The sequence below is a fragment of the Sarcophilus harrisii genome, chromosome 2, assembly GCF_902635505.1.
Source record: "Sarcophilus harrisii chromosome 2, mSarHar1.11, whole genome shotgun sequence".
Taxonomy (NCBI): Eukaryota; Metazoa; Chordata; class Mammalia; order Dasyuromorphia; family Dasyuridae; genus Sarcophilus; species Sarcophilus harrisii.
The window spans coordinates 434,001,730-434,290,087 of record NC_045427.1 but is presented as its reverse complement, the minus strand read 5'-3'; the positions used below and the strand labels follow the sequence as shown (position 1 = coordinate 434,290,087).

The window sequence follows — 288,358 nt, the reverse complement described above, 5'->3', positions numbered from 1 at the left end:
TAGTACACTATTTCAAAGTCTGATTCTTTTTGTACAGCAAAATAACGGTTTGGACATGTATACTTATTTTATATTTAATTTATACTTTAACATATTTAACATGTATTGGTCATCCTGCCATCTAGAGGAGGGGGTGAGGGGAAGGAGGGGAAAAATTGGAACAAAAGGTTTGGCAGTTGTCAATGCTGTAAAATTACCCATGCATATAACTTGTAAATAAAAGCTATTAAAAATTTTTAAGAAATAAATTAAATTAATTAATTAATTAACTTAAAAACTGTTAGGGAACTTAAAATGTTTTGTCAAACAGTAGTTTAATAAAGTTAGTAAACATCATAAAAAAATTAGATTGGGGCAGCTAGGTTGGCACAGAGGATAGAGCACCAACCCTGAAGTCAAGAGGACCTAAGTTCAAATCTGGCCTCAGACATTTAACACTTCCTCACTGTGTGACCCTGGGCAAGTCATTTAACCCCAATTGTCTCAACAAAATAAAATAAAAATAAATTTTAAAAAATAGAATTGAGCAAATAGAAACTAATGACTTTATGAGAAATCAAGAAACAATAAAACAAAACCAAAATGATGAAAGAATAGAAGACAATGTGAAATAGCTTACTGGAAAAACAAGTGACTTAGGAAATAGATTCAGGAGAGCTAAAAAAAATTATTCAACTACCTGAAAGCCTTGATTTTAAAAAGAAACAAAAACCCTGGACATCATCTTTCAAAAAATTATCATAGAAAACTGTTCTGACATTTTAGAACCAGAGATTAAAAGAGAAATTAAGAGAATCTACCAATCACCTCCTAAAAGAGATCTCGAAATGAAAACTCCCATGAATTACAGCCCAGTTCCAAAGCACCCTGGTCAAAGAGAAAATTCTTGCAAGAGTCAAAAAGAAACTATTCAAGTATCATGGAGCCAAAGTCAGGATAACATACTTGGAATATGATATTCCAGAGGGCAGAGGAGCTAGGATTACAACCAAGAATCACCTATCCAGCATAATTAAGTAATATTCAATGAATAGAGGGATTTTAAGCTTTCTTGATGAAAATGTCAGAACTAAATTGAAAATCTGATTTTCAAATATAATATTCAAAAGAAGAATAAAGAAGATAAACCAGGAAGGGAACTCATAAGGGATTCAATAAGGTTAAAGTACTCACATTCCTACATGGGAAGATGATACTTTTAACTCTTAAGAACTTTCTTATCATTAGGGCAGTTTGAAGGAGTATATATAGATAAATGATACAGATGTGAGTTGAATATGAAAGATTAATATCTAAAAAAAATTAAGGGGTGAGAGAGAAATGTACTGAGAGAAAGGGAAAGGGAGAGGCATGATGGGATAAATTATTTCACATAAAAGAGGCAAGAAAAACTTTTACAATGGAGGGAAGAGGCTGCAGGTGAAGGAGAATGAATGAACCTTATATCACAATATACATGTTTAACCTAAAATTTTAATTTAAAAAATAAAAATAAAAAAATTTTAAATTATGAGCAGCATGCTCTCAGAAAAACCTGGAAAGAGTTACATGAGCTGAGACAAAGTGAAATGTACTAAGTACAAAATACCAATATTGTAAGATGATCAACTATGAATGACTTATCTATTCTCAGCAACATAATGACCCAAGACAATTCGCAAGGAATTATGATGAAAAATACTATCCATCCCCAGAGAAAGAATTGATGGTGTCTGAATACATATTGAAGCATGCTTTTTAAACTTTCTTTAGTTTTCTTGAAGTTTCTTTTTTGGTCTATATTTTCTTTCATAACATGATTAACATGAAAATGTTTTTCATGATTACACATGTATAATCTATATAAAATTGTTTGCCTTCTAAATGAGAGAAGGTAGGGAAGGAGAAAGAGAAAGAATTTGAAGCTAAAAGGTTTAAAAACAAATATTAAAAATTGCTTTTACGTGTAACTAAAAAAATAAAATACTAAATCAATTAAAAATAAAAATCTCTTTGTGATACTGACCTTGTAATGGTATTCCTGGATCAAAAAGTATAGTTTTAGTCCCTTTGGGCATAGTTCAGAATTGCTCTCCAAAATAGTTGAATCAATTTACAACTTTACTAAGATTGCATTAACATCACAATTTTCCCATATCCACTTCAACCTATGTTTTTCTCCTTTTCTGGATGATTTATTTTTACTTTATAGACATTTTCTGACATTCCTTTTTTCTCTCCTTCTTCATAGAACTCTCCCTTGTCAGGCACAGGCTCTCTCTCTCTCTCTCTCTCTCTCTCTCTCTCTCTGTCACTTTCTCTCTCTCTCTGTCTCTCTATCTCTATCTCTCTGCCTCTCTGTTTCTTCTTCTCTCTTCCTTTCTCTCTCTGTCTCTGTTCTCCCTTTCTCTCTCCTTTTCTCTCTCTCCCTTTTTCTCTCTCTGTTTCTCTCTCTCTCTCTCTCTCTCTCACACACACACACACACACACACACACACATACACACACATACATATATACAGATTTAAGCAAAATGAGAGACAGAGACAGAGACAGAGACAGAGAGAAAGAGAGAGAGAGACAGACAGAGAGAGAGAGAGGAGGAAGAGGGAGAAGAGAGACTACATAATATAGGTGATATTCAGCATTTGTCTTCCCATTAATCTCCATATTTATCATCATCAGTTCTTCACATGTGATTGGCAGTATTCAAAACATTTTCCTCATAACATCCCCATGAAAAGGAGAATGCAAGTACTATAGCTCCCATTCTGCAGCTCTTTGGTGACTAAGGTGAGGCTGGATAACCACATGTTACGTCATTCCCAGCCTCAGATTATTTCTTTTACTCCAGCATGAGTCATCAGGACTGACAACTCTCCTCCCTATCCACCTTCCTCTCTTCCCAAATGCCTCTTTGCCATATTTAAAAGCAGACGTTTAATTTGTTGTTTTTGTTTTGTTTTGTTTGCTCTCTTCTGCAGACATTAGAGCTGGTAAAGACTTTCAAAACCATGTTGTTCAACTCTCTTATTTTACCGACAACAGAAGGGAGGCCCTAGAGAGGGGTGGTGATTTTCTCACAGTTAGGCTGATAGGGAGCATCAGAGGCAGCGTTTCAAACCAAGATCTAACCAACCAACTTGGAATTTTAAAGACGTGCAGAAGATGGAAGCAAAGACAAATAGCAGAAGCTAAATATAAGAGTTTAGCAAAGTTCAGTAAAAAGAGTATGAAAAATGCTAAAGTTCATATAGTGAATATGCTCTGAGTTTACTATCCCAAAGTCAAGCACCTACTTCATTTCCCCAGATTCTAGGGAATTAGGGATATCTCTTCTCTAAAGCCCGTGGATTAAACCCCAGTGATTGTGTCCTCCTCCCTTCACCTTTAGGTACCAAAAATTAGAGCCCCTGTTCTATTTAACCCATTAACATCAATTAGCTTTTACAAAGGGATACTTACTTTGAAGATACAGCAATAACAAGAGAACAAACTTTTCCTCCTACACCTGAAGAGCACACTCCCCTATCCTACTCTTTTCTCAGGGAAGAGAGAGTAGATGCACACTTAACAACTCTTAGATACACCAAGTTCATGTCCAATTGAAGCATCAGTCAGTGCCTGAATGAGTCTTTATTGTAGCTTGCTCCAAAAATTGTTCCTGACACTTCAGATCATTATATACGTTTAAAATACCTGGCATACACTGTCCTCCCAAACTCCCATAATACTGGATTCCTGGACTTCTGGAACTTTACTCTCTTGATCTTTTAAAACTCATAAAGTCAGAAACTACAGATTAAATTCTCATGTTAAATGAAATGTCAAAGTAGACAAAAGATCAAGGCTTGTTTTTGAAGTGTCATGTCATTCTCAGAGGAAAAGGACCCAAAGCTTCTCCCCTTATAGTATTGTTTCTCATTAGATACCATCAATAAAGAAGTCAAGCAAAAAAAAAAGATTCAGCAAAAAAAAAAATAAAAGAGAGAGAAACAAAACAGAATTAATAGCCAAAGCCATCTAAGGCCATTTAAAATTTAGTATATTTTCCCTCAATTACATTTTTAAAGATTTTTTAAAGTTTTGAATTCCAAATTCTATCACTCCATAAGCTTTACCTTCTCTGAGATAGTAAGCAAACAGATATAAATTATACATATGTAGTCATGTAAAATATCATCTAAGGCCTTTTGCAAACATCCATCTGGGTTGGTTCCATAGCTGTAGCTAGTCAAGAAACTGCTGTACTTTACATGGATGGAAAGCAGTTATAGAATGTCTGTTCATGCCTATTAGTCTCTCTAAGGCAGTCCCATTGATTTCATCCAAACCCTCTCAGAAGCAGGTTCCCAGCCTCTTCCTCATGGGGATTTTGTATTAGTCAAGGATACTGATGTGTTTTGTCCACTCACCAGCTATCCCTTACACTAGAATGACCAGACATTGGTAAGGAAAGTCAGGACTAAAGAAAGAGGTATATATAGTTATAGATAAAGATAAAAATAATATAGATATATAAATTATATATACACATATATTAAGTTATATTGGAAGAATAAGATGGATCTTTCTTAAGGGAGAGCAGAATGATAATAATTGACACCTGAGAGAAAGCAGAATTGCTCATTTTCTATTTTGTTCATTTTCCTCTTCAGTGCACTGAAAATGATAGGACAAAAATAATTGTCAGGAAGGTACAGAAGACAGGAAGAGATAAATATGAAGCAGCTAGTTATCCTCAATGAGTTCAAAGCACCTGGCCCAGATATACTACATTCTCATACTTACGTACATGTAAGGCTTGGAGAGACTTGCATGAATTGATGCTAAGTGAAGTGAGTAAAACCAAAAGAACACGTGTACATAGCAACAAGAAGATTATACAGCCATCAATTCTGATGGATGTAGTTCTTTTCAACAATGAGGTGATTCAGGTCAGTTCCAATATACTGGTGATAGAGAGAGCCATCTGCATCCAGAAAGAAGAATGTGGAGACTGAATGAATGTGGATACAACATATATTTTCCAAAAAGCAGATATGACAGCTGAGCCATTGAAAATAATATTTGAAAAATTATGGGAAGGTGGGGGGTGCTATCACAGGATTAAAGAAGAACAAATATCTAGATTTTTTTTAAACAAAAAGAATGGAATTGGTAAATTATAGTCCAATTTTACACCAGTGTACCTCAGCAGATCTGACTTAATTGCTCTTCCTTCCCACTTTCTCAGGGGCAAGAAAGTGTGCACCATTACTCTCAATTCAAAGAGTGACCTTCAAGAATGATTTTTGAAGTCAGTCCCAGTGGTAACAATAAAAACTCATACAGATATTGATGCTGCAGTTGGATATGAAATCAGTGGAACCACTGACTATGAAGGAACTATATAGGATTTAATTCTTGAGAAAATCCTAATTGAATCAAATTATTAAAGAGGTCATTGGCAAACATTTACATAGGGAAATGGCAGTTACAAAAAACCAGCAAGACATGTATGTGTGTGTGTGTGTGTGTGTGTGTGTGTTTCCAAACTCTTTGATTTTGTTTTTGTAGTTGGATTTTGAGTAAAAATGTATCACTCTGTTTTGTTATTAGGCTATCTGAGTGGATTGCTAAGACCAAAGAGGAGACTATTCTAATACAAAGTGCCAAGGAATCCCTTAAGAACTTGCTAAATGATGGAGTTTATTTTATAATCAGGTGGGAGTAAGGGGGAAGTAGGGATTTTCCTTCTGAAGTTTTTTCCAGATCTAGTAGCAATATTATCTGCTTTTGTTGATGGCCTGAGGGTTGGGGAAGGGGACAGAGCAATTTTTGATAGGGCTTGTCATTACTATTTGTGCTGGCTGAACAACCTCAAAATTTCTGAGACATGGTTGTCTATCAGAGAGTAGAGGGGATGTTAAGTAGCTCAAATCCTAGAAGTTTCTTCTAAGTCCAATAGTGATTATGAGAGCCATGACCTCAACCCCTCATCCCTAGACTGGAGAAGAGGGCAGGGGGATCTTTTGACATAATTGTTTGCCAGAGAGTAGAGGGAAGTCCAGCACTTGAAGTCCCAGGACCTTCTTCCAACTCCGTTGTCCTGTCAGGTCCTGAGGAGAAAAAAACTGAGGAAGGAGGTATCCTCTTCTGGGAGGAAGAGATTGATGTCCACATCTCTATGTATTCCTCTGAATTTCAGCAACTTTGGGTCATGAAAGGGGTGAGCATGTCTGACAAAGATGCCATGATAGAACCTTAATTGTGATAGATTTCTGGAGACACAGGATCTAGGGCGGTTTTTCTTCCAATGACATGGCAGACAACATTAAGTCCACCTCCAAAGTTGCAGCTAATCTCACCAGGCTATGAGACCCACAGATCACTGAGAGAGGCAGGGTCTTTGCTTAGCCACCTCACTAGGCTTGATTGCCAATGCCCAAAGGCCTGAGGAGAGGGATAAGGGGCAGAATGTGGGCAGGCTGGGCCCAAGAAGCCCAAGAAAGCCAAAAGGCCCATCCACCTTCAGAAATGCTATGATAACTTCTCTAATATAGCTTCTTTAAGAACAGGTCATGCCAGATTAATCTTATCTTTTCTTTTTAAAACATGATTACTAAACGAGTAGACAAGGAAAATATTAGAATATATTTTAACTAGATTTTATCAAAACAGTTGATAAAAATATCTTTTACTATTCTTGTAGAGAAAATGGAAATATATAGATTAAACCAGAAGTGTCAAACATGCCACGTGTCCCAGAATACTCTGAACCAGTTTAAAATATAATTGAGAAATATTTAATAAAATAAAGAAAAATACAATAAAATATAGATATATGACATTTTAAAATTAAGTTAATATATAGCTCAGGATAGGGATCAGTGACCCCATTTCTATTTGAATTTGATATGATTAGATGTAATTAAATGGAATCAAAATTGGTTGGATAATTGCATTCAAATGATAATTATTGATGGTTCAAAATAACCTGGGAGAAAGTGTACCATGGAGTAATCTAGGGATCTGTGCTTGATTCTATGCTGTTTAATATTTTTGTCAATGGCTTTGAGAAAGGTGAAAATAGTATCCTCAATACGCTTTGATCCAGTAGTGTTTCTACTGGGCCTGTATCCCAAAATGATGATTAAAAAGGGAAAAGGACCTATATGTGCAAAAATGTTTGTGGCAGCCCTTTTTGTAGCGGGAAGGAACTGGAAACTGAGTGGATGCCCATCAGTTGGAGAATGGCTAAATAAGTTATGGAATATGAACATTATAGAACATTATTATTCTATAAGAAAAGATCAGCAAGATGATATCATAAAGGCCTGGAGGGACTTGCACAAATTGATGCTAAGTGAAGTGAGTAAAATCAAAAGAACATGTGTACATAGCAACAACAAAATTATGCAGCGATCAATTCGATGGATGTAGCTCTGAGGTGGTTCAGGCCAGTTCCAATAGACTGGTGATAGAGAGAGCCATCTGCATCCAGAAAGAAGAATGTGGAGACTGAATGTGGACACAACATAGTATTTTCACCTTTATTGTTATTGTTTGTTTGTTTTTGTTTTCTTTCTCATTTTTTTTCCCTTTTTGATCTGATTTTTCTTATGCAGCATAATAATTGTGAAGAAATGTGTACAGAAAAATAGTATATGTTTAACCTAATTTGGATTACTTGCTGTCTAGAGGAGAGGTGGGAGAAAAGGAAGGAAAAAAATTTGGAACATGATGTTTAAAATAAAAAGTTATTATTTCTAAAAAAGGAAATTGTATGCTCATTAAGTGTGAAAATGACTCAGAACTGGAAAGGGTAGCTAACAAAGTTAGTATCCTAAATGATCTTGGCAGACTGGAGCAAAAATCTAATAATTTGATGAGATTAAATTAATTGAATAATTATAAAATCTACACTAGGGGGCACCATGGATAAACAGGCATTTGTTCTGAAAAGATTTTTTTCAGCAACATTCACGGGCAGGCAAAGGCAAAAATGAGATCCTGGCCCACACTACAAGAGGTATAGCTTTCCAGAGGAGGCAGGTGACATTCTCAATGTATTCTGCCCTCATCAGACCTCATCTAGAGTATTACGTTCAGTTCTGGGTGCCAGGATTTAAGAAGTACAATAATAAATAAGCCAGAGAGTGAAAAAAGGAGGGCAGCAAAGATGACAAAGGGCTGGATCCATATCACTTGAGGATTGATTGAATAAACTGGACAAGTTTAGCCAGCAGGAGGAAGAAGAAGAAAGAAAAAGAAAGAAGGAAGAGGAAGAGAAGAAGTAGAAGAAGGAGGAAGAGAAAGAGGAAGAGGGGGAGAAAGAGGAGAAAGCGGAGCAGGAGGAAGAAGAGGAGGGAGAGAAGGGGGAAAGGAGGAGGAAGAAGAAGAGAAGGAAGAGGAGAAGAAAGAGAGGAGAAGGAGGAGAGGAGGAGGGGAAGAGAACAAGGAGGAAGAGGAGAATGAGGAGGATGAGGAGAGAGAAAGAGGAGACTGGTAGGGCAAGGGAGAGTTATGATAGTTGTTATCAGGTACTCAAGTGGAAGACAAACTGCACTTGTTCCATTTAATTTCAAAGGGCATAATTAGAAGTAAAAGTCGCAAAGAGGCATGAATTCCTAACCATTAAAGCTATCCAAATGTGGAAGAGACTGCCTAGAGAGTTGGTGGGCTTCCCCTCCTAAGAGGTGTTAAGAAGAACCTGACTGACCACCCGTCACCTATGTTTGAGTGGATGGATGAGTTGGAGGTGCCTCCCAGCTGGACAATTTGATGATTCTTTAATTCTACTCCACATTCCACTCCAACACGTCAAAGTGACAGGTTGTTAAGTAAATTATTGTTTTATGAGTTGGAGTTATTGAGTGAAAATGGGGAAAAGAGGGAAGAAGGAGTTGAGACAGGTACACAAAAGAAGCATTCTCCAATGGGAGGCAGACATCTCAGTTTTCAACCCTGGCAATCCTAACAGCCCCTTTCTGTCTGTTGTGTTCTTATGCTGCTCTCTGCTGGCAAATAGCAAACTATTTCCATGGAAAGGCTCAAATAGGTTTTTTGGACAAAGGTCATCATAATAACTCTCATAGGATATGACAGCTGGCAGGGGGTTTAGGATGGTAGAATAAGACCTCAAAGTATATAATGGTAGAAACTAAAAAACACACAAAAAAACCCGTAAACTTCTAAATGTAGAATGTTAGAGCTGCAAGCTCTTTTAGGTATAAAATATCTAGCACTACAAAGACATTATTAGAACACAGAATGTTAGAGCTAGAAGGGATCTTGGAAATCATTTCCTCTAATCTTCCCATTTTCTGGATAGGAAAAGTTAAGACCCAGTAAGGAGAGGTGACTTACTTGAAGTTATACCTAAGATCTAGAGCTCTTTGACCTTAAGCTCAGATATAGAAAAGATAAATATTGAGGAGACTGTTGTAAGGATTAAATGAATAAAAACTGTTTTAAAAAATCAGTAAAATATAAAGTAGTAATACAAATCTAGGTTATTATTACCGGAAACAAAATGAAATAGAGGCTTTTTTCATTGTAGAACACATCTATACAGCACTTTACCTTCATAAAGTCGTTCCTTCCTATGAAGAGTCATCACAAGTGCCATTATCCATATCCTGCAGAAGAAAGTAAAGCTCTGCTAGAAGAAAGGGATATGCAGAGTACCTGATACATTGTAGGCATTTAACAAATGCTTATTGACTGACTAACTGCTCATTGTGGTGGCTGAAAGATAAAATGAGAAAGGGAACAAAGATTCGAGGTTCTGAGCACACTGATTTTTTTAAGCAATACTTGCCAGTTTCCTAACAGATTGGGACCAGGCCCCCCTCAATTTTGGCACTGAACCCTGAATACAGGAAGAGACATAATTTTGTTCATGAAAAGCAATCAAATAAGACCAATTAACTAAAAGAAAGTAATTAGGATGCAATATCAGGTTTTTAATTGGAGGAAAGATTAGAGATTTTCCAAGTTGGGAGGTGAGAGTGAACAGGTACAGTTACTGGAAATCAGAAAAAGAAAAAGTCTTACCCCCTCCCCCAAATTAATAGGTAAAATTAAAGGAATATGGAAACAGTAACTAATTAATCAACATGGAGCCAGTTTTCAGATATATAATTGGGAGAAAACTTGCATCAATTTTTGGGTCTAAGTTTTTGGTCAGCAAAACCTAGGTCCTTAGTTAAAGTTCTCTAAGCAGCAGGTCCAGCTTCTCAGCTGCATAGGAATGGGTTCAAGTGATGCAATAAAGTTTTCTCTTAATTCTTAACAATTGAATAAAGTTTTCTCACAAAACAGAAATTGGATTGACCCTGTAACTGAATTGAAAGAGAACTGAGCTATTTCCAGAATTGAATCATAAAATGTAGTCAGTGTGGTTCATTCTGTTCCCACAATTAACTATTCACTATTTTAATTCTCTCATCACAGTCACAACAACTCATAATTGCCCCATCAGGGTCTTGAATTAGATTTTCTGACTCTCAAGTATTTCCACTAAAGTGTTACCTCTTATTTTGAAACTATGACCCTTACATTTTTAAATACTTTCATCACATGATTCTCAAGCAAGTGCTCTCTCTCTTTCTTCAAATTTCTCATGGCATATTACCAAGATCCCACTTATAAATCCATCTAAGTGTCCCTTTTATTGTGAGTTTTTATGTGTCAATGTTTTTCCTCACATTGGATTGTAAGTTCCTTGAGGGCAGAGTGTCTAATGTATCTATCTTTGCATCTTACACCACTTACTTATAATAAATCAAGAACTAGACTTGAAATCCTTGTGTTACTTAGGGCAAATAATTTCCTTCTCTGAATCCTTTTCAACCATAAAAAGAGGATAGCTGTATGAAATAGTCTTTAAGATTCCTGAAAATAAAAGAATCAGATTACATGATCTCTAAGGTCTCTTTCTACTCAATCCTATGTCCCTTAGAAACTGAAATGATGAAGAGGAAAAGAAAACTGACTTTCTTGCCACTCTAGTCACCTAGCCTGATGACTCAGACAGAAAATCCAAGCAATCTCTGCCCTTTTGCACCATCTTCCTCCAAGTAGCATTTATATAGAACATTAAGTTTGCAAAATACTCTCATTATGGTTAGTAGCTTCTTGAAGCAAGATTCAAACTCTGGTCTTCATGTTTTGCACTACTTATAAGCTGCCATATGTTATAAAGAAGACAGGATATGTTTTGAATCCAACTGTGTCAAATTATAAGTGCCAAAAGGAGTAAAAGCCCTCTATATTTTCTTTCAGTGATGAACTCAGTTTCCTCTTCTGTAAAATGTGTATAATAATAGTAGTCCTATCTATTTCATAAGATCACTATAGGAATAAGTGATATAAAACACTATTAAATGAAAGCTGGAAAGCCTTAATTTAAGGCTGTTTGCTGAAATTCTTGTCCCATACTTCTTGATGGCTCTCCTTGGAAACAGATGATTTGGACAGGTGATGATGATGATGATGATAAAAACAATTCACATTACTATAGCCTTTTAAGATCTGTTTGCAATATCTCCATGAGGTAGGTAACATAAGTACTATTATACCCGTTTTATGGAACAAGAAACTAAGACTCAGAGTACAGAAATGATTTACTAGTGTCTTCAAGCTAAAAAGTGGCAGAGCTGGAATTCAAACCCAGGTCTTCCTGTCTCCAAGTCCAGTGATCTAATAGCCTCCCTAACTTGTGATACATATTTTTATGGATATGTATAAAAGTCAGTCCAGAGTCCCAGCCCTGACACATGGCTTTACCCAGTGCTTAGCACAGTGCCTGGCATATAAGGGTCACTCAATAAATGCTTGTTAACTTGATTTTACTATCTTGCATGTACCTGACTTGGGACATTTAGATGGTGAAGGCAATAGAACTCCAGGCCTATGGTAATAAAAACTCACCTTCCTGAGTTCAAATTTGGCTTTAGATATTTGCTAGCTATGTAACCCTGGACAAATTACTTAATTCCATTTGCCTCAGTTTTCTCATCTATAAAATGAGCTATAAAAGGAAATGGCAAGCCACTCCAGTATTTTTGCCAAGAAAACTCCAAATGACACTGATGCATTGTTGGTGGAGTTGTGAATGAATCCAATCATTCTGGAGAGCAATCTGGAATTATGCCCAAAAAGTTATCAAACTGTGCATACCCTTTGATTCAGCAGTGCTACTACTGGGCTTATACCCCAAAGAGATACTAAAGAAGGGAAAGGGTCCTGTATGTGCCAAAATGTTTGTGGCAGCCCTGTTTGTAGTGGCTAGAAACTGGAAACTGAATGGATGCCCATCAATTGGAGAATGGTTGGGTAAATTGTGGTATATGAATGTTATAGAATATTATTGTTCTGTAAGAAATGACCAGCAGGATGAATGCAGAGAGGTTTGGAGAGACTTACATGAATTGATGCTGAGTGAAATGAACAGAACCGGGAGATCATTATATACTTCAACAACGATACTATATGAGGATGTATTCTGATGGAAGTGGATTTCTTTGACAAAGAGATGATCTAACTCAGTTTCAATTGATCAGTGATGGACAGAAGCAGCTACACCCAAAGAAAGAACACTGGGGAATGAATGTAAACTGTGCATTTTTGTTTTTCTTCTCAGGTTATTTTTACCTTCTGAATCCAATTCTCCGTGTGCAACAAGAGAACTGTTCGGTTCTGCACACATATATTGTATCTAAGATCTACTGTAACCTATTTAACATGCATAGGACTGCTTGCCATCTGGGGAAGGGGGTGAAGGGAGGGAGGGGAAAAATCAGAACAGAAGTGAGTGCAAGGGATAATGTTGTAAAAAATTACCCAGGCATGGGTTCTGTCAATAAAAAGTTATAATTATAAAAAAAAAAAAGAAATTTGAAAAAAAAAAAAAAGAAAGAAAATCCCAAATAGGTCATGTAGAGTTGAATATGGATGTGTATATCTTTTTTTTATACATAGTTGTATGTGTCTTCCTTCTTATGAGTTCCTTGAGAACAGGATATGTTTCTGGGATTCTTTAAAATCCAAATCACTGAGCACACCATCTGGCATATAGGAGATGTTTAATAAATGCTTGATGACTTGACTTGTTACTCTGGACAGACAGCTCACAGGCTCATTCCCACTCCTTAGGGAATGAAGATGAAGGATTAAGGGATTTAGAGATAGTAAGGTTTTAAAAAGTTCGTGTCGTTTCCTTATTTTACAGATGAGGAAACCAAGGAAGGAGCTTCCCCAAAATCAATTGCACGAGAATAATAACTCATATATACACAGAGCACTTTAGAATTTGCAAAGAACTTCACATAATCGCTTTTTTCACAATAATGCTATCAGCTGGATACTAGTGCTGTTAACTTCTCCATTTTACAGATGAAGAAACTGAACCTCGGAGGCCGAACAGCAAATATGAGGGGAAAGACCCCAAATCCATTACAGCGTATTGGTAGTAAAGGAGAAGAGACTGAAGTCAATCCAAGCTCCTTGACTGCAGACAAGTTCTCTTTCTACCACGCACGCCATGTTACAATGTGGAGGGGATGCGACAGAGATTTGAAGGTCACAACGACCGGACTTGGGAAGTGCTAGGACATGAGACTGGACTCTAGGCTGGGAGTGGCGTTGGGGCAGCGTCGCGCAAAACTACCTCCCTCCCCCCACCTCACACTCCACCCCCACCCCTGGGCTTCGGCGTCCGATTCTTGGACCAGATCCGGTTGCTTAGCAACGCTCTCCTCCCACCCTTTCCCCATCTCCCGGTTGCGAGCTTGTTGCTAGGGGGCGGGGTGACGCATGCGCGGCACGCAGCGGGAGGCCCAACGCGTCACATCCTGTTTCTTTAGGGGAACGTGGCCTTCCCCTCCTCCCCCCTCCCCTCCCCTGCAGCGCCGGCGGCGGAGCTGGAGCCGCAGCAGCAGCAGCCCAGGATCCGCAGCCTCAACCATGGAGCCGGCCCTCAGCGAAGCCCTCAATGGCAGCGGCCCCGCCGAGCCCCCCGCGGCCCCCAGCCCGGCCAACGGCACGGCGCGGCCGCCCTCCACCCCCGAGGGCATCGCCCTGGCCTACGGCAGCCTCCTGCTCATGGCGCTGCTGCCCATCTTCTTCGGGGCCCTGCGCTCGGTGCGCTGCGCCCGCAGCAAGGTAAGTCCGGGCCCGCCCCTCCCCCTCCGGAGCGGCCTGCGCGGGCCCGGCGCGCCTCGCCCTCCTCGCGTCCTAGCCCCGGCTCCCGCCCCGGACCCCCTCCGCCCCGGGCGCGGGCTCAGCCCCGGCGCCCGAGCCACACCCCGTTAGCGCTGGGCCCCCCGCCCGCGCACAAACCCTGCCTCGGCCCGCCAAAGCGCGGGCACCGCCGCCCGTCCGCCCCTTCTGGGCGCGACACCGACTCGGGCGCCCCGCAAGGCTTTGCTTGGCCGAGGAACCCCCGGGCGTCTCCTTCTGGCCCCGGGCTCTCTGAAGCAGGGAGGGTCTCTCATCCGTCGTGGGTACCCCCGCTGACCTTGGCTTCAGGCCTAAGTTACCTCCTCCCCCCAAGATGGACCCTAGAAGAATCAGCATCAGTCCTCCACGGGACAGAAGCAGGCCCAATCCCAGCGAACATTCCCTTCCCTCTGATTTTGAGAGCCTCCATACGCTAGGCCACCCTTCACTTCCCCCTAATAGCGCGTTATCTTTTACATGCCTGAGGATCCAGGGCATCCTTGCCTACTGCCTGATCTGCCTCCAGCTAGCCAGAGCTAGCCTGGCTTGTGACTGTCACAGCTTCTAGCATCCCGTCCAACTCTCTGGCACCTCCTTTTAAAGGCTGCAACTCTGTTCCTTCTTTCCACCTTCTCCAGGCATTCCATAGAGGAGACGAATTTTCTGCCTTTTCTGCCCCGCCTTTCAAGCCTCTCTGATCCGTGTCCTTGTCCTGATATGCCAGAGTCTGTCTTCCCTCCCTCCCATTAAATTTAGCCTACTTTCTTTCAAACTGATTCTGAACTCTCTGTTCTCCCTTCTACCTTTTTTCTTCAATCCTACTAACCCTGACCTTCTTCTTCTCATTCCCTGTAACCAAAGCACACATTTACTTTGGCATATGTTTCACTCCCATCTTCCTGGTCAGTCGGGGAAGGCAGAACTTTTCCCCTGCACTAAGTTGGCCTTTCACAGAAAAAGCAAAGTGGACTGTTTTCTATCCTGCCTGCCACTCTTCCACATTCTGAAAAGATGGGTGCCTGGGTCCCCAGAGGAGCAGCCAGTTTCAGAAACAGCTAGCATTTCCCTTTCTCTTATTTCCACTTCCTAAGACCCCACTCTGGTGTGCTGCCTGACAGTGCTTTAGGAGTGTTTTCTGCCCCAAAAAGAATAACGTTTGTTGCTGTATAAGTGAAGGGAAAGTAGTAGTGATTATGGAAGGGTCGTGTTAGCTTAAGAGGAAAAATTAAAAGAGGCATGGAGGTGACCTAGTTTTCTGTACTTCTCCAATATCTTTCATAATAATGACAATAGCTGCTAACATTCCTTTAGAATTTTATAATTTACAAAGCTCTTTTCCAACAGCCCAATGAGGCAGAGAGTCCAAGTATCATTATCACCTATTTTGCACATGAGGAAACAACATGATATGATTTTATCATAGTATAGTTATTAAGTGGATTTGAGCTCTAGTCTTGATACAGTATATTCTCAGCTATGGCATTCTGCAGGTTTCAGGCATCATTATGTGAGCCTTTAAGGTCTCCTATGTAGTTAAAGCATAGAACCACACACAAAAAAAAAAAGTACAGGAGGAAGTGTCATGGATATTGGGTTAACTGATCACTTTTTAATTGAAGTAATTTAATTGAAACTATACCCAAGGGACCTTTGAATATAGAATGTTAATGTTAGATTAAACCTTAAGAGATCTGCTTCAGCCTGCTTATTATACAGCTAGGGAAATAGAAGCCCAGAGTGACTTTCCTGAGGTCATATAGACAATCAGCAGAAGAAGCTAGACTCCTGATTGCCCATCTCGATTGCCCTGGCTCTATTCACTACACCAGACGTTCTAGCAGAGCCCAGATCCTCGGGGCTTTACAATGTGTTGCCAACTCCTGTTGCTTTTGTCTAAGTCTAATAACTGTATTTTGAGGTTGCATTTGAAAGCTAAATTTATTCTTGTTTGTGTCAAGGTTTCACTAATTATGTTTGCATTTCAGATGCCAACGTGTATGCATAAGTGTGCCTATTTAAGATCTCCAACTCGAATTGGTCCAGAAATCTAACTTATTTTCTGTGGCTTAAAGAAACTTCCAGATAATATCTAATATCTGAATTGCCATCCAGATTTTAAAATAGTTAGTGTGACATTATAAAACCTGACATAGGGAAACTGGAAATTTATAATGATTTTCTTTACAGAGAACAAAACACCCACAGGTTATCTCCATGCAGCACCAAGTTAAGAAGAGATTATATCATTTTAAAAAGTTATAGTATATAAGATCTTAGGAAACCTTTAAGTCCACCTTTAAGTCTACAACCTTCTCAATTAACAGAGGAATAAACTGAGGCTCTAAAAAATGAGGTGACACTGTATCAGGATTTTGTTCTAGGTTTTCTGTTTCCAGGATCAGCATACTTGCCATTATGTCATACTGTCTTTTTCAAATTACCTATGCCAGTTAATATTTGTTGAACTCCTTTTCTATAGCCAGATACTAGACTGTTCATACTATAAGCCCTATAATTTAATGAGCTTAAGGAAGTCACTTGTAATAACTCCATCCTCCAAGTAGAGAGAGCAACAGAGAGTATAAAGGTCTTGGCCCAAATTACATAATAAAACAACACCAAGGATAGACACTGGGCTTCCCAGTCTTTGCTACATGGATGAGGGAGAAAAGGAAACTCTTGTGATGCCCAAGTTTCTCTCTCCTCTGGAAGGGAATGGCATACTTAAAGCAATGAGTTCTGAGTTCTTGGGCTGGTTTTTACCCATCTTCAAACTTTTAAGCAATTTCAGATCATGAAACTGAAGTACCTGAGGGGAAAAGATGTATTCAGGGGGCGTACCCTTGCCCCTATTTTAAGCCCTATATCCTACTAGTCACAAAAAAGCAATTAAAGGCAGACTGGAAAATGTTCTTCCCAAGGAGACAAAAGACATGAGTTTTAATCCTAGCTTTACCAAAACTCATGATGCTTATTTTCTATGAGCATTACAAGTTACCTCTCTCCGTACTCTGGTTTCTCCATCTCTAAATTCAGGGAGAAGGTAGAGGCAAAGCAATGAACTAGATAATCTCAAAACTTCCTTCAGGTTCAGAATCTACTAATCCAGTGCCTTTCTACTGTAGTAGCCTCAACTATAGTATCCTTGGATCCAGAAAGCTTCTAAGGCCTGCTGTCTCCTTAGAATGCAAGGATTTAGAGCAGCCATATTTCTTTCCCTCCTTCAGAGCTGATCTGATGTATATGTCCTTCTTTTTCTGAGAGTGGAACGTCTTCTAGTAGCTAGAATGGATCTGATGGCCTAATTTGATTGCTTTATTAATGTGTCCCAAAGGTACTTGTTCACCAAAAAAAGGAAACTGTGAGTGAATTCCTGGCTTCATCTGTCAGCCAGTGGAGCAGATGAAAGCCTTTCCTGAGGCACAGGACATGTGGTTTGCTTGGACAACGATAAGGCAAGATGGGACAATTAGAAAGACACTGGACTTTGGCTCAGAAGTTCTGGGTGTGAATTCTGAACCAGCCCTTAAACTGCCTGTGTGATGTAACTTCTTTTTTAGCAGGCTTCAGCTTCTTCCTCATATGTGCAACAGTACAGATGTGCTATTCTGTTTACATGACATTTGACATTTTCTCTCTTATCTAGTTCTTTTGCATAGTCTGGCCCCTACAACTTGGGATGCTTTTTCTTCACATCTATCTTTTAGGATTACTAGTTCCCTTCAAGACTTAGTGCTAGAGTAGAAGTCTTGTACTAGAGGCCTTTCTTTGATTTCTCAGTATCTCCCTGAATCCCTGAAGCTAGTTTGTGTCTGTTTTATTTATCTTTTATATTTACTTATCTGTATACATATTCTCCTCTCCTATAATATATAGCTCCCTGGGCTAGAGATTTTGATTTTTGTCTTTGTATTCCCAGGTCCTATTAGATAATAGGTATTTAATAAATATTTATAAGGTTGGATCTGAGGCCCCTTCCAGTTCTAAATCTCAAGATCCTCTGAAGACTAATATCTCATTTCCATTCCATCTCAGAGCTAGAAGGAACTTTAGAAGTTATCCCATCCAATCCTGCCTGGAATATCAATCTTCTCTTTAGCATCCCCCCAGGCGATCATCCAGTAACAGACCCCCTCGTTTCTGCAAAATCTATTGTAGAATAGTTCTGATTGTTAAGACATTCTTCCTTATATTAAACTGAAGGATCCCAATTTTTCAGTCCCACCACGATTGGGCTCAGTTCTGGCCTCTGGAACCATATGAAATAAGCTCCTCCTCCTTTGGATTGCTCTTCAGATGCTTATACACATAGATTGTGTCTCCCCTAACTCTTCTTCAGGAAAACTATCTCTAGTTCCTCCGGTGGGTCCTTCGTTAGCCTCTCAATTTCCCTATTAGACTAGGGTGTCCGGGGGCAGTTAGGTGGTGCAGTGGATAGAGCACCAGCCCTGAAGTCAGGAGGATCTGAGTTCCAATCTGGTCTCAGACACTTAACACTTCCTATCTGTGTGACTCTGGGAAAGTCATTTAACCCCAATTGCCTCAGCAAAAAAAAAAAAAAAAAAAAGAATGAGGTGTCCATAGCTAATCATAATATTACAGGTATGACTTACACAGGACAGAGGATGTTAATACAGTGTGAGATGATTAGCCTTTTTAGTGACTTCTTCACATTTCTGGTTAATACTGAGTTGGTAATTCACTTAAAAAAAACACCTTCCCAGGACTTTTTTTTTCCCACATAAATTTCTGACCCAAGTTCCCTATGTTATACTTGGTATTGATGAGAAGAAACATCATATAGTGGAAAAGGAGCTAGGCCTGGTTTAAAATTATAGCTTTATCACTTGCAGCTCTGTGACTATATTGACTATGGGCAAATTATAGAAACATAGATTTAGAATTGGAAGGGATTTTTAAAGCTTATCTAGTCCGTCCCCCATTTTACAGAGAAGAAAAATGTTAAATATTTGGAAGTCATTGTAAGTAACAGAGTTAGGGTTTGAATCCAGACTTTCTGATTTACAATACAGCCCTTCTTTCTGCTATATACCAAGCTGCCCTTAACCGCTACAAGATTTAGTTTCTTTCTCTGCAAAATGGAAATAATAATCATTGTAATCTCTACCTCATAGGGTCATAGGAAATCACTTTGTAAGTCTTAATAAAGCTGTTTCTAGTTTCATATTCCTATTTATGATTATAAGGGACTTCTCATTAAAAGCAGCTTAAGGAAACATATGACTTCATGACAAGTCAGTAGTCTTCTTCTAATTGCAGAATGCTTCAGATATGCCAGAGACCATTACCAGTCGTGATGCTGCTCGATTTCCCATCATCGCTAGCTGCACACTCTTGGGCCTCTACCTCTTCTTTAAAGTGAGTTTTTTGCCTCTGATTTGGATATAATTATTTCTCCCTTCCTTGGTCCTAACTTAATACCCTCCCAGGAGTTTTGAGTTCAGATTTCCTTGGAACTAGCCCTTTTGTGGTGTGGTTTCCCCTTGGGAAATATGGAAGAAAAAGAACTACCAGTCACAAGGACTTAATAAGATAAAACCAGCCAAGGGCCATACAAAGGGTTACATGTGGATTTTGCCACAAGCTAAAACACTTACAGTTGGGAAAATATGAAAGGGGCCAGACATGTAAGTGTAAATGGAGGGCTAGAATGACTATATACATCAATACACACATATACATACTCCTATCTAAATGTGTGCATGTGTGAGAGAGGGAGATAAATTATGCCTTGGAAATTTCAATTCATCAGACATTCACTAATCCCTTTGTATAGGGTCTTATGTTTGGCACTGAGGCACATGAGAAACAAAGAATAGAACTTTCATGTAGCTTTCAGCCTTGAAGGGAGAGGTGGCAAAAGATAGAAGACATGACTGAAATAATGAAGAGAAGCTTATAAGAGGAACAAATAAAGTGTTCTGCAAAGGTGGAGGCAGAAGCGAGTCATTTTAACTGGAAAGCAAGAATGGAGGAGGTGACATTTGAACTGGGTTTTCAGGGGGATGGTTAAGATTTTATCAAGTAGAGATCTAGGGAGAGAGAAAGTGGGCATTCTGAGTACAAGCAGAGTCTGGAAGGAGGGAACATATAAGGCTATAGCTGTTCTTTGTAGCAGGAATGGTAGGAGTTGGGGAGCAAAACAGTGTGCAGAGATAACATATTGGAGTTAAGCAGACAAAGAAGGTCAGCCACGTTCTCAGAATGTGAGGTCAGAAATCCAGACTAGAGAGTCTGGGCAAGAGTCTGTTAGGAAGCTTCAGATCAGAAGTTCTTAGACTTTGGTTCTCTCTATAGATCTTAAATAGATTTTAGACAGTTGTGAATTTCAATGGGAGGAAAATTACATATTTATATCAGTTTAATCAGTTTCCTTAGTAACCTTATGTATTTCTGCATTTTAAAATCTTATAAGAAGGGGTTCATAAGCCCCACCAGATTGTAGTGGTCTTTGCCTCCTTTCCTTCCCCAAAAAAAAGTTAACCTCTGTTTTAGCAGAAAGAAGCTGAAAGCAACAGTATTCAGACAAAGGAGAAATAGGACAAAGAAAAGAATTGGGTACAGAGATTAGAAAATCTTCCTGGTTAAATTCATTTCCATAAACATTTATTAAATTCCTACTCTGTACAAGGGAGAGCTGGGAAACCTGGCTTTAATTCTAGATAGCAGCCTACAATAAGTGATGCCAGTAATATAGTTGATGTTAACACAAAATTCTTTATGTAAATCCTGAAAGGAATAGAAAGAATGCTGCAATTTTCATCTTTAGTTTTACAGAGGAGGTAAAGTAATTTACTCAAGATTATACAGCTAGGAAGTGGCAAAGCCAAGACTAAAAAAAACCTAGAGCTATTAACTCTTAATTTTTAGTACTTTTATTAGTACCCCAAGCTGCCTTCTCTGTATAATTAAAAGAAGACCCTTGGGAGTCTGTCGGGTCCATAGGGAAACAATGACTAGTTACAAGGCAACCATTAAGTCATATTGGGAGGCAGCACAAAGTAGGGGAAAGACCACTGATATTGGAGTCAGGTGACCTGGGTCAGAGTCGGTGCTCTGACATTAGCTGTGTAACCCTGAGTGGCTCATTCTCTCTCTCTGGTATGCAATTTCCCCACCTATGAAATGGAGGAAATAATATTTACTCTACCTACCTCATAACATAAAGCATTTGTTAAGCCTGAAAGCACATAGAATGGGAGCTATTACTATCTCATCCTTCAGACACTCCTGGGAGATAGGGAAAGCCAGTATTACCTTAAACGGAGAAAGGTTGAGAAGTTATTATATTGTAACCCTCCTTCCTTTCTCTGAGTATTGCCAATGTGAGTTCCCCCAAAGAGGAGAATGATGAGTCATTTGTGAATGGGAAACTAAACTGTAAGGTCATGCTTATTGAATTGGAGTTCCTGAAGGTCTCCAGGTGGACTCCATTGGTCCCACCCATTTATATTTCACCCTTCACTTAAGTGTACAGCTCTTAAAGGAATAAGGGGAAAATCCAAAACACAAGTAACTATGATACAAGGGAAAAGTTAAATGAAAAAAAAGAAGTCCAGGCAAATTACTCTGAGAAGAAATTTAAGGAGGAAATATTGCTACTGAGGAGGGGTAAGCTAAGAGATGCTGTTGGGAAAGACTTAATGAAGGAAGTAGCACCTATGTTGGGCTGTTAGGCCTTGAAGGAAGTGAGATACTTCAGCAAATGGAGATAGGGCTGTGGTTGGAGGATTGGGGATTGAGAAAAAAGGCTTAGTAGGTTTGAAGTACAGTAATGAGCTAAAGGATAGAAACAAAAGAGAAAAGGACAAGAACAGAGGACAGCAAATTGTCTAGTTTGGCTGGAACATAGCATGTTTGAAGGGGAAAAATAAAAGATAAAGGCAAAAAGGAGAGATTGAAGTTAGATTGTAGAGAACCTAATATGCCAGGACCCAGGTTGTCTTTTTAGTTATTGCCTATTTGGGCACATGTTCTGCCCCTCTGCTAAACTGTAACCTCCACAGAAGCAGTGCTGGTTCAGTTTTATTCTTTTGTACTTCCTACCCTTCAAGTTCAGTGCTTTGCATATATTAGGTGCTTAATAAGTGTGTATTGATGACGATCACAGTAACAAAGAAAAATAATACTGACATATTGTATAAATTCTGATCTGTGCTCTACAGAGGGGTGGTAGACCAGATATGTAGAATAAGGCAAATATTGGCAGACATAGTCAAGATATTGCTTTGTTTTACTTAATTATATTTCCTTTTTACAGGATGAGGGAAGAGTCATTGGAGGTGATGGTGATGTTTAAAAAAAAAAAGCACCAATAAGACATCTTTTTAAAGGGTATTGAATAAAGGTAGAAGTAGAGATCTTTAGCAACAAAGCCTGTCTTCCTACTGTGAATAAAATAGGGTGTATCCCACAGTTGATCCTGGATTGGGGCTTTTGGAGAGCCATGTTTTAGCCTCTCTCTTTCTCCAATTGAAGAAGCCACAGGGAGCCAGAACACACCTGAGATTGCCTAGAGCCCTTGGCCCATACCTATATCTCTTGCCACAGAACAGTAATGCCAGATCTGAAATGAAAGATGGGTGGTAAACATAGGGAACAAATCTTAATTTTAATGGTGGCCACAGGAAGAACATACTTTCAACCACCTGTGTGTGTGTATTTGCTTCTGTTTCTGTCTTAGATCTTCTCTCAAGAGTACATCAACCTCTTGCTCTCCATGTATTTCTTCGTGCTGGGGATCTTGGCTCTGTCTCACACAATCAGGTAATGGGGACCGGTCCTCTTCCACCCACGGGTAGCAGTTTTCTCCCAGGGGAGGATGAGGGATCCCACAAGTGCCTTCTCATTGTCTCTATCATCCACAGCAGCAGCTCATATTTGTACTAGTTACATTTCACAAAGCACTTCTATTATAGAAGTCTCATATGAAAGACAGTGAAAGCATCCCCCCTTTACAGATGAGGAAACTGAGACTCAGTAAAATAGAGTGACTGTGCAGGGCACCCAGCTGGTGTCACACCAAGGTATTTCCTGGAATGAAGTCTAGCACTCCCTGTGCTGCCTCTTAGGAGCAAATGTATATGGAGCACCTACTCTGTACAGAGCCCTGGGCTTTGTTCTGAAGATGATAGAGCCTTCACAGAAGGCAGAGACCTGGATAATCACCCAATCATAAAATGTAGAGCTAAAAGGGGCTTCAAAGAGCACCGAGCCCAGCTTTTCTCCAGGTGTGCTCAGGAGACCCCTGATCTTGAGAACTTGTCAGGGGATCTATGATGTCAAAACTATTTTCATAGTTATACTAACACATTTCATTTTTTAGAGTCTTGAGACCCTGTGGGCAGTCTGTAAAGAACAGTCAGTCTGAGCTAGAGCAAAATCTCTTTTACACATAGATACAGGGATTGGAGTGGTGGGTCTGTGCTCCTCCCATGTGCCACACACCAAGGTTAATAGTCTTGAACCCAGGAGACAGACTGAGGAAGAATGAATCTATGGTAGAATCATTGGATTGGACAGGGATTCTGTAAATTCTATGAGAGAAGAGACCATGAGGGAAAAAGTCTTGGAATTCATTTAATGAAATTAAAAACAAAATTTAGTACAGGAAATATTGATAGATACAACCCACATAAACAAAAGCACTTTTCAGGATCCTCAATAATTTTATAAACGAGTCCTGAGGCCAAAAAGTTTGAAAACAGTTGTTTTAATCTGATCTAATCTAACTTTACAGAAAAGGATAATTGAGGTCCACCTAACCATTGAGGCCTATCTGCCAAGAGTTAAAAGTAAAGCAAGGATCAAAATCCATACTTCCTGATTCCTAGCTCAGTCCTTTTTACTCTTTGTTCCCTTGTAACACTCTCCTCAAAGTGCTCTATGAATAGCAACAACCCTTTAAACTATCTATAGTGTGCCTGTGACAGTTTGCACTCATTTTACCAAAACTTCATCTCTGTTACAACTCAGGAAGCTAGGCAGCCTCAAGCAAAAGCAGCCTGAAGATCCTATCATACTTTTGGTTTCTGCACGTCATATTGGTGTCTGGACCCTTCCCACCCATTAGGGGTTTCCTCCCAGCATTTCCTTCCTTACCAAAAAAGCACCAGATCTTAATTTTAAACTATTTGGGCTCATTTACTCTGCTTCCACATTTAACCTTCCATGTGGTTCAGGGAAGAAGGGGAGCCCTGGAATTAACAGCAATGGAAAGGACACTGGATTGTGAAATTCTGAGGCACTGGGTTTAAATCCTGGGTCTGTGATACAGGACAAGGTGCTTCTCCTTTCTGAGCCTCGGGTTCCTCTGCTATAAAAGAGACGGTTGAATTTAAGGAGTTCTAAGTGCCATACTAGTTCTCAGTTCTCCAATAATCACTGACCCAGATTTGAATTCTGGTTTTGCTAGCTATCAACTGGGGGGAAAGGCCTAGAAGCCAGTCAAGCCCAGCTGCCCTCAGTTTTCTGGAAAACCTTGTGTTCCATCTTTCTGGACCCAAGTTCCCTTACCTGTAAAACAAGTGTAAAATTTCTGCCCTGCCCTCCCATTTATGTTGTGAGGCCCAAGTGACATCATGGGACAGAAAACATAAAGGACCACAAGAACATAAGTTACTCTTATTTTTGGGGGGAAATTTTACCTACAGTTGCATCAGTATAGAGAAACTTCCTCCCCCAGTAATTCAGAGAGTTGATTCACTGCTGACTCCAAATCTTGGAGTCACATGAAGCCACTTGCCTTTAGTTACCTAGCCAGTATGTGTCAAAAGTAGAGCACAAAAGCTAGGCTTTCCTAACTGCAAGATTGACCCCATCTCCCCTGCTGCAACCTTTTGATATTTCAAAGCTCTCCTCAGAAGTGCTCAAGTATTAGGAGCCCTGTGTCAGGAAATACTGCCCATGGCATACCTTGAGGTACCCATTTCAACTCAGAATTTCTGTTCCCTCTTCTCTCCGAAGCTTTGCCTTACAGATTTGTAATGAAAAAAAATAGATGGTGAACTTTCAGATATTGTAGAATGTGAGTTGTGCTGCTACTATTAGTAATAACGAAAAATCAAACATAGCCCTTCCCAAACAGGCATTCGGCTTTATCAGAGAGCAGAGCCAGTATCCTACTTGGGAGGAATTGTGGAGCCTTCCAAGGGATTTGTTTTGAAGGAGTGTCCCGTCCACTCCATCTGTTTTTGGACACTCAGAAGTTTCAGTGATGCTAAAAGCAATAGACTTTTATTGCAGGTTCATTTTATTCATGAAAAGGAAGGATAAGGCTTCACTTGAGATAGCCTAAGCCATGGAAGAGAAGAGAGGTCCAAGACAAAGGATCCATCTAGATCTATTCATCAGAAACAGATAATACCAGGTGAGAGCCATTAGTGGGAAAAACGCATTGCCATAAGGACAAAATATCTTTGCCATGAGCACCTAAGGGACTACTAGATCTTGGATAAGTTAATCTTCAGCTTATAGCAGGAAAAAGGAGGGACCTAATGATCCCACCACACCTGGTACCCCAGCCCTAGGTTCTCTTCTCTTCTCTCAGTTCACAACAGGACAACAGATTTGAGCCCAGATTTTATAGAAGGAGTAGAGACTCTCACATATATCTGATTACTTCCCTATCTCTGATGTCACAGTCACAAGAAGCCAATTTGTGAGCTTGTATTGAGGAAGTATATGAAGTTTTTGGCATGTAAAGTTCCAGGAGTCGAAGATTGCAGAAACAGAAAAGGAATGCCAGGTCGGAGCTTAGAACAGAGATAGCTTATTGATAAGCTCAGCCTGAACTAGACAGATTTTTCTGACTGCTGGCCCTCAGCTGACTCAATCGTGTCATAGGCTGCTATGCACAATTGGACACTGAGGCCTTGATGACCAAGTGGACTTGCCATAGAGACTAGCTATTCTTTAGCGTCTTTTGCTAGTAAAGTATTTGTTCTTTGCCATGGGGAATTGTGACACAATATGAGAGCCCTTTGTAGACTCCAGCTGGCATATATGATTACAACTGTCAATTTCCTATAATTCTGGAACACATAGTGAAAACTGATGGTAGCCTGCCACACATCTGAGAATCATGGTTGTAAAAGTCTGGAAGCAAATCCCACAATAAGGGTGAATTCCCACTTTTGAAACACTGAGTCCTGCCCTCTTGGATTTAGGATTTATGGCCGCCTTTTCTTAATTGGTTCCAGGCACAAGAAGAAGGTAGGGAAATTTTTTTTGAAGTATTAGCAAACCTGGTCATGTTTGGAGGGAAAGGTTCTCTAGAACACCTACCCCAATACTGTTGGAAAGACATAACTTATTATAACAAATTCCTAGAAATAAACTCCCTAACTCTGACGCACACCAAGGCCTTATTTGTCATTAGCATGTTTCCGAGAGACCTTTTGTCATCCTTGACTCGGGGCCATGTGTTGCATTTGCCTATTTGCTGAACATTAGGTCTACAAATTCTTTAATCCAATATTGATTCCTGACAAAAACAGTACAGAATTGCCTGTCCATGTACTATATCTTTTCACTATCCAACGGATATCATAGACCTATGATTGGCTAAGTAGGAAAACTATTCTTTTCAAGGGAGGGAATATAATGAGCTTTTTCATTTTCAGAAGAGTCCTACCATCATCCTCATAAGGCCATTCCTCTCTAAACCTCATTGTTCCTATCTAAAGCATCTAGGATTAATTCATTATTCAGAGGTGACCTTCAAAACCATCATTTTGGCTTTCATGAGCATCAATAAGCAGGCAACTGATGGTTTCCCCTACTGGATTTTCCCACGTCAGCAATCCCTGCCACTACTTTGGTCCCCTGTTTCCTTAAGCCTCTGTTTGGGTATGTAAGGATAAATCTGCTAAGAGTTATGTGGAAGTTAGCATATAGTACTAGGATCATAAGCTACTTTAATACCTAGAAAATTGATGGTCATGTGCCTAAAAGGAAGATACTTGTAGATGCAGAAAAGAATCCTCAGAAAACAAAATCATTCTATGGGTTCTAGACTGTGAGATACCTAACAATCTCCTCCTTTTCCTGTTTTTAATTTGCAGTACTTTGTCATTGCTTTAGTTCACCATCCCTTTGCTCAAATTAGATGAAGAATTCTGAGACTGTCAACCCTTAAGCATTTGAACTTGAGCTTTTTCCTTAAATCTCCAGCCTAATAGACACTCTGTTGTATGAATTGTGTGTTTTAATATCAACCTGCACAGCACTCCTGCTCTGCCTGATGTGTCATGCAGCTAATCCTGCACACTGGCATTGGAGCTTAAGCTCTCAAAGGCTCTCCCAAGCTACAAAGTTGTCAGCCTCCAGCTGGTACTTAGGGTAAACAGTGCCTGAGCACCTGCTTAATTGCATTCAAAACTAACACTCCTCAGAACCCCAAGCAGGGAGAGAGAGATGGAATGACAGGCAGAATCCCAAGTGGTTTTGAGAGGCTAGAGCACTGGATTGAATCTAATAGGGATAATAAGGAGATAAATCAAGGTCTTCTGGCCCTAGATGTGGGAGACATAGAAAAAAAGGATGTTCAGAGAAGAATCTAAGGATTTTAGTGGCCTGCAAGCTCAATATGAAGCAGCAGTGTGATATGTCAAGTATAAAAAGCTATTGCAATGTTGGGCTGCAATAAGAGAAAAAAGTGTCCAAAAATAGGGAGTGCCAGACCCATTGACCTCACCCTTCATCAAACCTCATCTGGAGTATTAGGTTCAGTTCTGAGTGCCAGACTTTAGGAAGAACATTAATAAATAACCCAGAGAATTTTTTAAAAAGGGCATCCAGGGGGGCAAAGAGCCCTGAGTCCATGTCATGTGGATCAGCTGAAGGAAGTAGGCTTAAACATGCCTGAAGAAAAGAAAACTCAGAGGGAGCATGAAGGCTACTTAAGCCTTTGAAGGTCGGTCATATAGAGGAAGAATTACATTTGTTCTGTTTGACTGCAGAGGGCAAAACCAGGAGCACTGGGAAGAAATGGCAAAGAGGTGATTTCATAGCAAATGTCCAAAAACACTTTCTAACAATTAGAGCCATCCAAAAGTGGAATAACTTGGCCTCCAGAGCAGTGGTTCTCAAAATAAGGTTTAGGGAGTCTTTCTCAGGCTCCCTTTCAGAGGTAGCAGAGGGGTGGTGAAGTCAAAACTTTTCATACTACTAAGACCTTAATTTCTAATGTTGTAAATATTGAGAGATTTAAGCCACAAATTCAAAAGTTGTTTTGGGACCCTTGATAATTTTTAAGAGTATAAAGGGGTCCTGAGACCAGAAAATTTGAGAGCAACTGCCCTAGAAGTATTAGGTTACCTTCCTTGGAGGTCATCTGACCAAGGCTAAAGGACCACTTAGGGAATTTTTCTTAGTTGGGACTCTGTTAGCATATGTCTTAGATCAGATGGCCACTGAGATCCTTCTAATTCCTTAATTTTGTGATTCTGTAACACTAACCAAAATTTATTAAGCACTTAACTGTACATTTGTCAAACATTAGACATGAAATAGCCAAATCATTAAAGGTTTTGGGTCTTCTGAGTCTTCCCAGCTTTTGTGTAATGGATATGTATGGTTAACCCTGGTTTCTGCTCTGGGTACCCTTAAAATTATTTGGACACTCTTCTCTGTCTCTTTAGCAAGCACATTTCAAAAAGATACTTCCATGTCCACACAAAAATCTCACAACAAAATATAAACACTTTTTGAAAGCAAAGCCTTTTGTTCCCAGTTTGAAAACATTTAAGTTATTACCACATCAGGTTTATACCTTTCTCAAGTGAGGCATTTCTAAGTGAACTTGCCTGAATGGGGAAAGTCAGCTAAAGTCTGAGAACTCTCATCCTCAGAGCACTCTGTGCCTCTGTGCTCCTGGCTGACAGCTAAGCATTGAGATTCCTTGTGTAGGAAAGATGTCAGCAGCCATCTAATCCAAATCATACACACAAGGTGCCTCCACTGGTCCATTTTCACATCTGTGTGAACATCTTTAAGAAGAAGGCCTTCTCTATTAGTACAAAGGGACTTATGTATCATCCTCCCCTGTCTCTCCAGAAGAACTTCATACAAACTTATGTGAGGCTCTGCATAACTGCACAGTCTCAAAAGGACTTCCAAACCATTCTTTCAAAAGCATAGCACTTTTGTGAAGAGGAATGAAGAACTACCTCCCTATATCAGAGTTCTCTCAGTTAGCTGCCCTGCGAGAACAGGTGCTTGCAGGTGGCAGCTCTGGGGTGATGCTGCTCTGTAGAGCAGATCAGAACCAAGGAGGGGTCTATTTCTCAGAATCAAGGAGTTAAAAGAGCGAGCTCAGGTTGGGCCAGGGAACCTCATACTGCTTCTAGCCCCCTCAGGACAAAATAAATAAAAGAAGAGCTGCCGGGAATTAAAAGAAATCATAACATCTAGTACTAGAACTTCCTCTCCACCAAACATTTAGACTTTAGTACAGATGACTAGTAAAAAAGGACTTAAAGGAGAGAAGCCCACACTAGAGCCAAAGCTGTGGAAGATCCAGCATACCCAGGGGTGGCAACATCTTCATGTCTCATTCCAGCCACCACCAGCTCTGGCTCTGGGAGAGAATTTCAGTCTTCATCATCACGATCCTGGGACAGGGGAATCAGGCCCTCGAGAGGTGGCCACCCATGCTTCCCACGTCTCTGTAACAAATGATGATGAAACATGTACATTTGCAAAATATCACCTTGTCCACCTAGACAGAGTTCTCACAAAAATGGAAAACTGGTCAAGATGCTCAAAGCACTGGATTTAATTTCAAGATAACCTAGGCCAGGGAATAATGGCAAAAACTATCCGGATCACAGCTGGACCATTGCCTCTGGAGGAGCAGATAAATGCACCCCAGCCCCAGGTGAGGGTGTATTTGAAGATCTTCAGTGAGATGGACAATCCTCCACCAAAAGAAAAAGTATGTTACCAGGGAAAAAAAAAAAAAAAAAAAAACTTGAAGCCCTAAGGGGAATTCATTGCCTAAGCCTCACATATGGATTACCAGTTTTCAGAGGATTAGAAATTGACAAAGTAATCTGCTAAATAGAAACTAATCTGTCCTTTGACTCAGATCCTGCATATGTACCAAGGTTTGGAATCTAGACTTGAGGTGCAGGCTTGACTCCACACCATTTCTTAGAAATCCCAGATGCCTCCCTGACCTTCTGTTTCTTTTGTAAAATGAATACAGTAATTATAGTACCTGCAATGAGAAAAACATTTTGAAAGATTATGGAAATATGTTGCTACTCCTGAAAAACCAGCCTCCTGGCAATGAATTACAAAAGCGCTTGTGTTTCCTTGGAAGCAGTAATCAGTAATGTCTTCCTCACATCTGGGAAACTTATACAGTAACAGTTCTGTGAGGGTCCCATTTATAAATAAGGACAATGAGATAAGGGGCAAGAACTGTGCACCTTTGAGTAGTACTCTGCAGTTTGCAAAATTTGTTGTGGATCTCATAGCAGATAAGCTCAACTGGTAATGTAATCTTCATTTTACAGGTGAAGAAACTCAGGTCTAGATAAGGGTGGTCATTCTAGCAAGGCCACATAACTAATAAATGGCAGGTTTGGAACCTAACCGTAAGCCCCTTGACTCCTGGAAGTTTTCTGCTGCTGCAGGGGAAGATTCCAAATTCTAGCACTGAACTCTAAGTGTGGGGGGCCTAGATGAGATGCAAACAGGTGTGACCAATGAAACTTTGCTCACCTTATCCGGGCAGCATGTTGTACTCACTCTCCATGTGCCCATGGACAAATCACGTTATACTAATGAGCCTCAGTTTCTTTGTCTATAAAATGAGTGGAACTGATTCAATTCTGTCTAAGAGCCTTCCTACTTTTAAATCCCATGAATTTGTAACTCCAAGACTGCTATGCTTTCTATTGGCCTAGAACTCAACCAGGGATTCACCAAATTGGGAAGATCCCCAGGATCTCCTGTACCCTAGGCCAGTGCTCTCTGGTTGTGCTTGTTTTGATGTGAGTTCTATTTTCTCTTCCAGCCCTATCATGAACAAGTTCTTCCCAGCAAATTTCCCCAACAAGCAGTATCAGCTACTCTTCACACAAGGCTCCGGGGAGAATAAGGAAGGTACATCCTTAAGACAATATCTCTGTGGGACTCTAAAGAGATTGCCTTTATTATTTCTTTTTCCCTTCTTTTTCTATCTCTGAGAATCTTCTGAAGCTTTTGGGCCACTGTGTTTTAAGCACTCTACCTCCTTTCAGCTCTGATTTCTGACTTGGGGTCAGACTGTGCCCTGAGAACTATCGTCTTGCTTGCCCAGCCTCTGAGGGGCCACGGTCTTGCCCTCTGGAATAGCTGACATTTACTAAACCCATTCCTGTTTATTAGAATTAGAATAATAAAGGTCAGAGTCCCTGCTCTTTGAGGGCAGACTCTGTTGGCTTAGCATATGGAAGGGACAAATGCTTCCTAATTCATTGCTGGATGAGTGGTTGATTCTAGGAAGGTCACTTTCCTTGGTTTCTTTCTATGGTTAATGACTGGACCACCTTGGCCTCAGTAGTGCTTGGTTCACACCCCTCTGATACATTCATTTTGGAATACGGATATGATAGCTATATCTTATCTATTTTTTATTCCCAAATAAGATTTGAGTTTCATGACAGTGCAACAATCATCCAATCTTATCTAGAACTTAACTCTCTAGTGTCTGGCACAGACCTCTAAATGCCTTGTAAATGCTTAATAAATTTTGGTTGAATTAAATTTTTCTTCCTATTTTTTTTATTCCTGGCCTTCTTATTCTCTTCCTCTGCCTTCACCTTAGAACTGTCAGAAATTTGCTTGATCCTGTAGATTATATCTCAGGAGAAAGAAGTTTTGTCCCCTACTTAATAAGAATGGCTAATCCTTAAAAGGACCCAATTTCTTAGCAAGCATTGCTTCTTCCTTAGTAAGATTGAGGCCCTGTAGACCTTATTATATCTCCTGTTTCCCATAAATGCCTGAAGTTCACAAACATAGACTCCAAGGAAAGGCTTGGACATGACAATCTTTTTCCTCCCTTCCCCCACCCTTGTTTCTGTAGAAATTGTCAATTATGAGTTTGACAGCAAGGATCTCGTGTGCCTGACCCTGAGCAGTATCATCGGTGTTTGGTATCTGCTAAGGAAGGTGAGGGGAGGCAGGGGATGGTCCTGGATTGTGGCAACATCCCCTTTGCCGGATGGATGGGAGGGGGGAAGGGGGAAGATGCCAGCTGTTCACCTCTTGGGTTGGGTGGGGATACATTTTTCTCCAACAGCACTGGATTGCCAACAACCTCTTTGGCCTGGCCTTCTCCCTCAACGGAGTGGAGCTCCTGCATCTCAATAATGTCAGCACAGGCTGCATCCTGCTCGGAGGCCTCTTTGTCTATGACATCTTCTGGGTGAGCTGCCCCCTTCCTGGGCTTCCTGGGATGAATGGGCTGCAGGAGGCAGGCTGAAGTCCCCTCCGCTCTTCCTACTTCTGGAAAGCTTGGTCCCTGTTCCACAGAAAACGATGTCAGAGAAAGTTCGTACTGGGAAGAACCTTAGGACCTTAGACATCATTTGTGTAAATAAAAGAAGAGCTTGTTCTAGGTGCCCTCTGAGGCCCCTTCCTCTTTAGATCTAGGTTCTCATTTAGCTTAACCTAACTTACAGAGGGAGAAACAGTGGATCAGAGAGGACAAGTGTGACCTTTCCAGGTTCACAGCTAATCATCGTCAGAGCCATGACTCAAAGTAAGGCCCTCTAACACCCAATCCAGAGCTCTGTTCCACCACTATAGGTTCTGAAAGTCAGGGTAATAATGCTAGTTAAGTGTCCTAAGCAAGGTCTGGTGGGGCAGAGGATGGAGACGAATTTCTGGGAAGTCCCAGCTCCTTTCTGATGCCAAAGTCCCTTAGTTAAATGGGGTTTATAGGAACTTTCCTCCTCGTTTCATTCTTCTGAGTCTCTCTTACTCCTAGGTTTTTGGCACCAATGTGATGGTAACTGTGGCCAAGTCCTTTGAGGCACCAATAAAACGTGAGTAAATCCCTGTCCAAAGAACTTCCCATATCCCCTGGACCTTGTTCTCTTTAGTGACAAGTAACATTCTCAGGACTAAATTAGGAACCCAGCCCAGCTCTGACACTAATAACACCTCACTAGGCTACAGTTGCTTATATTTTCCAAAGTACTTTTCTATGCATTATCTCATTTTATCCTTCTCTGTTAGGAAGACAGGATAAGGCTTATCCCCATTTTTGTTGATATGTAAATGGAGACCTATTTGAAAGTAGAACCTCCCTTATCCTGTACATGTGCAATTGATTTAAAATAAAAAAAACCAAATGGAGAGGGGGCAAATATAATATTATTAGGGGAGGAAATATAGACAATGGTATAGCAGTGGCACTGGTTGGAAATGGGCACAAGCTAGGGAAAGGCTGGAACTATTTAGGCCCAGAGCTCATGCTCTGAGAGCTGTCCAAGGTATAGGCCCTTAACAGCCAGTCTCAAGATCTAGTACTTCAGAGTGCCAATGTCCTTTCTTTAGACATGTCTAGGTAAAACTGTGCATGTCACGGATTTTAAGGATTTTAAGATTATAGGATCTTAGGTTATAGGGGTAGAAAGAAGCTTAGAGGTCATCTAGCCCACCTACCCCCATGACAACTGCTACTAAAAATATTAATAATTCAAATTTATGTGGCACTTTTTCAAGAAGTTTTTCACAGTATCCCTGTAAAATGAGTTATGCAGCTAGAATTATACTCATTTGAAGAAGGGATCTCAGAGTTCATCCAGTTCAATAAGATTTTTAATAAATTAATAAACTGAGGCTGAGAAATTAATATAATAGTAATGGTGATGATAACTAACATTTGTAGAGAGTTTTAAGATTTACAAAGCCCATATATGTTATTTCTTATAATTCCTGTAACAGTCCTCTGAAGTGTTGTTATTCTCCCCATTTTATATATGAGGAAATTGAGGCAAAAAGAAGATTAATTGATTTGCCTAGGGTCATGTAGCTAGTAAAAATATAAGGCTGGATGTGAACTTGGCCCTTCCCAACTTCGTTACATGCTACAGTGACACCTACCTACTCCAAGTCATGGTCCTCTGACTTCAATTCCAATGTTCTTTCCATGTCACCATGCTACCTCTAAAAGAAAGGAGAAAACTGGGGCTCAGACAAGCAAAATACTTTGACCAAGATGGCATAGCTGGGGTGTGAATTCAAAGTTCTTGATTCCTTGGTTAGGAACTCTTCCTTTTTCTCAAAGTTGTTTGAACTAATCAAACATGGGAACTCCATCATGATTGTATTTGACCTGCTCTTTCCTTGGGGGTGTACATAATTAATAGTTAAGGCCCTTCCCCCTCCTCCGTTTTTTCCTCCAGTGGTTTTCCCCCAAGACCTGCTGGAAAAGGGATTGGAGGCAGACAACTTTGCCATGCTGGGACTGGGAGACATCGTCATTCCAGGTAACACTTGTGCTTTGGGGGTGATTAACAGTCAGTAGTAAGAGAAGAGCCTGTCCTGAGAGAGAGGAAACAGAAACAATCTCTCCCACCAGCCCCACCTTTTTCCTATTCTATTGCTCCTGACAAAACACTTTTACCTCTAATATCTTCATATTTATGTGTATTTTGGGGAAGAGGTTAAGTGGTGCTTTTATCTACATTTGGCACATGAGAAAACTGAGACCCAAAGAAAGTAAACAATTTGGCTCGGTGGCTAATGTTGGAGTTGGGACTCAGGCCCCAAGACAAGCCATCCCGTCTCTAGGGTAAAAGTTTTCGGGGCTGGGACCCCCAAGCAGTCATGGTGGGAAGATGCCCTTAGAAAGTTCTTCCTCTGCATTAGACGAGTACCTGCCAGAACGGGGCTCCAGAAAGGCCAAGTCCGCTTCTCCAAGGGCCCACCGGACTGGAATCTGAGACCACTGCCCAGATGTGCTTGCAGCCAGCCCCGGGCCCCTGCGTGCCAGGCCCTGAGCAGGTGCTGACCCTGAGCTCCTGAGTGCTGCAGGGGGTGCCCCTGGCCGCCGGACAGGCTGCCCTGGGGGGCCGGGCCCAGGGGGGAGGAGGGAGCCTTGCCTGGGAAGAGAGGAGACCGCCTCTTTGTGGCTCTGCCGCGTCAGAGCCCCTTCCAGCCCAACGGCCTCAGGAAAGAAGAAGGCTGGTGGTTATCATCCAAAAGAGGAAACCCACATGGGGAAGCAGCTGCCCAGAGTCCACTAGTGAATGAGAAAGGGACCGGCTTATTCTCACAGCCAGTGCTTCTTGTCGGTGGCCACCAGGTGGCGCCGTCTCCACATGCAGTGTTTGAGAATTCTGGTCTCTGCACAGTCTAAGAAGCGCCCCATGTGCCTGGCAGGCCTCTTTGGATGGTTTGTTGAAGGGTGCCTAAGGAGGTGGTAGCCACGGTGCTCAGGGAGCTTAAGGTAGTGTGAGGGGTGGGCCCTGCCTCCCACGTGGTCCCCCCAGCCCCTCTGACTCTCCTTCTCTTTCCTTAGGCATCTTCATTGCCCTGCTTCTGCGTTTTGACATCAGGTGAGCCCAGAGATTCAGGCAGAGGAGAGAACCGAGGTTTTCTGAGCCAAAGCTAGCTCCAGGCCCTTTCCGCTCACTTCTAGCGTCAGAGCGCTCTTCTCACCCCCGTCCTGAGAGAAAGCGCCTGAGCTGTAGGCAGTGGGGACGCAGGCAGCCCTGAGCCAGCTTAGGCTTAGTCAGAAGAAACTGAGATACTCTGTGTTCCAGCTTCCTCTTCAGACAGAGGTAAAAGCTGAGGCAAGAAGAGGGGAAGTGGTTGTCACCTAGACCAGACTGACAACCCTGTTCTCCGGTCTCCCAGCCCAGTGGCTTTGTCCTCAGGATGGGAGACAAGGGTTAATTTGGGTGGCCAAAGACCTGGATCTAGAGAATCAGGAGAAGACTCCTGGAGGTCTTCCCCAACCTTGACCATCCAGGGCCACATTGTGGGCCAAGGCTAAATCTTGGTGTTGACAGGGAGATAGGAAAAAAGATTGGGTCATAAAAGGAGACATGAAACTCGGTGATAAATAAAGTCCTTTAACATCAAGTGACCATTTTAAAATCACTTTATACAGAGCATTATGTTCAGTGGTGAAGAAGTTTGAGTTTATATAAGACACAGGTCCAGCCTTTCTGGAGCCATAGCCATGGGAATTCAGTTCAGCAGACATTTAATAAGTATCTTTCATAAAGCCCCCTGCTCTTTAACTGGAATGTCTAAAATAATGGGTTTTGAAGCAGCCAACATAAGAGACTCAGAATTCCATTCATATCTGTGTTGGACAGTAACCACCTTGCCATTTATGGGCTAGAACTAAACTCGGCTCAATTCATTGCAACAAAAATTATCTATGCATCTGACACATACACATCACCTTGTTTGACCCTGAAGATACAAGAAGAAACAAAGAATATTCCCTGCCCTCATAGAACTCACAGTGTAGGAGGACAAAACTAAGACACAGCACAACATGGCAAATGTACAGGAGAGATTCTATCAGAGATATGAAAGACTGGAGGCAAAATTTACAATAACCAGAGGAGTAAAGTTCACCAAAGAAAGGGCAGCTTAACTGGACCTCAGAGAATGGGATTTCAGTAGCCAGAAATGGAACAAGGATGGTCCAGAAATAGGAAGAAGAGTAAAGACAGGCCAAGGAAAACATGGAATGACGGGGAAAGGGAAAGACAACACATCAATTTAATTGGAGGTCAACATGAAGGGGAGTAGTGGGAAATGAGACTTGAAAGAAGTTTGTATAGGGTATCAAATGCCAGCCTTCCAAGAGTTTGGCCTTTACCCAGTAGACACTAAAGAATTAGGGAAGGATTTGGGGGGAGGAAAGAGGGGAAGGGCATGCAGGAGGGAAGAAGTATTTTTAGAGCTGGACTCTTAAGAGAATGACACAGGCATAGTCAATAGGACAACTTGTCGGGAAACAATCAGAAGGTTATGATAATCCAAGGATTTAGTTAAGAAGGACCCTGCACAAAGGTGGAAGTCATCGAGATGAAGAAGAGTGGGGCAGGTGCTTAAAATTTCTTGGGGGCAGGGAGATAGCTTCCAAGGCAAAGAGCTCTGATTTTGTGCTTCCCAGCTTCTAAGACCTCTGAAAGTATGAGAACCAAAGAGTCATTGAAGGGAATAGAATCAGGAAGTCCTAATACATCTCTCCCCCTTCGCTCACCCTGCAGCCTGAAGAAGAACACGCACACCTACTTCTACACCAGCTTCGTGGCCTACATCTTTGGCCTGGGTCTTACTATCTTCATTATGCACGTCTTCAAACATGCCCAGGTAAGTTGGAGAGCTAAACGGTGAGAGTAGGCCAGGAGCCGAATCCTAACAGCCACCCACCCATCTCTTCTCCACCCTAACCCTCTCTGCTCCTGTTCTGCCCTCAGTCCCTTGCTGGGATGGCCCTGTAAGAGAAACAGTAGGACGTGACAAAAAGAGCACTGGACTTGGAGCATGAAGTCCTGGGGGGAGACCTTCCTCTCTCACGTATCTTGAATGGGTCACTTAACTTCTTGGCATCTCAGTTTCCTTATTTGTAAGATGGGGATAATGATACGCCATCTATCTCAAGGATTGTTAGGAAGAACATTCTTTGTAAACCTCAACGCTGCAAAGAAACATCAATGACTAATTTTTAAATCTGAAAGAGAATTGGGGGAGGAATAACAGGAGTTGCCAGCAGATGGCACTCCTCACTCTGGCAATCTCTTCCGTGGGTAAGCCCTGTTGCAGAGTCATGATCCTGTAGATTGGTACACGTCCCTTTTGAATAAAACATCTTCTCTGTGTCTATTTTGATCCTTCCTAACTTGGGGGAGAAAGGGAATGGGGGCAATGGAAAGGATGCTGGATTTAGAGTCAGAAGACCTGGGTTCAACTGTGACTCCACTACTTTTGACCTGTTAGACATTGATCAAGTCATTTCCTTTTTGGGAGCCTCAGTTTCTTACATCCAGTGAGAATATTGGACCGATTCTTTCTTATGTATCCTCTAATCCTTAAATACGTGACTATAAATGTTTTCATTTTACAGAGGAGGAAACTGAGGCTCAAGGGTATAGGAAAATTACTTCCCAGAAGTCACATAAGTCTGTCAGAGCCATTACTGTACCCAGGTCTCCCACCTCTAGAATTGGCACACAAACCACTCCCCTCAATAGTTATTTTCTAATTTTGGATAAATTTTGCAGTGCTATTTCTAGAGAGGATACAGAGAAAGATTTTCCCTTTGCAGGGAAGATTTATTATTTCCCATCACCAGCCCCTGGCATTGCTGTCTGGATGCATATCTCTAGGAAGTTGTCCAGGGTCCAAGCAAATAGAGCATAGATCTTTGAGCTGGAAAATACCTTCAAGGTACCCTGACCAGTGGTCATTCTACAGATGAGGAAACTGAGGCCCAGAGAGGGAAATGAACTTAATTCTCCAAATGTCTAGAGATTTCATTAATAGAGAAAAAAAGCATGGTTTTGTAGGTGTTCCCAAAGGGAGGGAAAGCTTTATAATGTTTTATAGTTTTCAAAGCACTTTCCCAAAAACATGTCTTCTAGGTAGGGATGCAGTATTATTCCCACTGAAGAGATGGGTAAACTAATTGACTGGCCCATGGTCAAGTAGTTAGCATCAGAGCCAGCCTAAGCTAGATTTCTAAACATGGCTCGTGGTCCCTCATTCATGCAAGGCTCTCCCCCAGTTCTTAGGGAAAACCCTCTATTTCCCAGCACAGCCTCCTGGAGCTGATAAAACTCTGTGCTTTCCCCCACCCCCGCAGCCGGCATTGCTCTATCTGGTCCCTGCCTGCATTGGTTTCCCCCTGCTGGTGGCGCTGGCAAAGGGAGAAGTCACGGAGATGTTCAGGTAAGGGGTGGGCCCAGCCTACCATTCCCACAGCACACAAGGCCCCGGGCATGTTCACAGGTGCAGCCAATGGGCCCCGGGGGGATGCAGAGGTTGTGGGCTGGGGGAGAGAACTATGGTGGAGTGTTTGTACACGTCTCCAAGGAAACCACTCCCTGGCATTTTTTGCCAGTACATGGGAACTTATCTGTGGGTTCTGGTGGTAGTTTTGCTCTGGACCCAGCCCTCCCATCCCCCAGCTGGTTGGAATGGCAGTTAGCTGAACTAGGGCACATCATGGAAGGGGGGCAGGGAAAGAGAGACACAATTCTGAGAATCAAGCAGGGGCATCCCTACAAGATTTGGGCCACCTTCTTCTCTAGGTAGCTACTGTGCTCTTGTAGTACATCCAGCACACAGCATCTCTGATACAGTGAGTCTTCTGACTCCCGCCCGTCTAAGACTAAAATACATAGAACTTCTGCCACCAGGACAGAGTGTGAGACTGGCTGGAAGTGTCTTGAGAGAGCTCTGTTCTAAGCCCTTCCAAGGGCTAGGTGGGCTAGAGAAAGACCTGAATTCAAATCTCACTTCTGATATTAGCTGTGTAAACTTGGGCCTCTAGCCTCATTTTTCTCATCTGTAAAAATAAGAGGTTTCAGCTACTTGGCCTCCTAGATCCCTTCAGACTTTAAATCTATGATCCTCTGACCCTCCTTCAATAAATGCTATTGACAGACCTGTTCCCCAGGGAAGCAGTAGCAGCAGCATTAGACTGGAAGTCAGGAGACCTGGGTGCTGCTGTGTGTCCTTTATCAAAGTCCTTTTCCTCTCTGGACTCCCATTTTCTCCTTTGTAAAATGATAGGGTTGACTTAGTGGTCTCTGAGGGCAGTTCTGGTTCTCATGTTCTTTATTTTGTGTCCTGATCCTTTGTCCTAGTCTATATTTTAGGATCTGTTCTAGGGCTACCATTCTCTGAACCATGTTCTGTACTTCCTCCCATATCCAATGCTCTGTTATTCTAGGTCTCTCTGAGTAGATGATCCCTATGGGGAAAAAAAATAACTAGAAAGCAGATTCAGATCCCATTTCTCCCCCCAGATTCCAGCTACGAGGCAAGGGTCTATACCTGGCAGCTGCACACCTACATAAGGAGTGGGAAGGCTAAATAAACTCTGGGAAGACTGTCCAGGCTGGTGCTGTTCCCAGGACCACAGGCTAGAGACACACTGTCCCAGGGTGGAACCACACCCATCCACCCATAGGCTCTGCATATCTTACAGGGCCACAAATGTCTTCCTCTAGGCTTGGCCTCTGGAATGAAGGAAGACTTAATTCTAGGAAAAACCTCCAGGAGAAAATTCCCGTCTTCCCCAGTTTCTTATTAAGTAGTAGGGCAGAAGTAGAGTAATTTAGAGGGTGGGATCTTCTCTTAGAAAAGACAGAAAATCAGGGATCTGTCAGATCTTTTTCTGTGATTGAGACTAGGTGTCCTGCCTAGGCTAGACTAGATTGTGGTTCTTAGATCTTCCTACTCCCAGCTTGGGTACCTTAGGTTGATCACCTTCCCTCTCGACTTCCCCAATGTTCTTCTCTGTAAAATGAAGGTACTGGGCCAGATGACGTCCCAGGTCCCTACTAGCTCCGATAAGCTATGCTATGTTCCAAGGTCTATAGCCTATTCCTCTCAGTTCCTGACTTTTTGTGGTTTTATACATCCTGACTTATGAACAACCCAAATTGGTAACAGTACATAAATTAATCTCCTGTGCCCTTCCCTTTATTGAGGGCCACATGTCCTACCCTCAGCATAGTCCTGCCTCTTGCTGGTGTGACTCCCTCAGTGTCTGCCCCAGAGAGCTGTTCCCTTCCCACCCCACCCCCTATCCTTCAGCCTTATAAAGAGATGGCAGGTGGGCAGCTCTGCACCCCCAGGGACCCTCAAAATAACTCATCATGGGCAGCTGCCACCCAGGGGGGTCAGACATGGCCCATCCCTCCCCCAGCACCACCACCCGCATCCCTCCAGGTTATTGGCCAGGCCTTCACCCTGTCCCTTCCCCACCTGCTCAGCCTTTGATGTTTCTCTGGGAACCCAGTGCTGCAGGCACCGATCGTCCCGGTCCTGGCCTTCCTGTGCACCTGGGCGCCCTGAGCCGTGCTGCTGACACACCCGTGACTCATCCCACCCCCGCGCCACCCTCCCTCCCTCCCCGGAAGCCAGCAGGGCTCACGGTCACAGCCCCGTGTCTCCTGGTGGGGTGAAGGGGAAAGGGCCAGACCCCGGGGCTGGGAGAAACAGGGCCATATTGATTCCCTCTTCTCGGGCCTCCCACATCCCATCCCTTGTATGACAAGCCCTGGCATCCTCCTGGGATTTGGTTCCATTCCAAGCCCCCACCCCCTCCTGATGGCAGGCAGGTGCTGGGAGTTGTGGAGGCCAGGGCCTCACTGAGGACAGACAGACAGCCCAAGTTCATAAGAGACAAGGTCAGTCAAAAAAGCAGCAGGCTGTAGTGGAGGGTGGCACCGGCTTTGGACCATGGTTTCATAGAGCATATTAATATCAGTAGCTTATGTTTCCATGGCATTGTAAGATTATGTAGTGCTTTTTATCACAACCCTCATTGGTAGAGAAAACATGGTCATTATTATTATTGATGATGGTCAACTCCCATTTTTGCAAAATTAAAATTAATGTAGAGCTGGAATTTTAGTCCAAGTCCCTCATTTTACAGAGGAGATGGGGAAGCTAAAAAGGTTCAATCTCTTAAATCAGCAGTGTTTTTAATATACTCCCATGCTATCATCAGCACTAACTCCTGGCTTCAAAGAACCTGGTATGGAGTCCTTGCTCTGCCCCTGCCCACCCCCTGTGAAACAAAAGCAGCTGGCAGTTCAACAAATAATGCTCTGGGCCTAGAGGAAGGAAGACCCAAGTTCAAATCCAGCCTCAGACACTTGGCAGCTTAATGTGGTCTCAGGCAAGTTACTTAACCTCTGCCTGCCCCAGTTTGCTTATCTCTGATATGGGGACAATAATAGCACCTACTTCCCAGGGTTTAGTAGGGATCAAATTCAATAGATAAAATATATCTTAGGTCCTTTGAAAACTTAAGGCTCTAAATAAAGAGTTGCCATTCTTGAGCTTGTCATCCATCATCACTTCCCCTCTCAGGACCTTGTCTTCCTTTCTATAAAAATGTAGATATAAGATCTCTGAGATCCTTTGCAATTCTTGATTCTCTGCTAAGACAGCTCATTTCTAGTGCTGTTTAGATCCTCGTGGGATAGGAGGGGGAGAGAAAGCCAGGGAGTAGGGAAAATGGAGACCATGGACAGCAGGTGCTTAAGTTAGAAGTCCCCCCACACACACACACCTCTTAGGATCTCACTCATAGGAATTACATAAGACTATTTTCCAGCAGGGCGTGCACATGTGCGTGCGCGCGTGCACACACACACACACACACGAATCTTGCTTAGTTCTTCCCCAGTCCCCAGGGGCCTGAGTAATGTAGTGGAAGATCAACAGATTTGAAGTTAAGACCATCTGAACTTCAGTTTCCTCATTTTGAAGCATAAAAGCTGTACTGAAAATTCTCTAAGGTCCCATCAGATTGAAATCTTTTAACCCTCTCCCACTGCCCAAAAATCTTCTTAGAGCCCATGACTGTGGTGGTCCCCATGCTTCTCGGCCCGTTGTCAGGCTGTTAATGACATGCAGCAGCTCCAGAGGCTGGCTTTCCACCTGCGGCTATGTCTTGAGGAAGCAGGCAGTACCTGCAGCCTTTTGAAAGGAAACTGAGTAGAAAAGCAAAATTATTCTGCCTTTCTCTCAAAATCCTTTCCTGTCACTCCTTGGTCTCTTCCTGCTTCTATTCTCTCCTTCCTCAACTCCTTACCCCCACCCCACCCCCCATCCCTTTTTTGAAAAGTCTCCCTTGGCTCTTCTCCTGAATTTTGGTCCCAGCTTTGCCACTGACTTGCTATATGACTTTGGGCAAATCCCTTCCTTTCTCCGGGCCTGTTTCCCCATCTATAAAACAAAGGGGTTGGACTTGAATGGTCACTAAGATCCTTTACAACTCTAAGATTCTGTGATTCCTCCTCTTTTCCCTCCCTTCTTCCTCTCTGTCTTTCCTGCAGCTATGAATCTTCTGCTGAAATCTTGCCACACACTCCGCGGCTTACCCACTTCCCCACTGTCTCGGGCTCACCCGCCAGCCTTGCGGATTCCATGCAACAGAAAGCGGCCTGCCCCCGCCGCCGCCGGCCACACAGCCCCAGCGCCCTGTAGCCCCCAGCGTCCTTTCTCCCCCCGTTTCCCCTCTGCTCTGTCAGGTAGGGCATCCCATTCTCTGCCTTCCTTTCCCCTTTCTCCCTCAAGTCGGCCGACGCCACCCCCAGCCCTACCCCCTTTGGCTCCTCATTCCTTTCTCTCTGGGGCACCAGTTAGTGGTGACTTGTCCAATTTCAACCTTAGAGACAGCCTTGATCCCAGGAGGAGCAGGTCTTTCCCTTCCTTTGCCTCGTCCATAACCCTAGATTCTAACCTGAGCCTCTCTTCATCTTTCTGGTGAGCCGGCCATCTTGAACTGGGCAAACCCCTCTCTAGGGACCTCTGAACAACTTGCAGACCTTAGTTCCTCCCATAGGGCAGGTGGGAAGGGGGCTGTAGTAGAGTCGTTCTCCACATTGGAGAGATGGCTGATCCAAAGTGAGGTAATCACACAGATCTGGGGAGCAAGAGGTAGGAGTCCCATACCCTGTGGGGGGGGGGGGGGGAGGAGGGTTGGTGTTTACCATTGTACCCCTGGGATGAAGGGAGAGAAATTTATGTCACCCCAGGCAGCATCAAGCCAAGGGTTAGGCACAACTGTGAGTCTGCTTGATCTGGAGTTGTCTGAGCTCTATTTGCTGCCAAAGAGAATTGAGGGGGTGAAGTTGTAGGGGACATGGCAGCGTGAAGAGCACTGCACTTGGAGTCAGAGACCTGAGCTCTCCTTGCTCTGCCACTTATTAGCAATATGACCTCAGGCAAGTTATTTAACCACTAGCCTCAGTTTGCCCCATCTATAAAATGAGGGGATAAGACTAGGTAAGCTTACCCCCTCTAAAATTCCTTCCAGCCCTAAATCGTGTGACTATGGAAACAAACATGGAGGAAGTGAGACTCAACTTTAGACTGGGCCGGGGTAGGGGGGAAGGGAAGGAGGGGAGTCCATGAACCTGGTCCTTTCTATGCTGTGTTTGAGACCAGAGCCAGGGATGTCTCCTGCTAAGCAGGAGAGGGGTCAGGGCTGCCAAGTGTGAAACCAGAAGAAAGGAGGCTCAGACCCAGCCCTGGTGAAAAAGCCTGTTCTTGGGGAGAGTGGGAAGACGGCGGTGGCCTTTTCTGATCCAACATTTCTCCCCTCCCCTCTCTCCGGCCTCCAGCTACGAGGAGACAAACGAGAAAGAGAAGGAGTCAGCCAGTGAGTGCAAAGAAGGAGCACCGCCATCATCATCATCATCATCCTCTGAGACGGAAAAGAAGGAGCAGTAAGGGTGGGCTTGGAGCCAGGTGGAGTGGGGGGGGGCTCCTGCCGCCAGGGCAAGAGCTAGGGGAGAGACAATGGCCCTGCAGAACCGGGCGGTGATGCTCCGGCTTAGGCTGCCCTGCTGGGGCCAGGCCTCTCCTCTCCCTTCTCCTTCCCAAGCCCAGTCCTGGATTTTTCTCTTTGTTTCTGGTTGTGTACTTCCTGCGTGCTCCCTCCCCAGCACTGGGCAAAGAAACCCCAACTACCTTTTGTGGGGAGGGTGACAGGGGTGGTGAGAGGGCCTGGTTTTTAAATTTTTTGTATTACCGTGAACTCCCCTCTCTCTCACATTAAAAGTCTGTGTCAAGTGAAAGTGAGGACAAGGGAGCAGTCTCTGTCTCCACTTCGCCCTAGGCATTGGGAAGAGACATCAGAGGTGGAAGCCTCTTGACCCCCCAACGCCTGGTTTCTCTTGAACCCCTGCTGGGTGCTGATTTATATTGCTCTTTTCTGGGAGCTTAGGAGGCAGCCCTACCTCTGGACAAGCTCAGACCCAGGAAATGGCCCCCATTTCTTTCCCTGGCCCAGAGCAGCCTTCCCTTCCTCCTTCGTGCACAAAATTCGAGGCAGAGAGTATCCAAAAGGTATACGAAAATGTGGTTTAGTCTGTAGAGGGATTCCAGGTAGCAGCAGAATTTCCTGCCAGCCTGCCTTCCCTTGAGATAGAGCCCAGCAAGCCTCCTCCAGCCTCTCTCTTTTCTTTTCCAACTATGTTGAGGTAAAGGTGGGAAGATGGGCTGGAGGGAACTAGGCCGAATTAGCTCAGAGTGTATATTTGGTGTACAACCTTCCTTCCATTACACATTAAGAAAGAAAAGGCGAGAGGACAGGCCTAATTTGCCTTGTGAAAGACCCACTTTTTAGCTCCAGGCCCTAGAACCTGGACTAGCTTCATTTGGAGATGGGAAGTTGTGTCTAGTCAGAAGGTGTATCTAGTCAGAGGGGCTTGGATACATGATCCATTATTCCCTAAACACCTTCCCTTTTTCATACCGTCCTCTTCTAACTCTGAATCCCAGGAGGGTTTGGAGGGGTTGGGGGCCATGATTGCCATCATAGGAAGAAGGGTATATATTTATCTGGGAAATTGCAGAGTTGAAGGTATCAGCTCAATACAAAAAGGAATTTGAGCTGTTTCAGGAAAAAAAAAAAAAAAGTGACTGCTGGCTGTCTTTGAAGGGAATGAGCAAGCTCCTAGGTAGTAGAGGTGTTCAGGTGGGACTCAAGTGACCACTTGGGAATACTGTGAAGGACTTTCCTGCTTAAATAGGGGTGGGATTAGAGATCTCTCCTACTAGTCTCTGATTTTGTGAATCTTCCAAACTAAGCAGGGCTCCTCTTTAGTCATAACGCCCCATTCACTTAGCCATGACTAAGAAGCCCAAGGTCTTGAGTTGATGAGTTTTGCTTTGAACTAAGGCCTCAAACTTTGACCTTGGACAGCTACCTTTTGAGAGGGAGCTCTTGGATAAATGAGAGGTTTTGGATGAAAATAGCTTATCCCCACTATTAGAAAAGTAATACCTCAGTCTGCCCTCCAGGTGACAAATCAGAATCTTTCACAATGAATACATTCTTTTATAGTACATGCTGCCCTCATTGGGACCCACAGCCACTCTGATTTTCTCAGATAGAAACCAGGGAACCCCAGCTGGACCCCAGACAAGGACTACCCTACCCCAACCAAGGCCATAAACACATATTGTCCTTGGAAGTCAGGGATCCCACTTGACATTAGCTCAGCTCTGCTCTGCCCTGCCCACCTTGCAGCTGGGTGCTGATTTGGAGATGACTCAGAAACAGTCAGTGTATCATAGGGTTTGCTTCCTGAACAGCAAGGAAGGAGGAGCTATCGCTGGGTGGGGATGGTCCTCAGGTCCCTCAGCCCCAGGCACCAACCACAGGGCCTGAGAAAGTGCCTGGCCCTGGAGAAGGTGTCCAAGGAGGCTAGTGAGAGCACACATCCAAGTGTTTGGAAGGTATCGAATTAAGGTTGGGCCTTTGGACTTCTGGATTTCAATAATAGGATTTAAAGCCTCAAGGATGGACCTCAGAGATGACCTAGTAATTAGGTTTCTAAGAGAAAGTTAGGAAATGTTCCAGAGAGAAAATAGGACTTTAGGATCACAATGAATAAGTGGAAAAATCTTCTGTTACCCAATTCTCTCCTGTACCACCCAACTCCCTTGAGCCAAATAGCCAGTCCCCTTTCTGTCACCATTTCTCTGCTGAGAGAATGAGAGGAATTCTTGCCACTGCCAAGGTCAGAGTATTTTCCTGTGCCTCTGAAAAGATCTCAAAGACCTTAAGCAGTGAGGAAGGAGTTGTCTCCCCCTTCCCATACAAAAGTAAAAGGACCTACTCTAGAGTCTCCAGAATTTCACTCCCATCTTTCCTTTCCCTAAAACCTCACAGTTTATAAAGGCAACAAATGAGGCTTTGAGATCTTCTCTTGCCTCTCTCCCTTACCCCTCACAATCCACCCCCACCCCTCACAAACTAAGTGTACGTATACACACACACACACACAGATTCAAAGCTGATCATCTGAAGTCCTTACTAGGTTCCCTTAGGTCAGCAACTCTCATCCCAGCACTCAAAAGAGAGGAAAGGTGGGAAAAGGAATTTAGCCAAAAAGCTGAGCCTGTGTCCCTAAGGACTTGGGAGAAGGAAATCCAACAGCTGCTGGTATACTGATGGTAAAGAGCAGTTCTTGGAGGATTGGCACTGAAAATGTGGATTCCATGGATGGGGGTGAGGAGCTCTCGATGTGGAACATGGGGGAGCCCATACTTACTTTATTTTTATTCTCCTTCCTGGCCTGACCTCTTCCCAATTGAGGTGACACTAGCTGATCCTTCAGGATCATCATACCTTAGGATTATAACCAACAGATCCAGAACAAGACCTCAAAGATAGCAAAAAGGAGACCCTGAGTTGTATCTGTGAAACCTGGATGAAATAATGATTGGGAGGGATCCTGTATGATAGTCTGTGAATTCTGGGGAAGTTGCCTCCAGAGGAGTACTAGGTCAAGTGACTGGTTTGTGAGTTGCAGATATGGGGGTACCCAGGAGGGACCCAGAGGCGTCACTTAGGAATCCTATAGTATTAAGCCAGCCCCTGGAGCAGGGCCTTTTTCTGTTTGTATGCCCAGTACCTAGTACATAGTAGGTGTTTTACATGCTGACTGTACTACATTTCCTCTGCCCACCAGCCCTCCTAACGTCTATGACCAGAACTTCACTGGGCTTTGGGAGCCTGGAATGGTGTAAGATCATTTGACTGAGTCAGAAACCTGGGGTCAGTCTGACAAGCGTTTTTTGAATGTCTGCCATGTGCCAAGCACTGTTTTAGACCCTAGCAGTACAAATACAACAACTAAACAGTCCTTGCCTTCTAGGAGCAGCTCTTCTCCTGGATTCATGACCTAGTTTGTGACAAAGTCACTTGCCCTCTCTGGGCCTCAGATTCTTTGTCCATAAAGTCGGAGGGTTGGACTAGTTGGTCTCTGAGGTCCCTGCCAACCCTGGCCCCTACCCACGACCATCCTGTTGGTTCGTGCCAAGTTGAAGGATCTGTTGGCTAGGAATGACAAACTGTGGAGTGAGAGGAACAACGTTAACACTGGGCTCCTCTCTCCAAGGCGGTAGATAAGAAAAGAAGCCAGACCCCCAACAAATCCCCAGCCTCCATTCCCCACCCCCACTCCATCAGCAGCCCCCCAAGATCCCTCAGTCTGCCAGAACAAACATTCAGCAGAGAGTGTTTGCTGCCTTGGCAGCTTGGCCTGGCTCTGGCTGTCCATCCACAAAAGCCGTATTGAAACAGCTCTGCCCCACGCCGGCTGCGGCTGCTCTAAGCGGCGCCTCGCATTCTGCCATCTAATGACCCCTTGCAGCCTCCCCCAGATGTTTTCTATGACTTCCAGCCCAGCTTCCAGCGGGCCTGTCCGCAGGAACAAGGGAGGCCACTTTAATTCTAATTAAATACCTCCAGCTAAGCAAACAGTGTGGAGCAGGGCAGGCCAGGCCCAGCCTGGAAGCCCAGCCCACAGAGTCTCTGAGTCTAGACTCCAGATGTGATTTCACCAGCCTCCAATGTCCCATGGAAAAATGACACTCAGGCCAGGAAGGGCCATAAACGCAGAGGAAGATGGGAAGGGAAGGGGGGAAGGCTGGAGAGAGGAGCCATGACCTAGAGCAGCAAGCTTCGGATGCTGAGTGGCCTTTTAAAGTTCTCTTTTAGAGCACCAGGCCTAGGGATGGGATACAGATTATAGGGGATCTAAGCAGCCCCATCTCTATTAGCTCCTCAGGTCCTAGGATACATTTGGGATAAAGGTTATTTTTAGGAATGTTCAGCCATAACTTCCCCTTATTACTCCACTCTATGGCAGTCTGAGTCAAGGAAAAAGGTCATGACACTGCCTTCTGATAGCCCTGTGTAAATGCCTTAACATCTCTGGGCCTCCTCATTTTCCTTTTCTCTGATATAGGAATAAGACTTGTCTAGTCTCCCTTATAAGGCTGTTGGGGAGAAAGATGCTTTGTAATCTATAAAGTCTAGAGAGAGCAATATGAACTTATTTTTATTTGAATCTGTTGGTTCCTCTCTCTTCTACATCCACCTACCTAGCCTTCCATTTCCTACCTCCTCCATCCAGTTCATGATGACTGCCCCTATAAAGGGCTTCTTACTGCCCTTATGTATCCTATGTATTTACCATACAGTAAAAGTTATGTCAGAAATCAGAGGGAGGAAACATCTTCCTTCTTGGGATAGAAATCTGGGGGATAGGAGGAGTGGGGAGGCTATGCCAGGTCAAGTGTAAATTGTGTTGGAGTCTGCCAAGCTGGAAAGGCTTCAAGTCTGAGACAGCTCTGGAGGGATTGGAGATTGTGCCCTGACCTCCCAGGACATCCTAGCCAAATGAAAAGGAAGCTCATTGCCAGAGGATTGCTCACTGTGATAGTGGTATTTATGAATCCAGTGACACAAAGAATCTGGGGAGGGACTAGGAACTGTGGCAGAGGAGGGAGCACTCACTTGGATGAAGTTCTGAGTCCTTAAAGGGTTAGCCATGCCCTCCAACAGAACTTGGATTCAGCCAAATCCCTGTAAGCTTGTTCATAGAATCCGGTCACACATTGCCCCCGCCACTACTCTCCCCTACACCTTTTCCTGCTGCCCAACTATCCCTCCACTCTGGGGGTCTTTAACCACTTTTGTGCCCTGAATGCCTTTGGTACAACTCACTCTATATTCTCTATATTCTCACTTTCCTACCTGCGTTAAATACATAGAAATCATTTTAAAATAATTGATAAAACATTTTCAAATATTAAATTTATGCTATAGTATATGTCCTATTAACAACTAGATCCCAGATTAAGAAGCCACAGATTGGGAATCAGATGATTAGAATCCAGTCGGACTTTGCTTTTGACCAATTGCATGATTTTGGGCAAGCCACTTCTGCCTTTGGGTTCAGATAGATGGCCTATCAGTGTTCTTTTGATGCTGCAGGGAGCTAGCCCAGGATGAGGAATATCTACTGAAACAGACTGGTACCTTTGCAATTTGCTTTCTTAAGAGGCTTAAAAGCCAGAATACCAGAGACCCAACCTTGAATCAGGGTCTTCCTGACTGCCAATTTTCTGCTACTACACCACAGATGCTTCCTCTGTTGATAATAAGTGCTAATAATGCTTGATATTTTATATTACACAATTATGATACATTTCATACAACCACCCTGAGGTAAATGCAATAGGCCTTAGCCAGTTTCAGAAGTAGGATTTAAATCTGAATCCCTACTCCCAAGGCCGATACTCTCCACTGCCCTGCTCTTGCCTCTCAATTATCTGAGGTCCTTTCTAGCTCTGACAATCTGTGTTCTGTGACTCGTCACTGAGGGTACAGCCTGGATTAATTTACACTTCCATGTTTTTCTGTAAGATGTACCCTACTTTTTTTTCCACTTCAAATCCTACCCTATCTTTCAGGGGTCATTTGAAGGCCTACCTCATACTAAATAGCTTCCCCTGACCCCAACTCACAATGCTTGCTCCTTTCACTTTGGTTCTACAGCTTCATGCCACACTAAAAGAGATCTCTTTACTGTGATGTGTTGGCATGGAAGCCTGGGAATGGCCCTTGCAAGAAAATAAGGTTGTGGGTCTGAGTTATCCATTCCAAGATGCCTTAGTGTCTCCTTCCCTTCCACAGCCAACTCCCTCAGCCCTCTGTTTTTCTCTATCACAGCCTTTTATCTGTCATTCTTTTCCTATGAATGAAGCTTGTCTCCTCCCAAGCCTGTGAGTTGGGGGGAGAATAATAGTTTGCTGATAAAGTGATTTAAGACTAGACAATCAGCATCTGGAGATTTCTATTTGTGTAGCACTCAACACAATGGAGGCCCTCAAGCAGGTTGGCTTTTCCCATTTATAGAAGCTCAGCCCCGGAGAAGTTGTGTTTTCAAGAAGAATATCGTTTAAAAAAATTGGTCACCGAGCATTCAGTCTAGATACAAAGTACCTTGAGAGATGAAAGGGGAGGATTGGCCTAAATGATCACTATGAGCTTTTCTAGCTTTGATATTCTGTATTCCAAGGTCCCTTCCAGCTTTAAAACATCTCCTGACATTCTGTGTGCAAGTAATGGGGTACTGGAAGGAGGTCTCGATTTGAATCCCAGCTCTGCCACTCACTAGTTTTGTGATCTTAGTTACCTGGAAGCTGTCTTGAGTCCCCCTTTCCTCATCTGGAAAATTAAGACGATTGAAAAAAGATGGTAAAACCCCAAAGCTCAGAAGAAGGGAGAGTTTGGGGGTTCCAAGGGCCCTGGCACCTCTGCCTCTCCGGCCCCCCATTCCCAATGCCTACCTCCCCCAGAGCCGGGGAGATACTGGGAGGGCGGAAGGTCATGGGGTTGAATTGTCCCCCACCCCTCGGCCCTCGTGGCCAAAACTTGCCCAGTTCCCGAGAGTGCATGGGGAAACCGGCTGTATCCTGCCCTAGGGGAGGGGAGGGGCAGGATGGAATAGGACAGGGCGAGGCTAGGTTCAGGAACCCATGGAGATGTCCTGCAAAAAAAAAAAAAAAAATAGCAGCTCCCTCTCGCCGGAGCCCTTGAATGTCTCTCTCCCCTCCCCCCTTCTTCCCCAGCTTCCTTTCCCCACCACAGCCGCACACCTGGCCTCCTTACAGGCGGCCCGGCAGCTCCCCGCGCGGCGCCCCCCTCCTCCCCCTTCCCGCCCCCGCCCCAGCCTGGCTCCAGTGAGTCTGGGCAGCTGCGGGGACCGCCTTCCTTCGCCCCGTGGGGTCCGCCAGATGGGAAAGCCGGCGGGCTGGGGAGGAAACTGCCCAGCGACTCGTGCAGGAAATCTCGGGGTGGCCCTCCCGGCAGCGAGGAATGCGGCTCCGCCAGCAGGAGGGGAGCAGGGCAGAGGCCGCTGGAAGGCTTTCCGGGGGGGGGGGGGCAGCGCGTCTCCACCCCTTCTCTTCTCCTACCCCCCATTCCTTAGAATATACCGGAGAATGTTAGAGCATGAAAAGAATGTGTAAAGGAGGAGGATGCAGGAGCTAGACAGGACTTTTGAACGTTGAATGACACTCTGGGATGTCTGGGGGTGAGCCCCATCTCTGGGGTCTGTCCTTTGCCCCTCACATTTGAGCTTGCAGGTATAACGATTTGCGTTTGTGTGCCCTGCATTGAAAGCCCCCTGAGGTCAGGAACTAGATTGTTTGGGTTTGGATTTGTTGTTTTTTCCCTTTCCTAACGCTAAGTGTGGGGCTTTGCACATGGTCTCACTTGATAAATATTTGCTCAACTGAACTAGAAGATCTCAGAACCCAGGATGGAAGAGCAGGAAGGGACCATCTACTTCAACCTTAGTGAGAAAAGGAAGCAGTGACTTTGCCCACAGCCAAAGAATAAATGAATGACAGCTGAGAAAAGGCACCAAGTCTCCTGCCAGGCCAGCTTTCTCTCCACTGTACCCTAGCAGCATCGAGCATTTGAACTTTCTTGGGCAAGTAGGAAGATCACCAGGTCCCTTCTAGCTCTTTAGACTTGAAATCTCCTTGGGCCTCTCCATTCTCAAATTTCCCCTGCCCGGGCACATTCCCTTTCAGTCCTTTGTGGTCCCCCACTCCTCTGCCCCCAAGCCCAAGAGTAATATCTTCACCTTATAATGATCCCTTCCAGGTCTCTTTTCAGGACAGTGTGGTACAGTGGATTCATCCCTACTTAGACAAGGAAGAAGCTGGTGACTGCTCACACAGGCCAAGTCAGTATTTTATATTGTCCATCAGGACTGGAACCCAGGCCTTTTACTCTCTCTCTCCCCCCCCCTCCCTTTTTTGAGAAATTAATGGCCCTTATTGTCAATTCCTCCCCTTCCTTCTACTTCTTCTATCCATTACATTGGATCCATTTTTCAACTTGCACTTGAGGATTTGTGAGGAAACTGGTGGTACCCTCAGGAGTTGAGGGCCTGCACAGAGAAAATTAGCACAGATGCACCTACTGAAATCTGGCTGGACCAGGAGTCCTTCACCCAGCCTTCATGTGGTTGGTTATTCACTCAGCAAACATTTGCTGAGCTTCCTGTGTGCCCATCCTGAACTAGATGCTAGAAGAAACAGATGCAGACAACACTTTATTCCTCCCCTCACAAAACTCACTAATTAGAGAAACTACATAATATGCAAATCATTACAATACAACAAAAACATGATAAAAAAAAAAAGATCTGGGTTTAAATCAGATTTATGCTACTTAATTACTACCAGAGTGATCTTAGGTCAATCACTTCTCTAATTTCTTCTTCCTTAAAATAAGAGGTTTACCTATTTTAAAGTATATCTTAATTATTCTAGGCCTAGATAATTTCCAAAGCTCCTTCCAGTCCCAAATCCTAAAAAATATCTATTCAGTTATTATTTTTTTTTAATGTGAATAGCTGTTTTGTTGAAGAATGACCTCTCCAGTCACTGAAGTGTTCCAGTAGAGGCTGCTTGGGCATTTCAGTTCAACAAACATTGAGTGCCTTTTCAATGCAGGACACTGATCCACCCTTTTGCAAGAAGTTTTTCCCAGTCTTCTTAAATTTAGCGTCTTCCTTCTTGAAATTAGGCCTAATTTGTCATGTACAGATCTTGTTAATCCATAGGTGTTTGTGTTATCTCCTAAATTACTGTGAGCTCCTAGAAAGCAAGGACTGGTTTTCTGCCTTTCATTATATCCCAAACCCAAGCACAGTGCCTGGCACATAATAAGTATTTAATAAGTGCTATTTGACTGAATGACTGACCGGATTTACAAAAACAGATTAAAATAGTTTCTTCCCTTAAGGAGCTTACTTCTTTTTAAAAAAGGTATTTTGTAGCTATCTTTTCTTTTTATATCTCCTTCAGTTCTGAAGATGTTCCTCTTTCCTCTACCCAGAGATTCATACTACTGCATCAAGAGAGTGACAATATGTGCAATATTCCAAATATCGGAATTTGTCCTACCTGCCTCTGCAAAGAAAATGGGACAGGAAGTTTTCTCATTTCTCTGGCCTAATTTCCCCAGCATCCAGTTCAGTTTTTTTTTTTTTTTTCTTGTTTGCTTTCCCCATTGTCATGAATAGTTTTCCTGACTCTGCTTCCTTTACTCTGCATCAGTACCTCTAAATCTTGTGCTTCTTGGAATTCTTCATTGTCCTTGCCTCTTACAGTCTAGTAATGTTCTATTCTATTCACATATCACAATGTTTATAGCCATCCCACAATTGGTGGGCCTCTGTTTTTGCTTAACACAGATCTGATCTGCATATGGATCTGATCCTTTGGAAAGCAGATTCTCACATGAAAGTTTTAGACTAAGATGGTGATGACTTCCAACTCTGACAGTCCATATTGTAAGGTTCCTTCTGGTTCTGACGTCCCCTGTTCTAAGACCCCTTCCATCTCGGATGTGCTGTGCTCTATGATGCTGCGATCTCTTGCCTTCAGGATCCTGAAGCTGGTACCAGGAATGGGGATTCATTGATCACCAAGGCTAGTGGACCAGAGAAGAAAGCCTAAATCTGAACATAGGAAACCTGAGTTCTATTTTCAGTTCTGCTCCTTGTCAGAGCCATAACTAGGGATTTTTTTCTGTTAAGATGTTGGGCAGCAGTACAAAAGGTAGTTTGACCATGGGATATAGTCCTAGCTATAGCAGGACAGTCTGGTCCACACTTCCAGTGGAGAGTAGGGAAAACAGTCTGCATACAGAAAGCCCCAGAAAATGCCTGCCACGGTAAAAGGTCTCAGGGATGTTGTCCTGGGGCAAAGCTAGTAGAAAGATGTTTTGGCCTAAGCACAAACTGAAAAGACCAGAAGGTATGAGAATGGAGAGGTCTCTAGACCACCATGAGTAGGAAGCATGCTTCTGCCACCTTGGACAAAGCCACAGTCCTAGTCCTAATAGCCTCATCTATGAGAGTCAAACTCTATACTCTCTAGGGCAGCCGTTCTTGATCTGACTTTCAGGACAGAAGATATTTAAAAACATTCCTCGGAACCACCTGAATGGGGAGACTGGAAAGGGCCTGATCAAGGAGGGCCCTAGAAAGGTGGGCAGCTGAAAGAATTGATTGTATCCTTGTCTCTACCCCTGCTACCCTGCGTGATCTTGAGTACATCCCTTTCATTATTTATAATCTGTCAAGTGCCAGGAAACAGTGAACTATTATTACTAAAAATCAACGGTCATGTTTTGAAATGCCTTTTACCTCCTAGGCACTCATTCTTTTTATAGGGTCCCATCAACTTGACCCTAGCATAGCCCTTGCAAGGATAACTCCAGTCCCCAGCCCAGTTCTCTAGAAGAATTGGGGGAAAGGCTAGGGACAGGGTGTCAGGGTCCCTAGGCCTGAGTCCTATCTTCCTCTCCCATAAGCACCTCAAGGAGTCCTCCTCGTTGGGCAGAAGCAAGGTTAGGAGACCCAGACCAAGTCAGAGCTGACAGCTAGCCTAAGGAAGAACAGGGAGCTGCCTTTAATCTCAGGAAGGGCTGAACGGCTCCAGCCAGTCTGGGCAGTGGCTGATGAAGCCCAGAGGAAGGGAAAAGGAAGTTAACTTGACAAAATGGTAGTAGGGAGGGTGAGGAATTGGGGGGTGAAGAGGGAAGGCTCCCTTCCTCATCCTCCCATTTCTATCCCTCTCAGTCTTCCAAGTCAGCCTAGGGGCCTAGTTTGGGGACTCAGCTTTATGGTTGGCCTGAAAACCAAGAGTACTGGAGGATATGTGGTAGTCCTGTGAGGTAGGGAGAGTAACATATTATTGTCCCCATTTTACATAAGAAAACCTTAAGGCCTAAGGAGAAGTGACTTGCTGGATATCTCGCATTAGGTTAGTGACCCAGTCTAGCCTAAAACTTCCAAGCCAACTTACAAATCAGGGTTATTTGCTCTACTCTGCACTGACTCACATTCCCTAGTGTTTATATATCCACGTTTCTTTTGAAAAAAAAAGAAGCTGGATAGCACAGTGGATAGAGCACTACTCCTAGAGGGGGGACCTGACTTCAAATCTGGCCTCAGACACTTAACACTTATTAGCTGTGTGACCCTGGGCAAGTTACTTAACCCCAATTGCCTCTCCCCCTCAAAATAAAGATGGATTGTTCTGAGGAGGGATCCCCACTTCCTTGGCAGTCACCAGCACAAAGGAGGAGGTCCCAAAAAGTGGTAGGACCATTGGTCTAGCAAAACTTGGGGTAGTCATGACTTTCAGCCTTGGTTTCACAGTGTTCCCCACTACCAGCAGCAGAAAATTGTTGAGGAAAGTACTTGGGAACTTTCGAGGTCTACAGCCAAAGGAAATGTTATGCTATTATTGTCCTTATTTAATGATGAGAACCCATTCAGATCGGGATGGGCTAATGAGATCAGGCTAAGTTCAAGACCCAGCTTTTCCTCAAGAGAGACTGTGTGTCCAGTGTGTTAGCAGGGAGGGTCCAGGAGGCTGTGGAGACCAAACCCCTGGCCAGGTCTGCCAAGGCCAGGGACAGAGCGGGTTCTGGGCCTATGAGAGCACGACTCCAATTCAGAGCCCAGGGAAGTCCTGCCTGTTGCAAAGTGGCCTTTGGGTGGGGGTTCAGGACCTCTGGGCTGGCATTCTCTTCCCTCTCTTCTCCCCCAGCCACCAATCTCATTTCTGCTCCATACCCTAGACTCTTCGAAGGCAGCTGGAAAAAGGTGAATTTAGGAGAACACTTGTCCCAACCCTGCCCTCCACAGCACTTTCTGAACAGAGACACATAGGTGTAGGTAGACTCCTTGGGTCTCTGAGCCAAGAAGGGCCCCCAGAGTTCACCAAACCCAGCCTTCTGCTGGGATGGAGGAAACATTACCTCCCAAGGCCTGCTCTGGGACACCTCGAGTTGGGAGAAAATTTTTCCTAATACAGAACTAGAATCTGCTTCCTTATAAATTTTCCCTCATTAATCCCAACTCTGCCTTCTGGGGACCAAGCAGAACAAACCTAATCCCTCTCCCTGTACAAGACCTTCAAATATTTGAAGGCAGGACATCCCTCAGAAATAAATGGCTCCAGTCTCGACTTCTCTGTCTGAAAGCCTTCAGTCCATTTGCTCTGGAAGCCTGTTCTCCAGGCTTCTCTCTTGTCTACTCTCCCCTACCTCATTCCCTCCTAGTTGAGGCCTTCCTAAAACATAGTGCCCGGAACTTGTGGGGGGAGAGATCATTCCCATCCTCATTTCAGACTCAAATGTGTATATTCTGAGACACACCGTGCTCCAGCTAGGTGGTGGAGGGAGATATGTCCACAGGCACATCTTTGTAAATACGCAGACATAGCCAGCACCAGCAGTCAGCAAGCCCAGCCTGCAGAAGCACAGGCACCCATGGTCCAGGACTTGCACACCTGATAGCTGACAAGGCTTTTGCAGATGCTCACGAAGTCAGAATCTGTCTCTGTCTCTGTCTCTCTTTCTCTATCTCTCTCTCTCTGTCTCTCTCACACGCGCGCACACATACACACACACATACACACACACACACACACACACACTTCACACTAATGAACTAACTGAGCTGAGCTGACACCGGGGAAGCTACCTTTATCAGGATTCCCCTCCCCCCTAATCCCTTGCTGGAAAAAAGGGAGCAGGGCCTCTTTAGCTCCATTCCCTCACAAAAGGGAGGAGGGGGGAAGGGGATGATGTCCCTCAGCTTTGTCATGCTAAGGGCTTCTGGAGAGAAAGACCCAAAAGCGACATCTGCATGAGAAGGAGTCTCAACATCTGAGCTTTATTCCCTTCCCACCCCCACCCCCATCCCCTTCCTTTCCTCTCTTCCCTGGGATTAACTGTTACTGGGGGATTCCCAGAGCCGCTCCTGAGGTACCCAGCTTCCCCTCCCCCTCACACACACTGGGGTGGACGGTTATGGTCATGGTTGTCAAAATCATAGAACATGGGATGCTGTAAGGCTAGAAGAGTGACTGGTCCAGAATAACATGGGAAATCAGTGACTCTTAGATCTCCCAAATCCTTTCCACTGCCCCTTGGCAGTTTCCCAGGTAATGGCAGAGCTGGAACCAAGACACAACTCTCTTGTCTCCCAGGCTCAGAAACCTTCACTACAACAGACAGCTGGAGTGTGGGGAGGGTTCAGGGCACCCTATCCCCATTACTGGAGAGATGACAACCAAAGCACATCATCTTCTGAGAGTGCACCAGGAGCATTTCAGTTTGGCAAATATCCATTAAGCATATCAACTATGTTGGAAGCTGTGCTGTGAACGACGAGAGAGACTTTAGATCTCAAATCCTCTTCTAAAAAATGTGACAGGGGTAGACACTAGGAACTGTTCCAGCTGCATCAGTCCTTGTGAATCTTGACACTCCATGTTCTAAGATTCTTTCCAACTCTTAATATTCTAGATTCCAAGATCTCAATCACATCCGCCATCCTGAGTTCTAAGGACTCCCAGGTAGGAGAAAGAAATTGGAAACTGAGGAAAAAAAAAAAAAGGAAAGGAAAAGAATCAGTTGTAGGAAATGAAGATGTTTAGCCTGGGGTAGAGAAGACTTCGAGGAGCACAAGGTAGCTGTCTGCAAGTCTTTAAAAAGCTGTTCTGTGGAAGAGGGATTGCATTTTTTCAGTTTAGCCCCAGAGGGCAGAGCTAGGATATGGCTGGAAAGGGATTGAGAAGTAGATTCCAGCTCAATTAACATAGCCTCCCTAAATGAGGGTTTTCCCCAGGTGGAATGGACTCCTGGGGAAGACGGGGCCTCCTATTGCTGGAAGGTTTCAGGCCTCTGGATAGCCATTTGCTTGGGATGCTGCAGTTGTGAGTAGATATAGATCTCAAAAGAGATGTTTATAAAGTGCTTAGCACTGTGCCTGGCACATAGTGGGTGTGAAATAAATGCTTATTCCCTCTGAGGTTTCTTCAATTCTCAAGTTTGTTGATTCAATGGCCTAACCCCCTGTGTTTGCCACTGTGGAGGACATCAAAGGAAGGGGTCAGCTCCCTGGCCAGGGGAACTCTTGAGAGACACAGAGAAACAAAAATCAAGATAGGCCGGAATGTGAGGTTCAGACAATGGAGTGGGGCTATAGGACGTCAGAACAGAAAAAAAACAGCCAGAGAAAGCTCCCTTAAAGAGGGAATACCTAAATGAGAGCTTGAAGGAACTTGAAATCTAAGGATGTGATGTAGGAGAGACAATTTGAGTCAAAAGCAACTCATGCTAGTAAAATTTAACAAGCTCTCAAAAAGAAGAGGATATAAGAAACTTTTAAATCTGACCTGCATTATTAACATTCTCTCAGTTTCTTAAATCGAACTAAAGAACAAAACAATAAATCAAGTTCTCATTTGTAATGTTTGCAGATTTCCAAGGTGTAAATAAACGCTCACATTGAAAATTTAACAATCATCTGAGAGCTAATTCCTGTCAACCCCAAGCATAAGGAGTAGAAAGAGGTTACAAGTGGATCAAGTGGTAGGCCCGGATTGGGGAAGATTTGAGTTCAAATGCAGTCTCAGACACTTAATAACTATGTGACTTGAAACTTCTGTCTGCCTTAGTTTCTTCACCTGTAAAATAGGGATAATAGCACCTTCCTCCCAGATCCCACCTCAGAACCAAATGAGATAATTGTAAAGTGCTCAGCACAGTGCCCGGCAAATACTGGCGCTTGAAGTAAGATTCTATAAGTCCTTGACAGAAATAAGCAATAAGAGCAGCAATTCCATGTTAGAAATCAAAGGCCAAAGGCGCAGCCTGGTTTCACAGATGAGGTCTTGCTGGGTTTGGATTTGTGGCTTCATCTCCGGGTCTCCTGTTTGTTTCTGTGTCTGTTCTTCTCTTTTTGTCTGTCCCTCAGGTGATTTTTTTCTCTCTCCATTTGTTTTTCTCTCCCTACCAGTCTTCAGTGTCTCTCTTTCTAGTTCTGTCACTCAGTGTCTCTATTTTCTTCTTCCCTACTTCCTCCCCTCCCCAGCCAGGCAGAGTCCTGATGAGCAGCAACTTTTGAGTTCTGTCTCCTAGAACTGGGGAGCAGAGCTTCTCAAAGGACCCACAGCCCTGGGCTGAACAAGGGAGATCATAGGCAAGTTAGGCCCCAAGATCCCTGTGTGGTCTGCCGGGCCCTGGGAACCCTCTCTAGTCCCAGCCTGGCCTCTTTGATATCGGGGAGAGCGGCTCCCAGCCACTCAAAGGGGCTACTCAGCCTGTGTCCCCCGCCCAGCTTAGCCCCAGCCACAGCACCATATGGCTGGGACAGTGTTACCGGTCTGGCCTCCCCTTTCCCAGAATTCACATGGTAATGAAGGCATTTGTCTTGGCCAGAGACACCAAAGCCTGGGCCAGTCCAAGCTTCAGAGAAGGAGCAGGGATCCTGCCATCCACCGCCCCCCCTTCCAGCCTTTGCCACACAATGGCCCCCAAAGTACAACCACCTGTTTGATTATCCCACGGGGAATAATGGAGAGCAGAGGGAATTCAATGCTCTCCCCAGCCTCAGCCCCTTTCTCCTGCTGGCCTCCTGGCTTTCGATGGCTTTGAAGCCCCCCAGGGAGAGAGATGGGGGGGGGAGGGGAGTATGGGACAGAGAGAGACTCTAGACCCTATGGCAGGATTAGATTTCTCCCTTCTTTGCCCACTGATCTGGCCCCTCCTCTGCTCCAGAAAACCCTGGACTTGCAGGCTTGGAGCTGCAGAACCTGGGTTCACGATCCTGGTTTAAGCCCCCACCAGGAGGGGGGCTCTGAGCCTTTTCTTTGCAGTATCCCATGTTCCCTCCTGATTCCCCCTCCAATCTCACCCCGCCACCATAAGGGCAAAGAAGCGCAAGCAGACCGGCACACAAGCCCTTGCCAGTGTAGAGTGAAAATGACTTTGGTCGGGGTCCGGAGACCTGGGAGCTGGGACTGGGCTCAGCAACATTGACTGCTATGTGAGCCTGGGCTGGCCCCCTTCCCATCTCTCTGGTCCTCCCTTGTGTAATGGGGACCCTTCCCAAGAAACCTCCTGGGAATTAAGGAGAGGATGGCCCCTGGGCTGGCAAATTGATCCCAGTGGGGGAGAGGGCCCCTTGGGGGATGACCTATGGCCTCAGGGTCATGAGCTTTGACCTTGGGCTAATGAGAGCTTCCAGAAGACTGGGACCAGGGAAAGCTAAGTGGGGCCTGAGCTGAGCTGGGACCTGGGTTGTGGCGTCCCCTTCCCCCTCCTTTCCTCTTAGCTTATCCTGCACTGAAAGACATTCCTATGTACAATCTCCCTGCCTAACCAACCTCAAAAGAGGGCCAGCCCCCGCCCATTGGACAGCAGATGGGGCCCACTTGCTGCTGCTTCCAGCTCGTGGGAACGGGAGAGGCACCCACTGTAGGCTGCCCAGGCTAGGGGGTTGGGGCTGGAGACTGAGAATAGCCACCAGGGCTGCTCACCCTGGGAACAGCCCCTGGGAATGGTGTGGACAGATGGGATGGGGCCAGCAGATGGGTGCAGGGGCCAGGCCCCAGGCAGGAATACAGCTCCAACCAGATGTTCATGTCCAGATGTTCATGAGAGGAGGGGGGATCTCTCTGGGAAAAGATCATTTCTCCCTCACCCCCGAGGCTGCCTGGGAGTGCCCAGTATCCCAGCCCCCTAGGAGTAGAGCACATCCCAGGGTCCTGAGAAGGGCGCAGCAGGTAAGAATACCTCCAAGCGCTCAAGTTTCCACAGTGGTCAGAGACTTGTTTCCCAGAGGAATCCAATGGCTCAGTAAAATGAATCTGAAGCAGTTGGGAGAGCACAGAGCTAAGAATCATAAAGAAGAGGACTGAAGTTGCCGAGTTGAAGGAGAATCTGGCTCTCCAGGAAACCTCAGGACTAGGGGGCTAAGTGGGAATCAAATTAATTACCTTTCCCTCCAGAGAAGTGGGGCCGGTAGAATTAGAAAAGGGGGAAAGGGAAAAGGATAAGGAGAGGGGGGAAATGGAGGGAAGATGGAGTAAAGGGGAATGAGATAAGAGCGAAGGGAGATGGGAAAGGTGAGAGAAAGAGGAAGGGCGATAATTATCTTATCCTCCAGAGAAGTGGGGCAGATAGAATTAGAAAGAAGGGAAAGAAAAAAAAGGGGTGGGGGTGGAAGGAAGGAAGAGTAAAAGGGTAAAAGGGAATAAGATAAGAGAGAAATGGAAAGAGAAGAGAGCTGGGAAAATCAAGAGAGAAGGAGTGATGGGAAAAGTGAGAGAAAGATGAAGTACTGGAGGAGGGGCCAAGGAGGGGCTGCAGGGAAAGGGTGGCTAGCTAAGCCAGGTAACCTCCAGGAAGTGGGTCAAACTCTCCCCTGGCATTCCCCCAGCCTGGCCCAAGGCTGGAAGTGGGTCTATCCCTGAGCACACCTGCCTGGCCCAGCTCCACCCCAAGCCCTGGGCCAGGGTAGGACTGGCAGGTGAAGGTAGGGCTGGCTGCTCTTCCGGGTGAGGAGGAATTGGGTAATGAAGAAGGCTCGGGCTCTCCAGCCCTAGCCAGAAGACTTCCCTGGAGGGAGCTTGCAGCCCAACATGCCCAGAGATGTGGCACCCACCCGCCCCCAGACCTCCTCCCTGCCCCCAGTTTTGCTTCTGGAGCAAAAGTAGAGCACTCGGTGACTTTCCTGTGCAAACCTTAGGGCATGTGTCTATCTGTCTGTGTGTGTTTGGGGCCAAGAAGGAAGAGAAGGCAGGATGCCGGGTGTGATCTAGGAGGGCAAGGGCAGGGGTGGGGGGGAGGGTGTGGGCTGGCTCCAGAGGGGGGCTAGCCCGGGGCAGGAGTAGGGGAGGTGCTGTGGGAGCTGCAGAACCATCCAGTTCCCCGGATTTCTGGAGCCCCCAGGGCAGGTGGAAGCCAGGTGTGGAGAGGCCTGTGAATCAGGCCAGTGGAGGAGGCTCTATCTCTGAGCTCTGGAGGGATAGGCCAGGGGCTGGGAGCCAGGTGGGAGGGAGAGGAGGGAGGAAAAGAGCTCTGGGAAGGAGAATTGTCTCAGAATGGCAGATCTAGGAGGGTTTAGTCCAACCTGCCACAGTACAGGAGGAGGAAAACCTTGCCCAGGGAAAAGAAGTGACCCCTGAGTGCCGGGGAGAGGCAGAACTGGCACCCACATCTCTTGGCTCCTAGCCCACAACCCTTTTCACCGCTGCCTCCCAGCTCTATCCTTCCCTATTCTAAGGCCCCTCCCCAGCCCTGAGCATGCGGTTCCGAGGCTCCTTCTCACACTAGCATCCTGTGCTCTGCTGCCCTATTTACTGGAAAATAGGGAACTGGAACTAGCGGGAGAAGCTGGAGTGGGGAGGGGGCTGCTGCCCATCTGGTCCCTGCCTCATCATCTGTAACAGCAGAGGCCGGGCCTGGTCGGCTGGGCCACTGGGGAGGGCCCGAGAAGAACAATGGGAGATCAGTGCAGGGGCTTGTGGGAGGGAGGGCCAGGCTGGAGCCCGGCTGTCTAGGACTCCCCAGTCCAACCTCCCCCTGGCTTTGTTCAGCTGCCGAGGCTATCAATACTTCCTGTGTCGGCCAACAATACCTCTGCACAGCTGGGGCCACTGCCTGCAGAGGGGTTACCAGGCCACACAGTCAGGGGAGGGGGGGGAGGGAAACAGGGAGCTTGCTTCTGGTCCCAGGCTCCTTGGCTCCCTTTCCCCACAGGCCAGAAGGAAGGTGAGCAGCTGGGCCGGGAAGCAAGGGGGCCTGGCCCTGGGCCTTAAAGTTGGGGGAGCAGAGGAGGACCTCAGGCCCCGGGTTCCCCTGGCCAGCCTTTGGGACCAACGGGGCAATGGGGAGGAGGAACACACAGGAGAGGTGAAGACGGGGCAGGGGCCGGAGTGGCCAGGCTAAGATTAAAACAGATGGGGGGGCTTTGTATGCACAGGCCCAATTCCCCATTGGGAATCCCCTAACCACTAACGCTTGGGATTCATATTGTATATGTGTAGCTGTGCAAAGTTCTGTAATATTAGAGTCTGCCTCAGAATAGCTGGTCTAAATGTTGTGTGATCTTGTGTAAGTCACTTAAACTTCATTGTCACTCAGTTTTTTCATAAAATGAGTTTGGGTGAGGTACCCTGAAGGTTCCTTCCTGCTAATCCTGAACACAGACTCCCAAAACCTACCCACGTACCCCACTTATACCATCAACACATATTCTATAAAATCCCACACACATCCAGGGCACCCACAAGTAAACACACTGGCAGTCTACAAACAGGACACAGTTAGAATAACAGGATTTATCTAGTACAAGTCATGGAAGTACCCAGCAGTATAGTCTGAGACTCAGCGATCCTAGGATAAAGGTGCTATTAACAAACAGGCACATAATAGCAAAAGGACAATCCAGTCAGCATCCAAACACATCCCAAAGTGTAATGACATCTGAACTTCAGTCAGAAAGTCTGTATTCATTGCTTGTTATGTGCCAGGCACTGCACTAAGGGCAGAGGATAAAAAGCAAGGCAAAAGACAGGAGCTCCCAGTCTAACGGAGGAGACAAGCAAAAAATGAACAAACATAAGCTCTCTCTCTCTGTCTCTCTCCTCTCTCTTTTTGTCTCTCTCTGTCTCTGTCTCTGCCTCTCTGTCTCTCCTGTCTCTCTCTCTGCCCCTCTGTTTCTGTCTTTCTCTGTCTCTATTTCTCTCTGTCTCTGCCTCTGTTTCTTCCTCTCTCTCTCTCTCTCTCCTCTCTCTTTTGTCTCTGTCTCTGCCTCTCTCTCTCTCCTGTCTCTCTCTCTATCCCTCCTTCTCTGTCTCTCTCTCTGCCCCTCTGTCTTTGTCTTTCTCTGTCTCTAGTTCTCTCTGTCTCTGCCTCGGTTTCTTTATCTCTCTCTCTCTCTCCCCCTCCCTTTCTCCCTCTCTCTATCTCTGTCTCTCTCTCCCTCCCTCCTTCTCTGTCTCTCTCTCTGCCCCTCTGTCTCTGCCTCTCTGTTTCTTTATCTCTCTCTCTCTCTCTTCACGTATCTATACATGTATGTGTGTATTTATCCATCCATATAAACATATATGATAAAGTGAACTTGTATGAATTAAAAGGTCTAGAAAAGTTCCTCAACAGAAGATAAGATTTATTTAATTTGATGTGAGCCATGCTTAAGCAACTAGGTGTAACAATGGATAGACCTCCAGGGGTGGAGCTCACAGACATTTACTAATAGCATGACTCTAGGCAAGTCACTTAATTTTTTTCTGCCTCATTTTTGTCAACTATAAAGTGAGATAATCATGACACCTGCCTCCCAAAGTTATTTTTTTCTTTTTTTCTTCTTTTCCTTCCTAGTTGTTATGAGATAGCTGTAAAGTGCTTAAGATAATGCCTTACACAAAGTAAATGTTTATTAACATTTTCACTCTTTTTGGTCTTGTTTGCTTGTGTTTTATTTTGCTTCTCATTTTTTGGTTTTTTACTGGTTTGATTTGATTTTTCTTGTGTGGCACGATAATTCTATAAATGTGTATGCATATATTGGATTTAACATATTTATACTAACATGTATTAGACTACTTGCCATCTAGAGGAGGGTGTGGGGGAAGAGGAGGAGAATTGGAACACAAGGTTTTGCAAGGACTAATGTTAAAGAATTGTCCACTCATATGTTTTGAAAAATAAAAAGTTTTAACCAAAAAAAATGCATTAAAAAAAAGGAAATGTTTAATAAATTCTTTTCTTCCTTCTTTCCTCACATTCTATGAACTAGGTATTAAAAGTATGAGCGAGCCCATTTACAAATGAGAAAACTAAGGCTCATAATCACACAACCACTAAGTGCTGAAGATGGGTAGAACTGGCCCTCTGTTTGCTTCCTCGTGCTGCTATCCCCAAACCCATTAACCTGCACCAGGCACCAGGCACTTTCCACCCAAGCATCGCAGGGTCCCCGGAGAACGGGAGACAATGAGTACCCCAGACTCCCACGCAGGGAGGGCGTGGGTCCCGGCGTTTCTGAGGGAGCTTCGGCCAGTCCCATCGGGGGCTCTGCAGAAACTCGGGCCCAGCCCGGCTGGTGAGTGTTAAGTGTGTGTGACTGCACAGATGAGGTTAAGTGTAGTTCTGCATGACTTGGGGGGAAGGGAGGGAAGGAGAGAGTGAACTATATTCCATATGTCTGTGAGAGCTCTGTGACTGTGTAACTATGTAAGGGGTGAGTGCAGATGGCTTCGGCTGTGGGCGCCGAGGAATAAGTGAAGTTCTAGGTGACTGCATATAATGCACAGACATACATCATTCCCAACCGACACACACAGAGCAGATGTGTGGGGCGTCCCAAAGGCTTGGGGGAAGTTGTAAGCCTTATGTTCTTGAGGTTTAAAACTTCACTAAAATGTTGGGGACCCCTGTATCCACAGCCAGGGTAAGGGTGCGAGCGAGGGTCAGCTGGAAGGGCAGGAAGGAGAGCCTGCACGTTTCGGGGAGGGGGATTCCTGCCCCTGTCTCCCCAGCGGCCGCTCAGCGAGCTCCCAGGGGCCTCTTCCCCAAAGTTCTGTTGGTCAGCAGCTGGCCCCAGGCCCCACGGCGCCTGCTGGGCGGGTGAGAGAAGATGTGCTGCCCTGAAAATGTTGGCACATCTGGGGAACAGCTGGATGGAGAGAGCCGCGTTACAGCAAGTCACGTGGGCACTGAATGGCCCCGTCAGAGGCTTAAAGACATAGTCTCTCTCTAGGGTTATCAAGACCCAGGGTTGATAGAAAAGTGCAGGGGAGGGAGTGGAGAGGGAGCCAGGATGGGCTGTCCTTCCCGTTTCCTACTGATTGCTGGGAGTTTGGGGACTTGAAGGAAGATGAAAGTTTCCAGAACTATAGACACAAATTCAATACTATGCACATCTGCCCAGAGGGACACATAGGGTCTTCCCTCTCCTGCCATGTAGCACACACACATCAACACACACTGGTATGTGAGCACACCCATCCACAACGAGCAATAGCTCATATTCCTATCATGCTTGAAGATTGACAAAGGCTTTCTTCGGGACAAACAACCCTGAGAGAGGGAGTACTGTCCCCATCTTGCAGAGGGTGATCTTGAGGCACAGAGATACCCTACAGATAATAAGGTGAGGAAACCATGATTCAAATCTGGGTCTATTCTGACTCCAAGTCCAGTACTATCTCTCTCTACACACACACACATACACACACACACACACACACACACACACACACACACACACACACTTTTCCCCATTGCCAGGTTTCAAATTCTGAAGGATTTGATATTTAAATCAGAAGACTTGGGTTTGAATTGTGCTCTCCCACTTCTCATCTATGTGTTGTGAAGCAGATCTTGTTCCCTACATTTGTAAAAGAGGGACACTGCATTCCCTTTTGTATCTCCCTTTAATCTGTAAAAATCTAACTTTGAGACACCTCGTCAGGTTCACCTATTTTACAGATGAGAAAACTGAGGCCCAGTTACTTGCCTAAGGTAACACAGTAGGACCGAGGCTCAACCTCAGATTTTCTGACTCTGAAATACAGTGCTCACATTCACTTTATATTCTCCCTGATAGGAACCAAAGCAATCGGGCTGGGATGGAACCATCTGGAGTTTGTGAGTTTGTGAGTGTGGGTGTTCCTTTATATTTCAACAGATCCATGATCTTACTCAATGGCACATCCACAAACTCTTACCCTATGCAATTCTAGAAGTTGGGTGGCTCAGTGTATAGAGCGCTGGGTCTGGATTCAAGAAGACCCGGGTTCACACACAGCCTCAGTGGGCTATTTGGCTATTTGGCAAGGGGCTGAACCTGTGTTTGCTGTAATCACCGGAGCAGGAAATGCCACACTTTGCCAAGAGAACCCCATGGACAGCGCTGGCTTGCTGTTGCCCACGGGGTCACAAAGAGCCAGACGCAGCAGAACGTGAGATTCTAGCTCGTGTGCCCCCTAAGGTTTTTGCTGGGGAATGTCTTTAACTTGCTGACTCAGATATCTGAGAACATCTCCCCAGCCTTGTCATCCTTTGAGTTACCCACATTTGCCACCTGGTGCCATCCTCAACATCTCCCTCCCACGCACCTTCCGTAGTTAATCAATGGCCAAGTTTTATTTTTTCTTCCTCTGTAACATTTCCCAAATATGTCCTCTTTTCTTCATTCCTACAGCTGCCACCTACGGCGCGGACCTAATCCTGTCCCACCTGGACTGATAAAGCGACCTTCTAACAGCCTCCCTGCTTCAAACCTCTCCCCACTGCAACCCCTCTCTGCTCAGCTGCTAAGGTCTGACGGCGTCATCTCCCCTTCGCTCAGCAAATTTCAGGGGCTCCCTAGTCCCTCTAGGATCAATGACAAAGTCAGGCCTGTGTTTTATTGGTACAGCTTTTCTCCTGTCACAGGTCACTTAGACACCTGTCTCAAGCAGGGGAAGTTGCGCCTCGTTCTCATCGTGGTTTCCTGCCTTGCCTTGGCAGGACAAGACCACATGACTGGGGGGGCTCAGGCTGGACGTTCCCCACCCTCAGTGTAGAAGATGTGACACTTGAGGGAAGGAAACAGGGATTCCCAGGGACACTGTGCCTTCCAGGGAGGGGGGCAGGGGCGCAGGGGCCCTAGGGGGCGATGGGAGAGCTCTAGGTTTCGGGCCTTGCCCAGTTCTCAGGGCAGTGCAGGGCTTCCTGCTACTCGTGCCACGACCAGCCGGCTTTCGCCAGTTTTCCCCCCGGTTTCTCCTGGGCACAGCTTCTTTTCTGATACCCTGCAGCCTGCTCATGCCGATCTACTCTTCTGGGTAACTCAAAACTGTTAATTCAGAAACTGGTGTTCCGTGACTGGCAGCTGACAGCATGGCCCAGAGGTGTTTAAAAGGTGGGTGCATTTGGGGAAGGACAAGTGGGACTCGTGTCCAGTGCCCTAGAGGAGAGGAGACTGCTCCGAGGATGGCTGTCCTGGAGGGAGAGAGAGAGCAGATCTCTGAGCCTCACAGCGGGAGTGACTGGGGAAAGCTCACTCTGCCTGGTGAGTGGGCCCTTCCTTAGCAAGGACTCCATTCCCGGGCTTGCCCCAGAATATCCCGCCAGCACTTGGGTGCGGGGCAGGTGTCCTGGATTCTGGTCTGCCGGCTCCTGGGTGCCATTCCACACTCCAGACCTTCAGCTGTTAGAATGGAAAAAATACCTTCCCAAAAGCAAGCCCCTGGCTGAAACCCGCTTTCCCAGGCTCTGCTCTTGGAGCCTGGCCATGATTGGAGATCAGGAGGGACCTCAGGATTCAGAAACATCATTATCAGAGCTGGAGACCGGTCAGACTTCCCAGTGCTCCTTCCCTCCCCCCACTCTCTTCTGTAACCCCAGATGCCCGAGCTTAGGTGTATGTCTAGAGTTTGGGAGTTGTAGTTGCCCATCTTTGTTCTTGAAGAGGACCAATGACATCAGAGGGCCATTTCATGACTTGCAAGGGAATTGGATTTGAGTGAAGGAGGGCTGTGCAAAGTCATCAGTCTCACTCTGTCCTCCAGAGTCATCAGGGTCCGGTGTCAAGACATAGACTAGAATGACTGGCGATGCCCCAGCATGCAAGTGAGGCCATCTTTTACTTTACTTTACTAAAAAGGCCAGGGTCTCCCATTGGGAGTGGAGGATGCTCAGAATTTCTGGTCACAAGAGTTTGGGGAGAGAGGCTGTAGGGCATCTGGTCTTTCCCAAAAGCCTTAGCCCTGGGAGCATGTCTCCATTTCCTGACATGTTTTGCAGAAAAGTTTGCACTGGGGTCAACTGGAGGCTGGAGAGAGTTGAAAACAGTGAATCATTTGCAACTGCAAGAAGAAAGACAAAAATGCCCCCAACCTACAAAAAGATAAACAGTGTCTCTTTATTTAAACTCCCTGTCGTGCCCTAAAAATGCAGGAGATAAAACCAGGGAATGTAAAAATATGACCAGAGAATGAGCCTGTATATTAACTGACAAAAAGATTCTGTGGTCTTGGTCTCTCCAAGACCATGTCAGTAGCTGGAGTGAGTGAGTGTGTGTGTGTGTGTGTGTGTGTGTGTGTGTGTGTTTTCAGAAAGGGAAATGCAAATCTGGGAAACTGATATGAGGATAAAGTACCGTTTGGAATCCTTCCATCCCACAGCATCCATGCAGGACCCTCCTGGATAAACAGGTGTGAGAATCTTCATCCTTTCCTTAAAAAAAGAAAAAAGGTCCAAAAAACAACTGATTAAGAATTTATAGGTATATTGGCCCTGGACACATTGTGGGCACTCACTTGTTAACCCAGACAGAGAAAACTCAGGCCCCGAGGCATGAAGGACCAAACCCTCAGCCAGGAGTCAGGTAATCCTGGGTGCCTGTCCTTGCTTGTCTCTCTACCTCTTTAATTCCTAATCATCCTTTAAAGTCTAATTAAAATACTGCCTCCCCCAAGAAGCCTTTGCCAATCCCCTCCAGTGGGTAACAGTCTTACCTGTGTACTTCACCTGCTTTACACGGACTTCTTAAATATCGACATATGTGCAATGTTGTCCAGCACTGCCCCCATCATGTAACACTTAATAATAACTTAATATATGTGTGTATATATAGTACATATGTAATACACATATAATAATAACTTAATGACACTTTAAAATAACTTAATAAATGTCAATGATTGACAACACTTTGTTTGCACTTTTCTAATACAATGGAATACTGAGTAAAATGTTGTCTGTATCTTACCTAAACTTAGTATCTGGTGCAGCACTCCTTCTTCAATAAGTAGTGGGAGTACAAAAACAAAAGAGACCTTGCCCTCAGTGCTTTTATTCTATTGGACTGAAACGCAGCAGACACAGCAGAATAAATGCAAAATACATGCGTGTAACTTGGGGATGGCAGACAGTGTCTTCGGGAAAAAGGGGAAGATGGAAAGTTGGAGTCTTACTGATTCCTACTAAATTCTTACAGGATTCCTGTAAGAGGTAACAATGGAATTAAGCTTTGAAGGAAGAGGGAGATTCTAAGAGTTGGAGGTGAGGAGGAATTACCAAGCATGAGGGACTGCCTGTGTAAATATAGATAAATATATAGATGAAGAAATGGAGTAAACATTTATTAAATGCTTGTTTGTGCCAGGCATGATGCTAAGTAGTTTACAAACATTATCTCATTTGATCTTTGAAATATCCCTGGAAGGCAGGTGCTAATTATGATGATGTTACTTGTTACAGTGGGAAAAACAGTGACTTGTCCAGGGAAAACAGTCACAAAGCTAGTATTCATCTAAGGCCAAATTTGAACTCAGCTCTTTCTGAGTTTAGGCCTAGTTGTCTGACTACTGTACCACTCCCCTGACTCACATGTGGATAAAGATAAATAGATGACAGATAATTTCTTAAGTGCTTATTATGTCCTAGTCATAGTGACAAGCACTAGGATTATAAATATAAATATAACCTTACCCTCAAGGAACTTCCATTCTAACGAGGAAAGACAACATTAAAAGAAACTGGAAAAGAGAAAGGTACCCACAATGTGGGCAGGGAGCCTGGTGAGAAGAAATCTGGTAAATGGAGGCATGAGGGAGCTGAAGCAAGGCAGAGCGAATTCCTGAACTGTATTTCTCCCATTTTGAGAGTAGCACTCCTGACCTTATCTATGGACCATTGCACACCATTCAGGATAAAAGATTCATAGATTTAGAGGTGGAAGGGACCTTTAAGGTCATCTAGTCTAACCCTCTGAGTTTTATAAAGGCAAGGGAAACAAGGCCCAGACCTATAAGTGATTTGTCCTAAGTCAAAGGGATTCTCTGTAGCAGAGCCCCATTTGAGCCCAGATCGTTTCAGTCCAATGCCTTTTCCATTATGTCACCCTGTTCATTTGGGTCATACCCATCTTTCAGTGATATTTTTCCTGAGTGAAGATCATTATTGGCAATGTTCAGTGGCCTATTATATACACATCTGCCTTTCCATTTTTGGTCCTCTCTAATGAGAACCTGCAAATCACTCAGTTAACACATATTCTGGTTTATTTGTTTTGATTTCAATACTGACATCTATGTGGTTCAGTTCTTCTAAAGATCAAACTATTAGCTACACGACAAACATTTTACATTTAGAGTATCTCCAGTTAAGTTCTTAACTATCTAAGTCCCTTTATTTTTTTTGCCACTCCACTATGGAATAAGACAGAGAGCCTTTAAAAAAAATGTTTTCCCTTGGATTACTCCAAAGAATTCATCTCTATATAAATGCCAAAGTGAAGCATTTTCCAAGAGCACAGTCTTATGTCATCCTCCTGTTCAATAAACTCTAAAGGCTCCCTATTACCTCTAAGATTAAATTTTTCTTTTAGTCATTTAAAGGCTCCAACTTAACTTTCCACCCTTATTATACATTACTCCCCTCTATTCTCCAAGTCTTAATACAGGTAGTCTCCCATCCTTAAAAGCATTTACTTTTCATTTCTCCTTGCCTCTTAGAAATGCTAATATCTTTTAAAACTCAATTCAGGCACCACTTTTCAAATGCTTTTTTTCTTTATCCCCAATATGTAGCTAAGAAGATCTATTTCAAATTCTTTTATTGACTGTGTGACCTTGAATAAATCATAAGCAATCAGTGCTCCAGAAAACTGACCACAGATTTCAAAGAAGTTACACACAGTGCTTTTGGAAGCCAGGAAGTCTCCCCATCAAGGAAATCGCTGGTCCAATTCCTATCCTCATACTTATAGCCCCAGATAGCACCTCCCCCTATGGAATGTCTCATCTAACTTTCTAGTATTATAGAACTGCCGAAGCTCCCCGGAAAAGGTAGCAATCGAGAGTCAGTCATCTATACTCCACAATGGGGCATCCAACACTAAACACAGTAGGCATTTAAAAAATATTTGTTGAATTGAAATTTCTCTGCCTTTAACCTGCTTCATTGACCTAAGTCGGGTCACCTGCAAAATTAAGAACCATAGTTTTAGTTGTCAATAGAAAATTTTTCTTTCCTTTACTTCATCTTTCTGATGCAAAACTGCTGTGGTTTAAAGAAAACTGAAAGCTTAGAGGTTATTTAAGTCCAAACCTTTCACTTTTACACATAAAACAACTGAGGCCCAAATTGATCTGCCCAAAATCACAACCAATAAGCTGCACAACTGAGATATTCTCAGGACATTTGAGCTTTGAAACCCTATGTGCTGACATCCCTTCTGGACCTTTTAATAAGAGATCACAGAAATTTTTATACAAAAAAAAAATAATAATTATAGCAGGTCTTTTGGTAGTGGCAGAGAATTGGAAAATAGGCCTTTGGTACGAAAAAATCCTCTTGGGCTGTATGTTGGAATTCACCTAGGCATGTTTGTGCCCCCAGTCCCAGGTCATTTTCAGTTTTTAGCTTTCTTTAAACCCTCCTCCATGCCTCCTCTTTGGAAATAATTGACAGCTTCTCCCCAACTTTGCTCATTGCAGGGAAGTTTGGGGCTCTGGGGGAACACCAGAAGCAGCGGCGGCAGGCAGCTGCAGGCAGGGCGGAGGCGAGGCAGCCGCGCTGAGGCCAGGGCTAAAACCCAGGCTCCACAAGCCAAAGCCGGAGGAGGGGGGACTGCAGGGCCACGGCAGTTTTGCAGGTGCGAGATGTAGCTAATCTCCACTTCGAAGTTTTAAGGTGATAAATGACTGACTGGCTCCGCGTTGAGCCCCTGCCTTTGCACTTTCGCAGGTGACTAACTGTGAGAGAGTGTGTGAGTGTTTGGGGAGGGGGGGAGGCGGGGGTAGAGGGAAAGGCGCGCGAGCCCCTGTTTGCGGTCTCCATGGCGACCGCCCGCGCGGCGCCAGCCTGACAGTCCGTCCGGGTTTTATGAATGGGTGACGTCACGGGACTGGCGTCTAACGGTCTGAGCCGCTTGTTTAGACACTGAAACAGGGCTGGGCCCGCCAAGGGGGTCGGTGAAAGCTGAAGGGGGGGTGGGAGAATACAACCCGGGTCTGCGAATGGGAAGTGGGGACCCCTCGATCGAGATTGGGGATAGGGGGTGCTTACTCCCCCCCCCCCCAGGAAACACTGCCAGGGAAGGAGCACGGGTTGGTGGGAGCTTGGGGGGGGGGAGGGGAGCGGTCCTACAAAGAACCAGCTGGAAAATGGGGGGCGAGGGACCAGGATCCTCGCGCTCCCAGATCTAGAATCTGCAGGGGGAAACCCAAAACCCGGAGGGAATCCCCGAGGCAGTAGCTGCACGCGGCTTCAGAGGGAGGAAAAGACTCACTCCCTTCTAACTCTACAATCTAGGTAGCTTCGGCTCCTCGCCTTGTCCGGGGTTGGGGGGCAGGTCCTCTTTAGCATCCCAGAAGAGCCCCGAATCCAGGGGGTGCAAAGGGATCCAAGAAGAAGAGGACTTTAACCTCCCAACACTACGCGCAGGCGGTCTGAGCTGTCACTAAACCATTTAAAGAGGCTGTCATATTCCTACAACCCCCTCCTTCACCCCACCCCCAGCTTCTCTAAACCCCCCAATTCCCGTCCCGCAGGGACCCTGGCTCCTTTAACTCCCCGTACGCTAAGCCGCACGTGGGGAACAGGGGGGCGGATCCCTAACAAGGCGGCAGGCCTACCCCCGGCCCATCATTGGCTGCTTTTGAACACCCTGGCTCCGCCTCTGCCTGGCTCCGGTCGGTATATAAATAAGAAATCGGGCTGTGGACTTTGCACAATTGCGTTTCCCTCTCCTGCTACGACTTTCGCCGGTGTCTCCGCTCTGCCGACTTCCTCGCTTTCCCCTCCACTCCCAGCCGCGCGGCTCCAGCGCTCACCGAATCCCGCTTTCTCCCTGAGTCACTGAATCATGAAGGTCGCGAGTGGAAACGCCGCCGCCGCCGGCCCCAGCTGCGCGCTCAAGGCCGGGAAGATGTCCGGAGGCGCCGGGGAAGTGGTTCGCTGTCTGTCGGAGCAGAGCGTCGCCATCTCCCGCTGCGGCGGGGCGGGCACCCGCCTTCCTGCCCTGTTGGACGAGCAGCAGGTGAACGTGCTGCTCTACGACATGAACGGCTGCTACTCGCGCCTCAAGGAGCTGGTCCCCACGCTCCCCCAGAACCGCAAGGTCAGCAAGGTGGAGATCCTGCAGCACGTCATCGACTACATCTGGGACTTGCAGCTGGAGTTGGACTCTCAGGCCGTGGGTAACCCCGGGGGCCGGGGCCTCCCTGCCCGGGCGCCCCTCAGCACGCTCAACGGCGAGATGAGTCTTGCGGCAGAGGTAAGCGCGCTTCCCGTTTCCCGAGCCGCCTCTTCTCAGAGGTGGCCATCTGCCCGGGGGTGGTTGGTCGGAAAGGCGGATTGCGAAGGTCTGCAGGGGGGGAGGACCGGTGGAGTAGCACCTCTCACTTCTGACAGAGTTGGCAGGGGCGGATCGTAAGCGCTTAGTCCTTTCCAGCCCTGAGAAGAACTGAAGCTTGTCGCGGTTCTTGGGGACCCACACGGTCAGCTCACCACTTCTCCTCCTCTCTTTCCCTTAGCCTGCTTGCGTTGGCGCAGATGATCGTATACTGTGTCGCTGAGACGTCCGGCTGACAACCACGGACCCTGGAAGCTGGGGCGAAGGAGAAAAAGCCCTCGTGGGTTTCCCAGATTTCCCCGTTCCCATTCCGTTCTCGTGAGGAAAGAGGCCGTCGGGAGCTTGCTGTCCTGCGTGGGAGGTGACCTCCCACGAACCCCGTGGGATGAGCTGGCCCATCCCAGCGCCCCGTTGGGGCTAGGGGGCATGGAGTCGCTGCAGCCCCAGGTGCCAGAGACCTCCGGGCCCCAATGAGACACTCGACTTCTCTTGCTCGGGGGAGACCTGTTTATTATTTTTTTTAAAGATACTCCTTGGAAAAAAATGTAATTTGTTTTTTGCTTCTCAGATTTCTGAGAAAATAATTGCCTGTATTGTATATTACAATGATTATTGAGAATATTGTTTTTTACAATAGTGTAAAGTGTGGGCGTTTTGTTATTAAACAAATAATTGATAAATTTGAGTCTCTTTGCCTGATTTGGGGATGGATAAAAATCAGTTTGGGGGTATAGTGGGGAAATGACAGCCTATAGCTTTTGATCTTTGACACTATATTGGTGAACAGATGAATGCTAGCCTTTGTCAGACTCAAATCTTCCTGCATCTTTAACAGTGTCCTCGGTCCCTTTCCTTCCCTCCCCTCCCCCAGCACCATATTTCAGCTCTGCCCTTTTACCCAAGCCAACTCATGACCCAGCTGTCCTGGAACAGTAGGCATTAGGCAGCCATTTATGTGCAGATCTGGGGGAGGCAGTTACATGCTCTGGAAAGAGCTCTAGGCTGAAGTAAGGAGACCTAGGCTGCTTCAGCTCACCAGCTGTGTGACCTTGGGCAAGTTAACTAGGCCTTCCTGAGCTTCCCCATTTGTAAAACGAGGGGGTTGGACTAGACAATCTGATCACAAAGTTCACAATCGACTGACACTTTATGATCTTTGCCACCAACTGGCTGAATGGCCTTAGGCATGTCCATTGCACTCCAAACCTATTTCTCTACTTATAAGTGGTTTGAACTAGATCTCTAAATTCCCTTCCAGCTCTGGCATTCTGAGATAGCTGCCTGCCACCAATTTGCTATGTGCCAAGTCTGTTTTATCAGCTAAAATGAAGGGCCAGCGATGGGACTCTAATAAAGCCCCTTTCCCTCTGTGACGACAAGACAAGGGAATAGTAGCTTGGAACAAAAACATACCTGGATACAGGGAAGGGGGCTGGAAAGGGTGGGTAAGCGTTCCCACCTGCAGCCCTGCCCTACCTTTCCCACACACACCTGCCCTAAACTTTGGCCTGCTGGGAAAGGGGGGGGATGGTGCTGCAAACTAGAGGTGGTTTTATCTGGCCTTGGTGGCCAGGCCTGTGGGGGCCACGGAGGCAGGGTGAGCTTGTTCACAGTTGGCACGTAGCCTAGCAGCTGACTCCTTCCTGCCCCTGCCTTGCCCTGGCAGCCACCCCACTGCCCACTGGTCTCAGCTGCACCAGCCACCACCTGCCTAAGAGTTAGGAGATGGGCCCTTTTCCCGGTCTCTAGGCCCCACCCCAGGGACCAGTGTTCCCAGGCAAAGGACATGGGGGTGGGTGCACAGAGGGCTCAAATGTGGAAGGAGGAGGATTTGGCTGGGACAGCCAAGAAATAAGGAGCGGAGGGGGGGTAGAAAATTAAAAGCTCAAAGACAAGTCCTAAAAACAGGGACTTGGTCTAGACCACAGGCTAAGGAAGTACCCCTATATATTTAGGAATGTGTTATTTTGGGATATGTGTTATACATGTGTGAATACATCCATTCGTATGCACACATGTAGGCCATATATCCATATGTGTGCAAGTTTGTTGTCAAAATACAGGAATGTGCATATCACCATGTGTCCACTAGACATGTGTATGGGTAGATGTGCACATATCTACATGTGATTTTAAAATTCGGTTTATGTGCACATACCTGGTTTCTCATGAATGGTTCACAGGCCATATTTTATAGTCTGTGAAGTATTTTCCTCACAACAACCCCATTAATCTATTATCCCCATTTTACCGAGGGGAGACAGAGACTTAGAGAAAGTGATTTGCTCTTAGTCTCATAGCAGGAAGTGACAAAGAAGTGATCGAACCTGGACTAGATCTCAGCTCAGAGCTCCTTCTACTCTATCATATGCCTCTAACCAATAGAAGGAAAAGCCAAAATGTTGGCATAGAGCTAGAAGGAAACCCAAGAGTCATCAAGCTCTAACCCACTCCTTTAACAGATAGGAAATCTGAGGCTTAGAGAGGGAAAATGACTTGTCCAGACTTAGACAGCTAGTAAGTGCTAGAGACAAGATTTAAACTTTCATTCCAACCCTCTTTCCCCTGTACTCTGTTGTTCTTTTCTTATAGGTATGTAGATATATAAATCTCTCTATGTGTATACATACACATACAGATGTATTATATATACATCTATATATAACATAATACATCTGTATGTGTATATATATATAAAATGTTATACACACACATATATAATACACGTATATGTGGTTATGTGGCTCCATAATGAGACAATGTAGCCATGTCTGTGTGTGTGTGTGTGTGTGTGTGTGTATACATATATGTGTATAGTTATTATGTATACCTGTATATATATATATATGGACGTGGCTACATTGTCTCATACGCCTTTATCCACGTATGTATATTCATATAGTGGTCATAGTGTCATAGGATCTTGGAATCTGAAGGGTTCTTAGATATTATCTACTCCCACCCCTTCATTTTATAAATAAGGGAACAGACCCAGAGAGGAGATTACACAGTTAATAAGAGCTGGGACCAGAACTCAGGACTTCTGCCTTGCATTTCTGGGTTAGCCTTCTTTCCACTACACTATTCTGCCGTTGAATATGCATATCCATATCTATGTATCTCTGAGAATGTCTACATATATTTTTATATTATACATATGTATATATACATGTGGTGTGGTCTTTTACAGGTCCCCCAGTTCTGCGCGGGAGGGGTGGGGATGGGGGTCCCTGGGCTGTGGCCCCTCCCTACAGAGCTCAGCCCGCCTAGCAGAGTTGCTCAGAAATCTCTCTGTTTCTCTCTTTTCCCTTTTGGCTGGGCCCCAGCCCATCTGGAGCCTGGCGCAGCCGGCCTGTTTGTGAATGTTTCAATCAGCTGGGTGCAGAAGAATGTGTAGTCATTTAACCTGAACATCCCCAGGTGTACAGAGGCGCCTCTCTGTCTGGGGCTGGGAGGCCTTCCCAGGCAGCCGGCAGCCTGCCTTTGGCACCAGTGTATTAGACAAACATGACTCCCTCCCACCCTCCCTCCCTTTTCCCCTCCCACCCTCCCGCCCTTCCACACTGCCTGCTGGAGCTAACCACCTCTTCCACAGCTGCATCTCCGGCCTGGGAACTGCAGCCCAAGAATTGCACAAGAGACTCAGAGAAAGAGAAGGGGGGTGGAGGGAGAGAGAGCTAGAGAGAAAGAGAGAGAGAGAAAGAAAGAGAGAGAGAGAGAGAGAGAGAGAGAGAGAGAGAGAGAGAGAGAGAGAGAGAGAGAGAGAGAAAGAGAGAGAGAGAGAAAGAGAGAGAGAGAGACAGACAGACAGACAGACAGAGAGCCAGAGACAAGAATCCGAGACAGAGAGACAAATAGAGAGAGAGAGAGAGCTTTTTTTTTTTTTTTTTTTTTGAAAGCACACAAAACCCTTCTCCTTTCAACCATGGCTTGGGAAATCGTTAGAAAGTTAACCCTTTCTGGGTTGGTTCTGTGGGAATAGGAGTAGGTCTTGGGAGAGGGGAAGCTCTGGGGGGTCCAGTCTCCTGAGTCCTTTCCCCAAAAAGCAGTATCTCTGGACCAAAAACAGAACTTCCCTTCTCCCTATTCAGGGAAAAAGGGCAAATAGAAACCTGCAGGCAGTATGTTGGGGAAGATAGATCATAGAGTTTGTTTATCTGGGCAAGGTTTCTTGGGACAATTCAGTGGGTCTCTGAATCCCTTGGGTGCTACTCTAGGATTCTGGACATAGAATGACTTACTAAACCTCCTGATCAAGATCATAAAATCCTGGACTCCAAATTTCCAGTGTAAGAAGAGACCTTGAAACTTTAAATACAGACTCTTAGAAATGTAAGGGCCCTTAGAAGGAATGTTAAGGCTCATCTAACATTAGATCATCTAGGACTCTCAATCCCTGAATTTGACAGATGGGCCAACAAAGGCCTAAGGAGGGAAAGTGAGATTTCACAGCCTAAGGTCTCACAGCAAATGAGAAACAGAATTTGGGATTTCATCCTAAGTCTATTGATTCCATTGGGATCCAGGGCCCTTTCCATTACTCCCCACTTTAGAGGAAGTTGATTGGGTCTGAGGCCTATTTTCTTATTTGTAAGGTATGAATACCAGGTAGTGATTTTAAAAATAGTTCTTTCCCCAAAGCAATTGCACCCAACAATGAAGTGAGTTGAACCTGGAGGCAAAAGAGATTCTCATTCTCCAGTGCTACCTCCCTCCCCCATACACATATTTCTGTGTCATTCTTTGCTCTTTTATACCCAGATAATAATGGCTATCAACAAGCCTGGGGGGGGGGGGAGATTCGAAGCATTCAAGGGATCTTAGATATCATTCAGTCTAGAGGTTCTTAATTTGAGGTCCATGAACTTGGATTTTTAAATTATAATTATATTTCAACACAATAATATAAATAAAGGTTCTTTTTGGTTCTTTTGGTATTCCTTTAAAAAACATTTTGAGAAGAGGGCCAGTAGTTTCATCAGACTGCCAAAGGGGCCCAAGACATAAAAGCAGCTTAAGAACCCCAGCTACTGTAGTCTAACTACCTCATTTTAGAGCTGAGGAAACTGAGGCCAGTTTGCCTCATGCTACACAGTCAAGTGTATAAAGTCAGGACTTCTAACTCAGTTTATTAACTGCAATTTCAGATTCTTCCCCTATTCTAGGGGGCCCTTCCCCAAGACCGTGGGGTATTCTGCCCACTGTTTCTTCGTAGGGGGAGCAGCAGAGTGCTGTACCCTCCCAACATACCCTACTTAATGGGTCCAGGATATGTGTTGGAAGGGGAGTTAGTAGCTCCTGTAATTGGGGTACGGGGTCTAGCCTGCGAAGAACCCAGGCTCCTCACCCTCCTCCCCCTACCTCGAGTTGGAAGGCGGGACTGGGGAGGGACGACCTACTCCTCCTTCCCCAGGAGGGAGCAGCCCCAGAGCCTCCCTCTTGCCCAACTCCCCAGCTGGGAAGCTCCAGTTCCAGGGGGTGGAGTAAGGGAGGGTGATACAAAGGAGTGACTCAGGACTCAAGGTCCCGTCCGGGAAAGGGACAGAACCCGCGGAGGAAAGAGGCCGGGAGGGGTGGGAGGGAGGGCATGGCGGGGCGGGGCGGGCTAGGGGAGGGGGTACTCTTATCTCTCTGGGAACCGGGCGTAGCATTTCCTGCGGGCCAAGTTGCAAAACTCGTCGCATGCTCAATGCTGGGGATTCCGGACTCCCGTGCTGGGGCCCGGGTTTGTGTAATCTGGGGATCCCTAGATCAAAAAAGGGGCAGCCCACGAGGGCTCTTCTGGGTTCCCTCCCACTCCTAGAGTTTCCCCGTACTACCTATAGATTCAGAGAATGTCTGAGGTGGCAGTGACCTCTGGATCGATCATCCGATGATCCAGCTTCTTTCTCTATTTACATAAGAGGAAACTGAGTCCCAGAGAAAGGAAATTCTTTGCCTAGAGTGGCACAACGAGTTAGCGACAGAACTGGGAGTAGAACCAAGGCTCTGGATTTCAGGCCACTTAACACGTGTATAGCCTGAGGGGACATCCCGATCTTAGTGCAGGGAGCCCGGGGGAAGAGGGGACCTTAAATCAATGAGGAAGGGGACTGTTAATTCAGGGAGAATGGATATAAAGTTCGAATCCTGGAGGCTGAAGAAAAGGAGGAATGATGTTCTAATTTCTGCTTAGTCGTCTACACTTAGAGCATAGATCTGGAACTACTTATTGTTTTTTTAAGTGGAAACTGGTCCATACATGCGACTGCTTCTGGATTGTGGCATGCCTTCGCCTCTAGGGTGCCAGAGACATTACAGTGATGTTCCTGACCTGGCGCCCCTCAGATAATTTCCTTCCAGAAGTCATCTCCTGAAAGCGCCTTCTCCAGGGAAAAAAAGAACCTGAATTGCTCAGACCCAGCCAGGCCAGGCAGCCGAATCTGGTGACTTGGTGTCCCCTGGTGGGCAGTGTCAGATCTGCAGCTTGGTATCTGGTCAGAATGGGATGCAAAGGAGATCGATTTAGGAGGGATCAAAAGGAAGGAGGCTAAAATCCCAATCTCAGGAAGGGAAGGGATCGTCAAACGATATTTCGTCCAATCTTCCTGAGGCAAGGATCCTTCCTGCTCTTGGATACCTCTAACGTAGACCTCAGTTTCTTCATCTGAAAAATGAGAGGATTGAACCGAATGGCTTTCAAGATCCCTTTCAATTTAAAAATGTGATCCCCCAATTAAAAAAAAAATCTTTCTACATTCCCTTCTCCTTTTCTCTGTTTTGTGATTTCAGACTTATATTTTTCCTTCTTTGGACTCACCATTCATATTGGTAAGATGAGAAAGTCGGATGAGATGATTATTGTCTGTTATGGCACATATTTCTCTGGAACACAGCTCCTTAACTTAGATTCCATGGGTCCCCTCAAAAAGTCTGTGAGCTTGGAAGGAAAAAAAATCACATCTTTATTTTCACTCATCTCTAACTGAAATTTAGCATTTCCTTAGATTATTTAAAAATCATTCGTCTGAATAGGTATTTGTAAGCTTTATCAGACTCAGAGGAATACATTCATAACACAAAAAGAGAAAACAACTTCCCTAGTAATTACACCATCTATAAAATACTTTTTTCTACAGCCGGGAACAGAGGTGATGCATTGACAGATGAGGAAACAGTCAGATGAAGTAAATTTCCCACTACTGCAAGTATTGGACTAAAAGTGAGGTCTTCTCAGTGGTTTGATGTTCCTTTTGCATAATCAACTGATCCTTAAAACTTCTAGTTCTACCATTCCCATGTTCTAAATAAAGCCCTTCCAGCTCTACCATTCAAGTTCTAAAATCCCTTTCAGTTCTACCATAACATGTTTGTTTTAAGGTCCCTTCCAAATTGTAATGTTCCGAGTTCTATCTATGGTCTCTTTTACCGCTAGTGTTCTATATTCAGAGGTCCCTTCTACCTCTAATATTGTTCAGAGAGATTCCTTCCAGCTCTCTGTATTTGTGTTTCCAATGCTTAGCACAGTGCTTGGCAAGACAAGAAATGACCACTTGACTAATTGCTTTTTGCTTCAGTGTCTCTTTAAGCACCATCATTATATTTCATTCCTTTTTCACCACCTTTAGTATTCACTAACATTATTGTCCTCCTCTGGAGTTGGTGCCTAGATCCGGAACAGTGTCTTGCAGAGCAAAAAGGAACAGGAAAGGAAGTTAAGAAATACATTTTAGATGAAAAACTAACAATAAACTTGAGGGCACAAGATTTTTTTCCCACTTAACAGTATTCTTTTTTCATTTACATGTAAAGATAGTTTTCAACATTCAGTTTTGTAATATTTTGAATTCCAAATTTCCCCACTCTCTTCCTTAATTCTCACCCCAAGACAGCAAACAATCTCGATATAGGTTATAAATGTACTATCATCCTAAAGGTACCTCTGTATTAGTCAAGTTGTGAAGGAAAAATCAGGGCAAAAGGGGAAAAACATGAGAAATAAAAGAACGTGAAAATAATATGCTTTCATTCTTATTCAGTCTCCATAGTTCTCTCTCTGGATGTGAATGGCATTTTCCATCCCAAGTCTATTGGGATTGTCTTGGATCACTGAATTGCTTAGAAGAGCTAAGTACATCATAGTTGATCATCACATAATCTTGCTTTTACTGTGTACAGTGCTCTTTTGGTTCTGGTCACTTTAGTCAGTATCAGTTCATGTAAGTCTTTCCAGGCTTTTCTGAAATCAACCTGCTCATCATTTCTTATGGAACAACAGTATTCCATCAGAATCACATAGCATAATTTGTTCAGCCTTTCTCTAATTGATGGTCATCCCTTCAATTTCCAATTCTTTGCTACCGGAAAAAAAGCTATAAATATTTTTGTTCATATAGCTCCTTAGCCAATCTGAGAGATATGAGGTATTATTTCAGAATTGTTTTAATAAACAATTCTCTAATCAATAGTGATTTAGAGGGTTTTTTAAAACATGGCTATAAATAGATTTAATTTCTTCATCTGAAAATACAATATCTATTTTTTAATGAGAAACAGAGACAAAATGAATGTTTCTCCCATACAGGAAAACAATCCTTTGCATAGGGATGTGCTATAAATCAAAGGAACTTGGACACGGCTACTGGGAAAACCCTGAAGAAACCTCAGCACTCCCATTGGGTGCTAGGGACAGTTAAGCAGAACCCAGCCTGCCTGCTTCTCCTAAAATATACTGGTGCCAAATTAACACATATACCCTCAGTCCTAAGAATCCCAGTTGTACACTGTTCCCTGGTTTTAGGTAAATGGGTCTCAAGAAAGGAAAACCCATAGGAATGAATTAAAGAAGAGGAAGCTGATCTATCTATCTATCTGCCTATATAGCAGAGTCATTCCCTGGCAATACTCTAGCATTTACTTGAGTTTCCTTTCATTCTCAGATTAATTTAATATCCCAGCTTCCAGTCCTTCCTCTTAAAGAAGCTAGGTAGTACAATGGACCTCTAGAGCACTGGGCAGTCAGGAAGACCTATATGTTAATATCCAGCTTCAGATATTTATTAGTTGCATGATACTGGGAAAGTCTCTTAATTTCTAGTGCCTCAGATTCTTCAGCTGTAAAAAGGAAGATAATAAAAGCACATACCTGGAAGGGATGTCATGGGTATCAAATAAGGTAATACTTGTAAAGCACTTAGCACAGTGCCTGCCACTTAGTACTTGCTTACCTTGTCCCCTGCTCTTTGTACCTACCTTTTCTGCCATGCAATAGCCTCCTTTCCATCTTTCAAATGCTGACTTCTAATCCATACCCACAAATCCTTGTGTTTCATAACCCCAATTATCCTTTGATCCCTAAAGACATTTTCCACTTTATTTATTTAAAATTTTTTTCTCAATAGTATTTTATTTTTCCAAATACATGTAAAGATAGCTTTCAACATTCATTTTTTTATTATAGCTTTTTATTTACAAGATATATGCATGAGTAATTTTTCAGCATTGACAATTGCAAAACCTTGTCAACATTCATTTTTGTAAGACTTTGTGTTCCAAATTTTTCTCCCTTCTTCCCTTATGTCCTCCCTCCCCAAAACAGCAAGACAAATATGTGCAATTCTTTAAAACATATTTCCATATTCGTCATATTGCATAAGAAGTATCATACTAAAAGGGGAAAAACCATGAGAAAGAAAAAATAAATAAAGATGAAAATACTATGCTTTGATACCTATTCAGTCTCCACAGTTCTCTCTCTAATTGTGGATGATACTTTCTATCACAAATCCATTGGGGCTGTCTTGAATCACAGCATTGTTGAGAAGAACCAAGTTGATCATCACATAATCTTGGGGTTACTATGTACAATGTTCTCCTGGTTTTGCTCACTTCACTCAGCATCAGTTCATGTAAGTCTCTTTAGGCCTTTCTGAAATTAGCCTGCTCATTATTTCTTATAGAACAATAATATTCCCTTAATCTTCATATATCATAACTAATTCATTCATTCCCCAAATGATGGGCATCCATTCAATTTCCAATTCCTTGCCATTATAAAAAGAACTGCTACAAACTGCTACAAACATTTTTGTACATGTGGGTCCCTTTCCCTCTTTTATGTTCTCCTTGGGATATAAATCTAGTAGAGACTCTGCTGGCTCAAAGAGTATACATAGTTTTTATAGCCCTTTGGGCATAATTCCATATTCTTCTCCACAATGATTGGATCACTTCACAATTCCACCAATAATGTATTAGTGTCTCCATTTTCCCACATCTCATTCAACATTCATCATTATCTTTTTCTGTCATCTTAGCCAAAATAAGACATTTAAGTGGTACCTCAGAGTTGTCTTAATTTGCATTTCTCTAATTAATAGTGATTTAGAACATTTTTTTCTTTTTTTTTTCTTCTTTTTTTTTTCTTTTTCTTTTGTTAATTTAATAGCCTTTTATTTACAGGATATATGCATGGGTAACTTTACAGCATTAACAATTGCCAAACCTCTTGTTCCAATTTTTCACCTCTTACCCCCCCCCCCCCCTCCCCTAGATGGCAGGATGACCAGTAGATGTAGAACATTTTTTTCATATGACTAGAAATGACTTTAATTTCTTCATTTCAAAACTGTTTGTTCATATCCTTTGACCATTTATCACTTAAGGAATGACTGGTATTCTATAAATTTGACTCCATTCTCTTTATATTTTAGAAATGAGGTCATTATCAGAAACATTGGCTATAACATTTTTCCCAGCTTTTTGCTTCCCTTCCATTCTTGTTTGAATTAATTTTGTTTGTGCAAAACCTTTTAAATTTAATGTAACAAAAATTTTGCATTTCAAGAACTTCTCTAATTGTTCTTTGGCCATAAAATCCTTCCTTCTCCACAGATCTGACAAATAGACTATCCATCCCTTACTCACCTAATTTGCTTATAGTATCACCCTTTATGTCTAAATCATGAATAGAATAGAAAGATAATTCCTGTTCTCAAGAAGCTAATTTCTTTTTTTAAAAACATATATAAAGCTTTTTATTTTCAAAACACATGCATAGATCCTTTTCAACATTCACCCTTGCAAGAATTTGTTCTGATTTTTTTTCTCTCTCTCCTCTCCCCAGACAGCAAGTAATCCAATATTTGTTAAACATGTGCAGTTCTTCCACAATTATTCCAGAATTATCATGCTGCACAAGAAAATCAGATCAAAGAGAAAAAAATGAGAAAGAAAACAAAATGCAAGCAAAAAACAACAACAACATCAAAAAGTGAAAAGACTATATTGTGATCCACACTCAGTCCCCATAGTCCTTTATTTGGGTGCAATTGGCTCTTTTCTTCACAAGACCATTAGAGCTGGCCTGAATCACCTCATTTTTTAAAAGAACTATGTCCATCATAACTTATCATTGTATAATCTTGTTGTTGTTGTGTACAGTATTCTCTTGATTCTACTCACAAGGAGCTAATTTCTTAAAAGAAAAAAAATCAGAAAAAAAATTTTTTTTGAAATGTAAATAGTATTTTCCCCCAGTTAACATGGAATTTATATAAGATTTTGATTTCCAATTTTTTCTCCCTCTCCTCCAAGACAGTAAGCAATCTAATATAGAATATACATGGACAATCATGTACAGCATGATACAAACATGTACAATCATGTAAATCATATTTCCACATTGGTCATGTTGTGAAAGAAGAAACAGAACAAAAAGAAAAACCATGAAAAAAACAAGTGAAAACATTATGCTTTGATCTGCATTTGGACTCCATCAGTTCCTCCTTTGGATGTTATTGCAGTTTCCATCATGAGTTGTTATGGGCCAGAATTCTGTACTTGAAACAAAGATTCTTACAAGGTGCTAACTAAGTGGAATTGATAATACAATGGTTATCTAGTTTAGCATGGTGATTAATAGTTCTCTAGTTCAGTATGATTGATTTAATCTTACCATAAATAATGGTTCCCTAGTGATATAATGATTGGTTTATACTCAGTGTACTGTAAATGATCTAATTATAATAGATCATATAAACTGGGGCAAACTCAGCCAGGGTCAGACTCGGAGAAGACAGAGGACTGGAGGTGGGAGCTCAAGCTCTGGGAGCCAAGAAGAGAGATTCACTTCATCTCACACCACAGTGATGGCTGGCCTGTCCTCCTGCATCATTTCCTCCACTGAGACCAAGCCAGCCAGGGCTCCAGGTGAGGAGACAATAAAGAATTTGGACTTTAACACCTGGCTATTCTCGTAGTGATTAATCTGCTGAAAGGAAAGCTAGTCCAGAGACCTCCAAAAAACCAACCAGAACTTTACATATTGGCGTCCAAACATGGGACTAAGGATTTAAGTCCAGACTGACACAATCTTGAGTTTAGTGGAAAAGTCTCTGATCCTGCATTCATTGAAAAAGTCTCCATGACCCATAAATTAGAGTAAGTACAAAAATAGACAAGAAGGAAACTTTGTTAAACACTAAACTAGTATTTCAGCTGAAATGGGACAAATGTTTAGAAAGGAGCCTTTTCCACCTCAAGGAAAATGTGAAGAAAGCATGGTTAGACTAATTTAAAAAAAAATGAAGGTTTGATTGTCACTTGGAAGCAGATCATTGAACTCTTCGAAATATTAAAATACACATCTCCTTGGTACTCTAAGGAAAAAGAATTAGATGGAAATTAGTAGAAGAACAAATAAGTGAATATTACAATGATAATGGTTAAGTCAATGCCTAAAGAAACATTCTATACATATAACTTAATACAATTGACTTTAAGGAATTCTATAAGTATTAGAATAAGGAAAAAGAAGAGAGGATCCTGACAAACGAGGTGAAAAGCATAAAGAATCAGACAAGAAAGGAGTTAAGTACAATTCTGATGAAATTAAGGAATGTGGTACTTCACAGCAGGAGCCATTAGGGCATTCCCCATCCCCTGACCTACCCCCCTCAATCAACTCTTCATGGGTAGAGGGAGAAGGAGGAGGGTGAGGGTCAGTGACACAATTAGCACCACCTATGAAGCAACCTATGACGAGATTACAAAAGGCACTAATTAAAGCTAAAAAAGAAGGACAGGATATATCTGATTTAATAGAAGCATATCCTGTTATTCAAGAGTTTGACTCTTCAGGTCAACAAAGGAGAAGATACACTCCTTTTGATCTGGAAATTATTAAAGATTTTAAAAAGGCCTGCACTCTTTATGGGACTACATCATCTTATGTTAAGATGATATTAGAGAATTTGGCTTATGAAATATTAACCCCTAGTTATTGGAAATCTATAGCAAGGACATGTTTAGAACCTGGACAAAACTTGTGGCTTTCAGAGTATCGTGAATTATATAGAATACAAGACCAATGAAATAGGCAAACTGGAGTTAATATGCAAATCACCTTTGACCAACTAGCAGGGAAAGATCAGTATGCAGATGCTATAATACAGATTAATAACCCTTTGATAGCATATGAGCAAATTGCTGCTGCTGTTACAAAAGCATGGGGCTCCCTTCCAGGAAAAGATGGAGGGGAAGCCTTCACAAAAATAGTGCAAGGTCCAAATGAACCCTTTGCTGATTTTGTGGGACGTCTTCAGACAGATGTCACAAGAACGATTGGTGAAAATGCAGCTACAGGAATGATAATAAAACAATCAGCTAGAGAAAATGCTAATGAAGTTTGTAGGAGAATTATTCTGGGACTACACAAAGATGCTCCTTTAGAGGAGATCATAAGATGCTGTGCCACAGTGGGCACAAATGCCTTTTATACCTAGGCTATGATGCAGGACATGGGAAGACAGGGTCCCTCATAGCAAGGGACTTCTAGAGAGACTCATCAATGCTTTCAGTGTGGTAAAGTAGGGTATCTGAAAGCTCAATGTTGGCATAGAGACAGAGTGAGAAGACAGGGTGAGAGAAGACCCAAAACTCCATGTACAAAATGCAACCGAGGCTTCCACTGGACCTCAGAATGTAGATTGACCTAGGGAAATGAGAGGCAGGGACCAGCTCCAAGACCTCAAACAAAAAAGAGGTGGGGCATGATGGCAACCGAGGTTACACCCAGAGAATCTTTAGAACTTCAATAGTAAGATGTGATCAATCAGCCAAAAAGCAATCTGATAGGAGAAAGGGATTACAATTGAGGAAAATACAGGCTTTTCAACCCGACAGAAAGGCAATGTCCAGTGCAAGCAGCTCCATTGTAACTGCCAAGTAATATGGAGAAATCTAGATAGTGAATAGAGGGACCAAACAGGTTAACTGCTTGGGGGAGAGGGTTTGCTTGTATCTCTACAGATGGAAAGGAATCAGATGGGTGCCAACGAGCACCTGAAGAGAGACAGAAAAAGAGAAAAAACCTTGAAACAAAGAAGACCTAAGAAACATCCGACACTGAAAGAGCATGGCTAATAAGATACTGTTACAGAACTTCAAAACCCGCAGGAATCATTAAATTCCCTGAGATGAAAATTTGTTAAGACTGTTGCAGAACTTCAAAACCAGCAGGAATCATTGGATTCCCTGAGAGATGATAAGACTGTTGTAGGACTTGAAAACCAGCAGGAATCATTGGGTACCCTGAGACATGATAAGACTATTGCAGGACTTCAAAATCTGTGTGAATCATTGGATTCCTTCACACATGATGAGACTATTGTAGGACTTCATATTTTTCAGGAATCATTGGATTCCCTGACGTATGAAGTAATGGACAATAGATTGGTTTTGGACTATTTCTAGGATTTATGGACATGTATAATTCCTCATGTTGATTCATGTTGTATGTTATATAATATCCTCTTTGTTGATGGATTTATGTATACCTGTTTCAAGTAAGACCCTTCAAAAACCGGCTAATCTAATTTGATTTCCCTTTGCCTTTGGCGTTTTCATCCCCCTTCCTGAGATGTCAGGGAGGGCATGATCACCTCCTTTTTTGGTGCTTTCACCCCTTTTTCTGAGACATCAGGGAAGGCTTGATCCCATCATTTTGGGGGTTCTTACCTCCCTGAGAAGTCAGGGAGGGTGTGACCACCTATGTTCTAAAACAAAGGAAAGTGGGAGATGTTATGGGCCAGAACTCTGAACTTGAAACAAGGATTCTTACAAGGTGCCAACTCAGGGGAATTGATAATACAATGGTTATCTAGTTTAGCGTGGTGATTAATAGTTCTCTAGTTCAGCATAATTGATTTAATCTTACCACAAATAATGGTTCCCTAGTGATATAATGATTGTGCAAGTGTGTATTCTCTATTATAATTAGATCATTTACAGTATATTGAGTATAAATCAAACTCAGCCAAGGTTAGACTCAGAGAAGACAGAGGACTGGAGGTGGGAGGTCAAGCTCTGGGAACCAAGAAGAGAGATTCACTACATCTCACACACAGTGGTGGCTGGTCTGTCCTCCTGCATTTCCTCCACTGAGACCAAGCTAGCCAGGGCTCCAGGCAAGGAGACAATAAAGAATTTGGACTTTCTACCTGCCACCTGGGGGAGGAGGTGGGGGGAAGGAGTGGAAAAATTGGAACAAAAGGTTTTGCAAATGTCAATGCTGAAAAATTACCCATGCATATATCTTGTAAATAAAAAGCTATAATAAAAAAATTATTAAAAAAAAAAGAATTTGGACTTTAACATCTGGGTATTCTCATGGTGATTAATATGCTGAAAGGAAGGCTGGTCCAGAGACCTCCAGAAAACCAATCAGAACATTACAATGAGTGCTTTGAAATTGTCTTGGATTATTGTATTACTGAGAAGAGCTAAATCAAAAATAGCTGATTATCACATAATGCTGGTTTTATTGTGTATAAGGTTCTCCTGATTCTGTTCACTTCACTCAGCATCAGTTCATTTAAGTCTTTCCAGGTTTTCTAAAATCTTCCTGTTCATTATTGCTAACATTCCATTAACATTTATATACCACAATTTGTTCAGTCATTCCCCCATTGATGAGCTTCTCCTCAATTTTAGCAATTCTTTGCTACCACAAAAGGAGCTACTTATAATATTTTTGTATATGTGGATTCTTTTCCCTTTTTTATGATATCTTTGGAATACTTAGCTAGTAATGGTATTGCTGGATCAAAGGTTATACACAGTTTGATGGCCTTTGGGCATAATAAGGAGCTAACTTTCTAAAGGAACAGATAACACATATGAAAAGTTTCAGCTACAAGTCAAATGAAAATATCCCAAGAGACCTTGGCTTCAATGGCAAAGTAGGTGATAATATAATCTTCTTTAGAACCATTTCCTTTAATAAAATATCTTTTTCTAATATTGAACCATTTGAAACTTTGAAACCATTTCAAAGTGCCAAGGACTTTATTGACAAGAACTTTCTTTTCCACTGAAAGTCAGTTTAGCAGAAATTGAACTCTCTATCCTGACATAAATTCAAAGTGACTGCATGATTTATATATAAAAGATAACATCCCAAACAAGATAAATGGGCAAGGAAGAAATTATCTTTCAGATATATGGGTAAGGGAATGGTTCACAACTAAACAAGAGAGAATCATCAAAAATAAAATGAACAATTTTCTATTTTATAAAATTGAAAAGTTTTTCACAAACATGTCTAATGTAAAGTTAGAGAGAAAAGATGTAACTGAGGAAAATCATTGTATTAAGTTTCTCTGATGAAAGTCTCATATTCAAGATATATAAGAAATTGATTCAAATTTATAACTTAAGAGCCATCCTCTACTAATAAATGATAAAATAATATAAACAGGCACTTTGCAAAAGAAGATAGCTAAGTTATCAAATAGCTATGTGAAATAATGTTTCATATTGCTACTAAGTACAGAAGTACATATCAGAGCAACTTTGAGCTTCTTCCTCTCATCCACCATACCAATAAAGACAAAAGAAGAAAATAACATTTGTTGAAGAGACTGTAAGAAAACAGGCATACTAGTATTTTGTTGGAAGAGCTTTGAATTGGTCTGATCATTCTGGGAAACAATTTGTAACTATGCCTCTCAAATTAAACTGCATCTACTTTGACCCAGTGATGCAATTTTTATTGTTGTCTGTCTTTTGAAGTTTTCTTGGCAAAGGTTTGCCTTTTCCTTCTCCAGATCAGTTGACAGATAAAGAAACTGAGACAAATTGGTGACGTGTCCAGGCCATACTGCTAGTAAGTGTATGAGACCAGATTTTTAAAAATATAATAGCTTTTTATTTTTTCAGATAAATGCAAAGATAGTTTTCAATATTCATGTTTGTAAACTTTGTATTCCAAATTTTTCTCCCTCTCTTCACTCCCTCTAGACAGCAAGCAATCTAATGTAGGTTAAACATGTGAAATTCTTTTAAACATATTTCCATATTCGTCATGCTGTGCAAAAAAAAAATCAGATCAAAATGAAAAAATATACAAGAAAGAAAAAAACAATTAAATAATAATAACAACAACAAAGTGAAAATACTGTGCTTTGATCCACATTCAGTCTTCATAGTTCTCTCTCTGGACGCAGATGGTTCTTTCCATCATAAATCAATTGGAATTGTCTTGAATCATCTTATTGTTGAAAAGAGTCAAATCTATCACAGTTGATCATCACATAATCTTGTTACTGTGTACAATGTTCTTGTGGTTCTGCTCACTTCACTTAGCATCAGTTCATGTAAATCTCCCCAAGCCTCTCTGAAATCATCCTGCTGGTCATTTCTTATAGAGCAATAATATTCCATTACATTCACATAGTATAACTTATTCAGCCATTCTCCAACTGGTGGGCATCCACTCCATTTCCAGTTCCTGATGAGGTCAGATTTGAACAGAGGAGGATTCCTGGTATCAGGCAGGCATTCTCTCCAGTACAGGAACTAGAGGCGAACATGAAAGCATTACTATACTTCTACCCCAAAGAGATAAAAAAATAAAAAAGAGGAAAAATCATCATATATACAATAATATTTATAACAGCTCTTTTCATAGTACCTCCAAAATGGAAACTAAGGGAATGCCCACCTATTAGAGAATAGCCAAACATATTTTGTAGTATTATGAATGTAATGGAATATTATTGTTCCATAAGAAATTATGAAATGGACAGTTTCGGAGGAAATTGAGATGACTTTCATTAAATAATGCTGTGACATCAGCAGGACAAAAACAATTTACTCAATAATAAAAATAACTTTGAAATTCCTAAAGACTGATTAATGTAATGGTAAACCACAAGTCTAGAGTAATAAATATGAATCACACCACCCGTCTTCTGCCAGATAAGTAATGAACTTAAATTCCAAAATGAAACATGCATTTTTGGATATGGCCAATATGAGAATTTGCTTTGTTGGACTTTGTGGGTTTATTATGTGAGGGTTTTTTGTTTTTGTGGGGTTTTTTTTAAGTTTATTCATTCAGTGTGGGAGGGGAAGCTGTGAGAGACAGAGATAAGTAGAAAAGGAGCTTTTCTGGATCTTCAGGAAGTATGGCTGCTAAGGAGATAGAGCTAATGTAGACTTAGAAGTAGTTGCCAGATCACATCCCACAAAGATGCTTCCTAAGATGACAACTGTGGAGACTGACTGGAAGCTGGAAATCCAAAGTCACTGACCAAGATAGAGCCCTTTCTCCTTAGAATCACAGCTTCTCTATGGACCCATCTTTATTGTGCCTTAGTCTTTGGGGGCCAAGCTGGTTTGTACTATGTTAGAATATGAAAAAGGCAGAGAAGAAGAAAATTTATATCATAGCCTCACTGGAATTCAGGCAAACAGATAAAACTATGACTTCTACAGCATAGTAATCATAACATTTCCATCATTCCCCCCATTCTCTTATCATTGGGACTTGTAGTATTATTGGTGTAGACCGATCTCTATCCATACAAACTGGCTGCAAATACCTGAAAACTTGCAAAATGTTTCCTCACGGATAGCATCCTTATTAGACAATAAGGAAGGTTGATGTAGGTAGGGGAAAGAGGGGGGTGTTGTTCTTTGTTTTTTAAATAGATGAGACCTAGTTTCATAGGAATAAGAAGTCCATGTTTGGAAACTCCGTCATATCATACAGACCAGTAAGGTATCCAAGCCTTCATCTTGTTGAGTGGTCTGAAGCACTGAAAAATTGTAACTTGCCCCTGACCACAGAGGAACTATCAGAGGCAACTCCATGTGTGTAGGGAAATGGACTAGTGCTGGAGGGAAGCAGTACAAATATTACTATTGCCAGTGAGAAGTGAGGGAACTAAAGCTCAGTGAGAGTAAATAACTTGACCAAGATCACAGATTTAGATATTTCAATACAGGTCTACTGACTTCAAAATAGATTTTTTAAAAATATATTTCACCAATGACCAACAGGATGATTTCAGAAAGGCCTGGAGAGACTTACACGAACTGATGCTGAGTGAAATGAGCAGGACCAGGAGATCATTATATACTTCAACAACAATACTAGATGATGACCAGTTCTGATGGATCAGGCCATCCTCAGCAACGAGATCAACCAAATAATTTCTAATGGAGCAGTAATGAACTGAACTAGCTATACCCAGAAAAAGAACTCTGGGAGATGACTAAAAACCATTACATTGAATTCCCAATCCCTATATTTATGCACATCTGCATTTTTGATTTCCTTCACAAGCTAATTGTACAATAATTCAGAGTCTGATTCTTTTTGTACAGCAAAATAATGTTTTGGTCATGTATACTTATTGTGTATCTAAGTTATATTTTAATATTTTTAACATCTACTGGTCATCCTGCCATTTAGGGGAGGGGGTGGGGGGGGGTAAGAGGTGAAAAATTGGAACAAGAGGTTTGGCAATTGTTAATGCTGTAAAGTTACCCATGTATATATCCTGTAAATAAAAGGCTATTAAATTTAAAAAAAAAATATATATATATATTTCACCATGCTGTTTCTGCATGTAACAACTAACACTTATTGCTGCCAAGTGAAAGGACCCAGAGATACAAGACCAAAAAAAAAAAAAAAAAAAAATGAATGAATTCTCTTTGTGAAGGCAAGGAAACAGATTAAACAATCCTTAGAGATTCCTTCTAGGTTTAATATTGGTGATGGAAAATATCTATGTTTTTTATTTTTGTGGCTATATCTCCCTCTTTATTGATATAATGAATGAATGGACAAAAGGGGAAGAGGTACAGGGGCAGCTGAAGAAAGAGTAAATCTAAGGCTGAAGGGAAAGAGAAAGACTCTAGAAAGGTCAATGGCTGGCAGAATTCCTAATGGGGGGAGGAGGGACCCAATCACTTCTACCTTATAGTTTAATTCCCCCCAGGACCTCATTCATTCATAAAATGACCATTTAAATACTTATTACATAGAGAGTCAATTTTGTGTTAGATCCTGAAGGAAACTTTATTTATTTATTTATTATTTTAAAAATAAGGTTTTTTTATTTTCAAAATATATGCAAAGATAGTTTTCAACATTTACCTTGCAAAATCCTCTCCTAGAGAGAAAGTAATCCAATATATGTTAAACACATGCAATTCTTCTATACATATTTCCACATTTATTATGCTGCACAAGAGAAATCAGATCAAAAAGGAAAAAAATGAAAAAAAAAAAAGCAAGCAAATAACAACAAAAAGGTGAAAATACTAGGTTGTAAACCATATTCAGTCCTCACAGTTCTTTCTCTGAAGGCAGATGGCTCTCTCTATTATTGAAAAGAGTCATTTCCATTAGAGCTGATCATCCCATAATCTTCTTGTTGATGAATATAATGTTCTCTTGGTTCTGCTCATTTCACTCGGTATCAGTTCAGTAAGTCTCCCCAGGCCTCTCTGAAATCATCCTGCTGATCCTTTATTACAGAACAATAGTATTCCATAGAATTCATATACCATAACTTATTCAGCCATTCCCCAACTGATGGGCATCCACTCAGTTTGAAGGAAACTTTCTGCACCAACTTCCTACTTTTCCTTGGAATCATCCTTGACTTTCCCTTCTTCCTTGCCACCCATATCCAATCAGTTAACAAGTTGTTAATTCTACTTCCAAAAAAGTTCTTGCATCTGTCCGTTCCCTCTAAGAAACAAGCTGCTTCCTTAGTTCGGGACCTCATTATCTCTTGCCTAGATAGGATAATGCCAGTATGGCAGTAGGCATAGTAGAAAGTGTATTGATCTTAGAAACATGAAAGAGATCTCTTGCAGGCTCACATTGCTAAGGGCAAAAAGAACCCATGTCTTTTTTGTTTTCTCATATATAAAATGGGAATGTGTAATAGCATCCTTGACACTGGTACCTATAGTATCCATGCCAATGAAATTCATTGAAAAAATGGTTCCAACTATTATTGTATCTCCCAGTTGGTTTGGAAGCCTGGTCATATTATTCTCTTGCTCAAAAATCTTTAGTGGTTCCTTATTGCCTCTAGGACAAAATATAGATTACTCTGAGATCACATCTCAGGCCTTCTACCTACTTTCCTAACTTTCTACGTACTTTATTTTTCCTGACTTAGTTCATATTCCCTTCATGAGTACTACATTCCGGCTAAGATGGAGTCCTCTTTGTTTCTCATTCTTGGCATTCCATCTCCAGCCTTCATGGCTTCCCACAACCTGTCTCTCTAATCAGCTCTCCATCACCAGCACAACCACCAGCACCACCAGCACCACCCAGGCCCCATCTGAAACCCTATCTCCCACCCGTGTGAAACCCTATCTCCCATCCATCTGAAACCTTATCTTCCTCCAAGGCTCCACTCAAGTGCATTCCTTGAGATTCATCCCCCGGTCAGTGCTCACCCTTTCAGTCCTTAAAAATTCCATTTCTTTATCGGTCTTTGGATATTATTGCCCACTAGCAGATAAGTTCTCCAGGGACCAGAGCTGTTTCATTTTGTATCCTGAAAGCCTAAAACAATGCTTTACACGCAATAAAGATTTGTTGAATTGAGGTATTGTACTGAGGACATACATATTGAAGTACTGAATTGTGGACATACAATAGTATGTCCTTCATTCTTGAACATGATTATAATATCAGGGAAGTGAAACCATGACCTGCAAGTTCATTGGATTTAAGTGAGAAAGGGCTATGCAAAGTTACCTGCCTCACTTTCCAATGGGCAGCTAGGTGGTGCAGTGGATAGAGCACCAGCCCTGAAGTCAGGAGGATCTGAGTTCAAATTTGGCCTCAGACACTTAATACTCCCAAACTGTGTGACCCTGGGCAAGTCACTTAAGCCCGATTGCCTCAGCAAAAAAAAAAAAAAAAAAAAAAAAAGGAAAGAAAGAGTGGAGATGACCTTGGATGCAATGGGAGACCCTGACCTTTTTATAAACTAAGGTATTCAACAGGTCTCAGTTTGAATGAGACTGTACCTATTCAGTAATTAAGGCTGGCAAAGAATCTCTTTTTTCTTCTAGTCCAAAAAGAAAAAAATCTAAATAAATAAATGGATCTGGGAGGGGAACACCCTCAGAGTTTCTAGTCAAAACAGAAACAATTGCTATTTACATTCAATGTGAGTCCCCTAGGACTCAAATAGTGACCAAATAGGACTTGGCCTAGAAATTGAGGTATTAGAGAGATACAAAGCAAACTGTTATTTGAGGTCTAAAGAAGAAGATTATTACTGGTGAGACTTGGGGAAATTATTGGATTAGGGAAAGCTTCCTGGAAAAGGTAGCATTTTGAGTTGGGCTTTAAAGGATGACATGGAGACAGGAAAGGAGAACATTCTAGCATAGGAAGTAGTAGAAAGTAGAATATGCTAAGGATAAGGAACAAAGAAGACTCCATCTTTTTTTTTTTTTTTTTTTTTTTTTTTTTAATTAAAGCTTTTTGTTTTCAAAACATATGCATGGATAATTTTTCAACATTGACCCTTGTAAAACAGGTTCCAAATTTTCCTCCCCTCCTCCCTACTCTCTCCTAGATGACAAGTAATCCAATATATGTTAAACATGTACAATTCTTCTATACATATTTCTACAATTAGATGACTCCCATCTTCACTGGAATATAGCTAGAATGTTGAAATAGCAGAAAGAAATCACAAAAGATAATAAAAGCTAGAGCAATAGAGTAGTGTTAGACTGTAGAAGACATTGAGTGCCAAGAAAATAAGTTTATACTTATATATGATAAAATCATGGAAAGATTTTGACTTGAATTATAGGATCAGACCTGAAACTAAGGAAAAATCTTGCAATGTGTGAAGGACAGATGGAAGATAGTAGAGAATGGAAGCAAGATCTTTATCTGAAGGATGATTTGTCAAGGACTAGGGCCAAAGTTCATCCACCGTCATGGGCTTACTCTCCCACTTTTTTTGGTCTCTGTTCTTTAGCTCAGCCTCCCTTTCACTTCCTTGTTATGACATCCTGTCTTTCCAGCCCACCCCTCATCTTCTTGTTCTTCCACGTAACTATATAAACCAAGGGCCAGAGAGCAGACTCCTATCTTCTCTCTGAAACCGTCGAAGGTAAGGAGAAGGGGAAGCTCTGGCTAAGCCTAGGGGTCAGCTCTGGCTAAGCCTAGGGGTCAGGGCTGGGCCTCTTGTCGGTTATGTCTGGGTATGTGTGTATCTATGTGTGGAGGACAAGGGTGGGCAGGAAGGGCAGAAATGCCATTCTCATCTAGACCAGCTGCAACCAATAACAGATGATGGGGAGAGAACTCCACTCAGTACAGCAGAAGAGGGAAGGTGTCTTGGGATCCTAATGGGTAGTTTGCATAGGGGGGACTGCTATAAAAGGTTAAGTCCTCTTTTGAACAGCTTGGCTTTTAGTTCAGTTTTCTTCTCCAAACCCTCTTTGTGCTGGGCTAGCAGAGATAAATTCTATAGCCAGACTCTGGGCTAAGTCTGCCTAGGGTATGACCCAGACACAGGCAGAGGGCCCTTTGAAGGACTTCAAAGCACTTTGATACCTTTACTCTCTAAGAATGTTGATGGAGGTGGGAGCAGAGCATTCAATGCACAAAGAACTGATACAGAGAGAAAAAGATTTCAACCAAATTCTCTAAGCGCTTATTAAGCACCTTCTGTGTGCAGGGCCCTTCACACTGGGATATAGGAAGGTGTTTCCTTGAACAATGCTACATAAATCCTGCCCTGGATCATAAAAGCACTCATTTCTGAACAATAACAAGGTCTTTAGGTTTTTACAAAGTACTTTTCTTACAGAGGAAATCTGTGAGGCAGGGAATCCATGGATTATTATGCTCATTTTACAGATGAGAAAAATCAAAACTCAGGAAAGGAAAATGATTTTCTTCACTAACAAGTCAACTTGAACTCAGTTCTTTGGGATTCAAAGCAAGGACTTTTATCTAGCTAGATCCCTCTCACAAGCCATGTACATAGATGAACATTGTGGGAGTTGGAGTTTAAAAAAGGAGAAATCAAGCAAAGGTATTGGAATCAACATTTAGGGAAAGAGGAATCATTTGTAGTCATGAGCAATCAGGAAAGACCTCCAGGAGTAGGTGGGAACTTTCCACTTTTCACCTTACTCAGTAGAACATATGTTCCTCAAGAGCTGGGACTGTCTCAGTTTTGTCTTATATCCAGATCCTAGCACAGTGGCTGACACATAGTAAATGCTCAGTAAATGCTTTTTGACCGAGTAATTGATATATTAAAGGAAGGGGAGAGTTTTCAACAGAGAAATATGATAGAACTGGGGTAAAAGTCTGGTGCGAGAAAGGAAGAGAGAGATGAGAACAAGGGACAAAGCAGTAGAATTTGAAGTCTATGAAAGAAATTTTGGGAAATATGGCTGAAAAGGGAAGACATAAAGGACTTTAAATAACAGGTTCTTTCCAACAGGGCAGTACAAAACAGAGTATATGTAGAACTCTGTGATCTGTCAGTCTGTGGGGTAGGGATGTCCCTGGACATTTCTTTCATTTTCCAACCTCCATCCTTTGTTCAGGCTATACCCCTCAGTTTAGAATATGCTCTTCCTTCTTCACCAAATCCCACCTGCTCTTCCAACTCACATCTTTTTTTCTTCCCCTGCCCACTATGGAGCAATGCTCTGCTCTCTTCCCCTGGTGAGATGACATGCTTCCTCTTTTCAATTACAACTTAACAAGGCTAGTCGTGCAACAGCCCGTTGTGTGTGCTCAACAGCTTTCCAACTTGGTGGGATCTGCCAAAGGTCTCACTCTACTAAGATAACTTTGAGAGCCCAGGGTCATTTTCACAAAATGAAAAAATATTTGTTAATTGACTGTCTGACTCCATTGGCTGATGTTCAATCTTTTCCACAATAAGGTCTGGAGAAGTCTGAAGATGCTGTGGCTTCTACTGGTGTTGTTGGGGGTACAAACGGAGGCAGTAACTCCTGGAATAAAAGTGAAGATCACCAAAAAGGGCTTGGACTATGGTTAGTACTCTACAATGGGTGAGGAAGCTATGGTGCTGGGCAGGTGAAGAAGAGGTGATGGTTCTAATGGTTTCTATTGCAGGGAAGCAGGTTGGAATGGAGTTTCTGAAGTCGACTATGCTGCACACGCCTATCCCAGACTACCAGAGCAGCTACTCAGTGCCCATAATGGGGTCTATGAAATATGAAGTGACAGGGTAAGAGGATGAAAATCAAGAGTCTTCCCACCAACTGTTCCCTGTAATCTCAACCTTTCCTGATCTCCCAGCCTCTCCTTCACTCCACTCAAATCCTTCCATGGATATCTGATTTTGTCCTTAGTTACCTTGCTTCCCCCTCCCTGACATTTCTCCTAAATACTCTAGGTTTTGATTAAAAACTCAAAAATATCACAGTTGGAAGGAACATTTAAACAGAGAAGTTCTTACTTAGGCAGTGTGGTATAATAGGAAGCTGCTGAAATTAGTTAGGAGACCAGCCTCCTCCATTTATTTGTGTGATTGTGGACAAGTCAAATAACCTCAGTTTCCTTATCTGTAAAACAGGCATAATAAGATAAGGCTATCTACCCACAAAGAGTTATTGGGAAGGGAATGTTTTACAAACCTTAAAGTACTATACACATGTGTATTCTTATCATCTAATTCCCTTCTCTCCTCCCCAATTTACTAGTGAGGAAACTGAGGTCATCAGAAAGCAAGCTTTCTACAATATCAAACAATAGGATTTTGAAATTCAAGCCCAGAGTACTCCTGTTTTAGTTGTCAAAATTAAATGAGGTAATATTTGTGAAGGGCTTAGTGCAGTGCCTGGCAGGCAGAAGGTACTATATTAATGCTTATTTCCCACTCCTCTTTCCCTGCCAAGATTCCTGGATTATCTGCTCGTACTGCCATTAACTAGCTTTATAACCCTTCCCTTCTCTAGGAAATAGGAATCTGACCTAGATAACAATGTCTAGAGTTTTATTTATGATATTTATTTATGATATTCTGTGTTTCCTATTCTAAGGATCTTCAATGTTCTTCATTCTATGATAACTCAAAATACTTAATGGCCTCAAATTCTCTCCCTAGGAGATGTCCCAGGAAAGGGTTTGTTAATGATTGAGGCTGAGGGATAGGGGAGACCCTCTGGGATGGGATGGGCCAAGAAAATGAACTTCAGCTGGTACTTTCCTACAGGATCCAGCTACAGAATATAAGTTTGGGGGGATCTTCGGTTGACTTTGTTCCGGACTCCAAGCTCAGTCTGTCCCTGGGACCTGCAGATGTTGAAATCCATGCTAACTGGTCTATGAGGGTATCATTCATGTAAGTACTTTGGAGGGATGTTGGCCGGCTGAGCTGAGCCACTCCAATCCCCCCTCCTACTTTTTCCCTTGATCCTTCCTTTTCCTGATGACAGACGTATGCCTAATTCCCCCATCCCAGGCTTCCAGTCCTCAAAGAGCACAGACTTTTAATGCTGTGGACTAGGAACCATCTTGTCCAATTTCTCCCCTCCTCCCCTACCTCCTATTGGATCAGATGAGATAACGGAAACTTAGAAAGAGGAACACGTTGCTAAGGTCACACAGTAAATAACGGCGGACCCAACATTTTAACAACGGTATTCTGGATTCAAGGCCCAGGCTTTTCCACTGGCATCTTCCTTTGCCCTGGGAATTGCTAAGCTTCCCAAAGCCCAGCCTTTTGAAGGTGTCCCTGCCTCTGAACTCTCTCCGTGGCCGCCCCAAAGGTGGGGGAAGCCTCAGTGGGCCGCTGCTGCTTCCTGGCGGCCACAAGCGGGATTACTCCCAGGCTTTTCTGCCTGCGCGCTGCCTCCCTCACCTCCCCGGTTCTGCCCCGCTCTGCAGACGTGACAAGGCAAAAATCAAGCTGAGCCTAAGGGGGATGATGCTGAACGTAGTAGTGGAGGTGAGCCGGAATGCCAGTAAACTGTCGGTGAGCCTGGGAAACTGCAGCTTCCACACTGAGCACGTGGACGTCACCCTCTCTGGGGGGATAAGGTAAGGACAAGGCTGGGGGGGCTGTCCCGGGGCAGGGAGAGGGTGTCGGGTTCACACGCTCGTCTCTTCCCTCCCATAGCTGGCTCTATAAAGGCTTCACTAGAACCGCGAGTGACTCCATTCGACAGAAATTGGACAGCACGGTGAGGTTCTACTGCAGCCCCACCACAAAAACCACCTCAAGCCCGTCCTCCTCCCCAAGACCATCCTTTCGAAGACCCGTTCCCCTCTCATCTCTAGACACCCCTCCCATTTTCTTTTTTCCTCATCTAAGTGCCCACCTTCTTTTTCCTTCCTTTTCAATCTTGTCCCCTTTCTAAGGCCCGCTCCTTCTCCCAAGCCTCACCCAATCCCCATGGGACTTGCCTAGTGTGACTGGGAAATGTCTCTGGAAAGGCCGTTAGTGCAAAAGCAAGCTATCTCAATTAATAATTGGCATCCCTAGTGAAATCACATAAACTTCTGGGCCTGTGGCTGCCTTTGTAAAATCAGCAATTTAATTCAACAAACATTCATTCAGCAAATGCTGCTGCTGATGATGATGATGAGGGGAAATAGAGATATGAAGACAAAAAGGCAACAGCTCTGACACCTACTTTTTTTCTTCTTTTTCTGAGGCATTTGGGGTTAAGTGACTCACTCAGAGTCACACAGCTAGGAAGTGTTAAATGATTTGATCATCGGATCAGATTTGAATTCAGGTCCTCCTGACTTCAGGGCTAGTGCTCTATCCGCTGAGCTACCTAACTGTCCCCAGACACCTACATTCTAAAAGAGGTAGGGAAACTAGGGAAGAAAGAGACCACCAGATCATATAAGTAATTATAGAGCATCTACAGAGACGGAGTGAGACAAAGAAAGAGGAGAGAAGTAAAGAGATACAGAGACATAGAGAAAGTGAGAGAGAGAGAGAGAGAGAGAGAGAGAGAGAGAGAGAAAGCAGATAGTCAGAGAGAGAAGTAGGGAGAGGGAGACAGAGGGAGAGGGAAGAGACTAAGACAGAGAGACAAAGTCACAGAGACAGAGAGAGAGAAGCAAAGAGAGACAGAGTGACAAAGATACACAGAGAGAAGGGAGAGACAAAGAGAGAGATGAGAGGAAGGAGACAGACAGAATGAGAGAGACAGATAAAGAAAGACACAGAGAGACAGACGGGAGAGAGACATACAGAGAAAGAGATGGAAGGAAGAAGATAGAGACAGAATGAGAGAGAAAAAGCAAGCAGACACAGAATCAAAGAGAAAAGGGAGGGAGGGAGGGAAGGAGAGAGAGAGAGACAGACAGACATGGAGAAAGAGACAGGGAGACAGAGGGAAAGACAAAGAGAGGCTCACAGGCAAAGAAACAGAGAGAAGGGAGAAAGACAGACGCAGAGAGAGGAAGAGAGATGAGGGGTAGAAAGGAGGAGGAGAGAGGCCCAGAGAAGACACGGAAAGGCAGAAAGAGATAGAGACAGAGAGAACACTTAAGGGGACTTTGTGAAGATCAAAAAAGGCAATATATAGAAAAGTGTTTTGTAAATTTTAAGACAACAAAGTAGGAATTACTGCTATTTTTTATTGCTCTCTGCCAACGTCGGATCACACCTTCCCTCATCTCCCACATCTTCCCTCTGTTTACCTACTCACTAGCCCACTCCTGTCCCTTCCCTGCCCTCCACACAGGGAAGGTGCTATATGGAAGAAGGACTGAATGTAAACACCCTGAGTTCAGAGTTCTGGGGATAGGATTCTAGTGAACAGAAGGAGCCAGATCAAGGGGTCAGCCAAGTGTCCAGGCAGGAACTGATGCCAAGGAGGGGTAGAGTCAGTGAAACTATCTATCTCACAGTCAAACTTCCTAAGATGTTCCCCTTTCTCCAACTCTCTGGACCTTTCTCCTTGTCTAGATGTGTAAAGAGATCGGGAAGTCAGTGGGATCTCTGGAAAGAATACTACAGAACATCCCAGGTCAGGAGGCACCAGGAACCTGCATCTGGGAGGGAGAGGGTTGGGGAGAAAGACATAAGCTGTTAGTGGAAATACTAAGATGGGCTGGAATCTAGGATCACAGGATGGTTCCTTCTTGCTCTGATTCCCAGAATACAGCCATATAAGCTCCTTCATATACTTGGATCATTCGATAGAGGCAACACCACTGATTACAGAACAAAGCATTGAAGTGGCCTTTAAGGTAACCTCTCTTCCTATAATCCTTGCTCTCTTTTCCTTCCTACATGCTTCCTATTCTTTTAACATTTCTCCCCATCCTTGTTCTGCCTTTCCTTGCTCTCTCAATCTTCATTCTATCATTAACATTCTCCTCTTCTTCCAACCCTCTGCCTCTTCTTCTTCCTCTTCTTCCCTTTCTGCAAAGCATCACACTTTCCTCCACATTCTCTCTGAGAGACCAAAGAAATTGTTCCCACTTTGCAGATGGCAAGAAGCCAAACAGAATCAAGTAACTTATCCAAGATTCCATAGCAAATCTGTAGCATATCTGGGTCTCCCAGGCCACTCCTTTTTCTTCTGAGCTTTCCTTTCCAAAAAAATGCCTTTTATTGTCCCATCAAAAAGCACATGAATGCTCACTTTAGTGGTTCTGAGCACCCTAAAACCCTAATTTTATAATAAATAATATAGAAATAAAAATTAAAAATGGATAAAATAAGGGGGCTGGATCAAAATCCCTTCCAGTTCTGATCTTCTGTGGTTTTTGCCCCAAGATCTCTTCCAGATCCAACATACTAAGCCCTTATGCACTGACCCACATGAGGAAAGACAGAGAGATTTCTGCATGGGCTGGTGATGGGGGTTGGAGTCAGTACCTGCTCAGGCCCCTTTTGACTCTCCTCCCCGTTATTTCTCCTGTCCCAGGGTGATTTCTACAACCCGGCCGGCCACCAGGAAGACCCGGACTCCCCTGCTCCCTTCTCGCTCCCGGAACAGAATGACAGAATGCTGCTCTTGGGTGTTTCGGAGTTCGTGCCCAACTCCGCCGCCCTAGTTTATTATAGGGCGGGTGCGCTGTCCTGGAACCTCACAGATGATAGCAAGGCAAGAGGGAGGGGCCCGGTGCTTGGGAGCGAGAGGAGGCGGGGCTAGAGAGGATTGAATGACAGCTAAAAATTCGGGGTGGAGCTAAGGACTGATGGGAGGAACATGAGTGACACACACGGTCTGGGGGTGGGACCAAAGCAGCATCTATCTGATACAGAGCCTAGGATTGGGAAGAAGGGCGGGAGAAGGAAATAAGGATGGGGCTAAGGCTGGAGGCAGCATCAGGCAGAAATAGGCGGAGCCAGAGTAACCCGAGTGACAGCTAGCTGAGGTTGGGACCAAGAGTGGAGGTGGGACTAGGCAGGCAGTTTATGAAAGGTCTTCTATAAACGTAGTGATAAGCGCTGGTGATGCTCCCAGACCGGTGAGGGAGATGACATGCAAACTCCTACGGACAAACAGGATAAACTGGGGGTGGTCTGAAGGAAGGCCCCAAGATTAGGGAGCATTTTGGAAAGGCTTCTTGCAGAAGGCGGGACTTTAGCAGAAGGGGGCTTGAAGGAGGGTAGGAGGGGTTGGGGGAACGCGAGTGACAGACAGCTGGGGCTGAGTATGGGATCTTCCTCCGTCATTCCAGATACCCGAGCACTTTCCCATCCGTCTCAACACCCAGAGCTTCGCACCCTTCGCGCCTGAGGTAAGCGCCATTTATGTTGTCTCTCAGGCTGGAAATAGAAACTGTTTACCCACATCTTTGTAGTCTTGCTTGGTCCAGAAATGTGACTGTACGGCGCACACACTAGGCACAGGGAATTCTCCCCCAACTGTTTCTTTTTGTTGTGACACAGACAGGAAACCGCTATTATTTATCCAGAGGAGCTAAGTCTATTGGATATGAAAGATATATCAACAAGCATTTATTAAACACCTATGTGCCTGGAGTACAGGGGGTGCCTAATGGGAGATTAAAAAAAAGGGAAGGTGGAAAGATAAAGGGGGAAAAGTTTTCTTACTCAAAAATATGCCAATAACAATATACAAATAAGAACTGATAAAAAGGATGGTTTAACATATCTCTATATATATATATTTGTGGGGAGAAAAAAGAAAGTTATATGATAACTTTATTATAGATTTAAAAGGAATAGAAAGTTGTACATCATTTTTTTTTTAATTCTATGTTATGGAAATACTTGTTTTATTAAGTTCAGAGTAAAATAAAAAAATTTTTCAAGAAAAAACTAGATAGATTATAGATAAGACTGGTTAAGACTGGATAAATTATAGATAATCACAGCAGAAAAGTGCTAAAATTAAGGAAGATAGGGAAAGGCTTCTTGAAGCAGGTGAGATTTTAATTGGAATTTGGAGGAAGCTGAGGAAGCCGAGGAGGCTGGGAGGTAGAAGAGGGAGTCCATTCCAGGCATGGGTGATGGGCAATAAAAATTACCAGAGTAGAGAGATGGAATGTCTTGTTTAAGGAACTGTAAGTAAGCCAGTATTACTGGATTAAAAAATATGTAAGGGAGAGTAAAGTATAAAAAGACTAGAAAGGTAGGAAGAGGGCTAAGTTGAAAAGGACTTTAAGAGCAGAAGTGGAAGAAACCTTAAAGACCATCTTCTTTAAAAAAAATTTTTTCAATAGTATTTTATTTTTCCAATTATATATAAAGATAGTTTTCAACATTCATTTTCTTTTCTTTTTTCTCCTTTCAGTTTATTTTTTTAGAATAGCTTTTTATTTTTCAAAATCCATGCAAAGATATACCTCAACATTCACCCCTGAAAAATCTTGTCATCATTAATTTTCATAAGATTTTGAGTTCCAAATTTTTGTTTTTCCTCTCCCCTTTACCTCTTCCCTCCCCAGGACAGCAAGCAATCTGATATAGGTTATACATATATAATCATTTAAAATATTTCCATATTAGTCATGTTGTGAAAGAAAAACCAGAACAAAAGGAGAAAACCATGAGAAAAAAAAAAGTGAAAATAGTATGCTTTGATCCTACATCAGTCTTCTTCATTCTCTCTGGGTGTGGATAGCATTTTCCATCCCAAATCTATTGGAATTGTCTTGGATCACTGCATTGCTGAGAAGAGCTAAATCCATCATGGTTGATCATCACACAGTTTTGTTATTACTGTGTACAATGTTTTCCTAGTTCTGCTCACTTTACTCAGTATCAGTTCATGGTAAGTCTTTGCAGGTTTTTCTGAAATCAGCCTACTCATCATTTCTTATAGCACAATATATTCCATTACATTCATATATCCCAGCTTATTCAGTCATTCCACAATTAATGGGCATCCACTGAATTTCCAAATTCTTGGCACTACAAAAATTGCTGCCACAAACACTTTTGCATATGTATCAACTCTTTTTAAAAGAGGAAGCTGAGGTCCTGCAATTCCCTGAAGTCACACACTGTCAGAACTAGGGCTTAAAGCCTGTTTTTCCTGTCTAGGTTCCTCTTTGATAATTTACATAGCTTCTCTTCATTTGACAAAGAAGGAAACAGGTTCAGAGATGGAAACTAACTTGCCAAAGATTCAAAAATCATGCTCCATAAGACTTGGTTGAGGGAACTGAAACTTAGACAAGAGAATTTTAGGGAACATGAAGCTGTCTTCAGGTATTTGAAGGACTCTTTTTTTTTTTTTTTTAATTTCAAAGGTGTTTAATTTAGAATCAATGTTTAGTTTAACAAAGTAATTTAGCTCAACACTTCTAAAGAATTAAGTCCATCCTTTCTCAGATATCCCATTGGCATATCAAGCTCAACATGTTCAAAAATAGAACTCATCATCTATCATTTTTGATTGAGGTTTGATTGGTAGTTTTCTTCTTTATTAATTTTTTTGCTGTTTTCTTTATATTTTATTTTTTCTTAATTACATGTAAAAATTTTAATATTTAAAAAAAATTAAGTTCCAAATTATTTCCCTTTTTCCCTCCCTCCCCTCTCCCCCTCTTGAGAAGGCAAGCAATTTTATACAGATTATACATATATAGTCAAGCAAAATGCATTTTTATATCAGCCATGTTGTGAAAGAAAACAGACAAAAAATAATCCCCCAAAAACATAAAGTTAAAAAAAAAAAAAAAGATGTGCTTCGATCTGCATTCAGATTTCATCAATATCAACAATGTTTTTAAATTAAACCCAAGGTAGGAATTTACCTGATAATGACCTCCCCCCCATTTATTTATTTGTTCATATCCTGAATGTCCAATTTTGGACAAACTACTTAATAGCTCAGTTCCCAAGTAACTTAAGACTGTAGTTTAGAAAGGGGTTGAAAGTAAAGAAAATATACATATAGCATTCGCCTCCCTGATAAAATCATAGATTCAGACCTATTCTTCCCAAAACTTGCGTAATAATAAGATGCAATGTGATACAGTTTTCTGTTCTCCACTTTTGACACTGCTTAAGGAGCTCTGGAAACTGCTTCCCAGAAGTCAATCTCGGGTTCCGACTATTAGTGTTTCATTCCTTTGGATCATAGCATCGCAGAACTTAGAGCTGGAAGGGACCTACCTGACGATCATCTAGTCTGCCCCTTTACTTTACAAATGAGAAAATTCAGGCCTAGAGAGAGAGTTATTTGCCCAAGCTCACTCAATCAGTAAGAAGCAGAGCTAAGATTGGAAATGAGTTTAGAGCTTTTTTAGCCATGATCAAGTAAGAGCAGCACACTGAGGACCATGCGTCCTGCTGTGAATTCCAGGGGGTTCATTCTCTCACCTTGAGCCAGGAGTGGGATGTTTGGGAACACCAAACACAAACTACCTGTGAGTGCTGTCCCTGTCCCACTCCCACCCCCTACCAATGGCTTCCAATGGCCCCTAGGACAGGGTAGAAGAGGAGGGCAAGCTCACCATGAGCTCCCTTCCTACACATCTCTCCAAATGTTAGAGCTTATTAACCTGCTTGTCTCCTCTTCCATCTCTGTACCCCACATCCAGCTCCAGAAGCGATTCCCAAACACACCAATGGCCCTGAAGATCTTTGCTAGACTTCCCCCCAGACTACACACTCAGGTGGGCTCTCTGCAGCTGCTGTTTCCTGGGGCAGTCCAGGCCTTCGTTCGCCCCAACGGATCCTCAGAAGTACCCGTCTTCCTGTTGCATGCTGTGAGTAGGCCCCAGCCTTTGGGGACATGGGCCTCCCTTGTACAGACTGACCCCATGTATTGGTTTCTCTGCTCCGCCTTAGCCTTGGGCAGGCTTTCCCTACTCTCTGACTAATGGTCCTTGCTCTTGGCTCATGGATTCCCAGGGCTGGGACTCCCTTATCCCTAGATAACTCCCAGACTCTGAACCAGTGTCCTATAGCTTCCTGGAGATCCAAGGGAAATGCCAGGCCTTAGGGAACTGTCCTGTGCCTTCGGTCATGGGCCCAGGTCAAAGACCCAGACTCTCTGCCTGTGACAAGGAGCAGGGCTGTAGAAGGCTCAACACACAGGAATCTCAGCAGGGGCTATCTAGTGTTTGAGCCTCCACTGTGTGCCCAATTCAGAGGTTTATTGACTTAACAAGTATGTATTGATTGATATTGGAATGAGAGTCTGAATATAGAAATTGAAAGGACCTTATACCTTAGAATATTAGAACTCGGGGAAACTTTGACTACAGAATGACAATAATAACAAGGCTCTTAGAATATAAGAGTGTGAGAACTAGAAGTTTCTGGAGAACATCTAGCCTAATCTTCTCATTTTACAGATGAAAAAACTGAGATCCAGAGTGGAAAGTAATGTGCAATTTTCCCAATTTCAATGAATTATAGATTAGAGGATGTCATAGAATCCTTGGAAGTCCTTTTCTCAAAATCCTTTATTTTACTAATAAGAAAAGTGAGACTCGAGGAGATTCAAGTGACTTGAGTATAGTCATACACAAGCAGTTAGTGTGTAGACAAGATCTGAAATCAGAACCAATGCTCTTTCCAGTGTGTCATACTGCCTCCCCTTTTCCCCACCATTTCTCTGTCCAGGGCATTTTCTCCAGCACAGATTAATTAGGACAACAAGATTCACATACAGGAAATGAAGCAAAATCAAGACAGGATGGAGAGGAGACATAGATTACAAGGTTCAGGATATGAAAGCTACAGGAATTCTGGGGAGAGCTTCCTTAGGACTTGAGTAGTGTTCTCTCCTGGATGAAGTGGAATGGGAGTCTGGGGGCTGAAGACTGGGTAGTCTGTGAAGAGAAGGGAGAGTAGGGGTCAGGAAATTTCATGTGGGAGGAGGAGAATGTTTGGAAGGGAACAAGGAGAAGAGGTCAGTGGAGGGACTGGTTTGGGCTCTTCTATGATGCCCCCTTTCGCTGTCCCAAGGTCAGTCTTCCATTCCTGGGTTGGGCTGAATTCCTAGAGTAGAATATTTTTTTTTGCTGAGGCAATTGGGGTTAAGCGACTTGCCCAGGGTCACATAGCCAGGAAGTGTTAAGTGTCTGAGACCAGATATAATAATAGCTTCACTGCCCCAGGGCCAGTCCTCCATTCCTGGATTGGGCTGAATTCCTAGAGTAGAAGTATAATAATAGTTTTTATTTTTCAAAATACATGCAAAGACAGTTCTAAATTTTCCAAAGTATTCCAAATTTTCCTCCCTCCTTCCCCGCCTCCACCTTTCCCCAGACTGCAAGTAATCCAATATAGGTTAAACATGTACAATATCTTTAAACATATTTTCATATTTATCATGGATAGCTATATTTCAAAACATCAATCCTATATATTTTATTTTAACCGTCTGGTTTCACCAGATTGTTAAAGGGTCCAATTACAGAAAAAAAGGTTAAGAAGCCCTGCCCAAGAGGAACACCACTTCCACTGAATTTACTTCTTTGTGGAACTCACTTGGCTGGTGTGGAAGGGGCAGGGGTTAGGGACACTTGGGGAGAGGCCAGGTTTTGAACTAGGATCTCCTTGGCAGGATACCAACGTCACGGCCCAGATCTTTGTTTCCGGAAAGAATATTTCAGTCAATCTGACACTGACTAAGTGAGTCCTTTCTACTTCCCCATGATTAGATGCTTCCCCTATTCCTGAAGGGGGTGGTTCCAGGTTTGGGTGGGGATGCAGGTGGCGGGGAAGGTAGATGGGGTATTCTTAGCTGCATCACAATGGGAGAGAAGAATAAGCCAGATTGGGGTAGGGAAGTGGAGGGTGCTGGCCCTATTTGTCTTGCCCCACCTCAAGATGGGACCCTAACACTCCTTTAAGATTGGGATATAAAACAGACTCTCACCCTTGCCCTCTTCCTACAGCTGCAACCTGACTCTGGCTCACTCAGAAGTGGGGGCCTTCTCGGTAAGTGCCTTATGTCTCTGAGTCAGGGAATCTGGAGGACCTATGGTTACCCCCCTTAATTCCTCAGGTCTAGCAGGCATGCAAACCCTGCCCCACATCCAGGTCTCTCTTGGCATTTTCTCCTTGGAGAAGGAGGAAAAGCTTATGTTTCTGAAGTTTCTCCTACAACTAGTCAAGGGAGGGATTTGGAGCAGTTTTAGGCCTGATGGGTTGGGGGCAGGATATAGCCCCCCTATACCCCTTCTCTACTTTCCCTACCTTCTCCTAGCTCATAGAAAGTCAGAGCTGGGAGGGCCCTCAGAATGTAGACTGTTTAACCTAAAAGGGACCACTGCCAAGCCCATCCCATTGCTCTTGCATTCTACCTCCATTTCTTGCACTTCATTTCACCCCATTCTTTGGTCCTTTCTCCTATGGCCTCTCATATCTTCCCATCTTCCCAGGTTAACAAACTGGAGACTTTGCTGAACACCTCCTTGAAGACAGTCATACTGCCTCAGATCAACAGTGAGTTCTCTCCTCTCCCCCCAATAACTTCCCTATTCCAGGAAAATGTTAATAAATAATAATAGAAATAATCTCAAACCTCATCTGGAATTTTGTCCCTGGAGAGAGCAAGGCGAGGGACTAGAATGAATCCTCACATCTGTTCTCACTCTCACAATCTTGGGAGGGGAGACCAATCAGAGTTTATCAATCCTGTTTTACAGATGAATGTGCCTTGCTCAGTGTCACTTGGTGACTTGGTCACTTGGAGAACATAACTGACTAGAGGTGTAGGTGTAGCTCTCCCATGACAGAGAATCTGGTCTCTGTATTCTCATGCCAGGGGAAGCTCCCTGAGAAGCCACTGAGGTTAGGGACTCCATGGATAGATGGCAGAATCCAGGTAGATCTTAATTGGGTTTAGTGTACGAAGCTCTGGGTTGAGGTTGGAGAACAGAAAAAACCTTATATTCTTCCCCCAGGAAAACTCAACGAAGGCTACCCTCTGCCCACTTTGTTCAAGATCAGCCTTAAAGATGTAGTCATCAACATCCAGGAGGTGGGTACAGTCTTAATCCCCTTCCCCGTTCCTGCATCACAGGAATGAGCAATATTCCCAGAGCATCTTCATCATTTCTTCCTCCTCCCCCCTTATGTTTTCAGCTGTATTCCTCCTGTTTTCCTCCTTCCCTTTGCCTCACCTTCCTTCCCTTTTCAGTCAGGGGTGGGGTGGGGGGGTGGGGGAGAGATAGGGAAGAGAGACGGAGTGGTTCACTGCACTCTATAGTATAGAACCAATGCCTTTACTTGCTGCCACTCATCTTTGCCCAGCCCCTTCTGCTTTGGCTTCAATTCTACCCCTTCATGCCTTGAGTGATTTGGGGTAAGTGTCTTTTCCTTTCTGAGCTTCCTTTCCCTCATCTGTAAAAGGAAAAGGTTGCATTCACATCCCAAGAACCCGCTGGAATCGGACACTTTGGGCCTTCTATTCTAAATTTCCCTTTAATCCTCTTTCAGGTCTCTCTCCATTCAAAGGCTCCTTCTACTTGTAACATTCTGTTTGATTCACATGTTCCCTTCTAGCTTTGACACGCCACCAGCTTGGAGTACGACGTTCTTTTCTTTCTCTCATGCTCTGGTTCTCTCAGAAAGAAACCTGTAGGAACATGAGGAGGTCTAGTCTTGTTATCAGGCTATAGGAGTCAAGTATGAGGGAGACTTTGATAAATAAGCAGCCCTGTGAGTGGGATAGACTGCCATGAGATGCAGTTAGTTCCTTGCCATGGGAAAATTTCCAGTGGATGCTGGGTGATCCCACTCCATTCCCCATCATTAGGAGGGGAGAGGGGGAAGAGAGGGAAGCAGAGTGTAGAGTGCTAGTCCTGGAGGAGAGGGTGGAGGCTACAATGTACTAGGGGCCTTTCTGGTTCTGGTATGAAGAGTCATGGAAAGCACTGATCCTTTGAAGGGCTACTGGGTAACCCTGTGACCACCCTGCTAAGAGCTAGAGCTGGGACAGTCCTCTTATTCAATCCCACTTGCCCAGCACCATACAGGTATCAATCCAGTCCCCTTATTGGATGACTGGTGTGGTTTGCCATTTCCTTCTGCAGCTTATTTTATAGATGAGGAAACTAAGGTAAAGTTAAATTGACTGGCCCAGGTCATCCGACTAGTAACTGAAGCCTAATTTGAATTCAGGTCCTGGGCAGCTAGGTGATGTAGGGGATAGAGTGCTGGGCCTGGAGTCAGGAGGACCTGAGTTCAAATCTAACATTGGACTCCAATTAGCTATATGACCCTGGGCAAGTCATTTAATCCTATTTGCCTCAGTTTCCCCATTTGTAAAGTGAGCTGGAGAAGGAAATGGCAAACCCCTCCAGTATCTTTGCCAAGAAAACCCCAAAATCGGGTCATGGAGAGTTGGATATGACTGATGCAAGTCATCAACAATTTCCTGACTCCAGTCTGGTGCTCCATCTACTGCATCACCCAGCTGCCCACTATCCCCCAGGGATTCACACTCAGGTCTTTTACCTCTAAATTTGGAGGCACTGAGAATTTAGGAGAGTGTGACTAGAGAACCTCTTCCCCATTTCATTGACTGAAGGAATTTTGTTTCTGCAGAGCTTTTTGGTCATTGCCACAGATGTCCTTTACGGAGCCTGACCTGGGCCTGCTGCCTGCTTCTGAAGACCCATCCCCAAGTGGTCCCTGCCTGTGCTGGGTCACTATCCCCCTTCAGCTGTGTCTGATCCCCTCCTTCTTTTGTAGGGTGTCTGATTCCTACAGAAGCCAGTCTTCTGGGCTGGAGGTAGGAGAGGCTGTGGGGGCCTCAGGCTCCGTTCCAGGAGTTCATGCCCTCAGTTATCCATCAGTTGCTGCTCTTGGGAATAAATATTTTGCCAAACTGCTGTTCTCCTTGAACTCTTCATTTAAACTTTTAAAAGGGCCACTATGCTACAAGGAGCCTTGTGGTTGGATGTCTGGAAGAAGATAATCTGGCTCTAGCCCTCTAAGCTTGAAGGGGACCCTAAGGTACATACCTGGGACAGTAGCTATCAGTCAATTATTCAGATACAATGGATATATTTTAAGCATCTATTGATTGTCTAGCCTATATTAAGTCATATCAAGGATAAGAAAAAGCACAAGAACCAGTTTAGAAGACACCTTGACCATGAAGCTTTCCTTGATTTTCCCAACCCAAAATGGTAGCCCTCCATAGCCCTTTGTCCTCCTATTAAGCAGGGTGGTCTTCTAAGGCTATTTCCATACTCTATTTCTCTCTGTTTTCTCTAGATTATCCACTAATGGTCTCATCTGCTCCAATTAGTACCTCTAGGAAGAATGATTCTTTATCTAAGAACTATTCCCCTGAGCTCTCGTCCCATATCTTCTTGGATGGCCTGCTAGTTGCATATACAGCAGATCCAGGCTGGAACTCATATCCCTACCCCCAAATCCACTCCTCCTTCTAACAGCTCTATTTCTTCTATCTTCTCAACCAACCATGTTATATCACATCTTCCTTTGACTGACAAATGCTTAGAAAAATGCCTCTCACTTGCAAATTACTCATGAAACTTCTCTTTCCAAAATTGTCAATAATTTTTAAAATCTATCCTTTTCTCAGTTAGTATTCTCACTATTCCACTTGACACTTTCACCTCTTCATAAGTTTTAATGATTCTCTTCTTATCTTTCTGACTGATGCTTTTCAGTTTCCTTTACTGGACTGTCATTCATGCCCCATGTCCCATCTCCTGGAATAGAATGATGGACCTAGAGTTAGGAAATTGTTATTAAGTCATTTTTCAGTCACATCTGACTCTCTGACCCATTTAGGGTTTTCTTGGCCAAGATAATGAAGCGACTTGCCATCTCCTTTCCCAACTCATATTACACATGAGGAACAGGATGAAGGAACACCCCTGTGTTCAGGCTCACACAGATAGTGTCTGGGGCTGCATTTGAACTCATGAAGATAAGTCTTCCTGATTCCAAGTTCAATACTTTATCCACTGTGTCCCCTAGCTGCTTAAAGTCAGGAAGTTGAAATCCTGCCTCAAACACTAGCAAAAGACCTTATTAAGTAAATGACTTCATCTCTGTCAAGTCAATTTTCTCATCTGTGAAATGAGGATAATAATAAAGTTATATGCCATTCTGGAAAGCAATTTGGAACTATGCCCAAAGGGCTATCAAACCGAGCATATCCTTTGACCCAACAATGGCACTAAAAAGGAAAAGGACCCAGATGTGCAAAAATGTTCATAGCAGCTCTTTTTGTAATAACAAAGAATTGGAAAATGAGTAGATGCTCATCAATTGGGGAATGGCTGAACAAGTTGTGGCACATGAAGGTAATGGAATATTATTGTTCTATAAAAAAATGATGAACAAGCTGATTTTAGAAAGGCCTGGGAAGATTTATATGAACTTGTGTTGAAGGAAACAAGCAGAACCAGGAATACATTATACACAATAACAGCAAAAGTATGAAATGACTAACTATGAAAGACTTCGTTCTTCTCAGTGGTTCAGTGATCCAAAGCAATCCCAATAGATTTGGACAGAAAATAACATCTGCATCCAGGAAAAGAACTATGGAGATTGAATGTAACTCAACACATGCTATTTTCACTTCTTTTTTCTGTTTGTGTGTGTGTATGTGTGTGTGTGTGTGTGTGTTTTGTCTCACATGGTTTTTCCTTTTTGTTCTGATTTTTCTCTCCCAACATAATTCATAAAGCAATGTGTATTTAAATAAATAAATAAATAATAGAGTTGTATGAGGATAAAATGAAACATTACTTGTAAAACCCTTTACAAACCTTAAAGTGACATACAAATACCAACTACTGCTGCTGCTACTATTATCGCCTTTGTGTAGGTACGCTCTGGAAATATTTCCTAGGTCCTTTTCTCTCATTACAATAGCTCTCTTGGTGATTTAATCAGCTTTCATGGGTTCAATTATCATCTCTATACAAATGATTCTCACATATTTAAAATATATCTTAGCTACATCTTCTTATAGGAAATTTTTCCTGATCTTCTTAGCTGTTAGTATTCTCCCTTCCTCCCCGCCCAAAATGAATTTACTTTCTCTATATTTTGCAAAACTATCTTGTATTGGGTTGTTTTCTTTATTTCTATATTTATTTATTTTAAAAATAAATTATGATATCTTTTTTCTAAGTAACACTTTAAAAAAAATAATCTGTACCTTCCACTAAACTCTTCTCCCATTGAGCAATTTTTAGAAAATAAGCTTCCAAACTGAAATGCATAGCTGTATAATCCAGCAAAACAAAATGTAATATTACCTATGTCCAAAGATGTATGATCTTTTCCTGTAATTAAGTTCATCATCTCTTTTGGCAGGAGTGAATGACATGTTTTATTTTTATGTTTTTGGACTCATGTTTTATCACTAACTTGATCAAAGTTTTTTTTAAAATAAAGCTTTTTATTTTCAAAACATGCATAGTTTTAAACATTCACCCTTGTAAAACCTTGTGTTCTAATTTTTTTCTCCCTCTCTCCCCTACCCCTTCCCATAGATGGCAAGTAATCTGTTTGTAAATATGTGCAATTATTCTATACATATTTTCTCAATAATCATGCTACACAAGAAAAATCAAATCAAAAAAAAATGAGAAAAAACAAAATGCAAAAGTGAAAATATTATGTTGTGATGCATACTTAGTTCCTGTTATGGGCCAGAACTTGAAATAAGGTGCTAAGTCACTGGAATTATAGTCACTCTGGGAGATTCACAAGTCAGAAGGACAAGCCCACTAGAGGAGGAGCCCACTCTCTCAGGGGCGGAGTCAGATTCATTCCATATTCCACCTTTGTGCTGGCTGGAGGCTTTGGATTCAGAGGGAGCTAAAGGCAGAAGCTAGAAGAGGCAGAGGACTGGCGGCAAGAGCTCTCGGAACCAAGTAGAGAGATAGAGCTCTAAGAAAGCTAACAGGGCTATTTTGAAGGAAACAATAAAGGATTGGACTTTACAATCTCCTGGACTTTACAAACTCCTGGCTGCATTTGGAGTGATTATTACACAGAACTGAAACGAAGGCTACCTCCAGAAACCCCCCTAAGGAACCTGCTCCCAGAGAACTTTATATTTTAGAGAAGAGAACATTACAAGTTCCCACAGTCCTCTCTTTGGGTGCAGAAAGCTCTTATAAGTCTATTGAAACTGTGATGGATCAGGCCATCCTCAGCAACAAGATCAACCAAATCATTTCTAATGGAGCAGTAATGAACTGAACTAACTATACCCAGAAAAAGAACTCTGGGAGATGACTAAAAACCATTACATTGAATTCCCAGTCCCTATATTTATGCACACCTGCATCTTTGATTTCCTTCACAAGCTAATTGTACAATAATTCAGAGTCTGATTCTTTTTGTACAGCAAAATAATGTTTTGGTCATGTATACTTATTGTGTATCTAAGTTATATTTTAATATATTTAACATCTACTGGTCATCCTGCCATCTAGGGGAGGGGGGGGGGGGTAAGAGGTGAAAAATTGGAACAAGAGGTTTGGCAATTGTTAATGCTGTAAAGTTACCCATGTATATATCCTGTAAATTAAAGGCTATTAAAAAAAATAATAATAAATAAATTCCACATAGAAAAAAAAAAAAAAAAAGTCTATTGAAACTGGCCTGAATCACCTTACTGTTGAAGAGAGCCACGTCCATCAGAATTGATCATTGTATAATCATGTTGTTGCTATGTACAATGTTCTCTTGGTTCATTTCACTTAGCATCAGTTCATATAAGTCTGTTCGGGTTTTTCTAAAATCATCCTGCTGGTCGTTTCTTACAGAACAATAATATTCTATAACATTCATATACCACAATATACCATTCTGCAATTGATGGGCATCCACTGAGTTTTCAGTTTCTGGCCACTACAAAAAGGGCTGCCACAAACATTTTTGCACATATGGGTCCTTTCCCGTTTTTTATGATCTCTATGGGGTATATCTCTAAATAGCTACATAAATAAAATAGAGAAAGAGGAGATCAATGAAGGGGGCATGCAACTAAAAAAAAAAACTAGAAAAAGAAGAAATTAAAAACCCCTAATTAAATACCAAATAAGAAATTCTGAAACTCAAAAGAGAGATTAACAAAATAGAAACTAAGAAAACTATTGAACTAATAAAAAAAACTCAGAGTTGGTTTTATGAAAAAACCAACAAAATAGATAAATCTTGGTTAATTTAATTAGAAGAAGGAAAGAAAAAAAAATCACCAGCATCAAATTTTGGTTACCATAAAAAAAATTACAATTTTTTTTAATATACAGGCCCTTTTCTTTCTTCTTTAATTTCTTTGGGATATACACCTGGTAATGGTATAGCTGAATCAAAGCGTATATGATATTTAATAGCTTTTGAGGCATGGTTCCGAAATGCTTTTGAGAATAGTTGGACCAGTTCACAATTCCACCATCAACCCATTAAGACACCTGTTTTCCCCCAATCTTTATTATCTTCTTTTTTTTGTCATCTTTGCTAGTTTGATAGGTATAAGGCAGAAGTTCAAAGTTTCTTTAATTTGCATTTCTCTTTAAATATTAATGATTTCTAGCATTTTTTCATATGATTGTTGATAACTTGGATTTCTTCCTTTGAATATTGTCTGTTCATATCTTTTGATCTTTTTTTTTATCTACTGCAGAAGGCTCTTACTCTCATACATTTGAATCAGTTCTGTATATATATATCTTAGAAATGTGACCTTTGTTAGAGAAACTTGTTGCTAAAGGTTTTTTCTTTACTTTTTTTCCTAAATGCTACTAAGTTATATTTGTTTGTGCAAAAACTTTTAAACTTTATACAGTGACAATTGTCCATTTTATCTCGTGTGATCCTCCCTATTACTTGTCTAGTCATGAAACTTTTTCTCATCCAGATATCAGAAAAGTAATTTTTTTCCTTGCTCCTCAAATTTGTTCATGCTGTGATCTTTCATTTCTAAGTTATGTATCCATTTTGAATTTATCTTGTCATATGGTATTAGGTATTTTTCAAACTTAATTTCTGCCAGATTGCTCTTCATTATTCCCAACAGTTTTTGTCAGTTAGAAGATTAGTACTTTTAGTTCTGTCAATTTTGTCTACCTTTGCAACATCTTTTTCATTTGTTATCTTATTTTTTACTCCAAGTACTGCTTCCTAGTTCAAGTCCTTATTATTTCTCACATAATAGCTTTCTCCCTGGTTGTCATGCTTTCAGATTCTCTGTTCTTTAGTTCATCTTTCACCACAACTGCCAAAAATCTTTCTAAGACACGACTCTGAACAATTTTTACATTTCTCCTGTATACTTTAGTTCTATTTTGTCTAACAGATATTTGCACATAATTCCTTGACTGTAAACTCTGTGAGAGCAAGGACTGGGTCTCACTGTTCTCTAGAAGAGACTTACCTTAATAGCAATAGTTAGAATTTAAATAGCATTTTAACACTTGCAAAATGCTTTAAATATTATCTCATTCAAACTTCAAAAATAACCCAGTTATATAAGTGCCATTATCATCCCCATTTTACAGATGAGGAAACTAAGCCTGAGAAGAGTTAAGTAATTTACCTAGAGTCAAACAGCTAGTAAATGTCTGAGACATAATTTAAACCTAAGTCTTGCCAATTCTAAATCTAGTATTCCAGTGTACCATAGCTGCTTCCTCTCATGTAAACACATGCTCAGCAACCTTAGGGAAGATAACATAATTTTGTAAAAAATCAAGTTCTAGGCATTGTATCATCTGTGGGAGACACAAAAACTGAAAAAAGAAAATCTACTGGGCACTTACATTCTGATAGTAAAATAAGTATTCTGTATACTTAAATGGAATCCCTTATAATTGTTGAGTACCTGAGCAACCAGTAGATATCAATCAATACTTCAAAGATCTTTGGTTTCATTGCAGTAAGTAACCCTGTCCAATCCTTACTACATAGTTTCAGTGAATTGTAGTCATTACCCAGTAACCAACAAAATGTTGAGCTTCTCTGAACTTAGTCTGGTCCTTGAGTGACAGACACATAGTCCATCCTGGCTTGTATTTAGTCTTTCCAGCTTGATAGGACCTGACCTGACTTTTCCTTGACTGATATGTTCTTTAGGAACCCAGAACCTTATGGTAAAATAGCAACTAAAATATCTATGTACTTTGATCCAAAGATCCCAATGCTAGGCGCATAAACTAAGGAGGTCAGAGGCAGAAAGGAAAGTCCTATATACAACAAAATATTCAACAAGAAGAAATAGCATCTATCAAGTGAATTGTTATTAAGTGCTTATTATGCACTCTACTACTAAGTGGAAGGAATATAAATATAAGCAAGAGGAAAAATAGTTCCTACCTTTCTAAAGAAGTTTACATTCTAATAAAGGAAAATACATAGAAAAGGAAGTTGAAAAGAGGAGTAGGCAGCAAGATAGAAATTACCTGAAGGAGCATGATAGATAAAATCCCCAGTTGGGAGTGGAACCAGAGAGAAATGAAAGATATGAATGACCTGGGCACTTTTCTCAAAATGGAGGTTTGGCAACTTTCACATGTTCTTCTCATATATTCCTTTTACGGAGGAATCTGGAAGTATTGGGTTGAAATAAACACTAGTTTAGCATTTTTGAGTTAGTGATCACAAGCTGAAATAAGCCCACGGTAAAGTAAGTTCTGTGACAGCAGTTTTCTTATTCTTCAGTTGCTATTGTTTCGTTTGACAATTTCCCTTTCTCAATAAAAGTTCACTCACACTCCTGCCTTTGTAGTTTTCTGGTATCCACTTTACTATGTAATAGAAGTAACATGTAATTACCAGAATACAAATGTTGCTTTTTGACGAATTAAAGTGTATGTCATTCCCTAGAATAAGGGAAACTACTTGGAATACATAAGTCTAAGCTTAACATTTTTAGTACTTTTCCATGCAGGTTGGTGCATATGTGAGAAAGTGTCATATTTATCCAGTGATCTTGTGATGAAGAGAGCCATATACAACCAGAGAGAGGAGTGTGGGAACTGAGTGTGGATCACAACATAACGTATTCACTCTTTTTGTTGTTTGCTTGCATTTTGTTTTCTTTCTCATTTTTTTCCTTTTTGATCTGATTTTTCTTGTGCAGCATGATAAATGTGGAAATATGTATAGAAGAATAGGAAAAAAATTTGGAACACAAGGTTTTACAAGAGTGAATTTCGAAAATAAAAAGCTTTAATAATTAAAAAAAACCAATCATATACCACAAGTTATTGTGTGAGATTCCCCATTTCCCAATTGATGGACATCTGATGCCAGTTCTAACAATAGCTAACTCTATGTGCTTGAGCAAACCATCTCCCCTCCCTGGGACTCTAGACTTCCACCAACTGAGCAATTTAAACTAAGGTCATTTTTACCGCTAGTCTTCAAGTTCTAAGACTGGTTACTTCACCTTTGACATTCTATGTCCTAAGGCCTCTTCTTATTCTAGCACCCTGTGATCTAAGATTCTTCCTGCTCTAATATTCTATATTCTAAGGTCTTTTTCTGCTCTGACATTGTATGTTCTAAGGCTCCTTCCTGCTCTGACATTCTGTATTCTAAGGCCCCTTCCAGTGCTAACATTCTATGTTCAAGGCCTCTTTTCTACTTTTCTACTCTGTTATGTGTTCTATGATCCTTTCCAGCTGTAAAATTCTGTAAAGTCTGTCAGTTTTATTCCAGATCCTCAATGGCCTTGGCTTATTCCCTCCCCACGACTGTGCGTGGTATATTGGGGATGGGGTGAGGAAGGCTTTCAGGCCTAGGAAGAGTGGGCAGGGAATGTGGCCTGACTGCTACATCCCTACAGATCTCTGTCCCTCCCTCGGCCCCTGCTCAGGTCCGTTCCCATGTGGGGGAGGGGTGGGAAGCTGCTGTCAGTGGCGTCCTGGGACTTGTCCCTGCCACAGAGAAGCGGGAGGATGGGGTGAGGATGGGAGGGGGGGGGAAGAGGAGGGAGGGAGAAGAGGCTGGGCTCTGGCTCTTGTTCCACCCACCCCTAGGAGCAGCTGTTCTCCACCTCTCTCTCTCCCTGGGAGAGTAAGCCGAGTCGTCCTGCCCTGATGGCACCAGCGGTGAGTTCAGAGTGGGGAGAAAGGGAAAGGAGGCAGAAAGGGGGACCAGCCATCTAATCCTAGGAGGGAGAGAGTCTTGGGGTGGTGGGAATTATGGGTTTCTTTTCTCCAACTTTCTCTGTTTCTAGATGTTAAGAACTGCTCCTCGCACCCAGACATGGGGGACCCTCTCCCAGTGCCTGGACATGAGTCTTTCTGTCCATAGATGTAGGCTCCTCTCCTACACCCCCAGAAGTCAACAATATGGCAGCTCCTCCCAAGCCCCAAGTACGGGGAGCCCTTTTATCCCCTTTTGGGATGAGGAGAATCTGAAGATGGTTTGGGTTTGGGCAAGCTTCCTTCAGGGTGCCAGGATGGCCTGTGCCGTGTGTGTGTGTGTGTGTGTGTGTGTGTGTGTGTGTGTTTTGAAAAACACTAATCCAATAAATGTGCCCTTCCCTTCCTAGGTGGTATTGAACACGTAAGCTGGCAATTACTAAGGGCCTGCAAGACCAGAGACAGAACAGATGCTGGGAGCTCAGGGGTGGGGTAGGGAGGAAGGGGGATCTTCCTGGACCTGGGAATTGAGCAGCCAGGCCTGGGCCAGCACCTCCCATCCCATCCCATTCTGGATGGGACATTGGAGATAGGAGGGCTTTTAGAGCCCATCCGGCTTAATTCTCTCTGAGAGGGGGAAAAGGCTTGCCCAGGATCACACAAGTGAGTGGGAGAGAGAGGGACAAAACCAGGTCACCGAACATTCTGTCCCATGTACTTTTCCATCACACGACTACTTCAAATACTCCCAGGAGTCAGAAAACTGAGCAAGAAAAAGAGTACATTTTAAGAAATAATCTGTGAATCACCTTGTATCAAATTTAAGAAAGCGAGGGAAAATTTGGTGGGGGCAGAGGGGACTCCGGGAGGGGATAAGGCAGCAGAGAAGAGGGGTCTGTCCCTTGAAGGTATGGTGGGAGCGTGGAGTCTGTGCTTCAGAATGGATTCTCATAAGCTCAGAGCCCTGCTGCTCCTTCCCCTAGGTCACGGATGGAAGAGCATTCCAGTTGTGGGGAGTGTACCTCTTCTCATGTGTGTATATGTGGGAGGAAGCCCTGGGCGTGTGTCCCCTCCCTAACTACCTATGCCCTTCTTCCTGCAGATGCTCGTTCTGCCCCGCTCTTCCTGGGTGCCCTTGGTGAGGAGAGGAGGCTTTGGGGTTCAAAGCATCCGGCAGGCCCATGGCTCAGGAGACACTGGTAAGGGCCACACCAGCCATCCCAGAGGTGGCTCCCCAAGGTTCCCAAGAGCTTACCTGGCATGGGGGAGGGGCAAGGAAGATGAAGAGAGATTTAAAGGAATAGATTGGGGGATAGAGTAGGAAGCATTAGGAGACAGAGTTTGGCAGCTAAGTTTGGAATGACGCAGTTGAAGTCAAATCAGTCAGGAGCCTTTCAGATCTCATTCCTTCCCTTTGTCTCTTCTCTCCATTCCTCTTTCCCCCTTCCCATGGGGCCCTAAGCCTGAAGAGTTCAGTTCCCAGGGCCACGAATGTAGGAGCAACAAGCCAAGTTCCTACAGGAAATGGACAGCACTGTGCTCCTGGCTCTGGGAACTGTCGATCTCGAGATCTTGCTCTTCTCTGTACCCAGACGCCATGCCCACCATCTTGGCCAGGTCCTTTGGCTTGTCACCCGCTTCCAGCACTTAGTACAGTGCCTGGTGCCTAGGAGACACTACACAGATGTTTGCTAACTTGATTTGTCCAGGAGAGGAGCACCCTAGGTTGGCCCGGGCCAGATTTGAGCTGAAGGAGGGGGCCTTTTGAACACATTAGAGTAAACCGAGAAGATGGAACCCAAGTTCTTTTTTCTGGGACTCAGTGGGAGGAGATGTCCTTCTGGTTATTATTCTTCACATTTGCAGAGGAACAAGAGGAGGGCCTTTGTGTGAAAGCAGGTTGAGTCTTCAGTTAGACAAAAATATGCCAGTTCTCAGAAGTATAAGATGGCTGAGACCACGGAGCGTTTCTCCCAAAGAAAGGATAGGATAGCAGAACCTTGTCCTGAAGAGTACAGATATTTCCTGAAGCCAGTACCCTAGACCATATGAAAGGCCCCTTTCAGAAAATGCTTAAGCATCCACAGGAAACCTTTCTGGGGGGAGGGTCTGACATGCTTATGGGGTATCTCTGAGATCACTCAATAGGTAGGGCCAATTCTCAGAATCATGACACAGTGAATCAAACAGGCATTTATTAAGCACTTATTATGTGCAGGGTACTGTAAAAAGCAAAACATTTCTCTTCTCAAGATACCTTCCTAATGGGGGAGAAAACATGTGCATGCATAGGTACTTACAAAACAGATGCATGGTAACCTTGTGGGAAGAGGCTCTAGAGCGCAGCTTCTCTCAGGGACCAGGAAAGGTCTCATGCAGAAAATGGTTATGGGGCTCAATGTTGAAGGAAACCACAGGGGTGGAGCTGAGGAGAGGCTTCCAGGCAGGGAAGACACCTAGGACAGAGGCTGAGAGCCAAGACACAGAGGGCTGTGGATGAGGAGCAGCAAAAAGGCTGATTCGATGTCTGAACAACATGGTATGTGAAGGGTAGTAACAGGAAATAAGGCTGGTAAGTTAGGGGAGGGCTAGTTGGAAGGGACTTAAAATGCCAAACAGAAAAGTCTAGAATCACAGAATTAAATTAGAAGGGATTCTAGAAATCTAGTCCAATTACTTCATTGTACAAATGGGGCCCAGGAAAGTGATTTCTCCAAGGTCACATTGCAAATTAGTAACAGAAACTGACCCCACAGCCCAGAGAACTTGACTTCTAGACACTCCTTCCATTGTACTAGACAATCTTTCAAGAAATATTTGCTGAACACTGAAGGCATCCTAGGTTCCTTGGAAAATAATGATAATTATAATACTACAAATAATTTTTAAAAGCTCTTTTCGACTGCTTTTCAGTTTGCAAAGTCCATTTGTCAGTTCAACCACAAGCACAACTAGTTTTGGGATAATGTTTTTACTAAACCTCAATAAACAGACAATTCTAAAATTCTATAGGCTAATTAATTCTGAATAATTGATATCCCCTGATAATGATGAGTAAGAGCTCTTTAATTATAGTAAGAGTAAATATGATCGAGAGGAAAGATCAGCCCAGTATGTTTTCTCATATGTAAAATGGATATAGTAATCTTTGCTCTACCTCCTGCTCAGTTATTGGGAGGAACTACAAACTGCAGAGTGATACAGAAATGGGAATTAGCAGTATTATTAGGTGTAGATAGAAGGGAAAGGATTGCACAGACCTGAAAATTGCAATGAAGGCTTTTGATATGGCGGAGTTGGGGCATAAGGTAGGAGTTATATGATTTATATAGAGACATAATGTTAGAGATAGGAAATCAGGAAAAGAAGAATCATAGGATTTATTGCCTGGAACACAGAACATATGCTTTATGTCAGAGCTAAAAAAAAAAAAAAGGTCCTTAGAACATAGAATGTTAGATCTGGATAGGACCTTAGAATGCAAAATGTCAAAGCTAAAAGGGACTTGAAAACATTCAACATTAGAACTGGGAAAAACTCTAGGCCATAGAATGTTAAAGCTGAAAGAAGCTTTAGAATTTAAAACAATTTTAGAGCTGAAAGGGACTTTAAAGACCACCAGATCGTTAAACCACAGAGAGAAAATGTTCTGATTTTATTGAAACCTAAGCAAGATATTTCAGAGTTTCAGTAGTAAATATGTACATCCTTTTCCTAACACATAATACTGCTGTGAGGAAGGCATTCTAGTGCTATAGAAATCCTGGTTACTATTAGCACAAAGTAATCATTTTACAGATGAGGAGACTAAGAGGGGTGGGTGGTCTGAGACAAAATGAAGAGGGAAGAGTGGGTTGGGAGGTAAGAGGGCAGAAAATGCAAGGGATTGGATGACCACAGGCCGCTTCCTGGAGAGATCAATGCTATGAATAGGTGGGGAGGAGGGCTCTAGTCCTCCTAGAAATGAGGCTCAGGAAGGGGATGGGGTTTCTGTAGAAGGGAATCTTGGGGCAGGTTCCTCCTTCCTTCCAGCTCAATCTCCTTTTGGTCCTAGCTTGCAGCCGGAAGATGCCTCCATATACAAAATACCATGCAGAGCGCAATTACCCCATGCCCGATGAGCCCTTCTGTAGTGAGCTGAGCCCCCAGCAGCGGGCGCTGAAGGAAAAGGAGAAAGGGTCCTGGAAGCAGCTTACAGAGGCTGAGAAAGTGGCCCGTAAGTTCTTGGCCGGCTGGGATCTGCCTGAGAGGGATGGGAAGGGAGTGAGAGTGGAACAAGACCCAGTGGGCTGGAGGTGAGGGGGTATGGAGCTAGTATGGTGCTGGGCATAGAAGTCTCCTGTTTTAGTCAAGCTTACCAATGGTTCGGGAGAGTGTGAATTAGCAGAGATTAGGAGGGAGTTACAAAGCAGCTCTTCTCTGAATTCACTTAGCTGGGGCTCAGAAGAGAAAACTCTGTCCCCCTATAGGGAGGAGAGGAGTAGGTTGGTACACAGTGGTAGTATACAGGAGTAGTATACAGGAGACAGAAGCCAAGAGTTATAGAAAGAACACTGAGTTAGCTAGAGGAATCCAACTGGAATTCTGCATCAGCCACATAATATCTGTGTAAACTTGGACAAGTGACTTTCCCTAGTGTGGTCCTTAGTTTCCTCCTGTAAAATAACAAGGTGGGATGGGGTGAGTGGATTAGATGATTTCTAAGGTCCTGTCCATTCTAAAGTCTATGATCCTGCCTGTTAAGAGAAATATTTCACAATAATAGCAGTTTTCATTTCTATGGCACTCTTATAAGGGTTTACAAAACGCCTTTCCTTACAAGAACACAGTGAGGAAGGTAACCCAAGTATTATTTGAGCCACATAACAGGGAGGAAAACTGAGGTCCAGAAGTGACTTACCTAAGATCACATAGCTAAAAGTGTTAGACTTGGGCCTTTAGATTCTGGGCCAGAGCTCTTTTCATTACCCTAATGCTGCCATTGTCCGTTATAGAATCACATAGAATTCATGGTCCAATGCGTAGGACCTGAGAAACCATTTAGTCTAACCCCCTCATTTTACAGATGAGGAAACTGAGGATCAGGAAGTGACTCCCAACAATAAATAGTACAGCTGATTCCAGATTCAGTAGTCTTTCTCCTAAATCTCTCAGTCTGGAATGGCTACCTGGACCCAGCCCTCTGTATCTGTAAGGATACATCCAAGGCATTCAAGAGGAGGCAGGAGAAGAGAGACTGAAATTAGGACATTTACACTGAAGGCTAAACGAGGGGGTAGAAACAATGACAGCTGAAGGAGCTGCAGGGAAGAATAGGTCCTCATGGGTCTGGGAAGGCTTCTCAGGGAAGGCAGGTAGTAAACCTTTAAAGATGAGGAAGATGTAAGGGTAAAGAGGGAAGAGATAGTACATCAAGTTTAAGAAAGCTGGTAGAGCAGAAGATAAGCAGAGCTATTACCTGCTTTAGGGGGTTTCCCCTGAATCACTTAGAGAAGAAGGGAATGGAAGGAGCCATAATGGAGGCTCTCTGACTTCTACTCCCTTAGCTGTAGATAAGAGGAGTGGTCCAGAACCCAGGGACATCCAGAATCCTTAGGATTCTGGATGTCCCTGGGTTCTGGACCACTCCTCTTATCTTTGGTCCCAGTTTATCGCATACAGTTCCATCAGACCTTTGCAGAGATGAATCGACCATCCAACGAATGGAAGACGGTGTTGGGGGGAGTCTTTTTTTTCTTTGGCTTCACTGGACTCCTGATATGGTGGCAGCGGCTATATGGTGAGTGACTGCTTAAAGGATAGGGACACAGCCTGCTTAGTGAGTTTTAATTTCCCCACCACCTACTCAAGCCCCACTATTTCTGGGACCTTCTTTTCAGTTGAACAAGTAAAGCATAGCTATGGGGAGATTTTAATCAGTGTTAGCTAAAACCACAGATTTAGATGGAGTTGAGAGAATGGTGTCTTTGAAAATAGGGACTTATTCTTAGACATCAGAAGTATTTTACAAGAGCCTCAACCCATTCCCTTCCCCATATCTGTAAAGCAGCTTAAAACCCAGAGTTTAGAGGTGGGTAGAGAAGTCATTGGTTCATAGTATTGATGGAAGAGTTCTTAGAATATAGGTCAAAGCTGGGGAGGTCTTTAGGAGGGAAAGGAACAAGCATTTATTACATGCCGACCAAGTCAGACAGACCTTATGTTAAGTGCTTAACAAATACTATTTCATGTGATCCTTACAACATCTCTTTGGGAATTGCTTTTATTGTCCGCATTTTCAAGTAGGAAGACTTTTTTTAATGTCCAAAAATGTCATGGATCCCTACATGACAGTAATCCCATTAATTTCATTGATTGAAAAAATACATGATAAAAAAGCACGACATAAAGATGAATAAAAATCAGTAGATGTTTAAATGAATATGTATTTTATTAAATATGTCAATTATAGACATTTGGAAAATAATTACATTTGGGTTATTAAGTCTACAGAAGGCATGTTCATTATGTATGTATTTGTAGACCCCTGCAATTACCACCCAATTACCACCAACGATGGGGAACCATTCACTACCTTCGAAAACAGAATATACACACAGAATGTTAAGAGTTACTAGGTCTCATAGTTAGTGGTAGAGTCAGGACCCAAGTTTCTTTATTCCCAGACCACTGCTCTTTTCTTCTCATGGTGATAGGAGGGAAAAGTAAATATTCTGGAAACACTTGTGGCTGGCCAAGGGGCCGAAAAGGAGGGGCAGGCAGAAGTAGAAAACCACACCCTTCCCTGTTCCCTGCCACCAATCCTTCCCCGCACCCCCCACCCCCACCCCCCACATACACATACCCCACTGCATCTTACTCCTAACCCCATTCCAAGCTGAGCCTGGAGTTTTCTTAGAGAGCTCCTACTTCATACCCCATCTCAGCCAGCACTCTTTATGGCCCTGGCCTTGGGAAGGCTGAGATAGAGGACCCATACTTGTATAAAGATACACTCCTCCCCTTTTCAGTGTTTCGAGAGAAGCCCATCACTTTATCAGAAGACTGGAAGTCGAAACAGTTGCAACGAGTATTGGACATGAAGGGAAATCCAATTCAAGGCTTGGCTTCCCGGTGGGACTATGCTCAGAAGGAGTGGAAGAAGTGACTCTCCATCTGAACTGTCTTGGCTCATGTTTCCAAGCCAATATAGACCTGTCCCCACCCAACTCTATTATTGGGCTAGCTCCTACTGGCTGCTTCTATTCTTTTCATCTCCTTTCCTTTTCCTTTTCCTCCATCTGCATCTCCCTTCCTGTACCCTTTTTCCCTCAATAAATATCAAACCTGGTACCTGGCCTTCTTAGAATATAATTTAGTTAATGGGAATGACACACATGCAAGGTTAACCAACAATTCAACTTATCTGCTCAGGGCCCTGTGAATGGGAGCTCAAACACTAGGCTCTTGGGTGGTCAGGGCACGTTTCCCAGAGCAAATAGGATTTGCAGTGGTTGACAGAGAGGGAGGCAAAGTTCCATGCAAAGAGAACTCTGGATTTATGTGGTAATATGAGTAGATAAAGAGGCAGGAAAGCCCAAGGTAAGTGCTGGGCACATTGAAAAAACAAAATTGCCTGGATCTGAGGTTCCTCGAATAAAAAAAGAATCATAGAGGTTTAGGGACTCAGTAATCTTGGACAAGTTACTTCCCCTCCCTTATAAAATGTACTGGACTGACTGCATATCTCAAGACTATCAGCTATTCAAAATGAGCCTTTAATGGAAAATGGGATCAGATGGCACGGACAAACTGGATAGATGAAATATATGAAATATGTATTTGCAGCTCATTCCAGCAAGGGGGTCTGATTGAGAAGGCTTGGGGCTTTTAAAGGCCAACAAACCCAAATCTTTCCCTTTTACCTGAAGAGGCCCAGAGGGCGTGAGGCGCTTAGCTAAGGGCACACGAATAGCTAGTAGCAGAACCAGGACTCGCTCCCAGGCACCCTGATTCTCAATTTCAGCACTCTTTTCACTGCACCACACCATTTCACATTTGTGCAAAGGCAATGGCTAAAGGAGGCAGGTGTCCAGTGGTCTGCATGTGACAGTTCCAACAGCATCCACAAGAGGGCAGCTGAATCCTATCCTTTACACAGAAGAGTGGGTAGAGGTTGAGGTGGAGATCAGGCCCAAAGGGAATGAGCCTCCTGCACATTCCAGGCAGGAGAGAATAATACCCCGAAAGGCCCATCCCTGAGTCCCTAGGAGAGAGTTTGGAGACAGGGAAGAAGGGGAAATGCTCGGTTCCCACTGCCCCTCTCCCCACTGCCCTCCACCCTGGACCTCCCTTTTGAACTGCCCCATCACACAAGAAGCACTCGCTACCAGCAAATCAAACACAGTTTATTAGTTGAACTGCACTTCCACCATCACACAGACTACTTCAAAGAGTCAGGATATGGGGGAGGGAAGACCCCTAGGCCTGGGCTGGGGAGTAATCAGTCTCCCCTATGCCTAGGGGCACTGAAGAGGGAGGATGGGGTTAAATGGGGGAAGGGGGAACCATCTCCCCATGCGTTCACCACACAGCAGCCCTGCAGAGCCTCACATAAATACAGACACGCTTAACAAAAATAGTATATCATCTTCACAAGGAATAAAAACTAATCTCAAATATATACAGCAAAGACAAGACTATGATACAGGGGCAAGGTGACGAGGGGGGGAGGGGGATGGGAGCAGTGAGGAATTGGCTGATCCATCAATTGGGATTAAGGAAAACATTTTTCATGGTAGGGTGGCGCCACTTACATGATAGACCAGACCTGTGAGAGAGGCCACAGGTTGGCAGGCTGTGGGAAGGGACAAACAGCCTGGCCTGGTTAAGCAGTAAGCACCCTAAATAGGAATTCTGAAAGCTCAGGGAGGGAGGTGGTTTGGGGGATGGCCTGAAAGGGAAGGTAGTGGTGGAGTCAAATCTTGCTCAGGACCAAACTCCCTTTCCTATCCCTTCCCTTTTCTATTCACCAAGCAAACAGGTCCTTAGGATCTTAGCGATCCGCTAGTCCACCCTCTTATCGGATAGAATACTGAGGCTCAGCGGATTGATTTGCTCAAGGTCATATAGCTCCGTAGCTAAGATCTGGACTGGCTCTTCTAAGTCCTAGGTCCAGTACTTACTCCACTAGAACATGCCATCTTAAATGAGAGGTACTCGAGAGTACCTGTAAGTACCCCCAGGGATTGCTAGGCATCTCTTCACCTTTGGGTCTGAGTTGCACCTGTTTATCTGGGCACTGTCGAAAAATGATTCAGGAGAGAGGCAGGTCCACATTCTCCTGGGATCGCCAACTACTAAATTGACTAAGGAAAACAGCTGTAAACAGCTCTCAGCTGCTCCTTTTCCTGGGTCTCTTCTTGTACCTCCTGTTTTCTCTTGATGGGCAGGAACTAAATATGAGGGAGGAGAGAGGAGCTTATTCTAGAACTCAGATATGGTGTTGAACTGACACCCATCATTACCTTCCCTCTGCAAGCCCACTAACTCCAGCAAAAAATATTGGTCCAACTGACCAGCCAAGACAGTCAAGGTCAGGGCAGGTCACTTTCCTGAGACACTTTGGGTCACCTGTATGACTGGAATCCTAGGCTACCTCTGAAGGTGGTGGGTGGGACAGAAGGAGCAGCATGCTTAGGAGAGGTGCCCGAGGCTGGCCAAACCTGGCGATCTGGAACCTGTGACAACTAACTACAGGGTTACACAAGTAAGCCACCCACCCTCTGCTTCAAGCAGGAAGTCCTTAGAGAAAATCTGTCTTTAGTAATGTAGAGGCCTGGATCTGAGAATACCTCTTCTTGACCCTTCACAACATTAAGTACTGCAAGGGGAATAAAATTACCCATTCTGGTAACACAAAAATAAAAATGAAATTGATTTATTCTTTTTTTTCCCTGGAAAAGTTCTATGGGTGTTTTTATAAAGGTTTTTTTTTTTTTTTTTTTTTGATCCTTCTTGGTTTGGTCAGGTTAGGGGAAAGGCCCAGCTCTAGGAAGTCTGAGAGAGGAGAGATGTCATGACTAGAAAGCCAGCACCCACAGTGTGGTAAAAAGGTTCAAAAAGTTGCATGTTGGTTTTTTTTTTCTTTTTGGAGGACTTAAGAGATTCAACAGAAACAGGGCCCAAGGGTCTCAGATTGAATACCACTGGGTACTTTGGAGGGGGGAAGGGAATGGGGACAGTAGGAAAAGTCCTGGTTTGGCCCCAGGTGATACAAGTCAGTTGCATGTAGTGAATTTCCTCTGTGTCAGGACAGGGTACAGGCCATGACGGTTGCAGTGGGTGGATCAGAGAGGTTCCAAGGTAGATTCAGTATATGGTCACTTCCGGCTGAACAGGGACCCCAGCAGGACTACACCAGCCACTGTCATGCCAGTCAGCAGCCATCTGTTGAAGCGTTCCTGGCCCTTCCGGCTCTCTGCTGCTGCATCATTCCCATAAAGCTCCACGAAGGTGTCCTGTAGGGGAGAAAGGACTTGTTGGGAGCAGTTGCAACTAGGAGTCAAAGAAAACTGACAGAAAAGAAGCCAAAGCACTCTCTGGGGGAAAAGGAGAAAGACCAAGGACTTTCTTGCTTACAGGAATAGAGAACTCACTGGACTAATCTTTAATGAGGTCCATTTTTATTTCCCAATCCAGCCCACAAAAACACCTCTCAATCACCAGTAGCAAAGTAAAGAAATGTAATCAAGTTGTTTTGTTCCTGCAATATCAGACTGAGGGCAGGATAAAAGCCCATTGGGCGGTTTTCTAAAGCTCAGAGAAGACATCAGTTTACTTACTAATCATGGGAGGCAGTATGGAATAATAAAAGAAACACTTGACTGGGTAAACTGGATTCTGCCATCTATTCAATATGACTCTGGGTAAGCCATTTAATAACTGCATTGGCATCCTCATTTCACTGAATGCTAGAACAAGAAGGTCCTTAGAATATGTAAGCACAAAAAACACGGAATATCAAGACTAGAGGGGAATTTTGGATTATTAAATAGAATGAGAGAGCAGAAGAGGAGCACAGAAGAGAAGAAATAGAGAAAGAAGAATATCAGAAAAGGAAGGGCTCACAGAATATTAGCTATGATGAGCTGGAATGAACATCATAGTTGAAAAGGATATTAGAACATAGAAAGTGTTTAAATTAGGAAAGACCTTTGGATATCATCTAGTTCAACCCTCTCATTTTAAAGAAAGGAAAATTGAAGTCCCAACTGGGAGAGATTTGTAATATTGAGATATTACAGCTGAGATTGAGATGAGAATCCCAGTCCACCAGTACTCATTTTATTTTTTTTCTAAGCAGGCTTTCTCTTTAAAAAATGGGGATAATAATCCTGTGTTCCATCTCCCCAGAAGGTAGTTGGGAGATAATGGATTGCACATCTACAAATGCAAGAAATCAAGGATGCATGGTATCTAGACTGTAGGTGGAGGAAAAAGAGAACAGAAGGGATATTCAGGCAGAAAAAAATAAGGCTAGAGATCCAGAGGGGAAGTAGGCACTATGTTCAGTCCCTCATTAAACTTTGGATAACTGACTGTATGCTCAAGAGAAGCCAATAATTTGATGGCTCTGCTGATGGATGGAGTCTCGAGGGAGGAATGTACGATGGAATAGGAAGGCATAAAATTTAGCTAGTTGTGGATGCACAACCATGACACTGTATTATTTGTTTTGCTCCAAGGAGAAAAGTAGATTCTCACTACCAGACCCTATACTAATCAATGACACTAGCAAGCTCTTAGGACTGCCTACCTGTTTAACTCCTCCTCTAGCAGAACTCCAAATAACCAGAACTTTAAGGATCTGGGCAGGAACTGCTCCTGTTCTTCCTCAATTCATTTCTTGTACTTACACTTTCTTGTACTTGCACTTTCTTAAACCTATCTCAACATGCACTTCCAGGAAGTCTTCTTAAGACTTCCCTCCCTAAAAATACCTTTACTGCCTCCCATCCCAGCACTTAATTTGTGCTAATCTATATTTATACCCATCTTTTTTAGAAATCTATTAAAGCAATAACCCACTGGATGTCAGGATTTTCTCAATGCAAACCCAGGGCAGATATCCAATGGCAGGGTCCATAACATGGCTTCCCTTTTATGCTTACAATATGTACTCATAAGATGATTGGATGTGAAGGGATGGAAAGGATCTTAGAAATCATTTGAAAAGGGAAGACAATGAGTCCTGGAAAATGGACATGATTTGCCCAAAGTCATACAGGTAGTAGAAAGCAGCAGAGGCAAAAACTGAAGCCAAGTCTTCTGCCTTCGAAACCAGTATGTGGATTCTTAGATCTGGGCATCACATGGAAGCTTGGATTAATAAACTTAAGTCCCTTCTAATTTTTAGATTTAGATTTCAAGCTCAGAGGACACAGAAAACTGATTACCCACATCCAAGAATCACTTTCTGCAGGATCACAGAATGTTAGACCTGGAAGTATTTTACAAAGAAGGAACAAAAAGGGGATAGATAGAAAGGGGGTAGAGATTGTTCAGAATCCCACAGTAATTCAGTGGTAAACCAAAAACAGAATTCCAAATCTCCTGTTCTCAGTCCCACTGACTCCAGCCAGACTTCAACTTTATCCACTGAGGCCAAGCATTTCTGGAGCCCCTCCTATATGGCCTGACCTTTATTTGGTGCTATGAGATATACAAAAATATCAAATACACATTTCCTAATCAAATAATTTATACAGTAATTGGATATAGATATAAAAGGATCACTAATAATAATAGGCAATCTATGCTAGTGTGCTGGCCCAGGCAATAGACTTGGAGTCAGAGGGCCTGGGCTCAAAGCTCAACTCTGCCTATCTGTTTGACCTCTTGGAGCATCAGGTTCCTCTTCTGTAAAATGAGAGTATTAAAATCCCTTCTAACTCTCAAAGCCATCCATCATGGTACAATGGAAAAAACACTGAGTTGAAATCCTTGCTCTGCCATTTAATGTTACCTGTGTGATCTTGGGCAAATGATTTCACTTCTGCAGGTGTCATCTATAAAATGAAAGGTTTGAATTAAATCCTTAGTTGCTCCTTTCCAGCTATAAGTCTACAATCCTTTGAATCCATGAGATCATTGTTAGCTGGCACAGTCAGGTAAGACTTCAGGGACAGTAGGATATGAGCTGAATTTTGAAGGAAAGGCATGATTTAGATAAAGGGATCTAGGGTGGGAATAAATCTCAGGTCAACAGACTTGAGGAACCAAATACAAAGGCATACCCACAATGGAATGTTATATATCTTTGTGAAATAGTGGGTTTTCCATTACTGGAGGTGAGCTAGATGCAAATGGACCATTTTTCCTATGAAAGACGTCCACAGTTTTTCCTGATCCACAGGGAATGAGAAATCCCAAGCAGAAGCCACATGATCTACTTAAGAGTCCCTAAGGGATTCAGGTATCAACTCCAACTCTTCCCAGCTAGAGGAAGGATAAAAAAAAAAATCAAATACAAGTGGGCAGGGAGGACCACTGGATCAAAATCTAGTGAAGCAGAGATGGGTACCCAATATTTCACTGAGGCTATTTCCTAACCAGAAGAAATGTCTAGGTTCCTGGCAGGGCCCTTTCCTAAGAACTGAGCTAGGAACTACAGGGAATTTTCAGTCTTTGCTGGAACCTAATGAGTAAACAGGCTCATGTCCCCACAGAAACACAAAGCACATACTGTCCAGGAACAGTCACTCAAAGAGGGCAGAGAACAGTAGCTTCGATACAACAACAAACAGCTCACATATTTTCCTCTCTCCCCTTCCCTGCCCTTCTTCCCACCCCACCCCCAACCCCCCCCCAGGCTGTGATGCATTCCTGTCCCAAAGAACATTCAGCTTCTGGAGAGGTAGATAATATGAATTCATTCCAGGTAAAATATGCCAGGTTCTCCCTGGAATTTGGATCTTGGGCATAGGTCCGTGCCCAGAAAGATGGGCTCTGTTTTTCTAATGCAGCTGAGAGGCAGTGGGGTGTGGGTATATTTAGCTGTTGGTTCACACAACACCCTTGGAAACAACCACAGCCATTTTTTCTGCTGGCCCAGATAAACAAACAGGGCTGCTAGTCTGGAAAAGCAGAGATAAGCCCTGACCTGCCCCCTTCTCCCTAGGCCTCTCTCCTCACCAATAGCTTAGGTGTTGTGTTAATATTACAACTAGGTTTATGTTTAAGATGGAGGATTCTGAAGTCACAGGGGCAATGAGAATTTTAAGATTTCTGGGAAGCTCCTAGTGAGGAGGCTTTTGGCTTAGGCCAGAACACTGCTAAGTTAATGGTAACAGTTGCTAAAGGGAAGTATTCAGGGATTTATTTCTATTAACACAATAATGGATGTTTTCCTTTGCCAAAAGCTCCCAGTTGGCCATCCCGGGAAAAAAAAAAAAAAAAAAAGGTTACAGTGTCATTAGAATGGTAGGGCTAGGAAAGACTTTAGAGCATGTAATGTTAAAACCCATGTTAAGAGTTTCAAGGGAACTTTGGACACACAATGTCTGAGCTATTAAACTCAGATCACCTAGTCCGACCCCTTCATTTGAAAGAGGAAGCTTTTTTCTTCCTTTTTTTTTCTTTTTTCCTTTTTTCTTTATCTAGACAGATCACCAGCTAGAAGCAGAGCTAAGCCTCAAATCCAGCTATTCAGGCTGCTTACCAGATATCTACCTAAACCAGGGTGGGGAACTTTTTTCCTACTATTTGGATATTTATAACATCATTTGTGGGCCAAGCCAAATTATTAATTTAAAGAACTCAAGCAAGAGGAGGTTGTCACCTGCAACAGGGCCAGACCAAATAATTTTGTAAGCCTAAAGAAGAACATTCCCCATCCCTCACTAAATCCTAGGCCGCTACAAGACCTATCTAACTTATGGATCCTCAATTTCTACCTTTATCCCTCTCACATATCTCTTTCTCCTCTCTATTTTGCCAAATCCACTTCCTCCTTGAAATACCATCCCTCCACCCCCCTCCCCCTTCAGGAAGTCTTTCTTGAAAATGTTAGCTCACAGTCATCCCTTCCTCAGTTCTTCCTACCTGTGCCATTCAATGGGTCCTTAGCAGAGATGTCTTGGAACTGTCAGTGATATAGCTTATAACTAAATTCTACTTTTCTGCAAGGTTTGTGTTTTGTTTCTTAGCATCATACAGCCAGTGTGATGTGTGAGTCTCTAATAACAGAGGCAGTATGCTGTTATATAATGAGAAATGAAATTGACTTGGAGACAGAGAACCCAGGTTCAAGTTCAGATTTTAACGTTTACCTCCAACAAGTCACTTCAATGCTGAGCCTAAATTTTCATCACTGCAAATGAGGATAATAAAACTTGCACTATCTATGCCTCACACATGGTTATTTTGGTAAAGCATTTTGTAAACCTTGAAGTTGTACAGAAACATTTTTCAAGGTCCAGATGAAGGCCCATTTCATCTATGAATCTTTCCCCAACTACCTAAGCCCAAGGTCGACACCTCTTTTGCCTCTTATAACCTTGCAGACACAAAAGCATAGGGAATAATCTTCTCTTCAAAGAGCTCACAATATAGCATGTGTTTTTTTATTCTCTTTCCCAAACAAACTGTAAACTCCTTAATGATAAAGGCTATGTCTCATAACTTGAATGTATCCATAAAGTTCTGAAGACAGAACACAGAAAAGGTATGAAACATACATTCAGTAAAATCTTTATGAATTGGGTAAGGATAAGGAAGATCAAGTGACAGATTCCAAGCCACAGTAAACAGAAATGTGGGGAAAAGAGTTCAATCATGTAACCCTATGAACCATATTATTCATGAAATCTGGGGGGCAAAAATACTGGAATAGTCTGCCATTTCCTTTTCCAATGGATTACTACAAATAAAAGTTAATTTTTTCCCCCAGAGACAATTGGGGTTAAGTGACTTGCCCAGGGTCACATAGCTAGGACTCATTAAGTTAAACAATTTGCCAAAGGTCAAAATGTAAAGTATGTAAGGCCAGGTTTGAATTGGGGTTTATTCCTGCCTCTATCCCAGTGCTCTATCTACTGTGTTACCTAGCTGTCTCTTGGCAGGAGGGGTAATAGTGATCAATAGCTGGATTTCAAAGTGATTATACAGCTGCTAAGCTCCTACTCTGCTGTCCTCTTCTCCCCACTTTATAGCGCATTTTTATGTAAGTTTACACAGTGTTACACATACATACAAAATGTGTGCGTGTTGTGTGTATATCTGCTGATCCTCATAACCTGTGATTCAGAAGTATAAAGATTAGCCCTATTTTAGAAATTAAGGCTTAGAGAGAACTCCATTCTAAGTCACCTAACTAGTGAGTGGCTAAGCCAAGAATCCAATTTAAATCTTGTCTACAATTCAAGGCATTTTGTAGTACCGTTGAATGAGACTTTCCTTACCTGGACCAAGAGCTGCTTTGTTAGTGGGGGTGATGTTTGGTGAAAGACAAATAATTTATCTGGTAAGTCTCATGATCTGTTCAATGTGATGTGTTCTAGTATACTCAAAGTCAAGTCAGGTTGGTGATGGCAGGAACAAAGCTGACTGATTAAACCCCAGCAGGTAAGAGGAAGAATGAATGACAGAGAAAAAATATACAAGACAGGAATGAAGAGGGAAAACAAAACACTTTCTCTATGTCACTCTCAGGGAACAAACTCCCTTACCAAACCTGCCCTTCCTCTTGGGTGGTTCCAGAGGGGGCTGGGTCCATTGCTTCCTTCCGTGAGGCTATTTTGGAAAGAGGTAGTCTGGAGAGAGGAAGAGTATGAGGTGGGGGGAGGCAGAAAGTTCCCACACACCCTTTTAATCTTAAGTCCAACATTAAGGCTGTGTCACTTACTGAGTCATTTCCCCTTTCTGTACTTCAGTTTCTCCTTTGAACAAAGGGATGATGAGGCCCTTTGGGTTTAAGAACAAGACTATGTTAGGAGAATCTTAGGAGACAACAGGAAGAGAGTGGAAATGGGAGAAATGAAATGTCTGTTTAACACTAATAGCAAATTAGGTGGTCAGGTATTTCACCAATTGACTCACTGATTCAAGAGCTATTAGAAGGAACCCAGGACATAATTTAGTTCAATATGATCATTTTGCAAATTGGAAAATTGAAGCTCAAAGAGAAGGGATCCACCTGAGGTCACATAGCTATTAAGAAGCAGAATTGCTACTCCAATCCTGGTTGGTCTAACTTTGGGTTAGATCATTTTTCATTATACACATATCTTTAAATTTCCTTGTTTCCTCTTTCTTTAAGTCAAATATACCAAGTTCCATATTTCAGTAGGACTGGAAGTTTTGGGGGGTTTTGGTGAGGGAGAGGATTAGAGAAAGAAGAGGTTTTTTTCCAGACTACTGTTATGGACTTGAGGATAAAAAAAATGGGACTTTTGGGAAAGAGTTCACAGAGGTTATGAAAACTGAAACAAAGTGTACCTGGGGAACCCACATATAAATGGATTTCTTGGTATTGGAAAGTAAGGAGACAGGTCTCTTCATGGCTATCTTTCCCCAATTCTGAGGTTGTCAGCTACCAGCCCTTCCCCCATCTCAACTCAATTAATTCTGAGAAGCCACCCACACTTGGCATTCTCATTTCTTGGAAAAGGAAATGGGGGCGGGGAAAGGGAAGAGAAGATAGAGAGCTATCAGGCACTACAGACAATTCCAAATCTGCAATATGTCCTCAAGGTTAGTTCGACAATCTTTGGGTCTGACTCCTACTCACTCCAGGCCCACATTTGCCACGAAACAACTCAGAAAGTGGAATGAATGAAGAATATCCTTGGCTGGGGAGCCACAGGGCAAGCAAGTTATGATGACACAGTGTAAGAAGGCATGAGGGATTGACCAAACAGTTGATAAAAATGTTTATTCTTCTGTAAAATGAGGCAGCTGGATCAGACAGTCTCTAAGGCCCCTTGAAGCTGAGGCATTTTATATTCTAAGAACAAAATGATTTGCATTAAACTAAGAATTACCTTTTTCCTTCCAGGGTCTGCTCTATGGAATAGACAGGGGCTCACTGCTATCAGAACTTAAGAGGCAGCGTATAGTAGGAAGAGCACCTGATCTAGAGGCAGAGGATTTGAATTAAAATCCTAGCTATGCTCTATATTATCTGACCTTGGACAAGTAATTGTTCCTCTTTGGGCTGTTTCCTCAACTGAAATGAGGGATTTTAACCAAATGATAAATCCCATGAACCATCAATTTACTACTTTAGTTTATCTTGCATTTTATTCTCCCAACATGAAAGGACTTTGTCTTAAGCATATTTCCAACAATAAATATCTTCAGTGGATTACTCTCTTTTTGAGGAAATGAAACAGGAAAGACATGTTCTTTGTCTCCTCCTCAGTCCTATATTCTGCCAACTATCTTGCTAACTTGTGAAAGGCAGGAAGCCCAAAGACACTGTAAATCCATGTTCTACCCTCTATACAAGATTTCTAGGGAAGGGAGACAAAATTCTCTCATCTCCCTTTCTAGACATCTTTCACTTCTGATTGTCTTCTTACCTCAGTCTACCCAGGCTGGTCCGTCTTGTATTGACCGGAGCATCCTCTGTGCCATTGTCTCCCCCAGAGTTAACTTTTGCTCAACTCTGTTCCAACTCTCCTTTCCTTATCCTATTTTCATCAGTGTTGATCTTGACTAAGAGTTTGTGATAAGGTAAAAAGAATCAAAGACTAGCTGGTATGACTTTGACCTAGTTCTCTTTAGATCTCAGTTTCCTCCTCCACAGAACAAGTGGATTATAGCAAAAAGCCCTCCAAGTATTTCCCACCCAGTTCTAAAATCTATAATCTCTGGTTCTGAGTTCCAGTTCTCAATGTGATTAATTCTTGCATAACTTTGGGCAAATTGCCTTCCTTCTCTGGATCTCAGTTTACTTCTTTGCAAAATGAAGGGGGTGGACCAAATGCTTTTTCAGCCCCAATATTCTAAGATTTGTTTAAAGTGTTTTACACTAAGGTGTATGAATGATAATAAATGGCCTAAACCTTCCCAAATGTAATTTCTGTAATCCCAAAAGATTCATTAACTAGTGGAATGTACAGGAGAATATATGTTTCTTGCTTTTTCTGATGCAATAATGCAAATTCTCCCCACCACCACCACCACAAAGGTTCACTATAATCATTTAATGTTAGAGTTGCAAGGAACCTGGAGAAAGAGCACAGAATAATGAGAAACTGGTTGGTCTGGTAGAAAGAGCCCTGGATCTGGGATGAGAAGGCTGAAATTTCAGTTGAAAATCCTAGCTCTGATACTATGTGTGCTGCTTTTGGACAAATCATTTGGTCTCCCTGGATCATTTCCTTGTTTATAAAATGCTGGTTTGGGACCAGATTACATGATTCTGGTTTCTAAAAGTTCCTTTTGACTCTATACTAATATCCTTTAAGATCCTCTAGTCTAACCTGTCCTTTCACAGATGAGTGAACTTGAGATTTAGAGTTGAAGTGACTAGTAAGTGGCAAAGTTGAGCTCAGAATGCAGGTCTCTGGACTCTAGAAACCACAAATATTATTTCCTGGAGGCTGAGTCGGGCCATGGGAAGTTGCTCTTCTCTACATAGACTGTACAAGAGGTTCCCCAGGGTGCTCTGGATGGGTGCCTGGCTTGCCTGTGTCACTGAGACCTTTATGCCCTAGTACTAGCTCAGACTAGCCCAGGCAAGTCCAGATATTTTCAGGCACCTTTTTCTGATAGGAAATGTTTGGAATTCCTGAGTTGATGGCAACAGCCCCAGATTTCCCCCCTCCCTCAACTCCCCCCAGATACCAGCAAATCCCTGTAACATCCCTTTCTTCCCCAACCCCCAGTACTTTTCTTGCCAAATTAGGGGGCCTTGAGAGAGGCTCAAAGTATTGCATTTCCTACATTCCAGCCTGCCAACCTTCTAAGAACCTCCAAAATCAAGATGTCTAAGATAGAAAGGAAAATCTCCTGCCTATCAGGAGCTTGTGAAATTAGTACCCTGAAGCCAACCAGAGAGAAGTTCACTGTTTACAGAAGAACATCAGCAAAAAACAACTTGTTGATGGCTTCTCAATGCTATCTCAGAAGCTCCCTCATCAAGCATACTCTCAGCCTCCTTTAGTCCCACTCTTCCCCATGGGCTATTACAGAAAGGAGAGATCAACTTAGTTTTAAAGATGAAAAAGCTGAGGCACGAAACCGTTGAGGAATAAGAAGTTATCAGGAAAGTTTCCTAACAGTGAAGAAAGATATTTGAATTAGGCATTGAAGAACAGGCTTAGTGGGAAAATACTAGGTCATAAGATCCGGATTATACTTTCATTTCCATCTTTGAATGAATTAACTGAATGACTCCAAACAAATCACTTCAGCTAGTTCAGCTCCAGATTACTCATCAGTAAAATAAAATATTAAATTGGGGTCTTTTTTTTGGTTTCTTGCCTTTGGTGTCTAGCACCCAAAAATCACACAATAAATGCTTATTGAATTAAATGGAAGATGGGGATCATAATGGTGAGGTGAAAAAAATACTTATATTTTTAGCTTTTAATACTTTTAGCTTCAATTCTGCCACAAGACTCTCTACTAACTAACTGAGCCTAAGAAAGTAATTTCTCTATGCATTTACATTTCCTCCTTGACAAAAATCAAACAAACAAATAAATAAATAAACAAATTTTTAGAAAATAGAGGCAGGACAGAGAAAGAACTCTGGGAGATGACTAAAAACCATTACATTGAATTCCCAATCCCTATATTTATGCCCACCTGCATTTTTGATTTCCTTCACAAGCTAATTGTACAATATTTCAAAGTCTAATTCTTTTTGTACAGCAAAATAACGTTTTGGTCATGTATACTTATTGTGTATCTAATTTATATTTTAATGTATTTAACATCTACTAGTCATCCTGCCATCTAGGGGAGGGGGGGGGTAAGAGGTGAAAAATTGGAACAAGAGGTTTAGCAATTGTTAATGCTGTAAAGTTACCCATGCATATAACCTGTAAATAAAAGGCTATTAAATTAAAAAAATAAAAAAAATAAAAAAAAAGAAAATAGAGGCAGGATTCATCTTTACAAGTTTTTCCACCCTCACAATCTATGACTGTATAACAGCAATGGAGGGTGGAAAGGAACCAATTATCTGTCAAATTTGTAATCAACCAGCCCCAGATACTTACTCCTTTTTAAGTTGTAAATAGAAATTATTAGCTTCGATGTATCCAAAGAAAATGATATACTTTGGGTCAGATTATAAAAGTGAAAAGTTGTTGACAATACAACAGCAACTTATCTCCGCTGTCTTGGGTAGCCAGGAATATAAGGCTACTCATAGGCCTAGTTTTGCTCAGATAGGTGGAGGAGTTCTGACTTGTTCCATTTCTCAGGTGGGTTGGTTTTGTCCCTCCGTAAACTGCTTGATACCTCCCAATGCCAGGGGCTTGCCACTTTTATGCAGATACCTATCAGCCTAGCTCACTGCTGCTCAGAACTACCAAACTCAAGAAACTGGCCAGATTCCAAAGCAATAGTTTCATAAAATTTTAGATCTATCATGTTTCCTTCACTTACCAGGGCTCTTCTTGCCTCTTGCATGGACTAATGCAATAACTTGCCAACTGACCTCCCTGAACCCAGTCCCTCTCTTCTCCAGTCTATTATCCACACTGCTGCCCAACTGACATTCTTAAAGCCCAATCCATCCATGGCCACTTCCTGTACATGCCATGCTCAACGGCAACAATACATCCTCTCCACTATATCTTATGGAATCCCTGCATCATTCAAGGCTCAGATTGGGTGCCATTTCCTATAGAAAGCCTATCCTGTGATTTCAGAAAGGCCTGGAGAGACTTACACGAACTGATGCTAAGTGAAATGAGCAGGACCAGGAGATCATTATATACTTCAACAACAATACTATATGATGACCAGTTCTGATGGACCTGGCCATCCTCAGCAACGAGATCAACCAAATCATTTCCAATGGAGCAGGATTGAACTGAACCAGCTACGCCCAGAGAAAGAACTCTGGGAGATGACTTAAAAACCATTACATTGAATTCCCAATCCCTATATTTATGCCCATCTGCATTTTTGATTTCCTTCACAGGCTAATTGTACAATATTTCAAAGTCTGATTCTTTTTGTACAGCAGAATAACGGTTTGGTCATGTATACTTATTGTGTATCTAATTTATATTTTAATGTATTTAACATCTACTGGTCATCCTGCCATATGGGGGAGGGGGTAGGGGGTAAGAGGTGAAAAACTGGAACAAGAGGTTTGGCAATTGTTAATGCTGTAAAGTTACCCATGCATATATCCTGTAAATAAAAGGCTATTAAATTAAAAAAAAAAAAGAAAAGAAAAGAAAAAAGAAAGCCTATCCTGAATACCTCCAGTAGTCAATCACGCTACCTCCTCTGGAAATATTATTTGATATTTAATCATTTATGCATGTTATTTCTCTCTTGATGATTCCATATAAGCTCCCTGAGAGATGCTGTTATTTCTCTTTGCCTGTGTGTCCCCAACACCTAGCACAATACATTTAGTTAATAAATGCTAATTGAATGTATTGTGCAGATATGTTATAATATTCTCTATTCTAAAGTCCTCTGGCTCTGACACTTTTTCTGGTCCAACATTCTATGAGGCTGAGAATACAGTTAATGCAATAGGTACATATGGAGGAGGCAAGTTTTTTTTAGCACAACATACTTTCACTCAGGTCCCACATTTCACTGTCTTTTTCCATGGTATTCTAAGATAAGTTATTTTTATTAATTTTCTCAGAAAGCAAACAATAGAACAGGGGTCCTCAAACTTTTTAAATAGGGGGCCAGTTCACTGTCCCTCAGACTGTTGGAGGGCCGGACTATAGTAAAAACAAAAACTTTGTTTTGTGGGCCTTTAAATAAACTTCCTAGCCCTGGGTGAGGGGGATAAATGTCCTCAGCTGCTGCATCTGGCTTGTGGCCATAGTTTGAGGACCCTTGCAACAGAAGGTAAGACTATTAGCTATTCCTTCTGGGACAGGAATTAACTTAGTTTATCCAGTCTATGGAATCACAGGAAGGATTATGCAAGTTGCACTGCATGGCTTTCAGACATTTCCTCAGCCTCAGCAAACGATAGTAAGCACAACAGCATAATTCCTGTTAGCTTTGTGGTAACAAAAAACTACTTCCCAGCTATGGTTCAAAGACATGAATAAGTAAAGAAAGGCTATGGCAGGCATGGAGAGAGCAAAGATTTATCTAAGACATGGCCAACCTCTGATAGCTCTCCACCACAGTGCTTTCAAAGTCCTATGTGGGTTTGCCCTAATAGCAAAAGGCAAAGGCCGGAAAGTATTTAGAAATAATCTACTAACTTTTTTGACTTTCTCTACACATGCATATTGTCCTTTAACCCAATTCCTGAGAAACAAAAGAACAACTCTCCTGGTAAGGCTATGTGGGCTAGGTGGCAAGGAGACTAAGGAACTGATAATGCTCTCCTCCAAGCTAGGCAAAGAGCCAGGGGTATCTCCAGAAAGAACAAAAGCCTGCTGAATTAGTACACCAGGACTGCTAAATCCTATGGGGCTCCTGTTGTGGGGGACGGGCATGCACAAACCTGCAGGTGAAGTCCTGGGAGGCCAGACAGCTGAGAGCACAAATGAAAACAGAGTTGGTCCCAAAGGAAACCATCTTCCATCCCATAAACACTAGATAGTTTAGGGGGATGGAGGAAGGGGGGGATAGGTTTGCTTCAGAAGGGGTATAAAGGAACAGAGACCAGTGCACAGAGTAGCCCTACATAAGGATTTCTTGTCTATTTGCCATTGAGCCTGTTAGTGTCCATGAACCCTCTTGGTTTATTCCAATTCACTTAAATGGCTCTAATACAGCTGAGAGATAAGGCCACTGTAGTAGTCATAGTTATATTGTGCAAATTACTAACGGGAAGCTGAGAAGCCTAAAAATATCCATTCAACAATAGCCCACACATTCTACAAGGTCTCTTGTCCATCTCTGTCCCCACAGCAGAGAAATCAGATTCTTGCCTATTCCTGATGTGATCTCACTACACGACCTTTTATTTGGTTACTTAGTCCAAAGGCAATAACTCCCATGGGTTTTAGCCCATGTTGCAGCAGGTGTGGATGGTTATTAGTTGGGGTGCTTATAACTGTCATGCCCACAATGGATGACCTCTAACTGCATGGTTGACTGCTTCTACAAAGATAAATATCAGGGATTTCAGTTTCTTTTCCTCAGTACCTCAGCCCCCAGGGAGATTTGGGATACTTAACAGTCCAAGGAGCTAAGTTAGTCTCCCAACTGGGAGTGAGAGGTAGAGTAAGTAACTGAAGAACCAACTATGGCAATTTCCTATTTCTCCCTTATTCTGAGGAACTCTTTTCAATTAAAGAAGCCCATTAACTGGGGAATGGCTAAAGAGGTTGGAGTACAAGGGGAAAAGAAGAAGGCATTTGTATAGCACCTATTAGTTGTCAGGCATTGTTCTAAGTTCTCTACAAATATCTTATTTGATACTCACAACAACTCTGGGAGGTAGGTGCTGTTTTAGTCTTTTTGCAACTGAGGTATCTGAAACAAACAGAGGTAAAGTGACTTGCTCCCGGTCACAGAGCTAGTAGAGGGCCTATACTGAACTCAGGTCCTCCTGAGTTCTTTCCACTTTATTATCAGCTAGTTTCAAGTAAAAGAATGTAAAAGAACATTATCCTAAGAAACAATAACTGTGATGAATATAGAAAGGGAAACCTAATGTGAACTGATGCAAAGTGAAATAAGCAGAACCAGAAAACCAATTTACATGATTTCAACAATGTAAAAGCAAAGACAAAAAAATGTCCAAAATGAGTCCTATGAAATTACTATAACCAAATTTGGCTTCAAAGAAGAGATTCAAGAAAGAACCTTTCTCTTTTCTTTTAAGAGATGAAGGATTATGGATGTGGAGCATGGTCATGGTTTTGTTTTGTTTTTACGAATTTCTTAGAAGGGAAGATTCCCCCCTCCCTTCTTTGCTTTGTTATAAAATTGGATTCTAGGGAGGGGAAATAGGAAATGTAACCTAAGTAATGTAAGTAATATAGAATAGTAATATATAATAATAAAGTAACAAAATATATCAACACAAATTAACAAATAAACTTATAAGGACTGGATATTTTAGCCAGCTACAGCTCTCCCAAGCTGGAATTAGTCAAGACCTTAGACCAGGGGTCCTCAAACTTTTTAAATAAGGGGCCAGTTCACTGTCCCTCAGACTGTTGGAGGGCCGGACTATAGTAAAAACAAAAACTTTGTTTTGCGGACCTTTAAATAAAGAAACTTCATAGCCCTGGGTGAGGGGGATAAACGTCCTCAGCTGCTGCATCTGGCCTGCAGGCCGTAGTTTGAGGACCCCTGCTTTAGACCCTTCAGACTCAAAGACGGGAAAGTAACCTGCCCATGATCCCAATGATCACAGTCAGATTCAGCAAAGCTAGTGTCAAAAACAGTGTTTTTTCTACTCTAAGGAATCCTTTAGATTGAGTTTCTCTGGATTCTAGGCACTTGTGGGCTTTCTGCCTTAACAGAATGGCACACTGACTTGGGACTTAAGAAGTCTGGATTCTTGAGCTAGGTCTGTCATTAACTCACTGTGTGACTCAGGATAATTCACTTCATCTCTCTAAATTTCATTTCTTCCATCTATAATTAAAGATAAAACATATTAAAAGATATAAATGCTTAAAAATTTTTGAAAGTACTATATATATAATATAAAGTACTATACTGTGCCAGTCAGATGGCACCATCAAAGTTATGTGGCCTTGGGTGCTTTAATAAACTGCTGTTTTTTTTTTTTTAAAAGGTACTTTATAATACTGGGAATCATATTTCTTGCCTTTCAATGGATGGAGAAAGGTTTAAGGCAAAAGTTTTGAAATAGAGAATAAAATTTTATTTTAAAAGTACTCTATGGATCATTATATACTTCAACAACAATACTAGATGATGACCAGTTCTGATGGATCAGGCCATCCTCAGCAACGAGATCAACCAAATCATTTCTAATGGAGCAGTAATGAACTGAACTAGCTATGCCCAGAAAAATAACTATGGGAGATGACTAAAAACCATTACATCAAATTCCCAATCCCTATATTTATGCACACATGCATTTCTGATTTCCTTCACAAGCTAATTGTACAATAATTCAGAGTCTGATTCTTTTTGTACAGCAAAATAATGTTTTGGTCATGTATACTTATTGTGTATCTAAGTTATATTTTAATATATTTAACATCTACTGGTCATCCTGCCATCTAGGGGAGGAGGTGGGGGGGGGTAAGAGGTGAAAAATTGGAACAAGAGGTTTGGCAATTGTTAATGCTGTAAAGTTACCCATGTATATATCCTGTAAATAAAAGGCTATTAAATTAAAAAAAAAAAAAAAAAAAAAGTACTCTATGGAGGCAGCTAGGTGGCACAGTGGATAGGGCACCATCCCTGAAGTCAGGAGGACCCGAGTTCAAATGTGACCTCAAGACACTTAAACCCAAATGCCTCAGTCAAAAAAAAAAAAAACAAACAAACAAACAAAAAAAAAACTATAAATGCATAGTATTACTGTTGCTTTCACAAATGAAGTTCGTCACATACCCTTTTCCAGGCTGTATGGTTTCTTTTAGATTTGATTTTATTCAAAGTCATTACTGTCTTTATTCCAACTTCCTTTTTGGCTCTAGCATTTTATAACCAGGACCATATATATTGATAGCAGAGGAAGAAAATCTTTGAACTATATAGAGATACCTCTTATGGCCTGCAGATGACACTATGAGAACTATGTGTTTAATTAAATGCCTATAGCACATGTATATTAGATAAATGTACAGATAACAGGATGAAGAAAAAAGGGTGTGTGGGTGTGGGAGGATGTTGGTGAAAATATACATGGGGGAAAAAGGAGGATAAAAGAAGGGATAGGTCAACTTCTTGAGGGGGAGGGAAAAAGAAAATAGCAGATAAAGGAGAGAGAAAGCTGCTCATCCTTTTTGTTTTCTTTACCAAGAATAATCTTTGAACTGGAGAGGTAAAAATAAAATCTTAACAGTACTGAAAACGAAAATAAATTGGAAGAACAAATTCTGTCCAAATTTTCAAAAATGGGGAAAGAATGGAATTACAAAACTACAGTCTATAGTAGTTGATCTTTTTCTTCTGGCTAAAATTATAGAGCATATTATTATTAAAGAGGTAGTTAGCAAATGTAGAGAAAAGGAAGTAATAAAAGAGTCAGAAAAGATTCATCAAGAATAAATTAGGCCAGACTAGCCTTATTTCTTTTTTGACCAATTAGGCTAATAAATCAAAGGAATAATGTAGAAAGCTTTATCTAGATTTTAGCAAAATTTGAAAAAAAAATTAGGTTACAGAGCAGTAATATTCTATTACTGAATAGGTATGAGTTGAATAGGTGAGTCATTAACTTTGTCACCAATGTTTTCTTGGGAGGGGGCTCTCAGTGGAAGGCTCCCATGGTAGTCTGGGCTGAGTGCTGTTGAGCATTTTTATGGATTACATGTCTTTCACATTTATAAATGACCCAAAACTGGAGATAGCACAATATTTTTCTTTTACAAAAATGGCCACAACTAGGAATGTCAGTAACTTGAGAAAATTTAAGTTAAGCAGAGTAGGTCAAAGAGAACAGGAGAATGAGGAAATAGTAGAACAAAAGGAAAAGGGTTTGGGATAAAGAAGACAAAGGGGAATCGGGCATTAAAATTATTATGAAGGGAGGAGAGTGACCTGAAGTCCACAGATAAAAGCAATAAGAATATGAATAGAATAGAAGATAGAGTACTCTTTAAAAGAGGTGATTACTGAATGATAGTGGCAAAGTTAAGGTGAAAGTAGCAGTGAGAGATGGGAAATATGTTAAATCCTCCTAGCTTTGGGCTTCAGAGGGGTAAGAAAGAAGAGAAGCCATCTTTGGAAATGGAGCCAAGAAATGTGGCATCTTCGGAAATGTGGCTCACTAGGTTTTAGTGAACACTCAAAGAGGAAGGGAATGTGAAAGGAAGTGAACTAGTATCCATTGATAATATAGGTTTCCCAAGGATAGAGTGGAAAGGGAAGACAAAGTGGGTCAAGGCTAAGTTTACTTTATATGTCTCTGTCAGCAATGTAAAGGAGGAGATTGTGCAGCAGCAGCTGGTGTTCATTTCTGATAATCCCTGGCATCCCTCATTCTAGGCCAGGTGGCATGTTGGGGGCAATCCTGGGGGATGGTAGCTTGGGGACCAGGTGAGAGAGTGAGACAGTAAGATGGGAGAGGGAATGCAGAGCAGAGGGAGGAAATACATTCAATAGATGTCAGCATGTGGGCAAAATCCTGGTTATACTGTTCTGGCTCTGTCCAAAAATTATCTTGCCAACCTAAAATTGGGCCAAATTGAGTAAGATGAAATTAATGGGGACAAATGCATTTGTATTCCAAAAATCAACTTTGCAAGAACAAGATAGTGAAATTGTGGCCAGATAAAGCATTCATTTTTAAAATATGAGGTTTTTATGATTTAATTTAGAATGAGTCAATCGTGCATCAAGAAGTAAAATATCTAGGCCTAGAAGGAGACTGTCTTGTATGTTGCTCGGGTCAGACCTCATCTAGAATATTCTATTCAGTGTACAGTACTGCATTTTAGGAAAGATGTTTAAATTCAGGAGCATTTAAAAGAAGAGCAATGGGGTGGTAAAGAATCTTCAAATTCTGTCTTATGAGAATGGTCAAAGGACTTGAAGGTATTTAAGCTAGAAGAGAAAATACTCCGGGTAATTGATCTGTATCTTCAAATCTCTGAAAGATTATATAAGAGATATTCAGCTAGTTTAGTTAGGCCCTGGAGTGCAGAACTAGAAACAATGGGTAAAAGCTACTGAAAGATTTTCAAGAGGAAAAATTTCCTTATGATTAGAGCTAACCAAAATGGAATGGGTTGTCTCAGAAGCAGTCTTCAAGCCCTTCAAGCAAAGGCTGAACTTGTCAGGAATATAAGACAGGTGATTCCTGTGTTGTAACAGGTTGCAGGCCCCTCTGGTCCCATCCAAGTCAGATTCTCAGGGGGGTTTGTAGGAAAGGTACCCCCAACAGGAAACTGTTTAGATTGCATTATTTAAGATATCTAAAATACATATATTATGAAAAGTAATCTGTGACAGTAAAGAATAATGATAAATGTTGAAGGGAATGCGGGAAGACTGGGATAATAATGCATTGTTGGTGGAGCTGTAAAATTATCCAACCATCCTGGAGAACAATCTGGAAGTATGCTCAAAGGGCTATAAAACTGTGCATACCCTTTGACCTAGCAGTGCCATTACTGGGTCTGTATCCCAAAGAAATCATAAAGGAGGGAAAAAAGACCCACATGTGCAAAATACTTGTAGCAGCTCTTTTTATGGTAGCAAAGAATTGAGGAATGGCTGAACATGTTGTGGTACATGAAAGTAATAGAATATTACTGCTCTATAAAAAATGATGAACAAGCTGATTATAGAAAGGTCTGGAAAGATTTACATGAACTGATGCTGAGTGAAACAAGCAGAACCAGGAATATACATTGTACAAATAACAGCAAGAATGTGCGATGATTTTGGTTCTTCTCAGTGAGCCAAAGGAATCCCAATAAACTTTGGATAAAAAATGCCATCTGCAACCAGAGAAAGGACTAAGGGGACTGAATATAAATTAACACATGCTATATTAACTTCTTTTTTCTGTTTTTTTTTATGTCTCCCATGATTTGCTCTGATTTTTCTCTTCCAACATAATTCATAAAACAATGTGTATCAAAAACAAAGTAAATAAATAAATGTATTTCACTTCATTCGATTTGGAAATAACCACTGCATCATGTTCTATATTCCATGATTCTGAACTCCAAGCTGTCACTGTTCAAATCCAATTCTGTCCCCCATTGCCCAATCTCTTATTCTCATTTCCTTTAATGAAACTTCTTCCATATTATCTCACTTTGAAGTTCTACTCATTCCACTGTGCACTCTGCTGTGCGTTAGCTATGCCTGCTCCATAGATTAAAAAACAACTTGCTTTCATCTTGAACTTTGTCCTTTCTCGATGTTTCTTCTATTCACTGAGACTTGGCTTCCTCCTGATGGATAGCATGGCTTTCTTGGCCATGGTTTCCAGCACTAATTGCTTTTATGCTTATGCCCACTTTTCCCTGGAGGAGTTAAAATACCTGGTTTTCATTGCTACTTCCAGGTTCTCCCACTAGCAATGAGTAACCACTCCTCCTTTGAGAGCCATTCAATTCTTATTTATGATCCAATCAAGATTAATCTTTAGGTCACTCCCCTTTCCTTCCTGGTTCATAATTTTTTTCTCCTTTCCAATTCCTCTCTTATACTACAAGTTTTTAATGATCCTCAAACACCTTAGCCTCTCACCTCCTCAACTTATTCATTTACCATGACCTACTCCTCCCATAACAGGGCAGCTAGGTAATACAGTAGAAAGAGTGCCAGTTCTAGAGTCAGGAAATTCACCTTCTTAAGTTCAAATCTAGCCTTACATACTTACTAGCTTTGTTACCCTGGACAAGTCACTCACCCTGTTTGCCTCAGTTTCCTTATCTATAAAACAAGTCTGAAAAGGAAATGGCAAACATTCCAGTATCTCTGCCAAAAGAAACCTCAAATAGGATCATGAAAAGTCAGACATGACAAAAAATGGCTGAACAACTCAGAACAACTCCTCCACACTATCTCAGTTATACATGAAAGAGCATACCTTTGACCTTGCCATCATCCACAAGTATTCCCTTTCCAAGTTCATGAACTCAGAAATGTTTTTCTGATCACAAATTTTTGCCATTCCACTTTCATCTTTGCCATGCAACCAACCCCTAATCCTATTATCAGTTCTTCCAATCTTTCCACCCTCAGTTCTTTTCCTGCACTGGCTACACTCTCCTCCTTTCCCCATTTTGATGCCTTGGTAAACTAGTTCAATTCCAATATGTTCTCTTCTCTCCAGTCCCTTGCTTCCTTATCCTATTGCCAATCTTGCTCTTCCAAATCTCAGCCTTAGATTACTCCCATCAACTGCTACCTTCACTCCTAACAACATACTGTTGAATGGAGCTAGAGAAAAATCATGAAAATTACTGGGTCCACCATGAAATTACATAATCACATAATCTCAACTGGATCCTCACTATGGCAAGGCAATCATTTTACATTTTCCTCATTGACTCACTATATCTCATTCATCATAGCAGCTTTCCAAGTCTTTCCATCCCTCCCTAATTAATTGTCTATGGCTCCTCTCCTCTCATTCAACTCAGAACCTTGCTTCATATTCCACTGAGAAAAAAAGTGCAGAGAGCTACCTCTTCTCGCTTCTCATAGTACTCAGATACTTCTGCCACTATGTCTTCCTTTACCCCTGTCTCATATGAAGGAGTGGCTTTTCTCATAGCCAAAGCTACCTATTCTATAGTTACCCCATTCCATATTGTTTTCTCTACTATCCCTTCATTTGTTCTCCCTCACCTACTCTTTCTCTCCCTATTTACTAGCTGCTTTCCAACTACCACCAAAATACCTATGTCTCTCTATCCTCAAAAAAACCCTCACTTGAAAGGGATTCATATGTGCAAAAATGTTTGTGGCAGCCCTTTTTGTAGTGGCTAGAAACTGGAAACTGAGTGGAGGCCCATGAATTGGAGAATGGCTGAATAAATTGTGCTATTTGAATGTTATGGAATGTTATTGTTCTGTAAGAAACGATCAGCAGGATGATTTCAGAAAGGCCTGGAGAGACTTATATGAACTGATGCTGAGTAAAAAGAGCAGAACCAGGAGATCATTGTACATGGCAACAAGAAGACTATACAATGATCAATTTTTTTTTTAAATTTAATAGCCTTTTATTTACAGGTTATATGCATGGGTAACTTTACAGCATTAACAATTGCCAAACCTCTTGTTCCAATTTTTCACCTCTTACCCCCCACCCCCCCCCCTAGATGGCAGGATGACCAGTAGATGTTAAATACATTAAAATATAAATTAGATACACAAAAAGTATACATGACCAAAACGTTATTTTGCTGTACAAAAAGAATCAGACTTTGAGATATTGTACAATTAGCTTGTGAAGGAAATCAAAAATGCAGGTGGGCATAGATATAGGGATTGGGAATTCAATGTAATGGTTTTTAGTCAACAATGATCAATTTTGATGGAAGTGTCTCTCTTTAACAACGAGATGACTCAGACCAGTTCTACTTTTTTAGTGATGAGGAGAGCCATCTACACCCAGAGAGAGAACTGTGGGAACTGAGTGTGGTTCACAACATAGCATTTTCACTCTTTTTGTTGTTTGCTTGCATTTTACTTTGCTGCTCTTTTTTTTCTTGTATGGCACAATAATTGTATAAATATATATGCATATATATATTGGATTTAACATATATTTCTACCATATTTAACATATATTGGACTAGCTGGCATCTAGGAGAGGGAAACGGAAACACAGGGTTTTGCAAGGACTAATACTAAATAACTGTCCACTGTTTTGAAAAATAAAAAAGCTTTAATTAAAAAAAAAAAAGATATGTATGCTCCCATACATATCTTAAACTCTTAAAACTAAATTCAACAGTGTTTCACCAAGTCCTCTCCTCTTCCCAACGTTCCTATTACAATAGAGAACAACACTACCCTTCCTGTCATCCAAGCTTCCAACCTAGTTGTTCTCATCACTCTCACCTTCCATATCCACTCTGTTGCCAAGATTGTTGTTTCTACCTTCAAAATCTGCCTCATATATTCTCCCTTTTCTTTTACAACACTAGCATCACTCTAGTGCAGGCCTTCATTACCTGACACCTGGATTACTGAAATATCCTATTCTTTCGTCTCTCTTCCTTAAGTTTCTCCCCATCCATCCTCCATTCAGCTAGCCACCTGACTTTTCTAAAGCACAGATCTGACTACATCATCCTTTACTGAATAAACTCTAGTAGTTCACTATTATCTCTAAGATCAAATATAAAATTTTATTTGGATTTTAAAGCCCTTCACAGCCTTAGCCCTTTCTACTTTTCCAGTCTTCTTATTGTACTCTCCTCCATATGTTCTTCTAAATAGTGACACTGGTCTCCTTGCTTTTCCTCACACATGACCCATCATCTTCCCACTTTGAGCAATATTAATGGTTATCTCCTGGAACTTTCTCCCTCCATCCACTTTCTATGGGAAGGCTCTCCTGATCTCCCTAAATTCTTGTGCCCTTCTTCTATGATTAGCTATTTGTGTGCTATATGTTTTGTTTGTACAGTCATTTGCATGTTGTCTTTCCCATCAGACTCCTTGAAAACAGGGATTTTTTTTTTTTAATCTTTCTTTGTATCCTCAGCACTTGGCACAGTTCCTGGCACACAAAAAAGTTCTTAATAAATGCTTCATGTGAATTACCATGATAACTTTATTGTTGGAGTTTTTACCTATTACCCAAGAAATTAAGTCTAAACTTCTTGGCCAATGCTCCAAGATCTCATAAATACTTGTTGACTTATCCCTCACCTCTCCCCTAAACATTTGCTCATGCTATCTTTTCCACCTATCCTGCCTTTTCTGTTCATTTTAGGATTGGATTTTAGAGCTAGATTGGGCCTTAGAGATCATCTAGTCCAGACACTCTATGAGAAAAAGAAACTGAAGTTTCAAGAAATGAAGTGAATTGATTGAGGGCACCTAGCTAGCAATCCTTGAAGGCTCAGATCAAATGCCACCTTTCCCATAAAGCCTTCCCTGATACCCCCCTAACTAGAGGTAATGCTTTATCTTCCAACTCTTCTAACACTGTTTAGACTTGTTTTGTATTATTTGTGTCCACGTTTTATTTTATTACTAACTCATGTAATTTTTATTTAATTATTTATTTTATTACTAACTCAAGAAAAAGATCTATATTTAATCGATCTTCGCATTTTCTTTACTACAAAAATGTGGCCCTAAGCATCTCAATTAATATTTGCTGAATTATCTCCTTGGAAAAATGTTGCTGAGCTCAGAAGGGTTAAATCTACCTCTTTCTTCAAACAAAACAAAACCTAGCAGCTGGAGCACAGGGGGAACTCTTGGCTCTGGCTAGATCTGGTCTGGATCAAGCTCAAAATCTAGGCAGCAGCTTCCCTGAAGAGCCTCTGGACAGGTGGGACCTACAGACTAATTAACCTTTGGTGAACCATAGCTGGCTCCTAGACACATGGAAAGGCTTTGTCCAAGGTTTAAGAAATGGGTTCCCCAATAGCTGTTGCCTTGTTCTTCGTAACAGAAATGAGGAGTAGCCTATAGCTCTGGCATAAAGCAGGAATAGTAGGATTAGCACCTGCTGGGAATGGGATTAGGATTCCTAGGACGAGCCCTTTTAATGCTCCCCAAATGCTGTCTTGCTACAGCTTTTCTCTGCCCAACAGATGGTGTCTGAGCTGCAGGGAAAAGAAAAGTGGATCTGCTTGGGAGGGTGGGGGCTCTACTAGTCTGGAAACTTGTGTGGAATTGGCAGACAGGAAAGAATCAGACTGAAGGAACCAGAAATCTTGTCTAAGTCCTTGTCTAAGTCTCTCTCTCTCATTCACTGAGGCTGGGTCCACTATTCCTCTCTTATTACAAAGTGTCCTAGACATCATATGCAGACTCACAGGAGTTTAAACAACAGTCCCCCTAGAGAGAAGATGGAGTCCTATTAGAAGGCACAGACTATCTCCTTATATAATGGGAAAAAAATGTGGAATGAGGGAAAAAAACACTGGCTCTAGAATCAAGAAACCTGGGCTCTGATTCCAATTCTGCCAATAATAAGAAATGATTTCTAGCATGTTACGGCCCTGTTCTGGGCCTCAGTTTTCTAATCTATAAAACGAGTTTGGACTACATGATTTCTAGGGTCTCTTCCAGCTCATGTTCTATGTTTTAAGGTTATTACTTCTGACCTTCAACAAATTGTCTAAGATCCCTCCAAGGCCTGACATTCTACATTCTAAAGTCCCTTCTAGCTCTTAACATTTTTATTCTATATTCTAATAGAATAGTTCTGGGATTCTAGTCTAATATCTCATGACATAGATGTTAGGGAAGGATATTATTGGCCAGGAATTCATATCTGCTTAATCTATAAGAAATTTTCCCTGAGCCTTTGCTCCTGCCAGTTTCTCCTGAACTCCCCATCTTCTCTCTCATCTTCTCTACCTCTTATTAATTCTTAAAAGTCTATTTTAAGCCCTATCCCCTGTAGGAAGCTTTGTCTGACCACAGTACTCCATTCAGATTTTTCCTCCCGATTTTCCGGAACTGGAATGTAAAATCCTCAAGGATTTGTAATTTTCACCAATTACATATTGTACTTCGAAATTTCACAGAGTACCTCATACGCAGCAAGTGCTCAAGAAGATTATTAATTGATCTCACCCCACAGACTCAAAGAAAATAAAAGCTTTATAGTTTTTGGAGCAGCACAAGAGGCAATCTAGTCCAATCCCCTGCTTCAAATAGGCAAAATGTTATAATCCCATTTTAAAGTGAGACACTGAAAACTAGGAAGGCTAATGGAGAATTGTTTTAATAGTTATCTGACATTGTCGATATTGCCTACAACGTATCTTACAATAGTAACACGGTGTGACTGGAAAAATAGAAGATAAGGCTTTTTTCTACTGTAGGACTCTTATAATGCCATAGTCCTCTTATAGAACCTTTCAAGCAGAGCTTGCCTTCTCAGGCTGAGTCTCCAAATTTAGAAATTAATATAATGGTTTAAAACAAAGAATATGGGCCAAAAAATCAGACCTGGGTTCAAATGCCTGTCCCAGGCAGTGGCAGGTCACTTACCTGTCACTAAGCCTTAGTTTTCTCATCAATAAAATGGGATGGAGATAAAAATATCTGTTTTCCTTACTTCAGAGAATTGTTCCAAAAATTGTAAAGTACTACAAAAAAGGAAAGTTACTAGAATGGGAGAATTGTGCCCAACAAATGTACCCCTAGGCTAGTCAGACTTTCCATTCTCCAATTTCTGAGGAAAGAGGGTAAGAGAAACTCCTCTCTGCTCCTGTTACTCAGCAGTACCATGATGTTGATTCAGCCCCATGATGTCACTTTTCACAAAATCATAAGTAGCAGCTGGGGGTGGGGGAAGAAAAGGAAGCTGTGCTCTAGCAGTTAAGCCTGGACATGTCTGTGGAAAGATACTAGGCAACTGTGGCTTCTGGATCATCTGGGTATCCCTCACTGGAATCCAGAGTCATACTCCTAACCATGGAGTCTAGTTTATGCCTTGGAGTTTAGAGTTGAGGAACATAAAGGTGGTAGGCTCTGAAAACTCAATCTAAGTTAGATGCTATAAAAATGACGTGGAGACACATGACTTTCAGAACTGATCATAGTCAATGTTATTCCAAGGTGCTCTAGCTCTAACCCGTTCTCCCTTTTTGCCTCCCCCCATTTTCTTTCTTTAAAGCAAGGATTTTCTGACAATGTCTCTGTGGATCTCAAGAAGCATATGAAGGGTATTTCCATTTAACAATTATGGTATAAGTGAAAAGGCACTGAACTTGGAATGACAAGACCTGGGTTTGAGTTCCAGTTCCATCACTAACTCTTCTGCAGTCACTGGTAAGTCACTTAACCTTTGCAAGCCTTAGTTTCCTATCTGTCACATTATAGGGAATAGTTTAGGTTGCTATATGGTTTTGTTCAACTCTAAAAGTCTATGATTTGTATCCTGGAATACATTCCTATACTCTCTTTATTATTTCTACCTCCAGCAATCAATCAAGTTTCTGATAGTGAAAAAGTACTTTTTTTAAAAAAGCAGTAATTATTACTATGATACTTAAGAACCACCTGGAAAGTAATTCTCCTTTCATTATAAAGATGAGGAAACTGGGGCTCTTAAGAGAGCTAAGAATGCTTTGTACAGGATTCCAAAGCTAATTTCTGAACTTTGAATGCAAGTCTGATTCCACGCCCAGGGCTTCTTCAACTACACCACACTGGTTAAATGGAAGTTGTCTTTCTCACTGTGATCACCTACTAGAGTTATTATTATATTTCTGTATATTATCCCCAGTGTCCACCACTTTGTGTAGCACAGGGTACATTTATATGCATTTAATAAATGTTTAGTTGACTTCAATAAATATTGGCCAGCTAACTGGCTGATGCAGGAAGAGGAGGGTCTTTCCCAGAAGAGGAACCTGTGGGAAATTCTGTTCTCTGGTGCTGTGCCCTGGAAGTCCCGGGGTTTCCCTCCTCATGGTTTGGGATACTAATATGGAATCCCACTCCAACCCCCACATGTATCTGAGACGTCCCCTCCAGGTGCTCCACCAACTTCCTCTGGTCTGGCTTCTTGCCTGTTCCTATCCAACTCTCTCAGTTTCATTGAGTGGCTGCCAGCCCCACTCTTGCCTGCACCTGCTGCTTACCAGTATTTGAAGATCCCTAATTGCTCCCAACACTTGACCTGGAATCCCCTGACATACACCAAAAAATTGTACTTTTGGACCATTCACTGGGATTTTGGGCTGATGTGGAGACAAATGATATTCTATCTCCCTCTGGGAAATATGGGAAGATCAAAATTTTTTTAGGGTGAATCAAGTGGTTTTTTCATTCAGAGTTAAAGCCAAGCAACTCTACAAAATGTAGTCTGGAGGCAGAATTGATAAGAGTCAACACTCCCACTTATCAAGCTGGTCTGTGCGGGAAAATCTAAAATCCGACATGCAACATCCAAAGAAACCTCATATCTCACAGTGCCCATAGCTGAGATACAGAAATAATAGTAACATATATTTATAAAATGCTTTAGACTTCCCAGTGCTTTCATATCTGCTCTCATTTCATCTTCCCTGTGAGTCCTGTGAGGTAGGTACAGCAGAGACTTAAATAGGAAAACAGGTGAAAAGGTACCACATGACCTGCCTCAGATAACTCTACTGGACAACAACATTAGTCTTACAACTCTTAGTCCAGTGCAATGAACTGGAAGACTCCTCTTTCCATAACTAAATGCCAATCACACAAAGCTGGCCTTATTCCTTAAACTAGAAATCTGCTATGGAAAAACTTCTCTTCCTCCCCAAAAAAAGACAAAACAAAAAACCTCCTTGAGGGCAGGGACTACTATTTTTCACTTTTTTAGCTCCAATAAATACCTAATACAATGCTCCACAAATAACAGGAACTTAAAAATCAGTTAATTCATTCATCTAACCCGAATTAAACATCTGCTGTATGTAGACTACTGTGTTAACAAGGAGGGACAACCAACAATATAAAAAGCTGCAGGGTTGAAAGAGAACTAAGACTGATAAAAGGTTATCACATGGCATTTGGAGATTCCACAACTAGAGAGAACAGTTTCTTTTGGGTGCTGAAAGCAAAAGACACACCATAGTAGCTTGAAGTAGGGAGCTAAGAGTTGAGAATATTTACCTTGCCAGTCTTATCTCACTCTACTCATCTTTCACAAAGCCTAGATTCCAACCAAACTAGGCTTGATATCCTCCCCTCCCCACAAACACATCAAGGCCTACCAGCTACAGTGCCTTTACTCATGCTTGCCTAGATCTGGAATATCATGCTCTTCTTTCAAAGTCTATCTCAAATTAAGCTTTCCCTAATTCCTAAAGTTTGTAATCACTTTCCTTATCAGAATTACTCTCTACTCCTCTTCTACACTTATATGTGTATTATATTTATCATGTCTAATTTCCCAGCTGAACTATAGACTCCTTGAAGACAAGCCCCTTTTCTTTCTTGGATCTCAGTGCCCAGCCAAGTGAATTTCACCCACCATCTGACATTTCTATACTGCTTTACAATTTTAAAATCATGTAAAGTATTTTATTAGTTGAAGAAACTGGACGTGTTTTGCCCAAAAAAAGAGAAGACTCCTTTTGGTTATGTGTGGGTTGGATTTGCTCACTTAGATCCCTTCAAATTATAAAATTCTCTTACTTCATTCTCAAAACTTAGAAATATTCTTATCTTTTTACAGATGAGGTGATGGGCTTAGAGAAAGAAAATGACTTGCTAATAAACTGACAGCTGGACTTTGAACTCCTATCTTTATTTAGTAATATCCTTTACACTATACCTTACTGAAAGGAAAGAATGGATGGAGGAAAACAGATTGGCATGAGAAGTAGGGTAATAACTGAGTCCTTTCTAAACTTTTATTTCCTCCAGAGACAAATACAGTGTCCTGCATATAAGTATGCATTTAATAAACATTTGTTGACTGCCAGGAATTAGCAAATACCATCTATTATGAACTTGAACAGCAGTAGTTCTTCCTCAGCAGAGTTCTGGAGAAAGATAACTTGAAAAGAGGGACTAATAGCAACCCATGAGGTACAGGCCCCCATTACACTAAAAAATGATCATTCATGTGATCATCTTTTTTAAGCTGGAAAGGGTCTTGGATGTCATCAAGTCCAATTCCCTCATTTTATAGGTAGGGAAATTAAGACTCCAAGAAGTTAAGTGACTTTCTTAGGGATAAAAATCCAGGTCTTCCTGACTCAAAGTCCAGTGCCTTTGCCATTGGGTCATTCAATAACCTCTCACAGCTTGCCAAAGTCAAGGCAAAGGCTGCTATCATCCTTAAGGTAGTAGAAGTCCTTTTGTTAAAATCTCAAGGGATAAGATTTGTCAGCTGTGTTAGCTTCTCCTTAGAGAGAACTGGAGGGGACCAACTGTAGTGGGAGGGAGGGATGTGTCTGTGATCTCTCCAGGGTGGGGCCAGGGATAAGAGGAAGGAAAAAGAATGGATCAGATCACACAAATTAGTTTCAAGAAGTACACTACTGTTAGGGTCTATCCTGTGCTCTGCAAGATGGCTAGCTGTCCACTGACTATGACCTCTTGGGCCCCAAGACCCTTTTTTTAGAATTTCAAGATGCAAAAAAGGAAAGATGCATACAGACTAAAATGAACCAAGCAGGCTGTTTCTAAGCACAGTAACTAGGTCAGTTGACTCCTGGAAAAGCCAGCTGGGGAGACTGGGAGGAGCATAACTTTGAGAGGCCCCCAGAGCCCTCTGCTTCCCTTCAAGCCCTGCCCCTCCTGAAACTTACACCTGTTCTTCAACACCCCCAGCTGTCAACGGTTGCCACCCTCTTGTCCCTACCCCATGGGCTTGCCTCACCATCAATGGGCTGGAACTGTTTTTGCTTGTATGATAAATTACAGTTATCTTTATGCGAGCCCTTCAAAATCTAAACTTCTTGTGGTTTCTTAACCCCTAGGGGTCTGGGCTAGCCAAAGAGAGAAGGTAATAGACAAAGACTTTAGGGTTCAATTTAACATCATGTACCTCCTATAGAACAGGTATCATACTCAGTGCTAAGAAAGTGGAGATGAAAATGAACCACAGTACTTGCCTTCAGGGAGTTTACAATCTAATAAGGTGGGAAATATAACATGCACGCGCGCGCACACACATACATACACACTACACACAAGTGTGATAAAAGGTAAGGTGGTATAGTAGAAAGAATGCTAGGTTTAAAATAAGGGTTCCTTGGCTTCAAATCCTAGCTCAGATACTACCAATGTAACATGACTTAGTTAACTTAATTTCTGTCATTACATTTCTTCATTTATAAAATGAAGGTAATGATTCTTGCACTACCTATCTTATGAGGCTATTTTTAAGAAAAATATTTTGTAAATAAAGTGCCACTGAAATTTGAGGTAGTATATTATCATGAGACAAAGAAGAGATTCATGCAAAATATCCCAGGAAAACCAGAGTAGAAATCACTTGCAGTTGGAGAGACTCATGGAGAAGGGGGTACCAATTACTAGTTTTGTTTTACCCAAGGCAGCAAGCAGTTTGGGGCACTTTAGGGATTGCCAAGGGCTCCATTACTAGCATCACCGCAGGTGGCAGGAAACCAGGTGATGTTTACCCTTCTTTGGCCAAGTCTGTCAAAGGGCTACAATCCAGCTTCTGAATCTGCACCTATGATTAAGGGCCTAGAAATAACAACTTAAGTGACCTACCTGAGCTGCAGGTGCCTCTGTTTGCTTCTCTGGACAAGCCAGAGCTGGACAGTAGTCTTTTCACTCTAAGCCTCAGGCTATAAGAGTCTCTCTTCCCCCTGAGCTGACTCCAATGCAAAAGTATGCCAGATCAATAACCAAATCTGCCCACCTCTTTCTCCACTGCTAAACCTATCTATAGATTTAAAGCCAAAATTTTCAACTTGGTATTTGGTTCCTTCCAAGATCTGACCTCTTCATTCCCCCTACAGGTATCATTCCCACCTGTGCTCACTATATTCTTCCCCTATGCCTGGAAGGCCATCTCTCTGGATCTATCTTTAAATCTTTGCTTTCAAATTAGAAGAACATAGGATAGTTTATCTCTCAGATCTGTGGAAATGGCAGGAATTTGTGGCCAAAGAAGAACTGGAATTCATTATTGAACACAAAGTAGATAATTCCAATTATATTAAGACAAAAAGTTTTTGTACAAACAAAACCAGTGCAGTCAAGATTAGGAAGGAAGAAAACAGGGAAAACATTTTTACATTCAAAGGTTCTACTAAAGGCCTCATTTCTAAAATACAGAGAACTGAAATAAATTTATAAGAATTCAAACCATTCTCCAATTGATAAATGGTCAAAGGTCAGCCAATTTTCAGATGAAGAAATTGAAACCATTTCTAGTCATATGAAAAGATGCTCTAAATCACTACTGGTCAAAGAAATGCAAATTAAGACATCTCTAATACTACTACACACCTCTCAGATTGGCTAAGATGATAGGAAAAGATGACAAAAGTTGGAGGGGATGTGGGAAAACTGGGACACTGATACATTGTTGGTGGAACTGTGAATGGATCCAACTCTTCTGGAGAGCAATATGAAACTATGCCCAGAGTTATTAAACTACCCATATCATTTGATCCAGCAGTGTTTCTAATGGGCTTATATCCCAAAAAGATCTTAAAGGAGAAAAAAGGACCTACATGTGCAAAAATGTTGGGACAGCCCTTTTTGTAGTGGTAAGAAACTGGGAACTGGGTGGATGCCCATCAGTTGGAGAATGGCTGAATAAATTATGGTATATGAAGGTTATGGAACATTACTGTTCTATAAGAAATGATCATCAGGATGATTTTAGAGAGGTCTGGAGAGACTTACATAATCTGATGCTAAGTGAAATGAGCAGAACCAGGAGATCATTGTACACGGCAACAAGATTATATAATGATCAATTCTGATGGACATGACTCATTTCAACAATGAAATGACTCGGGCCACTTCCAATAGACCTGTAATAGAAGAGAGCCATCTACATCCAGAGAGAGGACTATGAGAATTGAGGGTGGATAACAAAATAGCATTTTCATTCTTTTTTGTTGTTTGCTTGCATTTTGTTTTCTTTCTCATTTTTTTTCTTTTGATCTGATTTTTCTTGTGCAGCATGATAATTATATAAATATGTATACATATATTGGATTTAACTTTTTTTTGAACATGTTTAACATGTTGGATTACTTGCCATCTACAGGAGGGAGTGGGGAGAAGGGGGGAAAATTTGGAACACAAGGTTTTGCAAGAGTTATTGTTGGAAAATTATCCATGTATATGTTTTGAAAATAAAAAGCTTTAATAATAATAAAAAAAACTTTGCCTTCTTGCCTTTGTATCATGACTCACTTTTCCTACACTTGTATCATCCTTTTTTCTTTCTTTTAAATTCCTTTCTATCCTTTAAAAGCTAATTCACATCACACCTCCTCAAGGAGATTTCTTGGATACTTAATCCTCATTGTCTTCACCTCACATTTTATATATATATATATATATATATATATATATATATATATATATATACACACACACACACACACACACACACACACACACACACATATATATATATCAATGCATTAATCTCTATAAGGGCTGTAGTTTCTGTCTTATTTATATTCTGTATTATTGTGAATGCCTAGCATTTAACCAATACAAGTTTTTTTTTTGGGAAAGAAAAAAAATGAAAAATCAGGGCCTCAAGTTGATTCTCTTCCTTCTCTGACCACTTCAACCCAGCACATGGACCTTAGCCCTTCCTAAATTCCTTAAGTACTTGGAAGTCTTTATTACATTTATTACATTTGCCTTTTAATCATGTTATACATCAACATGAACAACATACAGTCTCTAAATTGATTATTAAGTATTTGGTACAATGAATCTTAAACTTCTTTTAGGGTCCACATGACACCTATTTTTTGTTCATTTTTCAGTTGTATCTGATTCTTCATGACCCCATTTGGGGTTTTCTTGGCAAAGACACTCGGGTGGTTTGCCATTTCCTTCTCAAGCTCATTTGAGAGATGAAGAAACAGAGACACTTACACAGCTAGTTAAGTATCCAAGGCCAGATATGAACTCAGGAAGATAAGTCTTCATGAACTCTAGGCTAAGCATTCTCTCCAATGTATTATCTAGCTGCCCCCCTACACCTACCTAGTACAATGTTATGGAAAGGCTTACTACATATGGAAAGGATTAACTAAATTGAACCTGTGTAGCCCAAACTGATAAAATCCATTTTACTTCTCCTTCTCAGTTCCTTTTCCTGGACCTTCATCCAGGTCACATTAAATAACCATGGCTATCCCATAGGGATACCCATGCTCTCTCACCAGCTCCCATGGATTTGATTCTATATGCTGATAATTGTCAAATCTACTTATTCAGCCTTAACCTCGCTTAATCTTCAGTCTCACATCTCTTAATTGCCTAGTAGACATTTGGAACTGGATGTTCAATAAACATCTTAAACTCAACATGCCCCAAGCTGAATTCATAATTTCCCCCTTCTTCCTAACTTTTCTATTACTTTGGGAGGCACCATTCTCCTCCTCTCCTAATCACTCAGGCTTGAAATCTAGTTGTCCTAGACTCTCACATCCCCTCCTCCTCACTATATTCAATCTGTTGATAAGGCCTATCAATTTTATCTTTATAAAACATCTTATACCCAACTCTTTCTTGCCTCCGACACTGCCACCATCATAGTGGCACAGCCACCACTTCATGCTTGGACAGCTGCAACAGCCTATTCATCTATGAAAACCATTCCAGAGTATCTTCTGCTAATTTGTTAAAGCGAGTTTTTTAAAGCACAGGTATGACCATATCACCCCCTACTCAACCAACTCCAGTGGCTCCCTATCATTCCATGATATCTCACACACACATAATACTCCCTCAACCTTTTGTAAAGTCCTCTATGAATCAGCGACACTAATCTTGTTCCTTGAACAAGACATTCCATCTCCCAACTTGCAGGCATTTTCATTGGCTGTCCCTCATTCTCATAATGCTCTCCTTTGTCATCTCCACCTCTTAGGTTCTTTCAAATTCCAACTAAAATCTCATCTTCTATAGGAACCCTTTCTAGATCCCTTTCAATTACAAAGTCTTTCCTCTATTGGTTAGTTCCAATTTATCTGATACATTTTGGTTTTTGTTGAGGCAAATGGGATTTAAGAGACTTGCCTGCTAGCAAGTATCAAGTGGTCTGTGGGAAGATTTGAACTCTGGGTCTTCCTGATTCCAGAGCCAGTACTCCTTATCTGATATACTGTTGCTTTCAATGGTTGTTTGCATGTAGTCTTTCCCATTAAGAGACAAGAACTTCCTGAAAGCAGAGGATAGTCTTTTTTATATCTATCTCCAGCACAATAACTGACATATTATGTTTGATTGACTATCTACTAAGTGTATTCCATACTTGAATTGAGCAGGTACCTGATACAACCTAAAATGATATCTTTATATTTTCTCTTGTAGATGTTGATATCTGATGATACCTGTAAACTATCTGGATGGCTCTTAAGTAATGGAGATAGGGAGTAAGGTAAGATAAAAGTCACAACAGCTCAGAAATGTGAAAAAGTTTTTAAGCACATGACTGCCTTTGCAGATTGACAATATCAGAGATATTAACCAAAGCTGAACAAATGTAGTGAAAGACACAAGGCATTGTGTAAAATAATACTGGTGACATTTCTACTCCTTAACTCACCCCAATCCATCCTCAGTTTGATAGCAAGTTTTCAGTTAACAAAAAGGGTAGACACTCTAGAACCAAAGACCTACTGGGGAGAAACTGAAATATCTGGGGACTCTCTGAATCTAAGTTTCAGTGGGACCAGTGAAGAGGTCAACATTAGGGAAGAGAAAAAAGAATCAGGTTCTTTGGAAGGGATACTTTATTTCTGAACAGCATGCCTGATCTACATTGAATAAAAACATATAGGGGGAGGTTGGGAAAGGGAGTTTCCCTTTCAAATAGATCAAAGAATCTGAGAACAATGTAAATTCTAATACAGTCCATAGCAGTATGATTTGCTATCATCCATTAGTTATCCAACAAAAGAACTACTTCACTCAGCTTTCTGACCCATTTTGGGGCTGGGGGGGGTTTGCTGGGGGTCAGCAGACTAAGGTTTTATCTCTTTCTTTGCCCTTTGGTCTTCTGAGTCAAAATTTTTATCTTTTAAATGTAATCCTTAGGTGATGCATTAACAGTTCTTTTGGGTGATTGATTAGTGGATGATTTAGGGAGATACCAATAGCACAAGTAACTCCCTTGGATTAGCACAGTACAAGCCGGAATCTTCTGAGTGACAGAACCAAAGAGAACCCAGCAATACTGAACCACATTGCAATGTGGTGAGGGGCCTCTGGCACAAAGGTTTCAGCTAGAACTTTTCTCAAAAGAACAGAAAGGACAGAGGAGAGTTTATTCTCTGGCTCATTAGTCATTCAACAAACATACATTGAGCAATAACTCTACAAGGCTTTCTGCTTGGTGTGATGGTGGATAGTGAATATAACACAGCCCCTGCCAATAGAATATAAAGGAAAAGAATCAAATAAGACCATGCACAGACTAGAAGGGAAAAGCAGAGGGGACAGAGAATCCTTGGGCTAGGAGGAAAGGATTGAGGGTGTGAAGGGGAAAAGTACTAAGTGTTCAAAAGAGAGAGTAACGTTCAAGTGACTACTTTTCAGTTTCCACTTTCTCATCAGAAGGAATTCTGCCATTTAGCTGGGACAGGAAAGTGGTTATGGAAGTCATTGCAATGGTATTTCCTGACAGGCTTCAGAAAAAAACCCTCCCATTTTGTAGTCAGCTAGCAAGGGCATTATGCAATGAGCCCACTTTCCTATCAGAATGACAGACAAAATCAAGATTTGATCCTGGCCTGATAATCCACAGCACTGGCAGTGGATAGAAGTTCTAAGTTCAAAGGAGCAAGATACACCTATAATCTGGAGACAAAGTCAAGAAAGTTGTCTTCTCTGAAAAAGAGATTTCAAGAATCACACCCATCAATTTTAATCCTGGAATACCCTTAAAAGTCTGATCCAATTCCCTCAGTTCTTTAGAATTTAATGATTTGACAAAATCACAAACAGTGAGCTGATTATATCAAGGACTAGAACCTGCTGGCTTCTGGTTCAGAGAATTCTTTTCCACTTATGTTGTCTCGATATATAATGAAAAAATTAGCTGTACTCTCCCTTGCACTGTAACTTGGGATCACTTTATTTAAGAGATTAATTTGTTTCTTCTGAGTTAAAAGAAAACATAATATAAATTGATTTTTTAAAATCATATAATGTTCTGTGTTAGTTAATGCTTAGTATGACCCAGTTTGCTGAGTTCCTACTATCAGCCCCATACAAACATCATAATGACAAATACCAGAGACTGAGTGACAGGCATGAAATCTAAAAAGATTAAGAAGAATGTGTTGCTATCTTCTCCAGCACTATCCTAGAGATCAATTCTTCTCAGTCAGTACTATTAGAAATAAAATGCTAAACAGTTCAACTGGTTAAGCCACACTAGTTTAATAGAAACGTGGAAAGAATATCCAATTTCAGGAAAGGCAGTAGACAGTCATAGCATTTTAGTAGAATGTGAATTGATCCAACCATTCTGAAAAGCAATTCTGAATTATACTATGAATATAGTATATTTTTAACTAATATTCATACACTTTGATCCTGAAACACCAATACTAGTCAAATACTAAAAAGTTAATTGTAAAAAACAAAGGTCCATATTTATAGCAAAATATTCATTGCAGTGTTTTTGGCAGTTAGCAAAGGAAACAAATCAGAAGCTAATCAGCTAGGTAATGGATAAAAAAGTATTTGTGGATACACATGCGTAATGGAATACTGATGCACAGAAAAAATGATGATTATGAGGTTTTCAGAGAAGCAAAGAAGTATATTGAGAATTGATACAAAGTAAGCAGCTAGGTGGCGCGGCTTGGAATCAGGAAGGCTCATCTTCCTGGGTTCAAATCAAGCCTCTGATACTTACTAGCTGTGTGACCCTGGGCAAGTCACTTCACCCTGTTTGCTTCAGTTCCTCATGAAACAAGCTGGAGAAGGAAATAGCAAACTACTCCAGTATCTTTGCTAGGAAAATCTCAGATGGGGTCATGAAGAGTTGGGCATGACTAAACAATAACAACAACAAATTAAGCAAAACCAGGAAAATAATTACACAATGACAACAATGGTAAATGGAAAGAACAAAACTAGTGCTTTGAAATCATAATGACCAAACCAGAGGCAAAAGAAGAGATATGAGAAGTCCTGCCCTTCCTTTCTTTGCAGAAAGGTATAATTATGAGGACTGAGTGCTGAGTATCAGATTTTGATGACATCAGTTTTGTTAAACTTCCCCAATTTTTTTTTCTTTAAAAAAATTTATTTTAAAAGTGTGGTGGTGGGGCGACAGGACACCAAGATTGAGAAATTGGTAATATAAAAACAAAAACTAACAAGAAAATTTTAAAAATCAAACAAAAAGAATATCCAACTTCCTATCATCAACTTTGTTAATCAAGGCTCCTTCTGATTAGTTATTTTGTTTCCTAAGTGAACTTTCCATAAGCAAGAGGAGTTTTTAAGCATGAGTTCTTTGGTCAACTGTACCCATCAGTAGAAATGAATATCTATTTTTTTAATTAAAAGTTTTTTGGTAAGCTAATGAACTAAACTTAAACAATTCTGATCAACAGGTAAAAATTAATTTCAGAATCTGAAAAGTTGAGTACCAGACCCTGGAACCTATGACAGGTCAAAATGATCTTTCTACTCTTACCCATTTACATTACAAAAAGGAGTTTCATACACCTGGTGGGACTGCTGTAAGATGGGCTTGCTTTCCTGCAAGCTAGGAGTAAGGGGAAGACAGGCTAGACTGGGGAGAAACTAAAGTCAGAAGTAGAAAAATTCCTTCGATAATCTAGCTGGGATCATATTTCTGAGTATTAGATTGTGAGCTCCTTGAAGGCAGGGACTGTTTTGGGCCTACTTTTAGGAGCTTAGCATAATGCTTAGTACACAGTGAGAGGTTAATAAATGTTTATTGATTAGTAATGGCGGTATTGATTTTCATGAGGTAGAACACTCAAGGACAAGAGTTTTGTTTCTGCAGAACAATAGTTCACTGGAAATCACCCCAAAATCTACCCAAGACACCACAATTGTTTGAAGAAACTCCCTATAGGGAGATACAACAGGCAATGAATACGACTGAAGGAGGATTCTTAAAACATACTGCTACTAGTACATATTTGGAGTAAGAGAAAGAGAGGGAAGAAGGCGGCAGAAAAAATTAGTCATCTAAATCAATCTGCTGACAGTCCCAATCTCAAGAAGGGATACTTACCAATTCCTTTGGAGAATCCCTGAAAAACTTTTTTTCAAAGATTCTCCAAAAGTATTTAGGACGTGCCCACCTGATAAATGAGTTACAATGGGGGCTTTATGAAGTTCAGAAAATCTCATGATGCTAACAGAGTTTTAAAGAAATCTCCTAAAAGTAAATGCCCAGCAGGCCTGGCAGTCAATGGGGAAGCACCAATAACACTTCCGCCTCCATCACAAAACCTGAATGAGATGTTCAAAATTTCCAGGTTTGGGGTTTCTGATGGGGTTTCCCTGAGAAAACCACAAAATTACCAACAGCTGCCAAGAAATGCAAAAGAGTTTGTGTGGTAGCACTAAAGGAGGGAAGTCTACAGGAACTGAGAGACCACAAAGCCAAAAAGCCCAAGGGTAAGGTTCTAATTTCTCCATCCAAAATAGCAAAAATCACTTGCATTTACATAGAACTTTATAATTTATAAACTCTTCACAACAGTCTCGTGAGAGATAACTTAATATAACTAAGTAGGTTTATCTCCATTTTACAGATAAGGAATCTATCTCAAACTTTCTTGCAGAAGGTCATAAACCTATTGTCTCAGTAATTGGGTCTAAGACCCAGGTATTCTGATTCCAAGTCTAGCAACTACACCCACCTTGGTTTCACAAAGGTCTGTTAAGCTGAAAAATGGCTCCAAGAATCTCTCCTTAGATCTTAAATTTCCCTAGATTGTTGTATTCTCAGTATAATCGTGGAATTTCCCCTCCCTCCAAGACTCAGATCTTCAACTAATCACTGGTACTGGGGCATATACAGCAATGACTCAAGTTGCTTCATGAGTAATCCCTTCAAGTGTGAAACTTCGTTTCTTTGGGGAAGCAGGGCAGCCAATTCTGTAGGAAGAAAGGATCTTACTCCATAATTAATGCAGAGGTATTACCCTTTAATCTACACCCATTTATTGGAGTCTTCTCTCTGCACTGGATGCTACATATTATCCCATTTTACAGGGAGAAGAAACCAACTAGAGTTTCAACATCTCACTTAAGTTACAAACCAAGCAGATAGAAAGGCTAAAAATAGAACCTGAGGAATCTATAACCCCAATTCTTGACCCATCCACCTCCTGACCCAGTCACAATTAAGTGGAAATAAACTGAACCTTCTTCCTCACCATCTCCTCATCCCCATGCCCACAACCTCCTACAGAGGCAGAACTCCCAGTTAATTTATGCCCATTATGAGGGGTTACAAGAAATTTTAGAAAAAAAGTCAGTTCAAATGAGAGCATAACCAATTCTGAAAACTAAACACTACCCCTTACCTTCCTGAGCTAGACAGAGTATTATTAGCGGCAAGGCTCTGGGCTCTTCCTGACTCATAATGCAAACATTATAGGTTCTAAAGCCAGAAGTGACCTTAAAGATCACCTCATCCAATTCTCTTGATTTTACATGAGGAAACTGAGGCAGAGAAATTCAGAGCACTATAATGGAAAAAACAATAGAGTCAGTCAGAAGATTTGGGTTTAAATTTTAGGTTCATCATTTACTTTCTGTGAGGGCTTGGGTAGGTCACAATCTTTTGGACTTCAGTCTTTTCATCTGACCTAGGAATTGATCTAAATGATCTCCAAGTCCAGCCCAGTTCAAATCCTACCTAAAAATGATTTGTTCAAGACATTATTAAAGGTAGTAGCTAGCTTAGCAGAAATCTCAACCATCATCTTAATTATAATTCTCAAATAAACTCTCAAACTTCAAGTGTTGTTGAATTCTGCAGTTTCCTAGAAAACCAGGATTGTGTGCCTATGGACAAGGAAGATCTTTTACAGAGGTATTTTACTTGGTTGCTTCACCCCTCTTCCCTCCCTAAGGCTCAACATCCTGATGTCAAGCCCAAGATTGGATGGATCAGTAAAACATACTACTCAGCAAAGGTACAATGTGTGATGAAAAGTGCACTGGGAGTTAAGAGACCCAGGTTTGTTTCCCCTATTCTGATACTTACTGTGTGACCTCAGGCAAATTTGCTTCCCATCTTAGAGCATCAATTTTTTTTAAAAATGAGACTGCACTATAAGATCTCTAGGGTCCTTACCAATTCTAAAGGCCTGGAGTATAAAGATTAGCACAGTGGCTTCTCAGTGAAGCAATTTTAGTACAAATCTTGGTAAGATTTTAGTTTACATCCTAGGCAAAGTGAAAGGAACATTAGCTTTGGAGTCAGAGGACCAGACTGTGGATCCTAACTCTGCTACTTATTACCTGTATGGCCTTGGGAAAGCCAATTTACCTCTTTAAGTCTTAGTTTCCTCCTCTGTGAAAAAAAAATTGTGTACTAGATGATTTCTCAAATTCCTTTTAGCACCCTAAATAATAGATCTCCAGAGCTGGAGCAAACTTATAGTCAACTTCAGCCTTCAAGATTGGTAGGAAAAATAGATTTATGTTACCTTGACTGATCTATGATAACCTAAGAGAGAATGATTATCTAGAAAGGTAAACGTATGAATATTCTTTGTCCAGGCCTGAAAATTGTGGATAACCTGAGTACTCAACTTATTTTCAGTTACCTTCTTACTACAAAAAATGAGAAATGATGCTAAAATAGTTTAACTCACCCATCCCCTTTCTCATGGAAATAACATCTGAGGTATCCTGCAAGGGTTCAATACAATATACTAGCTAATTATAATAAACAGTAGTTCCCATTTCAAGGGAAGAAACAATACAAACATTGCTTGATGTTTCCCCTATCCAGCTTTCTCAATGCCTCTGGGCCTAAGACAGCATATTAAAAGAACATAATGCCTGATACTTAGCACAGTATTGTGTCACATAGTATGTGCTTAATAATTGCATACTGACTGCCTGTTTAGCACAGTGCCTGGTATATAGTTGGAACTTACTCATTTCCTTCCCTTCTTTCCCCCCATATAGATTTTATTCTTGGTAACTTATATACCCTGAGAAGCCTAGGCAGGGCTCTATACAAGCAGAGATCCAGGTGATCTGTCCTTGGCTTCTGATTGGCTATAAATGGTAACACCCATGGGGCAATGTCACAATAGGACAAGGGTCGGAAGGAAATGGTGCACATTCCCCACCAGAAGTTGCCACAGAGGATATATCTGAGGCAAAGGAATCCTGTTCCTCCTGTAATCAGCTGAACAAATATTTGCCCCCAAAGACAAGCTAAGCAGGAGGGCAAGCTGCACAACCAACAGGAACTATTTAATCATTATCCCCAAAGGAGTTCATTTACAGAGTAGATTTCCAGGGCTGGGTCAGCCAGCCAGAGAGAAGGTTACAGAGTAGTTAGGCCCCAGTTCAATCCCTTCCCTTTAAGCTGGAAGTGGAAACAAGAATATAGAGAAAACAATAGATACCTATGTAAAGGCCAGGAGAGGTCTTGGACAAGCTGAACAGAGATGAGTGATCCCTTTAAAAACTTCAGAAGGCTCAAAGTATAGTTCTGAGACCGACACACCCTGGGCACAGCCTTGGAACAATCACATTCCTCACATTCCAGAGTCCATGGTACAGTAACTCCCTTTCACCTCAGCTCCTTCAATCAATCTTGTAGTCTTGAAAATTTACTGATTTCCTGAGGCTCCTGGGAAATCAGTAAGCTAATGGAATACTTGTGCCTGCTCCCAAGCAATGAGAGAGAAAGGAAGATGGGCTAGGATAGGCCTTTGGTCCCACCTGCCACCCTTCCACAACTTCACTACTCACTAAAATGTGTGATGTTTAAGTGACCTAACCTATCTGCACTTCTCCTTCCACATGTACAAAACTAAAGGATGGTATTATATGCTCCTTAAATAAAGCCCCTTCTAGGTCCAAATCATAGGATCCTATGTTAAATTTGGGTTTTATTATTCTTAGGCAATACAAGGCAAGTAGGAAATGAATAAGAGTTGCCCTTTCCAGACAGAAGCAGAATTAAGTGCTGCTTCTGGGAGATGAGATAGGGGAAAAGAGTATGGGAGTTCAGCTGCTGCTTACTAACTGGCCTCAGGCAATGCTCAGTTTCTACACAGCATGACACAGCAAGAGCTCAGCAAACCAACAGGATCATGTGAAAAGTTGCAAATAATGAAGAATTACAACCAGAATCCTGAAGAGCACAGCCTGCTTTATTCTAAAAATCCATACCCAACTTTAGGTCAATGAGTCTCTTACCTGGCCAGGCCCACTCTGCTCTAGTCCCATGTTTAAGGAACCTTCTTCTGCTCTGGTGTGATATAGGACAAAGAACAGGGGATTAGGGCCCCCAATAGTACTCCTATTAGAAGCCAAAGTTTTGGATTTATATCTTGGATCTGCCATGAATTAGGAATGTGACCCTAGTTAAGTGATTTGACTTCAATTTTCTCATCTGTGAGATGATAGGCATTGAAAGTTAGATTATATTGGAAGGATCTTACAGCTATAAATCCTATAATCAATCTATGAAAAGTAACAAGTTAAAAATTGAGTTTACTTGCAAAATGAACAGAACCTTGAGTTCTCAAAGAAAAAAAAATCACCCAAGTAACTTCCCTTGCCCTCCCTGACAGTTCCCAGCTCTTGGGAGAAAAAGAATGAAATCAACTTTGTGACAGTCACCTCAGGATGACCAGTGGATTGCAGAGGCTCTCAAAGTTTCAAAGCTTAGCCAGCCTATTCATGGGACCTGATTTCTGGACAACTACTCCTTAGGATAAGGACACTAAAAATACAAATGGTTGGTTGGTTGGTTATTCAAATGGTCCTTGATGTCCACAATGAATGCCCAACACAACAGTTTAACTTGTACTACAAGTCAGGGAAATGTGGGGAGATGTGTCCAGCCAGAGACTAGGGAGAAAAGAGAAGCAGAAAAGGGTCCCTGGTCCTTACCCAACCGCCATTTTCTTGGATCCATGGGTCTAGGTGCTCATCCAAGTAAGTGGCCATCCAGGAGGTGATGCGTGCTACCAAGACTTCCATCTCTTTATCCACGCTTTCCACACACAATGCCCCTCCGAAGGAGAAGAATGCCACAATTCGGCCCCAGTTCACCCCATCCCGGAAGAGTTCATTCACTACCTGCTCAAAACTCTGATAAGCCGTCCCTGGAGTGATGTGGAGCTGGGATGTCAGATCACTGAATGCCCGCCGGTACCGGAGTTCAAATTCATCTCCTGCCTCCCTCAAAGCTTGCTTCACAGCAGCTACAGGAATTGTCTCATGGGCATCCAGGCTGCTGCTGTGTCCTGTGGCCCCACTCACTGCACGGCTGTCAGCAGGGTGCCAAGAGGGGCTGCCATTCACAGTACTAGGTATCTCTGTCCCTTCTGAGGCCTCAGTCCTGTTCTCATCTTCAAACTGACTCCAATTGTATCCCTTCTGTGAAAGCTTGTAAGAAAGAAAGTCAACCACCAGCTCCCGGTTACTGTGAGACATTTTTACATCAGGAATGGGCTGATCCAGTTCATTGTCCAAAGCACCTGCTCTCTGAGTCTGGGATCTGCTTGACAGCTCTCTTCTGAAATCCTGGGCAAAAATGCTGGTTCTGAACAGAGAGAGAGAGAACTTAAGGAGGTGGGGGGAGAAATGCAAAGGCCCCCTCCCCCTCTAGTATCTTATTCACCATCCCAAGGTTCTAGGTTTTCTTACAGATCTCAGTAATTTTCCATCTATCTTTCAAGAGACCGGGTCTGAGTTAAGACACAAAATCCACATCTAAGAGCTGATCCTCAGACCGGGCTCTCTTGATTATCATCTCCTCTCGGAAATGCCCCTTCCAGACGCACCATCCCCCACCCCAGGAATAACCTGGCATTCAAATCAGCTGGGCGAGCCCGGGCCAGAGACGGTGTGTGACGCCGGCCCCCTCCCTCCCGGCTGCAGGTTCGGAGCCCCGGAGCCGGCGCGCTCTCTCCCCCTCCATCGCCCGCATTGAGGGCAGCGCCGAGCCCGCTCCCGGCCCCCGGGACGGAGCCCGGCCCCCTCGCGGATCATTCCCGCCCCTCCGCGCTCCGGCCTACCGGCGAAGCGGGCGGGGAGGCTCCTGCCGGGCCGCCTTGCCCGAGGGGCGTGTAGCTGGGGTTGGTGTTCGGTTTGTTGTTTTGTGCAGTTGTTGCTTTATGAGCGTGTGTGGTTTTAATTTAATCCAAAGGGACCGGCCCCGGGGGAGGCTCCTCAATGGAAGCCGGGTTTCCGAGGGTGGATTCTCGACGCCGGTGACTTAACCCTTTTTCCCTTCCCCGACGCCGGGGAAGCGCCGCCGGGCGGGTGACCAGCGCGCTTTCCCTTCCCCCGCACCCCGCAAATGTCCTCAAGATCTAGGGGCGTCCGGGATGGGCTCGGGGCCCCTTCCGCTCGCCCCCGGCGGCGTCCGGGCATCATGGCTGCCAGCACTTCAGGACAAAGGAGCCGGAGCGAGGGTCGAGGGGCTTCGGCTGTCTGGGGGCGCTTGGCCCCGGCCCGCGCGGGCCCCGCTTCCCCCCAGGTTTTCTTTCGCGGGGGTACCACCGGACTCCCAGGACTCCTTCCCCAGCCCTCGGCTCCACAGCGCCGCCCGCCGGGGAGGTGCGGCCCGGCCCAGCCCGAGCCACCCACGTTGCCGGGCAACCGCCTTCCTTCCCTCCCGGCGCCCCCCAGACCCCAGCACAGGCTGGAGGGAGGGGGAGAAAGGGGCGTCCCGCCCACCGATCTCCCGGTGGCTCCGCCCCCCGACGGCCAATCAGCGAGGTGGTCAAGGCAGGGGGCGGGACACGAAGGCCTCCTTGTCGCCCTCCGATTGGGCGCGGTGCCCGTCACGCACTCCCCCTCCCCCTGGGGCGGCGCGCTCACCTGCGAGCCCCACGAGTAGAGGGGGGGCGACATCCCCTCCCCCGCCTGCGTTGTCCCAACAGCCGAAAGGCTCCTGTCGCCGATCTCCCGGCAGCAAGCTGAGAGCAGGTGGCCTGCGCGCCTGCCTGTTGGCTGCCTACCTGCCTGGCCTTTTCTGCCGGAGTTTGATTCCAGACGGACCCGGCCTCAGTTTCCCTTGAAAGAGGCCGGGGGAACTTGCGAGCTCAGTCACTTCCGGTGCCTTGGCAGCGCGCGCGTGCCCGAGACGTACATGGGAGCGCGCGCTCCGAGGCACCCCGCCTGTAGAAAATAGAGCGCCTCTTGCGGGCCATATAGGGTAGTGGCCAAAAACCTCTTCTCGTTGGACTAACTCTCATTCATTAAATCTATTCATTCATGACTAGTAGTAGTCTGGAAGGTATCTTAAAGTTCGTAATTCGATACATCAACACGAAAATCTTTTTTTCTCTTGTTCTTTATTTCCATAAAGTTCAGTAAACATTTAGCCAGCATCTACTACGTGCCCCGTCCTTTGCTAAGTGCTGGGATTTTATTTGAATTCATGTTTTAACATTGGCGCTGGATAGCTTATTTATAACTTAATTTTTCTACTATTTCTTTTGCATGTGAGGCGAATGAAAAACTGGGCCCAGAATTGAGTAGGGAAAGATCACTCAGACCTACCTTGGGAAAATGCAGTATTCTCAGTGATGCTAAGATGCCCCAGCTGCAAAAGACCGCTTTCTTAGCAGCAGCATTCTTCCGTTTATAATGTGTGGCTTTGTATATTTCATGACCAGTATATTGCATGTGACCAGTCACAATGAGTGGGAGGACAAACAGACGTCTTTGAGTCACTTAATTTAGTCTCGATTCCACGAATGAAAAAGAATCATAGTCAATGAAGTGCTGATTGAAATCTACATAGAAGGGACTCACACATCAATGAAATCCACGGAAATATCATTTGCCTATATAGATGGTAGAAATACAGATAGAGGGACAGCTAGGCGGCGCAGTGGATAGAGCACCAGCCCCAAGTCAGGAGGACCCGAGTTCAAATTTGATCTCCGACATTTAGCACTTCCTAGCTGTGTGACCCTGGGCAAGTCACTTAACCCCAATGGAACTACAGATAGATATGATGAAATCTTAACTTCTGCATCTGTTCGTCTGTCTCTACCTCCCTAGAGGTACTTTTTCTATGTATACCTTCTCTGAAATAAATCCAATCAAAGGAACTATTTCCTAAGCAAGTCCATACAAAGGTATGTAGACTCTCACTTGAGATTATTTAATTTTCTTGCTCTGTCCAATTCTCCCTTTTTTTTTTCTTTTCTCTCTATAACCCCTCAGTTCACTCTGCTAGATTGCTTGTCTCCCTTAAGGAGGAGGAGGATGTCACTCCTTACCTCATGCCCAAATAAATGTCCTTGTGCAAGCGGCAGCCCCAACATTTTTAGTTTACTCCAACAGATAGACATATACATTCTTGTTGAGTCATTCAAGTTAGGTCCAACTCTTCATGACTCCATTTAGGGTTTTCTTGGCAGAGGTACTGGAGTGGTTTGCCATTTTCTTCTCCAGCTCCTTTTATCAATGAGGAACTGATACAAACAGAGTTAAGTGACCTGACTCCAGGCTTGGCACTTTGCTGACTGCACTACCTAGCTGCCCCACATTTACTTAGCTACTTTTAGCCTTAGTTTCCTCTGCTGTAAAATGAGGATATAAATCACTTTGCGAACCTTAAAGCACTATATAAACATCAGTCACTATTATTCCCCTAATTGAACTTTCTCTTATAAGAAAGACAGTTAAAGAAAACTGTTAAATAAAAGAAAAACAGTTAAATGAAATCAACCAACAAAATTACCACATCTGAAGGTATATTAAACATCATTCATATGCTCATACTTTTTTATGGAAAAGAGGGGAATATATTTCAAAATGCAGGAGCAAAATTGTTTTGACTTTGTCTACTTAAATTCAAATGTGAAGAAGGCCACTAATCCAACATCTATTCAGCCACTAAAGTGATGCTTTAAAAGCATAGATCTGGTTTTATTAGTCAATCTGCTCAATTAACTCCAGTAGCTCCCTGAGACTTTTAGGATCAAATGCAAAATGCTTTGTTTGGTGTTCAAAACCCTTTATATTCTAGTGGTTGTAACCCCTAACCCCCAGTTTTTCTGGTATTTTTATATTTTATATTCTTCCAGATATTCTTCAGTCCAATGAAACTGGCCTCTTGATTGATCCAAGAACAAAAACATTCATATCTGAGACTTTCTCTGACAGTCTCCCGAGCCTAGGCCCATAATAACCAACTAGTCCACATATTAACCTCCCTGCCTTCCTTTAAATCCCAACTAAAATCCCATCTTTTGCTGGAAAGTTTTCCCCACTCCTAATTCTAGTGTCTTCTCTCTATCAATTATTTCCTATTTATCCTGCATATTTTTGTTTGTATGCTCTTTCTCCCATTAGACTCTTAAGTTCCTTAAAAGCAGAAACTCTTTTGCCTCTTTTTAATATTTCCATAATTTTATGGAAATTCTGACACACAATAGGCACTTAATAAATGTTGGTTGAATGACAGATTTCTTTTTGTCTTTGATTATGCCCAATAGTAGCACCATAAAAAGACATAGTTCCTTTTCTCACATAATTTCAATTTTTTCCAGAACTTTTGGACCAATTTACAATTCTTCCTCTTCTCAATCAATTAAATCAGCAAGAATTTATTAAATAATTATTATTGACAGGATTAAAAGACAAAAATAAAATTGTCCCTGCTTTCAAAGAATTTACTTTCTTTTGATCATTATTGCATCTATCTTCTCATAATCCCAACAACACTATTTCTATTTATCTTCTTGATGACTTTGAGAGGTAGTAGAATCTCAGAATTATTTTAATTAATACTTATCATTAGTGATTTGGAATGCTTTTAATGGTTATCTATAGCTTCCACTTTCTTTCAAAAATCATATCTCTGAATGATTTGGAACTATGCTCAAAAAGTTATGAAACTGTGCATACCCTTTGATCCAGCAGTATTACTATTGGGCTTATATTCTAAAGAGATTTTAAAGAAGGGAAAGGGACCTGTATGTGCAAGAATGTTTGTGGTAGCCCTCTTTGTCCAAAAACTGGAAACTGAGTGGATGCCCATCAATTGGAGAATGGTTGGGTAAATTGTGGTATATGAATGTTATGGAATATTATTGTTCTGTAACAAATGACCAGCAGGATGATTTCAGAAAGGCTTAGAAAGACTTACATGAACTGATGCTGAATGAAATGAGCAGGACCAGGAGATCATTATACACTTCAACAAAAAAAATATATGATGATCAATTCTGATGGACATGTCCCTCTTCAACAATGAGATGAACCAAATCAGTTCCAATAGAGCAGTAATGAATAGAGCCAGCTAACCCAGGGAAAGAACTCTGGGAGATAACTATGAACCACTACATAGAATTCCCAATCCCTCTATTTTTGTCCGCCTGCATTTTTGATTTCCTTCACAGGCTAATTGTACACTATTTAAAAGTCTAATTCTTTTTGTACAGCAAAATAACTGTATGGACATGTATACATGTATTGTATTTAACTTATACTTTAACATATTTAGCATGTATTGGTCAACCTGCCATCTGGGGGAGGAGGGAAGGGGAAGGAGGGGAAAAGTTGGAACAAAAAGTTTTGCAATTGTCAATGCTGAAAAATTACCCATGCAAATATCTCGTAAATAAAAAGCAAAAAAAAAAAAAAATCCTTTGACCTATTTCCATAGGTCTCTATTGGGAAATGGTTCTTATTGTTTTATATTTCTTGGACAAATCTTGGATAACAGGTTTTTATCAGATGTTTAATGTAACATTTAACAGTTTTATTACAACCTTATTAGTTTGGTGCAAAAGTTTTTGGTTTTTTGTCATCTGAAATTGTCTTTTTTGTCTTCTGTGATCTCTATCCTTTGATTATAAACTTTCCCCCTAACCATAGTTTTAAAAAAGTATCACCTTTTGCTCTCCAGTTTTTTCATGATATAATTTTTTTATATTTAACATGATTATCCACTTGAAGTTTATTATGTAATACATTTGTCTATGGAACATATCCTATATAATGTAATCTAAACCAATTTTTTGCTAAAACTATTTTTCAAGGTTTTTTTTCTTTTTTTAAAGTAATTTTACTAATATATTTTACTTTTACATCACGTTAGTTTTTCCAAGTCTGTAATGTTCTCTTGGTTCGGTTTTCTTGGGATCTCTGGAAACAGCCTTCTTGGGGTGTCTGGAAGCAGCATCTTTCTTATAGTCCAGATTCTTTATTATCGCCTTCCTGGGGCTGGGCAGCTTTCTGGAGAGCCTTTCAGACTGGCCTTGGTCTCAGTGGAGAAATGCAGGAGGAGAGCCTGCCATCAGTGGCCTGACTGAAGATCGAATGAATGGTTCTGTCTTCTCTGCCCTCTGAAAGCTTCTCCTCTGTGGCTCTCAGTCCCTGCTTATATGCTCCACACTGAGTATAAACCAATCATTATATAACTAGGAAACCATTATTTGTTGTACAATTAAATCAATCATGCTGAACCATGCTAAATTAGATAACCATTGTCTTTATCAATTCCACTGACAACACCTTGTTTCAAGTTCAGAGTTCTGGCCCATAACACAATTCCCCTAATTCTCACCCAGAAAGCTATTATGGAATGATTTCTGGGAATTTTTTTTCAGCATTTTTTGCCAAATAGAGCATCTTTCCCTTGGTACTTTATATTTAGGATTTTATCAAACAGTGGGCTATTATATTCAATTGTTTCTGCATCTTGCTGGTCTAGTTTTTTTCTACTCTCTATCTGCCTCCATCACTTAGTAACTATTACTCCTTTGACCTCTCTATCCAAATTTGTCACACAATCCAAATCCTAGTGTCAGTTGTCACCTGGTTTCCCAGGTCATACTTCCTCCTTGCTCAAATCCTCGTCATTTCATCTCTTCCAATACCTTATTTCCCCTGTATCTGTTCTTCATTCTCTTCCTGCCCTTCAGTCCCAAGCCATCACTCCTGCTCTACTCTCATCTTTCCTCCAATCTGAATCTTGATCCTGTGGTTAACCAATTCAACATTATACTCCCATCTACTCTTGAATCCCTTGTCCCTTTGTACTATTGCTACTCATGCTATGTCAATCCCAGTTGTGTAAACTCCCACCATCTGCCTCAACAATCCCTTTCTTAAGTCCCTATTATGTACTAGATACTGTACTAAGTGATGGGAATCCAAATACAAAGAATATAAAAAAGTCATTTTCTCAATACCTAGGGAAATGTTCTTGACTCAGTTCCTATATAAAACTGGTCCTACCAAGTTCATTTCCAAAAGAGACTGACTGCTAGATGAGGGCTTGCCTTAGATATTGGTAGCCTGGATCTAGAAGGTCACTCTGTTCCTGGGGGCAGTGAAGCTATTCTAGCTACAAGTCTGGATTCTGAAATGTTGGAATACTGAGTTACCTTTCTGACTTTTTGAAACTCACATGGTAGGAGCCTTCATTCCCTTCATCTACAATAGAAAAGAACAAAAGTGGTAGCCAAGGACCAATGCCTATTTCTTAGCCTCAGATAGGTTAAGAATTAAGAGGCTTAACTATCAACAAAGCAGCTGAAAGGACTGAGACAAGATAAATAGTGGAAGCTTCCTCAAGTAATCTAAGAACTTTCCATTCACCCCAAGAAGCTGAAGCTGACCAGAATTAGTTATAGAATATACTGCTTCCCAGAGCTCCAACATCTTGAACTGTTTTAACACCTCTTCCAGACTCTCCCAGAATCAAGCTCTTTGGGTTCTCCATTTGGAGAGATTGTGTCAACTGAGCAAGATGTACTCAGTGCATGTATTACACCTCCATTACATCAGGGTGGGGTGGGGTGGAGGCCGAGAAAGGCTTGAGAAAAGTTTTGGACCAGCCACTGTGGAAATTGTGACAGAGAATCAGGGAGGGTTAGTGAGGGCCCAGTCGAGATTAAATAACATAAATTTATAATGGATTTAGTTAGCATGGTTGTGTGACTTCCTATGTCCCGATTTACCTATGCAGGTTTATTACATTGCTTTTCTTTACCCACTCTATAATCCAGCCAAACTTGCATTGGCTTCCTTCCCCCTAATTTTTTGTTGTTCAGTTGTTTCAGTCTTGTCCGACTTTCCATGATCCCATTTGGGGTTTTCTTGGCATACTGGATACAGGAAAGATTCACTATTTCCTTCTTCAGCTTATTTTATAGATGAGGAAACTGGGACAAACTGGTTAAGTGACTTGCCCAGGGCCTCACAGATAGTACGTGTCTGAGGCCTGATTTGAATTCAGGAAGATAAGTCTTTCTGATCTCAGGCACAGCATTCTATGTACTATGTCACTTAGTTGCCTTTTCCCTCAAATACCTTGTATTTATTTTGTATATATAAAGAGAGGTAGCATATTATAGAGGATAACTAGCGAGTACCTGGATTCAGATCCCATCCTTGCACATAATGGCTATATTTCTATAGATGAGGGTTTTTTTGACCTCATAGTCCCATAGGTAAATCTCCAAGACCAAAATCTCCATTGATAGAAAGATTTTTTCTTAGCTAGCTTTTAATATCAATAAAATCACTGGATCTGTCCTTTTCCTTGCTCCTATATTTTACACGCTTCTTTATGTTCATATTGTCTCTATAAGAGAATTGAGGGCAAACTATTTCATTTTTTTGTATTTGTATCTCAATTGCCTTGTACATATTAAGTTCTTAATATATTCTGGTTGATTTATTTACTTTGTATTTCTTTTTAACCAATGCTAAATACTTTTCATATTTTTTACTCTCTAATAGAGTTTAAGATCTAGTAATTGTTTTATTTCCTTTGTTCATACTTTTTCATGATATTCCTTGAGATTCCAGACTTTTTGTTCCTCTAAAGTAATTTTGTTATAATTTTATCTAATTCTACAAAGTAACCTGTGGCATTTATAGCACCCATATAGCTGGAATGCTTCTTAAATGCAAAAGACATTTAAATGTGTTAATAATGCAATGAAGAAGTATAAATTCTTAATTGCCCATCATGTGGTACTCTATTGGAGCCAAGATCTCACTGGTCTTCTCAGTTTTTTTCAGACTATATCTGCCTTCCTAAAAGGAATTCAGTATACTCACTGACTAGTAGAAAGCTCTCAGCCTGTAAATGCTGATACTTGTTATCCAGTCCACCCAGTTCTATTGCATTACACAATTTGGTTCAAGCCCTGGTGCCCTTATCTAAAATTAATAAAATAGTACTCAAGATACTAAAATATAAAATCCCTTGTCTGCACACATATCATGAATTCTCAGTTCAGTTGGTCTCCCTTCTTTGTTCACAATCTCTTGCATTCATACATTCAAAAACTTAGCAACTATAGTCCAAGTTTATTGTACAAAGGGCAACTGAAAAGAGGAAAATCCCACAACTTTTGTATGTACTCATTTGTTTTCAGTCAGCTTCTCATATACCTCCCAGTTCTTTAGATGTGGAAGGAGAATTCCAGAGCATATGCTTATTCCAAAGCTCACAGAAAGGAATAATGGGAAAGAGTATTTATAATGCATGCCAGAATTGTGAACTATGAACAAGGGAAAATGGAGGAGAAAGGGTGATGAAAACCAGTATCTCCCTTCCAGATCACCACCCAGCAGGATTCACAATGATTGGCAATCTTAGCAACTTGGGGTCTTCTTTCTCTTTGACACTCTAGTCTCTTGACTCTGCCTCTGCTCCCATAGTCTTAGTGTCTGACCTTCTTGCTCCCTAGCATGTTGCTTTTTAATACCAGTTCTTAGGAACAGCGGTGATGCAATTACAGCCTTGGCCATTTTCATCAGGCTCATGGAAAGTCCGCAGTCTGAAGCCAAAGTCAGTGACTTACTGGCCTCCATCACCTTCTCGAGAGCCCAGAATTCTTAATCCAATGGCACTTGAAGAAACAGAGAAAGCCAACTCTGCAGAGCTGCATTGGAGGAAGAATAAGAACTATCAGAAACTTCTCTGTCATTTTCTCTTTCTCTGTCTTTATTTCTCTTTTTCTGTCTCTTCTTCTCTATCTCCATCTCTGTATCTCTCTGTTTTGCTCTCTTTATAGCTCTCTTCCTCTCTCTTCCCTCCCTCCTGTGAACTTTCTCTCTCTCCCTCTCCCTTCTTCCTTCCCCTTCTGTCTCTTTCTCTGTCTCTTTTTCTCTCCCTCTCTTTCTCTGTCTCTCTTTCCATATGTCTGTCTATCTCTATTTTTGTTTCTGTTTCTCTCTGTGTCTATTTTTGCCTCTATTTCTCTGTGTGTGTCTCTGTCTCATTCATTTTTGTAAGATTGAGTTTCAAATTTTCTTTTTTCCCTCCTTCCTTTCCTCTTTCCCCTCTCTCCCATCTCCCCTACACAGCAAGCAATTTGATATATTATACATATGCAATCATTTTTAAACATATTTCCATTAGTCATGTTTAAAAGAAAAACCAGAACAAAAGGGAAAACCATAAGAAAGAAAAAGCAAACAAATTTTTTAAAAAAGGTGAAAACAATGTTTTTATACAGTCTCCATAGTTCTCTCTCTGAATGCGGATAGCATTTTCTTTTTTTTATTTTTCTTTTTATTATAGCTTTTTATTTACAAGTTATATGCATGGGTAATTTTACAGCATTGACAATTGCCAAACCTTTTGTTCCAATTTTTCCCCTCCTTCCCCCATCCCCCTCTCCCAATGGCAGGTTGACCAATACATGTTAAATATGCTAAATTATAAATTAAATACAATATATGTATACATGTCCTAACAGTTATTTCACTGTACAAAAAGAATCGGACTTTGAAATAGTGTACTATTAGCCTATGAAGGAAATCAAAAATGCAGGTGGACAAAAATAGAGGGATTGGGAATTCTATGTAATGGTTCATAGTCATCTCCCAGAGTTCTTTCTCTGGATGTAGCTGGTTCAGTTCATTACTGCTCTATTGGAACTGATTTGGTTCATCTCATTGCTGGAGATGGCCACGTCCATCAGAATTGATCATCATATAATATTGTTGTTGAAGTATATAATGATCTCCTGGTCCTGCTCATTTCACTCAGCATCAGTTCATTTAAGTCTCTCCAGGCCTTTCTGAAATCATCCTGCTGGATGCGGATAGCATTTTCTAAACCAAGTCTATTGGAATTGTCTTGAATGAATGTATTGCTGAGAAGAATCTATCATACTTGATCATCACATCATCTTGTTACCATATATGATACTCTCCTAATTCTGCTCACATGACTCAGCATCAGTTCCTATAAATCTTTTCAGACTTTTCTGAAATCAGCTTGCTCATTATTTCTTATACAACAACAATCCGTATTCTCAAAGAGCTCACAATCTAATGGGAGAGATAAAACTCAAACAACTCTTTGCACACAAACCATATACAGGAAAATTAGAAATAATTAACAGGAAAACCATTAGACTCAAGATTAGGAAAGTCTTTTAGTGCAAGATGCAATTTTACCTGGGTTTTCAGGGAAACCAAGGGATGGAGATGAGTTAGGGAGTGAACTTTCCAGGCATTCCAGTTCAATCCCAATTTATAACAAAATCCAGATTCTGATAGCTGTTTCCTATGGACTTGCTTTTTTTCAAGGAGTTCAGTGTCTGGATCACAGATTTCTTTTCCAACCCAATTTGTTCCTTCAATTTTGTTCTTCAACCTATAATATGATGTTACCTCAAACATTCTAACTTTCAAGTTCCTCAATATAATCAACCAATGACCTTCTCCTACATTTTAAGCTATTACAAAAATGTACAACAGATTCCCCCCTTAATTATAACACACTCCTCTATCCTTGGGAAGAGTGGGCTCAATTTACAATGGTTACCACTAAATATTCAAAGCTATCAAATTCCCTTCTGAGTGCTTCTTAATTGATACATGTCACTCCCTTGTAGAAGAAAGAACATGATGTCCTAGCTGCTGAGGCCAGTCCACTACTAGGATCCCTCAGCTAAACTCTCTTGTAGTTTTATTCCTTCCACAGTTAGGAAGCAGGAAATCTGGTGGCCCTATACCAAAAGGAAAGCAGTTACAAACAGGTGGCCCTATTCTCAAAATCTACTTGCCTGGAAGAACATGCTCATGGGACAGCAAGAAGGAAACCTCCCTACCAACCCTTCAGAGCTCAGAAAGTTGTCCATTTGTGGACCATGATAAGGAAAATTAACCCTTTGGTCCCTTTTTGCCTTTAGTATTCATAATCTGTTCTGGATCAACCACTAAGGAATTAATTTTTTTTTTCTTTACTACAAAACAAGCACACAGTATCCGAGGAAGTCAGATCTTGGTGACTCTAGATCAGTCATCCTATTATGCTTCCTAGTGGCCTCTAGAATACCTGCAAATTTTCCAAATATGTTTGGACCCTTCCTTTTTGTGTGTCATGCACTTCTAAGAGCAGTTTACCCATATGGCAGTGGAAAGAGGCTCCTTTTCATGATCTGAGAAAGGGCTCCCATTGGTCAGATCTCTGTAAGTCACTGACAAAAGAATTGCATGTTAAAACAATACTGAAGTTCTACTTTACCCCATCATTTGACAATAATGACAAAAAAGGAATGACAATTGTTGGTGGAGATGAGAAGACAGGCATACTAGTACATTCTTGATGAAGTTTTTAATTGGTCCAGACACTCTGGAAAGAAATTTAAAACTATACCCCAAGAGTCACTAAATCATGTATTTCTTTTGACCCAATGATTTGACTTCTAATTCATAACCTAAAAATAGCAAAATAGGAAAAGGATGTACAAAAATATTTAGTGCAATACTTTTCTTATAGCAAAGATTTGGGGAATGACTGAAGAAATTATGGTATGTGAATGTTCTGACTTATATGTATTAAGTATCCCATGATAATATAAGCTCCTTTCACACAGAAACTATTTTTGCTTTTTCTTGGTATCTTAGTAACCTAGAACATTATAAATGTTAAATGCTTGTTGATTGATTATTTACTATCCATTTACGTGATCAAGGTAGGTTGAAGATGAATACCATGGAAATTAAGGATAATTAATTGGGAAGGCAGGTACATCAGAATCTATATTAAGCCCTGAGTATTGTGCTATTGTTCAGTTGTTTCAGTCCTGTCCTGACTCTTTGTAACCCCATTTGGGGTTTTCTTGGCACTCACTTTCTAGAGTGGTTTGCCATTTCTTTTTCCAGATCCATTTTACAGATGATGAAACTGAGGCAAATAGTTAAGTGACTTGTCCAGAGCCACCCAGCTAGTATGTGCCTAAGGCCAAATTTGAAATTTCAGTATTCCTATCTCCAGGCCTGACACTCTAACTATTGTGCCACCTAGCTGCCAGCTACTAACTTAGTATTGTAGGGCTCTTTGAAACATAACTGCCAAGATTTATTTCACAGTGTCTGGGCTGTGGGTTCATGATTCTTATATATATGTATATATTTGCTTCTTAAAATTTAGTAGCTATTTGTGCCATAGCCTTCCTCTAGGGAATAAATAAGTTGATATTATTTGTTAATATATATGTATATATATAAAGTTGTACTTAGTTGTGTTAATAATAAGGTCTTTTCTTCATTGTGGGATGTTTGTATTCTGAATTAACAGTCATGTATAGAATCTTTTTTTCTTTGTTGAATATTCATTTATTTATTATAGCTTTTTATTGACAAAACATATACATGGGTCATTTTTCAGCATTGACCCTTGCAAAACCTTCTGTTCCAACTTTTCCCCTCCTTCACCCTACCCCCTCTCCTAGATGGCACGTAGTCCCATTCACGTATAGAATTTCAAGAGAAAGCTCCATAAAGCACCTTTGTTTGAGGGCTTTTGATCTTCACTTAAGAGAACAACCCAAGACTATTCTCTTGGCAATGGACAGGCAATTTAGAAGCAGCACTCCTAGGAAAGACTCTAGTACATTTTAATTGGCTTCTATCCTGCATAACTATGTAGATTTAATTACTTCTGGCTTTCTTATGAATTGTCCCTGAAATCAGCAGGCTGAGTCTCTACTTTTTCCTCTAATTATAAATTTAAAAGCTAAGTGTTCACCAGGGCCCACATAGCTCCATGGCACCTGGAAAGATACTCCATAGCATTCACTCGCCCTTTATTTTCCAGTTTTGTTGGAAAACATTTCAATCCTTTATTTCCATCCTTTTCAACAAATTATTTTGATCAAAGATCTCAAAGTATAAATCTGGAAATGGAGATGATACATTATATTACCCACCCCTTATCATCTGGAAACCATGAAAAACCTGTAGTAACTAATACATCTAGTATGGATCTTTTCCTACTCAAAAAGAAAGATGCGAAGACATCTTGGAAGCTGCCATACCATCAAATCAATCCAGATACAAATTTGGAAGAGCATCCCCCTCCTGTTTCCAGCATTTCTGAAACCAAGGTTAATTGGGCAGTATATCCTTTAATAAATCCTATTTGGACAAATACGTTTTGTGCATGCTTTTCTCCTTGATTTCCTAGTATGACTGCTGAATGACTACAATATTATCCATTTGAAGAGGCTTGCCATTAAATGCAAGAAGAGAAAACGATCATCCAAGATAGGGGAATGCAATAATAGAGCTACTGAACTAGTACTTTTCATCTTCTTGTCCTTCTTCTTTTCCTTCTCCTTCTTCTCCTCCTTCTCCTCTACTTTCTCCTCCTCCTCCTCCTTCTCCTTTTTTTCCATCTCCTCCTTCCTTTCCTCCTCCTCCTCCTCCTCCTCCTCCCTCCTCCTCCTCCTCCTCTTCCTCCTCCTCCTCCTCCTCCTCCTCTTCCTTCTTCTTCTCCTTCTTCTTTTCCTTCTCTTCCTCCTTCTTTTCCTTCTCTTCCTCTTTTTCCTCTTCCTCCTCCTCCTTCTTCTTTTCCTTCTCCTTCTTTTCTTCCTCCTTCTCTTTCTCCTTTTTTTCTCCTCTTCCTCCTCCTTCACCTCCTTTTTCTCCTCCTCCTTTTCCTTCTTCCTCTTCTTGTTCTTCTCTCCCTCTTTGTCTTTCTCCTCCTCCTTCTCCTCCTCCTCGTTCTCCTTCTCCCTTTCTCTCTCTCGCCTCTTCCTTTTCCTCCTCCTCCTCCTTCTCTTCCTTCACCTTCTCTTTTTCCTTCTCCTCTTCCTCCAACTCTTCCTTTTCCTTGTTCTCCTCCTTGTCCTTATTCTTGTCTTCCTACTCTTCCTCCTCCTCCTCCTCCTTCTTCTATCAGTTAAGTGACTTGTTCAGAATCACACAGCTAGTAACTGTGAAGCATCTGAGGATGGATTTGAATTCAGATCCTCCTGACTCCGAGGATAAACTGAACTTCTTAAGAAAGAAGAAATGATTTAGCATCTGAAAGATAACTACTTCCAGCATCTGAGTACAGTAATGTCTGATTGGAGTGAAATTCAAATAAGGTGAGGACACTGAGTGATGGTAGCCAGTAGTCTGCAAGGGGAAGCCTATGTCTTCTTCTGATGGTGTTGGTATTGGAAAAGTGGTCATATAGTGTCTTTTGGGAGGAGTCAGGTTATCCTGATTACAAGAAGGCAGGAATATAAAAAAACAGAGACTTAATGGGAAGAGAATTCCACATAGTACAGTATACCTAAGTAATTGTAGAACAGAATGGAATAAAAATTAGGGACAGGTAGAAAGGATCAAGAAGGCTAGGAATGAGGGAGAGTGACAGCTGAACAGAAATACAACAAGAATAGGATAGAAAAGAATTTTTACCTGGTTATCCTTCAATTATGTATCTCAGAGATTCAGAGGGAAGAAGGAATTTCCTCCTCTGTAAAATTAACTGGAGAAAGAAATAGCAAACCCCTTCAGTGTCTTTGCCAGGAAAACCCCAGATGGGATCACAGAGAGTCAGATATGATTGAAGAACAATAGCATGTATATCTTGGGCCCTAGATGGGATGTTATGATTTTCTTATCCTGGAAGGGAACTAGGATTCTTCTTCTTGCCCATTCAGAGGCTAGAGATTCCTAGTGCCAAGGAGCTTTAAAAAAAAATACTAAGTTTTTATTTTTCCAAATATATGCAAAGATAGTTGTCAACATTCATCTTTATAAACCATATGTTCCAAATTTTCCTCCCCCCTCTTCCCTTTCCCCCTCTCCTAGACACCAAGCAATCAAATATAGGTTAAATGTGAAATTTTTCTAAACATATTTCCATATTCATCATGCTGTGCAAGAAAAATCTGATCAAAGGGGAAAAAATGCCAAAAAGAACCCAATAACAACAAAGGTTAGTTCTCTCTATAGATGTGGATGACTCCTTCCATCCCAATTCTGTTGGAATTGTTTTGAATCACCTCATTGTTGAAAAGAGCCAACTCCCTGTCACAGTTAATCATCATATAATCTTGTTCTTGCTGTGTACAATGTCCTCCTGGTTCTGCTCACTTCATTTAAAATAAGTTTATTTAAGTCTTTTCAGGCTTTTCTGAAATCAGCCAATTTGTCATTTCATATAGAACAATTATGTTCTATTACCTTCACATACTATAACTTATTTAGCCATTCCCCAAATGATGGGCATTCACTCAATTTCCAATTCGCCAAGGGTTTTTTGTTGTTGTTGTTGTTTTTTGCTTATAGAAGACTACGGCATATTTTATGAGCACCGGCAGCTCAACTCCAATTCCAGCTAAGATGTTTATTTGATTGGAAGTAGGTTTGAGCTATTAACTCTCTGGGCTTCAGACTTCTCATCTGTATAAAAACCTGCAGTCTCATGATTTATTTTGGTAGCTGTGATATGCTGGTAAAATGTCTAATAACTGACTGGGTGGTTTGAAGGAAAGACATGGCCATACTTTAAATTTAATTTGTATTGTTAACATTTTCTCCATAGTCTTTGAGAGTCAAGGTTGAGCTGGCTCCAGCACATCCCTGGTAGAGAGGCTCTGATGCTGGACTTGGTGGTCTTGAGACTTGGTTAGTGAGGAGCTGCTCTGTGGGTGGATGATATTAGGCAGGGAGGAGTATCAGAGAGATTATAGGGAAGTAAGTTGGGGTGAATCATCATTCCCCTCCCCTAGTACTAGTTCCCAGGACTGGAAGATTTTATTTTGTTCTTCTAGATTGGCTGGAGGGCCATCTAGTGGAAGTTTATCCTGGGAAGCAGGGGATAGAGGATAGAGATGGAGATGAGGGGAGATAGCTATCAGCATAGCCCATTCCTACCTGGGTGCTTTACTGTACAAAGCTAATATAGGAGTTTATAATTTTTTATTTTTTTTGTAGTCATATTTTAGCTTTATTTATTTATTTATTTTTAGTAATTATAACTTTTTATTGACAGAACCCATGCCTGGGTAATTTTTACCACATTATCCCTTGCACTCACTTCTGTTCCAACTTTTCCCCTCCCTCCCTCCACCCCCTCCCCCAGATGGCAAGCAGTCCTATACATGTTAAATATGTCATTTTATCCTAGATACAATATATGTGTGCAGAACTGAACAGTTCTCTTGTTGCACAGAAAGAATTGGATTCAGAAGGTAAAAGTAACTGGGGAAGAAAAACAAAAATGCAAACAGTTTACATTCATTTTCTAGTGTTCTTTCTTTGGGTGTAGTTGTTTCTGTCCATCCTTGATCAATTGAAACCGAGTTAGATCTTCTCTTTGTCGAAGAAATCCACTTCCATCCGAATACATCCTCATACAGTATCGTTGTTGAGGTATATAATGATCTCCTGGTTCTGCTCATTTCACTTAGCATCAGTTCATGTAAGTCTCGCCAGTCCTCTATGTATTCGTCCTGCTGGTCATTTCTTACAGAACAATAATATTCCATAACATTCATATACCACAATTTACCCAACCATTTTCAAATTGATGGGCATCCATTCATTTTCCAGTTTCTAGCCGCTACAGACAGAGCTGCCACAAACATTTTGGCACATAAAAGTCCCTTTGCCTTCTTTAGTATCTCTTTGGGTATAATTTTTCTCAAATATAGATGTCAGTTTTAGATAATGACAACATCCATTAACCCTACTTTCTTTTTCTAATCTCTAACTTTTTTTCTTTCACATTTTGAACAAGTTACATTTATATAGCACTTTAAGGTTGTGAGCCATCAGTGTCTATAATATTATCCTGGTCTTATGGGTAGGCTAACTAATTTAAGCTCAATTTATAGGGTCACAGAATTTAAAGCTAGAAGGGACTTTTGAAATTATAACCTAACCTTTTCCAAAATTTTGCAGATGAGACATCTGAAGTTCAGAGAATTAGAAGTAACTTGCTGAAATTCCTTCTACGACACAAATATAGTACTGATACCTAACCCAGGAAAAGCCAAAGCAGAGAAAGAAAATTACAGACTAATCTCTCTAATGAATATTGAGACAAAAATTTTAAATAAAATATTAGCAAAGAGATTACAGCAACTTATCAGCAGGATAATACACTAAACCAAGAAGGATTTATACCAGGAATGCAGGGCTAGTTCAATATCAGGAAAACTATTATCATAATGGACCATATCAATAACAAAACTAACAGAAATTATATGATAATCTCAATAGATGCAGAAAAACTTTTGGCAAAATACAGCCCCCATTCCTACTAGAGAACATAGGGATAAGATGGAGTTTTCCTTATTATTTTAAGCAGTATTTATCTAAAACCAAGAGCAAGCAATATTTGTATGGAGAAAAGCTGGATGCATTCCCAATAAGATCAGGAGTGAAACAAGGATACCCATTATCACCACTATTACTCAATTGTACTAGAAATGTTGGGTTTTTATTTGGCAAATTTTGTCTTTTTATGTTGGCAAAATCTTGGAAAAGGTTAGGTTATAATTTCAAAAGTCCCTTCTAGCTTTAAATTTATTTCAGAAGTAACTTGCTGAGGTAGCAGAACCAGGGAATTCTGACTCCAAATTCAAGGTCCTTTCCCACTGCGGGCAAAGGCACGCATTAGAAACCCTGATTAAGTGTTCAGGGTTGGTGAGCCTTGTTGAAGTACGTGGACACGCAGTCCACAACACTCTCCCGGAGTTGGAACCATATTTAAAATGTAATTGAGAAATATTTAACAAAATATATAACAATACTTGATGTTACCTTTGGAAACTTAGTTGATTTGTGACCATGGGGATCTTTGTGAATGGATTAGGGAGGGGCCCGTTTCTGTTTGAGGTTGACATCCCTGTGAATGGGAAGATTAGGTAAATTCGGAATGATTGGTCGCAGGGTCCTGAATACCCTGTGGGTACCTTCCACAAAGACAGGAGCCTGCCCAAGTGGGGGAGGGCAGTTGACTCAGTTATGTGATCTGCAAAATGGGAATTTAAACATTTCAAGTGCCTGCCCGGTGGGATTAAGAGAACCACATTTATGAAACACTTTTTTTTTTTTAATTTAATAGCCTTTTATTTACAGGATATATGCATGGGTAACTTTACATTTACAAATAAAAGGCTATTAAATTTTTTTTTTAAAGTTCAAATCCTTTATCTCTTTATTTTTTTTTTATTTAATAGCAAAAGGCTATTAAATTAAAAAAAAGCATATATCCTGTAAATAAAAGGCTATTAAATTAAAAAAAAAACAAAAACAAAAAACAATTGCCAAATCTCTTGTTCCAATTTATAAAGCACTTCTGTAAAAATCACACCCCCACAGTAACGGGCTGGAATATTAAATAGGCTTCCAGCGTCGGGGCCGGGACCTTGGAGCCTCACTCCCACCCCGAGGAGTCTCCTATGGGCGGTTCCAGCCTCTCAGCAGCATCCCCCGCCCCCGGGGCACGCTCCTCCCAAGCGAGGAGGGAGGAAGGACTGGACACCATCCCCTCGGTCTATCCCAGGCAGGGAATAGTCTCCGGCTCCCGATGTGGAAGAATCCAATCAACGGCGTCAGGGGGAACATTGTGAGACCGGACCACATATCCGGAAAAGGGATGCTTTTATTCTCGACTACAAATGTGTCGTGGAGCTTCATTGAGATTAAAAAACAAACAAACAAACAAACAAACAAACAAACACCTGAAATAACTCGGGATTCCTCTAGTAAGAGCTGGCAAAGTTTTAAAATTTCATTCTTAAAAAAAGTCATTTGGGCTGATCTCGGCGCAGAGCCTTTTGGGTGATGTAGTTTCCTTTGGGCCTACTTCTCCATTGGTTGAAGGCGTCCGAGGACAACATTTCCCAGCAGGCTTCGGAAGCCCAAGATTCTCCGGCGAAGGATGAGGGCGTTTGTGTCTCTTTCCTTCCCGCGGGCTCTCGGCCGCGGCGGCTGCCGCGCTGACCAATCGGAAGGCGCAGAGCCCCGCGCTTCCCGTCTTCTGATTGGAAGATTCAGACTCAAAAGTCCTCTTTCAAATCTTTAACGGGTAGCGAGTTGAGTTGCCCCAGCTGGAGGCGTAGGCACCGGCGGTACAGCTTGGAGGTGAGTGAGTGCAGGCGTTGCCTGTCCGCGCGTTTCTTCCCCGGCGTCAGTCCCCTCGCCCCCTTCGGCACCTTGCGGCCTCCCGCGGGGTTCGGAGGGCAGTGCTTTGCCCCCCCTCTCTCGCTAGTCCCCGGCGCTTCTCCCTGGCCTCCCTCGTCGAGCTGGAGGTCTGGGTGGGCCTCGTTCCTTGGCGTCTCCTTTCTTATCCTCCGGCTCCTCCCTCGGGAGAAATGGGGATCGGGGCGTCGAGGGGCCCGGCCCCTGGCATAACAAGAACCGCTCCCGTTTCAGGGAGCGAGGGAGAGGATGGGCGTCACTCACATACTTGTAGCGGCGGAGTCAAATTCCGGGGAACGGACCCGCCCGAGACCGCTCAATTTCCTCAGCGCTAGAACTGGAATTCGGGTTTATGATGCCCAAAATTGGGGGGGGGAGGGGGGCTTAGCTTCCATTTTCTCACATTTACTGACGGTTTGCTAAACGCTTTCCCATCCCTTATCTTCTCCTTGGGTTGTTCATCATTGTTGCAGCTTTACACGTGGGAGAAACAAGTTCCGAGAGTGAAGTTTTGTTTTTTTTAGACAAGCCACTGTTAAGTTCCGTGAACATTAAGTATTTGCTGTGTCCCCAGCCTTTGGTAGTAGGGGTGACGACGAAAAAGCTCGTTTCAGCAGAAAGTGGATTTGAACTTGAAGGCGTTCGGTGTGACTCTCCGCTGCTGTTTATAACCTGAGCATGTTTCTCTGCCGTCTTAGCCCTAGTTTCTTTTTCTGTAAAACTAAAAGAAATGGGGCTGAATGCTCCAAAGGCTACTCTTTAAATCCATGATCAATCCCTACTTGCTTTCCATAGGATAGACTAACACATTTACATAGATAAGGGAGAGGAGTAAAAGTAGCTCCCTTGGGAACCAGACAATAGTTCCCTAGCTGAGATTCTAATCGATCTTGGGTGATCTTTTGACATTCATTCCTCTAGGAACTAGTTGTATTCTTACTTTAAACCTATAGAAACCAAGCTTGAAAGGAGTCCTTGTGATAAGAATCTTGTCAGTTTCTGCGGGAGTGACCTTGGGTTGCACGTTTAATCTTGGTGGGCCTCGGATGACTTCTCCAAAATCTCTAGATGCTCCCTCTTGGTCTTCCTTCTTGCCTTCACCACCATCATCTTCCTCATTCCTTTCAGCCCTTGGAGCTGACCATCCTGGTGTCTCTTGCAAAATGGTGGCCAACGATCAGAAACGACTGTATTAATTTGAAGGTGGTGCAATTTAAGACGGAGGCACATGTAACTTAGTAGAACGAAAGTCTATTGTGGAACATCAGAGTTTGTCAGTGAGGCAGACCAGATTCAGATTTGATGAGCAACCAATCAAAGAAACAGGTACACCTGTACAATTGAGAATGGAGGATGAAGATACAATCGATATATTGCAGTAAAGATTAGGAGACTTATCAAAAATAGAACCTTTGGCGCAGTGAATAGAGCGCCAGCCCCCGGAGTCAGAAAGACCTGATTTCAAATCTGGTCTCAGACACATAACACTTTCTAGCTTGTGACCCTGGGCAAGTCACTTAACTCCATGTGCCTCAGAGGAAAAAAAAATAGAACCTTCAACTCCAGAACTGTGCTCCACAGGAAAACAATTCATTTACAATTAGAAAACCAAGATTTGGTTCATTCATATCCTGCCTACGGCAGTATAGTTTTCTCATTTCTTTGATTCCCTCCCCCATTCCTTTATTGTACATAAAGCAACTTGTGTATAATGTGTAATTTTTAAAAAACTAAATGATATTTTGAGCAACTTCAAATGGAAATGGATAAGGGAAAAAAACGTTCTGTGAAAATTTTCCTTCTCTATTAGTAATGCTCATTCAGCTTTCATCTTTATATATTCTCATAAGTTACTTTACTCAATATTTAACAACAAAAAACCCACCAAAAATCTTTGCATATCTTGTTTGATTAGATAATTTGTGTTTTTCTTTTATCATTGTAAAACTAAGGAGAGTTTTATAACTTTTTTGTATGTCTAGGGCAATCTCTCAGTAGAGATAAATTATTGTAAAGAACTCAATCTTAGTTTTTCTTTCAAATCAAATATCTTGTTTAAATACACTTCTTGTTTATAATTTTTTTTTTTTTTTTTTTAAGAAGAGGTTTAGACTAGAATCCCACTGAAGTTTCTCCCAAGCTCTAAGTCTATGAACCTAATTGATTTAACCAGTCACAACTAGATCCTCCTCTTAGAACCCAGGTCTTCATGGTGTTCAGATCCATGTGATGAGTGGAAGGAGCATCAGATTTATGGTTGGGAGACATGTGTAAACTTTAAAACACCATAGAAATGAAAGTTACCAGTCAGTCAACAAGTTTTGATTAATCACTTGGTAAGTAATCCTAGAGATAAATTTAGTGCTTTTTTATATGGCATCACTTGTAATTTCATTGTCTTTATTTTGATGTTGCATCTTTCTTCCTTGGACATCTTTTTTTCCTGCCTCCCCAGCCCTTGGTTATCCTGAAGACAAGAAAAGATCTTGATTTCCTAATATTTTTCCTAGGATGCGTCATTTGTTTAGGTAGTATGTCCAAGTATCTATTCTGAAATGGACTTTCCTTCTACTGTACTGTTTCCATCGAATTTCTCTCATTCATCATTGTAGACTGGGAATGTGCTAGATACTTTGAAAATACAGAAGTATGAAATATAGCAGTTTGCTCCAAAGATGCTTCCTCCGTATTTAAGGATGTACAAAACATTTTGGAGACTAGTATAAAATAGTTTCTGATATATCTTTCAAGGATCTAGCTTTATATTTGTCAATTCAACCTTCATGAAATTGATTTCTCATCTCACCAAAAAGGGAGCTGTCTAGTAGAAATTCTTTGTTGTCTTATTTGGTAGAAGTAATTCCTTTTTAAAAATGTTCGTGTGTTGGCTAGAGTACAGGAAGACATGTTCAGCAACATTGAATTCCATCTAGCATCTCAGATATGGGAAGGTGTTAATTCATTAATATAAAAGAGTTTAACTCCATGAATGAAATAAGAATTTGTGATAATCCTAGTTAAAGAAGGTGACTTTTCACCAGGAAATATATATTATTTTGAAAAGGGGGTCCACAGAGTTTTACTCTGCAGTAAGAAATTAATAAATTCATGGAAACATGAAAAGATTTATATGAAATGATGCAGAATAAAATAGATCCAAATAAAAATATGTGCAATGAAACAAATTATACAATGTATAATACAATAAGTAATTTTGAACTTTGTAAATGAAAAGTTCATTAAAATGAAGTTGAACTCAAAATAATTGGAAAAACCAATTAAGGTTCCAGGGAAGAAATGATGAAACATACAGGACTTCATCTTCTTTCAACTAGAGATATCCCTCTTTTCTTTCCCCTTCTTCTATTCTCCTCTTTCTCTGAGAACTATAACCAAATCACCATTACCAATAACAAACCTGAAAAGAGTGAAGTGCATATTGGTATATTAATGGACTGTCCTTATGCTCCACTTTCTTTATGACTCCTTTTCTGGCTCTTCCATTGTCTTTCCATATTATTAGAATTAGCTTCTTAAAGACTGGGACTGGCTCTGTTATATTAGTATCCTTGTACTTGGCAGGTTATAAGAGCTTAATGATGGGTTTCATTCATTTGTCTTGGCAGTCTTGCCAGACTTGGGTACTGACCTTAAAGCTTTTCCTTCTGTTTCTTCCTTTGGCTTCTCTCATTTAGAAGTGTTTCTAATCAAGAGTATGGTACTCCATAATCATCTAACATCTGTACTCCATTAAGGTATTCAGAAAGGGAGGTAGTGCAAGTATTTTTTTTCTTCACTTTATATATAGATAGAGCTCATAAACTTGGGGAAATTAGGGAACTTGCTTAAGATCACATAGCTAGAAAATAACAATGATTTTTTTTCCCCCTGATATACCAGGCAGCTAAGTAAACTTCCATTCTTATCAGTTTGGAGTTTGCAGAAGTAGCTGGTCTAGGTGCAAAAATTATAACTGTTGCTATAATTATGATACTGGCAAAATTTTTTCACAAAATGAAGTATTCATTGGATTGTCACTATTTCTTTAATCCTCTCTAGGTTTTCTGTCCAACCATCTACTCTGGACTTTTGCCTCCTGTTTGTTATCTCTTCCTTCTCTTCCTACCTCTTTTACCCCATCTAGTTACCTTAAGACTAGAAGAATTTATACCCATGCCAAGCCTTACTTGTTTCTTCTAGGACTGCTCTTGGCAGAAGATTGCATTCCAGTCTTTCAGATAATTTGGGAGAGGTTACTTTGGGCTTTCACTCTCATCCTGTGGGCAAGTGGACCCGCAGATTGACAGGTAAGCTGGAGGTTAGGGTCTGTTCCTAGAATGAAACACACACACACAAAAGGGGGGAGGGGGGGAATAAAGGGGAAATAATTTAGGCTAATTTGATAATTTTGTTGATCATCTCAAAATTTGTTGCTAACTTTGATATGAAAAGAGGGAAGAAAATGGTTGATATGTTGCTAACTGTAAAGTGATTAAATAGATGGCTGAACCAATGGATTTGGGAGGTAGTTTCAGGAAGAATGCACTACTTATCAGGTGTCCCAGCTAAATCATATTATAATTAACTGGAAAATATTGGTAAACACTTTTTTTAAGGCAATGATAACCAATTTAAGCAAAATGAACAGATTTTTGAAGGAAAGTAATAGATGTAATCATGCAATTAGACTATTAGAATTGTCAGGGACCTCATAAAAGTCTATGAATAACATATGTATTCTGATCATTTTATTTAGTCCTGATTCCTTTATTATATAAATGAGGCAGTTTGAAATTCAGAGAAGGAAAGGGTTTGTGGCAGATCTGCCTGTCCTTGGCTTCCTGATCCTTTCAGTTATATATAATCTTTAGTTTTGTTGGGGTTTTGGGGTGGCATGCTTATTTAAAAACACAAACTAAATAGGTACTTATTAATGCAGTGTTAATTCATTTGAATTTGTCATTTTTGAGATTTCTTTTGGTATTTTTGTTTTGCCTCCTAAGTTTCTTGAAGAGTTAATTTTCATAGATTATTAGAACTGAGAGAGACCTTTTGAGCTCAAACAGGTTGTTCATTCAATATCTGATTCACTTTCAATTTGCTATTTTTCTTTATTTCTAGTGAGTACTGAAACCAGAAAGCTTGTTACTTTGATTACCAGTATCATCAGTTTCCATTTAGGGCCCAAGGAATGCCTAAAGGTGAACTGTTATTTAGAGAACCCTGAAGGTAATGGTCTCTTCCCTGAGGGAAATGAAAAGAGAAAACTTCTTTTTAAGGATAACATATGAAATAGTCTAGAAGGGGTGGGGTGAGGGAAATGCTGGAAATATTAGATTTGCTTCATGTTTCTTGACAGTGATGGATTAAAACAAATGTTCTTGTGTCCTGTGCTGACTTCTGAGTGTTTGGATGCTGGAGGATTGTCATTGGATTTAAAATTGACCCAATTTTGGAAGCTTCTTAGATCTGTTTCTGTAAACAGATCTAGTTTCAACATTGAAGAAGTTAGCAAACTTAAATGTGGAAACACAAAGTCCATTAAACTTCCTTCAGATTTAGTTTGTGACTTTGATTAACAGTCAAGACTGCATGCTGGATTATGTTGCCATTTACTGACTCCCGCTAATCCCTTATGTACAAGAAAAAAATATGTAGGTGTTTTCTCTGTGGGCATGATGAAAATAACTTGACTCCATTTAACTTGTGGTGCTGAAACTAGATCTCTCTTCTCTTGTGAAGGGAGGCAGGGGTATCTCTTGGGAAATGGCACTAATAAGACTGCTTGTGATAATTATTGGTACTTGGCTGCCCCCAAGCAGTGTTCTTCACTGCTATTCACAAAAGTCAAACCATTTCATGATTTACATGATTTATTCTCTCTATTTTAACTGGCAAAGTTAGTTGGGAATCTTAATCTTACAGAAGAATTTACTAGGTTACTTTATGATTTCAGTTTCAAAACATAGAAGAAAGTAATCTTTTGAAAGCAATTAAGTGTCTAAAGTTTTAATTTCATGTTCTGCCTACTACATCTTGTAATTTAATTTATAGTCTTTCCTCATGAGGCCGACATAACTTTACAAATCGAATAGAGTCTAGGCATCATTTAAGTCTGTTTTTCTTAGAATATTGCAGCTACTTGACCACTGTCTCAACACTGCTTAGAATGTACTCTCTTGCAACTAACTACCTTCCACAACCTGTACCATTTGATTTATGGAACTTGTCAAGGCTAGTCTATTTTTGGATGAAGAGTGAAGAGAGACAGGCTGGGAGTGGCTGATATCAGGAATACATGGAAATTGAGGGATTATGTTGCAACTTCTGCAATTCTTTCTTATAAATACTTATTTTTCTGGTTCTTCTTTTTCTATCAGTCCTCTGAAGCCCATGTAGAAGCTTAAAATTTCTTGGAAACCCACGAACTTTATAGCTCACTAGCACTTTCTTTTTTGCCAGTGACTTTAAATACTTATAGGTGCTCATACTCACAAAATTGCAATTTAGCCATAGGAATAGGCTTGCAAATATAGACAGCTCTAATCAGGGACCAGATTTTCAACAACTATTTGACCATGTTGTAGGCAAAGTATTATGCTAGGCATTCTGGATGTTCTATCCCAAGACACATAGAAGATAGATGCTTTTGTTACAAAACTTAAAAGTCTGACAGAGGGACGATTACTGAGTTTTTAACTATGTGTTGCCAGATCATAAGTACAATAGAAGTTCATAGAATGGAATGTGATTTCCAGACTGGTTGCTGATCATGGATTTAGAGTTCACTGAGGGCTTTAGTACATCTAGGTCACCTAGACCAATCCCCTCATTTCAGAGATGAGGAAATAAACCCAGAAGGTTTAGTCATTTGCCCAAGGTTACAGAGGTACTAAATCATGTAGTTGGGATTTGAACCCATATCATCTGACTCCAAACCCATGTCTTTTTGCACTCTGTCATCTTACCTATGAACTTATCCTAAGGTTGGGATAGTCAGACTAGGCTGGGATAGTCAGACAAGGCTGAGGGAGGAGCTATGGAACTTGGACTGGGCTTTGAAGAGTGATTGGTCCTTAGGAATATATTTGGGGAGAAATAACAGAAGTGAAGCCATAAGCAAAATATAAGCAGATGGGAATATGTCTTTGCATCCATGTTACAAGAAGTTTTGAGAACATGGATCTTTCAGGAAAGAAGGCTGCTTTTTGAGGAGGACTAAGGCTAAGTAAGGTGTGAAAGAACAACTTAATTTGTGAAGGATCTTGAAAGGTCTGAAGAGCCTCAACTTGATAAAATACAGAGCCTGTTATAGGTTCTTGGTAAGGACAGTGACAAACATGTATTTTCAAGTGAATAGGTGTTTATTGAATATCTCTATACCTTCTTGAGTATTGTGGACTTGATCATTTAGTTTTTCTTGACACTAGTTTCAGAGCATTTTGTCTTGTTTCTGGTATTCATTTACCTTGCTTCTCAGTGACAGAAGTATCATTATTATTTCAAGTTATTTCTAGAATGTCACCTGAAAGAGAAAATTTAGGTAATTGTAAAGTAATATAAAACCATTTATTTGGAGCCTCAACTTTAAATACATCTAATCTAATTACCTTATTGTCTAATCTAATTGTCTTATTTAACAGATGAGGAAACTAGGAGGGAAAATGGCCTTGCCCAATTAGTGGCAGATACCAGAATATGATTAACATCTTTTGCCTGCCAGTTTAGGACTCTTTGTATTATATTCTACTTTTTTTGAATTTTCATGATTTGCATTAACTTGAATCATAGCATTTGTATCTTCTTCCATGTCAAATCTTGTAAATTTTTTAAACATTTGTGATTTCACACCTCAGTGATACATGGCACTAAGTGAAAACAGATAGGTAGAGAAGCAGATATTTTTATAGGAAAGCCTGCAGGCTAGAATGGAAAGATTTTGGAGGTCAAGAAACTTTTAATTTCAGCTTTTCTACTTGGATAGGTTATTGGTTTCAGCTGCCTTCTGTATTAAATGGCAAGGTAGTGTCCGAGGTTTTTACTAGTTCTGAACATCTACAATTCCACGTGTGAAATTACTTCCTTGAAGTTATATTCAAACCTTGATTTATACCTTAGATATCCTCTTGTCCCTTCTACATAAGACCCAGAGAATCTTTCTTACCTGAAGTCACATAACTAGTTAGTGGCAGAACTGGGACCAATTTCCTCAATCCTAGTTTAGTGTTCTTGTCTCATTAGTTTTAATATAATTTACCAGTAAATGAAGGGTCAAGCACCAAAGCCCTTTTGTTTCAGTTCTTAATTGAAAAAGCCTTTTCAAAGTCCCTAAGTCTGCTCTTTTGCGTTAATAAAAATAGACAAATAAAATGAACATAATTGAATTTTTACTTGAAGATTTTCTTTCCATTTATTAATGTTAGACACTAGACAGTGAAGTTATAGGAGAGAGAAGTCCTCATTGCTTCTCCCCTGAATATTGTAAGTAATGTAGTTTACTGACTAAAGTACTCAAATTTTCTGTGTTTTTCCAATTCAAACCTTCCAAAGCAATCTTTTTTTTTTTTTTTTTTTTTAAATATAACTTTTTATTCACAGAGCCCATGCCTGGGTAATTTTTTTTACAACATTATCCCTTGCACTCACTTCTGTTACAACTTTTCCCCTCCCTCCCTCTACCCCCTCCCCAAGATGGCAAGCAGTCCTATACAAGTTAAATATGTCACCGTGTATCCTAGATACAATATATGTGTGTAGAACCGAACAGTTCTCTTGTTGCACAGGAAGAATTGGATTCAGAAGGTAAAAATAACTTGGGAAGGAAAACAAAAATGCAAGGAGTTTACATTCATTTCCCAGTGTTCTTTCTTTGGGTGTAGTTGTTTCTGCCCATCTTTGATCAGTTGAAACTGAGTTAGATCTCTGTCGAAGAAATCCACTTCCATCAGAATACATCCTCATACAGTATCGTTGTTGAAGTGTATAATGATCTCCTGGTTCTGCTCATTTCACTTAGCATCACTTCATGTAAGTCTCGCCAATCCTCTCTGTATTCTTCCTGCTGGTCATTTCAAAGCAATCTTAATACACAGTTCTGATCATGTAACTTCCATTTGCTTGATGAGTAAAATTTGAACAATGTAGCTTGGCATTCGAGGTCCTTTATAATCTATAGCATTCCTTTTCGGTCTTACATCTCCATCACTAGTCTACTTATTCCACATTACAGCCAATTGAAGTGCTCACCATTCTGCATCCTTTTTTTAGCCCTCTTCTAGCTCTGCTTTTGTTGACCATTCTGTATGACCATTAGAACCATAGCCTAGCTTTTCCTATTGAAATCCTTTTTTTTTTTTTTGGACCTTTTTTCTTGAATCTTCTTTGGAGTTTTACACTGGTCACTTAGCTAGAAGTGTGATTCCTGCCTTTTCATATTGCTATATGATCTTTTCTATGTTTTCATATTATTTGCATTCTAATTATATGTTCATGTTTTATCTGATACCCTCATGCCCCACATATTATAAATTCCTTTAGGGCAAAGATAGTGTCATTGTTTATCTTCTTAGTCTCAAGGCCTAGCACTTTGTCTTTGCTTCTGTCATTCTCTTCCTCTCAGCTCCCAGCCTCTCGAAAAATCTACTCATTTCTTAAAACTATTCAAATGTTATCACTTCCATGATGTTTTCTTTGATCTTTCTTTGGACTTTCCTAGGATTTGTACCTTTCATTTATATTCAGTTTTGAATTTTAATCTTTTCTATGTCAAACACTCTACTAGATTGTAAACTTGGTGGATACAGACAATTTTTAACTTATTATAACTTTTCTTGCTGAGCATAGCTTTTTGACAGTAATAGGTTCTTTGAGTAAAAATATTACTGTAATTAGGGAGATGTTTTCTCTTGCTTTCTTACAGGGTGACTGTCATAAATAGCTGTCTTCCAATGAGGGAGTTCCTAATTTTGCCACACTAAAGCTCTGGCGTTTTGTATCAGAATCAGCTAATTTTGAAATGTGATGCTAAATTTCTAATTTGGCAGGTTGGCTTGTTTGGGGGAATGTGATGACGCATGTGCCTTTTTTTTAAAGTGAGGAGTGTTGACAGAAACTCAATCCTGATTGAAGGGTAGAGGAAAGCATCCAATTCCCACCATGCCTGCAACTCTGTTAACAGTTGGTTTTGGCCTTGGCTTATTCCATTTCCCACTTAGCTTCTGTGGGCTTTTAAAAAAGTTTCTACCACCTGAATTTGTCCAAGGTACTTACTTCGGTAGAAGTATTGCTTTCATTTTTATACTTGAACAAGTCACTTGACCTCAGTTTCCTCATTTGTTAAATGAGGAGATTCTCTTGAGCCCTCCTAGCTCTACTGATCACATTTCTGATATCTCAACTAAGCCAAACAGTTGTTTTAATAAAAGACAGTCAGGTTAGACTTTTGTGGAAGCAAAGGAAGAAAATGGTCTGGTTCACTGCATATGATATAAGGGGGCACCCGTCAATGAGGAATAGCTGAGCAAACAGATATATGTAATGAAATATTTTTTAACATTAAGAAATATTAGGAATTCATATTCACAGAAATATGGGGAAACCAAAGTATGACATGTTCAGGATCTCCTGCGTACCCCATACTTTCTTTTTTAAAGAAAAGTTAAGTTGGCTTCAGGGCAACTTTTGTTACCATAAAAGACTGCTATAAATACTTTGGTCTGTATTAGAACTTTGGTTTTGTCTTTAACTTCCTTAGTTTAGTTACTTTTATTGCATAATTCCAAATGGTTATTCAGAATGATTCCATCAAGATGTTAATAATTTTAAGATTTCACTTAAATATAGGTTAAGCACTTCTCTTACAGACTCTTTTCTTCTTTTTTCCCCCAGAAGCAAGTATCTTTCTGGGAGTTCATGAGTTGACTATAAGCCTGATGGTTTTAGGAAAACCTTGTGTATAAAAATCTGAAAGAAATGCATTTGCTCCACAGGAGAGTGCTTTAAGCAGTAAGATGTTTAAAATAGAATTTAATTGATGTAAATAGTTTATGGACACATTTTCTTTAAACGCTCAGGCACTAAACTTAAATTACCTTACAACTATTAGGGCTGCATTATGAAGTAGTGTTGATTTGGCAGGAATCTAGAATCTGTTAGCCAACTGATAGTGTGTTTAGGGAGATTGAAAAATCTGTGATTTCTTTTTTAAAAATTCTTTAAAAATTTTTTTGAGATCCTTTTTATGAGATTTAAAAATCCATATCTGGTTTTGTAGCTCTCAAAAGGTGCCTTTTTTTTTTTTTAATCCAAACCAAATGATATTTGTATAAGATGTTTTGCAAGTCTTAAGATGCTGTATAAATTTCAGATATCACTGTTAAATATTCTTATCTTTGCATACCTCTTACTTTGTGTCAGTCACACTCTGTAGTTGAGTTGCTGTTTTCAAAATGCTAGGAGAGGTTGATGTATTACATTCTCTCCTCTTATCTCCTCCTTCCCTTTTCCCCTTTGGTGTCTTCCTTCACATACCAGTCTGGGAAGCATGCCCAATCACCTGGGGTAAGCATTGGATCTTGCTAATCTTAGATTTTTCCCATGCTCCTTAATGTCTGATTTACCCAAGTAGGGAAACCTTATAATATCATTGGGTATAGTCCTCCTCCAAGATTGTCCCAGGGGCATTTTAATCACCATCACTGAGGAATAGTTTGAGAGCCAGTCTTAGACTGGTGAATGACTTCCTTAGTAAAAGTGTGTTTCAAATGAAAATGGAGAGAGAAAAGAAGTCACTAAGTAGTTTAACTAAGAATAGAGACTTCAGTTTGTCTGGTCTCTAGCTAGAAAGATAAAAAAGAGAGAATAGGAGCTCTTTTTTATACTTTTTGGGCTTTTCTTTTGCTAACCCTTTTGGAACTTAGTCTGTAGAAAGACCTAAAAGTAGAGCAGAACAAGTATCACATGTAGACATGGGAGGACTGAGTCAAAATCCTAGTTTTGACATTAATTTTGTTACCTCAAATAAGCCTGTAACTTTTCTGAATCTCTGCCTTGTGCCCTCTTCCTCTACTTCTTTTTCTCAAGCTCTGCTTTTCTCCCCTTGCTCTCTATTATCTCTCACCCTGAGCTGTCTCTTTCCTATTTGCCTATTCTTCCCCTTCTTCTATCTTATTCTCATTTCATCTTGATTTTTCTTTTTCCTTTTTCTCTTCCTTTTGCTATCTAAGCCAATCAGACTCCTTACTTCCTCCTTCACTGGACCTACCTATTTGCAGCTCTTTAGGAGGCCTCTGGGGATAGGGCAAAGGGCCCTTGGGTTCAGATTCCACTATGACACTTAGTCTCTGTATGATTGGGGAGTGGGTCAAGTAACCTCTAGGGTCCCTTCTGGCTTTTCCTCAGTGATTCTGTGGCCTAATATCTTTTCTCTTTTATATAACGAATTTTTTTTTAATTAAAATTTTTTATTTTTCAAAATATATACATGGATAATTCTTCAACATTAACCCTTGCACAACCTTGTGTTCCAATTTTCCCTCCCTTCCCCCACCTCTTCCCTAGATGGCTAGTAGTCCAATATATATGGTAAACATGGTAAAAATATATATTAAATCCAATACACACACACACATACATACATATTAATTTATACAATTATCTTGCTGCACAAAAAAAATCAAGTCAAGCCAGAAAAGAATGAGAAAGAAAACAAAATGCAAACAGACAACAAAAAGAGTGGAAATGCTATGTTGTGATCCACTCTTAGTTCCCACATTCCTCTCTCTGGGTGCAAATGGCTTTCTTCATCACATGACATCACGCATGTCATCATATGATAAATCCCCATCTCTTCATCATTGGAACTGGCCTCAATTATCTCATTGTTGAAAAGAGCCATGCCCATCAGAATTGATTTTTGTATAGTCTAGTTGTTGCTGTGTATAATGTTCTCCTGGTTCTGCTCATTTCAGCATCAGTTCACGTCTCTCCAGGCCTCTCTGAAATCTTCCTGCTGATCATTTCTTATAGAACAATATTATTCCATAACATTCATATACCATGATTTATTTAGCCATTCCCCAACTGATGGCCATCCATTCAGATTCCAGTGTCACTAAATTCTTTAAAAAGTTATTCAGACTTGCTTTCTGAATTCTCCCAAGTAGTCTCATTTCCTTTGGGATTTGTGATATTACCTTCTCTTGGCCTGGCCTGTCTCCCTCTCTTCTCTTCTATTTTCTTTGCCAGATCACCATTCATCTCCAGCCTTTGGGACATTAGGGTCCTTCAGTGCATTCTGTTTTCAATGCCTTGCCAATCCCCATGGTAATGACTCCCCAAAACATCCCCCAGACTCTTTCCTACTAGCTCTGGCTTCCTGCTGGATATCACTTGGATGTTCCTTCAGGATTTCATCCTTTTAGGCAGCATGGCATTGTGGGAAGAAGCTATCTTTGTTGTCAGAGGTCATAGGCTTTGAGATTCTTTGGTCTTATACTTAGGGCTCCTTGTATGACATTGGACATTGGACATGTTGTAAAATGAGGACTTCTTGCCATCCCTTTCACCTCTAAGCTTGTGGACTTCTCTAAAACTACCCTTTGTTGAAATGTCATCTTTGTCACCCAAGTTCTTAATCTCAGGGTTATCTTGAGTCTTCCCTCGCAATTGGGTCGCTTCACCATCATCCTGTATCTTTCATTACTGTTCACTGTTCATGGTTTTCTTGCTTCAGTTTTCTTCCTACCTCCAAGCTGTCTTCCTCATAGCTGCTTAAATAATTTTCTTTAGGTCTGGGTCAAACCATACCACTAAGCTGCCACAAAGCTTTCAGTGAACTCCTCGTGATCCGTAGGAGAAAATATAACCTCCTCAGCCTGACCTGAGACACAGGAGAACTGCAGCCTCCTTATTAGCTTCATATTCTTCCTCTTGTGCATTCTACATTTTAGACACACTGGACCTGGAGCTGTTCTTTGTTTCCATGTCTTTATACAAACTGTTGAATACCTCAAATGTATTCCTCACATCTCTGCCCCAGAATCCTTCCTTCCTTCAGGATTTAGTTCATTTGCTGCAACTTTTGGGAAGTCTCCACTATCTTCTGTCTCCCACCTCTCTCTTGTCCTCCAACTCCCCAAGTTGGTTAGTGTTCTCGCCTGTTTTAGCTTATCTTAAATTTGCTTCTCTTGGTTAATTTTGTATCTTAGACTATTCTTTCTTTGAATTTAAGGCTTAAATTCTAATTAAATTTTTTTTTTATCAAAATGTCTTTCACATAGTATGTACTTAGTATATATTTATTATATTGAATTTGTTGACAGCAAGACTATAACATGTTACTGTGCTGAAATCCCCAAAAGGTCAGGAAATATCATCTTAGATCATTGTTTTCCCAACTAATTTGATTGAGTGTTTTGTGCTTTGGCAATTTTTTGACAAATCCCCAAAATGTTGGTCACAATATTGTGGAACATACCTATTGGACAGAGCTTTGGATTTGAAGGCACTGTAGAAAAAATCAATTCTATTTTATACCAAAAGGTTATTATCTAGATTAAGGATCTAAGTATATTTTAAAAATTTTAAATTGGAAAAAATATTGCTATTATCATCATAATTTTTTCATGCAGCCTTTTCCATTACATTTCATTGACATTTTGAGCACCATGCCTTAGACTATTCCACAGCCCCACTCACAACTTGTTTCTTCCTCAGTGATTGCACCAGCCAGAGAGACTTGTTCCTGAACAAAGAAGTGGCAGCAATGATGTCTCAGAGTAAAGCCTCTTATTCCTTTGATGCTCCAACAGCTTTCTTCAATTTCACATCTTTGAATAATGAAGATGTATATAATGTGGACTCCTGGTTTGGTAGGTCTCTGCTTTCTTTGACAGCTCTGAATACTGTCTGTGTGCCATTTGGCAACCCTTTCTGCTTATATATTAGGTCTTCATGCCAATTGTTAACCCCTTTGTTTATAAGGAGGGATTATTTATTGCCTGTGAAACTAAATTCCCAATTGGCATATAGTTAAGTGTCTCCTATGTGCCAGGCACCTTGCTAGGTGCTGAGGATTAGGAGACAGCTGTGCTCAAGGAGTTTAGAGTCTATTTCTAGTAGTAGCATGTATGTAAATAAATGGTATTTTTGGGTGAAGTAGGATGGGGTGAGAAAGCATTAGTACTGGAGGAGTCATGAAGAGGTATTTAAAGGAAATGAGAAATTTTGAGAAGTAGAGGTAGGGAGGCTGTGCATTCCAGGCATGGCAGTTAGCCTTTATAAGGCATGGAGATGGGAGATGGAGCATTGTGTGAGGAAAAGTAAGACGGCTGATTTGGCTAGACTGGAGTGCATGAAGAAGAAAGGTATGTGATAAAGCTAGATAGAGGCAGATTGGAATGAGGTTATGAAGAGCTTTAAAACCCAGTTAAAAAGTTTGTATTTGATCCTATCAGTAATTGAGAGCCAATGCAGTTTATTGAGCAGGGTAGTGATAATGTCAGACCTATGTATTTTAAGAATAGCATTGTAGCAACCACGTGGGAGACAGATTGGAGAGAAAAGAGTCTTGAGAACAGAACAGGATTCTCCTTATATTTATTTTTGACCCTATTGAAAATGCCAAATGTGAAATCAATTCTTATACTAAGTTGTTTATTATTATCTTTGAATAAAGATCTCTTTTTATTGGTACTTTGCTTTGTGTTTGTGTTTAATCAGCATAGATGCTCGAAAGAATAACTGCAATGGTTACACCATGCTTTTGTTCAAAGAAAACAGGTTTGAGAAGGGAGTGGATATTGAAGCATAGAGCAGATATTGAAGCTAGATAGCAAACCACATGATTTTGAACAATACGTAATGTCATAAAGTCATTGTAAATATGGTGTGGTTGCTTAAAAAGTCAGCATGATCTTAATTAACATGAATAGAAAGAGGATAGTTATAGGCCCTCTGTTCCCTGCCATAGTCAAATCATGTCTGCAGCAACATGTCCAAGTCTGGACTTTACATCTTTTTTTTTTCCTGAGGCATTTGGGGTTAAGTGACTTGCCCAGGGTCACACAGCCAGGAAGTGTTAAGTGTCTGAGGTCAGATTTGAACTGAGGTCCTCCTGATATCGGGGCTGGTGCTCTATCCACTGCCCTACCAGCTACCCTGGGCTTTACATTTCAGGAAGGTCTTGACAAACTGTATCAAATTGAAGTATACTACAAACCATCTGGACAGAAAGAGCAAATAGATAAGGAACTTACAAAATAAGTCACAAGCCTGGGGGAGGATGGGGAGTGCCTACTCTGGGCCAAGCACTGTACTAAGCAGTTTAGAAGCGTTTTCTTCTTTGGTCCTCACTACAACCCTGGAAGGGTAATTGCTATTAATCCCATTTTGCTGTTGAGGAAACTGAAGCACACAGAAGTTACTATGACTTGCCCAAGGTTACACAGCTAGTTCATGTCTGTTTGGATTTGAACTCAGACTCTTAGCCCAGTGCTTGGTCCCTTATGCCACCTAATTGCTTGACACTGAAATATCATTAGTGTGTTGTAGAGATGTCAGTTATTTTGACTTTTTCCAAAGTTATTTTCCTTTTCAAAAACAGAGCAGCTCATAATCTCTTGACTTGATTGTAATTTTATCCTTCAAAAAGTGGTGGATATAAATGAGAGGGATTTCTATTTTGGATCTGATTATGTCACCAGGAAAAAAGAATTATTGTTGTGATTTTCATCCATTTTCATGATGGAAATCTTGGGGGAATATGCAAGCCACTCAATTTTAGAATTTGTGATAGGAGAAGAAAGCAATATACCTGTGCATCCATCAAAAAAGAATTGGGATCCTTTTTTTCCAAGTGTACTCATTGCTAAATCATAAAGTGGATATCATGTGCAATCCTACACTAGTGTTTGATAATGTAGGAGATTAGAATTTTCCAATTGAGGAGATATTATAAGTCTTGCCGCTTAAGAGACAAATAACTGAAAATGGCACTGTGGTGTTAGATCTTCCATTCAACAGCTGTTGTGCATCCATCTTGATATCTATATGTTGAAGAACTTTGGAGCATTTAGCCAGGGAAAAGTCATAGAAAGGATTTGAGAGGCTATCTTGTCAAAGACAAGTTAGACTTATTCCATTTGATCCTTGAGAACAGAACTGGGGATAGTAGGAAGGAACTGTAGTCAGCTAAATTTAAGCTTCAGGTAAGGAAAAACATTGCTAAAAATTTGGGAGCTATTCCAAAGTAGAATGGGCTGCCTTGGGAGGTAGCTGGTTCCCCTTCACTAGCGGTCTGCAAACAAAACTGGATGACTTCGTCAGAAATACCCTGCAAGGGATCTGTGTCAAATGTGACTATACAGGGTGGCTTCTGAATTAGTTCCCTTACAGTTTATGATTCTTTTATGTCCTTAGGAGAGCAACCAGAAAGGTAGGAAAACTGAACACCAATGTCATTATAAGCATCAATTGGTTCTTTTGGAGAGAGGGAAATATAAGGGAAGCATGATGGTTATTTTCAAATGTTGGAGGAACAATTATGTAGACATTGTAGATTAATTTTGTATATCATTTTACTGAAATAGATTTCAGTTCAGTCTAAGGGAAGACTTCCAAATAAACTAGAAGTATTAAAAAAATGTGATTAATTACCACTAATATCCATATGACTGACTAATTTGAACTGACTTTTATATCTGTGTCTCTTAAAAGAAATCTAATATATTGGTTTTAATGACTATACTTTTTCTACTCAAATATGACTTAACTAAAACCTGAATGTAACCTATAATTGGTGTTACTTTTCTGTTTGTATCCATTTATTTTACTTCTAAAATGACCTCGGTTTAGGCATGTCACCTATTTTGGGAACAGTAAGGAAGACTCTAGTTTTTATTAGTAGTGTAGAAGAGTAGATAACCTCCAGATAAGGATTACCTCCTTCTCTACTCCCCATTACTCCATTCTATATCCTTGGCCTCTCAGAATAAACTTGGGTAAAATATTGAGAGTCTGGTTGGGCTGTCAGAAATTTTTGTTGCTTTTTGAACAGTTAGTTGGGGGCATCTAGATTGCACAGTGGATAGTGCACAGGTCCTGAAGTCGGAAGGACCTGAGTTCAAATGTGACTTCAAACACTTGAATACTTACTAGCTGTGTGACCCTGAGCAAGTAATTTAATCCCAGTTGCCTTACCAAAAAACAAAAAAAACCAATTGTTTGAGCTGGATTTCTTCTTTCCAGTAGACCCCTGACTGCTTTATAACCTTATTAGGTTATTTTCTCAACTATCCCTGGTAAAAAAAAAAAAAAAAAAAGCACTTTTGTAGGATATCAGTTTTGCAGTTGAGATTTGGAACCTCTTGTAGACAAGATAACATGATCCTTTATCCTGTATTAACAAATCCTTTTATACACTAAAGTTTTGACATTATATTTTGTTAAGAAAATCACAATCTAGTTAAGTTGTAGATAAGATCAGTTCAGGTTTGTAAAATGTCCGTTGATTCTGAGTGCTGTATCTTTACTTTCACAATTCTCTAATGTTTTGTGAAGAATCTTCAATATCTTTGGTAGAAATGTGATTCTAAGCAATCATTCACCCTCTTTCTGTGGGATCACATTTCCTATAGTCCACAAGATTCATATTTTCTTTTGTTTTCCTTTTTGAGTGTAAACTGGTAAGAAATTTTGGGTGCCCTTTTAGGTGAACTTGCATGTATGGCAGGGTATTGTTTTATACTTTCTTACCTGTTATTTGTTCCAATAGTGGCTTACGTCATATACTTACCACAAGACTCTAGACAAATCACCTAGCCTGTCAGAGCCTTAATTTATCTATAAACTGGGAATAGGTGGTATTAATAGGGCTATTTCACAAGTTTCTTGTAAATAAATGATTTTTGTAAACTTTAAAGTGCAATTTAATTGTGAATAGTTGTCAAGGTGATCAAAATGATTTTTCTTTTCTATAGAGGAGAGGGCCAATTTGGAGAATAAGCCTCCTGAAGATGATGAAGCACCAGAGCCCACCTATAGGAAGACGCCTTTCAGAAAGGCTCACGTACCCCAAGCAGTTGTTATGCCTTTGAGATCAGGTAAGTGGACTAGAAAGAAAAAATGTCATAGGAAAAAATAAAATGGTAGCACAGATTACTGTGAGTTCAAATCTTTGCCCTGTTGCCAACATAAGTGATCTGGAGAATAAATTAAGGGCTTGTGTCTTCTCTGAAATGGGAAAAATACTTACCTTTTCACAGCATGATAGATAGGGAATATGTGAAAATTCTAAGTTTTATTTCAATTTATTTTTTAGTTCTATTTTATTTTATTTATTTAGAATTTATCTAAATTCTTTCCCTTTCCTTTCTCCCTCCCCCACCTATGAGAAGTCAAGAAAAAAAAAAAACCAAACTCCCAAATTTCAACATAAGTCACATTGCAAAAGGGGAAAAAAAAGACAAAAGAAAGGAAAAAAAAAGTCAGCTCTCAATCTGGAGTTGGATAGCATGTTTGAATCCTTTGTGATTGTAGTTGATCATTATGTTGATCACAGTTATATTTCCTTAAAGTTGTTTATCTTTATTATCTTCCCAGGTTTTTCAGAAACTTTACTTAAACTTTACTTTTTAAGACTTGACTTATCTATCTTGCTCTAGCTGGAAGTTTAGGGCTTCAATCATGATTGGCACAGGGGTTTTTAACTTGCTTTTTCCAACCTGCACTAGCTTGCACTCTTTAGACAAAACTGTAGGCCGTCCACTCCCAAGGCCTCTCTGAATTAATGCTAGACTTAGTTTGAACACTCAAATTAGCATGATCTCCTACAGCCTCGGACTCCCAAGCTCAAAAGATTGGTTAGCCTTAGCATTCCTATGTGTTAGCATCTGCCACCATACCCAGCTATATAAATATGGCATCATTCGGAAGAAATTGAACTGCTATAGAATATTTTGTGACTGTCACCTGTTTACCTTAAGTATCTCCTGTAGTAATGCTAACTGAAAGTTTATTCATATTCAGGTTTTGAACAAGTAAGGTCATCCTGCTCATGTCATTATTTAGTTTGACAAGAGAGGGCATTAAGTGTAGCATTAAAAAAGACAGTAACTTATTCTGCACATGCTGAATAAACAGGATGATATAATTAATTGGTATTCAGGGAAATTAACTCTGGTGGACCTCAAATACTAGAGTTGGTCATTATAGATTGGATGAGTATTACTACCACTTTTTTCCCTCAGATAGAAGGAATCTCAAAGTGGTATACTTACATAGTGAGTCTCTGTTCTCTTCTCACTATAGATGTGGTTAATTGAACTGAGGAAAGAATTATATCATGAAAGCATACCTTTTTTTCCTGCAAAGTGGGAAATGTGACTCAGGTTGGATGACATGAGAATAGAATTTGATTCTTAAGTATTAACAACATACTAGCAAAATGTCATATTTTGGCATAATATTACCTGAGGTGTGTTATGTGGTTTAATTCTTTTCCTGTTTGGTCATCTGTCCAGCCCTAAGTTTAACTCGGGCTAAACCTTATTATAAAACTGTAAAACACCCACTATGCATGCATACTTTGTCTGAGTCATGTATCTAGTTTGAAAAGATGACCAAAGTCTAAATTGCTAGTTACTAAATACACACTCAGAATCTTGTCTGTTTGGTCAGGACATAAGCATCCTCTAAGAGGTCATAAATCCCTGTTGCTTATTTCAACATCCACAGCCTCCTTCAGTGTAAATCTGAAACTGACCCCAGTTATGTCATTAACTAGATCTGTGGTATCACACAAATGACTCTCCTAATTAAGCTGTAAGATTGATTTGCAAATAATTCATGTAGATAGTATCATCCCTCCAACAACTATTAAATTAAGTATAGACTTCTGGGTAGTGTATTCTACTTGGAACTAAAGGAACAACAAAAACTAAATAAGTCTTGATTCTTGCTTTCAAGGTGTTTATAATTTATTAGAAAGGTAAAGCTTCTTAAATAATGTATACATATAATATGTGTGTTCTACATTCTTATGACTATTTATGTCTTATTTGCCTTATTAGATGATGGAAGCTCCAAGAGTGGACCATTTTCAGTTCTTATAAAAAGTTTTTCCATAGTTCCTTTTGCAGTTATTTGTCGCTAGTTGATCCTCACCAAATTTTTGTGGAATGACTTCAGGACTGTGTCCTTATTTGGTCTTTGTATTTCCTTTGATTAGAAAGGGGGTCTAATGTTTGCTCAGTTTCTCTGTTTCACAACCTTTAAAAAATCCAGAACATAACAATTAAAAGAAGTCTGAAATAAGTAGCAATAATTTATAGAAACTCCATCCACAACAACAGTGTTATAATATTTTCTTCATCTAGTGGTTATTTACAGCCTCATCTGTTGGGAAAATGAGACCATGTAGAAAGATTTCTGAGCAACTAAAAAACCCCACAGCATCATCTACACATTAAAAGCCCATATATGTAATTCATAATAGAAACCTCCAGCTCCTTACCCCCACCTTTCACCTGTTTTTTAAACAGTTCTAACAAGACTATTGTTTTCCTACTCTGTAATGAATTAGAGATGGGAGGGACGCATCAGAGTAGATTAGTTGAAAGAAATGAGGATTGACCACTTAATGGTTAGGGAGGAAGAAGAGAAAGAAAAGTGATGAAAAGCTTACACAACTTCAAAAACAAAGCAGTATGAGATAATTTAGTGTAGGGATAAAAAATCCTGCAGAACTCAAAAGTCCCCCAAGGGCAATGTTGTATTATAGCACAATCTTCGTAATGACAACCCTTCACCAGTAGAAGTTTATATTATGTTTGCTATGCATAATTTAAGAAGGTGGTATGGTAAGCTTTGGCAGAATCAAGACATGACCTTTTGGTGGAAGCTCCTATTTCCTGACTACAGAGAAACTATTTCAGGTTTTTAAAAACTAATCATGAAACATGATTTTAAAACATGTATTTAAAACAAATTTTTAATTTTCTTCACTTTTCTTCATTTGTAAAATTGAAATAATAGTACTTATTATCTACCAGAGAGATTTATTTTTGAAGGATCAGATGAACTAATGTATATAAAATGTTTTGGGTAAAAGAAATGTTTATAAATAGGAAGTGCTATTTTTATTGCAAATATTGAATGATAATGTGGATTTTTTTATCCATTGAATAGTCCTTTGCTCCATGTAGGTGGCTCTTACATGATTTTTGTTATTTTAATATTTTAATAAATACACTTAAATATTATTGGTTTCCTTTTTCAATCCTGTATATTTAAAAGTTTGCATTTAAAAGACTTCTGTGAAGAAGGTACATAGTTCCCATCAGACCACCAAAAAAGTCCAGGATTCCACAAAAAAAAGACAGGGTTTCTTAAACATTTTTCGTTTTTGCGCAAGAAATATTTACATAACCCGAGGTATATAGGTATATAAAATAGATATACAAATCACACATTTGCTGATAATAAATCATAATTTCACGACTCCCATTCAGTTATACAATTTCATATGAGATCATCACCCACAGCTTAAGAGGCTTTGATCTAAAGCACTTTTTAACTCTTCTTTTGTCCTACCTCTTTGGTTTCATGTGATGACTATGTAATACCTACGTACGGGGGTGTGTGTGTGTGTGTGTGTGTGTGTGTGTGTGTACGTACGTACTTATAGATGACTTTTTTCCCCCCATTTTTCACTATAGTTGGCAACACTTGTGTAGAAACAGAGAATCCATCAGAAGAATCTGGTCCATCAAACGCTTGCAACTCGCCAGGCTACCAGGAAACTACGTCAAAAAATGCCCCTGTTTTTGGATCCCTTGTTCCGGGCCAGTCCCAAAGGTAACACTAGTGCTTGGGAGCCAAGAATAACTTTTGTGATCAAGGTCAAGCTGAAACTGATAGAATTTATCTTTACTGACTCCCTCATACCTCGGGGATTACACTTCCTAGAACAGATAGGCCTCTGTCTTCTCTTGGGGATGGTTTCTGCCTCTCTTTGCAAAACCCTTCTCTCCATGCTTGGAATGGATTGTTTCAATCACTCCTGCCCTACTCTCTCTTCCTATTCTTCAAATCTTGGTTCAGCTGATTTCTCCATGAAGGCTTTGACTGGAAATACTTTTCCCCTCTACAGATATGCCCAAATTAACTTTGTATCCTATTTATTTGTAGGTGGTATTCCTTTTTCCATTAGCTTTTGGTCCCTGAAGGCAAGAATTTGAGGGCAAGAACTTGGGTATATCCTTAGCACCTAGCACCAAATCTAAAAAATCTTTTTGCCAATACTAAGCATACTAAAACAGTTTTTTGCCACAAGAATTAAGTTGCACTTGAAGATACTTTGGCTTAAGAGTTGTAATTGAGAGCCTGTATTCAAATTGAATTTTATTGTCTTGTTTCCTGCCTGATAATAAAATCCCCCTACAATTAGAAATCCAAGGCATGTTTATTGAGTCATGTAAGTTGATGCCATTCTAATATGTCCCTGTATATTTTAAAATAATCTTGAGATTATTATTGAAATTAAATTTATAGGAAAGAAGAGTATTTTATAAAAATAAAATGGCATAGCTAGGAGGAAGAATTCACAGATTAATGTGCTGGGAACTGATGTTCTCTGGGCAAGTGACACTTTTTTTCCCTCAATAATATTTATTTTTCCAGTTGCATGCAAAGATACTTTTCAACATTCATTTTTATAAGATTTTAAATATTTTCCACTTTCTCTTCTTACCTTCCCACTCCTCAAGAGAGCAAGCAAGATGATACAGATTATATGTATATAGTCATTTAAAACATTTTCATATTTGTCGTGTTGTGAAAGAAAAATTGGAATAATACTTTCTAGCTGTGTCACCCTGGACAAGTCACTTAACCCCAATTGCCTCAGCAAAAAAAAAAAAAAAAAAAATTGGAACAAACAGAAAAAACCTTTAGGAAAAAAAAGCAAACCAAAAAAAGATGAAAATAGTGTGCTTCAATCCACATTTAGATTCCCTAGTTGGATTCCATAGTACAAGACTCTGGATACAGATTGGCATTTTTCATCCCAGGTCTATTGGAATTGTCTTGGATTGTTGAGAAGAGCCAAGTCTGTTATAATCAATCATCACATAATCTTGCAATTACAATGTACAGTGTTTTGTTGGTTCTCAGTTTATGTAAGTCTTTGCAGACTTTTCTGAAATCGGCTTGCTCATCGTTTTGTATAGAACAATAATATTTCATTATACTCATATATCATAACTTATTCAGCCATTCCCCAATTGATGGACATTCATTTAATTTCCAATTCCTTGCTACCACAAAACGAAGTGCTACAAATATTTTTGCCCATGTGGGTCCTTTCCCCTCTTTTATGATGTCTTTGGAATACAGACCTAGTAGTTATCCTGCTGGATCAAAGGGTATACACAATTTTATGACCCTCTGGGCATAGCTCCAAATTGCCCTCCAGAATGACTGAATCAGTTCACAACTCTACCAACAATGCTTTGGTCTGCTCGTTTTGCCATGTCCCCTACAACGTTTATTATTCTTTTTTCCTGTCATTTTAGCCAATCTGATTGGTATAAGGTAGTATCTTAGAGTTATTTTAATTTGCATTCCTTTGATCAGTACTGATTTAGAACATATTTTCATATGATCTTTGATGTCTTCATCTGTTCTTGGACTATTTATCAATTGGGGAATGAGTTGTATTCTGATAAATTTGACATGATTCTCTATATATTTGAGAAATGAGACCTTTATCAGAGACAACTTGCTGTAAAAAAATTTTCCCAGTTTCCTCCTTTCCTTATAATCTTTCTTCCTCTCCCCAGGGGTCACATAGCTGGGAAGTGTTAAGTGTCTGAGGCCAGATATGAATTCAGATCCTCATGATTTCAGGGCTAATGCTCTATCCACTGCCCCACTTGCCTTATAATATTGATACATAGATTTTGCTTGTGCAAAAACATTTTAAACTTAATATAGTCAAAATTATCCATTTTACATCTTGTAGTGCTTTCTTTGCCTTGTTTGATTATAAATTTTTTCCCTTGTTATATCTGACTGACACACTATTCCAGACTCCTCTAATTTGCTTATGGTATCACCCTTTACATTTAAATAATGTACCCATTTTGACTTTATCTTGGTATATAATGTAAGATCTTATTATATTCCTAGTTTCTATCATACTGTTTTCCAGTTTTCTAAATAGTTTTTGTCAGATAACAAGTTTTTATCTCAAAAGCTTGAGTGTTGGGGTTTATCAAACACTAGATTATTACGTCCCTAATCCATGCTACAGATTCTTTACTCTTAGCTAGTCCTAGATTGTTTTGGATTATTACCACTTTTTAATACAACTAGAGATATGGTACAGCTAGGCCACCTTCCTTCATATTAATTATTTTTCCATTAATCCCTTGCTATTTTGTTTTTCCAGAATAAATTTTGTTCTTGTTGGGTTTTTTGTTTTTTGTTTTTTTAGCTATGTAGAATAATCTTTTGGTAGTTTGGGATGGCACTCGATAAGTAAGTTAACTTAAGAAGAATTGTCATTTTTATTGTATTGGCTCAGCCTACCCATGAACAACTGATTTTTTTCCAGTTGTTTAGATCTGATTTTATTTGTGTGAAAAGTATTTTGTAATTGTTTTTTTTTCTAGTTCTTGTTAAGTCTTATCTGGGTAAATAGACTACCAAGTACTTTATATTATCAAAAATTATTTTAAATTAAATTTGTTTTATCTCATGCTTATACTTTGTTGATAACATGTAGAAATGCTGATGATTTTATATGGGTTTACTTTTATGTCCTGCAACTTTGCTAAAGTTGTTAATTATCTTCACTTGTTTTTTAGTTGATTCTCTAAGTATAACATCATGTCTACAAAAAGTGATAGTTTGTTTCCTCATTGCCTATTCTAATTTCTTCAAAAATTTTTTTTCTTATTGCTATGGCTAACATTTCTGGTACAGTATTGAGTAACAATAGGGATAGTGAACATCCTTGTCTCACTTCTGATCTTATTGTGAAGGCTTTTATCTTGTCATTACAAAAGTGCTTGCTGATGCTTTTAGATAAATATACTTATCATTTCAAGGAAAGCTCTATTTATTCCCATCATGCTCTTTAGTGTTTTTTTTTAAATAGAAATGAGGGTTATATTTTGTCAAAAACTTTTTCTACATCTATTGAGATAATTATTATTATGTTAATATACATATTAATTATTATTTAATTAATTATGTATATATTAATTAATATATATTAATCTCAATATAAATAATATTGGGATTTATCTTGGTTTTTGTTACTGATATGGTCAGTTATGCTAATGGCTTTCTTATTTTTGAACCAGGCCTGCATTCCAGGTAAATCCCACCTGCACATAGGGTATAATTCTTGTAATATATTATTTTATCTAAAATGTTTGTATTAGCATTCATCAGGGAGTTTGGTCTATAGTTTTGTTTTTTTATGTTTTCACTTTATCTGGTTAGGTATCAGCACATTTGTGGCATAAAAGAAATTTGGTAGAACTCTTTTTTTTTAACCTGTTTTTCCAAATATTTTGTGTAATATTGGAGTTAATTGTTCTTAATTTTTGGTAGAATTCACTTATGCATCCATCTGGCCCTTAGGATTTTTTCTTAGGGAGTTCATTGATGGCTTGTTCGATTTATTTTTCTAAAATGGAGTTATTTAAGTATTCTGTTTCCTCTTCTGTTAATTTAAGCTATTTATATTTTTGTAAATTGACAGGTTTATTGACATATCCTTGTTTAATTCATTTTTGATACTGATAATTTGATTTTCTTTCTTTTTAGAAGATCAAATTAATCAATGGTTTATTTTCTTCCTACATAAAACTAGCTCCTTGTTTTATTAATTCAATGGTTTTCCTACTGTCAATTTTATTAATCTTTGCTTTGTGTTTTTTTAGGCTTTCCAATTTGGTGTTTAATGGAGAATTTTTAATTTGTTCTTTTTCTAGTTTTTTTGTAATTGTATGCCTAATTCATTGATCTGGTTTTTCTCTGTTTTACTGATATAAGTGTTTGTAGGTATAACTTTTCCCCTAAATATTGTTCTGGCTGCTTTCCATAGGGCATATATAACTTTTAAGACTCTAGGTTCTAAGTTTTCTTCAGGAAATAATAAAGGGGGAAGAATAAATACAAATGAAAGGTGAACTTTTTATACTCTTCAAGTAGAGTTCACACATGCCTTGTGACCCTGTGACTCCTGGGTTGATAAATCTTGGGACTTCTGTTCCCTTATTGTCAAAAAGGACCAAGTAATTTCTGAGGACTTTGCAAGCTCTAAAATGTTAAGATTGTGTTTTAGAAATCCCTATTAAGACTAAACATGAAGAGATTAAATTAAGATAAAACCATATTTGTCTTCAGTAGGTAAGAAATAATACTTTTGAGGTAACTGGGGGTGCAGATGAGACTCATCATCCTGAATTCAAATCTGGTCTCTGACATTACTAACTGTGTGGCTCTGGGCAAGTCATGTCACCTTGTTTGCCTCAGATTTCTCAGTATAAAATGAGATGGAGAAAGAAATGGCATTTTGGTATCTTTGCCAAGAAAATCCCAAATGGGGTCATAGAGAGTTGGACATTAATGAAAAACTACTGAATGATAATAACATTCATTAGTATGCTGTATTAGTTACTCTTGTTGATTTCTTCTCTAGAGTGACTAGAAACATGTCTGCTAAGAAGAAATCAGAGCAGCGGCAGAAACATCAGCTCAAAATGAAAGCAGAGAGACACACTGTTCCCGTGGTCAGTGATGAAATGCCTCCTTCTAAGAAAATGAAAGTGTGAGTAGACAGGTAGTTGGGTTTTCCCCTACTTCAGGTGACTTTCCTTTATTCATTAATCCTCTCATAGTCTCGGTCATATTCTTTTGGCTACATTTTTTGTGAGGGCAATTGGAAATGGCTTTTGCATTTAATAAATATTATTGCCAGTGTAAGGTCAGCTTGTTTCAAGCATACTTGTTACATCACTGAGTGTTCTAGGGACACTAATGAAATAGTAGCTAAACTGAATTAGATGAATTAATTATGTGGCAGAAAACATACCTATCTTCCTAAAAAGTGTAACTCTTTGTATTGTTGTCTACCTTTTTTTCCTGGATCTGCTTTTGTCTCTGGATTTTTGTGTTAACCACTACTCTCTCTTGCTTCCCCTCCTACTTGTCTGTCTGTTCCCCGGACTTCTTTGTTGGATCATTATTCATATACATTTAATAGTATGTAGCTCCACGGCTGTCTTGAGCCCTCTTCACTGGTTATTTTGTATCCTCTCAGTTGATCTCGTCAACTATCATGAATTAATTCATCAGATTTGTGTAGATGACTCCTAAATCTGTATGTACAGGACTAGTCTCTCTGCCGAGTTCTGATTCATGTTATCAGCTGGTTTTTGGACAATTTCAACTACCAGGGTGGTCCCACAAGTATTCCAAATTTGACATGTTCTAAACACAGTTAATCTTTCCTCCTTAGAGCTCTTTCAAATTGTGCTTCCTATGGAAAGCACCATCATTTCTTCAGTCTCCCAGATTCACAACTTTAGTGCCATCCTTGACTCATTGATCTCATTGACTGTTTACCTCCATACAGTCTGCCTTCTCTCCTTCTATTACACAACTCTCATGCTAGTGTCTGACTCAAATCTTTCCTAGGGTTCCCTTCCTCCTTGTCTGTGCCTCTTGGAATCCCTGTTTTTCTTCAGGACTCTGTTCAAGCTTCATCTTCTACATGGGGACTTCTTCCTATATGCTTGTGTTCTTCCCTGCTTCCCTCCAAGCTTACCTTTTATCTGCTTTCTGAATATCTGAGAGCAGACACTTTTTCATATTTGTGTTTGTATTCCTAGTAACTAGCACTGTGATTTATGCTAGGAGGTACTTAATAAGTGTTAGTTTGATTATGCTTTAACTGATTTTATATGTGACTCTGGGAAGACTGAATACATATCTGCTTTTGACACTTTCTGACCTCTAGCACTGAGGGCAAAAGTAAGTCCATAAAAGGTAATGCTTCCAAAAATGATACCCAGAAGAAAGAGTCTTCCGTGGGGCGACCTACAGGCAGAGCAGCTGTGTCTTGCATACCACCCATAAGGTGAGGACCTTCCCTAGCTGGTATTGAGCTGTATATCAGATTTGTGAATTCTTTTAAAAGTTTAAGCGGGTGGTGACTTGATAGTTTCCAAGTGAGCCTTGACTTGGTCATGCTGACCTTAATGAAAATATATCTGGATTCATGTTTAGGGGCTTTGGAAACAACTCTTTAGGACTATTTGAGTGTTTACATCTTTGTTTTTTCTCATTTCATCTTTATTTCTTTTCAGGAAAAAGGTTCTAAAAAGTACAGAGGAACAAGAGTTGGAGAAGAGACTGAAGATGCAACAGGAGGTGGTAGAGATGCGTAAGAAGAACGAAGAGTCCTTGAAAATAGCTCTAGCAGGTATAGGCCAACTCTGTTGAAATCTCATTTATGATTGCTTCTGTTTAGCATTTCCTTAGTAGATGGAGGTTTTTACAGTAAAGGTTTCCTATGTGATTCATAGTCTGTATAAGTGGGTTATGATTATTAAAACACTGAGATGAAACACTGAGCAGTGTTGTTCTGCCAATTGTAGCACTACAATTTGCCCTATAAACATTGATCTTCTTGAGAATTGTTAGGAGCTTTGGTCTACAGAGAAAAGTAGGAGCAAAGGTAGTTCTTGGAACAATTACCAGTAGTTTTACCTGGTAATGGAAACCTGATGCTTTTTTTTTGGGGAGAGCAACTAGGGTTACATGACTTGTCCAGGGTCACACAGCTAGAAAGTGTTAAGTATCCAAGGCTGGATTTGAACTCGGGTCCTTCTTACTCCAGGGCCAGTGCTCTATTCACTGTTATCTAGCTGCCCCTAACTTGAGTTTTCAAGAATTTTTCAAGAATAAGGCAGGATTGAGAGGATTAAAGAAAATGACTTGTTCTGTCCTTTGGCAGTATCCACAAAAATACTATCCAGGAGGCTGAGTCTAACCTTCAGAGTGCCAGTGGCAAATTAGGAAACTGGCAATATTATATTGGGTCTGCAAGTTAAGAGTGTTGGTTGTGCAGTATTCTCTGCTCATGGTGGTTATATTTCCAAAGTTTCAGTTTTCTTTTTTTTTTCTTTTTGTTTACTGTATCCAGGGCAGCCTCCAAAGAAAATTGTCAGCCAAGTAACCAAGTCAGTTGATTTCCACTTCCATACAGATGATAGGATCAAACAGCACCCAAAAAACCAGGAAGAATACAAAGAGGTGAATTTTACTTCTGAACTTCGGAAGCATGCTCCATCTCCGGTAAGGTAACAGGCAAAATGACCTGGTCCCACTTATTAATGTATTCAAAAGGATATTGTGCTATTATTCTAAATAGTTATTAATTATCTCAGAGGAGATAAGAACAAGGGTAGAGAGATACATATTAACTCCATGGCCAACCATTCTGGAAAATAATTTGAAATTGTATCAAGCACCACATACCCTTTGACCCATCAAAACTTTATTCTGGGTGTTTTTTGAGCATTCCAGGTATAAAGCACTGGTCAAGTGGAAAGAGAATAATGATTTGAATGAGAATGGGACAAAGACCCACATGAAGCAAGACACCAATGGCATTTCTTAATTTACTCTTCTTCAGTTTCCTCATCTATAGAATGGAAGTTATCCTTTTATCACTTAACTCATGAACAAGTTTGCTTTGAGAAAAGTGCTTTACAAATTGTGAAGTGCCACAGAAATATGAGATATTAGCAATAATATGATACTCCAAGAACATGTTAAATCCATGTAAACTATCTTGAATAGAATGAAGACCGAGGAGACCCTGAAGTCAGCACATCCAGACTAGATGTGATTAATTAGAAATAAATTCCACAAAGTAGGAGAATCTCAGTTGAATGACTTACATAGTATTTTACATCATTTATCTCATGAGATCTCTTCAATAGTCTTTAAACAAATAGACTTTATACTTATTTTACCTGTCAAGAAAATGAGTTCAAGGTCATACATTTGATGAACATTGAGTGAAACCCGAGTCAAGTTAACCTGAAGAATCCATTCCTTTTTATCCCCATAAAACGGTCATGGTGTAGTAAGAAAAAGAAAAGCTTATCCAGAGACTATAATAAAGATAGTTATTCTCTTTCTTGGTAGATGCTGATGACTTTGTGTAATCTGGTTAATCTCATTTGCTTTTTTCTGACCTAGAATTTACCCAGAGAACTCCAGAATTGGAGTCAGAATAACTAGGTGTAATCCCCTCACATTAGCCATATGACCTTACGAAAATCATTTAAACTTATTTGAGCTTGTGCCTCTAGCATAAAATGGAAGCAATTTTGTTTACTTTGACTACTTCACAGCATAGTTGTGAGGATAAGGCTTTAGGATTTATACTAATTTTATTTTTGAGTGTAGGACTCATACTGCCAGATTAGAGGTTAAGACTGCAGCAGTCACAGAAAATTGCTTTTAAAATCGTGTTTTCTTAACTGAAAAGCCATTGTATTTTGTGTGTGTGTGTGTGTGTGTATAAAAGTTTTCAAAGGAGATTTGTCATTTTGCATACATTTTCCTGTCTGCAGGCCCGAGTAGGCAAGGGGCCTACCATCGCCAAACCTTTCAATTTGTCCCAAGGAAAGAAAAGGCCTTTTGAAGAAACAGCTTCTACTTATGTCCCTCTTGCACAGCAAGTTGAAGCTTTCCATAAACGAACTCCCAGTAGGTACCACCTGAGAAGCAAGAAAGATGATGAGAGTAAGTGTTTCCTATTTGAATTGAGCGTAATTATACATATATATAAAAGTATGTAATTTTGTATGGGGAACAGACATACAGCATAGTGTCTCTCTGACTTTTTGAGTTTGTGACATACCTGTAAACTTGTGGTTTAGGGAGGAGTAGTGGTGAAGAATGGTTTCCCTCTTGTTTTTCTAGCTGTTTGTCTATTTGTTTATAATACTAAGTTAAATTTCTATATTACTTTAAGGTTTAAAGAACATGGTCATCACAATTATCTTATGAGTGGATAGTGCAGGTATTTATTCTCAATTTATAGATTAAGTGGAATGTGTTGATCCATGAACTTATGTTCAGTTACAAGTCTTGTGACTTGTAACTCTCATTCATGTACTAAGTCTCAACATCATTGTTGAGAAGAAATCCAACATGAAAGACTTTTTTTTCTCTTTTGTTTTTTAACATCCTTGATATTGATAATAGAAGATAATCGTTACATATTTACACATAAAATAAATTGTAGAAAAGACTTTTGAGTGCTGCATTTTTCTCTATAGTCAAGTCCTCTTAGTAAAACAAAGTATCTTTTGTTCTGTATTGATGCCTTTCAGTCATTTGTGTGACCTAGAACTATACTCTGCCATGGAAAATGACAAATGTAACCTGGGCAAAACCTACTGGAATTAATGCTTTATTCCCTTATGATATTTTCTTTAAAATACTTTCAATACAAACATTGATTATTTTCATAAAGATGTTTAGAAAATAGGTCTGTGACAAAGTAGTTCTTGATTATTTGGCCTCTTGGGATAAATTAGGTTGTCCATGATTTCCCCCTTTATTTGTTCAGGATCTTCTAGATATTTTGAAAAGCAGTCCCTCAAAACTGTGTTTATCTTTCAGCATGAATTTTTTTCTGTGTATAAGTGATCTGAGTTAGCTTTTCTTTCCATCTTTATTATCTTTAATTCCATTTTTACTTTCTCATAGTTTAATGAGAATTAAATTGTTGGAGTCCATGTGATTGTTCTGCTGTTAATAGTGATGAAAATAATTTGTTATAGAATATACAATTGGTTTCATTTTCTTTCTGTATTTTTTCTACCTAGTTTCATTAATAAGTGATTATATAATCATAACTTTAGAACAAGAAGGGTTCTTAAAGATTATCTTGTCCAACCAATCCATTTGTATTATTGCTGAAGAAAGTGAGCAGAGGGGTTAATAACAAAAATAGTAAGTTGAAAATAAATAGTTTAGTCGAGTCTCACTTCAAGTAGATGGTTTTCACTATTTTTCACTGTTAAGGGGTGGTAATAACAACAATCCACATTTATTTAGTGCTTTAAAATTTGCAAAGTCTTTACAAATATTCCCTCATTTGATCCTCAAGATAACAGGAAGTAGGTTCTATCATCATCATCCCCATTTAAGGAGTGAGTTATATTTATTTATTTGTAGACCCTTTGCACAGGGCTGCAGATTGGAAATTAGCAATCTATAATGCTCTACCTCATTGTCAGTCATAAGGTATTTTGTTTGGAAAATGGAAGGGAGTTATTTGAAAATCTTTCAGTGGAACTTTTGACAAGAAAAATGAACTTCTTTTAAAAAAAATTTTAATGAACAAATTGAATTTTCTTTTTCAATCCTGTCCTTCCCCTTTGAATAAAAAGAAAAAAGACCAAATCCTTTGTAATAAATATGCATAGTCAGGCAAAAACAAATTTCCTCATTGGTCATATTCAGGAATAGTTTCAATTGCCTTCCTATCCTTTGACCATTTATCAGTTGGAGAATGGCTTGATTTCTTATAAATTAGAGTCAATTCTCTATATATTTTGGAAATGAGGCCTTTATCAGAACCTTTAACTGTAAAAATATTTTCCCAGTTTACTGCTTCCCTTCTAATCTTGTTTTTATTAGTTTTGTTTGTACAAAAGCTTTTTAATTTGATATAATCAAAACTTTCTATTTTGTGATCAATAATCTCTAGTTCTTCTTTAGTCATAAATTCCTTACCTCACAAGTCTGAGAGGTAAACTATCCTATGTTCCTCTAATTTATTTATAATCTCATTCTTTATGCCTAAATAATGAACCCCTTTTGATCTTATAGTGGTGTATGGTGTTAAGTGTGTTGTGCCACAGTTCCCTTTTAAAGTCCTGACCCAGTTTCCCAATTGTCCTATTTAGTTACTCTGCCTCAGGTTTTAACCTTTCCCTCTTAATGTTTGATGAGATAAAGGTTTTATATCTTTAGGCTATAATGATTCCTTCTTAATGTTTGACAGGATAAAGGTCTATCCATTTTAGACATCATTAGAATATCAGTAACCTCTCCAGTACCTCCCTCCAGTGTGATTAATGACTTTTGTTTCATATTTAAAAGAACATTAATGTTTTATATAAATCGGAGAAGCTTTTCTTTATGAGTGAAAAAAGAACGCTAAGATATACCAACACACCATTTATTCCTGATTGTTATCCACTGTAACCTGGGCAAAACCAACTGGAGTCCCAGTTATGGCAGGGCATCCAATAGCATTTTTATGGTTTCACTTGTAGGTCTCTTGCCCTCCAAACCATCGGTACTCAAGATAACAAACCCACAGACTCCTGTATTTAAAACCAAGCAGCGGGCAAGGCCTGTAACGTGTAAGAGCACCGCTGAATTGGAAGCAGAGGAACTTGAGAAAATTCAACAGTAAGTTTCCATAAAACAGTGAAAAATCTAATTTTAGCAACTGGTGTACTGTTTCCTTACTTGGTAATTGATAGACTCCTTTCAGTGTCTGTGGGACTTCATTCCACATGTGACTTTTTATCCAGCCTCAAGGTAAGGAACCAATTGAGGGAGCAACTAGGGAGTCAGGCTTGTTTTGGGAGGGATGAGTGAAAAGAAGCAGCAAGCTGTTATATAGGAAAAGCCTTACTTGATTTTTACAGCTTGTGAAGGATAAATATTGTTGATCCCGTTTACAGATGAGAAAATTAAGGCTTAATGAATAAAGTGGCTTTTCCACAGTTATTTAGCTAGTAGGAGACAGAACAGGTTTTCTGACTACTAATTATTACAGTGTTTTTCTCATTAATCTGTGATTCTAATAGCCAGTGCCATTATATGACTAATAGCATTGTCAACTAAGGTTAAACGTTGAGATGGAATATAGAAAATCTTCTCCTCCTAATGGTACTATTTGTTTTAGTGCTTGTGGAGAAGACAGAAACAAGTTACTATGAGTAAAAAACGAGTCACATTCTATGGAGTTAATCAAAGGTTAAGACATTCTATAATAATTTCTCCTTTCTAACAGTATTAAAAGATGGTATTATTATACGTCAATGACAATTGATATCTTAATGAAGTTTAAAATACACTATGAAGAGAAATTTCCATGATTGTTGTTTCTGTCTTTGACACTTTTTTTTTTTTTAAAACTTTCTTGACATTTCATTAATCATTTTACAGATACAAATTCAAAGCACGGGAACTTGATTCTAGAATCCTTGAAGGTGGGCCCATACTACCAAAAAAACCTCCTGTAAAGCCACCCACTCAAGCTATTGGTTTTGACCTAGAAATTGAGAAAAGAATACAGGAACGAGAGGGAAAAAAGAAGCCAGAAGAGGATCACTTTGAGTTTCATTCTAGACCTTGTCCTACAAAGATCTTGGAAGATGTTGTGGTGAGAATTTTATTTCTTCAAGTGCAAGTAAAAGTGTCTTGAGAACTAGAAATTGAATAAAATAGGTGGGTGCCAGTTTGTTAGGATTTGTATTCATGTTTTGGTCTTTATAGTGTGAGAAAAGGTTGAGGTACTTTTGGGGTATAAAATTAGTTAGATCAAGTTAATATCAATTCCTGGTAAGATTTTTTTAAAAAATGCAATAAAGACCATTTATTTTCTTCTGATTTCTTATTCTGGCATGAAAGCGAGTGACTATCTTTTCAGACAAGTGTCTTTGAATGTCAGGGATTTATAAATAATGATGAAAAAAATCATGATTATATAACAAACAATGAATAAAAGAATATCTTATTATATTAATATATTGTGATTATCATGTTATGTATTTATAATTATGTTATAAACATATAAACCATGTTAATATTCTAATAAATTAAGTCATAATTATTGTAATCAGCATTTATACTTTTCTTAAAAGTTTTAAAAATATTTTACATATATTATCTCATTTGATTGTCATATGTCCTGCAACATGTGAAGTAGGTACTATTATTAACTATTCTATAGATGGGGAAACTGAGGCTGATTGAGTTTAAATGACTTTTCTCATGTCAGAGCTGGGATTCACATTCTTGATTTTCCCAACTAGCAAGTCCAAGGATCTACCCAAGGTGCTGCTTTCCTGCCCTAAGCCCTAACAGTTCTTGCCAAGCTGGAAAAACAAATACTTTTTGACAAATTCATAATTTTGTTGACTCTGACTTTTAAAACATTTGTTATCTTGAGTGAGTTTGTTTTTTTTTTTTAATTTGAGTTCTAGATTCTCTCTCTCCATATGAATCCATTGAAAAGGCAAGTACTATTATAACAATAATTCGTGTGAAGTTATGCAAAACATTTCCATATCAGCCATATTTTTACTAGAAAAGTATAGGAAGTAAAGAAAAAAAAAGAAAAGTATAGGAAATAAGGAAATTATACTTTATTTTGCACTCATCATATCATCAGTTTGCTCTCTGAAGGTGGATAGCATTTTTCATCATTTGGAATTATCTTAGATTGTTATATTGATCAGAGTAGTCATGTCGTTGATAGTTGATCATCATTACAACATTGCTGTTAGTATACACAATGATATCTACTTCTCACTTTATTTTGCATTAGTTCATGAGTCTTGCCATGTTTTTCTGAAATCACCCCTCTCGTCATTTCTTAAGGCATAGTAGTATTCCATCATTATCATTTGTTATAACTTGTTCAGCTATTCCTCATCCCTTTGATTTCCAATTCTTTGCCATCATAACAAAAGCTATTGTAAATTTTTTTGCACATATAGGTCCTTTTCCTTTTTCTTTCATCTTGTTGGGATGTAGACTAAATAGTGGTATTGTTGAGTCAAAGGCTATGCCAGCCTAGTGCCAAATTTTCAGAGTAGTTGAGTCACTTCATTTCTCTACCAATTATTCATTAGTGTATAAATTTTCCCCTAATCTCCTCCAGCTTTTGTTATTTCTGATCAGTTGAGGTGGTATTTCAGAGTTTTAATTTGAGTATCTCTTATCAGTTGTGATTTAGAGGATTTTTTCATATAACTAGAGGTAGCTTGAATTCTTCTGAAAACTGCTTGTTTATATATCTTTTGACCATTTACTACTTGGAGAATGGTTATTTTTAATAAATTTTGACTCAATTCTATACTCCTTATATATTTGAGAAATGAGACTTTTGTCAGAGAAACTTGATATAAAAATTTTTACTATTATTTCATTATCTATGGTATCTTTTAGAAAAATATAGTTTCCCTGATTATCTTTTTTAATTAGGTCTGGTTTTGTTTTTGCTTTGTTAAGAGTGCTTACAATTATGCATATGTGGCTATGCAGTGATCTTACTCTGATTTTCTGTACTTGGCCAGGTTTCTGTATATAGAAGTTTTTTGTTTTTTTTAATATAGCAAAAATTCTTAACCCCCACATAGTGTCACTTAACTGAATGTGGGGCTCACAAAATTATGATTTATTATTAGGAAATATTTAATTTGTGTGCCTGTTTTATATGCCTATACACTTGGGCTCACAATAAAATTGCTTGGGTAATCTTTTAAAGAGATAACAAGTCAAAAAAGTTATCAGCTCTACTGTATATGGTCTGCAGTATATATATATTTTTTAGGCTTGATGAATGAAAGTAGACTGGGAAAGCAGAAGGTTTGAGCTCTTCTTCCTGTGTGACCATGTGTTCATCATTTCTTCTTTTAGAATCTCTTTCTTCCTCCTCAGTAAAATGAGAGGATTAACCAGATCACTTAAGTCCTCTGCAGCTCTCAGAGTTCTATTATCCTGTTGTTTTGCCTACCAAATCTCTTGGCTCTTTAGTAAGTATAGTCTTTTTTCCCCCTAGTAAATTTGTTTTTAATATACATTATTTTATGAATCATGTTGGAAAAGAAAAATCAGAGCAAAAAGAAAAAATAGGTAGAGATTAAAAAAGAAAAAGAAATAAATAGCGTGGTGTTATAACATTCAGTTTCCTTAGTTCCTTTTTCTGGATGCAGATGGCATTTTCTGTCCAAAGTCTATTGGGATTTCTTGGGTCACTGAACCACTGAGAACCACATCTTTCATAGTTAATTATCACATATTCTTGCTGTTATTATGTACATTGTATTCATGGTTCTGCTTGTTTCACTCTGTATCAGTTCATGTAAATCTTTTCAGATCTTTCTAAAATCAACTTGTTCATTTTTTTTTAATAGAACAATACTATTCCATTACCATCATATACCACAATTCAGCCATTCCCCAGTTTATGACATCTACTCATTTTCCAATTCTTTGCTACCACCAAAAGCTGCTACAAATATTTTTGCATGTGAATCCTATTCCCTTCTTTGTTTCCTTGGAATACAGACACAGTAATGGCACTGTTGGGTCAAGGAGTATGTACAATTTTATAGGCCTTTGGGCATGGTTCCAAATTGCCCTCCAGAATGGTTGGATCATTTCACAATTCCATCAACAATGCATCAGTGTCCCAGTTTTCCCATATCCCCTCCAACATTTTTCATTACCTTTTCCTGTCATCTTAGCCAATCTGAGAGTTGTAAGGTGATCCTCAAAGTTGTTTTAATTTGTATTTCTCTAGTTAATAATGATTTAGAGCATTTTTTTTTTATATAACTATAGATGGCTTTAATTTTGTATTCTGAAAATTTTCTGTTCCTATCCTTTGACTATCAATTGGGGAATGACTTATATTCTTATAAATTTGATACAACTTTTAAATGAAACCTTTATCAGAAATATGGTTATAAAGATTTTTTCCCAACTTTGTAATTCTCTTTTAATCTTGTTTCTGTCGATTTTGTTTGTGCAAAGACTTTTTTATTTAATGTAATCAAAGTTGTCCATTTTGCTTACATGATGTTCTCAAGTTCTTTAGTCATAAATTCTTTCCTTCTCCAAATATCTGATAGATAAATTATCCCTTGTTCTCCTAATAAATTATTATTATTGTTCTCCTAATTTGTTTATGGTTATCATCCTTTATGCCCAATCATGTACCCATTTTGACCTTATTTTTGGTATGGGATATGAGATGTAGGTCTATGCCAAGTTTCTGACGTCATTTTCCAATTTTCCCAGCAATTTTGGTCAGGTACTAAGTTCTTATTCCAGAAGCTGGACTTGAGGGTTTATCAAATTCTAGATTGCTATAGGCCTTGATAATTGCATTGTGCGTATCTAATCTATTCCACTTAGCCAGTACTAAATGGTTTTGATGACTGCTACTTTGTGATATAGTTTTAGGTTTGGCATTGGTAAGCTATCTTCCTTTTTTCTTTAATTCCCTTAATATTCTTGATCTTTTGTTCTTCCAGATGAATTTGGTTTATTTTATCTAATTCTTTAAAATAATTTTTTGGCACTTTGATTGGTATGACACTGAACAAGTAGATCAACTTAGGCAGAATTGTTATTTTTATTATATTAGCTTGGCCTAGCCATGAACAATTGATGTTTTCCCAACTGTTTAGATCTGACTTCATTTGTATGAGAAGGATTTTGTAATTGTATTCATATAGTTCTTGGATTTGTCTTGATAGGTCTACTCCCAAATATTTTATTTTGTCTACAGTGATTTTAAATGGAATTTCTCTTTCTATCTCTTGCTTATGGGCAATGATTTGTATAGGTTTATTTTATATCCTGCAACCTTGCTAAAGCTGTGAATTGTTTCCAGTAGGTTTTTGGATGATTTTCTAGGATTCTCTAAGTACATCATCATATCATCTGCAAAGAGTGACAGTTTTATTTTCTCATTGCCTGTCTTAAGTTTTTAATTTCCTTTTCTTTTCTTATCGCTAAAGCCAACATTTCTAGTACAGTGCTGAATAATAGTGGTGATAATGGGCATCTTTGTTTCACTCCTAATCTTATTGGAAATGTATCCAGTTTCTTTCTATTACAAATAATGCTTGTTCTAGGTTTTAGATATTTTATTATTTTATAGGAATATATATTCCTATATTATTATTATTTTAAGGAAAACTCCTTTTATCTCAACTTTTTCTGCATTTATTGAGATTATCGTGATTTCTGTCATATATTAGTATGGTCAATGGTAATAATTTTCCTGATATTGAACCAGGCCTGAATTCCTGGTACAAATCCCATTTGGTCATAGTGTGTTATCCTTCTGAGAAACTGCTGTAATCTCTTTGCTAGTATTTTATTTAAAATTTTTGCAATATTCATTAAGTAGATTGGTCTGTAATTTTCTCTCTGTTTTGGCTCTTCTTGGTTTAGGTATCAGTACCATATTTGTGTCATAGCAGAAATTTGACAGTACTCTTTACCTATTTTTCCAAATAGTTTCTGTAGTATTGGAATTAATTGTTCTTTAAATGTTTGCTAGAATTCACTTAGTAACTATAGTTTTTTTATTCTTAAGGAGTCCCCTGCACTTGACCTTTTGAGTTGCCATATATTTCAGAAACACTGGACCCAAGAAACTGACCTTTTCTAATCCAGTAGCCACATATTCATAAGGGATGTTATTTAGATCAGATCTACAGAGTTTGATAGTTTTTACTACTTTATTCAAGTTAAGTCTAAATTTTGCAATAAGAAGTTTGTGATCTGAACATCTTCTGCCATTTAACAAAATAAGCAAGCACTAAATGGATGAACAACCTAAACATAAAGTATAATTTAAAAAAAAATTTTTTTTAATGGAAAGAGGTGTTTTTCAGATTTATGGTTTTCAGGAAAACATGTATGGTATAGAAGATATATTTTATTCATAGCTTTATATACTTTTCCAAATAGATTATAAACTTCTTAAAGGGAGGAAATCTATTTTTAATATTTCTTTATATTCCTTATATTTAATAGTTCTTTATATTCCTTACAGTCTTTACATTTCTTACAAACCTTAGACTAAGGTTTGAGCACAGAAGCTTATACAGAGGGTCTCTATAAACATATCTGTTGATCAAATAACAATTTTATATAACCAGGTACATTCTGGTTAACTGCCAGAATATATGGGATTGAAATTATGGGGGTACAAATGAATAGATGATTAACATGAAAGGTTAATTTAGAGTGTTCTCACCAGCATGATTCTGAATAGCCCTGTATTAAATTAAAGAATGAGCCGTGGACTAAAAAACACCTTTAAAAAAAGGGGATGAGAGAGACATGGAGCAAGCAATACTTCGGGAAAATATGCAAGAATGTGTTTGCTAGCCCTGATCTTCCTACTCCTCAATTTAATTTCAAAATACTTATGCTAAAATTATCTCCTCTCTTCACTGATATTATATGTCTGATTATATAGTACCCCAGATTTCTATAAGATTTCCGAATCAAGTTGAAAAAAATTTTTAAGCTTTTTATTTTTAAAATTTATGCAAAGATAATTTTCAGCATTCACCTTTGCAAAATCTTGTTCCAAATTTTTTTCTCCCTCCCTTCCCCTCATCCCCTCCCCTAGTGAAAATAATATGTTGTGATCCACACTCGTTTCCCACAGTCCTCTCTGTGGGTGCAGATGTCTCCATTACAAGATCAGTGGAACTGGCCTGAATCACCCCACTGTGGTGACACAGCTATATCTGTCAGAATTGATCATCATATAATCTTGTTGCTGTGTACAATGCTTTCTTGGCTCTACTCACATCAGTTCATGTAAGTTTCTCCAGGACTTTCTGAAATCAACTTGCTGATTGTTTCTACATATATCATAACGTATGTAGCTATTCCTCAGTAATGGGTATCCACTCAGTTTTCAGGTCCTTGACACTATAAAAAGGGCTGCTACAAACATTTTTGCACAAATGGGTCCTTTTCCCCTTTTTATGATCTCTTTGGGATACAGGCCCAGTAGAGACACTGCTGGATCAAAGGAAATGCATAGTTTGATAACCTTTTGGATATCAAGTTCAAATTTTATATTCTTATTTTCAGGGCTTTTCAGTATTTTGTGCTCTCACATTCATTTTTAACAGTTTTTTTTATCTCCAACTCATTCCCTATTTTAGTCCAAATCCAGAAGAAATGAAATTTTAAATAGAAAAAAATAACACTTTGAAGCCATGAAAAAAACCCAAACTCATAACTGTAAACACATATTAAGTTGAAAGAGCTGGGCCTGGATGATGGGGTTAAAAATGTCTTCCATATCATAATATCTGAATTCTAATGACCAGCTTGCCAGCTTTTCAGCAAGCAAGTCACTTCCTTTTACCTGTTTCATCTATAAAATAAAAGAGAATTGGAATAGATAGGCTCCAAGGTCACATTTATGTTTTGGTATTCTTTTAGGAAAAAAGGCTAGAAGACTAGCAACCAGGAGCCTAATAAGGACTATCAGCTATGAAATTAGAACCTGTTACCATTATTACTGTTACTACAGCTACACTGGTGACAATGTTGTGCAAGGTACTGTTCTAGGTATTGGAAATACAAAGATAATAATATTCTGTACAATCAAGAAGCTTACATTTCATTAATAGTACTAGCACTAACAACTTGAGGCCTTTGGAAGCATGGTGGAAGTGACAGAATTCCAGCTGAACTATTCAAAATACTAAAAGATGATGTTGTTAAAATGTTGCACTCAATATACCAACAAATTTGGAAGACTCGCCAGTGGTGGTTGGATTGGAAAAATCAGTTTACATCTCAATCTTGAAGAATGGGCATTGATAAAAAATGTTCAAACTACCAGATATTTGTGCTCATTTCACATGTCAGTAAGTTATGCTTAAGATTTCGCAAATTAGGCTTCAGCAGTTTGTGAGCTGAGAATTATCAAAAATACAGACTGATTTTTAAAGAGCAGAGAAACTAGAGACCAAATTGTCAAGATTCACTGAATTATATAGCAAGCAAGGGAGTTCCAGAAAATAGCTCCTTTTGCTTCATTGACTATACTAAAGTATTTGACTGTGGGAGTACCAGATTATTTTACTTGTCTCCTAAGGAATTTGTATGTGGTTCAAGCAGCAAAAGTTAGAACCAAGTATGCAATAATTGATTGGCTCAAGATTGGAAAAGGGGTATGAAAAGGCTGTATATTGTCATCTTATTTATTTACTTAATATGCAAAGCATCTCATGTGAAATTACAGACTAGATAAATCCAAGAATTTAGGTTTCCAGGAAAATTACAATGGATCTCAGATACACTGGTGATGATACTCTCTTGGTAGAAACTGAAGAACAATTAGGAAAACTTGGTGAGGATTAAAGAGGAGTGTGTAAAAGCTGGCTTGAAGTTAAACATTTTTTTAAGTTTGTTTTTAATACACATTGTTTTATGAATTTATGTTGGGAAAGGAAAATCAGAGCAAATGGGAAAAACCTTGGGAGACCCAAAAAAAAAAAAAAAACCAGAAAGAAATGAACATAGCATGTGTTGATTTACTTTCAGTCTCTTTAGTTCTTTCTCTGGTTGCAAATGGCATTTTCTCTCCTAAATATATTGGGATTCCTTTGAACCATTGAATTATTGAGAAGAATCAAACCTTTCATAGTTGATCATTGCACAGTCTTACTGTTATTGTATACAATGTATTCCTGGTTCTCCTTGTTTCGATCAGCGTCAGTTCATGTAAGTCTTTCCAGGTCTTTCTATAATCAGCTTGTTTATCATTTTTTATAAAACAATATTTCATTACCTTTATGTATCATACCACAGCTTGTGCAGTCATTCTGCAACTGATGGGCAAGCAGTCCTTTTCCAATTCTTTGCTAGCACATAAAGAGTTGCTACAAACATTTTTGTACATGTGGGTCCTTTTTCCTCCTTTATGATTTCCTTGGATACAGACCCAGTAATAGCACTGCTAGGTCAAAGGGGATGCACTTTTATAGCTCTTGAAGTTGAACATTAAAAAAAATTGAGATCATGACATCTGATCCCATTCCTATCACAAGTAGGAGAAGAAATGAAGATTTTATATTATTGGACTTAAAGATCACTGCAGACAGTGACTGCAGCCATGAAATTAAAAGAAGAAAAGCTATGGCAAATCTGGACAACACACTAAAAAGCAGAGATATCATCTTGCCAACAAAGGACTGTATACTCAAAATTATGGTTTTTCTGATAGTAATTTATGGTTCTGAGAGTTGAGATTATATGGAAAGCTTAGCACCAGAATCAATGTTTTCCTTGGACAGAAAGGAGATCAAATAAAAATAAACTGACTTTATGTTGGAAGAACAAGTACTGAAGCTGAAATTGAAGTTTAAATATTTTGACCATATAATGAAAAGACAGGACTCTTTGGAAAAAAATTCTGATGCTAGAAAAGAAAGGCAAAAGGAGAAGGGAATGAGGGAAAACAAGATGAATAAATAGTGTCATGGAAGCAATAAAGATGAGCTTGGACAGACTTTGGGAGGTAGTGGAGGGCAGAAGGGCCTAGTGTGTTGTGGTCCATGGGATCATGAAGGGTAAGACATGACTGAATGATTGAGCAGTAACAAGTAGCATGTTCATCTAATTCTAATTTCTTTGAAATTGCTTTCTGTATTCTATGAAGTTCTTGTCAGATAGGACCTTCCCTTGTAATTGTGTTTCTGAGTACAGAACAGTGAAGCTGCTGTGTTTGCTTGTTTCTCAGGCTTATTGAGCTAGTCTATAACCACCCCAACAGCACAGAGGTCAGGAAGGCATAGGGCATCCAGACCCTATTTCTATCCAGGGTAGGCCCAATGCAGCCACATTGCAGAGACATCATTTTGATGAGGTAAGATGAAATCAAACAGCTCTCACATCATAAAGGAAGACTCAAGACAACATGAGCATGTGACCACTGATTTGAAATCCAGCATCAGTTACCACCAGTATGCATCCATGATAGTGAATGTCCTTACTCTGCTTTCCTTATGGTTGATAAACTTCCACCCTCCTACTCTTCTAAGTCCAGTGACCACTGAATGCGTAACTGCCCAAGAGTAAACCTTGGTCTCCCCATTCTCTGTTATCCCTTCTCAGATCTCTTATTTTTGTACTCTTGTAATTGTATCCTTAAGTATCTCCTGCAACTTCCATTGTGCTCTATGGAATTACTGTTCCTAATCTGTAAACTTCTCTTCATTTTAGATTTCTGGCACTCATAGAGACTCTGCTCTTATCAAATGATACTGCATCCCTGAACTTAATTTTTAATATTGATTACACTTTTTCTCATCTTCTCCAACACACTAATCCCCAGAGAGCAATGGGGAGGGGGGAGTACTCTCATTTACCATTTCCAGACTCTTCTTCTTCCAAAAGTCCAGATAGTAACTTTTATTTCTTCAAAGTTTACTCTATCCAAAATTAAGATCCAATCCTGATCATCCTGGTAGCCATTATGTTTTGGCCTTCAGCTTCTTCCTTTCTCTGACTCATCTTTCTATTCTACCTCCTATCCTTTTACCCTGGATCTCATATATTTTTATATTCCTGTAAACTACAATCTTTATTCTGTTTAAGTCCCTTAATCTATTTCTATAGCAATGATCATCTTTGATCTCATCAATCTCTGTAAGTATTCCATGTTCGAGGACTCTGAAAATTTTTTGATTATAGCCTTCTGTGATTTCATCTTTCCTTATGCTTTATTACTTCTAACCCTTTTCTTTGCCCTTATAGTTATCTCTCATTCCTCTACCCTTGGCACTTTTTCAGATTATTACCTCTAATCTGGTTCCTATATTGTTGTCTACTCTCAAAACTTCTCACTCTTAAGTATTATTACTCATATCTTGAGCCTCCTTGGCTCCTGCCACCGAGGCCTCTCCCTCCATGACTTTCACTGCAGCAAGGTCATCCTCGTGGGCCTATGCAGCTATTTTTCTGTCCTGCTCCCCACAAAGGGTGTTGTATCCCTTTCTCACCTTAATCCTCTCCCTCCCACCTCCACCCATTTCTTTACTTTTCTTGATACTTTTCTGACAAAATAGCCATTTTCCATGAACTTCCTTCCTGTGACTCCTTGACATTACTTCTTATTCTCTTCTTTCCACACCAATCCTTTTTTTTTCTCAAAAATATTTTGTTGAACTTTAGTGGGTCCATTGTAGGAATGTATTTCTCAGTATCTTTGCTGCAGTAATAATTTCGACCTACCAAAGACAGGAGAAAAAAGGAAAGCAGAAGATTCCTCCCAGGAGCCAAGATTCACCCATTCACTTCTGTGGACGTCAGTCTTTCTACATTTAGCTTTACCCCATTCCCTTCTTCTTCCTTCATCAGAGTGCTAACCCCTTCTCCCCCCATCTTTATGTACTTTTTCTGTTGTCTGCAAACACTGCCAACTTTCATCCAACCTTAAAGTCTGCTGGACTGCCATTTCCTCCAAAACTTGTAGAAAAAGCCATATATGTATGTTGTTCTACTTCTTTTCCTCTTTTCTATCCTTTGCATCTCTCAAGTGAAACAACTCTCTACAGAGTTATGAATGATCTTTCAATTGTTGAGTTTGATGGCCTTTTCTCTGTCTTCATCCTACTTCTGCAGTATTTGAAACTTCACAACCTTCTTGTTTAGCAGTAAGTACCTGCCTTATGCTCCCTCATAGTTTCTGTGTGTACCCTGTGCTTTCTCGTCCCTTAGTATTTTCTCTCTGGATAAGCTTATTAATTCCCATGTCTTTGCAGTGATTCCCAGATCAGTATTTATAATTCTAGTCTTCTTTTGAGCTCTAGTTACCAACTGCCTACTATTTACTGATTGTCCTATTGAAATTTCAAATTGAATGTGTCTAAAGCAGAACTATAGGAATCTAAAAGATTCCAGAGGTCACTCTTCTTCCTAGTTCTTTAGAGGTTACTCTTACTACCCAGGTTGCAATGATACCCTTGTTAACTCCTTATTCTCCCTTACCTCCATAATCTCTCTGTGGCCAAGTCTTGTCATTTCTTTCTTTCTTTTTTTTTTTGCTGAGGCAGTTGAGATTAAGTAACTTGCCCAGGGTCACACAGATAGGAAGTGTTAAGTGTCTGAGACTAGATTTGAACTCAGGTCCTCCTGATTTGAGGGCTGGTGCTCTATTCACTGCACCACCTAGCTGCCTCAAGTCTTGTCATTTCTACTACCACAACACTTGTCAGAACCATCTCTTCTCTACTCATACAGCCATTAGCATGGTTATGGCTCTTACTTCCTCTTCCCTGGACTACTAATTGGCCAACCTGCCTCTTGTGTGTCTCCATATTTCATTCAACTGTCAGTGATTTTCCTACAGCACAAAGCTGATTGTGTCACTCCCCTAGATTTTACTGGGTCTTTCTTCCCTCTAGGTTCAAATTCAAACTCCTGTGTGACATTTAAAGCTTTTTACAATCTGACTTCTGCCTACCTTTCTAGGTGCATTATACATTATATCACATTCCATCTAGACTGGTCTTAATTTTCCTTACATATGGCATTCCATTTCCTTGCTCACTATCTTATTTCCCATGCCTGGAATGCATTCCCTCTTCACCTGTCTCTTAGAATCCCTGATTTCCTTCAAGTCTCTTCTCAAGCTTCATCTCCATATAGAGTTTTTTTTAATCCTTATAATTGTGAGTGCCTTCTGCCTTTCCTCATCATCTTTTAGCTATTTTTATATATTTACATATACATGTGTCCTCTGGATAGGTTGTATGGTTCTAGAAACTATTTCACTTTATCACTGTGGTTCCTTTGGCTAGCACATACTTTGCTTGTCAGGTGATTGCTAGTCTTTTTTAAGCAATACCAAATGACTTATTTCCCAGGTAGTTCTATCCCTTTCTCATCCAGAGAGCCATCCCTTATAATTAAGACTAAAAAAAGAGGAAAGGAAAAAAAATGGCTGAATCACCAAAATATTAATTTGAGTCCAACTGCATATTTAGTGTTCTACATTAATAGGCTCTCACCACAGAATAGGTATGGTGTCTTCTCATAACTATTCTTTGGACTCAACCTTAGTCCTTATAATCACAGTATTCAGATTATTTTTGTTCTTTTCATTTCTCTTTTTTCATAGTTAATATGTATTTTTTTTTTTCTGGGTTCTTTTAATTTCAGACTGTGTGAATTCATTTAGTACCGTTTTGTTTACTCTTTTCTAAATTTTGTTTGAGATCCAGTAATACCACTTTCCACCTTTTTTGTTGCTTTCTCCCCCTTTATTTCCCTTGACCGTATTATTATTGACATTGTATTTTAAATCAAGGATAATTGTGATATAAAAATTTAAAAAAAAATAGTGCTTGCACACATTAAATTAATAATTAAATACTATTACATAAATGATTTTTGTGATTCTGTATATTTTATTTTATGCCTTTAAAGACATTTCAAAAGGAAAATTCATGACAAAAATGATTAAGAACCTCTGCGCTAAATAAATATTTTTAAAATTTTTGTTTAATTCCATAAATATTTCCTTTGGGTCTAGTCATTTTCAATATTATCTATCTAGTATTTGTAGGATTTCTCTAGGAAGAATAATAAACTGTTTCCAAAACAGTTTCTTCCTCAAAGTTATTTTATATACTTTGTATCAGTCTTGATGAGAGGCACCATTTTAGGAGAGGGAAAGGCATTTTTTTTTTAAGGCAATCTGTATTAAATGACTTGGCCAGGGTCACTAATTAGTTGTGTCTTAAGTTTAGGTTTGAACTCGGGTCCTTCTGATTCCTGTACTCTGTTCACTGTACCTCCTAGCTGCCCCAGGGAGAATGGTACCTTAACTATCAGGACCTTTTAAGCATAAAAATGTTTTGCCATTCAGAGTTATCATCTCCCTCTCTGCTCACCTTAAACTGAATTTGACCCTCAATTTCCCACTGTAAGCTTCCAAATGCATGTCTTTTATATCTATTTTATCAACGTTGCTTTTGTTCAAAATTATTTTAGGAATTTCTCTTGAAGTTGTCTTCAGACCCAATGAAACTATTTATAAAAAAGTTTTGCTTGTGCCTTTTGTTTTTAGATTAGTTCTCTTTATTTTCCAAGAACCTTCTCTTGTACCAAAGAAAAAAGTGTCTTGACACATTAAAAAAAATTTTTTTTGACATTCCAAATGGTGACATTTTTTTGTTTTCGTTTGTTTGTTTTTTGGTTATAATTCCAAAGTACTTGGGAAAGAAAACAAGAAACATACGAACTGGTAAATACAGTGAATGAGTGAACTAAGTATCTCAGTAAAAGAATGAGATTATTTTGTGTGTTTTAAAAATTGAGGGAGTCCTTTAACTCTGTAAAGTCTGAATATAAGTTCTTTGATTAGGTACCTAGGGAAGAAGACTAGTTGGTATATAAGCTTCAGGACACTGTCTTTGTTTTTCTGGAGTACCTTGTGGTAGACTCAGCTGTTTAATTAATGTATTCTTTTCTTCTTCTTCCCAGGGTATTCCAGAGAAGAAGCAACTCCCTCCTACAATTCCAAAATCTCCTGCCTTTGCCCTGAAGAACAGAGTCCGTGTGTTCACCAGAGAAGATGAGGTGATTTGGGAAGGGTTTGGGTAGGGATTCAATTCACTCACTTTTTCTCCCTAAATATTTTGTTTTCTTCCCATAGTTATTACAGTTTAGAGTTTACCATTATCTAGAGTTGACAACTTTTCAGAAGTAAATTTCTAACATATGGTTTGCTATGCAGAAAGATGTTGTTATGAGTATATATATGTGCTCAGCTCTGTATGTACATGGCCTCATGAGATCTTGAGAGTAGAGCTGAGGAGGCTAAACCCAATGGATCAGTTTACAACTCAAGAAGGTACTTAGAGAGATGTAGTAGATTAACCCCTGAAATTCACCATTATGCTATATTTGGTACATGGTGTCCTAGGTCTCTAAACCCTGTTCTGAAGTATACATAGACTGTTACCAAGCAGCAGTGAACTCTTAAAAGCCCTTAAAGGGCTGTCATCTGACTGATCTCTTTTTGCCCCAACGGTTTGAGTTCCAACAGATGCACTGCATGGCAAAGTTTCATGAAATCAGCATGCGTAAACTGTCATTGATCAGCCTAGTTTCTTATTTCGTCTCCTGAATTGTCTATAAATATCTTTGGATAGGGTAATTTTATAGCAAGTATCAAACAGGTGCTTTTTTTTTAGGCACATTTGTAACTAAAATACTTGTTAACTCTGAACCAAAGCCATTTATATGGTCTCAGTCTTGTTTTGGAAGAGGAAGCATGCCATAGTGAACGTTGAGTCAGGAAGTCCTGAATTCAGGTCTTTCCTCAGACACTTCTTAACAGTGTATCTAGGGCAGGTCTTCTTACACTTTTTCCATTTGCAATTACTTTTTGCCTGAGAAATTGTTACGGATCCTGGGTATAAAGGTATATGAGAGAGGCATACAAACCAAATATTTAATGATAATAAATCATAATTTTATGATCCCCACATTCAAGACCTCAGCTGAGGTTGTGACCCACAGTTTAAAAAGCTTTAATCCAGGGCATCTCCCCAAACCACTTTGATTCTCATTGTCTTCATTGGTAAAATGAAGGAGTTGGGCTTCGTAGTCTCCAAGGCTCCTTTGAGCTGCTGTGAGCCAGTGTGCCCCAAAGGTACATTTGTGTATGATTTGACAGTGAAATAAATCCAAGCCACTCCTCATTACAGTGAATTGAATTGGAAGATGGTATGCAGCAGGATCCAAAATATTGTCATGTTTCTTGTCTGTAGGATAAGTGACTTTATTGCTCATTTAATAGAATGCTTTTATTCTACTCAGAAACTACATATAGTCAGAGAGCTTTTATAGCTAGCTCCCTGAGCTTTTCAGACTTTTTCATAGGCTAGTAAGCGATTTCCCATTTGCTGCATGAAGGAACAGACGAGGAGAGGATCATTGACTTGCCTCTGATTATATTATGTAGGTAGTTAGTAGGTTAGGCTTAGCCCCCCCCATTTTTAACATTCTTATTTACAAGTATGGAAGAGGTCTATTTGTGACTGAATTTTTCCCTCTTAGGAAGAAGAACCAGAACCAGCAGTGATCAGAGCTCACCCTGTGCCACACTATGGGGTACCCTTTAAACCCCGAATCCCAGAGCAGAGGACTGTGGAGATTTGTCCCTTCTCCTTTGATTCCCGGGACAAAGAACGGCAATTACAAAAAGAGAAGAAAGTAAAGGAACTACAAAAAGGAGAGGTAGCTGTTTGGTTTTTTGCACTGAGGCTGAATGATGAATAATGTGAACCTGTCAAAGGTGGGGGCTTTCATTGTTAAAGTCTAAGTATTTTCCTATTTCTGATTTCATTCAGTCCTCAAAATATAAGAATCAGTGATGTGATATAAAAACCCAGAAAAGCCAATGAGATCTTATCCTCAATATGTGACATCCAGGATGAGTCCCACTCTATTTTGTTCGATGAGATTTGTAATATTGCGTACTCTTTGGGTTCCACATTTTAGAAGGAATGGTTACAGACTAGTGCCACCAAGATGGTCATTTGTCAAGGAATATATCCCAAGTATTGGTTTAGATAATTAGGAAAGTGTAGAGAAGAAAATGACTTGGGAGAGGGGAGTGATAATTACAGCTTCCAAACATGAAATATTACTGTTTGGAAGAAAGGATCTTGGGAAAACTGTGACAGATGGGTAAAAGTTGTAATAAGCAAACCACTCAATATTAGAGATTTTTTTTTTCCCCCACAATTAGAATTGTCTAGTAGTGGAATGGGCTGCTGGAACAACTAGTGAATTCTCTCTTTAATTTGAGGGGGAGGAAGGGAAGACTCAGTGAAGACCTGATGAGATGTTGTAGAAATGATTCCTTCATGGAGTAAAGAATTAGACTGTTTTACCTCTGTGCCACAGAATCCAAAATTAGAAGGGATTTAATAGGTTGGTTAACCCTGCTCACCAAAGTACTCTGATTGTTAGGAAACTTTTCTTTATATCCTAAGCTAAAGTCAGCTGTCTGCAGCTTCCTTGTATTTTTTTTAGCTCATACCTTAGAACTTCTGTATTAGAGAAGAGCCATCTAATCTAATTTTATAGATATATAAGTTCTCATTTTATAGGGCAGGTGCTTAGAAACATCAAGTAGATTTCTGTGACTTCCAAAGGTTTCTTAAACCCTGGTCCCCTTATTGTGTCATGAAGGCATCTCTCAGCTTGATGCTGTGGGGATATTCTTGAAATGCCACTGAGAAGTAACTAAAGTTTAATCATGAATGTAGAAAAGTCAGATCATCCCATATCCTTTTAAAACCCATAGAATTGTGAATTACTAACAATACATTGCTTTAAGGCAGGAACTGTTTTTGGTTTTTTGTATTTTGATGGCTTAGCATAGTACTAAACAAATGTTAGATACTTAATAGGTATCTTGAAGAAAATGTGGACTTTGTAATCCTGTTTATGTACTCATTTAAAATTTATTTATTTATTTTAAAGTTCTGAGAGTGGGTCCACAGACTTTACCAGACTCTCCAATCCATGACACAGAAAAAGTTAGGAATCCCTGTACTAGATCTTGCCGCAGTTAATATCTTGACTTTCATCCCTTCTCTAAACTCTTAGAAATTTAGACATTTCCCTCATATAAATTTGACTCCACTATGGCCAGTTACAGAGCCATGCATCTGTGTAGGCTCTGATTCTAGTAGATTGCTGCAGCCTCACTTAAGGGTTCCATTATGAGTCAGGCCATGACTGGGCCTAGCCATGCAGAGCCCCATGGAGGGGCAGGTGGGGAAGTCTGTGAAATGGTGCATTTACATTAAGTGAGAACTGTCTGGCCCTTTAGATTCTTTTGATCACTGGGATTATTAAGTAGCAGGAAAAGCTTAGGAGTCAGAAATGTAGATGTGACATGTTGTAAATAACTGCTTTTGCACTCATCCTTGATATCATTTAGAAACTAGTACTCACAACTCAGTGGGAGAGATTTCTGCTGCTATTTGCTTCCCACCTTGTTTGAGGAATTGATGTAGAATGAGGACTTTGTGTATATACAGGATTAGGTCATACAAAAAGATTTTGGTAACCTCAAGAAAAAACATCCCTCCAGTGTTCAGCTTGGATATGGCCTTGTTTGAAAATTTAAATTCTTCAGAACCAGCTACACCTAGCAAAAGAACACTGGGAAATGAGTGTGGACTACAACATAGCATTTATACTCTTTCTGTTGTTGTTTGCTTGCATTTTTGTTTTTCTTCCCAGGTTATTTTTATCTTTCAAAACCTGATTTTTCTTGTGTAACAAGAGAACTGTATAAATATGTACACATATATTTTTTTTAATTAATTTTTTTTTATTTATTTAATAGCCTTTTATTTACAGGTTATATGCATGGGTAACTTTACAGCATTAACAATTGCAAATATGTACACATATATAGTATTTACGATATACTTTAACATGTTTAACATATATGAGACTGCCTGTCATCTAGGGGAGGGGGTGGAGGAAGGAAGGGAAAAGTTGGAACAGAACTTTTTGCAGAGATCAATGTTGAAAAATTAACCATGCATATTTTCTGTCAATAAAAAGCTATAATAATTTTTTTAAAAAATGTAAGTTCTTTTGGGCCAGAGCCTTGCCCTATGGGGAGAGCCCTCAGAAGACTTCATTGGTCTGTCTCTGCATGTGGTGAAGAAATTGTGGGTTATAATTTGAGCAGATCATATTGCTGTCAGTAGTAATCACTGATGATAACCAGTCCTTGATCAATTTGGCTGGGCATATTTTAGATTGGAGTTCTGAGGGGGACCCCATCTATATCTTGTAGTAAATTGTATTTTGTACTTAACTTGCTTTTGTCTTTTCCTTTTTGTTGGGATCAGGTGCCTAAATTCAAGGCACATCCCCTGCCTCACTTTGACACTATCAGTCTTCCAGAGAAGAAAGTGAAGAATCCAACCCAGCTTGAACCTTTCCACCTACAGACAGATGAGAGAGGAGCTCTTAAGGCTCAGACCTGGAAGCAGCAGGTGGGGACAAAAGGAAGAGCATTGGTGAAGTTACTAAGAACAGATGGACTGGAAGTCTGTCTTTAAAGCTGACATCAGAATTATATTTCAGAAAGTATCATATCCTAGCAATTAACTGGGACATGTCACAATTTACTAGATTTCCTTGAAGGGGACAATATCTTTAACAACTTTAAGCAGTTTGTTAATTGATATTTTTCACATTATGGAACTTTGTAAACCTAGTTGTCATACTCTATTATATTCGTACATTGAAGAGCGGAGTATGGATAATAGGAATACTTTCTCAATAGAATGTGCTATAAGTAACTTTGCTAAATAGTAGATAATGTGAAAATGGTGAATCAGTTATCTACTAAATATTTCCTTATTTGAGATCTGAGTCCTTGGCTTATCTGGAAAAAATTGAGAAGCCCTAAATCTCCTGTTGTTTTTACAAGTTATTTAGAGCCTGTGTCCAAAGGAAACTATGACCTGATCCCTTGTGTGGGAAATCCCTTCCCCTGCATCAAAGAATTCTACTTTCTAAGAATTGGTTGAATTCCTACTAGGAGATGTTTTCTGGCAGAATGTCCAATTTGAGTGGTTTTTATTTTGTGATGTGCATATTTAAGTTGCCTATTGTCTAAACGTGTTCAAATCAGGTTTTTATAATCTCCCCTTAGGGTAGAGAGTTTCCTTTACCAGTGAGAATTGAGCTGGAGAATTGTATCCAATCTCTGTGTAGTTGACTTTTTTTTTTTTCTCTTTATTTTCTAAAGCTTGAAGAAGATTTAAAGCAACAGAAAGAAGCAGCTTGCTTCAAAGCTCGTCCAAACACTGTCATCCATCAGGAGCCCTTTGTCCCCAAAAAGGAAAAAAAACCAGCATCAGGTGGGATTATTGTGTGTATTGTGTACACTTCCAAAGTGCTTGGGTTGGTGATTGAGGAAGCTGCAGTAAGGCTGACTCCCAGGGCTCAGGAAACTATAGAGATTTTTAAGTTCAGCTTAGTCAATTGTGTTGGGGTCATAATATGCCTCCAAAAGAAGCAGGTATTTTTGGAGAATGGGTGAGTTTCTTCCTTTGCCCTCTAGGGAATTTGGTCACTGCATTCAGTTTTGAGAGGCAAAATGTATCTGGGACCAAGAGAATGGGTCAATGGGAAGAGCAGCTGTAGAGTATCATATAGGTGAGGGCAATAAAAGCCAGGTCTCCTCTTCTAGGATTAGGATTCTACATATCCTCTTCAGGACATCTGAAGCAATTAAAATTGCTTTAATGAAATTGTGGTGTGAATGGTTTTCTGAGTGCTTGCCTGGTTGGGATCCCTAGGTTCTGAGGACCAGCTTCTCCTCTTTTCCAAAGGTCTTTCTGGCTCTGGCATCCTGTGATTCTGGTCCTGTGCATTTTTAAACTTTTTTTTAAAAAAATATATAATCAGGCATTGTATAGCCCTGAATTTTTTAATGTACATCTGCAGATGATTATTGGTCTGTCAGCCATTGCCAGTGCCAGACAGCATAATAGGGGATGGTTCAGATTCTGTCTTGGCTTCTGTTTACTGAGCCAAGTCACTTAAGTTCTGTGGGTCTTAGTTTCTTTATTTGTAGATGGAACAGGTTAAACTAGTGTTTCTAAATCTTCTTTTAACCCTAAATACCATTGACCTGGAAATCCTGTTTTCTAAATAGTTTTTGGCCTTTTAGTTGTACTGATACTCTCTTCTCTATTTTTTCTTTCTTTTCTTTTTTTTTTTTTTTGTAAGCAAAAGACAAAATCAGCTGATATCAAGAATTAAAGTTTGTTTTTTTTTTAACTTGCAGGAAATATTTTGAGGTCTACTCACATTCAACCTAATTTATATTTATGGTACTATATGATGATATCTGTTTGAAAAGATGACCTGAAGCATTGTAAAGTAGTCCATTCTTGTAGAGCTAAAATAGTCTCTAGTGCTTGTCACTCAGTCTTTTTTAGTCATGTCTGACTCTTCATGTATCCAGGGGTTTTTCTTGACAATGATACCTTAGTGATTTGTCATTTCCTTCTCAAGCTCATTTTTATTGAAGAGGAAACTGAAGCAGACAGGATTAAATGACTTACCTATGTTCACACTAGTAAATGGCTAACATTTGATTTTAACTCAGGTCTTCCTGACTCCAGATTTGGCACTTATTTTAGCTGCTCTGATCTCTAATATATCAAATTTAATAAGGCATAAAAATGCAAAAATCCATTTAAGAAATTTTTTTGACAAATTTGGACTGAAACATTCATTCTTTGAGTATTACTAGCTTATCAGATGTCAGAGAATCTAGGAGTAAACCTTACATCATTAAAAATAGTTTTTGTAAATTTTTGCTCTTTAGTTGTTAGCAAAGCAATTATATCAAATCCTAGAAATCAAAAATGTAAAACAATATTATTCCCCACCCCACCCTCTGGGGAAAGAACAGCCTTCTTTGGCCATTTAATAGACTCCAATGAATCATCATTCTCTCCAGGTCTTTTGAAATGCAGGGGAAAAACAAATTAAGCGTGTGTGTGTGTGTGCATTATCAGAGAAGACTTTCTATACAGAAAGTCACCTCTTCTTTCTAGAAAACAATTTCTTCCTTTCTCTATGCATTGAAACCCAGTTTAGTCTAATTTTCCTGCAATTTAGATAAATTCTGTCTGGCCCATAATGCAGCGTGATTCCATAAGAAAAAAAAGTAGTAACTCATAACTCTTTTCTATAGTATTTTATATACATTATCTCATTTGATCCTCACAACAATCCTGTGAGGTAAATGCTGTTAACTTCTTAATTAGACTTAAATATCAGTAGAAGCTTAGTAACTATATTTAAGTTCATTTCTATGCATAAAGCATCAGAACACTTTCAGTTTTTTCCTCTGAGTCATTATTCTCTATTGATTCATATTCACTTTTATATAGATAATTGAAATTGTCATATAATCCAATTGTCAGGTTCTGGTTTTTATTTTGTACTATTTTGTAAGTCTTTTCAGATTTCTTTGTATGTTTCATCTTTGTGCATCATTGTTGTTTCATAACATTTGACTGCATGAGTATGCCACAATTAAGTTAATTGTTCCAATGTTGGTCACAATTATATTGTTTTAAATCTTTTGCAATTTCACATAATACTTTAGTGAAAATCTTTGGAACAGACAACTTTTTTGGTTTGTTTTAATGATACTTGTACTTTCCTAATAAAGGAATTTTGAGGTTCAAGTGTGCACTTAGATTTTGTAACCTTTATTACCTCCTATTTTGTTTTCTAGAAAGATTATACCAATTTTTAATTCCACTTGCAGGGAATAATCACCCCTGTTTTACCATTGTCCTTTTAGTGTTTAGTTGTTTTTATCTATTTTTTACCAATTTGATAGATATGAGATGATATCTTGATTCATATTTTTATTATTAGGAAAATTAACCATTTTTTCAAATAGTTATTAACAATTTTTGCCAATTTTTGAAAATTGTGTTACTTTCTTTATTAACATGTTGAAAATATCTAAAATGAAGTTTTTATGTCATAGTTTCAATAAGCATTTTCCCCAAGCTGTTATTTTTAGTAAAGTAGAACATTTTAAAATCTCTCATCACAGTCAAACACATCTGTCCTGTCTCCATTAATTTCTTCTATTTGTTGACTTGAATGAAATTTGTCTACTTTTCATAGTTGAGATAAAGTTCTTTTTTTATGTTTATATCTCATCTTGCTGGAATTCAGTGATTATTTGATATAAGATGCCAATCTTTTGTACATATTGTGCATCCATTCAGTTGTATTGGCCTATATCTTTATTTATTTATTTATTTTTTGGTCTGTTATCAGTTTTGATAATCTCTATATTTTAAAGTGTGTACAGGGTTCCTTTTATTTGCTTTCTTTTCAGCATGCTCTTAATACTCTTTTTTCCATGCAAATTTGTTTGTGATTGTGTCTAGCTCTATAAAGATTCTCTTTGTCTATCTCCATACTCAGAGGACCTTTCTGGTTCCATAGTTCAGGAACCTTTTCAGCTCGCCACAGAAAGGAGGGCCAGAGAACGACAGGAATTCGAGAAACAAATAGCTGAGATTGAAGCACAGAAAGCCCAGAAGCTTGAGGAAGCCAGGCAGCGGGAAGAAGAGCAGAAGAAAGAAGAACTAGCTAAATTGCGGCAAGAACTGGTAACTGAATAATTTCATGAATTAATTCTAGTTTGTCTCAGTCTTGTTAGAGGAGCCTCAGATGCATATTGCTGTTTTCTGCTAGCAATGCCAGTTGGATTGCTCTCTGGCATATGTTTTTGAGCAAATAAGCAAATCTTTGATTGGAACAAGTCACTGGATATTAAGGATGGGATTTTAAGAATCCCTCAAAGGGCTAACCTACATCAGATGATATAGTGTATTTTTCTAATAGAGTGGGATAAAAAAATGTTATTTCAGAGTAAAATTATAAAAATTTTTGCATTTCCTAATCTGTCTGGTTTAAGTAGTGTTAATTAGTTCTCTTCCTCACTTGTGGTATAGTGCACACTCTCCATTGTTGTTAGCATTATGAGACTTGTGTCTTGGTGACTGAGCAAATTACTTAACCTCTTAGAATTCCATTTTCTTTATCTGTACATGAATGAAAGAGCATTCATTAACCCTTTATTCCAAGCACACTTAACACAATTCTCCAATCATTGTGCTAAACTTTGGAGATAAAAATAGAAAAATTGAGATGGTTTTTGCCTTCTTGGAGTTCACAAAGTTAAGTTCAATTCTATATCAAATGGAAAGGCACAGAAGTTCCAACAGGACAAGGATGGGCAATTGGCAAGGCCCTGGGATCCTTAGGTTATCTGTCAGTAGTTAGGTGGATGTGCTGAGGTGTGTAAGAGGAGCAAGGTAGATGGCCTAGGGTCCCTTAAGAGACTGTGGCAGAAAGAATGGTGAAACCTGATTGTTCCCTCATTGGAAAGAAAAGAATTGACAGCAAATCCATCCCTTCTTGTTGTATTAACAGGCAGCTTGTACTGGATTTGGGGTGGCAATGGATGGGGAGAAGAGTACCCCTTCTGGTGGACAGTCTTCCTCCTATCTTGACATCCCAAATAGGTCCTAGAGAATAGGAATAGTGGTATATGATTTAGGGCAATTGTAAGGAAAGCATGTTAAATTTTAAAGTGTCATAAAAATATTAGCTGTCATTATTGTTACTGAGATTTGGCACAATGTGTTTGAAAATTATCCCTGAAGACAAATATGATACTATGTTTTGGCTTATAGATTACTATCTAACTCTCTTTCCCTCTGCTTCCTACCTTGTGCCCACAACTATAGTCAAGCAAAACTCTCCTTTTCCCTTGTTGTTGTTTAGTCATGTCTGACTCTATGTGACCCCATGGATTTTGCCCATGGAGTTTTCTTGGCAAAGATCCTGGAGTAGTTTATCATTTCTTTCTCCAATGTGTCTCCATTATGCAGATGGATAACTGAGGCAAATAGGGATTAAATGTCCTGCTCAGAGTATCGCAGTTAGTGTCTGATGCCAAATATGAATTCAGATTTTGCTGATTCCAAGTCCAGTGCACTCTCCACTGCATCTTCTTTTCCCTTTAGATATTCTATCTTCAGTTCTATTTTCCTGCCTTTGTGTGCACCAGGTAGAGATGTGGGTATTCTCAGCTGGAGTGAGCAAGGCTTGTCCTTCTAGCCTGTCTCTTCCTGAAGCCATGGCACTGGAAATAATAACTCATATATTATAGCACTCAAAGATTAGTGGTTTTTTTTTTTTGTTTTGTTTTGTTTTGTTTTGTTTTTTTACAACTTTGGTACTTTTTATCTCTTAACAAATAATGAACTAACAAATGAGAAGTTAAGGAATTTTTCTCAAGGATAGCGAAACAAGTAGTTCATTGTAGGAGCTGAAATTCAAATCCAAATCCTTCACAGTAGGTCTGGTTGCCTTCCTGTAGTCCTATGCAGTTTCTGATCATGCTTGAGCAATTAGCCTTCCCTGACTGGAGCTTTATGAACTTCTCCTTTGAATTCCCATTCCTTCTTTCAATGCCGACCATAGTTCATGCTCTTTTTATCTTAATGGCTATTTAGTCTCATCAGTCCTTCCATTGATAATGGATTTCTAGCAGTTTATGTGGCTCTTTACTACATCTTACTGCTAGAACTTTAATGGATTTGGGGAGATAATGTGGGAATAGCAGAAAGAGGACCACATGTGGAGTCAGGACCTGAGTTCAAGCTCTTACTCTGCCACTTATTATCTGGGTAATTTGTGTAATCTTTCCCATCTCTGTTCCTCAACTTCTTCACTTGTGAAATTAGAAGTTGGCCTACATAGTCTTGAAGGTCTTTCTGGAGTTCCAAATCCCTGGATTATTTTAGTGGAATTGATTCTATAGTGCATGAGTTTCTACTATTGGATTTAGCAGTTTTTCATAGGCTGTGTTGTTTTGTTTGGTATTGTTTCATATTCACCTAACTAGACTTTAAGCTCCAGGAGCAATAGAAAAATGACTTATATTTTTTTCTCTTATCCCTATATAAGCACCTAGCCCAAAGTTGGGTAAGAAGAGTGCCCATTCACCTTCCTCTGTATCCTCTCCCAAGATGATTTTATTACTATACTTATGCCGTTTTTAATGCTTTGTAGTTTATTTAATGACTTTTTTGGTAAAGGGAGAATGCCATACTTGTCATCCATTTATACATAAGAAATGATTCAGTCTGAAATAGTTCGAAATTGGGGTGAAATCAAATTTTTTTCTTTTAGCCCAACTGTCCATTAAGGTACATAAAGAAAATTGGAAACTGAATGACATTTCCTCAATAGATGATTGCTGTTTTTTTCTTTTGTATCCTCTATAGGTACACAAGGCGAATCCTATCCGCAAATACCAGAGTGTACAAGTGAAGCCCAGTGATCAGCCCTTGACCTTACCGGTATCTCCCAAGTTTTCTACCAGATTCCAGTGTTAAGCTACAGCTTCCTGTGTTTGCATGTGCTCTTTCCACGTGGGAGATGGACACACAATCTACTACAAGTCAAGAGTCTTTTCATGCTTTTATCACTGGGCATATTGGACACATTTCTATCAACTGTCTTAATTGTGTTTCACTCTTGAAGACTTTCAGACTTCGGAATTAATTCAAGGAAACCATTATGATGTCCATAATGGATTTTGTCCAATCTAGCCACATAGTTGCTTCCTTTCAGCACAGATTGGTCATTAATGTGGGTCTTAATTCTTATAATACAAATTTCAGCATAGTGTAACCTATTAGCCCATTCTTTTTTTAAAACAAGAAAATAAAGATACTTAAATTTAGAGACTCAGCACTTAAGTCATAATTGGAGGTGAGGATCTATGTCTGAACTGCTTTCCTTTTTTCATTCTCTCACGTTTCTCTTCTCAACTTTTGCTTTCTTTTAGGAGAGTAGGGTTGGCTCTAGAGATAAGTAATTAATCATGAACTCTTAGCTTTCAGTTGCTAAGAAAAAGAGAGAAAACTAGCCTAAGCAAATCTTTATTTATACTAATGAGTGATAAGACCACATGGATAAATTAAATTCACAGATGTTCCAGAAAACTTTATTGTTGCCATCACTTAAAGCTCATGTACCACATCTTTGCCAGAGCTATTATAAGAAACATTTAATGGATATGAACTTTGCATCTTTTTTTTCTCCCATTTCCCCAAACCATCCCCCTACACCCTCCAAACACACATTTCCTACAGTGTTGCCAACAAGCTAGAATCTAGAGGGGAAAGGGAGAGGAGAGGAAGTGAAAAAAACACTGAATAGAATAATAAAATCTCTGTTAAGAAGAATTGGAAGGAACCAGGGAAATCCTTTAATCCAGCTGCCATCCATACATTATAGAATAATCCCATCCACAAGATTACCAAAAGGTGCTTTTCCCACCTTTATTTTAAGCATTCTGAAATGGGGATCTTATTCACTTTTGAATAGCTAATATTTTATATTGAGTCATAATTTGCATACCCCTGAAATAAATTCGTTTAAACACTTCCAGTTTGTATTTAAGAAAGAATTTATGAGATTTCAGTAGAAGTCTGTTCTTTTTGGTAACTGGATCCAGGTAAAGTCTGAAAATAGTTTGGGGTATTTGTACTAAAGAAAAAATTACTTATGCTAATTCTTTATTGATGATCAGCTTGCACTGATAACTAGTTAAAAAGTCCAACTATTTATTAATTCATGCCAACCATAAGATAGGTTAAAATTCAATACATTGTCCTTGCTTGTGTTGTCCTGTCTTGGGTGTTATACAGGATGTAGAATTTGCAGCTTGATGTTTCTGTAAACAGATTTGACTTTAGTACAACATGATTCAAGAGCCATTTTGGGTACATAATTCACAATATGTCTCTGTAAATTGCCAGAAGCCTAATAGGAAAGAATAATAGGATGGACTGACCAGAAAATTGATTATATTGTTGTCCAAACTCTGGGTTCTATGCGGTGCCCCTGGTATATAATTAGTACTTGTGAAGAGACATTTCACAAGAAAATTGTTTTCCTCTCCAAAAATAATAGAGCAGCCTTCTCCTCATTATGACATATAGATAACCTAGAATTCTTGAGGCTATGGGAACAGAGCACCAACTTTGAATCCTACTAAATATGGGATCAGTATTGGACTACATTTCACCATGAACTGGGCTAATTAAGTTTGAAGAGGCTCATTACCAAATTGGCTACATCAAGCCCAAGCCCTTTTTTTATTTTAAATGTTTAATAATTGGTGGCTTTTATTTTTTACTGTCTAGTTTAAATCTCTTGTAATAAAGATTTTAAAATTCAGGAAACTTGCTGAGCAAAATTAACAAATAAGTAGACTGCCTTTGGCGGTAATTTGTAATCTTTCACCCCTATAGTTGTATCTCTCCTATCCTTCAGTAAATAGAAAGAGATGTGTTGTCTTTCTCTTGCCCAAACTTGGTTATTTTAATCACACAGTATTCAGTTTTATTTTCTTGGTTTTTCTACTCATGTTATTTTAGTCATTGTATATATAATTTTCCTTGTTCTGCTTACTTCACTCTGCATCAATTCATGTAAGTCTAACAATCTTTTAATTCTTAATATTGATTATATCTAAAATCATTTTATTTTTGTAGTGCAGTCTGTTTAGCCATTTCACAATTGATGAGTATCCTACTTTTGTGTTCTGTTTGTGGCTATCAAAACCAAAAAGTTCTCCCATGAGAATTGGGGAGATGGTTAATTTGGAGAAAAATCTTTGCAGCAAGCTTTTCTGTCGAATCTCATAAAATTTATAAGGAACTTGGTTCAAATTTTAAGAAGAGCCATTCCCTCTTGTTTGTCAAAGGATATGAACAGTTTTTTAAGGAAAAAAAATCTTAAGCTATCTGGAACCATGTGAAAAAATGTTCCAGTTGTTAATTGTTAGAGAAATGAATATTAAACAATTCTAATATTCCACTTCATACCCATCAGATTGGCAAAGGTGACAAAAAAGTAAAATAATAAAAGTTGGGAGGAGCTGCCAGAAAACTAGTATATTAACTGGTACAATTATTGGTAAGATCTGTGAATTGGTCTAGAAAGTTGTGGAAAGAAATTTGGCACTGTGACTATAAAGATATTGAACTATATGTGCCCTTTTCCCCAGCTTGTACCTCGAAAAAAAGTCAAAGTGGAAAAGTCCTTTTTTTATAATGGCAAAGAACTAGAAATTAAGGATGAGTGAAGATCAATTGGAAAAGCTGGAGAAAATTGTATGTAGACTATTTCAATCTTTTGTCCATCTTTGCTAATTTGCTGGGTAAGAAATGAAATTATTTCGATACATATTTTTCTTATTAGTGATTTTATTCTTTCTTATGGCTTATGGTATGCTATTCTTCTGACAACTGTTCTCATTTTCCAGAGGGAAATGATTCATATATTTTGTTTGGTTAGGACACTGTAGCTTTTGGAGATTATATTTGATGCAAAAAAAGGTTTTTTTCCCAATTTTTCCCTTTTTTTCCCCTTATCCTAATGGATTTCCCTGCAAAAGTTCTAAAATTTCATTTAATTTTCATTTAATACATGTTTTACAGTTTTTTAGTTGCCTCTTTTGTTTAATTAAGAATTTTTTCCCCCAAGTAGGAAAAAAATCATCAATTTTCTTCTAGATTTCTTTTTTGTACATTATTTGAAAATTATTTATTTTTGAGCATCCATTTGGAATATATTGTCATCAGTTAGCTAAAATGCTGGTAGCATTTTAAGTCTGCTAAGTCAAAAGAGGGACTGTGACTGATACTGGGGGAAGTACCTACACTGAAAAAGCCACAGGTGCTTGAAATATTGAAAGTTCATAGCAAATGCACTTAACATGTAACAATTTTCCATCTAAACTAGTGTTTATTTAATTTTGCTCCCCAATTTCTCCCAGCTTCCCCTAATCCTTGAGCACTCTCAGGACCAAAATGTGAGTCTATTAGCTTTGAGTCCCGTCAGTATTTTATGGTCAGAATTCATTGGGGAAGTACCGACCTGGCAGATCTGAGACCAGAACATGGCTTTGCTTCTATGGAAACCTATGTGGTTTCCTCTATGCCTTATAGCCAATGACCCAAGATCTGACCAACCTTAAGGCATTTGTGTAAGCTGCCAAGGCAAAGGTGTAACTCCTGTAGAAACAACCGAGTTGGCCAGGGATTGGGGGTGAATCTAATGTGCCCGCAGGGATAAAGAGGGCTTGGCCATCATTTCTTTTTCCATGTCACGCTGAGACAGGTTGGTGGTGGCGTGTTAAAGTTTGGCACCAGGGTAGTCCTTCAAGCTGAGAAAGGCAGTTATAAAGCAGTTGACTGCATGGCTAGATTTCTCTTTGGACAGGCAAGGTGGGTGAGTTACAGCCCCCGTGGCAGGGATTCAGGTAGGAAAGTTGTTAACATTCTGAATGCGGAGCCACCATCTGCCTTGCAGCCTGCTGGGACACTCAATTTAGACAACATATAAAGTTTCCTGGAGATGGGACAAGCGCTGGCTCTGGCGGTGAGCTTGCTCAAATCTGTGGAAAGAGCCGAAAGGTTAAAGTGTGTTCTGCTCTGGGCAGTGACGAGGGTGTAACCAGGGAGCTGGCGTGCTTGATCCCTGGCCAAATATTCCAGGACAGTTTGTTATCCAGTTCAAGCTAGTGTTCATGCTGGTTTGAAATGCAAGGGGCAAAGTCATTTGTGTTTTTGTTTGTTTCTTTCATTCTCTTAGATGACATCTCCCTCCATGTGTCAGAGGAAATGTTAGCATCATTGAAAATGCCAGAGCTTGCTTGCTTCCTTGCTGTCCCTCGGGAGGGAGGACGGGCTTGGGCCCAGCTGTGACCATTCTTATGTGCTGAAGGCATCGGCTTCCCAGGGAGGCCTGACAAGGGCAAACACCATTTCATTCTGGCGATTTGCTGCTGGGGGAGGAGACAGGAGTGTTCCATTCAGTGGGCATTAAGCAGAACATTGCTAAGATTCAAGGCAGCAGTAGATATTGAAGAAACTAGTGGTTTGGGAGTTAAAGGAGCTGGGCTTAAATCCTTGTTTTACTACTAGTGTCATGTAAAGCAAAGCTGTGTGGGTCTCTCATTTATAAGATGAAGGGGCTTAGACTATGTCTTGGAGACCCCTTTTTATTTCTGTGTTACTTACCCTTGCCCATCTGGAGCTTATTCTCTAGTAGAGGAAATAATACAAAGTGCTATATTGCATCTGATGTAAGAAGCAGCAGAGCCAATATTCAGACCCATGACTTCCAAATATACATCCTTTGTTCTGGCCACAATATCACAGCTTTGCCAATGAGGAAGAGAGCATTCTGGGTATAGGTACTATCGTGATAAAGGGAGAAAAAGAGGGTAATAGAATTAATTCTCTTTAGCTACAACTCAGAATATATGGTGATAACTAGTGTAAAATAAGAGTAGAAAAGGGAACATGGGGCCTGGTTCAACTAAGGGCCTTAAAGAAGTTTGTTTTCCTTTGGTAGGCAAAAAAAAAAATATGACCGTCATTGAAGGATTCAGAACAGAGAAGTGGTTTTATCAGCTCCTAAAGTTTTGCTGAAAGAAAACCAATCCAACCTCCTTATCCCATCCACATGGGGGTAAAAATAAAGCTTTGTGTGTGCTATAATTTTAGCCAAAAGAGGCAGCTAGGTGAATAGGACACCAATCCTGAAGTCAGGACTTTGAGTTCAAATGCACCCTCAGACATTTAATAGCTGTGTTGACCCTGGGCAAATGACTTAACTCTCCTCTTTCCCGCCCCCCCCCTCCCCCCCCCCAAAAAAATAAAACCAACCAAACAAGAATCCTAGACAAGTGTTAGCCCCAACCTTAACTCATTTATGTAACGTTTTTATATTTATAAAACATTTCTCCTACCCACCTCCTTTCCTCCTCTGCCCCCCAATTTGGTAAGGAGAACAGTGGATTCTCTCATTTTTACAAGGTTTTAAGAGATTTTACCTATTATGGCATTGCTAATAAGTGTCTAGGGGTAGATTTTGAGCTTAAGTCTTACAAGTTTGAGTCTAGCTTTTTTTCTTGTATACCACACTATTTTCACCTGCTTCCTAGTTTTCATTTTAATGATTTTTTTTTCCCTGAGCAGCATAAGATTTTATGAGCTGGCAGTAGGAAGAAATTTTGTAGAGATTTAACCCATAGTGTTGTGAAAACCAGGCTGGGATAGTATTTTCACTTAATCTGTGATAAAGTGGATTGTAACGGTCCTAGACTCAAACTTTCCCTAGGTGTCTCAAAAGTGAATTTGAGCATTCTTTCACACCCAGGGATGCCAATTCTGGCTCCATAAGCCAAGAGATCAAAGAAATCGGGTGAAAAGGAAAAGGTTTTATATTGATTACAAATATTTATAATAGCTCTTTTTGTGGTGGCAAAGAACTAGAATTTAAGGTATTGCCCATCAGCTGGAACTACTGATTAAATTATGGCATGTGAATGTAATGGAATACCATTGTACTGTAAGAAATGACAAAGAATTTGATTTTAGAGAAACTTGGATGAATCTGAAGTGAGTAGAACCAGAAAACAATGAATCATTTTTTCTTCAGAACTATGATTCCAGAGGACTGATGATGAAGAATTCTACTTATCTCCTGACAGAGAAGCAATGGACTAAAAGACATTTTTGGACATGGTCAATATAGAAGTCTGTTTTACTTGCCTATACATATTTGTTACAAGGGTGTTTTGGGGAAACTATGAAAGAGAAAAAATGCTTATTGAGAAAATTGAAAACACTCATATAAAACATTAGCTAGCTAGGTGGCGTAGTAGGTAGAGTGACTGGTGGAATTACAAGACAAGGTCAAATCTAGACCTGACACTGTAGCTGTTTCATTTTCCTCTTGTGTGAGATGGGGATAGTAGCACCCACCTTCTAGCATTATTGTGAGATAACAAATGAAAAGCCTTTAGCACAGCACCTAACCTGCTGCTATGTGAATGTTAGGTATTAATAAAATATTTTCTTATAGCCTTTCCTTTTAAATTCTTGCCGCAACCACTAACTATCCATCCCTGTGGGAGGATAACTAATAGGTACATTCAATCTTTTCATTTCTATTTGGACTTGCATAGGAAATCTGTAGCAATCCAATATGTTTTCCTGGATGATTCTTTAAGGATCTCTCTAGAAATAAAACTCCAATCTAGATCACTCCAAGGATAAATTCTTTTTTTTTTTTTTTTTTTTTTTATACATGAAAGAATCAGACTCTGAAATATTGTACAATTAGCTTGTGAAGGAAATCAAAAATGCAGGTGGGCATAAATATAGGGATTGGGAATTCAATGTAATGGTTTTTAGTCATTTCCTAGAGTTCTTTCTCTGGGCGTAGCTGGTTCAGTTCATTACTGCTCCATTGGAAATGATTTGGTTGATCTCCTTGCTGAGGATGGCCAGGTCCATCAGAACTGGTCATCATATAGTATTGTTGAAGTATATAATGATCTCCTGGTCCTGCTCATTTCACTCAGCATCAGTTCGTGTAAGTCTCTCCAGGCAAGGATAAATTCTTGATGATCATCTGTTCTCCCAGCATACAAGCATGTTTTTTTTAATGTCCCTTGGCATTAAAGATTTTAAAGACTATTCAAAATATTTGATGGTAGGTATGTTTCGGGGGTTTTTTTTTTTGGAGACTTGCCTTACCCAGGCTGGACACACATTAACCATTCATTGTCTCTGCTGAAGGCATTGAAGTCTTGATCGGCTTTGGTTTGGGCCTGGCTTGGTTTAGGTCTCCCAAATGTGGTGCCCTCTTGCTCATGAAGGCCCACCATTGTGGTATGGAACTTGGTATAGACACTTGGTTTCGCCTCTACAATTCAGAATTCCTGAACTCAAGTAATCCACCAGTCTCGGTACCCATGATAACAGTGATTTCAAGCACAATTCACCATGCCATCTCATTGGCTATGGTTTGTTCAGTGCAGTCTTAAGAGTGGTTACAGAATTGCTTACGCTGGTCTTTGGCTTCCTGACTGACTTGAGTGATACTGTGACTCTCCACCAGCACAGAGCACCAGATCACAACATCTTCATATCTTCCCCAACCTCTATAATTCTTTTTCAGGTATGACTCAACACACAGGAAGTATTTTTAAGTTCTTTTAATATTTCACATATGCCAGGTAAGTATTTGGAATGTTTTTCTTCTGGCTAGATCATTGGCCAGCCTGTTCTAATTATCCATTTTTAAGGACATCATAGTAATAGTTCATACTTCCATAGCATTATTAGTATTTTCCTCACAACCTGGGAGATGGTAGTGTCGGTATTATCGTTTTATAGATGAAGAAGTATAGGTTCAAAGAAAAAGTAATTTATTCACATCATCTAGCTGGTGTATATTAGAGATTTAATCTTAGGCTTTTTCTCACTGCTACTACCATTTTTATGCCACCTATGGGGCTAATACCTTATCTTGCTATTTCTATTTTGCTCTGCAATTTGACTCAAACGTGTGATCTGTGGTGAGTAGGGAATAAGGACATTTCCCCTGGTTATACCAGGAAAGAAAATGAAAGTCCCTTGGGCAATGAGGATGACTAGGAGCAGGTGACTATTAAATTAGATACTTGTGCAAACCCAAAGCTGGCTGGTGTGAATTGGATATGACCATAGTTGAGTTATATAGACCATATTAACTGTCATTGGGTATGTGGCACCAAAGGCTGCCAGAAGCCCCTGCTGATTTACCATAATTCGCCAAAATTGCCTGTTAGACTAAAACTAGATTTCTCTTGGGTATCAAACTCAACTTGTCCAAAACAGCTCTTGTTTCTCCTTAAGACCTACTCCTTTGCTTAACTTCCCAGTTTCTGTCAAGAGGGTCATTTCCATCCATTCACATATGTTCACACTCTTGAGTCATCCTATTTCATTTATTCCTATTTACCCGATAACCAAGCAGTTGCCAAGTTTGTTTTTTGTTTTGTTTTTCCAATTTACTTTCACATCTGTGGCATTTGTTCCTTTCTCACAGGACTTTCTAATTCAGACCCTAAAGGCCTCTTGATGGACTATTATAATATCCTCCCAATTGGTCTCACTTCCTCAAGTATCTCCCCATCCCAATCCACACACAATTATCAAAGTAATTTTTGTAAGACACAAGTCTACTGCTTAGAAATCTAGTCCCTCCCCTATTATTTTTAGGATCAAATATAAATGCTTATATATTTGAAGTCCTTCATAGTCCACTTCCAAATCACCTTTCTAGAGTTATTACACATTATTCACCTCATTCCTGTATTCTGTGATTCAGCCAAACTGTTGGTCTTGGCATTCTTCATATACAGCATTCCTTCTTCCATCCCTTTGCCTTTGCTTGTGCAGTTCTTGTGCCAGGTTTGGTCCTTTCCTCGGCCTGTTAGAATCCTTGTTTTCCTTTAAAGCTCAGCTACAGGATCATTTCCTACATCATCTTTACTTTTTTTAAATAGTATTTTATTTTTCCAAATACATGCAAATTTTATAGCATTCACTTTTGCAAAACCTTGTGTTCCAAATTTCTCCCTCTCTCTTCTCTCCCTCCCCAAAACAGCAAGCAATCCCATATTGGTTGAACTTAGGCAATTTTTCTAAACATTTTCATATCATCATGCTGTGCAAGAAAAAGAAGACTAAAAGAAAAAAAAATCATAAGAAAGAAAAAACAATAGCAGCAACAAAAAGATGAAAATACTATACTTTAACCCATATTCAATCTTTTTAGTTCTCTCCCTGGATGCAGATGGCTCTCTATCACAAGTCTATTGGAATTGTCTTGAATCATCACATTGGTGAAAAAAGCCAAGTCCATCATAGTTGATCATCACATAATCTTGTTACTGTGTCCAATGTTCTCTTGGTTCTACAAATTTGGCATCAATTTTACATGGTCTTTACTATTTCTTGCAATTGCTTGTACCTCTACTTAATATCCTATTCCCCAAAGTTATTTCATATACTTGGAATTAATTTTGTATATATTTGTGTACATGTTGTTTTCCCCCAATGGAATGTAAACTCCCGAAGGGCCTTTTTATTTTTGTCTTTGTATCCCCAGCAATTGGCTCAGTGGATGTCACATAATAGGTTCTTAATAAATGCTGATTGATTGATTTATGTGTCCAGGGACCATACCAGATTGCTTGAGCAATTTTCTGTGATGCCAATTGAGAAGCCTTCTGGAATCTGTTTGCAACAGAAACTAAAAGGTTCCTATGACTTCCAGAGGCAGACTATAATTTCTAGCATGGCCCAATGTTCAGGGCAGAGTTTATTTGGATAAGGCATGAATACTGCTTCAGAGGAGCTTATTTGGATGGGATGTCTTGGTTATAGATCTGACAAAACATGATTCCAGAAGAAAAAAGAATAATAAAAAAAAAATCAGCAAAACCCACCAGTGCATCAAAAGAGTTTGAAAATGCTCATGGAACTCCCTTCTCTGCTGCAAAGAAGCAGGATGAAGGTATCCTCTCACTGCTTTTCTTTGGAGCCATGCTTGATTATTTTTTAGTAATTTCACAACTTTCACTTTTGATTTTTTCTTAGGTATCATTAGTACCTTGGTTTTTTGACTTTGCTTACTAATTTCATTCTGCATCAGAACGAGCAAATTCTCCCCTACTTCTCTGTATTTGGTATATTCACAATTTGAAGCACAGAAAGTATCATGCCTTCCTAATGAAGAACTAAGTAAATGTGTGGGAATTGTCTTCATAGTAGATTCTTCATTGCCATAGAATCATGTTCTTTGAGCAGTGGAATCAAACTTGAATAAAAACAGGACCTTAAAATATATAAAAGATTCCCAGAGTAGCATGTTGACTCAGAAAACCACATGTTAAAATTATCCATGTCGAATATATTGTTACTTCTTTTGTTTAATATTTTCTAATTTTATTTGAATGGACTTCCAGCACAGATGGGAAAACTGGAATTCAGAAGAGAAATAACTTGCTTGTGATTCCATGTGGTTATACAAATTGCAGAGCCAGGATTTGGATCAAAGGCTTCTGACTCCAAAGTCAGGGTTCTTTCCACTGTCATCTCCTAATAGTATCAACTCAATAGTTTTGTTCCAAGTTGTGCTAGAAATAGAGTCTGAACAAACAGTGGAAATGTCTCTTTTCATACGTCTCTGGTTTGCTTCAAACATTTCTCAAAGTTTTTGTTGTCATTAGCAATAATTGCTCCCAATTTCCATTGTATCCAAAATTTGTAAAGTATTTAAAAAAAAAACAACACTTCTGTGAGAATAAGTAGGGAAAATGTTGTTATACCTAGTCTTTACAAAAGAGCTGTCTGAGGTTCTGGGAGATTGTGACTTACCTAGGATCACCAAGCTTGTTGATAACTAATAATTGTTAATACTTGTGCTCTTACCATCATACTGCCTTTCTTTGCTGATATATGCCTACATGGGCATAGTTGAGACCTAGAGGCAAAATCAACTAACTGGGCTTTAACTGACCAGTGAAAGAATCACTCACTCAAACTCAACAAAACTAACCAACATATTGACCAGGTCCTACATTATTTACTCTCCAACACTTTTCAACTTTGTATGGAGTGGTTGGGTCAACTAGTTCTAGGACAATTCTCTAGATGGTTTTGGTCAAAGTGAGGAAGGCTGAGTACAAAGAGCTATGATGTGGAAAGTGCTATGAAAAATTTGGAGAAATTACTGGCCTGAATTGGTCCTTGAAGGAAGAAAGGGATCGAAATGTTTTTAAGTATTTATGGAACGTTAAAGTTTGTGAAACCTTTTACATATATTATGTAATTTGTGTAATTACACAGTTATGATAACTGGGTAAGGATAGGTGCTGCAATTCCCATTTTGCACACAACCTTAGTTTTTGGTTAAAAGAGCTTGAGCAACTTGCCTAAGGTCCTACAACTGTCATTAGCATCTGAAACAAGATAGATGGAGAAGGGAGAATACCATTCTAGCCTCAGCGGATGACATGAGTGTGGGAGAGGTAGGGATAAGAACTAGTCCAGATGGTTGGAGGATAAGAATATACATGAGAGAAATTGGGAGACAGACAAAGCATCATTTACGAACACAGTGCTCTGCCCACAGCTAGTCTTTGCTGAATGAGGCATAATGGAGACAGACATGCTGTGGAAGGCGGGGACTTTAATACCTCGCTCAGTAGTCAAGGGATGATTGGGAAAGGTGCCTTAAAGATACCTTTGAGCTGCGTAGAATGGATTGGAGAGGGGAAAGATTAGCAGCAGGAAGACCACCTCTTAGGTTCTCTGCCTGGCTCCTGATTTCAGCAGGGACCATGGGCAACAGCTCAAGCCTGGCTGTGTCCACCCCGGTTCTTATGGTAACGGACCCAAGCAAATGGTATAAATAGCACAATGGCAGATAATCCAATGAGCCACCCTCTGCAGCACAGAACATGCATTCCTCACCTCTTGGGCTGTTTCCTGGGATCAGGTGTCCCGGCAATGCCTTTTAGTCCAGGTAAATCCAAATTGATTGGCCCACACCCCCTGCCCCAGCTCTTTGGCTCCTCTCTGCCTTCCCCTCCCATGATCTCCCTGCCCCCAAACTCCAGACTTCCTATCTTCATGTAGTGGTGCTTCCAAGTCTGTTTCTTGGACATTTCCTGTCACTGAAACAGCTGCCCTGGGCTTCTCTGGTCTAGGGTGTCTTCCCTCCAGTTGATCCTATAGGAGGTATTCAGTAGTTGTAGGGTGTCTTAAGATGACCTTAGCTTCCTGACATCACTGGAGTGCTATGTTTGTACATAGTCATTGGATTGCAGGAGTTCTGATTAAGGAGTGGAATATGAAGAAGTGGAGTGTTTGCCTCTTGGGTAGGAGGGATTATTCCTTAAGACATAAGATTTAGGTTGATGGGGACCTTAGACATCTAGTCTGATGCCTTTTTTTAAAAAATAGATGAGGAAATAAGACCAGAGAAGATGCCCAAGGGCACACAGCAACTAAGTGGCAAAATCAGGTCCTCTGATTCCACAGCCAGCATTTACTGCATTGCCTCTAATTCAGTGACTGATGGTTTAGGGATGTCCCTGAAGGCATAATAAGTAATAGGAATCTTAGTATCTGAATACCAAACACCTGGATCTTAGAATTCGTGTATTCAACCTGCCCTCAAAAAGCTTATATTGTTAATTAAGAGACAAGACCTATGCATGAATCCACACAGGAATGTGGAGAGGGGTACAAGTCAAAGAGGAAGTAATTCTAGCGTCACAAGGCTTTGAAGGACGATGGTGCCATTGTTGGAAACTGGGACATCAGCCTGGTAGAGTGAAAGCGATGCTGAACTTGAAAGAGAAGAACCAGGTTTTATCTTTGTTGCTTTCTAGCCATTTGACCTTGAATAAATTATTTCCCTTTCTGGGCCTAAGCATATGAATCCTAAATCAGGAGGAGAGAGCAGTGGATTAAAGGGGTGGATTGGGTTTTAACTTTTCAGGAAGAAGAGTAACTCCAGTAATTTTTTCTACCTAGGTGGGTCACAAGATTCTCTCTATGGCGCTTCTCCTTTTGCCTAAGGAGTGAATCATTATCAAGGGTCAACAGTATTCTTAAATGATCTTTCTCTTCTCTTTTTTCCTTTGAAAAGAACCCACTCTTCCTACAAATGCAAAAGTAATTTTTCTAATGTCTATTTGATCAGCTATCAGAGATATTCAAAAACTTTCAATTATTCCCTAATACTAAGATAAAGTTTGAACTTCTTAGTTTTGTATTTGTTATCCATAATCTTACTCAAATCTGCCTTTCTCACTTTCTCTCACACAATTCCTTTTAATTTGCACCCTCCCTGTGTGCCTCATAGTGTCATGTCTCTCTTCCATGCATAGAATATGAGGAGAAAGCAATGGCTTAGATTGGAAGGAAACGGGGCAATCGAGAAAGAATCTGTGGAAGTGGTGACCTTGGGTTATGGTATGGGTTATGGGGTGATAGTAAGCTGGGTTATGAAGGCAGGGAAAGTTTCTACAGACAGAGATGAGGAGGGTTTATATTCTATGCATGGGAGAGACTTGACCTAACCATATGTTTTCTAGTGTTCTGATCTCTTAAACTCCGGATCCTACCTGCTAAGACTACACTGACTCCTGTCAGACTTCATCTACTGCTTTCCTAATCCCAGGCATCTGTCTGCTTGAACCTTCCAGACAGGTATACCTGTTTGAGTTCTATCTAGTACTGGTTAGAGCAAGATATCTTTGTGATCTCTTCTGGAGATCCCTTCCAGCTCCCTTTCAATATCAATCAGGCTCTTCTTGCTGCCCACCTAGCTGATCTAGGACACCATGGCCAGCCCTATCCTGTTGCCTACCCCTTGCTTGGTGTGGTTTCCTAATCTTGGTATTGGAAAGGGGAATGGAGACTGAAAAGCTACTGTCAGGGGGAGGATCAACCTCCCTTCAACTTTGGGTTGAAGTAATGGTTTTCTGACTGGAAAGTTCAGCAACTTTGATGGAGACCACAGGTAGTAGCTGTGGCTCTTCTCTTAAAAAAGGATTATTTGTTAATGAAGTTGAATGAGGTCTTGCTCTGGGAAAGAGGCACTAAAGACCTAATATGCACCTTTTTTCTCCCCAAAATAGGCTGATGACAGTTTCATACCTGGTTCCTCCCACTCATAGAAATTCACACAGTGTGATAGGTAAATCAGCAGTTAGAGTCAGATTTGAGTTCAGCTCCATCCCTCATTTGGGCAAGTTCTTTGCTTTTTCAATACTTAACTTTTTTCGTTAAAAGAAAGTAGATTATCTAGCTCTGATACTGTATCCTAAGGTTTTTTTTTTTACATTCTACCATCATTTTATGACTAAGTGGAAGTTGGTTTGTGCTTCTGGGAAGAAGACTGAAATGACAGTACAAATGCAAGAAAAGAACTGAAGAAAACCAGCAACAATGAAAATACTATGAGACATCAGAATTCAGATTATGTTTAATAACTGATGCAATTCGAGTTCTAAAATCCATTGCCATGGGAATCTTATCTCCTTGGGGGAGATCTGTGTGACGGACTTTGAGTCAATTTCTGCACACCTGATAAGCAGACATGCTAAGTCTGACAAGAGGATAGAAGTAAAAGGTTTCAGTGACACTATAGGAACTCCGATTGTTCACCCTCTGAAGTATTTGACTTTGGTCATAGTCCCTTAGTACCAAAAGAGTAAAAGGATAAGGTTGAGGCTGGAACTTAACAAGGACAAGTGTGTTCTCATTGCATGAGTAGGATACGGGATATATTTGAGACACAACCCACAGAACCCAGCTTACCAATTCTAGACCATTCAGAGAAAGGTCTAGGAGGATTCCTCTGTCTGTGATGGAAGATCTTGGAAACCATCTCAAAGAAATACTGGTTAATGGCATCATCACAGAATCCATTAGCCCCTATATGTCAACCTATGATGGTGATACCTAAGAAAGATAGAAAGCTACAGATGTAAATTTTGAACATAAGGATTAAAATAGATCAGTACATGAGGCCAAGGGAGCAAGCTGTGTGGGTTATCTGCTACGCAGCCAGGGGTTTTTCAGTCTCAGACTTTCATAGTAGATACTAAAAGATTCCTTTATCTCAGGAAGACAAGAAAAAAGAGTGCTTTTTATCTGTTTTGCTGGATTTTTACCAGTTTGAGAGCCTGGGAATCTTAACTGTTTACAAAACAGTCTCAGGTACTGGAATTATATCTCAAAGAGAAATTAAAGAAGGGAAAAGGACCCACATGTGCAAAAATGTTTGTGGCAGTCCTCTTCGTAGTGGCCAGAAACTGGAAACTGAGTGGGTGCCCATCAGTTGGAGAATGGCTGAATAAATTACGGTATATGAATATTATGGAATATTCTTCTGTAAGAAATAACCAGCAGGATGATTTCAGAGAGGCCTGGAGAGACTTGCATGAACTGATGCTAAGTGAAATAAGCAGAATCAGGAGATTCTAAGAATGATTATAAGAAGATTAATCCTGATGGACATGGCTCTTCTCAACAATGAGATGATTCAAACCAGTTTCACTTGTTCAGTGATGAAGAGAGCCATTTATACCCAGAGAGAGAACCATGGGAACAGAGTGTGGACCACAACATAGCATTCTCACTCTCTCTGTTATTTGCTTGCATTTTGCTTTCTTTCTCAGTTTTTCTTTTTCTTCCTTCTTGATATGATTTTTCTTGTGCAGCAAGATAACTATAAATATGTATACCTATGTTGGATTTAACATGTATTTAACATATATTGGACTACCTGTTATCTAGGGGAGAGGGTGGGGGAAGGAGGGGAAAAGTTGGAACAGAAAGTTTTGCAAGGATCAATGTTGAGAAATTACCCATCCATATGTCTTGTAAATAAAAAGCTTTAATAAAAAACAAAACAAAACAGTCTCAGGGAAGGGAGATGGCTCTTTCAGGACTATTCACACAACCATATATTGCCCATGAGAGAGTAAGTTGGACTTTCTAATGAGCAGGTGTAGAGCACTGACAGTCACCGAGGCAAAGGCTGAGGGAGAGAGATGGCTCAAAAGCTGTGCCAAGATTTTCTGACTCGGATATGGGTGATGAAAATAATGTTTCCCCGTGAAGGAAATGATGTGTATTATTCCTGAGCAGAGCAACAGAACCAGCTTTTTTCTTGCTCAAAACTCCTATAAATACAAATTCAACCCATGCACTGATAGTTAACTTTGCCTGGATGCCAACTAGGTTTAGATAAACAAGTTCATAATGACCCTGATGGTCAGTCCATGCCAATTGCTAACTCTGGTACAGGAGCAGAGAGATCAAAGAGAAGAGAGCTAGGGCTAGTGGACCAGTCACTAAACTAAGTTAGGATGTCACAGGTAACCCTGAAGCTACTGCCCCTGTGAAATGTGTTTTGCATGTAATTGCATATAAATATATGTAATTATAAATTATACTTATAATTACAAATAAGTTATAAATACATATAATACATATAAATGCATGCTTGAGTATTGAGTTTCTTTTTTAAATTTTACTGCTTTGTCCATTTGACTGTTTTATACTATATTTGTGATGTAGCAATGCCAGTTGTTAATTGTTTTATATTTATGCTACTTATAGTTAAATTGGATTTTATATATAGACATATGGGTAGTATGGTTGTTGCAACTGGTTAGCATTGCATTTTTTTTGTTTGATTGCTGTGTACTATGGATATGCATATTCTTTCAAAATGTGTATGTGTTATATTCTGTATGTAGTAATAATTTTTTTCACTGTAGTATTCTTCCCGGTGATTCTCTGAATAAATACCATGTCTACTGCATGTACTGTTAATGTGCATTTATCTGTCTTAATTTCAATGGTATCAAAGGTTAGTTACTTAGAATACCAGGAAAATCACTTTGTTATTTTAATACACTGATGATTGTGTTTATACTATATATAGGTATAAGTTTTGGACTTGTCTCAGCTAATCATTGCAAGGAATTATAAAGAGTTTCAACCTAGGGGAGGAATGTAAATGAACTTTAAAGCGCTTTAGTATGGAAACATCTCCTAATTGTTGAAAATCTAAACTCCATACAGGCCTGAGGGGTGGGACCAGAGTGGGTAAGAACCACAGAGAAGAGAAATTCAAGTTCTTCTAGCTCTTGTGTTTCTTTGGTGTTTCTGAAAAAGTCAATAAGACAGGACACTCTTCTTTTCCTCTACCCTGAACTAACTCTGAAAACACCACCAAAAAAACAAACAAACCCTGAAACTTGAGTCAGTGCCCTTTCCACGCTGGAAGCAGAGCTCAAATTTAATATAAAGTTCAAAGCCAAGAAATGTGTGGGAAAATAAGCAAATATCAAAAAGCAAAACAAAAAACCTGACCATAAAGAGTTACTATAACAGAGAAGATTGAGATATAAAACTTACAAACTTGGAAGAAGACAATGATGTCAATCAAAACAGCTATCAGTAATACTTCAAAGAAGAATGTGAATTGAACACAAATCAAACAAGAATTACTGAAAGAGTTTCAAAAAGAATTTTAAAATTCAAATAAGACCATAGAGTAAACACTGGGGAATGAAATAAGAGAGATGCAAGAAAATTATGAAAAAAAAAAAGTCAACAGCTTGGTAAAAGAGGCACAAAAAATACTGAAGAAAAATAACATCTTAAAAAACAGAATTGGCCAAATAGTAAAAAAAAAAAATGCAAAAGCTCACTGAAGAAAATACTTTCTTAATTGGGCAATGGAAACTAATGAGACATCCAAAAAAAAACAATAAAATGAAATAAAAAATAAAAAAATAGAAGAAAATGTGAAATATGTCATTAGAAAAACAACTGATCTGGTAAATAGATCAATGAGAGATAATTTAGAAAGTATTAGACTACTGTGATCAAAAATGAGCTTAGATAACATATTTCAAGAAATTATTAAGGAAAATTGTCATGATATTCTAGAATCAAAGGGTCAGGTAGAAATTGAAAGAATTAACCAATAACCTGAAAAAGATCGCAAAATGAAAATTCCCAAGAATATTATAATCAAATTCCAGATTGTCCAGGTCTAGGAGAAATTATTACAAACAGCCAGAAAAAAACAAACAAACAATTCAGATATAAGGTCATGCAAGATTTAACAGCTTCCATATTAAAGGCTTGGAGAGCTTGGAATATGATATTCTAGAAGGCAAAAGTGCTAGAATTATAACATGAAGCATTTATCTAGCAAAATTAAATATAGACCTTGAGAGGATCCCTCCCTCTCTCCCTCCCTCCCTTCCTTTCTTCCTTTCTTCCTTTCTTCCCTGAGGCAATTGGGGTTAAGTGACTTGCCCAGGGTCACACAAATAGGAAGTGTTAAGTGTCTGAGGCCAGATTTGAATTTGGGTCCTTCTGCCATCTAGCTGCCACTGTTTTAGTTTTTAAGATTATACATGTACATTCACTTTTTACATATTTCCATATGAGTCATGTTGGGAGAGAAAAATGAGAACAAAAGGGAAAAACCAAGAGAAAGCTGAAGTTAGGGGAAGGGAAGGTGAAAATAGTGTGCACTGATCCACATTCAATCTCCATAGGTTTCTCTTTGGATATGGATGGTGTTTTCCATCCAAAGTTTATGGGGATTGCCTTGGATCACTGAATTATTGAGAAGAACCAAGTCTATCATAGTTGATCATCACACAAACTTGTTGCTCTGTATATTTTCTTCATTTGCTTGCTTTACTCAGCACTTCAGGTGAATTTTTCCAGGCTTTTCTAAAATCAGCCTGTTAATTTTTAATAGAATAATAATATTCCATTACTTTCATATACCATAATTTATTCAGCCATTGGAAGGATGGATATATAGTGAAACAGAAGACATTCAAACACAGGGTTCAAAAGAAACAAAAAGATAAATATGAAAAAAAATTGTAAAGGGTTAAATAAGATTAAACTGTTTATATTCCTATATGGGAAAATAATAATTGTAATTCCTAAGATTTATGTTATTTTTAGGAGTATTTGTAGGAATACAAGTAGAGGGCATAGATGTGAGTTGACTATAATTGGATGAATTTTTAAAATGAAGAGTTAAGGAAGAGGGATGCCCTGAAAGAAGGAAGGGGGAAGAAGAATGAGGGGAAAATATCTCAGATAAAAGAGGCATGAGGAAAAGTTTTTATAGTAGAGGAAAAGTACGTGGGTGGGTGGGTGGAGGTGGTGTGGACAATGCTTGGACCTTACTCTCCTTGAAATTGACTTGTAGAGGGAATAACACTCTTAGTTGGGTATATAAATTTATCTTTAACCTACAGGGAAATAGGACAGAACAGGGATAAGAGAACGAGAAGGGGACTAATGCAAGTGAGGTTTGGAGGAAGTGTGGTAGTCAGCAGAGAAACAGGTGAAAATAGGATTCAGGGAAATACACAATAAACAACTCAATGTGAATGGGATGAACTCGCCCATAAATAAGGCAAATAGCCTAATGGAATCAAAACCAGAATCCAACAATATTTTGTTTGTTTTCAAGTTTTTTTTTTAATTAAAGCTTTTTATTTTTCAAAACATGCATGCACTATTCTTCAACATTAGCCCTTGCAAAACCTTGTGTTCCAATTTTTCCTTCCCTTCCCTCATACCCTCCCCTAGATGGCAAGTAGTCCAATATATGTTAAGCATGGTAGAAATATATATATTAAATCCAACATAAATCTTGCCGCACAATTATCTTGCCGCACAAGAAAAATCAAACCAGAAAAAAAGCAAAATAAAATGCCAACAACAAAAAGAGAGAAAATGCTATGTTGTGAATCACACTCAATTCCAACAGTCTTCTCTCTGGATGTATATGGTTCACAAGATGATTGTCTGGTCTGGTCTGAATCATCCCATTGTTGAAGAGAGCCACATTCATCAAAATTGATCATCATATAATGTTGCTGTGTAAAATGATCTGGTTCTGCTCATTTCACTCAGCATCAGTTCATGTAAGTCTCTCCAGGCCTCTCTGAAATCATCTTGCTGGTCATTTCTTCCAAAAGAATAATATGCCCTAACATTCATATACCATAACTTATTCAGCCATTCTCCGATTGATGGGCATCCATTCAGTTTCCAGTTTGTGGAAACTGCCACAAACATTTTTGCATATGTGGGTCCCTTTCTCTCCTTTAAGTAGTAATTTCATTAGAATGACAATAATAAGGCAATATAACAAAATTTATGAGATGCAGGCAAAACAATACTTAAATGAAAATTTATATTTCTAAACATTTACATCAATAAAATAGAGAAAAAGTAGATTATGAAATTGGATATGCAACCAAAATAATTTTTTTAATTCTCCAATGAAATACCAAAGTGGAAATTCTGAAAATCAAAGGAAAGAGCAATAAAATTAAAAGTAAGAAAACCATTGAGCTAATAAAACTAGGAACTAGTTTTATGGGGGAAAAAAAATCAATAAAATAGATAAAGCATTGGTTAATTTGATTTTTAAAAGGGAAGAAAACCAAGTAACCAGTATCAAAAATGAAAAGGATGAATTCATTACCAATGAAGATCAAATTGAAACAATTATTAGGAGCTATTTTGCCCGTATGATAATAAATCTGACAATTTAAGTGAAATTAATTAATTAAAAGAATTTTAATTGCTCAGAAAATGAAAAAATATTTAACCTTATCTTACAAAAAGAAATCGAGCAAGCCATCAATAAGCTCCCTAAGAAAAAGTTCCAAGGAGCAGCTAGGTGGTGCAATGGATAGAGCATCAGCCCTAAAGTCAGGAGGATCTGAGTTCAAATGTGACCTCAGGCACAATTCTTCTTAGAAAGAAAACATTCCCAGGACCCAATGAATTCACAAGTAAATTTATCAAACACTTAAAGAACAATTAATTTCAATACTATAAAAACTATTTGGAAAAAGACAAAAATGAGTTCTACCAAATTCCTTTAACAACTGTAAATACCTAAACCAGGAAGAGAAGACAGAAAAAGAAAACTATAGACCAATTTCCTTAATGAATATTGATGCAAAAATTTCCAATAAATACCAGCTAGGAGATTACAGCAAAAGAACAGTTAGGTGGCACAATGGATAGAGCACTAGCCCTAAAGTCAAAACTACCTGAGTTCAAATTTTATCTCAGACACTTACTAGCTATGTGATCCTAGGCACTTAAACCCAATTTCCTTCTCCCCTGATCATGTGCAAAAAGAGAGATTACAGCAAATGTATCACAAAAATCATATAAATGGAATATATACCAGAAACGTAGGGCTGATTCAATTATTAGGAAAATCATCAGCATAAATGACCACATTGACAACAAAAACCAACAAGAAATCATTATCTCACTACAGAAAAAAGTCATCTGATTATCTCACTGCAGATTCAGAAAAAGCTTTTGAAAAAATACAATATTCATTTTTGGGGGGAGGAAGAGGCAATCAGAGTTAAGACACTTGCAAGGGTCATACACATCTAGTAAGTGTCTGAGGCCAGATTTGAATTTAGGCCCTTTTGATTCCAAGGCAAGTCCTCCATTTACTGCAATACCTGCTTACCTTTATTTGTTCCTATTAAAAACGCTGGTGTACATAGGAATAAATGAAGCTTTCCTTAAAGCAATAAGCAATATTTATCTAAAAGCTTCAGTAAGTATTATCTGATATGAGGGTAAGCCAGAAGCTTATTCAATAAGATAAGACTGAAACAAGGATGCCCTTTATCACCTTTATTGTAATACTATTCTAGAAATATTAGCTATCATAATAGAAGAAAAAAAATCAAAGGAATTTTATAGTCAGTGAGAAAACAAAACTATCACTCTTTGCAGACAATATGAAATTATACTTAGAGAATTCTAGAGAATCATTTAAAACATCAATGAAACTAGCAAATCCAGCAAAGTTGCAGGATATAAAATAAACTTACACAAATCATCAGAATTTCTATATATTACCAACAACCATTCAGCAGCAAAAGATAAGAAAAATTCCAATTAAAATAGTTATAGACAATACAAAATATTTGGGAGTCTACTTGCAAAAACAAATCTAGGAACTATAGGAACATAATGACAAATATTTTTCATACAAATAAAGTCAGATTTAAACATTTGGAGAAATATTAATTACTCATGGATAGGCTGAGCCAATATAATAATAACAGTTCTACCTAAATTAATACACCTATTAACTGCAATATCAATCAAATTACCAAAAAATATTTTAGAGAACTAGAAAAATTTAACAAAGTTCATCTGGAAAAACATAAGATCAGTAATATTAAAGGAATCACTGAAAAAAAAATGTGAAGGAAAGTTTCTGAGACCCTTTATATTAAAAACAGTAATTATCAAAACAATTTGGTATTAAGAAACAGAGTGGCGGATCTTTGCAATAGATTAGGTACACAATATAGATTAGTAGGGGCAACTAGATGGCACAGTGGGTAGATTACTGGCCTGAATACTGGCCCTGAAGTCAGGAGGCTCTGATTCAAATCTGGTCTCACATATTTATTTCCTAACTATGTGAACCTGGATAATTCACTAACCCCAATTGCCTCAAGGAAAAAACAAACAGATTAGTAAGTGATCATAGTAATCTAATGTTTGATAAATGTAAAAATACAAGTTTTTGGGAAAAGAACTCACTATTTGACAAAAACTGTTGGGAAACTGGGAGATAGGCAGAAATTAAGTATAAACCAACATTCACACCATTTCATAAGATAAGGTCAAAATGGGTTCATGATTTAGACATAAAGAGTAATATCAAAAGCAAATCCGGAGAGCATGGAAAATTTTACCTATCAGATCTATGAAAGAGGGAACAATTTATGACCAAACAACAGATAGAAAGCATTATGCGATATAAATTGGATAATTTTGATTACATTAAATTAAAAAGAGTTTGCACAAACACAACCAATATAGTCAAGATTAAAAGGAAAATAGGAAACTGTATAAGAAAAATTCACAAAATTTAATTTCTCTGATAAAGACCTGGTGTCTCAAATATATAGAGAACCTAATCTAATTTGTCAGAATTCAAGTCATTCCCCAATTGGTAAATGGTCAAAGAATATGAATAGTTTTCAGATGAAGAAATTGAAATCATATTAAAAAATGTTCCAAATCACTATTAATGAAAGAAATTCAAATTAAAACAGTTCTGAGATGCCACCTCAGATTTATCAGATTGGCTAATATGGAAGAAAAGTAAAAAAAAAATGTTGGAAAGTATGTACAAAAATTGGGCCACTAATGCATTGTTGATGGAGTTATAAAGTGATCTAACCATTCTGGAAAGCAACTGGAATTATGCCCAAGAAGCTATAAAATGTCATATCTTTTAATCCAATAATACCCAAAGAGATCAAAAGAAAGGAAAAGGTGATATATATATATATATATATATATATATATATATAATATTATGAACAACTCGTTATGTGGTGGTAAGGAATTGGAAATTGAGGGAATACCATCAATTGGGGTATGGCTCAACAAGTTGCTGTTTGTATATGATTGTGATAAAATACTATTGTGTTATAAACAATGATGAGCAGGATGTTTTCAGAAAAACCTGAGAAAATTTACATGAATTGATGTAAAGTGAAGTGAGCAGAGCTAGGAGAATATTGTATATAGTAACAGCAATACTGCATGCATTAATTTTAAATTGGCATTAACTTATTAACGATTCTCTTTTGTGTTTTTTTTGGGGGGGGAGGTGGGCCCACGGTCACACAGCTAGGAAGTGTTAAGTGTCTGAGATTAGATTTGAACTCTAATTCCAGGGTCAGTGCTCCATCCACTGCACCATCTAGCTGCCCCCAGTCTTAGTTATTCTCAGTAACACAGTGTCCAAGGCAGTTCCAAAGGATTTATGATGAAAAATACTACCCACCTCTAGAGAAAGAACTGTTGGAGTCTGATGCAGATGGAAGTATATTTTTTTTAATTTTATTTTTCTTGGGTTTTTTTTGTTTGTTTGTTTTGTTGTTTTGTGTTTTCTTTTTTTTGTTGGAAATATGGAAATGTTTTGCATGACTGCACTTGTATAATCTATATAAAATAGCTTGCCTTCTCGACGAGAGGGAGGGAGAGATTTGGAACTCAAAAAAATTTTTAAATAAATATTTAATAATGTTTTACTTGTAATTGAGAAAAACTTTTAAGGGGCCTGAATTATAGGGCCTTAATCAACAAGTGCCCATGCATCCAACCGTGCTTCTGTGTTCGGTTTAGCCTAACACATTTCTAGCTCCCTTCCCTTTCCTTGCCTGGGCCCTGTGTCCTGTGTAAACAGGTTATTATGCACTCTCTGCCCTAATACTTTGTGAAGTCGCCTCGCCATTTTGCAGCTGGGGGAATGGATGCAGAGAAATGACTTGCTTAAGGTGAATAAGACCAAACATGGCCAAGGAAAAAGCGATGGCTTTGGAGCCAGAGGCCCTGCTGTTCGGCAAATCACCTCATTTCTCCGGCCTGCTCCACCTGCACACGGGCTGTTTTGGTCTCCAGGTCCATAAACCTCGAGTGGCCCAGCTAGCATTCAGACCTTGCTCTGTCTCCACCAGGAAAGGCTGACAGCCAGCGAGGAGCCAGAGGGGACGCCGGCACAGACCCTTCCCGATGGCTCCCCAGAGACAGCTGCTGCCTTCCCCCGGAGCCGTGGGCCCCAGAGCCGCCGGGGGTGTGGACTTTGCCCTTGGCTCCCATATTAGGACCGGGTTGGGGGATAGGGGGAGGGGAGGAGAGGAAGTTGGCTGTTCTCTTCGGTCTGAAAGGTTATTGCCCAATACCTCGCATGTTCCATCCCCGAGGAGTGAGACAGGGGTGGGGAGAAGAGGGGGTTGGTTGTGGAGGAGAGGATCAGGCCGGGAAATAGCTCCCTCCAAACAAGGCCTTTTAAAGCCTTGACGGCCTCCCCTCATGGAGGCTGGGAGAGTTTCCATGTTCTGTGCCAGGCGCTGGGAGAGGACATGGCTGGGGGTCAGGCAGATGAGCGTTTGGGGCTAGGAAGGGGTTAACCCCTCATCTCCCAGGAAGGGAGAGGCTGCTTCTAGAGACCCGGGACTGGTTGTCTGGGGCGAGGCTCCTGGGAGCTGGGACCAGACGTGTCCAGGGTATCCTCTTAAGCGAAGTTCTTCCCTCCACCTCCCTCCGTTAAGCCATTACATATAACTAGAGTAATTACATCCTGCTGACCTTAATTCCCTGGGAAGTTTTAATTGGCCCTGGGATTCCCCCACTTCCTCTCCTACCCCAGTAGGAGAGGGGCCGAAGCAGCTGTTCCAATGTGGAGTCCCAAACTCAGAAGTGGACGGTGTCCTGGGCTCTGCACAAGGCCCTGAACTGCAGGGCTAGGCCTGGGATGGTTCTCTGATGGGGTGCTGTGGGGAGTGTGTGTGACCCCCACCCCCTCAGATTCAGAGATTAGCCAACAAAGGGGAAGGGCGAGTCCAGGGAGGCAGCTGACCAGAGGCAGCCAGGGAAAGACAGAGGTAATCCCGTGGCCCTGTCACCAACCTCCCTCAGGAACCAGGCCAGCCCCCCGCCGGTGGAGCAAGCAACACTGAGCCTGCCAAGGCAATGTGCTGACTGGGCAGGAACGCCAGAGAAGCTACCCCCAGCTTTGAGGACCAAGGCTCTCGGGGGCCAGGCCTCCCGGGGCCTCTAACAGGATGGCTTTGCCCTGAGAGAACGGAGGAGACCTGCCAGACACTCCGGAGCCTCCGCAGTCTGTCCCGCTGCCCCTAGGGCTACAAGGGGGAAACTGAGGCTTGGAGAGCGAAGCAGTTCCATCGAGGTCACATAGGGAGTGAACATCAGAGCTAAGACTCTTCAGGCCCCTACTCAGCCTGCTCTTAGTTACTGCCTTGGTCCCTCACAACAGGATTACAGATATAGAGTGGGAAGGGCTTCCAGGCCATTCAGTACACCCCTCTCTTTTTATAATTTAGGAAACTGAGGCACAGGCAGTCAAGCAACTTGCCCAAACTCACCCCAGTAGTGATCACTGGGGGAGGGATTTGAATCCAGCTCTTCTAACTCCAGAGTCAGTGTTCTTCCTCCAATACCGTTCTCTAATTATCATAATGTTAATGACAGTTATTGTCACTGCTGGATACCAAGCAGCTCCAGCTCAGCCTGGAGTCCAGATCTGGTCCCGGACATTTACAGAGACATTTATTTCTGTCTGCCTCAGTTTCCCCAACTGTAAAATGAGGAGAATAATGACACCTACCTCCCAGGGAAAGAGTTCAAAAATAAATAATACACTCACACCCTCTTCTCATATCCCCTGACTATCTGGGATAACAAAAACTGACATTTACATGTGACCTTAAGGTTTTAAAAATGCATTATGTACATGAACATTTTGATATTTAAATCTAATTAACTTATGAATATATATAATATAAAATATTAATAAATAATATAAATAAATAATACATATAATATAAATAATATAAAATAATTATAAAATATAAATTTTATTTTATATATGATAATATACAAGTATGTATATCTTACATATAAAATGAGAACATTTTCTCCCAGGGTTTTTGTAAGGATTAAATGAGATATTTGTAAAGTGTTTAAAAGCATAGTGTCTGGCACACAGTAAGCACTTAATAAGGGCTTATTTTCTTCTTTTCATATAACCTGACTTAGATTATAAACATCTGTAGTGGGATTTGTTCCTGTCTCTGGATTCCAAGGCCAGGGCTCTATCTACTACAGCTAGGACCTAATAAGTATGAACAGTGAATCTCAGAAGCTATCCCATTATTTGAATCCACACTAACAGGTTTCTACTTGACTGGAAACAGTGAGTTTCCATGTTTTACATAATTATAACTTTGAATGGTGTGAATTCAGGCCTCAAGCCTGTTGGTGAATTGGGGGGAGTCTGCCCCAAGCATGTAAGACTTCCCTGGTAGAATGGGTGGATGAGAACAACTTGTTCCAACGGCCACGAAGGCAGATGAAGCAGGTGCTGCAGAGGGCTTGAAGCTTGGTCAGACACTGAAGATGCCAGGGTCATCCACTGCATCCCAGATCATCCCCAGACATCCCAGCCTTTTTTTTCTCTGCCACTGGATTCCAGTGATTTTAGAAAAGAGAATGAGGTTGACACTTTGTGCAACTCTGCCTCACTTAAATCCAATTTATTTGAGAGCCAAGACATCACCCCGTAATCTCTTTGGAACTCTTGAGAAACAATGAAAAACAAGAATGAATTCAAATACATGCAATTATTTAAGAAAATTCAGTCTTCATGCCAATTGGTACGCTGTATACTCCCTTAGAGTCACTAGAGCCTCAGCAAAGGGAACATTTGGGGATCTCCAAAGTCTTAGTTCATTTTTGACATTAAACTGGAACAAAGCCTTTGGGATATGCTGTAAATACAGTTACATAAATGTTCTCATTTTATACGAAAAATATATTCATGTGTATATGGCATATATAAAATAGATTTTAAATATCAATGCATTCATGTAAATAATGCATTTTTTAAGCCTTAAGGTCATATGTAAATGTCAATTCTTATTATCCCAGAAAGTCATAAGTATGAGAAGAGAGTTTGAGACTATATTATTCGTTTTTGAACTCTCCAGTGTGGCTAATTCTCCCTTACAGGTAGTCTTTTTTGGTATTTGACCTCCAATTCTCTTGTAGTTCTCTGGTCCTACCCTCCCTGGAGATGGGGGAAATCTTGGAGTCCTAGAACTCTCCCTGTCCTTACTCCCTCTCAACATTCAGTTCAATCATGTTGGAGCCAATAAATATTTATGAAGTATTTTCCAAATACAAAGGTACAAAAATGAAACCCCCCATTCTTCCTGCCTCCGCAGAGATTGTAAACAATGCCCGCGGGACTGATTTAATGACAGCTCCCATAGCCAGTGGTGTGAGGAGTCAGTAGGTACCAAGACAGGGGCTCAGAGCTAAGTGGTTGGGCAGCTACTGGGTATGGTGAAAGAGAGAATGTGACATGAACTTGGAAGCAGGTTGGAATCAGACTGGGGGGACCTTGAATGCCGGGTCAAGCAGGCTGTAATTTATCCTGTGGACAACAGGAAATGTAAGATTCTGAGCAGGAGAATGACGTGGGCATATCTGAGAACTAGTAAGATTATTTTAGCAGCTGAGTAGATGTTTTAAAAACAATAATTTTTAAAATTCCTTATTTCCCCATGACCAGGAGATTCCTTGAGAAAAGGGCTTTCTCAAAAGAGTAGTTTGGGACATCTGCTGTTTTACAAGACACTTTTTTCCCCATCCAGACCTCCAACTTCATCACCGTAAGGAATCAGAAGGGACAAAGCTCCAAAGCTTGGGGGAAGAGGCAAAGGCTTCTCAAACAAGACAGTTTAGGGTTTCCCCAAAGTCCTGGATTTAGGGGGCATCTTGTATTTGAGTTGACCTGTGAAGGACAGGTTAGAAAGCAGTTAGTCATTCAATAAACATTTAAACAACGACCATGGTACCCACTACTGTGTTAAGGGCTGGGAATGCCAAGAAAGGCAAAGATAGATCTTTTCCCAAAGATCTCAGTCTGATCAGGGATGGGCAGGGGCAGGGCCAGGTAGGATCCTATTCTTCAGACTTAAATCCATCTCTCTCTCACTCTCTCTTTCCCATGTCACCCAGATAGGTATCACATCCCCTAAATTGTTCCTCCTCAGGACACTAGCCTGAGATGGGGGTAACCATGGTAATGCAGGACCACGTTGTTCATGTTCTCCCTGTGGATGTGACTTGAGCATACCAACCAGACGTGGGGAGACTCGTGCCTCCAGTGGGAAGGCCCTGAGTTTTCCTAGTTCCTAGGCCTAGGACAATACATCTAGGGTCAGTGCCCACAGTCACAGACTAACAGAATGACGGAACGAGGAAGGAATTTAGGGAACAGAACACAGAATGTAAGCTGGGAAGGATCCTAGGACATAGGCCATAGAATGGCAGAGCTAGAAGTGACCTTAACAATAATAGAAAAACCTCGCATTTTTACAGGACATTAAAAACTTGGCCAAGCATTCTCCTTACAGCAATCCTTCCAGGTAGTTTGTGCAAGTATTATTGCCCCTAGTTTGTAGAAAACTATCAATTTTTAAGGAAAGAGGAAGCCAAGTGACCTGCCTACGATGTCATAACTTGCCAAAGCTGGGTTTCAGATTGAGTCTCCCAACTCCGTGTCTTGAGCTTGCAAAGATCTTAGAACGAAGGAAGAAGACAAGACTATTAGAGCTGGAAGAAACCTCTGGTCGCCTAATTGCTTTTTTATTTTTCATTAACTTCCCCCCCTCATGTTTTAAAGAAGGAAGCAGGCCTCCTGTTCTTAGTCTCACCTAGAGTCCGAATTTCCCTACTTGCTCAGTTCAGGCTCCTTAGAACACTCCTCTCCTCCTAAGTGTGGCTCTACACCAGCGGCTATTTAGCTGGATCCTTCTCAGAGTCTGGGATAGCTTGACTGCTCAGAATAATGTTTTTAAATTCATAAAATATAATGTATAGAATTATAAAGGAAACCATATTGAAATATGAAAACATATTGGAACCATATGGGAAATAGGAAATCATACTGAAATATGGTTATCAAAATTAAAAAATAACAACCAAGTTCACACACCCCCTTCCCGGACATGGGCCTGTGGACTCCAGTATTATGAACCCCTGATCTAGAGGGATGGAAAGGAGGTGATCTCCAGGCAAGACCCCAGTCTTCCAGCCAGCCTTGTGGTACCAGGCAGTCCCCAAGGAAAAAGGAGACACTTGGGTGTCAGCAAGAGCTGGCTAAGACGTCCAGGGGTACAGACGCCTGGCTGATTGGGTAA

The 288,358-nt window shown here is 40.3% G+C and overlaps 5 protein-coding genes and 1 long non-coding RNA gene across 21 annotated transcripts; 5 read left to right on the top strand and 1 right to left on the bottom strand.

Moving 5' to 3' along the window:
* Window positions 1–13,377: 13,377 nt before the first annotated feature.
* Window positions 13,378–48,796, top strand: HM13 (histocompatibility minor 13). Of its 2 annotated transcripts, XM_031954137.1 has the most exons (13): window positions 13,378–14,130; window positions 19,468–19,566; window positions 22,892–22,974; window positions 31,235–31,323; window positions 32,288–32,373; window positions 32,504–32,629; window positions 33,194–33,251; window positions 34,617–34,700; window positions 35,735–35,771; window positions 37,449–37,551; window positions 39,044–39,129; window positions 43,260–43,454; window positions 44,550–48,796. In XM_031954137.1, exons 1-12 carry the CDS (start codon window positions 13,783–13,785, stop codon window positions 43,408–43,410), a joined length of 1,350 nt encoding a protein of 449 aa, XP_031809997.1. In that variant the 5' UTR covers window positions 13,378–13,782; the 3' UTR covers window positions 43,411–43,454; window positions 44,550–48,796. The 2 variants fall into 2 exon arrangements, with proteins under 2 accessions (XP_031809997.1, XP_031809998.1); XM_031954138.1 differs by lacking the exon at window positions 43,260–43,454 and having other exon boundaries at window positions 13,702–14,130.
* A 17,039-nt stretch (window positions 48,797–65,835) lies between these two features.
* LOC116421720 lies at window positions 65,836–69,146 on the top strand. The gene is made up of 2 exons (XR_004232214.1): window positions 65,836–66,224; window positions 68,328–69,146. It is a non-coding gene; the product is annotated as an uncharacterized LOC116421720 (long non-coding RNA).
* A 5,678-nt stretch (window positions 69,147–74,824) lies between these two features.
* On the top strand, window positions 74,825–76,150 carry ID1 (inhibitor of DNA binding 1, HLH protein). Its single transcript, XM_031954136.1, has 2 exons — window positions 74,825–75,392; window positions 75,652–76,150. The coding sequence occupies exons 1-2, from the start codon at window positions 74,982–74,984 to the stop codon at window positions 75,691–75,693; spliced, it is 453 nt and encodes a 150-aa protein (XP_031809996.1). The 5' UTR covers window positions 74,825–74,981; the 3' UTR covers window positions 75,694–76,150.
* Window positions 76,151–100,586: 24,436 nt separating this feature from the next.
* LOC100922691 lies at window positions 100,587–130,634 on the top strand. 7 transcript variants are annotated; one of them, XM_031954125.1, is made up of 18 exons: window positions 100,587–100,820; window positions 100,903–101,017; window positions 102,005–102,133; window positions 102,679–102,831; window positions 102,911–102,974; window positions 104,720–104,780; window positions 104,912–105,003; window positions 105,687–105,866; window positions 106,447–106,506; window positions 109,783–109,950; window positions 111,759–111,826; window positions 112,093–112,135; window positions 112,579–112,642; window positions 113,104–113,180; window positions 124,400–124,496; window positions 127,352–127,513; window positions 128,945–129,076; window positions 130,308–130,634. In XM_031954125.1, the coding sequence occupies exons 1-18, from the start codon at window positions 100,685–100,687 to the stop codon at window positions 130,442–130,444; spliced, it is 1,938 nt and encodes a 645-aa protein (XP_031809985.1). In that variant the 5' UTR covers window positions 100,587–100,684; the 3' UTR covers window positions 130,445–130,634. The 7 variants fall into 7 exon arrangements, with proteins under 7 accessions (XP_031809985.1, XP_031809986.1, XP_031809987.1 ...); XM_031954126.1 differs by lacking the exons at window positions 100,587–100,820; window positions 100,903–101,017; window positions 102,005–102,133; window positions 102,911–102,974 and having other exon boundaries at window positions 102,717–102,831; XM_031954127.1 differs by lacking the exons at window positions 100,587–100,820; window positions 100,903–101,017; window positions 102,005–102,133; ... (3 more) ...; window positions 104,912–105,003; window positions 105,687–105,866 and adding an exon at window positions 106,038–106,140.
* Window positions 130,635–131,663: 1,029 nt separating this feature from the next.
* On the bottom strand, window positions 131,664–179,251 carry BCL2L1 (BCL2 like 1). Of its 5 annotated transcripts, XM_031954134.1 has the most exons (4): window positions 177,964–178,105; window positions 177,046–177,700; window positions 176,347–176,398; window positions 131,664–133,796 (listed from the first exon to the last, which is right to left on the bottom strand). In XM_031954134.1, the coding sequence occupies exons 2-4, from the start codon at window positions 177,589–177,591 to the stop codon at window positions 133,768–133,770; spliced, it is 627 nt and encodes a 208-aa protein (XP_031809994.1). In that variant the 5' UTR covers window positions 177,592–177,700; window positions 177,964–178,105; the 3' UTR covers window positions 131,664–133,767. The 5 variants fall into 5 exon arrangements, with proteins under 5 accessions (XP_031809994.1, XP_031809995.1, XP_031809993.1 ...); XM_031954135.1 differs by lacking the exons at window positions 176,347–176,398; window positions 177,964–178,105 and adding an exon at window positions 179,124–179,251; XM_031954133.1 differs by lacking the exons at window positions 176,347–176,398; window positions 177,964–178,105 and adding an exon at window positions 178,984–179,233.
* An 18,018-nt stretch (window positions 179,252–197,269) lies between these two features.
* Window positions 197,270–260,432, top strand: TPX2 (TPX2 microtubule nucleation factor). 5 transcript variants are annotated; one of them, XM_023507349.2, is made up of 19 exons: window positions 197,270–197,478; window positions 201,736–201,842; window positions 202,657–202,764; window positions 212,251–212,405; window positions 216,513–216,635; window positions 220,251–220,389; window positions 225,251–225,379; window positions 226,571–226,690; window positions 226,920–227,035; window positions 227,759–227,910; window positions 229,200–229,371; window positions 231,921–232,059; window positions 232,825–233,041; window positions 246,931–247,026; window positions 248,512–248,691; window positions 251,337–251,483; window positions 252,245–252,356; window positions 255,487–255,653; window positions 258,342–260,432. In XM_023507349.2, exons 4-19 carry the CDS (start codon window positions 212,300–212,302, stop codon window positions 258,450–258,452), a joined length of 2,226 nt encoding a protein of 741 aa, XP_023363117.1. In that variant the 5' UTR covers window positions 197,270–197,478; window positions 201,736–201,842; window positions 202,657–202,764; window positions 212,251–212,299; the 3' UTR covers window positions 258,453–260,432. The 5 variants fall into 5 exon arrangements, with proteins under 5 accessions (XP_023363117.1, XP_023363114.1, XP_031809983.1 ...); XM_023507346.2 differs by having other exon boundaries at window positions 197,271–197,478; window positions 255,466–255,653; XM_031954123.1 differs by lacking the exon at window positions 202,657–202,764 and having other exon boundaries at window positions 197,271–197,478; window positions 255,466–255,653.
* Window positions 260,433–288,358: the final 27,926 nt, after the last annotated feature.

Bases quoted from the DNA above. Each gene is read 5' to 3' on its own strand.
- HM13 (XM_031954137.1), top strand. From the start codon at position 13,783: ATGCGCGGCACGCAGCGGGAGGCCCAACGCGTCACATCCTGTTTCTTT. The intron at 14,131-19,467 runs GTAAGTCCGGGC...TTCTAATTGCAG, and splicing joins TGCGCTGCGCCCGCAGCAAG to AATGCTTCAGATATGCCAGA. The intron at 35,772-37,448 runs GTGAGCCCAGAG...CTCACCCTGCAG, and splicing joins CTTCTGCGTTTTGACATCAG to CCTGAAGAAGAACACGCACA.
- ID1 (XM_031954136.1), top strand. From the start codon at position 74,982: ATGAAGGTCGCGAGTGGAAACGCCGCCGCCGCCGGCCCCAGCTGCGCG. The intron at 75,393-75,651 runs GTAAGCGCGCTT...TCTTTCCCTTAG, and splicing joins AGATGAGTCTTGCGGCAGAG to CCTGCTTGCGTTGGCGCAGA.
- LOC100922691 (XM_031954125.1), top strand. From the start codon at position 100,685: ATGTTCAATCTTTTCCACAATAAGGTCTGGAGAAGTCTGAAGATGCTG. The intron at 113,181-124,399 runs GTGGGTACAGTC...TTCTTCCTGCAG, and splicing joins TAGTCATCAACATCCAGGAG to ATGCTCGTTCTGCCCCGCTC. The intron at 129,077-130,307 runs GTGAGTGACTGC...TCCCCTTTTCAG, and splicing joins ATGGTGGCAGCGGCTATATG to TGTTTCGAGAGAAGCCCATC.
- BCL2L1 (XM_031954135.1), bottom strand. From the start codon at position 177,591: ATGTCTCACAGTAACCGGGAGCTGGTGGTTGACTTTCTTTCTTACAAG. The intron at 133,797-177,045 runs GTAAGGACCAGG...TCTCCCCTACAG, and splicing joins TCCAAGAAAATGGCGGTTGG to GACACCTTCGTGGAGCTTTA.
- TPX2 (XM_023507348.2), top strand. From the start codon at position 212,300: ATGATGTCTCAGAGTAAAGCCTCTTATTCCTTTGATGCTCCAACAGCT. The intron at 216,636-220,250 runs GTAAGTGGACTA...TTTTCACTATAG, and splicing joins TGTTATGCCTTTGAGATCAG to TTGGCAACACTTGTGTAGAA. The intron at 226,691-226,919 runs GTGAGGACCTTC...ATTTCTTTTCAG, and splicing joins TCTTGCATACCACCCATAAG to GAAAAAGGTTCTAAAAAGTA.